Source organism: Euprymna scolopes, chromosome 8 (assembly GCF_053919585.1).
Source record: "Euprymna scolopes isolate OS-2025 chromosome 8, ASM5391958v1, whole genome shotgun sequence".
NCBI lineage: Eukaryota > Metazoa > Mollusca > Cephalopoda > Sepiida > Sepiolidae > Euprymna > Euprymna scolopes.
Genome location: NC_136489.1, coordinates 71995409 through 72283766, shown reverse-complemented (window position 1 = coordinate 72283766; position 288358 = coordinate 71995409). Strand labels below are relative to the sequence as shown.

At 37.2% G+C, this 288358-nt stretch overlaps 12 protein-coding genes across 13 annotated transcripts in view; 11 read left to right on the top strand and 1 right to left on the bottom strand.

The window, feature by feature from the left end:
• LOC145283617 (oxaloacetate tautomerase FAHD1, mitochondrial-like) overlaps positions 1–5868 on the top strand; it is a 10896-nt gene extending 5028 nt beyond the window's left edge. The window contains exons 2-3 of the mRNA XM_080132559.1: positions 2755–2851; positions 4511–5868. Of these exons, the coding sequence (XP_079988685.1) occupies positions 2755–2851; positions 4511–5002 (589 nt within the window). The 3' untranslated portion in view covers positions 5003–5868. The remainder of the gene's footprint in view (positions 1–2754; positions 2852–4510) is intronic.
• A 43213-nt stretch (positions 5869–49081) lies between these two features.
• Positions 49082–51286, top strand: LOC145283895 (uncharacterized). Its single transcript, XM_080132998.1, has 2 exons — positions 49082–50260; positions 51260–51286. Exons 1-2 carry the CDS (start codon positions 49082–49084, stop codon positions 51284–51286), a joined length of 1206 nt encoding a protein of 401 aa, XP_079989124.1.
• A 62771-nt stretch (positions 51287–114057) lies between these two features.
• Positions 114058–116185, top strand: LOC145283894 (uncharacterized). The gene is made up of 3 exons (XM_080132997.1): positions 114058–114316; positions 114605–115419; positions 115565–116185. The coding sequence occupies exons 1-3, from the start codon at positions 114058–114060 to the stop codon at positions 116183–116185; spliced, it is 1695 nt and encodes a 564-aa protein (XP_079989123.1).
• An 848-nt stretch (positions 116186–117033) lies between these two features.
• On the top strand, positions 117034–118200 carry LOC145283893 (uncharacterized). The gene has a single exon (XM_080132996.1). It carries the CDS (start codon positions 117034–117036, stop codon positions 118198–118200), a length of 1167 nt encoding a protein of 388 aa, XP_079989122.1.
• Positions 118201–122212: 4012 nt separating this feature from the next.
• Positions 122213–124618, top strand: LOC145283890 (uncharacterized). The gene has a single exon (XM_080132995.1). The coding sequence runs from the start codon at positions 122213–122215 to the stop codon at positions 124616–124618; it is 2406 nt and encodes an 801-aa protein (XP_079989121.1).
• An 11255-nt stretch (positions 124619–135873) lies between these two features.
• On the top strand, positions 135874–136746 carry LOC145283889 (uncharacterized). Its single transcript, XM_080132994.1, has one exon. The coding sequence runs from the start codon at positions 135874–135876 to the stop codon at positions 136744–136746; it is 873 nt and encodes a 290-aa protein (XP_079989120.1).
• Positions 136747–137704: 958 nt separating this feature from the next.
• LOC145283888 (uncharacterized) lies at positions 137705–138619 on the top strand. Its single transcript, XM_080132993.1, has one exon. It carries the CDS (start codon positions 137705–137707, stop codon positions 138617–138619), a length of 915 nt encoding a protein of 304 aa, XP_079989119.1.
• A 3908-nt stretch (positions 138620–142527) lies between these two features.
• Positions 142528–143400, top strand: LOC145283887 (uncharacterized). The gene has a single exon (XM_080132992.1). The coding sequence runs from the start codon at positions 142528–142530 to the stop codon at positions 143398–143400; it is 873 nt and encodes a 290-aa protein (XP_079989118.1).
• A 2973-nt stretch (positions 143401–146373) lies between these two features.
• Positions 146374–149151, top strand: LOC145283886 (uncharacterized). Its single transcript, XM_080132991.1, has one exon. It carries the CDS (start codon positions 146374–146376, stop codon positions 149149–149151), a length of 2778 nt encoding a protein of 925 aa, XP_079989117.1.
• Positions 149152–149262: 111 nt separating this feature from the next.
• Positions 149263–151197, top strand: LOC145283885 (uncharacterized). The gene has a single exon (XM_080132990.1). The coding sequence runs from the start codon at positions 149263–149265 to the stop codon at positions 151195–151197; it is 1935 nt and encodes a 644-aa protein (XP_079989116.1).
• Positions 151198–166294: 15097 nt separating this feature from the next.
• On the bottom strand, positions 166295–191991 carry LOC145283615 (acid sphingomyelinase-like phosphodiesterase 3b). Its single transcript, XM_080132556.1, has 6 exons — positions 191799–191991; positions 189712–189916; positions 177585–177820; positions 175474–175643; positions 174703–174874; positions 166295–168088 (listed from the first exon to the last, which is right to left on the bottom strand). The coding sequence occupies exons 1-6, from the start codon at positions 191872–191874 to the stop codon at positions 167568–167570; spliced, it is 1380 nt and encodes a 459-aa protein (XP_079988682.1). The 5' UTR covers positions 191875–191991; the 3' UTR covers positions 166295–167567.
• On the top strand, positions 173920–278839 carry LOC145283616 (uncharacterized). 2 transcript variants are annotated; one of them, XM_080132558.1, is made up of 6 exons: positions 173920–174071; positions 253735–253879; positions 259523–259632; positions 265244–265441; positions 269047–269151; positions 278204–278839. In XM_080132558.1, the coding sequence occupies exons 1-6, from the start codon at positions 174044–174046 to the stop codon at positions 278743–278745; spliced, it is 1128 nt and encodes a 375-aa protein (XP_079988684.1). In that variant the 5' UTR covers positions 173920–174043; the 3' UTR covers positions 278746–278839. The 2 variants fall into 2 exon arrangements, with proteins under 2 accessions (XP_079988684.1, XP_079988683.1); XM_080132557.1 differs by lacking the exon at positions 173920–174071 and adding an exon at positions 238452–238724.
• The last annotated feature ends 9519 nt before the right edge of the window (positions 278840–288358 follow it).

The following is a 288358-nucleotide window of genomic DNA, read 5'->3' as shown; positions in this document are numbered from 1 at the left end:
CGTACTTCTCTCCTCCTCCCTCCTACACTTACTTCCTTTATTTACCATATCTCCCTCCAAAAACCTCTACTTTCCGCATTCATAAACTATACACTCCCCTTTTCTAATATAATAAAATGTTTGCAGAAATTCCCTTCTGGACCAAAGTAGCGTAGGTTTGCCACAACAGATGCCACATACAAATTTAATACATCTAGGCTAATAACCACTATCTTATGTAGCTTTCAAACACCATTTTACACACATTTAGTTGTGATATAAAAATACTACATTTCATCCTACAAGCAACACCATCACAATCGCAAAATCTCTAGAGAAAGGAGTCCCTATTTTTTTCTCTAAATATTTAGTCTTACCATTATTACCCGTTGTCACTGGAATGAATTCTACGCTTTCCAATTTTGTTATTAAACTGATTGTAACTGGCTCAAGAAAACAGACTTAACATACTTTTTCCATTTTTCATTATCAGAAATAATAAAGGCTCCCTTGTCAAAGTCCGTCCATTGTGATTGGTTGAGCTCTGAAAATTCTATTCTGGAATGCATTCCTTTCCTTTATAAATGATTGGTTATTATAATTAAAAAATCGCGTCAATAACATACATATTATTTCACCCACCGTCAATTTCATTTAATGCTAAGGTAATTACAGTTGTGTGTGTGTGTGTGTGCAGGTATCTACACTGTTTTCTACATAATTGTCATTTCGCATTAAGTTATGTATTCAAAGATTCAGTGAAAAAATGCTTTTGACTATGTTTATTTTGGTCACCATGACATGTGCCGTAAACACAAGGAAAATAGCTAACATTTCTAATTTCTTCAACACCTATTTTCTTTATTAATTTATCTTATTTTTTTTTTACATGCGATTTACATTAATGCGACATGGCAATTCATTAGATACTATTGGTTACACTTAAATATCATTATTTTGATTTCCAAATTTCACAACAATAACAAAGAGGAACCAAAATGTTTACGGACATTCTCATTAATTATATTTCCACATTCTGTACAAAGGTTATGATTTCTCCTCTTCTTTTCTCTATCTTTCACTGTAAATACTTCCCTTGTGTGTGTTTGTTTCCGTGCGTTTCAAATAAAAACAAAACTGCTTTTTGTTGATAAAAAAATTGCAAAATAAATATCAAAATGTTATCTACATAATTGTCATTTCGCATTTAATTACGTATTCAAAGATTCAATGAAAAAATGATTTTGACTATGTTTGTTTTGGTCACGTGACGTGTGCCATAAACACAAAGAAAATAGGTAATATTTCTAATTTCTTCAAAAACTATTTTTTATATTAATTAATTTATATCTTATCATTTTTTTAATAAATTCTCGCTATTTACATTTATGCGACATGGTAATTCATTCGATATTATTGGTTACACTTGAACATCATTATTTCGATTTCCAAATTTCACAATAAAAGGAACCAAAATGTTTACAAGCATTCTCATTAATTATATTTTGAATGCAATATTTTCTCTAAGAAAATATGCGAAAATCGGGATATATTTGAAAATAAAGAAAAAACAGTTTGCCAAACTAATTCCTTTCTTTTTAAAACTTATCCTACATTTTTACATTCTTTTCTCATTTGTTTCTTCCATCTGAATTATCATCAGTTTCCCACTTACTTTGTTGGTTTAATCTCTGAACAGTTTTATTTCCAATTTTTCCATCGATTTATTTATGATAAAACACTATGCTTTCATACAAAAAGAAAATTGGCTAATTTTTTAATTTACGAGATTCCCCAGTGCGTGCTTACATACATGTCCATAGTAAAATTATACCTCATGTTTTCCCCTCTTTATTTTTTTTACAAATGATTTACCACTTATCAAGGCTCGGAAGCCACTCGAGGATAAGGGTTAATGGGTATGCGTAAGTAGTGGAAATTTTGTAAATTGGATTACTTATTCATCAAGAACTTGTTTACGTTGGACTTGAAGACAATCAAATTGTAGTCAGCTGGAAAGCAGGCAAACGGAAGAAAGTTCTACAGGCGTGCAGTTTTAAGAAAGAAGCTTTGTTCATGGAATCTATGTTTAGGTTCAGGCATAGATATAGAATGTGACATTAATAACAAAAACTCTCTGAATATTTCTTTTTGCCTTCCTGGTCAGACATACAAGGGGGTAGTGACCATAGGTCCTTGGGTGCTTGGTGTGACCCGGCTTGGGAATTCTGGAGGTTAATTTAACAGACTCGTTATGGGGTTTGAAATGATTTTTATTGGTTGAAACAATTTCACACATCTCTGTGAACCTGAGGAATAATGGGTAGCGAACGTGCATTGGATGACTTCAACAGATACACCTTTTTATTTAAGAAATTGCATTTCACAATTCACTGGCATTTGTAATAACAATTAACAAATCTTAAAATATTGTGTATCTACAAGTATTGAGAATATAAACATAATAAACATACATTGTCTTTTTTGTTTGTTTCCAGACAGTAACGCATGGTCAGGTACAGCTAGTTATATTAATATTAGTAGTAAAAGAGGTCTTCCTATACAATTTATTACAATTTTTCCTAATAGTTTATACTTATTTACTGTTTCAGTTGTAGCAGTAGTCATTATAAAAATGTTATATCCTCTTCTTCCTGGCACCTCTACTTGTTGAGGATGATTCTGAACAAATAATATTTATTATATTTTTAATGCTAGTTTTTTTTTGTTTTGTTTTTTTCATTTTTCTTGTTTTTTTCTTCTCCCAAAAATTAGTGAGCATGCAGTTGAACTGGGTAATGCTGTGCCAAGCAAGCCGATTTTATTTTTGAAACCACCATCATCTATAATAACAGAAGGTCAGTCCATCAAGGTAAGTATTTTTATCTTGATAAATTCAGTATTATCAGAAGTGACTTCCAATATCTTTTATCTTAAGCAGAACTCTAGATAAAAGATTAGCAGGATCAAAAAACCCTTCTGTTGCATGTATATGATTTGATTGAAGATCACACCTGGATGTTCCTATTTGTAACAAAGAAAACTATAACATTTTAAGATACAGGTTTCTCAGCTCTAGAACATTCTCATTAAAACAAATCTGAAAGTCTGGGCTTCAGAGACATGAGTAAATCTGCTAAACCAAAGCGTTTCATTTATAGTCTCATTAAATCTATTAAATTTGATCTCAGACATGATCTTCCTTAGTCTCCTAAAATTCACAGTCTAAACGAATCAATATAATGAGAGTGCCTCAGTCTTGGTGAATCTGTTACATCTTTCCTCAGTTTATCATAAGATATTTAAGCAAATATTTTAACAAAAAAGGGGTTAAGCAATAATATGATAGTATCCATGTCATCAAAAATGACGACATACTTTCTGTCATGTCTTCTCTTTATTGGAAAATTCAGAAATGATATGAGAAGAATATATGTAATGTGAGGCTTTAATCTGATGAACTTGGATGAAGATTAAATCTTGACAGTATTGGGAGATGTTTATAGAACAGGAGACTAATTATATGGTCACATTAAGAGAATGGATGAGATTTCTTGGGTTAGTAGATGCAGAACAGTTTAAGTAGCAGAATCAGCCCATAGAGGAAGGCTAAAGAAATGATGAGAACGGGGTTGAGAACAAGAGACATAAAGATCTAACCAGATATAGATTACTTTGGAAATCAATTACTAAAAGCCATGCAACTTGTTAAATGAATGTTAGACTGGATATGATGATGATGATAATGATGGTGGTGGTGGTGGTGGTGGTGGTGGTGGTGGTGGTGGTGGTGGTGGTGGTGGAAGAATTATGTGCATTTTTTTTTTTTTATATTTGCATCCTTGAATTGAAAGTTGAGCCAACAGGAAAGATTAGTTGTAAAGTTTTTCTAATAAAAAAATTCTCCTAAATAAGGAAATTTGTTGAATTTGTGCAATGGGTTATGTTGTCTATGTTGAATTGTATTTTACAAACTCACCTAAAACTTTTGGAATAAAATTTACTTTATAAACAAAACTATTGCTCTAAACAGCTTTAATAATAAAAAAAAGCAGTTGTTTTGTTTACAAACAGCTTTAATAATAAATACTCCAAGCTTACATTTGATTTGACGAACATATATTGAATTACCTCCATTACAAGAACACACACACGCACACATATGAGAATAAAATACCTAACATATCATTGAAAGGATTGCAGCAGAGACAATATGTATCAATATAGACAAAAGAAAACAATTAAACACAAGAAGAAATCAGAATAAGATATTTACTACTTTTGTTCTAGTCACTTTTTCCAAAGATATTTATTTATCCTTGTAAATGAACTCACATTTAGTATAACAAATACACAATTACACGATATTATTAATGATGATGATGACAACGATGATGTAAATTGTTCTTCGGCATTAAATATTCTAAAAATGATTGATTATGCCATAAAAAGATAAACGAAACCATTGTTTCTTCACTGTAAATCAAAATCATGTCGTTTTGCCATTTACACTTTAACTTATTTGTTGCAGATACCTTTTGGTTGTCGAAAATTACACCATGAAGTCGAGCTGGCAATTGTAATTGGAACAAAAGGCAAGCACATAACAGAAGAATCAAGTATGGATTATGTTGGTGGTTATATGTTGGCTCTGGACATGACGGCCAGAGATTTTCAAGATGAAGCGAAAAATAAAGGCCATCCTTGGTCTCTGGCCAAAGGCTTTGATACCTCATGTCCTGTAAGTCGCTTTTTGAGTAAAGAGGAAATTCTGAATCCAAATTCTACAGGTCTGTGGCTAAAAGTAAATGATCAGTTGCGGCAAGAAGGCAATACGAAGGACATGATATTTAACATACCTTACCTGATTTCGTACGTCAGCAAATTCTTCACATTGGAACCAGGTGATATGATACTTACAGGAACACCGTCTGGTGTTGGGCCAGTTGAAAAAGGGGACACTATTGAGGCAGGCTTGGAAGATATTGTTACTATGTCATTTATCATTGAAGGGGCAAATTAGTGTGACTGATCAAACAATTGTTACTTGATCTGAATCTTAATAAATATATATATATGTGTGTGTGTGTTATCACAAAGCTAGTTACATAAAAAAATATTTTTTTTATACACATATTTTACTATTTTATGCTTATTAGTGTAAAAATGAAATTTATATAAGTAAGATTGATTCGGAAAGGGATCAAATTTTAATTGCTAAAAGACAAGCTCAGTATTTGAGCAATAAAAACTTGATAAAAAACTGTAATTAATTATAAAGAGAAAGAATGGGAAGAGTCATTCTTAACGAACACTCATATGTTTTACATTGTGGGTGTACTCTTTTTGTTTGCACAGAGATGGTTGTTGTAAGTTGATAGCAACTGTTTCAAGAATTTTGAGATGAGTCTTTGATTGAGTTCTGTGCTTTATCCAAGCACTATTCAGTACAAACATGGCACTAGGCACACACACACATAATTTAATTTACTAATTTATATATCTACAATTATATTCAAAAGTGATATATATATATATATATATATATATATCACTTTTGAATATAATTGTAGATATATATATATATATATTAAGGTTGTATATTCTGTGATAGAAGCGTTGATTAAATATTAAAATGAATATGTAGGTATTTGATACATTTGAAAGCCAAATCACAATGTAATATTATGAAGGATAATATTTATTTGTTTAAAATTAATATATTTCGAAGTAAAATTTCATCTTCAGAATTTTGTACATTTTCTCTTTTTTCTTTCTTTCTTATCCCGATGTTGAGTTGGAGAAGAAAATCAGTTATTAAAAGAAAGTCTATATGTCGTTCTTCTGCAGTGTTTTTTTTTTTTTTTTTTAATGCCAAAAGAGCATTAGCTACATGATATTCAGTTAAGGTTGTAAATTCCATGAAAATGTACAAAATTCTGAAGATGAAGTCTTACTTTGAAATATATTAATTTTAAACAAATTAATATTGTTTATCCTTCATAATATTGTGTTATGATTTGACTTTCAAATGTATCTAATGCATACATATTCATTATAATATATATATAATCATGAACACAGTTATATGAAAAAATAATTGTAAACATATGATAATTACTAACTAATGTTTTATAAGAAAATCTCATGTGGAGTTATCTAAATTAATTATATTTAATCGCAAGGAATGGTAAAAGTTCAATATTTTATACATGAAAGAATAGAGCTCAGAATATGAGATGGTGACTTTTTCCTCTACCTGACTTATGTAATCCATTATTTGATATTTAGATGTTGAAAAATGTTGGGGAGGGGGGGGGGTCTCTAAAGAAAATATGCCTTTGTATTTAACATTACGGATTATTTCTGAACATTATCATTTTAATTAATAAAGACTGTTTTTTTAAACATGAAAACGGATTTTTGAGTTTTTTACTTCTAAAAACTGACTTGGTTAGTTGGTTGTTTTGTTTTACGGCACATCAACCTTTTTCAGGTTATTTAATGCCGAATCTAGTTATTTTAAGAAACGATTTTTAATGGAGTATATTTGTTTTTTAAGTCGGATTCTATTTAACCCATAGCTGGGACCCTAACAGGTACTACCACTCCAGGTCAGAGTGGACCTGGGAGCAATGGCAATTAAAGGGTGGCTCCACATTTCCCAAGGCCCGCAAGGTGGAGCTTCACCATCGGATATAGTTTTAGGTCATATCCAGGACTAAAAACTAACTTAAAACTGAAAGCAAAACTGTAGCATTCAAAGTTGGTTACCACTGTACCAACGTGACGCTCATATGAACTGATTAAAAAGTTAAAAATAAACTAAGATGAATGTACAAATACATAACGATTTTTTTCAATTTTGACCCATTTTTGGCCTCTTAAAAACTATTTTAGCCAGCTACAGACCCATAAAAGAACGGTCCATAAAAAATCCAATCATTTGAGGCCCATAGCACCGGTCTGTAACTTTTAATTTCAGAAGAGATAGAGTTTGAAAATATGAAGACAGACAGACAGCCTTTTATATATTAGATTTTCAGCAAAGCATTTTCTATAAATATTTAAACAGTTCATTTTTTCCTTCTCCAGTCACGTGTGACTTTTCATTTCTGCTTTGACGTCACTCACGCATCTCGAATCACACTTCGTCGAACTCTCATATCTTAAATCTTCTATGTCTCAAACACACTGAACACTGGCCATGCCTCAAACACCACTCCTTGAACACTGCTTCTTTGAACACGTGTCCTTTTTATTTCTGCTGTGATGTCACATTGCACACTGGCTTGGTTATTTGCATATGGCTGTTGTTGCTAATCCAGCGTCAGTGGTTTTGTTTACATAAGCTTATCAACATTTTATACTAGTTAGTGCAAAAATTATCCGTGAAGAAGTCATTGTATGGTTTTATGTTACAAGTATTAAAGAACTGATGACACAAAACAAACACATTGAAACAAGCAACTGAGCCTTTTTAACCTTTACTAGCAGACCGCCTGGCATTGCCCAGTCGTAAAATATGATTAATATGATATTTTAATTAATGCAGATTCCATATTTATTATTATAGAGAAATTATATATTCATTCATGATTTCAAAACTTTAAAAAAAAAAAAAATGATTTTAGTGCCGTCAACTGGAATTGAAACCATTCAGGGCTTCAATCTTAGTCATTATTTAGTAATTCAACCTTTGTTGTTACCATCCGAGCTTTCATCAGATGGATAAAAAAGGCTTCAAATTAAACGACTTCTAGCTAAAAATTTATACATACACATGATCAAAAATTAGTAGACTTATTCCTGCCAATGTTTTTTGTTAATCTTAGTAGCTATTTTTACAGGCTAAAAACCAAATCCAAAGTGTTCTAAATACCTTATATCAAGTTTCAAGTCTGTAGACCAAATATTCAGAGAGGAGTTTGATAGAGACGCTTCGCACACACACAGTCACTTTATATATATACATATATATATATATATATATATATATATATATATATATATATATATATATGTCCATGTGCTAGGACATTTTCATTTTAAATTATATGCAGAACGTAGAAACTATGCATAATAAGAATTAAGCATACTAGTGAAATAAAATCAATAATATAATAAGAAAGCATTAAAAAAAATGAATAAATAATTAATTAACGTTCGTTTTTTCAAAGAATACGAAAATTAGTTAATTTTCATGAAGTCACTCGCATATCCATGACAGAATATGAAAAAATGTGTTTCGATTTTTAAATAGAAAATGTATGCTTTGGATATCAATGTCAGAGCAGGAAAAAACTTTATATATAGATAAATGTATCACTTTTCAGTTGCTAAGTTCAATTGTAAACCATATGACATAATAGTGTTACATTGTTTTCAAAATAATAATGAATGCCTAAAACAGCAGGTTTTACCATGTTTGTTTACAGCCTATCTCTGCTCTTTTGTCAAATTTAATATTATTAAACCTTCACGGTCCTTGCGTGTCTAGTTTCTCTCTGTGCAAGGGTTTTTTAAAGAAATAACCTCAAAGCTAAAATTGTAAGTATTATCATCGGCATGGCTGAAGTTCTGTAACTTGCTTCTTTGGTGATTTCTTCAAATGGATTCAGTAACTGGACAATTTCTTGAACGAGTTCACAATGGTAAGTTGTTAAGGTAGAAATTTTATAGCATTGTAAATTCTCGTATGAAAAAAATGAATGAATCTCTTATTAAAAATTTCTGGTTTGTGCAAATCATTCTGCTTCCCATATGCCATGAAAAAGTCCTTTCTGATTAATGTTTACCAGATAAAAAAATTCTGTTTTCTGAAAAGCAGCCAAGTTTGTTTGCTTATTTTAAAATTGGTAAACATTAATCAGAAAGGACTTTTTCTGGGAATTCAACGTAAATCAGAATGGTCCGCACAAACCAGAAATAAATCATTCGTAAACAATCACAGCGTTAACTTGAACAAAGCCAATCTATATATCTATAAAAGTGAACATGTCTGTGTATCTGTCTGTCTGTCTTTGTACATTTCCCTACGCAATAACTCTGTCAATTTTTAGTCTACAGACTCGAAATTTGATATACAGAGTACTGAGATTTGGGAAAATCGATGTGATCGGTTTTCGGCCAGAAATTTGGCTGTTAAGGGGTCAAAGTTCAATGATTTGACTTTTGAGAACTCAAACAAACTCCTCCAACAATTTTTGGTCTAAACACTTGAAATTTTAGATATAGGTTCCTTGGACATGGATCTAACTTAATAACTTGATTTGAGCCCAAAACAATAAATTTTAAGGGGTCATAATAGGGGTTAAAGTTAAAAAAAACTTTGACCTCTGCGGTCTCTACCTAATTACTCAGACAATTTCTGGTTTAAACATTTGAAATTTCACTTAAAGGGTACTCAGAGATAGGGCAAGCTTTTTCATCGGTTTGGGTTGAAAATTTTTAGTTACCAATATATAAATGTATGTTTGTTTGCATGTCTGCCTAAAACTTTTGACAGAGGCGACGGATTTTACCAAGATCAATATCGTTTTGAAGTTCGACTTTTCATACGACAAATATCGAAAAATTGGCTAAAAACATTAACATCTTCACCTTCAACTAGGCACTTTTCTACAGGGGGTGGGGGTCACTTTTTTCGCCGATATTTTTGAAAGCTATCCTCTCCTTTCGATTGTGTAGCCTTAATGTAAACATAAGTCACTTCAGTTTTGGTGGTGGTCGTAACCGCAAAGACATCAGGTTTGTTTTCCCGTTCTTTTCTTCCTTTGCGGTACGGATTCGAGTGTGCCTTCCTACTACCATTTTTTTTTTTTTTTTTTTTTTTGCTCAACATACACATCCAAACACCCGGGCAACGCTAGGCTGAAATGCTAGTACACAAATAAAATAAAGATGTTAAAACAATAAAAAACAATAGTACTTATGCAGCAAATTTTTTGGAAACCCATTTCTTAACATGTGGAAGAGAGGGTATTTTTCTAACTAGTCTGTACTTTCACCTAACAATCTAATAAATAATGCAAAACAAGTGATTTGTGCCACAAGCATTGAAGAAGGACAACTGGTTTTTTTCTATATGTGTTTGACTGGGGAAGGGGCTGAGGGAACCACTTCAAATGGACGAATGTGACAAGTGCCAAGCAAATAATTCAACAGAATCGCAAAGAAATATCAATTGTATAAAGAACTCTATTGTTGATAACATGCAGTTCTTACTTTTATTAAACTTAATGTTGAACTTGTACGTTTACTTAATTACATGGACATGATAAACAAAATGAAAAATCCTACATAAAATGGTTACATTTTCTTGAGGATGCTATTTTTGGTGTAAAAAGCTGACATTTGGATATAGCATTCTATCATATATAATTATTAGGCATGCAAAATTCTAGATCTTTGAATCGTTTTTGTGATATATGATTTTTAAATTAGTATATTTCCGCCACCAAAATTGAACATATCAGGATTTTTATCAACTTGTAATGAAGTTGCAGCTGGAATTGTTTAAAAAAAAAAATAGACATAATAATTATTATGTATAGAATTATATCGAATGTTCATTTTTACTGTCATATAATTCAGTTTTATTTGATGATACTTTAAAAATTGTCCATCAGTGAATAAATGATGCAATGTTCACTTTTCACACGTCAAAAATGAAGGCCGAAATTGAATTAGAAATAACTGTACTTTTACTTCCTACTGTCTTCTTAAATTAGGAGTGATGAAAGCATCTTTTGTGACATTTTTACTGGTTACTTTTTTGTCAGTTGGTTTCAAAGTTGCAATGTTGTAATTTTACACATGTCCGTGCTTCTTCACTCTTACTTTGGTCAGCAGTATACACTACCCTTAGCAGGGTAGTGTATACTGCTGACCAAAAGTAGATGTAGAATCCAATTCTAAACATGTTTACTATACCAATCTTTTAAAATTAATATTTGAATCATGGATCTAGGAAAGTAGACACACACAAGTTTTTATCATTTAGATAAGATGAAAATCTTGTTTCCATTGATAACCTGAATTGTTCAACAATGGTAAGGATTCCACTAAAGTCAGAAATACTAGGTAGAGTGGTAGCTTCAGATATATCTAAGGCTTTTGACAGGGTATAGCATGAAGGTCTTCTCAGGAAAATCAGATTATATGGTATCACTGGACGAATACTTAACATAATTAAATCCTTCTTAGGTAAGAGAACAATCCAGGTTGTTCTCGATGGTTATACATCTAGACAATATGATATAAATGCGGGAGTACCTCAGGAGTCTATCCTTGAATCTTTATTATTCCTAATATTCATAAATGACCTCCCTGACAAAATTGTCTGAGATGGGTATATATGCTGATGATACCACGCTCTATAACAGACACGACAGGAAAACAAATAAACACATATCTAAGGAAATGGCAGAAACACTAGAGCAAGACCTCCAATATGTAGTTGAATGGGGACATAAATGGATGGTCACATTCAATGCTGCCAAGACTAAACTTGTTTCCTTCAATAACTACAACAAACCTTCTCTACCACCAAGAGCAATGGCCAAAGACTCGGTATCTGAAAGTACTTCTTTTTAACTCCTCGGCCTAACGTTCACAGGGAACATGAGTTGGAACAGTTACATTGAGAGCATTGCCAGGACCATTGCAAAGAAAGTAGGTTCTAGAAAGCTACTAATGCCCAAAAGTATCCTATACCTCTATAAGGCCCATGTATCGAGTATTGTTGTCATATTTGGGCTGGTGCATCTGCTACTAGTCTCTTGCTCCTAGACAAGGTTCAAAAGAGAGTCACCAATACAAATGTGAGTAACTGAACTGTCATCTAAGCTTCAGCCTCTGTCCCATCAACGAAATGTTGCATTCCTCTGCCTGTTTTACAAGTATTTTAATGGTAAATTCTCCGACGAACTGCAAACACTTGTGCCCCCTCAATGTAAATACCTCCAACAAACACTACAAACAGCTAAATCCCACCCCTAAACAGTAGAGATCCCTAGATGTAAAAGAGCTTTCTACTCCAGTAGTTTCTTCTCCAGAACTGCTAGACTTTGGAACTCCCTTCCGGAATTCTGTTTTCCCAACTGTACTGACGTGCAAAAGTTCAAGAGTAATGTGAACTGACATCTTGCTACCCAACTCCCTACATAGTACCTTTGTATCTTATGTCCCTGATAGTATCCCCCTACATCAAAGTGGTAATGTGCCTTGTTTGGGGTGAAAATGTAATAAAAAAAAAATTTTTTTAAACCAAATAAAAAAAATAGAATTAGATGAGATACCTTTTAACAAAAATAACATCAGAGCTAAATTTGTACATATTATCATTGATATGGTTGATGTTCTGTAACTTGTTTCTTTAGTGATTTCATCAAATGGACTTAGAAACTGAATATTTTTTCAAATAAGTTCCCATTTTGTTAAGATAGAAATCTTATCAATAGCATACATTACAAGAGCTTTTTGTTGTTCTTAATTTATTTTCAGCATATAATATGTTCAGTTCCGCCATGTGGTCACATCTTGAATGAATTTGTTTTCCAAATTAAGCTGATCTTGTATTTCAGTTAATTTACTAATAGAAAGCGATTAAAGTGAGAAACTGTATTTCTGTTAGATGTAATGGTTGTCTTCACAGACTGAGTTACAATGTATGATAGTTATTTTAAATCACATTCTCTGACATTAACAACTATATTTGGGCTGAATCCTGCAAGACTAAGAGAATTTTATTAAAGATTTTATACTCATCCAGAACATTATGCAATTCTTCAATTATTTTTGCACCTATGTGTGCACCAGAGAAATGGAATCACTCTAAGCACAGCTCAACACTGTCCAGTCATTTGAAAACCAATGATCTGTCAAACTCAGAAAGGAAACATCTGTTGTAGCTGTCCAAATGTTTGTAGTTCATGAAATGTTGCTAATTTCAGCAAGAAACAGTTGAATTTGTTTTATATATATACTAGCGAGAAGTACCTGGCGTTGCCCAGGTGTTTGGAGGTGTGTGTGGTTTTGGGTAAATCAAAACTCCGGGGGTGGGGGTTAAAATAAAAAAAAAAAATGTTTTGGTAGGTAAGTATGAGGATCGAGCCGGAACCCTTGAGGCAAAGTTGTAAATTAAAGTGTGAAAAAAAAGTGTGATGTTAACCATTGCGCCACCACGAGATGCTAACGGAAACGTTTGAATTTATTTAATTACTTAAATTAGCAGGTGCACGTTTTAATGACTTAATGAGATCAACTTTTGACTGCGAGGTAGCATTTCATTTAGTGCGGGAATGCTTTCCCCCCCCCCCCAAGACGTTGGGGGTAGGGGGAAATATTATAGGAAAAGGCCTAACCTACATGCGGCGAGCGAAAACTGTTGAATATCTATCTTCCCGAAGTCGAGCAAATTAAATAGACAGGCGAGTTCCGTTGTTAACTCTGAGATATTACGATTTACATGTGATATAAAATGTTTTAAAAAGTTGTTAGGCGACTGACCGCTTCTCTGAAAAAAGCCTTTCTTGGACATACACAAAATGCAAACATACATTTTCGCTTTTATATATATAGATTATAAATATATTGAAAATTTGTTTGCGTCTTTGATGGAATGCTGTAATTTGAATAAAGTTTTGCAACAAGCCTATTAAATCCAATGTTACAGAATATGGTTCAATATCAACAGAAATCATTTCTCTTATCAGATAATGGATCACTTGTGATCTGTGATCATTAATATCCCAAATTTTCTTTTTAGCCAATATTGATTCTATAGTAGTTTAATGTTTCACCAGAGGCTCATAGTTGCTGTCACTTGTTCCTGTAGTGTCTGTCCCCGAATATTCATTGTGCTTCTATTTCTTGTCTACAACGTTGCTCGGGGCATGTATAAACAATGAGAAAATTTAAGTTGATTTTGAATATAATTGTTATTGTTATTCTTTGGAGAGGAATTTTTAATGTCCATGTATCATTTGCTATTTCGAGCAAAAGCATATTTTACCTACCCTGGGACGGCTATTACACATGTATGAAATAATTGTACCTTCCCTAGGATAGGACAGGTAATTTACAGAATGTATATGAAATAATTTTACTTTTTTGGGACAGGTAATTTATAACACATATTTAAAATATGTTTACCTACCTTCGGACGGGTAATTTATATACATATATGAAACAATTTAACATACTCTCGACAGGTATTGTACAACATATATGAAATAATTGCTCTTCCCACCAAGGCTACCATAATTTTAAGACAATTGAAATAATATTTAGAAGATGGATCATTAGGATTTCCAAATTAATACATAAATACATTGTGTTGATTTATGAGTTCACAACCCTTGCTTCACCATAAATTTCAACATTACTGCATTTCTTCCCTTCCTCACTAACATCACTATTATTGTAAGAAACATTGTCATTTTTGGAAGATGTCTTAGCAGGATTTTCAAATTAATGCATAAATACATTGACACAGTTAAACGATCAGACAACGGTTGCTTCATTATCAAATTCCACATTACTCTGTTTCATTTTTTCACTACTACCGACAACAACATTTTTAGGAAAAAAGACGTGATTTTTAGAAGGCTTTATAAACGAATAAACTCAGCAGGCTTTACAAACAAATATGTTGAAAAGCTTAGTGATTAGGCAACCCTTGCTTCATTACAAATTCCACATTACTGTGTTCTTTCCCTCCCTACTACTGACACCATCATTTTAAGTGAAATGATATCATTTCTTGACCATAACTCAGCAGGTTTTCCAAATAATTACATAAATGCATTGACGCGAATGATGATTAGGCAACTTTTACTTTTCCACAATTTTCAATATTAATGTAGTTCTCCCCGCTTCCTACCACAACCACCAACAACACATTAGTAAGAGAAACGATGTCATTTCTGGAATATGATTCCATAATTATTCCATATTTTTGGAATATGAGATTACTCCCTCCAGCCCCACCCAAAAAGTGAAGGTTTGTTAATTGCTAGAGAACTCCAGAGCATGTAAAAAAGCAACATAATCATGTGTCTTTCTACTCACCACTACAACTGTGACGTCATTCCCCGAAGTTAACACTGAAAATTCAGGAAAATATTCTTAACCACCTACAGAAACTGATAAATTGTCTGGGCCGATTATTTTATTACAAACAGACCAATCAATTAACTCGCATTTCATCATTTTTCATAATTTTTGGATATGTTACTAATTTCGACAACCATTTTTCATAATTTTAACCCACATTATGCCCCCTGTAAGGAAAATAATAACTTTGATATATTGTTTGGGTTGATTATTTCATTACAAATACGTTAATAGATTTATTCACATTTCATCATTTTTCATAATTCTTGGGTATATTACTAATTTTGACAATCATTTTTATATTTGTAACTCACAATCTTGCCTCCCTCCTTACTACCATAATAATTTTGATATATTGTCTGGGCCGATTATTTCATTACAAAGAGACCAATCAATTAACTCATATTTAATCATTTTTCATAATTCTTGGCTATGTTACTAATTTCTACAATCATATTTTATAATTTCAACCTACATTATCGCCCGCCCTAACGAAAATAACTTTGTAATAAGGTTTTTATTACAAACACACCAATCAATTAACTCGCATTTAATCATTTTTATAATTCTTGGATAATTGCGACAACCATTTTTCATAATTAAATCTACATTCTCCCCCCCCCTCCTTACAAAAATAAACACTTTGCTATACTGTCTGGGCTTATTACTTCATTACAAACACACAAATCAATTAACTTCCATTTCATCATTTTTCATAATTCTTGGATATGTTACTATTTTGACAATCATTTTTCATAATTTAAACCCACATTACTGGGTTGATTATTTCATTACAAACAAATCAATCAATTAACTCACATTTCATCATTTTTCATAATTCCTGGATATATTACTAATTTCGACAATCATTTTTCATAATTTTAACCCACATTATCGCCTTCCCTAACGAAAAAAATTAATTTTATATATTGTCTGAGCCGATTAATTCATTACAAACGCATCAATCAATCAACTCACATTTCATCATTTTTCATAATTCTTCTATGTTACTAATTTTGAGAATCATTTTTTCATAATTTTAACCCACATTATACCACCCCCTTACGAAAATAATAACTAATAAATTAACTCACATTTCATAATTCTTGGACATGTTCGATTTTCGACAATCATTTTTCATAAATTTAACCAACATTATCGCCCACTTCCTTACGAAAATACTAACTTTGATATATTGTCTGGGTTTATTATTTTATTACAAACACACCAATGGATTTATTGAGATTTCATCATTTTTCATAATTCTTGGCTATGTTACTAATTTCGACAATCATTTTTTATATTTGTAACCCACATTATCACCTCCTCCCTTACTACCATAATAATTTTGATATATTGTCTGGGCCGATTATTTCATTACAAACAGACCAATCAATTAACTCACATTTCATCATTTTTCATAATTCTTGGCTATGTTACTAATTTTGAAATTCATTTTTTTTTTATTTTAATTCACATTATCCCCGCCTTATGAAAGTGATAACTTTGATATATCGTCTGGGTTGATTATTTCATTACAAACACACTAATCAATTAATTCACATTTCATCATTTTCCATAATTCTTGATATGTTACAAATTTTAACAATAATTTTACATAATTATAACGTGCATTATCGCCTCCCTAACGAAAAACATAACTTTGATATATTGTCTGGGACGATTAATTCATTACAAAGGCACCAATCGATCAACTCACATTTCATCATTTTTCATAATTCTTAAATATGTTACTAATTTCGACAATCATTTTTATAATTTTAACCCACATATGCCCCCCAACCTCCTTACGAAAATGATAACTTTGATATATCGTCTGGGTTGATTATTTCATTACATACACGCCAATCAATTAACTCACATTTCATCATTTTTTTTTATAATTCCTGGATATATTACTTATTTCGACAATCATTTTTCATAATTTTTACCCACATTATGGCTACACCTTACGAAAATAATGACTTTTATGTATTGTCTGGGCCGATTGTTTCATTACAAACACACATATAAATTAACTTTCATTTCATCATTTTTCATAATTCTTGGATATGTTTCTAATTTCGACAATTTTTCATAATTTTAATCCACATTATAGCCTCCTCCTTAAGAAAATAATAACTTTGATATATTGTCTGGTTTGATTATTTCATTAAAAATACACCAATCATTAACTCACATTTCATCATTTTTCATAATTCCTGGATATGTTACTAATTTCAACAATCATTTTTCATTATTTTAACCCACATCATCGCCATATCAAAATGGTTTTCTAAATAATAACTTTATTATTTCAGCACAGTCCGTATTCTGTATGTCAGTTTTTTATTTAATAAATTGTTAGGTGAAAGTACAAAATAGTTTTAACCCCCCCCCCCCATATTAAAATTGGCTTTTTAAATAATATTAATATTTCAGCACTGTCCTCATTCTGTATATCAGTATTTTTTATTTATAAAAGTGTTAAGCGAAAGATACCTTCCTTTTTCATATTAAGAATGGCTTTCTAAATAATAACAGCAATCCATATTCTGTGTGCCATTTTTCAATTTTTAAATTGTTAGATGAAAGTACAGAATAGTTAAAAACATACGCTCCCCATATTAATAATGCCTTTCTGAATAATAACGCTATTATTTCAGCATGATTCGTATTCCGAATGTCAGTTTCCCTTCCCCCTCTTTTAAAAATATATATGAAATATAGTAAGTATGAAATCGTAAATTGCTTCAACCATTTCCAGGACCGATTCCATATCACCCCATCACTTCAAAATAGATATGAAATAAAGAAAATTTGAGATCGTAAGCTGCTTCAGCCATTTCCGGGACTGACTCTATATCATCCCCCCCCCCCCCAAAAAAAAAAAATAAATATTGAATTAAGGAATATTGAGATCCTAAACAGCCTCGGACATTTATGGGGCTGACTTCATATTCTCCCTGTCTCTTATAAATATACGTAAAATAAAGTAATTTTGAGATCATAACTGCTTCAGCCGTTTCCGGGATTAACCCCCCACCCCCCACCCCCATTCTTAAAATATATTCTGAGTCGATTATTTTGTATCTTTGCTTTGTTTTGTTTTTTTAAGGAGGAGATAATGCCTGGTAAGAAACTATATTACGCTTACTTGGCCTTTTTGCTAAGATCAAAGTGTAGCATCTGTTTTGGTGCAGCATTTTAGCGACCCCCATCCCCCCCCCCTCATTTGTTTTTAAGGAGAAGATAATGTCTGGTGAAAACAACTTGACTGCTTGGTCTTCATGACTAAGAATTTTAAATTCTTAGGAGAAAGTAAAGAATAGTAAAAAACATACCCTACCCTACCCATATTAAGAATGGTTTTCTAAATAATAATGATATTATTTCAGCTAGGTCCATATTTCAGTCTCTTATTTCATAAGTTGTTAGGTGAAAGTACAGAATAGTTTTAAAAATACCTTTTCCTCCCAATATTAAGAATGGCTAAATGTTATTTCAGCACGGTTCGTATTTCATATATCATTTTCCATCCCCTCCATCTGAAATAAATATGAGATTGTAAAATAAAAAATATTTGGCTTACAAATTCAAAACCGTGAGTAAACTTTACGTATTATTTCATTTTTTTTATTATTCAAAAAAAAAAAAAGAGTAGGCGTTATCAGCTAGAATTTAAATCAAAACACCTAGCGTTCCAACCTAACGTTGTGTTCTCTATTAAATGTGTTTCTGTTGCCTGACCGCACAAAATATCTGCTCGATGTTAATGTACATTTTACATGTAAATTTGCTGTATTCATGTATGTAAACAAAGATATTATTATTATAGAAATATATAATATATATATATATATTATTATATATTATTATATATTATTATATATAATATATATATATTATAATATATATTATTATATAAACCATCCTTGGTTAATGAATATTATTTCCTGAAAATTTCAGTGTTATGTGACCTGTATTTTATGAGTTTATCTGTTAGATATTTACACACACACATACTTGTACTGATTTATTTATATAGATTTGAATTTGTCTTCTAAAAGTGCAGATGCAGAAGTCATCGTTTTAGAAGTTATACGTGTATACCATTATTTTAAAATTTGTCTTCGCTGAGACCTTGCAAGCTAATGTAATAATGCTTGGCTCAGAAAAATCGTTTCCATGCAGATAGATAAATTTTTTAATTGTAGAATTTCAAAGTTGAATTATTTGACTATGACATTAACTTAAGCTCTTATTTATAATCGGGTTTTTAATTAACATTTTGTTTTTAAACGTGGCTATTTAAGATCATCATTCTCAGCAACATTCCTTGTACGATTTTTATTTTAAACAGTCGTCAAAATTAAATCTTCAAAAATTACTTTGACATATCCAGTTAAAAGTTGATTTGATTTATATAAATGCAAACAAATTTCGACAAATTTAATGCTAATTGTTTCTTCATGCAAGGAATTTTTATAAAAAATTAAGCTGTCCCGCAGTACAGTCAACAGCCGATAACATTGAAAATTAGCAACGTACATAACTTTTACCAAATGCAAGAAAATTTATCAATCAGCAAAGGTGTAGGGTTTTTATTTCAGAATTTTTAATTTTTAGCCTAGAAAGCTTTAAAATGGCACCACATATAAGCTTAGATGTTGTAACTCCTTTTTAAAATAATGAAGATTTTGAAACCCTTTCAGAATTTAAAAACTCTTCACGTCAATAAATGACATTTTCTTATTTAGTAAGTTATTTGGGTAGTTCTGCATTTATATTAACCTTTTTTCATAAGTTTGACTTGGCATATCTCGGCGGCCGCTTGTAAACTGCCGGAATATGCCAAGAAGGAAATACAATAAACAAAAATAATAAAATCAATGTAGCTTAAGTTTCATGGCTTTTACTTATTTTGTTTTTGTTGTAAAATATTTTTTAAATGAACTGTTAAGGAACAAGATAATAACATGAACTTTTTTGTTCTAGTTTTTTTCTTTGTTACTTAAGACAAACATTTGTTCAGTTATCAATTTTTTTCTATGCATTTTTAAAACTTTTTCCTTTTTAAGGCAAAGTGGGCTGAGAAGGTTTAGAGAAAGTAGAAGTTCCCCATTGCATAGTTTTCAGCAATATGACTTACAATAGACAAAAATATTGTTTTTCCAGTCAATGAGAGTGATCCGAGCAGATATCACACTATCACCAAAGTTTCTAAAACTTTGATATGGTAGCAATTTGGATCTGTGGAAAAATGTGCCATGGGGCAAAGATAGCTAATGCCTACATTGTTGATTACTGCACCTTTAACCGAAACTGTTACTCACATTTGTACATCTCTTAAAGTTGCATTTACGTGCACATTTGCTGCATCTCAGCATGGTTCCTATCAGATGGTTTTCTGGCAGAACACAACCTTTTCTGGCAACTGCAGAAAAACTTCCAGGCTCATAAAATTCCTGTTGTCAGCACAGGAATAGAAGTTGGGTTTTATCACGGCCATCACAACAGATGACCTATCAGCTGAAAAATGATGGCATCGCGAAGGTCCTAGCAAGCAAGATATATGGAATAGTTTGACTGTTGATAATGAACAGAAATTTTTACACAACGCGTTAGAAAACTCTAAAATTGGATTAAAAAAAAATAACTAACACAATGATTCATACTGAAACTAAATAATAAAAAAAAGAATTGAAAGAAAAAAGTCATTTGTTCCTATTTACAATGCCTCGCCACGGGACAGAGTTAGACACCAGGGTCGTTTTTTAATGTGGAGAAAAGGAACAAAAATAAAAATTGTCTCAGTCGTGAAGGATTTCTCCTCCACTGACAGAGAACAAGAAATTGAAGTGTGTTATGCGTTAAAAGCAATTGAATATTTTGTTGAATTATGGATTTTAAAGATTACAATACGTTCTTTATTTACTTATAAATTACATTTCAAAAGAAGTAAAGGAAGGAACATTATTTGATTTGTAGTGAAACTGAATTTTATTCAATATAAATAAAAATTATGCATGTGAGATTAGGTATGTTTGAAGCAGAAGACAATCAAATGTTGCAAAACATGAAATATGAATCAAAGCAATAAACGAATATTAAAATCAAACGATAATAATTAAAACGAACAATCAATATTCTGTTTAAATTAAAGCAATATTTTTTTTTAAATCAAAGTGAACAACAATATTTTTTTTTAAATCAAATCAATATATATATATATATAGCAATGATTTCAAAAGTTACAAAAAAATTACTTTGGTGCCATAAGGTGGAATCGAAACCAAAAAACTTCAGTCTTAGCTATTATTCAGTGCTTCAACCTGCATTGTTACTGTCTGGGTTATCATAATAAACAACGCTAAAAATTAAGCCACTTTAAATTAAAAATGTATATGCTCAGAAGTTAGTCCATTTACTTCTGCCAAGGTCAACTATTTCTTTTCAATTTTTACAGACTAAAAATCAAATCAAAAGTTTTCTTAAGGACTAAATACACTAATATATATATATATATATATATATATATATATATATATATATATATATATATATATAAAAAGTTACAAGTTTGTAGATGAAATATTTAGAGAGGAGTTTGGTAGAAACTGTTTATTCTTGAGATATTATGTTGAACAAAGATGGCAGTGAAGAATCAGTGCAGTTCCGACCTTGAGTGTTAAATAATTCCTAGTAACAAAGATGGTGGCAAAGAACTAAATGCAGGTTCGTGAGAGAGACAACAGCGAACTGATTGAATCGAAAATTCGACAATTTTTATAGTAACTTTGGAAGCTTCTGATTGGTTGGTTATTATAACTTGTGGTTATAAAAACGATCGTCGAAATCATTGATGTTATCCCCCATTAGGAGTCAAAAACATTTTAACACCACCCCCCCTTTTTTGATATAATGGAAAAGTCCTTTCGGATTGAATTTGGTTTGACTTGAGAAAGGAAAAAATAAACAAATAAATGAACAAATAAAATAATTTGGGGGGGGGGTCTTTATTCTCATTAGTCAAAAGGAAAAATCAATATATTGGGATATGTGCAAAAAGACTTTTTTTTAATCGCATTATTTTTTTTTAATACATATAAAAATAAACACTGTCCAAATATATATATATATACATACAACTACATACAGATATAATCCTATTCAAATACATATACAAATACACAAATACATACAAATATACATTTTTCTTATGCTTTTCTTTGTTTAACAAAAACTGGAAACATTTTATTAGGTATTAGTTGGTTAAAAATGGTTGCAGTTTAACGTCGTGCCCGGGACGATTTACAATCTATTATCATTGTTTTTTTTTATGTGTGTGATTTCGACTCCTCATGCTTCTCTTTTTGGGTTTCTGAAAACAGATTTATTCATGATTAGATTCCAAAAAGTTCAGCTATAAAATGTTTTAATTTTATCAATTTATAGGTTTAGTGAAAATGTCAGCTATATTATTCTCAGATGTTACATGACTAAGAGTAATAGATTTTGTACTTATTTTACCTCTTATGAAATAATATCTGATATCAATATGCTTTGACCTTTAATAAATCATAGAATTATTTGCTAATAAGATACTACTCTGGTTGTCACAATGAATTACTATAGTTTTTTTGTTTTTTTTACTTAGATCTGGTTTTAAAATAGATTTTAGAAGGGTGTTCAGAAAAATTGCCTCCTGTGCAGAATGGGTGAGGGCTATAAATTCTCCTTCACAAGTATAAAGGGCAACAATTTGTTGCTTTTTAGTTTTCCAGATCATAGGTCCGGTCTTTGACAGTCTAAAACAGTATCCTGTTATAATTTTTCTATCCTCAGAGTTACCCCAATCTGGATCTGAAAATCCTAAATTTATAGGATATGTTGACTTTTTAAATATTAAAGATTGTTCCTTGGTTCCTTTTAGGTAACAAAGGATTTGTTTTGCATGATTAAGGTCCTTAATTGTTGGTCTCGATAAGTTTTGAGATAACTTTGTTACAGTGTAACATATATCAGGCCTAGTTGTGATCATCAAATAGATGAGGTTTCCAATCATTTCTCTATAACCGATCATCTATTTGGCCTATATTTTTATTTACAACCATCTCAACGGGAGTTTTACACGGTTTGCAATCTTACATTCCGAACTTGAGCAGAATTTTTTCAATGTACCGTGATTGGTTCATTGTTATAGTTTCATTTTCACAGGTAAATTTTATACTGAGGAACCATGACAATTGTCCAAGATCGACCATTTTAAATTTTTTATGTAATTTATTTTTAACATCTTTTAAAATGTTTTCACAATTTGAGGCAACCCAAAAAAACAAAATCAACAATTTATTACCTATATTTTTGGTATACATGCACACGTCTACAGGACATTGTTTGAATTCTTGTTCTATTAAATAATTATGGAGTGTTAAATTCCAATTGTAAGCGCTTTGCCTTAGTCCGTATAACGATTTATTCAGTTTCCACACAAAAAGAGAAAAATCCAGGTTGTCCTCGACGGTTGTACATCAGTGTAACAGTGTGATATAAATGCGGGAGTGCCTCAGGGGTCTATCCTTGGACCTCTATTGTTCCTAATATTTATTAATGACCTCCCCAACAAAACTGCCTCTGAGATGGGTATATATGCTGATGACACCACACTCTATAACAAGCATGACAGGAAAACAAATGAACACATATCTAAAGAAATGGCAAAAACACTAGAGGATGACCTCCAATCAGTAGTGGAATGGGGACATAAATGGATGGCCACATTCAATGCAACCAAGACCAAACTGGTTTCCTTCAATAATTACAAGAAACCTTCTCTGCCACCAATAGCAATGGCCAGTGACTCCCTATCTGAGAGTACATCTTTCAAACTGATTGGCCTGTGGATTAAAGTTTGAATCAAAATTAATAAAATTAGATTCCTTGGTGATAATGGGTGCTGTAATGCCACAGTCTACAAGAACATTTTTACCATTTGTCGTATTGTCAAAGTTACATGTGAATAGAAATGTGTGTTTTTCATCAAAGTTCTCAACGTTTTTTACTGAGTTCATTCTTGAGCTTTTATATCGACATTGGAAACTTTTGTGGTTGGGTCGTCCGCAATTATAGCAGATAATTTTTTTTTCTTTCTTGGAAAAATTATTTTTGGGGAAAACATTGCGGTGAGATGTGTAATTTGGTTGTGTCTGTTTTCGAGAAGCATTTTTGAACTTCATGATATTGCTGGAATTATTAATGTCCACGAGCATCTGATTTGTCTCTTCGTAACTGCGCAATGCCACTTTCAATTCACTGAAATTTATGGGTTTGTCTTTTTGCGTTATAACTGTTACAAGTGGTTTAAAAGCGGCTGGAAGTCCCTTGAGGGTCATTGATATAAACAGGTTATAGCTTATTTCACCCAAGAGTTTTTAGGCATTGGTGGTTGTTTCTGCCCTTATAACATAGTCGGTAATAGTTTCATCCTCATTATGTTTTAGAGACATTATTTCTCTATATAGTGATATAATTTTTGGTTTCCCTTTTAATAAATAATGCTCTCTTAATATGTTCAATGCTTACAAGTCTGCTGCTAAATGCTTTCCACTGAATAAAGATGCTTTAATATCAGGATAGGAGAGGGTGAGGTTTTCTTAGATGTACAATTTTTATATTAAACAAGGTCGTTGCTGCCTTGTGATACACACCTTCGTTTTGGTTATGTCTGACAAAGTGGATCCCAAGCAAAGTTTTAAATTTCTATATGAAGAAAAGTAACTTACCTTTTTCAGTCCAATCTTGTGTAGACCTTTCAAAATTCTATGTTTCCATGTCATGTCCTAAGACTTCTCGAGGTCAGAAAAAATAGTTGTTACATGTCGACAAATCTTTAATGGGGCTTTCTAGATTGGTTGTATGATCATTTCATCCTTAATTTTCCCAGTAGCCACATTGTATGTTAGTTTATTAAATTGTTTTGAAAGACCAGGTTAATCTACTGGTAATAATTCAGAGGAAGCTGGTTAAAGAGATTGGTCTATAATTCAAGTTCTTTTGATTTTTAGTCAGATATTTCCCAAAAATACCTCCTTGACACAATGATACCTGGAGTAACATTCCTATGGAAACGAGCCATAATTCAAATAATTATGGCTCGTTTCCATAGGTATCATTAAATATGTCAAGGAGGTATATTTAGGAAATATCCGACAACTGATTGAGGAATTCACAATATATGTGATCTAGACCTGTTGTGGTATTGTTAGATTGTTTAGAGTTTAATAATTGTGATAGGGTGAAGAGTCTTTACTATTGTTAGTTTAATTTCTTAATGTTTTCAAAGTTTTTACTAGTGAGTAATATTATTGTATTTCTCATAGCATGTCTCTCCGTTCCACTTTTCTCGGAAACTAGTGGGTCAATTTGACTGAAATTTTGTATGGCCCTTTGTTATTATAAAATACAGCAAACCAAGTATTATTGTATCCGATCGGTACAGAATTAGGAGGTTGATATGGATTAATATTAAAGTGCAACTTTTCTTGAAAACTTCAGAGACAATCTGGCAGAAAGATTTATAGGATTATCATTTAATGCAAAAATAAGATTTAACCATATTAAGCCATCAGCATAAAGCACTCATTCTTAAGAGGGAAAAATTTTGTGCAAAAAATGTTCGCAATTTTATTGGAGGAGGAGTTTGGTTTTACGGCAAATCAACTGCAGTGCGTTATTCTATGCCGGATATGGTTTGTACATGTATAGCATTTTATAATTTGAAAAGAAATGGTTCGTCAGTAGAAAAGTTTAGGCCAACAATAGCTTACTTATTGCAGTCTAACAGATTTATAGGCTTTTCAAACTGATATGCAAATAGGTATGTCGTGCACACACGCACATTACTCAATAATGAAATGGTTATTTGCCCTTACTGTAGTTTCCGATCGATCCAACAAGTAGCATCTACTTTCTATTTTGTATTCTCCTCTATTTTATTTTTCTTTTCATCTGAATCACCAATGTAGAAAGACGCACATTCCATTTGCCTCAACAGGCGTAACCTTCATTTTAAGGTAAGATGACACATGTATACAACAATAACTCTAACAAACTTATCCAGACATTTGATACACATGTATTCACAATTAACTTATCAAGACTTTTCCTGTTCATACATATGCATACAATGAACATACAAACATTTCAAGTTAAAAGTAAATGCACACACAAACTCTTTTGTTTCTACTTTGTGAAATAAATATTCTTTTTATATATTGTAACTCAGTATTTGTTGTCTCATTTTCAAGGTTGGAGTTTTGAACACTCATTATCTACACGGTCGAGTAACCCCAATCACTACAAATTGGTACCACTATTCACTACAGATTTTTATAATTTTTTTTTCTATGGTATGTACATGTATATAATTTCTATAATTTGAAAAGAAAGTTTGTCGAGAGAAAAGTGTAGGTCAGTAATAGCTTACTTATTGGTGTTGCAGTCTAACAGATTTCTGTTGGTGTTTGTTCTTTAAGAATTAAAAATAGTTTTTTTTTTTAAATACTCTCTTTGAGGGGTAGGTATTTCTTTGAATAGCTGTGTAAGGGTTATATTTCAAAAGTAAAATGTTGTCAATTTCTTGAAATGTTTGGTTTCAAAAGCAGAATGCTGTCACCTTAAAAATTTTACTTTGGAGAGCAACATTATTAAGTCAGGAAGCCAGCACCTACAGACTGGATAAAAACAAAGATGGGGGACGGGGGCAAAACATGATTAAGTTTAGTAAAGAGATAAAAAAAACAAACTTTAATATATGGTGAATTTGAGTCAGGATGCCAATATCTTCAGACAGTCTGATCTGGTAGCAGCAAGCAATTTTATTAGGGTTAGTTGGTTGGTAATTGTTTGAGTAGATTGTTATTTTTACCAAAATTCTTCCTAAAAATATTCCAGACGGTCTGTTAAAATTTATTTTGAACACAAAATCTCTCCAAGAAACGCTTTTAGATTCCTTTGTCGTGCTATTGCTCTGTTATATTTTTGAAATAGTTTAAATTTTCTGCTATGCATGGAATTTAAAAGGGTGAGTCAATACAACCTGAACTTTTTTTGCAATCATCATTGAACCAAGGTTTTAATGAATTTGGAAGATTTAGAAATACTTTTTTTTTTAATTGTTTCATGGAAAACAAAAACCGTAACATCGTCTGTATTTTCGGTATTCAACCTTGAAGATAGAAATATCACATAAGGCTAAGTCTATTGCCAGAAGAGCATATAAAGGTTAAGGTTTTTTTAGAAGAATAAGTTATAGTTATCGATAAGTGATTCTTAGCCTCTTCGATTAGTGTTTTCGCAGTCTCATATAGTGATGTAGCTGTCTGCGAGTAGTCTATTGCCAGAAGAGCATATATAGGTTTAGGGTTTTTAGAAGAATAGTAGAAATGTTATCCTATGTTTCCTATAATTTGTCCCAACATTTATATATGAGCAAATATTGATTAGTTTTTGCAAGACTATTGCCTGTAGATCTGTTTTTAAATTCATTTGACTATGAGGCACATTATTTCTGACAAGAATAGGTGTACCATCTGATGCTCTAAGACCAGAATCTTGTATAGCTTAAATGTTGATGGGTTTTAAAATAGGTTTCTTGGAGGCAGATAATGGCTCAGTATGAGTAATTCATGTTGGTTTTCATTCCATTATATTGTGGATTTTTAAGTTTAGGATTTTTAAAGTCTGTTTTAAACCTTTGATTTTTTTAGTTCAAAATAAAATTATAGTTTTAATGTTTTATATATACTAGCAGGGCACCCTACATTGCCCAGTCATTAAATACGCTTAAATATGATCTTTTGATTAATGCAGATTTCGCATTTATTATATTATATTGGACCTAATATGTAGTAATGATTTAAAAAGTTTAAAAAAAAGAACTGACTCATACGCCACTACCAAGAATCGAAACCAAAACGTTTAGCTTATGATTTATTTTTTCCTCTGCCATTAATGACAGAGCTATGGAGATGTCTTTGCTGCAAGGCTAATAATTAAAACATGAACCAATAGCTACTACGTTATGCATGCATATTCGTAATGCCGGTGTTTGACCTCCACCTGGTAAAAATTTTTTTTTGGATTTTCACACTTGTACCGATTTTCCCGGGCTAAAACCCAAATATAAAGTTTTGCATAAATTTTAAATAAATAGAAAAAGGGTTATTAATATGAATATCAATACAAAAAAAAATTCCCTAGGTTTTGTTCACTAGTAGCTTTGGTTTCTAGACTTTGTATTTGATGTACACCTATTTTTGGAGGCTGATCAAGACCGTGGTTTGTTTTTTTATAGGGTGTGTTTTTGTTGGAGAATTATTTTGATTTGTTGTTTTTGTCTACTCTTTCATATTTGTTGTTATTACTTGATTTTATGTTTATGGTGGATTGTGGAACGTTTTTATTTTAGGAGCTTTGTGATGTTCCATTTCTAACATTTTTTCAAACATGTGCTGTGCAGCAGATTTTGTTATTGCATATGGGTGATAGAAGTGTTTGCTCAGAGGAAGAGGGAAGAGCTTAGACCACCCAAAAGATGTTCACTTTCTTGGAAAAAGTACTTCATTTAATGGAAGAGTCCCATTGGGATTGATGAGATCAGATGGGCATTATCTTTAGTGGATATTTTCTCTGGGCAGGCATGAAAAGACCTCAAAGCAAGAGTGAGAGCTAAACATTGGAGAGTGAGTGGTTGGTTCTGGTAAGAGTTACTGAGGCAGTTGGGTACTTCTGCAATCTGGTTGGGTCTTTTGATGCTCTCAGCAAAAGGAGTTTGTGTGTCTCAGTGTGACTAGGAAAGCATCTCATTTCTGCAAGTCAGAAATTCAACCTTGGTGAATAGAGTGTCACTTATCTAAAATAATAAACATCATTATTGATTATAAATTGGACTTGTTTTGTTTAACTCTTCATTGTAGCAATAATTTGATTATCAGACAATTTTAGCCTTGCACAATATGTAAGAGATGATGGCCAGACGAGTATACATGGTGCATTGTTACATTCTAGTGTTGAGCAACAATTTTTGATTCTTTGGAATGCAGACCGTTTGATCAAAATTGATCTGAACAAAAAAATAAAAATAAAAATGGAGACAGAGAGAAAGAACAATTGTTTGGACTTTTAACAAGAAAAAAAAAAGTGATCAAGAATAGAGAAAACAACCCAAAGTTCATGAACACAAACACAAAAATAAAACCTGCAAAACAAAAAAAAATGAAAAAGATAAAAGTACAAACACGAAAAAGTGAAAAAAAAAGTTTATTACATAAAGAGTATGAATAATAAAATAAAAAGGACCGGAAGATCAAATGTACAAAAAAGTACAAGGAATGGACAAAAGAAAAAAGAAAAGAAAGGAATATAAAGCTTGAACAAGAAAAAAAATACTTGAAAAAAAATAAATAAGGGCATGGAGAAAACGGCTCATTTTCTTTGCTTTAATATTTTTTTTTGTGCATGTTCTTTTTTTTTTCTAGTTTAATACTAGTTTTTTTTTGCTTTTTTTTTATTATGTAAATTATTTGTCGATCCGCACCCCCCACACCAGAAAAAATAGGAAGAGAAAGATGAAATTTAAAAAAAAAAAAAATGAAAGAGGGAGAAACGGACGAAGAAATGGTAATATGAATTGTGATGTTTGTATAGATTTAAAGAGAGTGTGGCAAAGAGAGAGAAAGAACGTGGCAAAGAGAGAGAGAGAGAGAGAGAGAGAGGGAGTGTGGCAGAGAGAGTATGGCAAAGAGAGAGAGACAGGGAGCGTGGCAGAGAGAGCATGGCAAAGAGAAACAGAGAGAGAGCAAGGTTGAGAGAGAGCATGATATAGCAAGACACACAAGACAATTGGAGAGTGCATTTTAAAGGTTACAATTTGAGTGGAATATTTTTGGAGAGAGATGGTTTCAGAAAATAATTTTCAGTAAAAACTTTTTAGGTGTATAATTAAAATGTGAGAGCGAGAGAAATGTTGGATGAAAAACACAAGCAAAAGCATTCATGAAGAAGATTATTTATATATGTTTAAAATAGAGTTTCCCCATAGTAAAGGGTGTTTCATAAGCTGAAATATCAAAAAGTCTAATTTAAGAGCCAAGATTGTGAATAAAACTTCCCCATTAAATTACAAAAATTACATTTGATTAATAAGTCATTTGATGTATAGCGTTAAAATGTGTGCTTTTTTACAATCAGTTTAAATTAGCAAACAACAAAAGGATTCAAGCAGTGTGTGTGTGTGTGTGTGTGTGTGTGTGTGTGTGTGTGTGTGTGTGGTGCTTTGTAAGTGTGAGTATGCTTATGACAATGTGTGATTGAGTTGAGAATTGTATAATATTTATGTTAACACTGATTTTCTTTTTTTTTTTTTTTATTGGAGGAAAAAAATATGGGGTTGATGTGATATCAGAAAAAAAAAAAGTAGTCCCAAAATATTTGTTTTTATGAATTCATGTAGATGCCTTGGACACCGAAGGGTGAATCTTGATGCAGAACTCCTGGTCCAAAATATGGAGTCCTATTTGTAGCTTCAGATATTTCTTATATTATTGTTATCTTTCGTGGACACAAAAATAAAAATTTAATATATATTTTGGTATGGTTCAAATTTGGGGATGGGAGGGTATGTGAGTGAGTTTAATAGAATTTGTTGAAAATTTTTGCATTTAAAAGGAATGCCTCCCCCTCCCCACTTCATGGTTTGTACATATTTCAATTTACTTGTTCATTTCTCCACAAATGGTTTCTCAGTGCATGACTGAACGACTTCAAGATGAATCACACAGAATCTTTTGATTTCGTAGTGTATGAAATATAGGCAGGTTCCAGCCTATCAATTCAAACATTACAGTGTACATCCAACATTTTCATAAAAAATATTTGCTATGGCAATGTATAATTTCGAATAGGCCTGTATATGGAACTTACAAATATTTTTGGATTCTGTCCGTTCTCAAACATTTTTACACTTTTGAAGATACTTAGCTATGTATATATATATATATATATATATATATATATATATATATATATATATCAATGAATGAAGGATGATTTGTCAGCGTCAAATTTATGCATCTTTTCAGCTATGTCCTTGTCTTCATATGCATCAATCAATAATCAAAGTACTTGCGCATTGGCATCTGTTACTGCAGTAAATGGGGATTGCCTTGAATCATTGTTTACCGGATACCAAAGAGGACTATGGGAAGAGCAGACAACTATGATTCTTTTCTTGCAATGATTGCTGTCTTTTAAGGTTTAATGTGCTTGTTCAATCACCCCATTCGTTTGAAGATGGCACAAAGTCGATTTTAACGTTTAGAACCTATAATTTTGAACAGCTCCAACTCAAATCGGCTATCTATCAGTAACAACATGCAGAGAGGCACACCAAATCTTGATATCTATGTATGAACAAAAGTAGATATTGACATTTTTTTCCCCCTTTTTGACTTATTTTAGGCCAATAATACCTTATTTTAATTAATTTTAATGAAATTAATTCCGCAATGTGACAACTGATGCAAACTATCAAAAACAAATTTTCTGTTACAAAAAGCTGTTGCGTCATGCTCATTTATCTGATATGACCTTAGTTGATCATGGAGAGTTCTTGTTTCTTCATCAATGCCATCTCATGGAAATGGCATATATCGATTGTGATTACATATGCTGGTCGTGACAAGCTATGTTATAACATTCTGAGAATCTTATGTTAAATATAGCTCACATATGACAGGTGATGTTGTTGTCAGTCAGATATTAATGAAGATTGGTCTTTGAACGCACTATTAAAGATTGGTTTATGATCAGTCAGTAATATTTTCCTTTCTTCTACTTGATCTTGGAAATGTAAAATTGATAATTGGCAGCTAGTAAGTCTCTGTTGAAAGAATATTTTTGTTGAGCTTGTGACAATTTTTTTGGAGTGATTGTGTGTTTGTCAATGATTCAATGTCCCAACAGCATAGTTAGAACTATCTGTTACAAGTTGATATGAAGATATAATCAATGTCCTGGAAAATATTGTTTATCATCATTTGGAATGTACATGGTCCTTTTCACAAACCAAAAGACGCATAACTGTATTCATATAAACCAAAGGGTGTTGCGATAGCCATTTTGCAAACATAAAGATGGACTGGTACTTGGTGGTAAGTTGATGTCAAGTCGCATTATGGCACTGGGTAGTGATCCGCTTTTATATTCAGTATAGATGTTTAAGTCCTGTATAAGACTGAACTCCACTTTGAGGGAAATATAATTCAGGCTTCCTGAAGGTTCCTAAAATCTGTTTCTGAGCTTATAACTGCCTTGCTTTAAAAAATGAAGGAGGGTTGCTGCCAGTTTTAAAAAAGACTGTTGTAGTGTGGAGAAATTATGTTGGGATATTTTTCTATAATTGTTCCCAGTCATGTCAGCATTATCCGGGTCTGAACATTCAATTTGCTGGGCGTTAACTGACACAATCAAGATGTTAGTAGGGTATATACCAGTAACATTTGCTTGGGATTACAGACATTGCAACTCCTGTGTCCACAACCAAATTCAATTTAATAGCTCCTAACTGTACAGCTACTTCAAGAAACGGCAAAGATGTAGAAGCTATCACATTTTTCTCAGTTTTCCACTGCTTTACTAAGATTGGCAGATTTTGTGTCTCTTGTATCTGTTGAAAGGGCGAACACCCATTGAACAATTATGCCTTTTGTGATCTGTTATTACTCAGGTTTTTTGATTTTCTTCCCTTGATGCATATTGTACATGTGTGGTTTCCTGTCTGTTGAAACAGGTCAAACATTTTCCCTAAGTTAATTTAAATTTGTGCTGAATGTGGAAGCGCCTTGATGAACTTATGCTACACAACACTTCATCCTGTAAGTGACATTAGTTCATTAAAATACATGACAACATTTGTCCAGCTACTCAGGCTTAGATTTTACATATTGCTTGATAACAGCTTCAAATGTCGGGTAGAGTTCTGAAGTTTCTCCACTATATCTGTAGGAAGGGAGAATAGTATGTGGTAGAATTTCTGCATGCATTGTTTGATGTTTGTGAGGCGGAACTGTGCTTCCATGCTAGAATGTTGGATTCAACAAATCCTGGTGGTTTTATCATTACAACATGTTTTGGTTGATTTTGTTCAAAGATGTTTTTCATTTCTACTTCGTTATCTGCTATTTTGAGTCTTGTCTGTTTGCATTTTTAGTTTGTTTTTTTTTGTGAATGAAAATTTTTTTGAGTAAATATTTTTCGTTTTTTTTGGGGGTTTTTTTTTAGAATTTTCTCTTTGATCTTTTTGTGTTTTGTTGGTTTTCGTAAAAAAAAAATTAAAAAAAAAAAAATTGCATTTTTTGCTATTTTTTTGTCAAGAGGTTCTCTTTGGTTATTTTGGATGATTTTCGTTGAAAAGAGGTATTTTGCTTATGGTGTGAGTTATTTTCATATCAGGTTTTGTGTTCAAATCACACCAAATGTTCATCAATTTTGGAGGATCCTTTTTAGGGATTCGAATTTTGGCAAGGTATTTTAGGGAAAGCCAGTTTTAAGTGAAAATAGTTTTTAGGTTTATAATTAAAATGTAAGAGAGCAAAAACAATGTTAGATGATAAACACAAGCAAAAAAACTTTTGGTGATGCAGAAGAATGGGTAACATGAAGTCCGCAGCAAAAGTAATGAAAATGTTATTTTATTTTTCTAAAAAACAAAAAATATATAATAATGTTTATATATAAAGAAATCAATAAATATTCTATGAATTAATATATCTATTTATATATATAATAAAATGATTGCAGAAATTCCCCTCTGGACCAAAGTAGTGTAAGTTTTCAACAACACATGCCACCTACAAATTCAATATATCTACTCTGATAGCCACTATCTTATGTAGCTTACAACTACCATTTCTGCAACATTCACTCGTGCTAATAAAATGTTACATATCCGATGAGCAACACCATCACAATTGCCACATCTACAGAGGAAGGAATTCCTATTTTTCTCTCTCATTATTTAGTGCTCTCACCGTTACCAGTTGACACCAGGGCAAATTCTACATTTTCTTACATTACTGTGCTTGGGCCGCCATTAATTTGTTATTACATACACATAATCTTTCCATTTTACACTATGTTATTAATGAATTATCCCCATCATAATTTCGATTACTTCAGTTGACTGAGCTCTGACTATTCCCATATTCTGGAATAACAATTCTCCCACTTTATAAATGAAGGTTTAGTATGCCATTATTTACAAACATATTCCTTTACAGACAACACAACTTCTGTTCTTAGTGAAATTGCCAAACACATTGCAGCATAATATCTGGCCTGTGACACCTTTTTTGGGTTTGTTACCTTACAATAGGTAACTTTACTTACACATATGTGCATCACTATGACTGCGACAAAGAATTCTCCATCAAATACATAAACAAACTTAGCCTATTGGAACTACTACTTATTTGCCAGTCAATGCGTACGATTAAAAAAAAAGGGTTCTGTTCTTAAAAAGATTGCCAACAACAATGTTACATGCAATTAGACTTTACTGCATTTCTACTTTTTTTTTTTTTTTTTTTTTTACACTTCTATCCAATGTATTTGTTCAGCACTGAGAAGCCACATTCTCCTTATTACACTCTTGTGGGGGTAGCCAGCGTTGGCCGAGTATGTGGACCCCCAGAGGAGGGGGGGGGGTTAAAAGTGGTATAGTAGCGGGATCAAGTAAGGAACCCTGGGAGGGGGGGGATAAATTGGTAGTAGCGGGGAGTGGGTATTAAAAAAATAAGGGGGAGCGAAACAGGCAGTAGGCAGTTTGGGTGGAGAGAGAAAAAAGTGGTAGTAGGCAGGCAGGCTTGAACCTGTAATGCGAAGGAGGAAAAAAAAAGTGACGTCTTTGCCAATGTCTCCACAGTCTGACTGGAACGTTGAAATTAAGCAAAATTAACCGATACAATGATGGGCAAAAATGGTGACGCAAAAAAAACTGATCCCTACTTGTAGAAAACTGCCCAGTTTAGGGTGAAGGAATTGATGTTTTTGATTAATTTTTACTATTTGTCATGCGAAGGGTCGAGCTTTAAAACGATACCAATCTCGTAAGGATCAGTCACCTTATCGAAAGTTTTTGCGAGACATACAAACATACACACACAAAATAGAAAAATATATTTTTCTTTAATTGCAGCACGACGACAACACATAATCAAACTTACACTTTAACACGTGACTAAATTGAATAGGTGTGCAAAAATACAAATTGACTCCGTCTAGAGGAAGTTCTCCACTGATCAAGGTCAGAAAAGGTAGCATCAGAATAGATACTACACATTTCTTTTCTTAAAATTCCATTTGAGGGGAGGGGGGTAAGTAAAAAAACATATTACAAAATTCAGTGATTTAAAAGAAAAAAAAAAAAAAAAAAAAAAACGAATTCATTACATTTCCATAGAAAACGGTTCCATGTTTCCATTAAAAAATACAATAATGGTTATTGTTTTTCGAACCTAATAAAAGCTTTAGAATACATTGCAATGCAAAACTAATCCAGAACGGTTACTTGCTACTTTTTATGTTTTTATGGATGCACTTTTCTTTTTTTTTAACATAAAACATTTTTTCACTTACTTTTTTTTTGGGGGGGGGCTTATTATACCAGCACGTATTACCTAAGTACTTGGTCAACATGACCATTAGGATTTATCTTCACAAAATAACAAAAAAAAAAATAAATAAATAAATAAAAAAATTTATACAATTCATAAAGTACGAAAGTGTATTCTTTTTTATATTTTAGCACAATAACGACATCAAAACATAAAACTTACACTTTAACACATGACTCAATTGAAAGGTTAACTCCTGATTAGCTGTGTTTTCTTTAATTATCATGCCAAAATAAAAAATATGCTTAAAACATTAAACAATATATAAAACTGCATTTTTCATTATTTTATCACGCCACTGCCGACTATGACAAAATATTATAAATTACAGTTTGACACATGATTACTATACAAACGTTAGCTCCCATTTAATTGCATTGTATGCTGGATAGGAAGAAAATTATAAATTGCCTCAGTCTAGAAGGATTTCTCCTACACTGATTGAGGTCAAAAGCAGTGAGATGCAGTATCAGGACAGATACTACACTGATCTCGGCCTCCTCAACATATTTTTCTTAAAATTCTGTTTTTGGGGGGTTTTTTTGGCAAAAAAAAAAAAAAAAAAATCATATTTACAAATACATTATTACTTGGAAGATATATACTTCAATATATGAATATATGTGAAATGAGTCTGTACATTGCCACTGTACATTCATTTTGGCCATGGGTGCCAGTGTCTGACATTATAATGGGCGGGCAGTGGATCCAACTAACAACCTTATTTAATTATTTTTTTTTTTGACAGGTGGGGTGGGAGACATACTTCCCCCAGGCAACACCCGTACACGTTTTTTATGATACTAAAAGCAAATTCAAAACAATGTAACAATAACATTTTATTAACAGAAATCTTTTTATGCTTGCTGCCGCCTTCAGAGTCGACTATTCCTCTGTATCCCCGATTTTTCATATACATTTAAAATTTAAAAATAAATGTACAAGTTTTAATATTTTTGAGTCTTTGCAAAGTATAGAGGGTTCATATGTTGGGATATCAAAGAAGTCTGATTGGATAATTTAAGAGTAGTGGGTCTAAAAATCATGAATAAAACTCCCCCCCCCCATAATAAAGTAATGTTCATTTAATATTTATTATAACACATTATCCCTGAGTGGCTTCCGGGCCTTGATAAGTGGTGATCACTGTGTAAAAAAAAAAAAAAAAAAAAAAAATTTGCATGGATTAAATTACTTTAAAAAATTGCCAAGGAAACGATAATCCACCAAAGCATGTAAGTCACATATTTAGCATCAATTATTATCTTACAGTTCGGTACTTTCTACTTTCGAATGAACTAAGTGGTTACAGTGCTTTGGAGAATAAAAAAGAGAGAGAGAAGGGATGGGCAGGCAGGCATAACTCACAACCAGCAAGGATTAGGAAGAGAGAATATATGTGGAAAAAGGAAAGAGGAGAAACAAAAAAAAAAATTTAGTTATATTTTCCCCCAAACCCCAATGAGGTTGAACTTCTATCTTTTTAATCTGTTCATGTGATGGGTGTGGGATTGTGGGATATTGAGTGTTGGGATGGCAGAGTGCTAATACCCTACAAGTGATAGGTCATGGATAGGATTTTTCATGGACCTTTAATTTAGAAAAAAAAAAACAAAAAAAAACAAAAAAACAAAAGGTGGATATTATTTTGGGTAATTTTTTATATCCCGGGGGGGGGGGTGCATGGGTGTAAAATACGCTAAAGTATGATATTTTACCAATCTGCTTGGGGTTGCAGTCAAATTATAGGACCTGATGATAGGGCTATCCTAACAGGTACTACCACTCTGCCAAAATTGAGGCCTCGCAACAGGATGTCTTAAGGTCATATCCAGGATCAAGAGTTCTTAAATGTATATATAACAGATAAAGAAATTGTCTTCAAGTTTTGGCCTTTGTGTAATATGCACGGTATTGGTCTTCTGATATGATGGCTCTTTGTTTAAGCAATGTGTGTCAATCTTACATTTCTTTGGGGCTATGCATTCCTTTGGCTGTTGCATTAGCTTTATTTACTTGAATTTCCACATAATTTGGGATCCAACTAAGTATTATCCCTTTAATGTCTGACAACGTTAATCTACATAATGGTTTATTGATCAGTGGATTAACCTTTTTTTGACTCTTCAATTTGAGCAATGCTTTTAATACAGATAAGATAAGGAGTCAAAATATTTTTTTTTCATTTTGTGGGGAGATATATTGAGCAGTAAATCTATGTGGAGTAAAAATAAATTCTATGATATAATTTACTTCATGTCTTTCAATCTATCAAGTCATAAAAGTTGTCTTCTCTGCCTCTGTTTCACTGTATTTACTTGTTTGTGATGTTTTAATTGGGTTTCTTGACACATGCCTCTTTTAGAGAGTAGTCATCTTTGTTATTCATTTTCTTTTAAAGATTTGCAGTTTTTTTTTTTTGTTCTTGTTGAGACAGGGATGTACATGTAAAAAGTATTAATTTCAAAGAAAATAGAAATCATAACTAAATATAAAAAATAACTTAAATTAAAAAAATGTTCATCATTCAAATCTAAAAAATAATTTGAAAAAAAGTGCATTATTCCACGATATAAAAATAGCAAATAAGTTATTTATCAAATTTAAAAAAAATAAAAAAAATTTTCTTTTTTTTTTTTTTAAATCAGCACAATTAAAAATTTTTTAATTCTTCAAATCTAAACAAAAACTCAGCATATAATTAAAAGATAACTTATTGTAATCTAAATTTTAATTCGGCAAATAATTAAAATAAAAAATTCAAAAACATTGAAATAATTAAAGAAACATTCATTAAAGAAAAAAAAATCAAATAATTAAAATAGAAATGTTCATTATTAAAAAAAAAACATTGAAATAATTAAGAAAGAAACGTCCATTATTAAAAAAAACATTCAAATAAATAAACGTTCATTATTTAAAAATCAAATAAAGAAACATTAATTATTAAAAAAAAACATTCAAATAATTAAAGAAATGTTCATTATTGAAAAACATTCCAATAATTAAAATAGAAATGTTTATTATTAAAATAACAATCAAATAATTAAAACAGAAATGTTCATTATTAAAATAACAATCAAATTAAAATAGAAATGTTCATTATTAAAAACATTCAAATAATTAAAATAGAAATGTTCATTATTAAAAACATTCAAATTGTTTAAGAAATGTTCATTAATAAAAAAAACATGCTCATTATTAAAAAAGATCAAATAATTAAAATAGAAATGTTCATTATTCTGAAATAAAAAAAAAAATCAGCAAATTAAAATAAATCCAAAAATGTTCATTATAAAAAAAAATAAAATAAAAATAAAATCCATGTTTATTATTCCGATCGAAAAAATTAGTTGAAAAAATGCATTACTCAAATCTATAAAAATAGTAAATAGTTCTGAATTTTTGCAATGAGGATTTGATTATTTGTAGTCATCTTTAGTGTTATTTTCACATTCAGTCGATGTAATTTCTGACCTTCTTCAAGTGTATCTTGTTAAAACTCATGAATCTTATGGAATTTCGAATGGAAACCTTCATTTAGTTTATCCTCCTAATCCCCTGGTTGAGCAAACAAAACCCTTTATTTAATCCATGGGGGTAGCATGCTCTTGTTCCCTCAACCATTACTGGGTAGAAGTCCTAAATAATTTGCAATTATATTTTGGGGTAGCCCACACTGAGGACTGAACCTTCAACCCCAAGAAGAGTAAGTTTTACAATTAAATTTTACTAAGTGCTCTATAATGTAAGCACCACTTGAGGACAATTCTAGTATGAATCTTAGGAGCCTTAGACCTATTTTGATTCTATCACTATTCATTACTACAGTAGAACCACGGGATATGGCATTAAAAATTAGTAACAAAATAGTACAGTATATAATACACATGTATATAATCAAATAACTTTAAAATAATACCGTAAGGTGGGGAAAATATAACCAGGGGCAGGAAAAAACATCATATTCCACATCGTCACCTGAAAAAAAAAAAAAAACAGTATCCTAGGGTCACCGCATCTCGGGGTTCTACTGTGTATATATATAGTATCATTTATAATTAATGGTTCTCATATGGTGTTAAATTCTATATTGTTCTGTAGTTGAGTGTTTCCCCACAGCATATGGATGTGTTGCTTCTTTGATTTGTTTTACTCTACAACGTTCCTCTGCTGATAAGTTTTATTTCATCTCATGGTTTCCCTTTTCTCTCCAGAGCTTTTCAATGTTTTTCTAGCCTTACTTTCAGGACCTTAATGGATGACAGAGGCGTTATATACAATATGGGTCAAAAACTGATTGATGATGAGCACCTGTCTATTAAGTTGGCAATGAAATGCGAAGGAAGGGTCCCGTTTTACGTTCACCTCTCATTTTTTAGAGCCCTAAAGCCAAACTTCACCTCTGGATGTGGGAGACCTAATTACAGATTAGGTACAAACTGCTGATAGGTAGTCTTCGACAGGGCTTTCCAATGATTTGAAACTTTTGTGAAATTAAATAGTTTTAATGATTATAAATGTGAACTTAGCTAGTTTGAACTTGAAGAGCAGAAGATCCCAAATCAAGGCTGCTCGTATGCTACTTCAATTCATATAAGAATTACCATGTGTTGATGATCGACTTTCAAGTTTTATCAGTACACGACCATGTCATGTAGTTGTGGTTTTTCCTTGCTAGTGAACAACACCCTATCTGTGAAGCTGAACATTGTTCATATGGATGCAGTTGGCCAGCTGGTCGTATTCAATGTTGCCCTTGAAAACTGTAAGTTTGAAATTGCTGTGGTACACTGCATGCCAGAATTATATACAAATTGATTTTTTTGTTCTAACTTCGATAGTTTTTAATAAAAGTAGTGAAACTTGGCACATTATATGACAACACTAGCACATGCGCAAATCTAAAATTCTTAGGTAATCTGCAAAATAGTAAACAAATGACAGCTATTTTGGTGACTTGCAGTCTGTTTCATCGTGCCAACTTTATACACAAGATGGGACGTAAATGTGCTTTGAGTCTAAAATTGTCCAAAGAATTTATTATAGCCAAAGAATTGGACAGTGATCATCGTACAATGAAAAGATTAGTTACTAACCCAAAACTTTGCAATGGACGTTCTAACAAAGAGAAAATTTGTAATAAAGCACCTGTGTCGCATTGAGCCATGTCCGCGTCCGCCGGAGGGGGTTGCCATCCCTGGTGGTGCCCCAAGTCAATCGTCCACCAAAGAAGTGGTCATGCCTCATGACATCCCGCATCCAGGAGATTTCAGAGCACAGCTGGAGACTGGTCCAAGCTTCAGGAGCATGCCTAGTTCAGGCTCTGGTGTCCATATCATTAATATCGATGTTGGAGCAGGCCAAGAATCGAGCCAAGTGTTGACCAAGGACATGGTTTCTGATTCCTCAGCAGTGGAGTGCCTCGCCTTAAGCAGACACTCTGCAACCGTTGATACTGCTGTCCTCAGTAGCGTCGAAAGTAGTCTAGCTGGTAGTGGTGATCCAGGTTGATGGGGCTGCCCATCTACTAGTCTGAGGGATTGAACTGTCAGCCCTCCTGCTTGCGGGAAAATCATCTACCTGCTGGCAGGATTAAGACCAGTCAAGTTGGTGAAGCTCTACACATCAGCGGCCACCAATTTGGGTCAGATGCCTCACAACCTGGAATCTCCTTAAGAGCAGATAAGGATCCTGAACTGGGAAGTAAGCCATGAGAAAGCTAGAAGCAGCAGCAAAGACAGGGACAGCAGCATCAAGCCAGGAGTACCAGTCCGGGCAATAGCAAGACCTTCACGATCCAGAAAGAAGAGAGGGAGCAGCTCCGATAGTAGAAGCATCTACAACCCCATTGACCAGCATTGTCACCCTCGCTGTTGGGAACACTCATCCCACAAGGCCAAAAGACACCACTGGAAAAGACAAGCAATAAGGGCAGCAGGGCAGAAGACAAAAATTGGGGCCCTTAATCACACGTTGTATCCGAGGATTACCATCAGTTCTTTTATACAACTTCCAAAGAGCTGATAGATAGTAACGTCATCAAAGCTATCCCAGGTGTGGTGGTGATGTGTGTGTGTGGGGGGGGGGGTCACTAGCAAAAAGGATAGTATCACTAGTCACCACCAAAACAAAGAAAAAATGGAAACCATGGCGCAGCTTCTGGGTGAGTTAAATATATCCAATACGTTTATTTGTTGGAGAAGCTATGAAGAACTTGTGCCACAAGCCGGAATACCTGAGCCGATGGAGAACGAACCCTAAACAGTTTGGTGCTGTCCTGAGTCAGTATGGGGAGGTCCAAGCAACGATCCCGGTTCATAGTCCCCATAACTTGGTTGTAGGGGACTACAATATTAAGATGTGACTGGATTGGGATAGCTCCCAAAAAATCCAGCCTCTGCTCATGTGCAACACCTGAACGATGAGCATCATCATCAAAAGGTAGAAAACCTCAGCAGCAGGGGCATAAACAGTGCCCAAAGAAAAACACGCCAAAGGCCCCTGCTGCTCCAGGTGGGAAGACTGTTGCACCATCTGGGCTTGCAAAAAAAGATAGAAGGGGGCACATCAACAATATCAACAGCACCAACGTCAATAACACCACCACTTACAGGTTCAGGAGTAGCAAAAGAAGGGTGGTCAAGAAGTCACTCACTAAGAAGGTTCAATACCCAGAAGAAAAATGGGTGCAGATTCTCGAAGGATAGCACTGTACCTGAAACACCTCCATCAAAGAGTTGCATAAGGATGGACTGAAGAAGAAGGGACCAGGCTCTTTATCTTCATTGAAATCAGAAGGAGGAGGTGACAGACTAGATAATCAAGAAAATGGATGATGATCTGGGTCTGGCAGAGATAGCAGCCAGATGACCAAAAAGACACCCAAGAAGGAGACCAAGAAGGCAAAGAAGGCTGGATCCTCTTCGCCATCCCCAAGGCAAAGAGAAGAGACTGTCTCTTCGGTTCAGATCCCTGAAAAACCACACTCCATCGCTAAACTGGAATTCCTCTCCCTCTTTGATTCCTACCAACACCAAGTCGGTGCACACTCTCTGTCCAGAGAAAGGCTGAAGAGCTGTATCAGTAACACCGATAAGAAAGGTAAAAACCAGAAAACTCCCTTCCTTCCAAGGGAGCTGTCTTCACAATGCAGCTGTCAGTATAACATCTAAGCAGCATGGGCTACTACGTCAGTTGCAGCTCCTTACAAAGGTCCCAGGACAAAGAGAACCCCCAAAACTTTATGAACGCCCCAAAGCTAACAACATTAGTGTGCCACACAAAGGTTGGCAAAACAAAAGCACTAAGGAACATGATCAAGGGGGCGATACCGGGATGAGCAGCACAACTCCCTCAACCAGCTGGTAAGAAGATATGACAGGAGGATCCCAATCTATGTCCACCCCTCATTTTATAGGGCCCTTGAGCTCACATTTCCACTGGATGTTGGAGGAATAACTTAAGACAAACAGGTTACGTTCGACTTGCTCATGGACAATGTAAGCCAGTCCTGTGGTGTCCTATCCCCTGTAGACCAGTGGTTGACACTGCCCAGTAGCAATTGCAGCATCTTTGAGTACTGAGAGACCCCATGGCCCTGAACCTAAATGTGGTCATGTTACAAGAGACTCACTACGATTCGGTTGACGATTATCGGCTGCTATCTGGGCATTTCAATGTCTTCTCAGCATTTTAGCCTGTGACGTTTTCATACTCACCGAGCGAACACGATAGTCTAATGGGGCCGGACACGATAGTCTAATGGGGACCGTCTGGGAACAAATCCCCGGGCGAGTTGCCTGACTGGGCCAAAGCGGGCTGTATTCATTTGGGAAGAGTGATATTAGTGGTGTTGCTTCCGACAAAACACACAAACGACTCTAATTCTAGAGCAAAATGTTTGCAATCAAAAGTAGCTTGGGAGTTTGTTGATTCTATTTAAATTAATTTCGTCTAAAAGTAAAAAGGTCAATTGTTTGAATTATTGACATTTTTAGATTCCAACGTGCATAAAGGAGTCGAGGATGGAAAGAAAGGGAAAGTGAATGTCTTCACTGAACCCGGATATTGTTCATACATTTAGCTTGCATTAGCCTATTGCGTCCTTCGTTTAAGGGAAGGCGAAGAGCAACAGCAGGGGTGAAGAACAAAGAAAAACAAAGGAAAATGGAGACAGTGATTTTGAAACCACAACATAATTATCAAATATTTACATATTATACATGAAAATAACTCTGAAACTATTATCTATATGAAAATGGATGATATATGCCGATTTATCTTAATTTTGAAATATTCCTTGTCAACTTTGTTCGGTTGTAACTCTGCTTCCTGTGTGTCGTTTGATTTATATAAATCAATGTCCAGTAGAGATGGACTTCTATGTTTATATAGCCTTTAAAATTTCAGCCATATCCAATCAAATTTGACGCCGCGCATGTATATCCAAATGTAACCTATGAAATGTAAACATTGAAAAAAGTTTTCCCTTTCTGCTGTCGTCATTTTGACCGTTTTTTTCATTTTTAACTTGGAGCATAAAAATATTGAACACAAAAAAATAAATTAAAATCATTGGAATACTTATTCTATTCTCTTTCCATCAATGCAATTCTTTTAAAAATTTATCCATAAATAAAAAAGATCACTTGTTGAAGCACCTAAGGTATATAATATTGTCTATGTCCACTGAAATACTGCGTTTCTGTCAAGGTTTGACTCGGGAACGCTAGACGACACCTCCAGTTGTGCATTCCCAAGCCTCCCTCACACAGATGTTGAATACAAACCTATCTGCAAACCCAATGTTTCCCCTTGTCCCAAAGATGTGAGGACAGCTTGCTCTGCAGGGATTTTAGATAGTTCTCAGGCAGAGGAAGTACAGCCAGTCAGTGAAAGATGAGCGGAAAGACGTAGATGATGCATGCCTCCGCTCTACCTTTCAAGGATAGTTTCCTTCGAACCCACAAGTCAACTGCAGCTTTGACCTTGGACTTTAACTCCGACCAATTCTTTTTGAGTTGGAGATCTGGACCGGCCCGTCCGGGAAGGGTGTTGCACCCTCCAGGTCCCCAACTGCAGATGGTTGACTTGCTGGAGTTGATTTTGGCCTCTATGGTTTTTTTGTACTATGTGAGCGTCTCTGTCACCGCTTCGAGATTTCGGAAGCCAGACACAAAGATACCCTGTCCACCCTCATCCTTGAATTATTTATTTATTTTTTATTGCATTTTCACCCCAAACAAGATGTAATGCCACTTTGATGTAGGGGGCTACAATCTGGAACATAATTGTAGGGATACTGTGTAGAGAGTTAAGCAGCAAGATATGTTTACATTGCACTTTAACTTGCATATCAGTACAATCAGGGAAGCAGGCACCCGGAAGGGATTTCCAAACTCTAGCAATTCTGGGGAAGAAACTATGAGAGTAGAAGGTCTTCTAGCATCTGGGAATCTGTTGTATAGGTGGGATTTTGCTGCTTGTTGGGTTTGTCTGGAGTATTTACGTTAAGGGGTACAAGGGCTTGTAGTTTGTCGGAACATATACCATTAAAATACTTGTAAAACAAAGGGATGCAACATTTTGTCGATGGAACAGAGGTTAAAGCCTAGCTGACAGTTTGGGATCTATTATGTTGACGACTCTTTTGAATCCTGTCCAGGGGTGAGAGATTAATAGCGGATGCACCAGCCTGAATGTGACGACAATACTCCGTACATGGTCGAATTGTGACCTTGTAGAGATACAGGATACTTTCAGGCCTAAGTAATTTTCTAGAATGGTAGAGAAAGTCCACCATCATTAGCCATAGTTATTGGTGGTTGAGAGAGTTTCTTGTAATTAAAGGACACAAACTTAGTCTTGGCAACATTGAATGTTACCATCCATTTTGGTCCCCATTCCACTAGACTAGAGGTCCTCATTCCACTAGACTAGAGGTCCTCCACTATTGCCTTAGATATGTGTTCATTTGTTTTTCCCACATACCTGTTATAGAACATGGTGTCATCAGAAAATATACCCATCTTGAAAACAATGACTTCGTCTGTACCTTTAACCAATTCTTTTCAGCCTGAAGACCCAGTCCAAACCAAACGCCAAGGATGCAACACGGGCCATCTGACCAGCTAAAATCGCCTGGAAGTGTTGTCTGTCCCGATCAGATTCCCAACTTGCTACGGTTAACATGTGAGCAATGCCTAGCCTGGAGTTTGGTTCTCAGAGGGTGCCTTCGTGGTCAAATCTGAGTGCTGGACCAGGGTCAACAACTGTCCCACCCATTCCCTGAGGTCCGGGCTCCGCTACTCCGCCTAGCCCGGGTTCTGCTGCCCGTGTCCCTGACACGATCGTCGGAACAGGTCCCGTAAAGAGCCACGCCCCTAAGGCTAGTATGAGTGCTGCCCCCCGCACTCTAGAAGCAGAGTTTAGAGCTACTCTGACTGTTTTGATGTTACCGTCCCCAGCGGCAGTAGGGCTAGGCCAGCTGGGAGAGGTGATCTGGCTCGGTGGGAGAGACCCAGGGCTTCAACTGTCAGCCCCCCGACCCAGAGGAGGAGCGTACTCCCGGGGCCGGGATTGAAACATTCGGATTTGCTCAAATTCTCGCATTTGAGAACCACTGACCCGGATCAGGAAATTAAGAATGCGGTGCCCAACGACCGGGAGCAGGCTGTCAACAGCATCATTGGTCTTGACCTGGAGCTGTCGCAGACCCTAAAGAGGGACATGGAGCTGAACGGCAGCAGCAACAGCAACTATGACAGTTGCTATGATGACATCAGAAGTAAAAAGTCAGCCCAGATGGGAGCAATACAATCGCACTCCAAGTGGAGGAAGGCGGGGGCCGCTCACCCTGACCACAAGAATGGGGCAGTTGGGGCCACTGTGACGTCATCAGCAAAGAAGCCTTCTGATTGGCCGGCGCTTCCGGGCACCCAGGAATCTCTGGACAGCACGATTCCTCCCAGACAACGAACGCCGCCACCTTCCAGCAGGACACCCCCAAATACGGTGCGACCAGCAACACAGGAAAGAACCTGGGGGCCCCAGTCTCAGTTGGCACCTGAGGACTACCGTCAGTTATACTATACGATGTATAAGGATCTGATTGAAAGCAACATCATTAAGCCGTTGCCAACCACAATAGCCAGACTAGAGAGAAGAATAGTATCTCTAGTCATTATTGACATTAAGAAAAAATCCTTGACTGGGGTCTCGAGGGAAGTGATGGCTCAGATGCTGGGGGAGCTGAGTATCCCAGCTACATACATCTGCAGAAGAGCCCATGGGATGTGGGATCTTCTTTTGCCCACGGAAGAAGACATAGTTAGATTGTCCAGGACCGACTTGGGGTGGGGTCATTTGCACCTCAACCTGGAGTATCTGAGTAAGAGACACACCAACGTCTCCATTCTTGGTGTCCCCTGTTATATAGACTCAAAGCAGCTCGGGGCTGTGATGAGCCAGTATGGGGACGTCGAAGCCGTGGTTCCAGTGCGTGATCCCCGTAATCTGTTATTGGGGGACTACAAACTCAAAATGAGTGGACCGTGCCGGCTTCGATAAAATCCCCGCTTTGCTCAGATGCGAGACCTGGACAATGAGCGTCATTGTCAAAGGTCGGCGGCCAAGCTGTTGGCATTGCTTGAAGCAGGGGTATATGATGAAGGAATGCCCCAAAAGATTTCCTACGGGCGCCCCTGCTTCCACTGAAATAACAACCAGAACAACTGAGGCAGTGGCACCAGCAGCCCCTGAAAAGCCAGCGAGAGGGGGCACAGAAGAAAGCCAGGGCTGGAACAAAATTGTATCACAAAGATCGGCAAAGACCCCCTCTAAACCAAAAGAGCAGCCCCCACAAGGACAATGTAAGCAGGCTCCCACAGGGTCCTCACATGGCTCCTCCACCAAGAGCACAGAGCCGCAATCTCCAAACATGAAAATTATCTGCAGTCGTCATCCTTGAAAGGAAGAATCCGGTCTCCTCATCAGATTCTGAAGGGGAGCAGGTAGTCAGCAACAGCCCGGCAGTCGTCGTAGAATGCCAGAAACAAGATTTGAAAAAGGCCAAGAAGACCAAGGATGCTGGGTCCCATTCCCCATCCCCCATGCATCTAGAGAAGACTGTCTCTACGGTTCAGCCACCCGAATCCCACACCCCCTCTGCTGAACCGAAATCCCCACCCCCTATTCGATACAACCCCAGCTGGCGCCCATTCTTTGTCGAGGGAGAGGCCAGCAACACCAACTAGCCACAGAGCATCGGCCTCTCCTGTAAGGAGAGAAAAGACCAGGAAGCTCCCCTTCCTCCCCTGAGACCAGATCTGTGAGGTGGATCTTCACCATGCTGCCGATAAAATAACCCCCAGGCAGAGAGGACTCCTGAAGCCACTCCAGAAGCTCCTCTACTCATGACCTTTGTGCGTCACATGAGGGTGGGACGCACCAATACCACGTGGAACATGATAGAGGCTGTGAAAACGGCAATCAAGAACACAAAGTTGGTGAAGGAGGGGCACGACTCCCCTAAACAGTTGGCGAATAGGTGCGAGGGGAGGGTCCCATTGTACGCCCACCCTTCGTTCTATAGGGCCATAAAGTTAACCTTTCCGCTGGATGTCAGGGGAATTGCGCAAGACGGACGAGTCACATCCGAGTTGCTTTCGGGTAACGTCGCCCAATCCTGCGGCATCCTCACTGCAAAAGACTTCAAGCCGGTGGTTGACACTGAATAGGCATAATGGCTGCGTACTTGAGCCTAGCTAATCTGAACGTGAGGGGCATGAGGTGCCGAAGCAAAGTACTGAGTACATGTCCATGAACATAGATGTGGCCGCGCTGCAAGAAACTCACTTTGTTTCAGTTGACGATCAGCAGGTGCTGGAGGGGCATCACGATGTCTTTTGAGCATTCGGCGACCATCATCCCACTCCCACTTAGGAAATGACTCCCTTCTTTTCAGTTGTGAACCGGAAAACAGGAAGCATTTCGGAAGTAGATTAGGTAGTGAGGGTTCCCGCTAACACATGATCATTAGCATTTTATTTGGTTTCTTTGTTTTTTTATTACTGTTATTTTCCTTTATTTTGGGTGTTTTTAAGACTTGAATCCCCCCCCCGTCATCCTCATATATCATACACATCACCATTTCATATTTCAGACACATCACAAATTCATTTATTCTTATCAAATGCATGTATAAAAAAAAATCCCTAATATATATAGGCTCCCAACGTCCTAGGATGTATGGTTTGCTAAAAGTTCACAAAGAAAATATTCCGGTGCGACCTATTCTTTCGATGGTAGGTTCCGCCCAACACGAATTAGCTAAATGGTTAGCTGATATTCTTACGCCTGTTCTGGGGATATACTCGGGATTCTGCATTTCCGACTCGTTTCGTTTTGCAGAATTTATTCGTGAATTTAAGGGTACGTTAAATACTGGATATCTATGTTCTTACGACATATCCAGTTTGTTCACAAATGTGCCTCTTGATGAAACTATCGGGATTTGTACCGATAGTCTTTATCGCGGTTCCCTAGCTAAACCCTCATTTCCTGAGCATATATTTTTAGAGCTCATGAACTTAGCCACTAAATCTGTTGAATTTAGTTTTAATGGGAACATGTATCGGCAAATTGATGGGGTAGCAATGGGAAGCCCCCTGGGTCCCATATTGGCCAATATATTTGTTGGATTTCAGGAGCAACTGTTGTTTGAACAGTGGCCAAAACCGATGTGCTACTTCCGTTATGTAGATGACATTTTTGCTATTTGCTCATCCTCTACGGAAGCTGAAGGGTTGCTAAGGCATTTAAATTCACTTCACCCTTCTTTGAATTTTACCATTGAAAGGGAGGCTAATGATTCATTGCCATTCTTGGACGTTCTGGTTGAAAGGTATGGCATGGGTTTTCTAACCAGTGTTTATAGAAAACCCACTTTTACTGGGCAATACCTCAGCTGGGATTCGTTCTCCCCTAGAACCAGAAAGATAAATCTGGTCAAAACTCTAGTACATCGTGCTTTGAAAATATGTTCCATGATAAAATTAGATATGGAACTTCAAAGTCTAACTAAAATCTTTTTGGCCAATGGTTATCCTCTATACATCATTCAAAAATGTATAAAGGAAAAAACTCTTACATTTAAAGGTGGAACACTTTTAGGCCCTCAAAAATGTCCCGTATATGTGAAATTCCTTTGGATTGGCACTAAAAGCCAAGAGTTTTCACATAGAATTAGTACAGCTGTTTCTCGTTATTTTGCAACGAAGGTTCGAACAGTGTTTGGGACTAGAAATGCTTTCCCCTCCTTTCAAAAAGATAGTATTCCCACCACAGAATATAATATGGTAGTATACAGATTTCATGGTCAGTGTGAGACTGATTACGTGGGACATACTATTCAGCGTTTGGAGGTGAGAATTTCCCAACATGTCCCCCCTTCGATACGCAGGCACAAACAATGGCCAACATCCGGGCATTTACATACTTATAGTTCGGCCATTGGTGAACACTTATTAAAGTGTCAAGTCTGCACTGGAGGCTATTCGGATGGAGCATTCTCCATTTTACACAGAGCCCGCTCGAGAATACATTTGAAAATTCTCAAAGCGGTTACAATTATTCTACGGAAGCCAACTCTGTGTAGGCAAAAAGGACACACCCATAATCTTGTACTTATGGGTGTGGTTTGAGAATGCTTCTCTGTTTCTCCAATCCTCATTAATTTCACCCCCTCATTCGTCTTTATATATATATTTTTTTTTTTGCTCTCAAATTGCCGATGTCACTGTTGAAAAGGATCGGCCGAAAGACGTCTTCCGTTTATTTAATTCTTGTTAGCCCCCCCTTTCTTCATACGTTTTTTCCCCCTTCATTCAGTTCAAATAATTTTGAACTACATGTTTTGGAGATTGATTTTAGACTTTGTAGTGTTTCTTGATTAGACGTCAAAAAAAAAAAAAAAAAAAAAGAAAGTCCTCAATTTTAATAATGGCATTTGCCCCAGTGCTATTTAAATCCGTTATATATATATATATATATATACATTAAGTACATATATTAGCATTGTAAATATTGTAAATATGTCATTTTCATCTCATCGGTGTAGATTTTAAATAGCTTAAGTTCAAAGTGTGAATGCATGCAACTAGTTTTAGGGAATAGACCAAGTGGACGACCCCTGACACCCCTTTTCTCCTCCATTCCCTTCGGGCTTCATGCCTAATCAAAAAATTGTCATACTTTTATTATATAAGACTTGCCTGTCAAGGGTTATATGCCCAATAGAATGTACATTCAATTCTAATGATAAAGCAGCTCGCCTGCGAGTTTGGGCCTTCCGTCTTTGCAAGAAGAGGGAGTCCAGACTTGATTTTGCGACCACTAATTGTTGCGTTTTCTATTTTTTACAGGTTGTCCGGTGTCTGGATCCGACTTGAGCAGCTGGCAGGGCTAGGGGAAACTGATGTGCCTTTTTAGGCGAAGGTCCCCCTAGTTTCCAAATCGGCAGGTCGGAGAAGGGCACTGAGCCAGCAACTAGAGGAGGCAGGCCTCTGCCACCATGGGGGACGCCCCTGGTGTAGGGACCGCTAGGGGGAGTGCTACATCCAGTGGCACTCCAGTGCCGAGAAGAGGGAGTGTCACACCCGGTGGTGCTCCAGTGCCGAGAAGAGGGAGTGTCACATTCGGTTATATCCCAGTGCCGTTAGTGGAGGATACCACATCCGGTGGCATTCCAGTGTCCGTGGTCGGTGGTGCCTCAGTGGCCGGGTCAGGGGGTATCACATTTGAAGATACCCCGATGACAAGCTCAACTTCAGGGTCCCAGTTACGAGATGTTGAGGGGGAGGACTACCAATACGCATCTTCAAGCGACATTCCCTTGTCCGGTAAAGTGGCAGCAACGCCAGATAGAGTGAGGAGCTGGCTCGATAAATCCCCTTGAGAGGCGTGGCAATTACCAAGGAGTAGACATCCATCGGCTGAAAAAGACACACATAGGACGGTCAGGTCAGCAGGATGCAGCCCGCAGAGGGGGCAAGACCTCAGGAGGTCGCAGTCCCTAAATCTGCGAACGGCAGGGACATCAGCAACAGAGAGGGATGCTAGTGAAAGGGAGGCAAAGAAGGCGCCGGAGGAAGAGAATCGAACTTGCCCTGGCAAAACTACATGGGGCCCAAAGGCACAGAGGAATATATAGAAAAATGTTCAGTACTAAATACCAAGCCCTGACAGAGGGAAATGTAATAAGGCCGGAACCAGGCACGCTAGAAGCCTTGTGCACCAGGATTGTGTCCTTTGTTACATTGGACATCAACTAGAGAGGATTGGTAGGAGTACCAAAGGACAGCTTTGTCAATATGTTGGTGGACGTTCCAGGCTTATACTACATCAGGCGCAGCTACGCAATGTGGGACGTCCTGGTGAATAACAAGGAGGAAGCGGAGAGGCTCGCAAAAGAGGACCTAATCTGGAAAGGGGTTAGGTTCAAACCCGAGTATTTGGAAAAAAGGAGGACGTTAGTGTCTGTGTTAGGAGTCCCATGCTGCATAAGCGCAGATTTTCTCGGGGCGATATTATCACAACACGGGGACGTCGAGGCAATTACTCCAGTCCGCGGCCCAAGAAATATACAGACCGGAGACTATCATATAATGATGAAGGTAGACAGAAAGGGCCACAACTCCATCCCCGCGCAGTTGAAGTGCGAGAATTGGACTATGTCTCTTATAGTAGAAGGTAGACGACCACATTGCTAGAGCTGCCAGAAGCCAGGCCATATAGCAAAGGCATGTCCACTAAAAGTACCAGCAGAGCCCAGCAAAATGGACCCCCAGCTGCCATTCCTGTAACAACCCTGGCGCCAAAGGCGGCCCAAACAGAAGAAAAAAAGGAGAACTCCCAGTCAGACTGGATAACAGTAGAGAGGAAGAAGAAAAAGGCCTCCCTAAGCAGAAAAGAAGAAGAAAAGGGGGGGGGTGAAAAGAAAATTGGCGGCGCATTCCTCAGACTCGGGAGAAGAAACAGAGAAAAAAGGACAAATGAGATTCCAGAAAAAAAGCAAAGGAAGATAACCCTGCTCCTAAAAACACCCCCCAACCTCAACCCCCGATGGAGCAGAATACCCCTCCCCTCTTTCATACCCCCGTAGTAATAGAAATGGAGAACCTGCAGGAGGAGAAAGTTGAGGAGGAGGTAGAAGCCCCAGAGGGCAGAATTGTTCCAGAAGAGGAGGCAGTAACCCTTCCGAAATCAACAAGGACCGAAAAGACAAGAAAGCTGCCCTTTCTGCCTGGGTTGAGGATCTGTGATGCGGACGAGGCGGTCGTACAGGCGGAGTTGAATGGGAGGCAGAAGAAACAGCTAAAACAGTTAACGAACCTGCTATATGTAGATGGAAAGCGGATTCAAGACCCCAGAAACTTCCCGAGGCGCCACTGTGTGTCACCTTCGTTCGCAAAGAATAAGGCGCACGATTCAAAGCACCGTGGAAAATGATTGGGGGGGGGGGGAGCAATTCCAGGGCTGAAAATAGTGGAAGAAGAGCATCCCTCTCTAAAACAGATTATGACAAAATGCGAATATAGATAGAGCTTTAAAGATAACATTTCCCCTGGACGTAGGAGGTCTGGCGCGGGATTGTCAGCCTGCAGCGGAGCTGTTGACTGGCAGTCTCGGTCAGACGTTCGAGGTCCTCAGCCCCAAGGATTTTGGACCCGTGATAGAGGAATATTACTAGTTAGGGACACAATGAACTTGAACCTAGCTAGTGTAATGCGAGGGGCATGAGATCCCAAAGCAAGGCTGCTCGCGTGCTGAGGGATCTCGTGGCCCTTGAGGTAGACATAGCTACTTTGCAGGAGACCCACTTTGTTGGGCCCGGGGATTACGGTGTGCTGGTAGATGACTTTGACGTTTACTCAGCATATGGCAATTCTTATAGCCGTGGGGTTTCTGTGCTAGTGAGTCGCACCCTAGGTGCAACGGTTATTGTGGTCCACGCGTGCGCTCATGGAAGGCTGGTCATGGTCGATGTTGCCGTTAAAAGCGGTAAGTTCCGGATTTTGGCTGCTTACGTGCCCAATATCGCTGCAGAGAGGGTTTCCTTTTTTCGGCAGGTGGGGGTGTTCCTTTCAGCGGGTCCGGAGCGGGTAGTTTTAATGGGGGACCGGAATGCCATCCTGGACCCCAAGATAGATAAGGTCGGGAGGAATAGAGCGTCGGAGAGGTGTGAAAGCAGCCTGTCTGACCTGATGGCCTCGTGCGATCTTGTCGACAGGTTCTGTCTGGATCACCCGGGGAGGGAGATGTGGCCGTGGCAAAATAGCGTGGCCTCCGGTCCAAATACTTACTTGGACAGGATGTTAGTTAGAAGAGGCGATATAGATTTCTTATCTTGTCCCACGTTCCACTGGCTAGGTCATTCGGACCATAAATTAGTAATGGCCCATTTGAGAGTAGGTAATAGGCCTAGGTTGGCTGGCTACTGGAAGTTGAATGCCTCCTTACTGGAGATGAACGACTTCCGGGAACAGCTGACAACACTAATTAAGTGGGAGTTAGTGGGGGCAGTTACCGGGAGTAGCTGGTGGGTTAAACTTAAGGCTACCATTAGGCTCTTTTGTGTCCAATATAGCCAACGCCTTGCGTTAACTAGGGCACGGACCAAAAAGCACCTATATGATAGACTGACCCGGGCGGTAGCTGGTGGGGATCCTCTAGAGATAGCAATAGTTAAGGGGGACCTCCAGCGCTTGGCTAGCGATCGTTACGAAGGTCAAGTAGTTAGAGCTATGTTAAAAAGTGTTTCTAATGGAGCCGTGAACATTGACGCTGTTGAACGTAAGGCAGCCTTAAGACATGGCTCGGATGGGTACATTTGGAAAGTGAAAAATCTGGAAGGACGCACTCTTGCATCGACCCAAGAAATTTTCAATGGGTTACAGGAACATTTGGAGGAGCACTTTACCCAACTACCCAGACTCCGCGACCAAGAGTTTGGCAGCTATTTAGCCAGCTCGCCCCACCTTATTGCAGCTCGAGCAGTTAGCTGTGATGGGATGGTTACGGAGCATGAGGCCATTACTGCGTTAAAGCAAGTTGGCCATAAAAAATCTTGGGGGCTCGATGGTCTGCCCTACGAACATGTTTTGAGGCTGTTGTCCATGTTTGTTCCTCTTCTGATGGGTGTGTTTAACCACTGATTTGCTCAGGGATCCATCCCTGGGAAGGTTACCAAAGGAGTGGTCACACTACTGAAGAAAAGAGAGCGACATGGTAGGGAGAACTTAGATAATTATAGGCCCATCACTCTGCTAAACACAAAGTTGAAGATTTTGTCCCGTGTTCTTGCAAACCAACTACAGGTTGTTATCGGCGACTTGGTCGAGCCGAATCAAACTTGTGCTGTGAATGGTCAATTGATTAAAACAACTTGCACTTGGTGCGCACGATCATAGAGGGATAAGACGACGACACAGGAGCCGCGCTGATCAATTTAGATCAGTTCAAAACGTTCGATAGGGTCAACCATGGTTTATTGGAATCTGTTATGGAGACTGCTGGCTTTAGTCCGGACTTTAACAAATGGATCTCTGTTCTGTATCGTACTCCTGCGGTAGCGGTACAAGAAAACGAGAGAGACGAATGGCATTACTTGCGATCCTGGCCGTATCCCGAATGGTGATATAGACATCAAGACGTCAAGAGGAAGCACGGAGTTGAATCTTTTGCTGATCAGGATCTGATTCCCTTTTTCAAGCACCAGCTGAAAGTAAAGATGAGATGTGATAGGGAAAGATTACATCCTGCGACCTGTGATCGAAGATGGATAAAAATAGCAAGACTGTGCGTGCATAGAGGTGCCAAGTTGGAGTTAGTGTTCCCTGCCTGAGCATGCCAGACTCCAGACTCCTAATATAACTGCTTAGATTAGGCTCCTAGCTAGCTGAGTGAATGGCCACCTCCATCTCAATAGGAAACGTCCAAGATGCCCACACCCCAATTTTTTCTTTTTTTGTCCCCGGCCTCCCCAATAAGTTATCGCATCTTGGAGCAACTTCACCATTTCTCTCCTATCGCAATTTTTCTTTGACCTCAGCTAGAATTCAGCCCTATTTAGAGATTGACCTGCTTTTTATCAGCCCTATCAAGCCAGAAAACATGGGCGGTCAACCACCTTGAGAGGGTTGGGAGGATCCTACTAACAATTTTTTAGTTTATCTTTTGGACTTTTTTCCCTACCCCACGCCAATGGATTAAACAATCGAACGTTTTTTTAGATAATTTTAACTTGACTATGATTTTTATATGCTTTATTTATTTATATAATATTTATTTATATAAATTTTTAATAATAAAAAAAAAATTGATTTGGGGGCAATTCCATGAAAATGTCAACCACAATGTGGAAATTAATTTTTCTTCAAAGTATCAAATATTTGGTATTACTAGAAAGCTGAGACATTCAGGAGTTTAGTTTTGCATATTAAAACTTGATAAACTAAATTTGGACTGACATTTTGCCTGTGAAAAAGAGGGTTTTGTCATTAGCATAAAAAAAAGTTTTGCTGGGTATATTTTAAAAATTAGTTCAAAGGCATCATCCTTTATTTTTGATAACTATGGAAAAAGGTCACTGGTAACAGATAGGAAAAGTGGTTTTCAATATGAAAATTGTCCCAAAATATTTAGCTTTTTATAATCTCGAAGGCTAGGATTTTTTGTCTTTGTACGTCCGTCACAAAAAGGTAGCAAAACGTTTTCCTACTTTACCTCGTATAGGAATACTGAAGTTTTTTTCTGGATTTTAAATAAGCATACTGTGGGTAAGCAAACTGGATAAAAATTTGTACCTGGAAACTTTCAGTTTAGGAAAATTGCTGTGATGGATGTACACTATTTTTTGTATGTCTGTTACCTACATCTGTCCCAGGAATTTTTTGATGGTGATGTGCTTATTTTAAAGCATCTTTTATTTAAGCATCCTAACAGTTTGGAGAAAGGTTTTTGTTTTTTTATAAAACATTGTCATTCTTCAAACATGCCTCTCTAGAACATAATCCAGATAAAAACATTAACGTGAAAATTTTAGCAAATGATAGGAATCAGGGAAACCTCAGATTAAAAGAATCAATACTGATTGAAAAGTTAAAACCAAAAATTAATAGTAAAACAGAAAAATCTAACATATTTCTAATAAAGACATTAATATTTTCCATATACGGTCTCAGTCATAACTCATACAGCAAAAAAATTTTTTTTTTTAATACTCACTTTAATAACTACATAATCTAAACAAATTAACGAATGAAGAAATAGATATAATTTCTCTTAGATTAACCGTATCTATACAAAATTCCTTTGATCATATATCTACATATAAGTTTTTAAAAAAGAAAGCCACCTCCATTAACCGTTTATATAATTATTGAAGCTCTAGATATCTTATAAATATCTTACAAAAACTTTTAAACAGCAGCAGTTAGTTATAACCGTATCAAACAAAATCTTGAATTAAAATCTTGCAAAAAATAATTTAAACAATGAGTTTATAAGCATATAATAGAATATGAATTACTTCCCTGGATCAGAAAGCCTGCAGACAAGTAAAAATGAATTACCTCCCTTGAGCATAACTGAATGAATTAATCTTTGATCGTTTGAATTTAAAATACAAAAAAAAAGGAAAAAATTTTTCAAAAACATTTAAACAACAACGCCAGTTATAACCATATTAAGCAGAATTTGAATTACGTCTCTTGATCTTAAAATGTATAGAATTATTTCCTCTGAACATTTAACGGCATTAATTAATCTTTGAGCGTTTGGATTTAAATCTAAATGAAAACCATTTTGCAATTTATATACTAGAAAGAGGATTCATTTCTCCACTGATGATGGGTTATTACCCGAAAGGACCTTTGGAATTAAATATCACACACAGTTAAAATTCAGGTAGATAAATGAATAAATATATATTAAAATATATATATATATATATATATATATAATAAATAAAAAGAAAAAAATATCGAATTATTCATATATTTATCTTCTCATAACTGTACATTCCTGCATTGTTCTAGCCTTCTAAAAATATAAGAATAATTTATTAGTTTTCAAAGCATTATAATTTTAAACCTTTTATTTAAATAACAAAAACTGCTCCCTTCATAAAAAGCAAAAAGTTACACCTGATACTTTGTTTGATTTGAATTAAATATAAAGGTTTGATTGACAACTTGGTTCATACCATGTGAAACCTCCTTGCTGGAGATAGCCGACTTCCAGGACCAGCTGATGACACTAATTCAGCGGGAGTTATTGGGGCCGGTTATCAGGAGTAGCTAGTGGGTTAAATTTAAGACCACAATTAGGTATTTTTGTGTCCAATATAGTCAGAGCCTCGCCTTAACTAGGGCTCAGACAAAAAAGCACATAGAAGATAGGCTAACCTGGCAGTGGCTGAGGAGGATCCCCTAGAGATAGCGTTGGTTAAGGGTGACCTCAATCACTTGGCTAGTTAGTGATATGAAGGTCAAATATTTAGGGCTAGGTTAAACAGAGTCTAACGAAGCTGTTAATATTGATGCTGTGGAGCGTAAGGTTGTCTTACACTGCGGCTGAAGAACCTTGAAGGACATACTCTTGCATTGACTCAAGAGATTTGCAAAGAGTTTTGAGAGCATTTGGAGGAACACTTCACCTAACTATCCAGACTCTGCAGCCAGGAGTTTGGCAGCTATTTAGCTGGCTTTTCATGCCTTACTGCTTAAGCTGTGATGGGATGGTTAGGGAGCATGAGGCCATTATTGCATTGAAGCAGGTCGGCTATAAAAAATCTCCAGAGCTCAATAGTCTGCCCTATGAAATGTTGCAGGCTAGCCAGTTAAAAGGGAGTGGTCACAATACTGAAGAAAAGAGATCGGTATGGTGGAGAGGACTTAGATGTCTATAGGCCCATCACTCTGCTAAACACAGTTGAAGATTTTTTTCCTGTGTTCTTGCAAACCGACTGCAGGTTGTAATCAGCAACTTGATCAAAGCGGATCAGCACTATGCTGTGATGGGTCAATTGATTCAAAACAACTTGCACTTGGTGTACACGATTTTAGAAGATGATGCAGAAGCCGCACTGATCAATTTGGATCAGTCCAAAGCTTCTGATAGCGTCTTGGAATCTATTATAGAGACTGCCGGTTTTGGTCCAGACTTCCGCAAGTGGATCTCCATTTTATATTGTAATCCTGCGGTAGTGGTGCACGCAAACGATTGGCTCTCAGGGTCATTTGAGGTCTTTCAGTTGGTGCGACAAGGTTGTCCGCTATCGCCTCTGCTTTATGTCCTGGCGTTAGAACTCTTCCTTCACAAGTTAAGGGACAAGGCGGCCGAACTAGTCCTGTGCGACCTTGCTCTACCTAGCGGAAAGAGAAGTTTGGATGTAAGTTGCCCGTCTCATGTCCAGTTTTGGTGCTGATCGTTTTGAGTGATGGGTGATCTTCGTCAACGATCTTGAAGTTGAAAGCCTCTTTTGCCTCCTCAATCATGTTTCACAGGGCCTTAGTTCTGTTGTCCCAATCAGCTCTGAGGAAGGTCGGCATCATGGGTGCATCTGGGAAGTTTCTTACTTACTGACACTTTTTACCTTTAGATTTCCCGGAATTTCATGAGCTTAAGGTGTAGTGCCCTCTGCTTACCTTTCAAATTGTTGGCGGTATGCAGAGGGTCTATTTCATAAATCCTGTCACCTGGCAAGAATGGCAGTCTCTTTGTCCATTCTGTTCAAAGTGGAGGACGTTTCTGTTTTAGTTCTTGGACTGGTTCAGATGTCCTTTCACTGGATGGAACACGAGAGGACTCTTTAGGAGGGGGAGGAGCAGGTTGCATAGCTGAGGTTTCGGTTGGAGCTGGAGTTGTTGTGTGCTAACACTCCACAGGATGCGCGATGATGTTAGGAGTTGGGAATAGTTTCCCTGATCCTTTTGTTGGTTTCCCTCCACTTTTTCTCCTTGTTGCTTGTGGAGATCTTTCTTTACTGTAGGCTCCTCTTAAGATTCAGGTGGGGAGATGAACAGTTTGCATTTGACTGCTGTGCTTACAGCAGTGTTTGGTTTCACCTCGTCGCAAGGATTTTTAGTGGAATGAGGTGCTATTGTTGCTGATTTGATTAGTGTGGTCTTTGCTGGCTTACTGGGAGACAGAGGCTCCACTGTGACCCAGGGTTGATTTGGGGGTTATTTTTGTTTTTGCTCCTTTTGGCAACTGTACTATAACCAGTTTCAGTTCCAAGAGCAGCATGAGTCATTGTTGCTGGGTCAGCTGGCTTTTTTTTTTTTTTTTTTAGCAGCAGTAGGGTTTTTGCCGAGGGTCTTTTTGGACAGTCTTTCGACATGTGACTCTGCTGCTGACACTGCCATCAATGAGGTCTCCTTCCTTATACTATTGTAGACAATGTCCAATTCTCGAATTTTAATAGAGCTGGGATGGCGTTGAATCCAGCCCAGTCCATACGGATGATGACCTTGAGGTTCCACAAATGGAGGTTACATGGAACGCGTAGTGGAAAAACTAATTTGACTTCTCCACACTAGCTTAGCACTACCCCTAGTTGTTCTGGGCCAAAATAGCATGGTCCATTTAAGACAGACACTGTCACCGTTCTCCTGCCTAGGTACTCTGGCTTGAGCAGAATGTTCTTCGACTTCAACTCTTTGTTGGTCATTGTTTTGGCTTCTTCTTTGGAGGGGAGTAACAAGCTTCCACATTGCGTAACTCCTCCTGGCGATGTGGAGTGCCAGGATCTGGTATTATCTACTAATAGAGCCTTATTTGGGGTCCAAGACACTTAGGCACAAGGCCAAGTAGGGGGTGGGGGTAAAGTGGGACTCGAGAATCATCTAACTACATTGCTAGTCAAAAACTTTATTTGTTGGCCTTAAACTAAGCACTATCACCATAATACCTCATTCTTTCCATAGCATTTACCTACTTAAAATATCCCCAGCTTATGAGTTCGATTTATGTACAATTCTGTAAGAAAAAAAGAAAAAGCATGTATTTACAGTAAAAAAAATAATTGTATTTACAAACTGAAAGCATCCCCCCCCCCAAAAAAAAACTAAGAAAAATAAAAAAGGGGTGAAATGATGGGAGGGGGAAGTTAAAATACACCCAAAAAGAAAGAAAAAGAAAAGCAACTAAATAAAATTCCTATGTAAGGCCCTCCCAACCTAATTCTAAGTATGGAATGCCCACTGTTTTTCAACCAAAGTCGAAAACAAGTAGGTCATTCTCTAATGGGGAGTGGGAGACCTAGGGGTGATCATTCAAATACAAATTTGATTGATTGGGATGGGAACATAGGGAATGAATGGCGTCTTCCAAGATAATCACGCATGCAAAGGCAAACAGACCTGGGACAAAACAAATGGGTATCTTTGGAAGCTATCCTAATGCTGATGAAAAAATAAAGACAGGGACATGATAGACTTTAATACTCACCTAATAAAGTTTTTTTTCACTCAAAGTGGTTACCTCCTAACTAAACCTATTTTTTGATTGGGGCTGGGTTCCGCAGAACTTAGCACAGCCTGACCAATACACTAGGGCGGGAAAACAAACTCAAACCCAGCGCCTCGTCGGATGCACAAGCGAGTGTTGTGCACCCGTCTATCAAAGTCCATGCGATGTCATCTTTTCCAATCACATCTGATCTTTACTTTAATTATCAGCTTAAAGTAAGCGACCAGATCTCGATCTGAAATAGATCCAACCCCATGAACAATGCCTAGACGCATAACTCATGTCACTAATCTAGCTACTGCTAGTATCACGAGAAACATCAACCGTTTCTCCCTAGTAAACGGCAGCTCCATGAAATAGCCTGGAAGTGTTAACTCTCCCGGACTGAACATAGTAGGTGCAACACAAGACGGACAACTTACATTCAAACTTCTCTCGGGAAGCCTCAGTCAGGCTTTCTGTCTCCTCACCCACCCACAAGGATTTCAGTTTCGTGTGTGACACTGCGTAAGGTAAATGATCATGTCTTTGAACCTGGCTAGTTTCAATGTGAAGAGCATGAGATGTCGAAGCAAAGCTGCACACGTACTGAGAGATCTGGTGTCCCTCAAGGTAGATATTGCCACTATTCAGAAGACCCACTTTGTTTCAGACGGGGATTGTCAGGTGCTGGTAAATGACTGATGTTTACTCAGCCTATAGCAATACCTATAGTCATGGAATCTCCTTGCTAGTGAATCATACTGTTAGCGTTGGTGAATGTTGTTCATGCAGACGGGGATGGGCAGGTGATCGCTGTCGATGTTGCCTTTGATAGCAGTGCATTTCGTATTGTCGTGGTTTATGCGCCCAATTCTGCGGTAGAGAGGGTTTCCTTTTTTCAGCAGTTGGAGGTGTTTCTCAAGGATCTGGAGAGATTGGTATTAATGGGTGATTAGAATGCCATCCTTGTGTAGAACTTTTATTTTTATTTATTTACCTCCCCTTCCTTTCCCCCCTTGGTGTATTTTCTTCTCTCTTTCTCCCCTTTTTTTCTCCCCCTCTCTCGGTGAATCTGGTGCTACTACTTCTGGCTGTATCTCGCGATATTCGATAAAAGGAAGAAAAATAAACACAACAGACTGGCAGAAGAAAAGGAAAACGCCAGAACGGTGTTAGACTTTTGAAAACGCCAGAGCGGTGTGCAACCTTGGAATTACGACAGAGTAGTTTTGCAGCCTCTGCTTTACATCAGAACGGTGTTGCGACCATCGAACTAAAGCACCAGAGTGGTTTTGCGAACTTTGATATGCCAAAAAAAAAAAACAAGCAAGTAAAAAGTATATTTGTTATAAGTGTTCTTTTATCTGATTTGGCAGCCCAGCCAGACTATACATTTCCTTCCTTTCCTATTTTTCTTTCTGATAAAATTTATACCGGTTTACCTTGACCTTTTTTTTTGATGTGATTAAATTTCTTTAGAACACTTAGTCTCGTGCAACGGGATAAAATTCGTTGAACGTGACGATAAAATTCCCGTTACTCTGCCAAATCATGTGAATGATACTACATGTCTTATTTACTTGGATCAGGTGTTAATTAGGAGAGGCCATGTAGACTTTCTATTTTGCCCCACGTTCCACTGTTTAGGATACTCGGACCATAAATTGTTTATTGCCCAGTTAAACTTAAGCGCTAGGCCTAAACTAGCCATTACTGGAAGTTTAATGGTTCCCTGTTGGAGCTAGAAGACTTCTGGCAGAAGGCTACAGAACTAATTCAGCAGGTACTAGTAGGGGCGGTAACGGGGAGTAAGTGGTGGGTTAGCATTAAGATTAGATGCTTCTGTGTCCAGTATAGCCAATGCCTAGCTAAAGATAGGGCTAAGGCAAAGAAGCATATAGAGGATAGGCTGATCTGGGTGGTGGCAGGATGGAGGGGACCCCTAGAAATAGCACTAGCTAAAGACCTCAACCACTTAGCTAGTGAGTAGTATGAAAGTCAAGTAGTTAGGGCTGGATTAATGAAAGTTTCTAACGAAGTTGTGAATGTTGACACTGTTGAGCAGAAGGCTGCTCTACGTCATGGTTTGCACGGGTACATTTGGAATATGAATAACCTGGAAGGACACACCCTTGTATCGACGAGGGAGATCTGTGAGGAATTTCGGGAACAACTTCGCCCAACTACCCAAACTCAGGAGTTTGGCAGTTATTTGGCCGACTCGCCCCATCACATGGCAGCTCGAGCGGCTACAACAGGTCACTGGAGCTTGATGGTCTTCCCTACAAATTCTACATAAGGCTATCGCCCATGTTGGTCCCCATTCTGAAGGATGTGTTCAACCATTGGTTTGCTCAGAGTTCCATCTCTGGACAGGTGATCAACAAAGTGATCACATTGCTGAGGAAAGGTCAACGGCATGGTGGGGAGTAAAATCTAGATGATTTTAGGTATTTGACTCTGCTAAACACAGAGTTAAAGATTTTGGCAAAAGTTCTTGCGAATCGCTTGCAGGTTGCCATCACGTACTTGATCAGACCGAGCTATTCTGTTAAGAGGAGGTCGATTCAAAACAATCTACATTTGATCCGCACAGTCATAAAGGGAATAGATGATGACACCGAAGCCGCGCTGATCAGTTTAGATCAGTCCAATGCTTTCGATAGAGTCGACCATCAATTCCTGGAATCTGTTTTAGAGGCCGCCAGTTTTAATTCGGACTTCAGCAAGTGGGTCTTTGTTCTGTACTACAGGCCAACAGTAGCGGTGCAGATCAACGGTAAGTTGTTGGAGTCGTTCGCCGTCTCTCAATCGGTGCATCAGGACTGTCTGCTGTTACCTCTGCTTTACGTCCTGGCATTAGAACTCCTCCTTTGCAAGTTAAGGAACAAGGCAGCTACACTTGTCCTGCACAGGATAGCTCTATCTGGTGGTACATGAGCCAGGGTTTCCGTGCTTGTTGATGAAATCAGTGTTTGTGTTTAGCATTTTTTGCTGGATTCCTCAGGCAAGACTGTACCTAGGTTGGTGCAGGACCTTGACTTGTTTATTGATGATGAAGGTCTAATCAAGTACGGTGGCAGAATTGGTAGATTTTTCCACTTTAGCATGGAGGTTAAACACCCAATTCTGTTGGCAAAGCGTCACCCAACTACCAAGCTCATCATAATGGATGTGCATGCTAGGTGCCAGCACTTAGGAATTGCGTCCACTTAAGCTGAACTGAGACGTTGTGGATACTGGGTGCCAAAAGCAAATGGGCAGTAAAAACAATCCTGGCTTCATGCGTTCTGTGCCAAAGATACTATGCCAGACAGGTCTTGCTTTCCAATGTAGCTAACTTGACCGCATCCTGTGTCGAATTGGAAGTTCCCTTCAACCATATGTGAGTGGATTTCATAGGTCACCTTGGAGTTAGGGAAGATGGTAAGGAGGTGAAAATGTACCTATTCATCTTCACATGTTTCAGTGTCAGAGCTATACATATTGAAATAGTATCTGACGTGTGTGTTATCCTTTCTGCAGGTATTCGTGCTGTTTACGAACCTGTATGGCATCCCATCTGCCATTTACAGTGATAATGCAAAAACTTTCCTAAGAGGCGGTCGGTTGTTTAAACGGTTGATGAAGAGAAGTTTGGCTTCTGTTCTATCAAGTACTGACCCATTCTACTTTACTCACCTTGGGTTGGGGGTATTTGGGAGAGGAGTATCCAGACAATCAAGAATTGTCTTTACAAGGTGGTTGGTAGAGGTGAAATGGATTATTTCTCTTTACTTACCATCATATAGGATATCCAAAGAGCTGTCAATAACTGCCCTCTGACTTATCGAGAATCTGCTGAGAGCAAATTAGAAACAGTAACTCCTAACATATTTTTGCGGTCTAATAAGAGTCCTGGGTTGCTTTCAGATCTGAACGATGAAGATTTTACCTTCAGCCTCCCACCCAGTCGAGAAAGACTATGCAGGTCTGGGAATAATGCCTGGAGAATTTACACACTTTATGGTATGATGAGTACCTGTTAAGCCTCAGAGAAACCCCAGGGGCATTCTAGAGTGCCCTTCCAAAATAGATTAAATGTTGGAGATGTGGTATTAATGAGGAATCCTCATAAGTCTAAGTTGTTTTTGTTCTTGGGATCATTTTGGAGGTGTTTTGTGTAGAGGATGGGGTAGTCAGATCAGCAAGCATAAAAGAGAGGGGGGGTACAGTGCGTGTCCACTCGTTAAAAAACATATTCCTTTTTGAATGATCCTTAAGTGGAGAGAATCAAGATGGATCAATACCTGCATCTGTTGAAAGGCCTGTGGATGGGATTGATGCTATTCCCCTTCAATCAACACTTGCCAATGAAGAAGTAATTTGGCTTTGTCCTATATGTGGTTCTCTATAGGGTGACCAGGACATGATTTATTATGACGGATGTGACGACTGGTGTCACATCTGGTGTGTGGGAATTGAGTCTACCTCCTGCCAAACAGAAGTGATATTGTCCGAGTTGTACACTACGAAGATGGTTGTGAGGTAGACCTAGCCTCCTAACTGAAAAATGAGGGGGAAAAAAATGTTAACTTCCTTGAGTAAGTGTATACTTTTATATTTTTATTTTCCTTCATTTTTTTTTTTTTGTTTCCTGGGGAATGTGTGAAAAATAAAAAAGTAAAAGAAAAGGTTAATGATTGCTCAAAGAGAGGGAGAGCAGTGTGCATTTACTTTGCTTACAAAGAGATAGCATTGCCTTCTTAGCTGTTTTAAAGTTTTTTTTCCCTAGGTCAGGTGACAGTAATCACATGACTGTTATTTAAAAGGAGATTTTTCTCCTGTAGAGTTGAGGTTTTTTTTAATGCGTTGCCGGGAAGCTACTTCTTGATTACCTCAGCTTTGCTGGCAAGATACTTGTTAACTGACTCTCACATCGCAGAAGGGGGCAATTCTTCCACAACTTAAGGTAGGTGCACATTGCTTCCTTTTCTTGACTGACCAGTCATTGAATTTTTAGGGAAAAAAATTAATTTTTTTTTTCACACATGGCACCATGTTTTAATTAATAGCATAAAAAAGACCAAATTTGGTCTTAAAAAGGCCAATCTGTCAAATTTTAGAAAATCCAAATTTTAAAAACAATATGGCGGCCTCAAATGTACATTTAGTCTGATAAAAAAAAAACAATAAAAAAATTATAAAAATGAAACCTATAAAAGAGGTTCTTCCATTCCGAGTCAAATTTTAGTTATCCTGGCAACTAAACCAGGCCGTTTGACTTGCTCCGGCAAGCATTTTTCATACTGTTGTTACTAGACCCACTTGTGGGGTCACTAAAAGAGTATTTCTTTTTTGCATCCCTCATGTTTGCCAGCTCGCCTGGGAGTGTCGCTCTTCAGCCCATTTTTTTTTTTTATCTCCGACATATTGCAAAAACAAAATGTTTCTTCCCTTTTTTGCTGACCTTTCCATTATCCAGTTTCTCAGCATGGAGGTTCCCAGATAATAGTCTGCAACCAGTTATGCAGTCAGGCTCCCAATGACAGTCTTCAGATTGAGTTTGCTTGGACGTCTTGTTCACCTGAATATACCTTCGTGTACTCCTGTTACCTACACACCAAACTATTCGAGGGATGGGTAAGCTGCTCCTCCTGTGACTTATTTTGGGGATTCGTTGAGAAGTTCTGAAGACAGTTACATCAAGAGAACCATAAGTGTTACCTGTTACGACAACCATGCCGAAAGAACAGCATACTAACATTGACAAAACTGAGGACCGAACAAGCTAAAAGGAAGAGAAGAAATAAAAAGCCTTACTTCTTAGGAACTAGGAGCCGTGGATTTCAACATCAGATGAATGCAAATTTATTCTATACTTTATATTCGAAGGAAACAAACGAATGGTTTTTAATGCAACCGGCCCGACTTTGTGAAAAGAAGGATGTCTAACTATCCTTGATGAAGAAAGCAATTTTTTTTTTCATGAATTGTCAACACGAATGAATGGCATCTTTTTTTTTCCAAGTTGGCTTATTAACAGGACATTTGGAAATCTTCTCTGAAGATGTAAGAATAAAAAAAAAATAAACCAAATCCCCAGGTTTCCTCATGAGCAATTGGATCATTCGTAAAAAAAATCATTCGTAAAAAAAAAAATAAAAAAATAAAAAAAAGATTCCCCACATGGGATAAAAAAAAGTCAAACAAGTTGACTTAAAGGAGGTGAGGAAAATTCTTGACAGGATGTCAACTGCCAAAAGCTAGTCTTATATGAAAAACATTTGTTTAATTTTCTATGTTACACTTTTTGGTTCTATCCTTTTTGACATTTAAAGAATTATTTCCTAATTTTGTTGTCAAATGCATGTACTCTTGGAGTTTTGTGCCGTTGAGTCCGGTTGAGGCATTCTGTTCAACTGAAAATACGTGGGTGTACATATTGTTACCTACACACAGAAATATTTAGGGAGTTCATGGGGTGCTGCATCTATGGCTTCTGGGCTCACTTAGCGAACCAGAGATATTTTGCAATTTTCTTCTGGTTTTGGATTAATTCAGAATGCTTGGGTATTTTTTTTTTTTTGAAAAAAAAAAAAAAAAAAAAAGGCTATTACACTGCCCACTTCATTAGTTATTAAAACTTGGAGAACTTTTATTTCCTCATAAAATATTCATAAAGTAAAAAAAAAAAAAAAAAAAAAAAAAAAAAAACTTTATCAGCTTCATTTATACTATTACTCATGAAATAAAAACTGAACATTTTTTTTTTTTGTAATGAACAATTTTAAAACTTTACAAAACTTTCACTTTATTGCTGAGTTTTGTAACTTTTGTACACACGGACTGTACATTTCAACTGAAAAAAAAAAAAAAAAAAAAAGAAAAGGATTATTGATTGCTCAAAGAAATGGAGAGCAGTGTGCACTTACCTTGCTTACTAACCAAAAGAGATTGCACTGCCTTCTCTTATTTACCTCAGCTTTGCTGGCAAGAACTTTGTTACCAGACTTTTACGTAACGGAAGTGGGCAATTCTTCCGCAACCTAAGGTAGGTGCACATTGCTTCCTTTTCTCGACTGAGCAGTCATTGGATTTTAGGGGAAAAATTCATTTTTTTCTCATTTTGCGGAAGAAACCCTTACTAACATGGATAGAAGCAAGGCAGATTTATAGAAAAGAATTTCTCTTTGGACCAAAATCAGAACTATTCTGGAGATGGCTCACATGGAAGATAAACTCTCTAGTAAATCATTTGCTGCATTGCAGAAATCTGTTACAGAATATTTGACAGATTCAGCTATCATCTTCTGAGGAGGAAGAAGACTGGGTTCAAATTGAGAAAAAATCTCTGGCACATACCCTGAAATTCAGAAGGGAATTGGAGCAGCTTGAGTTAAAGTTCCTGCCTGCCACCTCCGAGTCCATAAGTTCTGCTCTTTATTCCCCAGGAATTGAAAGAGGTGCGTCTTCATTTACCATGAAGCCATTTCAGCTCCAGATTACTGAGCCTACTTTTGATGGGTTGGAAATGCAATCCAACCCCATGAGTTTCAGTAATTTTCTATCACGATTTGAAAATTGTGTAGCTGGCATGGCTAATGATGCCGAAAGGTTGAATTTCCTGAATTTTATTGCTCATTTATCATATGACTATTTGCAACAGAAATTATGAGGTGGCTCTTTCTGTCCTGAAGAGTGAATACCTCGATGAGGAGGAGATAATAGACCATACATTTCAGGGCATTTTAGACTTCACCTATAAACGGCCTGTACTACTCTGACTAATTTCTTTACCAAGGCAGCCTCATTTCTGACGGAAGATTCCTTCGGCTGTTCTTTGTCCAAGGACCATTCTTCGGGGGCTGGACTTATGGCGAAGATTCTCTTTTCCAAGTTCCCCAGAGAGGTCCAAGGGAGTTGATTCAAATTTCTGGGAAGAGAATCCCCACCTTGTCGTCCATTTTGCAGGATACCAGGGAGGCAGTTAAACATCTTATCAAGGGAGATGAGGTCTCTGGCTCCACCCTTAATACGAGTCGGGGGTCCTTGGGAGATGTGCCATCTAGGCCAAGGCCTGGTCCCTTTGGAAGGGATTCTTCTCTTCAGTCTAACTCAGCTTGTCACACTCAGAGTGGAAACTTCTCTTGCCTCCCCCGTTTTGTGTTACCTTTTGCAAGGATGGTAACTAGGTTTCTGCCAACTGTTTGTTGGACACTGGCAGTGGACGGACTTATCTGTCGGGTAAGGTGTTAGAACCCCTCGGTCCCTTAGCGTCCATTGGACTGGATTGCAAACTCAAATTAACTACTATACTTGGAGACTGTGATAGGTGCTTTAGGGAAGTAAAATTGGAGGTTAGTGTTGGATTTCATTCTCCACATTCTCTTCCTGTACTAGTACAGGAGGACCTGGATATATCTGTACGCATTGAGGAGTTAGATACTCTTTTAGATGGGTTCCAACATCATAATTGCCCCCTAGCAGGTAGATTTGAAAAAGGCAAAGTTTTATTCCGATTTGTGGGATAATTGGATTTTATTCAAAGCTTCAGTACTCTCCAACTGGTTCCTTGTTTGTATGGGCAACAGGACTGGTTCCCTTTGGTGAGGTAAAGCAGTTCCTTGACTGGGGCCAATCTCTGGATGAGAACCCAGAGATTCTGTTCTAGCATCAACTGCTGAAGTCAACCTCTGTCCTCTGTGTTTTGTGCTAGAGTTGCAGAGCATGTATGAGGATCCACTTAATGATTTTTTCCCGGACAGTAACGTGCAAAGGGGGTTAGAGAAAATGTTTGAAGTAGAGTCGCTGGGAATAACAGAACAAGGACTAACAGACTATGATAAACAGAAGATTGCGCTCTTCCAACAATCCATCTTGTTTAAAGACAAGTATTACATCCAGTTGCCATAAGAGGAAGACAAAATATCCCGTCTCCAACCATGCTGTCGCCTTGCGCATATTAGAACATATAGCGAGAAACCTGGAGAGAAAACAGCTTTACCAGGATTTTCTACAGGTTTTCCAGCAGCAGGAACAGGAGGGTATAATAGAAGAGATTTTTGTGCTACTGCAGAGATTTAATGAATTCATTTGGATTCCACATGGACTGGTTGTGAAATTGGACCCGACTTCGACCACAAAAATTCAGCCAGTATTCAACTGTAACCTCAAGGTTGGGGACTCCATCTTCAAATGAAGCTACTTACCAGGGAGTAAATTTAACAAGTGACCTGTTGGATTTGTTGCTCACTTTCCACTCCAATAATCATGTTGTGTTGGCAGACATCAAGAAGTCCTTCTTGATGATCCGCCTGAAGCTGGAATCAGATAAGAACAGATTGTTGTTTTTTTTTTGTTTTTTTTTTATTGTTTTAGGTACGGCCCAATTATTTTTGGGTTTGCTTCCAGTCCCTTTATCTTGAATTATGTTCTTCGGTATTATGCTGTGTGGTTTCCTATGGATAATTGCAGATTTATGATGGAAAATCGCTTTTACGTAGATAATCTCATCATGCCTAGTGATAGTCCAGAGAAGCTGTGTGGATTATACTCTCTCGGAAGCAGTTATTTCAGGAAGGCTTCGAACTACAATCTTGCAATTCTGACGATGTAGGAATTTAAAACAAGATAGAGGAGCATGGTACACTGAGTGTTCATGGCAGTGGTTGGGAAAAGGTACTTCATTATCGGTACTGTCCTCTCTCCGACACCCTTTAAGTGGCTACGATTAAGTGAAACCCTTATGCTTCTACTAAGAAACAAATTCTTGGGGAGACTGCCAGAGTCTATGATCCCTTATTGTGCTTGCCCGTTTCATTACAGGGTCGTATTCTGGTAAGCAAGCTTTGGGAGAAAGGATTAGGGTGAGATGTGCCGGTTCCACCTGAAGTTTTCTTTATGGAAGAAACTTTCTTCAGATCTCTCTGGATTGGAGACCATTTCCTTTTCGCATAAGGCACTCGGTGAGAGTGAATCTGGCAAACTCTTCCCGTTTTGTGATGCCTCTCCAGAAACCTATGGCGTATGTTGTGCAGAAGTGTCGATCTTGCTTGGTATTTGCTAGGGCTAGAGTGGCTCCGTTGAAAAGGAAAACACTTCCTACCCTAGAACTCATGGCTGTGTTCCTGACCATGAAGTGCCTGCCCAGGATTTTAAGGAATTTTGGAGGATTCACTCCCTCCGAGATTCACATAGCCAGATTCTCAAGTGGTCCTCTCCTGGCTTATGTCTGGGACCATCGTGAACAAGAACTTGTTTGCCTGAAATAGGCTGAAGGATATCCAGCCGATGAGTGTGGAGTTAGAACCTACTCTCAGCTTGTAGCCATTATTTCGGTACATTCTAACAGCAGAGAACCCTAACAACTTCATCACTAGGGGAATGACGCTGGAAAAGTTAAAAACCTGCTTCCAGTTCTGGTGGTATGGTCCAGGTTGGTTGAGTAGCGGTACCACTCCGTGGGCTACTCAGGACTTGCCATGCCTCAACCAACGCAATCAGGATATATCTCGTTCATCTTGGAATGCTGCAATCCTCCATGGAGAGGAACCACCTACTGTTCTGCCCCTGGAAACAGTTTCTTCTTTTACTAAACTCTTAAGAGAAACTTCCTTAGTCCTAAAGTTTATCAATCATTTGCATCGGTTGGAAGTTGACAGAAAAACTGGCAGCTATTTTGTTTATGCAGATGATGCAATGCCCAGTATATCCTGAGGAACTGGATTTTTTGCTAGATCTTCCAGGCAAAACTGCACTTGGGTTGGCGTGGGACCTTGACTTGTTTATTGATGATAAAGGTCTAATCAGGTTAGGTAGCAGAATTGGTAGATCTCTTCACTTTTAGCATGGAGGTTAAACACCCGATTCTATTGGCAAAGCGTCACCCAATTACCAAGCTCATCATAATGGATGTGCATGCTAGGTGCCAGCACTTAGGAATTGCGTCCACTTAAGCAGAACTGAGACGTTGTGGGTACTGGGTGTCAAAAAGCATACAGGCGGTGAAAACGATCCTGCCTTTGTGTGCTCTGTGCCGAAGGTACAATGCCAGACAGGTCTTGCCTCCCAATGTAGCTAACTTGCCCGCATCACGTGTCTCAGTGTCAGAGCTATACACATCGAAATGGTACCTGACATGAGTGTGTTGGCCTTTCTGCAGGCATTGGTGTGGTTTACGAATCTGTATGGCATCCCATTTGCCATTTACAGTGATAATGCAAAGACTTTCTTAGGAGGCGGTCAATTGTTTAAACGGTTGATGCTAAGCCATAATTACCAACAGAAGTTTGGCTTCTGTTCTATCAAGTACTGACCAATTCTACTTTACTCACCTTGGGTTGGGGGTATTTGGGAGAGGAGTATCCAGACAATCAAGAATTGTCTTTACAAGGTGGTTGGTAGAGGTGAAATGGATTATTTCTCTTTACTTACCATCAGATAGGATATCCAAAGAGCTGTCAATAGCCACCCTATGACTTATCGGGAATCTGGCATTAGTGAGGAGTCCTCAGAAACCTAGGCTGTTTTGTGTTCTTGGGATCATTTTGGAGATGTTTGGTGGAGAGGATGGGGTAGTCAGGTCAGCAAGGGTAAGAAGGGTGGTGGATGCAGTGCATATCCACTTGTTAAAAAAGCTATTCCCCCTTGAATTATCCTTAAGTGGAGAGGATCAAGATGGATCCACACCTAAATCTGTTAACAGGCCTGAGGATGGGATTGATGCTATTCCTTTTCAATCAATAATCAAGAAATAATTTGGTTTTGTCCTATATGCGGTTCTCCATAGAATGACCAGGACATGACTTGTTCCGACGGATGTGATGACTGATGTCACTTCCGGTGTGTGGGAAGTCTCCACCTCTTGCCAGACAAAAATGGTATTGTCTGAGTTTTGCACCCCGGAGACAGCGACGAGGTAGACCTAGCCTCCTCCCTGAATAATTAGGTAACAGAAAAAAAAAAAACCTAAAAATTATACTAACATGTCAGCTTCCATGAGTAAGTGCATACTTTTATATTTTTGTTTCCTTCATTTTCTTTTTTCTTTTCCTGGGTATGTGTGGGGGAAAAAAAACGAGGGGTTAATAATTGCTCAAAGAGAGGGAGAGCGGAGTTCACTTACCTTGCTTACTAACCAAGAGATTGCTTTGCCTTCTCAGCTTTTTTAAAGTATTTTTCCTGGTCAGGTGACAGTTAATCACATGCCCTTTTGGTTATTTAAAAGAAGATTTCTCCGGTTGTGATAAGTTTTTTTTTTCTTAACTGTATTGGTGACTGGGACTAAGAAGCTACTCTCGTTTACCTCAGCTTTGCTGGCAAGATTTTTGTTACCAGACTTACGTCGTGGAAGGGGGCAATTCTTCTGCAACCTAAGGTAGGTGCACATTGCTTCATTTTCTCAACTGAGCAGTCATTGGATTTTAGGGGAAAAATTCATTTTTTTTCACACAACTATAAATATCTATTATCAGCTTTAGCCCAACTTCAATCCACCAAGTTTTATTTGTGAGTTCTTACCACTTTGTACTATTGCATTTGGGGGAGGGGGCTTGTCGTTGGGTCCAGTTTGGGCATCTTGTTCGACTGAAAATACTTGGGTGTACTACTGTTACCTACTGTAGACAATGTATGACAAGCTAAACTATCACGTCTAATGTACAAATGACACTGCGTCTGCGTGATGGTACAGGAAATTCGGTTTGTATTTATTTGCATTAGTTTGCGCCCCTGCGAATATAAAAGACGTTGGATTTTTTATTTTTGTGGGAGCAGTATTTTTTTTTCATTTGCTTCGTGTTGTTTGTTTCAGAAAGAGCGTGAAGAAGGGAAATACTCAGTATCGCGAATCGAGGTCAGGAAGAAAGGGACAGTAAGAAGAAAGAACTGAAAATAGAACATCCTGCTTCCAGCTATCTCGGCGTTATGGCTGAAGGAAGGTTCAACCTAAAATTAGTACCAGAATATGATGGCACAACATCTATTGCAAACTGCTTAGATAGAGTGGACCTTATCTGCAAACTCTCAGGAGTTGACAGAGTTGAACAGGTCATTCCCTTACGACCAGCTGGAGGAGCTTTCGACGTCTACCAAAAGCTGTCAGATGCAGAATAATGTTACATGGGTGAAAGATGTGCAGGGCCTTTGTGCTTGACCCATGTGAGGCATACAAGCAGTTTTCAAGACCCACCTTACACTCAGATGAGTCGGTAGGTGAGTTCTACGCTGCATTAACAAAGCTCTCCAGCCTGTTTGGAGGAGTCCCAAGCCAGAAACTGAAGTATGCATTCATGGCTGAACTGACTGCCCATACCCAGGAGAAAGTATGCTCAGCCGAGCAAGGTCCATGGTGAATAACGAACAGGCTGCAGCCACCGTCGACACGTCAGACACAGAAAAAGTGCCTCTACACAAGCCCTCTGAGAACTCACTGCAGTGTTTCAATTGCACTGGAGCCAACCATCTTGCTAAGCACGCCAGCTCGAGCGATCAAGGCAGCACTGTACATTATGCATTCGATGCTAACGATGCCAAAAAGAGGGACACATCAGATCAAAATGTCCAGAAAACAGAAACGGGCGAGATGCGAGTGCCACTTTCACCCCGAGAAGGATTAAAACCAACCTGCCAGTCAAGCACATGCATGTCAATGGAGTGATTCGGGACGCATTGAGTGGGTGCACCCAATCTCTAGTAAGGAGTACGGTTTGTGGTCCATAGAATGGACACAATACAGAGGTACTGATTGTTGATGGAAAGAGTTACCAGCAAAGGAGTGACCAAGGTCAGTTTGCAGGTGGATAAAAGGATCCCCATGGTGGTGGAGATGTTGGCCATGGATGAAGATCTATTGGGATTTGCGGTATCGGCACTGCTGTAGCAGTGAAAATAGAACGACCTGACTTTGATGTCGTATTCAACCTGACTAAGAAACATTGGAGGGCAACCTGGAAGTGGTCGAGTGAGCAGCCGCCACAACAGCTGATCAATCAGACACCTGAATATACCGTGCCCAAACACATTCGGAAGGACTATGACTGCGAATTGCAAACTTGGATTCGCAATGAATGGCTGATACCATATCCAGAGAAAGAGCTTCGTCCACTCAAGGGATTAATCCCACTAATGGTGATTGTTCAGCAGAACAAGAGAAAAGTGTGGCCTGTTATGGATTACTGCGAACTAAATGACCATGTGGATACATACACGGCACGTGCGGATGTGTGTTCACAAAAGCTGAGAACTAGCAGGGGAAGGGGTCTGACGTGTCAGTGTTGGACTTCAGAAAGACCTACCTTCAGGTATATGTGCACCGTTCTTTATGGCCGTTCCAAACCGTGATTGTGAAGGGGGAGAGATACTGCCTGACTAGGATGGGATTTGGGCTTAACGTAGCCCCATCCATTGTGGAGGCTGTTTTGTCCAAAGTTCAAGAAGCAACATCGGCATATATAGATGATTTATATATCAACAACAGCGTGGTGCCTGTGGAACACGTGAAGCAGCATTTTCTTCAGTTTAGACTGGAAAGCAAGGAACCAGAGCGGCTTGAAGATGGCGCACGAGTGCTTGGATTGGATGTCTGGGGATAGCTTGGCACTCTGTGATGGAAGCGTGGTAGTATGATTCCAGATGTTTCAGAGATTGTGACATGTCAAGTCATTTTTCTCCCTGTGCAGGAAACTGATTGGGCATTAAAGCACCGGGCCAACACTGTAACTTAAGGATGGGACAATACCACAGAGGGTGTTCCACTTCCAACAAATGCTCCAGTAAACAATAACCAGAGTGAAGCAGAGCGATCCCTCACAAGACGTCAATGTATGGGTGGACACAAGTTCCCTGGCGACCGATGTGCTCCTGGAATGTGATACTATTGTCTTCGAAGTTACATGTTGGCTGCAATCCACGAATGACGTGCAGCATATTAACTTTGCTGAACTTGATGCAGCGTTCAAAGGCATCAACCTTGCGTTACAGTAGAAGTGCAAATTTTTACACTTAAAAACAGGCTCGGTATCACTGGTTAGTGGACACGCTCACTGAAAAAACTAGAGTACGCACAAAGGCTACCAGCGAAATATTACTCGATGACGATTGGACACAATAAAATCACTGGTAGAAGAGTATGGACTTTCAATAGACGTTGCTCCAGTCTCATAGAGTCAGAAGTAGGTAGACCCTATGACACGTGTTCAACAAAGGTGGCTCGATAGGATGAAATCAGTGACTGAGTCTGTACCTCTGACTTGTGCTGCAAAGAGTAACACAATGACTAGTAGTCAGATCATGGAACTGTATAAGAGTAGTAGACATCCAAGCATCCGACACACAGCATATTTCGTTCGGTGAGTTTGCCCAACAATTACCAAAGCTGATATGAGCGAGAAATGTTGGATAATTGATCCATCTTGAGTTAATTGGACACTAGGGAAATTGGCGGTACAAGCTAATTGGCAAAGGCTGGGAATGGATATAACATATTTTAACAGCAAACATTTCCTGACGCTCACCAATTGCGGTCCAGCGCATTTTACTATTTTGCAGGTGTTTTCGCAGCAGGACTCCAGACATATTCAACATCTTGAGTCGATATTTTTTTAGCATGGCCCACCGCAGGAACTGCTTACTAACAATGACACTGCATTTACCAGTAGGAATTCAAGGAGTTTTCTGCTGGTTGGGGAGTATGTTTGCGGTTTCGGTGTGCATACGTACCAGCAGGCAATGGCATTGCAGAACGATGCCACTGCAGTATTAAGCGGATTGCAGTCAGAAAGAAATGCACTGTTCAGGAAGCAGTGTATTGGTACAATGTCACGCCCAAGGACGATACATCATCGTTGACTGCACCTGCCAACGGGATCCATAGATATGAAGTTAGGGAATGGTATTATGTTAAGGGGGTGAGAGGTGGTTTAAAACCTATAAAAGAGGTTCTTCCATTCCCTTCTGAGTTGAATTTTAGTTATCGTGACAACTAGACCAGGCTGTTTGACTTGCTCCGGCAAGTATTTTTCATACTGTTGTTACTAGACCTGGTTGGAGGGGTGTTGTATAATAAGGGGACAGGCTGTGAAGAAATCGGAGAGGCAAGCCAAGAACGTGATGTGAGGGTCACGTTTCAACCATGGCAACATGGAATGTTGGACACGAGCGTCACCTGAGCTAGTGACACACATATTTGGAATGCAGTGATGTTTCAAGGCCAAACAAACAAAAGGAAATTGGCCTACAATCAAAAAATAATAACATCAACAAATATTTTATGACCAGCTCGGAATGCAGCTGACATTCGCAGCTGGAGCTAGAGAAACGTGACCGATACCAATATAAACAAAGATGTTTTGGTTTTACAAAAAGAGTAGCGGCCGACGCGGTGAGAAACAAGTCTGTCGTCTGTCAACACCCCCGCCACGCCACCTATCTCTCTCAACGCCTCTCTCCTCGCTAGTGGAGTCAGTGACAACTGACACCAAAGTGTAAAGAAAGATTGTTTAAAATAAACTCGAATTCTTTTGTAAACAGTCGAGTCTTTTAGTTGTCATTCCAAATATACACTCGTCGGTAAACTTGTCCGGCGACCATTTGTCCACGCAGTTATATATACTGAGTGCACACAACGCAACAGACAGCGTTTTGGGGCCGTGACTCAGGTATTCCATCAAGGAATAGGAAGATCGAACCTGGAGCAAGGCAAACAAAAAATCCACGGAAGAAATAACACAACAAAAAGAACGAAGGAACAAATAGACTGCTTCGAAAGACGAACAAAAACAAACAGAAAAACGAAGACAAGAAACCAAAGGAAAGACCAGAAGTTCAGCAAACAGTAAGTACACTCAATTTTTTCTTTTGTGTGTTCTGCTTAAAAAAAAAAAACTATATATAAATATACATAAGTATTGTTGTATGCATGAAAGTTCGTTAAAAATATATTTTCGCTTGTTAGCGACTATTGCATACGATTAAAATACGTAAAATATTGTTTGTTTTAAAAATTTATGATGGAGCAGCAAGTTCTTTCAAGTTTCATGCAGGGGTTCGCAGCGGAGATGAAAAAGGCAATTAGCTTGGTGTCAAACACTATAAGGGGAGAATCCCTTTTAAAGAACATAAAACCTTTAGAGAGTAGAGATCAGGGTGGTTATAAGGCTTGGCGGGATGACTTAGAGAGGTATTTTAAGGTGGTTGGAGCTACAGACGAAGAAAAATGTCAAACAGCTCTTCTAACCACAAGGGGCCTAGTCGGCCATTATGTTAATAGATTATTGGCTGGCAATACACATGTAACATGGGGAGAGTTGAAGAGTTCCATGGAAGATTACTATGGAATTGTCGCAAACCCCAATGCGTATATAGCAGAACTAGCTAATATTAGGCAGGGTAGAAAAGAGGGTATCCAAGATTATTTGCAAAGGATACTACGTCTAGCAGCAGGGGCTTATAACGGTATAGACCTGGATAGTGAGATAGTAAAAAAGCAAATGTTAGGTTTTTTTTAGAGGGTCTAAGTGATAGGGACATAAGAATGGCAGTGATGAGGCATGAGCCAAAGGATCTTCAGGAGGCGTATCAAAAAGCCTTAACGGAAATGAAATGGAAGATTCGGCTGGATGCAAACAGGGGGTCCGAAGAGGAACCCATGGAAATCTGTCAAACTAGGCGACGGATTCAGGTTGATGCCTTGGGTCCAGCCAGATACCCCCCAAGATACAAGGATAGACGTAGAAGAGGATACCAGGTAGAAAATAGGGGACCAGAACACAAAGTTAAGGATAGGGATAAAACGAGACAGGGACCAAGATGTTATTTTTGTGGCAAGGTGGGCCACATGCAGAGAGACTGCAGAAGCCGTATGCAGGGAAACGAAAAAAATCCGTTCGAAAAGCGTTCATCGAACGGAACAAAAAATTACCGTCGTATGTAATCGGTAATATGGGCGCAGCGAATTTCATTTCCATTGGTATAGGAAAGAAGAATTATAGGGCGTTGGTGGATACGGGGGGCAGAGGTGTTTGTCGTAAATAGTAGTGTTTTTTACGCACTTAGACATGCACCTGAGCTGCGAAAGGAAGCAGTAAATCTAAGGACTGCCAACGGGTCCTCATTAGAAGTAGAAGGGGTTGCCCGATTAAGGATGCGCATAAGAGGCTACTCCATCTATCAAGATTTCTTTGTAGTAGAGAATCTCGATAGGAGTGTGATATTAGGCCGAGACTGGCTTAGCCAAAATGGGGTAAGGATGTACTTCGATTTAGGAGCGATAAAATTAGGAAACGAATACATCGCATTAGAGGAAGATGCTCGTATTTCAGCATTAATAAGATTGGCCGGGAAAATAACTTTGAAACCACAACACCTGCATACATGCATGGCTCAGGTGGGGTTTAAAAATGGCCAAGGGCTGGAATACGAGATAGAACAGATTAGCAGTGGATACGTTAGCAAGCTTAGTGGGATATCTGTAGCAAATTCGGTAGTAAGAATTAACAAGTCCCATAGGCTTCCACTGATGATCATGAATAATACCAACCAGACAATCACATTAAGAAGAGGTTGTCCAATAGCTAGATGTAGTGTGGCTGGTAGTATTACTGAAATTACCATGCCAGAAAAACATATGAGAAAAGAGTCCGACAAAACCGTGAAGGGAGTTAAAGTACCCGAGGAATTTAAGTCAGAAGTTGATAAGGTACTAGAGAGGAATAAAGATTTGTTCGTTACGGAGGATAAAGATTTGGGCAGAACCAATACGGTGGAGATGCGTATCAATACAGGAACGCATGAGCCCATACGAAAATGCCCGTATCGAACACCACTAAAACAAAGAAAAGAGGTAGAGTTAGCGTTAGAGGAAATGATGCGGGCAGGAGTAATCGAAAGATCAAATAGCCCGTGGAGTTTTCCAATAGTTTTAGTAGAGAAAAAGGATGGTAGTAAAAGATTTTGTGTGGACTTTAGAGCACTAAATAAAGTCACAAAGAAGTATGCCCGAGCATTACCAGTAATTGATGATATTCTAGCCTCGCTCGGGTCAGCAAAATACTTCACAAAATTAGATTTAAAGTCAGGGTACTGGCAGGTTAAATTGAATAATAACGATAAAGAGAAAACAGCGTTCACCTGCCATCGGGGATTATGTCACTTTAATGTGATGCCGTTCGGACTGGCGAACGCCCCCGGGGTCTTCCAGGAGTTAATGTCCATAGTTTTGAGAGGACAAGAAGAGTTTGCGCTGTCGTATTTGGACGATATACTTATATTTTCCAATACGAAGGAAGACCATTTAAAACATATAGATAGGGTATTAGGTAGTCTTAGGAGACATAACCTCAGGTTAAAAGCCACAAAGTGTGAGTTTTTTAAACAAGAGATACAGTATCTGGGGTTCAAAGTTAGCGATAGGGGTATACAGCAAGACCTGGAGAAAGTCAAATCTATAAAATTGATTTCGACTCCAACCACTGTGAAGCAAGTGAGAGCTTTCATTGGTATGACGTCATATTATCGGAGGTTCATAAAAAATTTTTCCGATATCGCCTAACCTTTAGTCCGGTTGACAAGAAAGCATGCACGTTTCCAATGGGACGACGCATGTCAGTCTGCCTTTGATAGCTTAAAAGCAAAGCTCGCAGATATGGTGCTACTGGCCTATCCCGATCCAGAAAGGGACTACAGACTGTATACGGATGCCTCCGATCACTCGATTGGGGCATGTTTGTCACAAATGGTCTATGATAAAAGGGAAGGTAAAGAGGTAGAGAAACCAATTTACTTGTTATCCCATAAGTTAAGTGATACGCAAACAAGATGGTCAACGATAGAGAAAGAGGCATATGCGATACACTATGCCCTTGATAAATTAAATCATTATTTGCATAGTGCGACGTTCACCATCTATACGGATCATAGACCTTTAGAATATTTATTAAACTCACCGATACAGAATAGGAAAATACAGACGTGGGCTTTAAGTATGGCTGGTTATAATTGCACCATACGATACCTGAAGAGGAAAGATAATGTTTGTGCTGATCTTTTGTCACGTGCGGTGAATCCAAGCCAGGACACAAATGATCCCCCTGTAGAGATAGATAGTAGAAACTATCGAGTGAGTGCAATAAACTCTAATCTCTTTGAGCCGAATGAGTATGCATCGTATAAGAATGCTGAGGACTCATCGGGTGAGCACGAACGACCTACGTTAGCGGGCATAGATATGATTAGGGAACAAGAAGAGGATAAGGAGATCGTGGACTTAAAGATGCGTATGAAAAATGGTAAAGCGTCCAAAATGGAAAGAAAAAAGTACATTGTAATGGACGAAGTAGTATACTATTTGTCGCAGCCCGACGACTAACCACTAATTAGGTTATATGTACCGTCGCATCTTAGGAAAAGGGTTTTAGTGCAATATCACGATGATAATGGTCACATGGGCGTGGAAAAGACGTTTCACGCAATTAAACAAAAATATTTCTGGCCTTGTTTATTTAAGGAAATAAATGAATACATAGGGAAATGTATTCTGTGTCAGACCAGAAATTTGAGGAAACAACAACCTCCAATGCAGGAGTGCGATTTGCCCCCTTTTCCTTTCGCTAAACTGGCGTTAGATGTTTCTGGGCCCTACCCAAAGACGCTTTCGGGTAACCAGTATATAGTGACATTTATAGACATGTACAGTGGTTGGCCGGAGGCTTTTGCGGTTCCAAATAAGAAAGCAGAAACTGTGGTGCATCTATTGATTGATGAGATTTTTTCCAGGTTCGGGGCACCACTCCAGCTTTTAACGGATAACGGGCCCGAAAATATTAATAAAATTATGGAAAAAGCATTGAAGGACCTCAATGTGCATCACGTGACCACGTCGTTCTATCATCCTCAGAGTAATGGAAAAGTTGAACATTTTCACAGAACGATGCATGACGTATTAGCTAAGAGGCCTCAAGTTTTGACAAGCTTCTGGGCTTGACCATTACTCCTGATCTTAAATGGAACACGTACATCAAATCTGTTGCCAAGGCCGCTGGAAAAATGATGGGATCTTTCTATCGATCCAGTAGATATCTCACTGCTGATGCAATTCTCTATCTATATAAGAGCCAGGTACGTCCAAGGATGGAATACTGTTGCCACATCTGTGCAGGAGCTGCTAGAAAGGACTTGTCCTGCCTTAATAGAGTTCAAAATAGACTTCGTAGCCTCGTAGGAGATGTCCTTTTCTCTTCCTTGCAACCTCTATCTCACAGAAGAGATGTTGCGAGTTTGTCTCTGATGTATCGTTATTTTCATGGAAAGTGTTCGACTGAGCTTCAATCTATGGTCCCCCCTCGCAAAACTTTCACAAGAAACACTCGTCTAGCTGTAAACACTATCAATAATTCCCCCCACTCTTTATCTGTGCCTAAACCTAAACGTAGATTCCATGAACAAAGCTTTTTTATTAGAACTGCACGCCTGTGGAATTGTCTTCCGTTTTCCTGCTTTCCGGCTGACTACAATATGGTTGTCTTCAAGTCTAACGTAAATAAATTCTTGATGAGCCGTTCCATATAAGTTATCAAATTTACCAAATTTTCATTACTAATGATTATTATATTGTCCAATTTCTACTGTACACTCTTTAACCCTTATCCTTGAGTGGCCTCTTGGCCTTGATAATGAGTTGATACCTATGAAAAAAAAAAAAAAGAAAAAGTCCAATGTGAACAAGTTCTAATTGAATCGTCCCCCTAAGTAATCCAAGTTACAAAATTCCCACTGTTTACTATGCTAAAATCACAATGACTAATGTATACCTATTAACTCTTATCCTCGAGTGGCCTCTGGGCCTTGATAAGTGGTGACACCCTTGTAAAAAAAAAAAAAAAAAAATGGGGAACAATGAACAGTCGTGGGACATATATATGAATCAGATGCTAACGGCTGTTAGGTTCCATGTGAGCGAAACGACAAAATTCTCACCATATTACTTGCTCTATAATAGAGATGTGATTCTGCCTTTAGACAATATATTGAGACCCCGCAGAGTATACTATGGTGATGAACATCACGAGATCGCTCTACAAGAAATGCATCGGACGTAATGACAGCCAGTTAGGAACAATATTAGGAGAGCTAGAAAAAGAATGATAGATAATTCGGAAAAAAGGACAAAGACTGTCGAGTTTGAGGTTGGTGATTTAGTGTTTTACAAGAACCACCAGAGGAAAGGAAAATTAGATATGCAGTGGAAACCGTACTATGTAGTGATAGATAAAACGGGTCCTGTCTCGTATAGAATTAAAGACCAATTAACGGGCTCTGTAACAAAGGCGCATGCTGAGCACTTACAGGCCACGTCTATTGAGGAGTGGGAGATCTCCACTACAGAGAGACCGTTAAGGGAAACTGCATTGGCAGCTCCGGAGGTATCAGAGGATTCGGAGAGCGATACCGAACCAGAAGAGACTGGTTTCCCAGTGCAGAAATCTCAACATCAATGAAGGGATTCCAAGGAGGAATCTAATGTTCCGTTGATGGAGCGCCGTATATTGACGCGAAGCATGTCGTCGGGAAATGTGAACAGCATGACGGCACGCTTGGAACACTTTGCAGACTCGGATAATATTCCGCGTCGTGCAAGGAGACATATAGTCGACCCGGTAGCAAATAGGGCACAAGCTAGGCCAGTTGCTGGGAGCAGGGGGAAAGGGGGATGTTTGGGATGGGTGAATACCATGTTGAGAAAGGTAGTCAAATCCCGCTAATGAGAAATTTTGTTCTCATTGCAGGATAGAATGAATAAATTAATTAAGGAAGAGAAGGGGAACATGTAAGTCGGTGCATCACCTGCAATCCCTCCTAATATATTAAAAAAAAAAAAAAAAAAGAAAAAAAAAAGCCTTTTCTCCGCGGGTCGAACAATGAGTGACACTTGAGAAAATAGCAGCGGCTCCTCATTTCAATTAGTAAGTTGAAAGGGAAAAGTAGTTTAAAAAAAAAAAAAAAAAAAACTTTTGTAGAAGCACGCAGGGAAGCTATCGAGTGTCATAACAACTGATGCTAATTTAATAATTACAGTGCAGTAACCGCTGGTGGTCAATGGAAGAGTAGCAGCCGACGCGGTGAGAAACAAGTCTGTCGTCTGTCAACACCCCCGCCACGCCACCTATCTCTCTCAACGCCTCTCTCCTCGCTAGTGGAGTCAGTGACAACTGACACCAAAGTGTAAAGAAAGATTGTTTAAAATAAACTCGAATTCTTTTGTAAACAATCGAGTGTTTTAGTTGTCATTCCAAATATACACTCGTCGGTAAACTTGTCCGGCGACCATTTGTCCACGCAGTTATATATACTGAGTGCACACAACGCAACAGGGGTCGCTGATGTTTGACAGTGTGCCGAGCATGCACGAAAGCGTACAAGCGTATGCGTCGAGCCTACCTACGGTGAAAAGTGAACCCAAGACCTTTCGATTACAAATCAAGTCCACTAATGAACTACACCCATCTTACCCCAAAGTGACAGCTTGGTTTCGCCCAATGGTTATGAAAAGAACAAGCTGATAAATAATTTACTGGTTTTGAAATACACTTCTTTAATAACGTGTCTCGCATTATTGGATTTTTGTATCGTCGCGTGCCGATTTGGTGAGATTGTTTGGTTCTGCTTTGGAACGTGTGTGTCAATTCAACGGTATTTGTTCATAGCGTGGCATGTTGATTCAGCAGTGGTATTTAGCATTGCGTGGACGAATTTGTTAAGGACCGTCTGTCACATGTGAAAACAAATATATATAATATATATACACATTTTTTTTCCTGACACTTCCTCATGTAATGACAGCCAGCTCACCTTGGAGAGTCACCCTTCGGCCCATTTTTTTTTCCAACACTTGTTATAACGTTCTAATCACGTGACACTTTGGTAAAGACATGAACAGTAAGTCAGTTAGCAATGAAGTAAAACGTTAACGAGAAAGTGAATCCCCGGTAATTTAGCAGAGAAGCTAACAAACAACTATACAAAAATAAAAAATACACAAAAAAAAAAATGTTACCACAGCCAATAAAAGTTAATTTTATACCTGCATCATTAGTTTTGGTTTTTATTATGTTTTTATTGCTCTTTATTTAATCTAAAAAATTCAGTTTTTCCAAGCGGATTTGAAAAATAAAATGGTGGCATCTTTGGAAGAAGGAAGCCTCGTTTTGAATTTTTTTGGTATTTTTTTACCAGAGTACCTAACATAGTATAAACACCCAAACCTCCCCATGCTTTTAAGGTTGGGAGTCTTTATTCCCAAAGCCGTTCTTAACATGGGAGGTTGGGGTGTTTATTCTGAAAGCCATTCTTAACATGGGGAGGTTAGGAGTGTTTATTTCTAAAGCCGTTCTTAACATGGGGAGGTGGGGGGGTTATTCTGAAAGCCGTTCTTAACTGTAGCGGATCTTTGCTAGGACGCTACAAAAAAGTACAATCAAAGGACTCGGCTCTAAATTCAAGGAATTAAGGAATTATTCTAGACTGTGGGAAATTACTGAAAGAGACTTGCCTGCAGTCCTTGAGACAGAAGAGAAATATACCCAATGATTCCCTTACTGTAATTATAGCAAATTGTTGTTGTAGAGCGAACACTCTCATTAGTTAGATGAGTATACTTAAGGTGTCACCTGAGTAACAATGGGGATATTTTTTGGGTGCCATTTTTGCTATTGTTGTTGTTTTGGATGTGAAGTTCTTACCTTAGTGAAACGGATCACTTTTCTTTGTAACTAATACAAGACCTAGGAGGTTATCAATTTCCTTCAGCAAAGGGTCGCAACATAAACATTGAACCATTGTTGCATATTGGGAAAAATATCGCTCTACGTAAAATTGGTTGATATCACTAACCGGCACCCTCGGAAGAGTTGGAACCAAGAAGAAATATTTGTGAGAGTGCAGACTATGTTGATAGTTGTTACGTTCGCTTCGTTTGATTGGCCGAGCTGATTATAAAAAGTCTGATTGTACAGATGGGCAGACGGTTTTATTTTTTGGGGATTTTTTTTTTTTTTCTCCACAGGAGTCACCACTTATCAAGGCCCAGCGGCCACTCGAGAATAAGGGTTAATGAGTATACATTAGAACATATGATTATAATGTAGTAAACATAAGTAGTGGGTATTTCGTCAAATTAAGTATAAAACTATTTAATTGTTGCCAGGTTTAAGTTTTAGAGATGATTGATCGGATTATGTGACTTTTTTCTTTTTCTTTTTTACACATGCATCAACATATTATCAAGGCCAAGATGCCACTCGAGGAAAAGGGTTAAAGAGTGTACAGTAGAAATTGAATAATATAGTAATCAATTCGGTAAATTTGTTAACTTACATGGAACGGCTCATCAAGAACTTGTTTACGTTAGGCTTGAAGACAACCATATTGTAGTCAGCCGGAAAGCAGGAAAATGGAAGACAATTCCACAGGCGTGGCGTTCTAAGGAAGAAGCTTTGTTCATGAAATCTACATTTAGGTTTAGGCACAGATAAAGAGTGGGGGGAATTATTGATAGTGTTTTCAGCTAGACGAGTGTTTCTTGTGAAAGTTTGGCGAGGGGGGACTATAGACTGAAGCTCAGTCGAACACTTTCCATGAAAATAACGATACATCAGAGATAAACTCGCAACATCTCTTCTGTGATCAGTCCAGTATTGTATGACAAGAAGACTTGTGACCATATTAACTTTACCTGACCGACGAGGTGTATTTTTCTTACCTACGCCATAGGTCACAACAACTATTGTTGCAAACTTTTGTTAAATAACCTTTAGCAGAAAATACCGACATGTTGCAAAATTGATCAGCATTTTTTTTCTCTTCTCTTTTTTTTTTTTATGGCCACGGAGCAAACATCTTCCCTTGAGAATTCATATGGGATTCAAGAGAAAATGGATCACATGATCGAGGTTTTACTGGATACAGAAGAAATATACAAGCATATTATCAAATATGCGTTGAAGAAATTAAGGAACAGAATAGCAAGCGTCTGCGTATTTGTGCATCGTGTGGATGTGCGTGCGAGTGGGGGCATGACGGAGGAGGAGTGGACTTGTTGCAGGGAAGTGTTGGGTGGGAAAAGAGAAAAAAGATGGCGCCTGGTGTTTTATAAACTGTGGTCTCGCGAGATCATGAGGAAACAGAGGACACACAAGAAAATGAGACAGGGTGAAAAACTGCATAAAAAGCAAGCTTGAGTGAGAGGAGGGAACAGTGTTGTTTACAGTCACGAGGTTATTGTGTTAATATTGCGAGTGTTGGTGACGATTGAAGTTGAATTCGATACAAGCTATTTCGGCTATTACTGTGAAAAATGACCGACTCAAAGTTTGATCTGAAACTGATTCCAGAGTTTGATGGGTCCACATCTGTCGTTGACTGGGTTGAGAGGGTCGAGTTGACCTGAAATCTGTTAGGTAAAGAGAGTGCACACTGTGATTTCCCTGAGATTGGCTGGGGGCGCTCTGAGTGTGTATCAGCAACTTAGTGCCACCGAGAAGGTTGATGTGACCGCTATAAAAAATGTGCTGTACAATGGATCCTTGCACGGCTTATGAAAGATTCGCCTCCAGGAAGCTCATGCCGGGAGAAACCGTGGAATTATTTATCTCAAATAAAATATGAGTTGTCAGAGTTGGATACTATGCTAGGATACGGATTCATGAAGGAAAACTTAGGAGAAGGAGCATTAGCAGCCCATAACCTGTTCCAGAGGTTGTCCTACCGTCTTAAAGAAGAATTGGTGAGTCAGTAGGAGCGCCATATCCCTCATTAAATGCTATTCTAGATACTGGCATTAGGATTTTTAAATCCTGGAAAGCGGCCTGAGACAAATGAGGGGTTTGAGTTATGCCAACTCTAGTAGAAGGCTTCATCCAGACAAGGAGGTGGTAGCAGTGATAGCAATCTTGGAGAATTTCCGTATCCAAGAAGACCGTAAAGCGTGCAACTTTTGCTTGAGAGATGGACATACTGCTCGAGTTTGTAATACTCTACTTTTCCCTCAAAGAAGGCGCTGTTGTTTGGAATTGGGATTTTGTTACAGGTGTACCAGTACCAATCATTTCAGTAACCTTTATCCCTAAAAAAGAAGCCCTAAGGGCTGTTGTGATTGGTGTTCTACTCAGGACCACACCACGGTTATGTGCCCTATGCCTAATACTTCAACTAAGGAGTGTGTCAACATCAGTCTCCGAGAACGGCAGTGTATTCTGCCCATTACCAGTATCATACTCCGAAGAGGAACGAAAGCTGTGAAGGTTAGGTGTTTGGTAAACACTGGAAGTCAAAACTCCTATTTTGGTGGGAGGATTTTACGTGATTTGCAGTGCGACTCAAGGTCTGTTACAAATGTTAACCTCAAGATTGTGACCTCTCTAGGAAAGAAAAGTTGTAAATTTCAATGAATTACTACGATGGTAGAATTAGATCCTAGGGTAAGATGTCAATTAACCATTCTGATTGATAAGGATTTAGATCCACATCAGAGAGTAGAACATTTGCCAGTGGTGGTCGACAACCTCAAAAAATTGTGTTACATCCTAGATACAGATCTAGGAAGAGATGCCGATATAGCTCTGGAAGGATTGGTAGAGGTGGACCTTTTGCAATTTATGGCAGCCTTCCGAATAGTAAAATGCATGGATGGGATGGCCTGGCTCTCTCAGTGAGGAGTGATACTCTTAGAGTTTAAGGAAGGACAGTACTGGGTTCAGTTACCCTGGCACACTGACAAATTGGTTCAGGTGCAGTCTAATCATCAGGTAGCCCTGAAGGTCTTAGAGTAGTACACAATCTAGAGAAAAAGGACTTCTACGAGGAGTATTTGGGAGTGTTTGATGAACAAGAAGCAGAAGGCATTATCAAACCCTTTCACTGTCTACCTAAACAGTTTTATAAACATGCTTGGATCCCTCACCATCCAGTGATTAAGAACGAACCTAGGGCACCTAAAATGCGTCCTCTTTTCAACTGTTCGTTGATGGTCAAGGGAAGAGTTTTTTCAAGTGAAGCGGCATATCCGGGGGTGAACATAACAGGGGATATGCTAAATTTAAGACTACTTTTTCGAACCAACAGATACATGCTATTGGGAGACATCAGGAAAGCATTTCTGATGATTAAGTTGGTGAAGGAGTCAGGCAGAAACAAGTTTTGTTTCTTTTTAAAGTGGGATGATCATCTGGTGTGTTATCATTACACTACCATAATCTTTGGATTTAATGCTAGCCCTTTTATATTAAATTGCATTTTAAAGTTTCATGCTTCTAGATTCCCAGAAGATGAATGCCACAGGATTAAATTCAAATTTTTATGTTGACAACCTTGTCAACACTAACAACTCCGAAGCTGAGTTGAAGCTATACCGCCAAGTGAGGGAAAGATTGCAGAAAGGTGGTTTTGAGCTTCAATCTTGTAATACCAACTGTCCCAAGCTATGGGAACTTATGCAGGATGAAAAGATATTGACGACTCATAATTGTGCATGGGAGAAGGTTCTGGGTTGCATCAGCTTCACTCAATATACTTGTGACCCTAACTTAGAATCAAAACGCCACATCCTCTCAGCGGCTTCCAGTGTGTTTGACCAATTATCATTGTGTCTCCCAGTCTCCATTCAGAGTCAAATATTGGTGGGAGAAATGTGGAAACCAGGGTTGGAATGAGATTAACCCATTCCAAAGGAATTACAAGAGAGATGGGAAGTACTGATGGGCGAGTTGTCTATACTAACTTCTTTTTCCTTTAAGAGACAAGTACTGGACAAAGATGCTGCAGCGGGTTTGTACATTTATACAGATGCCTCTAAAAAGGCATACAGATTTTCGGTATATGCGGTTCAGGGGGGTACATCTCTGATATTCACTAAAGCTTAAAACTCTACCAACGCTTGAACTGTTAGCTGTTTTTTTTTTTGGCAATTAAATGTATTGGTAGCATCTTAAAGACTTACCAAGAAGTGGAATTTGAGAGTTTGTATCTGGCTGTGGATGCTCAAAATTGTCCTGTCTTGGTTGATGACCAAACAAACGAGCAGCAAGAACATCTCCACAAAGAACCATCTCAAGGATGTGGCACAAATGGAAGAAGAAATATTGGCAACCTACAACTTACTTATTAGATATAAATATGTACCTTCCAGCCAAAACCCTGCAGATCTAATAACTCGAGGATTAACGACAGCTAAATTTAAGGAGAATTTCTCCTTTTGGTATTCAAGACCAAGCTGGTTATCGGGTGAGACTGCCTGTTGGCCTGATAGTGCACTAGACTGTCTTAATGCGGACAACCAACAGATAGTTCGCACCAGCCTATTATATGTCTATGACGAAACCTACAGAGAACCAATCGTCCCCTTCAACAGATTTTCCAGTTTCAATAAACTTCTGCGTATAGTTTCCAGAGTGTTTGAATTTATATATAAATCAAGAAGGAAGGAAGGGGACTACAAACGGGCTGCTGCTAATTACTTGTTTAGGACGATGCAGCAACAGGCATTCCCCCTTGAGCTGGAATTCCTACAGGATCCTCATGGCAAGTCCATCCTAGCCGTGTGAGTCAGCTGAACCTATTCCTGGACAAGTCTGGTGTGGTCCGCTCCAGGGGCAGGATTCAGGAAAATGTGTCTTTCAATATGAAGTTCTGGACCTGGGATTACTTGGGAAGAATCATTCCTTGACTCACCTGATCAACATGAGAGCTAAACATTTAGGAGTGCCGGCTACACTTTGTAGAATCAGAATGTCAGGGTTTTGGATACCCCAAAGCAGACAGGCTGTAAAAGGAGTCTTGAAAGACTTATGCATGCAAAAAAAATTAACTTTCTATCCTTCACGTATCCTAAAATGACGGATCTTCCCAAATATAGAGTAAATCTAGTGAGACCGTTTCTACATACAGGAATTGATTATACCGGACACTTGTGGGTGTGCAACCAAAATCTACCAAAATCTACAATCAAAGGTCTACATTATAGTATTTACATGTCTAGAAATCAGAGCAGTACATCTTGAACTGGTCAAAGACATGACACTCCATACTTTTCTGTTGGCCTTCATTAGATTTTCTAATCTGTGGGGATTACCTTCGCATATATAGACAACGCAAAATCTTTTATTGCTGGAACTAACTTCTACATCAAGCCCTAACTTCATTAGAATTTGAAGAGAAATTTGGTTACTTTTTTCATGTGAAGAATGTTAGAATTCCACTTCATTCAGCCTGGTATGGTGGAATTTGGGAGCGAGTGATAAGGACATTGGAGGAGTGCCTTTACAAAACTATTGGCAGACCCATTTACAGTTAATCGGAGCTGTGGACAGCCATCTCAGACGTCCAACAGCAGGCCATTAACCTATGTGAGTTCAAGCGGTTCAGGGCTGAAGGTGATTACGCCTAATCACTTTCTTCACCCGGATCAAAACCTTGGACTTCTCAGGTTGGAGAGTCCTACAATTAACGAGGATGAACTACCTTCCAGGCAGGTATTGGAGGAGCTGCTCAAGGAATTCAAACAAATATGGCATGAGGAGTACTTGCTCTCTCTTCAAGAGCACAAACAAGATCTTTATCCGACAACATCAAATAAAATACAGGTAGGGGATATTGTGACAATAAAGCCCCCCTAAACCATTTTGGGCATTGGGAAGAGTAGAAGGGTTGTTCCCAGGTGATGATGGCTTGGTACGCTCGGCACAAATATTTTGGGGAGATGGGAGTGTAAAAACATATTCCCTGAAACATCTGTACCCGTTAGAGCTGCATGCAAAACATGGAAGTAGAAGCAGATAGTCCCGGACCTAGTTATGAAGATTGGGAACCAGATGAGGGGATTTCTTGGTCGAACACCAGCCTGAAAGAACCCATCTTAGAGCAGGAGAGCGAACGAGTTTGGATCTGCCCTGGATGCGATCAACCTGATGATGGATCGGCCATGATTTGTTGTGACCATTGTGAAGGATGGTTCCATTTTAGATGTGTTGGTATCAGCAGAAGAGGAAGATTGGTTTTGTCATATTTGCTTTAGGCCAGGTGCCTATGTGTTAAGCGAGCTTGTACAAAATCAAAAAATAATTGATTTTGTTTTCTGTTGAGGAAAAAATATCACTCCACGTAAAAGAATTGGTTGATATCACTTACTGGCACTCTCGAAAGAGCTGGAACCAAGAAGAAATATTTGTGAGAGTGCAGACTCTTTATGTTGATAGTTGTTACGTTCGCTTCGTTTGATTGGCCGAGCTGATTATAAAAAGTCTGATTATGCAGATGGGCAGACAGTTTTATTTTTTTGGATCAGTCCAGTATTATATGACAAGAAGCCTTGTGACCATATTAACTTTACCCGACCGATAAGGTGTTTATTTCTTACCTATACTATAGGTCGCAACAACCATTGTTGCAAACTTTTGTTAAATAACCTTTAGCGGAAAATACCCACATACAACACCATATATTGGAATAGATCTAAAGAACTCTTCTTTGAGTGGGAAATTTTCCACAAGACACATCAATGGCAACTGGCAGAGAAAGAGAAAAACCATCTTACCTTCATTATTCGGATATCTCTTGCAACAGATTGATGTTTGTTGCGACCAAGGCATTAGTCCTTGAAGGCCTGTAAATGTTAGTCAATGCCACAAATCAAATTGTCAGAAAAGAATAACTACCGTGACAGTAGGAACTAATGTAAAAAGAAAAGGAGTCCTCAAGTTTGTGAAAAATAAGCCATTTTATAACATGATCCAGATCACATGATTACCATTGATATAAGAAAATGTTACTTAGCTTCAATGGCCTCTGGTTTGGGGAGACAGATGCAAAAGCACTTTCTCCTTTGTGATTGTTTTTTATATCAATGGTAATCACGTGACCTTGGATCATGTTCTAAAATGGCTTATTTTTCACAAACTTGAGGACTCCTTTTTACATTGATTCCTACCGTCATGGTAGTTATTCTTTTCTAACAATAGCGAGTTAGATTCTGACTATGGATATGATTTTTTGGTTGAGAACTCCAGAAGTGGATGTCTGCTAGCTCATATCTTATTTGATAAGATTCCTGATGAGATAAAGGCCGAGTTCATTGAAGGCTCTTACACACCATATCCTGGTTTGAACTGTATACTACAGTATAGTCATGAAGTTATAAAGGCATTACTTCGAATTCGACCTATTGTAACTCCTAGAACAGAACCGAAGGCCAAGGTCAAATGCAGTTTGGACAAGAAACATGTAAAATTTCTGCATTAGAGTCTTCATGCAAACCTAGACTTAGAAGACAAAACCCCTTATTGCAATTTTTGTGCAAGAAACTTGTACTAGAGGAAACTGAAATAAATACCAGCATAAGTACGAAACTTGGGGACATTCAAAACATACTGTCTATGGTAAACATCACAATTAGAAGAGGAACCTTCTCAGTTTCTCTGAATTGCCTTATTGACTCGGGCAGTCAGAGGTTGTATTTCTCTGAGAAGGTCCTTCAGCATTTGAAATGCGATTCAAGGACATTGGAGGTGACTATGGATGTTGTGACCTTTGTGGGAAGGAAGCGCCACATATTTAAACAGGTAACAGCAGTGGTAGAGGTGTTGCCGGAAGTAGCCCCCCCCCCCAACTACCTATTCTCATTGATAGTGAATTAAATCTCTCATACAAGGTACCAGACCTTCCTCTGGTTTAAGATAACCTGAGAAAACTAAATTTTGCCTTTGCTGCAGAGATAGGGAGTGGCAGTGTACAATCGTGGAGTCTCATAGGGATTCATTTGATCCAATATATGCATCCCATGCAAGTGATACGATGTATGAATAGTACAGCTTGGCAGATGCCTACAGGTGTTATCCCAATAGGAAACAAAACATTTTTTGTACGCGAACCAAATCAATAAGATTTATACAAATTCTAGCCTCAAACTACGAGATTGGCAAGCAGTATTATTGTAATGATTCTTAAGTCAATAGTATTATGAATCCAGTTCCAACCTATGTGGATCCATTTGCCGACATTTTTGAAGAAAACACTGTATATCAAGGATTGGAATGGATGTTTAGTCTGGAATTTTTGGGACTTCCTGACAGAATTAGTTTCTGACTATGACACTCAAAAGATGGAGGAATTTATGTAAAACGTTGTTTATGAGGATGGGCATTACCTAGTTAAGTTGCCTTGGCATAAGTTCAGTCTAACCATCATATAGCACTTAAGGTATTGGACTGAGTAATTACTTAATTTAAGGAAGAAGCACTTATATGAGGAATATGTCAGGTTTTTGAGCACAAATAAAACGCATGGATAATAGAACCCTTACAATGTACCCCTGAGGAATACAAGCATTATGTGTGGGTTCCACATAAGCCAGTGTTCAAAGAGGAGGCTACGACTACAACCAAGATTCAACCAGATTTTAACTGTTCATTTAAAACTAAAAATTCTGTCTCTAAATGATGCTGCTTATCCTGGGATCAATTTAACAGGGAACATGCTTAATTTGACCCTGCTTTTCGGAACAAATGTTTTTATGGCATTCTTGATGATTCATTTAGCTGATGAATTTGATAAAAATAAATTTTGTTTTTTTTTCTGCGCAAAAATAATAAAATAAGATGTTACCGTTATACAACCATCACATTCATCCTAAGTTGTATACTAAAATATCATGCAGGGTGTTATCATTTGAATGATTGCACTAGGATGCTACAATCAAACTTTTATGTAAATAACCTAATTAGAACAAGCAATTCCTTGGATGAGTATACACAAGCAGTAGAAAGATTGCGAGAGGGAGGATTTATACTCCAATCTTGCAACTCTAATAATACAGGGTTACATGAGTTAATGAGAGGAGATGGTACTCTTGTGAGTCATAGCTGTCCTTGGAAGGTGTTGGGTTATCGTTATGACCCTCTTACTAATACAATCAATATCGCTTCCTATAATTGTAACCTGAGGCAGCAACTAAAAGGCGTATATTGTCTGAAGCATGAAAGATATTTGATCCTATCTCATTATGTTTGCCAGTATACAGGCACGTATTCTTATTAGTGAATTGTGGAAGTTTTGACTTGGATGAAATTGTGCCAAGTGAACTTTGATCCAAATGGGCGGTACCTTCCCAAGAAAAACCCTTGATGAAGGAAGGGAGACCGAATTATTTCTATTCTGTGATGCCTCCAAAAAAGCATATGGGTTTGCGGCCTATGCAGTCCAGGGGAAGGATTCATCTGTTTTTTTCCAAGGCAAAAGTGGCACCCCTTAAATCAAAAAGTTTACCCACTCTAGAGCTTTTGTCGGCCTTCTTGGCCATCAAATGCCTTCGGACATTGTTGAAAGCCTTTTCAAATGTAAGTTTCAAGAAAATATTTCTTGCAGTTGATTGGCAGATAGTGTTAGCCTGGTTAGTCACAAAACAGACCAATAGCAGGAATGTTTTTGCTACAAATAGACTGAAGGACATTGGTCAATGAGAGGCTGAACTGATGTCTGAATTTGGTGTGGCCATTCAATCTAAATATGTAACGACTACACAGAACCCTGCTGACCTTATCACCAGGGGCATTCCTACCTTTAAACAGGTCTAATTTGGAATATTGGATCTCTGGACCATTTTGGATGAGAGACCAACCGTTTTCTTGGCCTGAAAATTCTTTGAATTGTTTAAGCCCAAAAAGTAAAAGGATTGTATCCTCAATGGTTTGTGCTGTTTCCCACAGCCAAGAGGAGCCAGTTGTACAATATGACAAATATTCATTGTTGTCTAAATTGTTGAATGTTACAGCATGTGTGGTCAAGTTTATTGATAAGTTGAACACGAGAGACTGAGTCTGGTAAGACAGCTTAAACGCACTTGATTAAAGTGATGCAGAGACAACCCTTCTGGGAGGAATTCGAAGATTTACAAAATCCTTCAAGTAGGTCAATACCACAGAGAGTGGGTGTTAGAATTATTTGTACTCAAACTTTTTAAGGCAATTTGCATAAAGCCACTTATGCAAATTACCCACTATTACTTGGAGTTGCTTGCAACAATAAAAAAAAAAAAAAAAAAAGATTAACAGCGAGCACTTCTCAGAAATTACTCTCTTTTTCTGCAACAAACAGAAACTCCTCCAGAGCAACTGTTTTGGAAACTTTAACCTTTACTTGTAAATATACGTTATTTTAAATACAAGAATTTTATTGTGTTATTCTTTCTCAAAATTAACCAAGTTGTTCGGATAACAAGGAACCAAGAAAAGAGAGGCGCGTTAGAAATAAAAAAAAAATTTCTAACATGGGAAGCCTAAAGCTTTTTTTTGATAAGGAAGGATTAATTGGAAAGGTTGCTGTATATGAATATGAAATTGTTAATCCTTTATTATTGCTAAGGACCTCCTCTTACTAGGCTCATCGTATTGAACTGCTATGACCAGTGTAAACATTTAGATGTTTCTGCTACTTTAAATAAGGTCAGGTTATCTGGGTATTGGATACCTCAAGATAGGCAGGCTGTAAAGAAAGTTTTATCAGGATGTTCCTTGTGCCAGAAATTCAACTCTATCCCATTTACCTACCCCAAAATGACCAATTTACCAAAACACCGGGTGAATATGATGAGGCCCATTTTACACACAGGGGTAGACTATACAGGCCACCTGTGGGTGCTAAAAGGTGAAGATGTATATTCTGGTTTTTACTTGTTTAGAAGTGCGGTCAGTGCATCTAGAACTGATTGAGGATATATCTGTCCATTCATTTTTAATGGCCTCGATTCGATTTTCCAACATTTATGAGATTTCCTCACATATTTATAGTGACAATGCCAAGTCCTTTGCGGCTGGGTATGATACGATTCATGAGGTACTTACTTCCAGTGAATTCAGGGAGAAATTAGGGACATACGAGATCAAACACGTTAAGATACATTAACACTCACCTTGGTATGGAAGAGTATGGGAAAGACTGATTAAAACCAAGTCTTGTTTGTATAAATTAATTGGTCGAGCTAGTTATAATTATTTTGATCTTCTGATAATTCTGTCCGATATACAACATGTTGTAAATGACCGTCCCTTGACTTACAGAAGTTTATCACACTCTAGTTTGGAAATAAGTTCAAATCATTTTTTTTTTTAGGACGTACAGGGAGAGTATTCATCAACTGGAACCTCCCTCATGAAAACAACTCTTAGAGTCCTTGAATTGCATGGATGAGGGAGGTATTAAAAAGATTTAAGAGAATTTGGTACCAAGATTATTTGCTGAGTATAAGAGAACATGTGCAAAGGCAACAAAAAAGGACTGTATCAATTATTTGTGTGGGAGACATAGTAACAATCAAGCTCCCTGGCAACCCTCGACCATTTTGGGCCTTGGGTAGGGCTTGGTGAGATCTGCTCAGATAAGGCGAGGAGATGGCTCCTTGCAAGTTCATTCCTTGAAACACCTCTTATCCCCTTCTTATGCAACCTTCTGATTGCATTGATTCTTTGACAGGGAATACTGATAACAGTCTGAATGGCTGTACATCTATACGTGATGGTCTTATTGGAGAGGGCAGAGAGCTTGCTTGGATTTGCCCTGATTGTGGTGAAACCGACAACGGCAGTGCCATGCCATGATAACTGGTACCATTTTTCCTGCGTTGGTATATATCAGCCTGCACCAGCAGAGGAGGGTTGGTGTTGTAATGATTGCCTCAACCAGGACCCTTCATTAATCCATAATGATATGTTGGCGAATGAGTCATTAAGTGATGCTGAACATGCATGTATTTGCTCAGAATGTGTTCGTCCAGATGATGCTGTGATGATTGCAATGAATGGTACCATTTCAACTGCATAGGTTGACAGCAGGTTTCCCCAGAGGGTGAGAATTAGTACTGTTGGAATTGCCTAACACTCTCGGGAAGGATTTAATTAGTTACTTACCTCCTCCCATTTCCTTTTTTCTTTTCTTTTGAGATGGGAGTGTACAAGAAAATGTTACTTTCAATGGCCTCTGGTTTAGGGAGACAGATGCAAAAGCACCTTCTCCTTTGTGATTGTTTTTTATATCAATGGTAATCACGTGATCTTGGATCATGTTATAAAATAGCTTATATTTCACAAACTTGAGGACTCTCTTTCTTTTTAGATTGTTCCTACCGTTATGGTAGTTATTCTTTTCTAACAATTTGATTTGTGGCATTGACTAACATTTACATTGGTCGCAACAAACGGCAATCTGTTGCAAGATCCAAATAAAGAAGGAAAGACGATTTTTCTTTCTCTCTTTGCCAGTTGCCATTGATGTTTCTATAATAATTCCTTGAATTTAGATTTCAGTCCTTTTCCTGTACTTTATGTAGCATCTTAGCAATTGTCAAAAAAAAAAAAAATAAATAAAAATGGAGACTGTTTACTTATGTTTGGTGTTGCTTGCGTCTGGGGAAATAATTCAGCCTGTGTTAAAGATGCTACAAGGAATAAATAGGCTAGGGGTAGTGGTGGGAGGCATACTCCTACTTGTTATACAAAGGCAACCTCCAACCAGACAACTTTACTTGTGATTAGTGAACAGTTACACGTCTGATCGACTCTTGTCACCTTACTGCTAGGTTATTCCTGTCATCCTATATTGTTTCTGGCAACTCCGGATGTGCAATTAACCACTTAGGTAACCTGCTCCCCAATAAAAGGGATTTTTTTCACCTCTTTTTTGGTATCATCTTTAATTCCTTACATTTGACCCAATGGATCCCTCTAGGGATGAGTTACTGATTTCAAGAGAATCATTGACCGAGAAGATTCTGGATCGGCTATCAGCTTGCAGTGGTGACATAAAGCCCCTAACATACAGCATATACAAGAAGGAGATTATACTGCCTCGATGGGAGAACCCCCGCTGAGAGAAAGAGCGAGTGGCTGCATCAAAAATCTGAATACCTGGATGCCCTGGCGGAATTGGACAATGTTTTTGAGCCTTCTCGACCTTATGAGGAATCTATGCCCCAATTCTCAAGAGGATCCTCTAACACAGGGAGGGCTGCTACCTCCTTTATTGTTAAACACCCTCAGCTACAAATAACAGGGATTTCCTTTAGCGGCCAGGAAGTAGCCGCCGACTACCTAAGTTTTTGGAACTTTCTTGCCAGATTTGAGAACTGTGTGGTTGGCATGGCTAATAACCCAGAGAGGTTGAACTTTTTAAAGTGTTCCCTCTCTGACAAGGCCTTACGCCTGATCAACCACCTTAGTTGCACGGATGCCAACTATTCTCGAGCAATGTCCATCCTCAAAGACAATTTTTTGAATCTTGATGGCACTATTGACAGAATATTCGAGGACATCCTGGATTTTACATCCAAAAAGAATCTCCCCCCCCCCATCAGAAATAGGGGATTTTATCTCCAGAACAGCATCATTGTTGGAGGAGCTGGGAAACTCCCTCGCTTGTGATTTCTCGGACGACAATTCAAGTGGAGCTTGACTCCTGGCAAAAATACTCTTCAAGAAATTTCCACACAGATAAAAGAGTGCCGCTGTTATCATCCTTACTCTAGCTAACTGGCGAGGCTATCAAGAGACTACTAATTAAAGGCCATTGCTGTGCATCACCATCGCCCAACACAGAAAACCAACCAATGGACTTTGGTTACTCTATCCTTTGGTGTGGATGTGGCATGCTCCGACTTAACTGGCTACTCGAGCGCATTGCTTCCCATCTTATTTCATCTTTTCACATGGAGCCAGGGCAATCTCTGTGAATTGCCTATTGGACACCGGCAGCGGGTCCACATATTTATCGGCCAATGTAGCTGAGAGTCTGTATCCAGTTGGGCCCGTTGGGGCCTGCCGACAACTTAGGTTGTCTACATTCCTTGGAGAGTGTCGCAAGCAGTTCACAGAGGTTGTACTCGATACAAACTTTGGTTCAGGAAACACTGTGACTTGTCCGGTCTTGGTATCTGATGCCATTGATTTAGCAATCTGGCTTCGCAATTTACCGTCACTATTACATGCCTTATTGGTCGGCCGGTTCGAGACAGAGTCTGAGTTAATAACAGTGGAGCAGCTGGCTTGGACCTGATTCAGCACCTGGACCCATTTAAACTAGTCCCGTGCTTTTTTTTTTAAACCTTTTTGGTCACACAAGGATTGGTCCTATTCGGGAGTATCGATTCCTTCCTTTTGTTGATCTGCTCTAGTACTAAACTAGATGCGGAACTCCAAAGCATAACCGAGATCCTTTTGGCTAATGGTTATCTTTTACACGTAATTCAAAAATGTGTGAGGGATAAAATCTTGAATTTTAAAAGGTGGAACGTTTGTGGGCCCTCAAAAATGTCCCATATATGTGAAACTCCCATGGATTGGTGTCAAAAGCCAGGAGTTTTTGTATAAAATTGCTACAGCCATTTCATGTTGCTATTTTGCAATGAAGGTTCGAACAGTGTTTGGAATCAGAAATGCTTTCCCCCCTTTCAAAAGGATGGTATCCCTACCACTTAATATAATATGGTTATTTATCAATTTAACAGTCAGTGTGAAGCTGACTACGTGGGCCATAGCATTCAACGTTTGGAGGTTAGAATTTCCCAACATGTCCCCCCTTCGATACGTAGGCAAAAAAAGGCCAACATCTGGGCATTTACCAACTCATAGGTCAGCCATTGGTGAACATTTATTACAGTGCCAAATTTGCACAGACAGATACACAGATGAAACTTTCTCGGTTTTACACAGAGCGCGCTCGAGAATTCACTTAAAAATTCTCAAGGCCGTATCCATTAATTTGCACCAACAATCTCTGTAAGCAAAGAAAGTATACCCATAATTTAGAACTTATGAGTATTTGCTGAGATGGTTTCTTTTTTTTCTCCTATTCCCTATACAATTTCTTCCCCCCCCCCATTAATTTATGATCTTTTGACCACGTTTTTAAACAATCTTTTCTCCCCCGTTGCCAACGTTAATCTTGAAAAGGGTTGGCTGAAAGACGTTTCAATAGGGTTTTTTTTTTTTCTGTCCCACCCCCTTATTTATCCCTTTTTATCTAATTTATGCGTAGGAGAAATATACTTTAGAAGTGTATTTTGGTCTTCTTTTCGAAAGTTTCTTTTTAATGGTTTATGTTTAAACTATAGAGAAAAAAAAAAAAACCCTCAGCAATTAATTATGACACTATGTTCAGTGTTCTTCAAAAGTGTTATAAAATTATGTACCCATAAAAATCTTTTCCATAATATTTTTGCAAGGACGTACTAAAAATGAACTCTGAGCTGGAATCTCACTATGGATTAAGGACTCTTTTCGAGTACGTAAACACCTAGTTCAACCCAGCTGATTTAATAATGAGAGGCATAACCTTGAGGCAACTCCAGGCTTCCTTTGACTTTTGGCACCTCCTGACTAGGCAGAGGGATTTCTCAATGGCCGGAACAAGATCTGCCTTATTTGAATGAGATATGCCAACAGATGGTCCGCACTCCGGCGAATTGCTCTATCTCGCACAAGCAAGCGTGTCCTTCTGTTGTGCTCTTGGATAGATTTTCTTCATTCTCCAGTTTACTGAACATCATGTCTATGGTTTTCAGGTTCATAGCCATTCGGCTGGGTCGACAGTGGGATTGCGAATCCAAGGTAGCTCTCTACCTTATGAGGATTATGCAACAGCAAGAGTTTCCGTCAGAGATCGAATATCTGAGGAGGCCCAACAGAGTTCATGTGCTGGCCAGAATTTATACCTTGAACCATTTCCTGGATCCCATGGGTTGATTCGCTCTAAGGGTAGAATTGTTTCATCCCTGTACTTCCCTTATGAAGCTAAAAATCACATTTTAATAGGGAAACAGCACCCTGTGATAAAACTTATTCTGGACTGCCATAAAAAAATGTCACCTTGGGACTAGATTGACCCTGGCTGAAGTGAGGCGGCGCGGCTACTGGGTCCCCCAGGGGAGACAAGCTGTAAATCTGACATTGTTACAACTCCAGGCCAGTGCAACCAAATATTACCACCGACTTGCCATCGCATTGCACCGGTTTCAATACCTCGTACCAATACACTGGAATCGGCTTCACCGGCCATCTGTGGGGGAGTGAAGGAAAAGGGATTCGAAAGGTGTATCTACAGTTGTTCACCTGCCTGAACATCAGGGCCATACATATCGAGATGGTCCCAGACATGAGCGTGCCATCTTTTTTTTTCAAGCTTTGATCCGGTTTACTAACCAGAATGGTGTTCCTGAAGCCCTGTACAGCGACAACGCTAGGACGTTCAAGGGAGGGGGTGGGGAGACTTTTTAGTAGACTCGCGCTTTTTTGAGGTTACCAAGATAGATATGGACCCTGTAACCTAAAATTAAGAACCATCCCCCCATTCTCCCCTTGGTATGGGGGAACATGGGAACGATGCATTGGAATCATCAAGAACTGCCCATTCAAGGTTATTGGAAGAGGCAATTTGGACTATTTTACCCTTCTTACTGTTATATCCGACATACAGAGGTCGGTTAACAACCGACCCCTGACCTACCAATCATCGGCCGACAAGGGCATCATTGCATGTTCCTCAAGCCCAATCAGTGCCCTGAATTATTATTGTGATTAGATGAAGATGAGACTGCGTCCATGCCATCCAACCGGAGCGAGCTGATGTGTTCCTTCGAACTTAGAAATCAGTGCCTGACAAATTTAGGGAAATATGGTACAAGGAGTATCTTCTGGATTTAGGAAGAAAGGCTCCCGTATAGTCCCATTCTCAATTAGGTGATCGACTTCAGAAGTATGATGTGGTTCTAAAGAGGTTATTGAAGGTAAGTAACATTTTCTTATATAACATGCGGAGGTTAGGGTGTTTATACTACACTGGGTACTCTCGTTAAAAAAAAAAAATACCAAAACAAAATTCAAATCACCCGTAAACCTTGAATTCAAAACGAGGCTTCTTTCTTCCAAAGATGCCACCATTTTTTTTTATTCAAATCCACTTGGAAAAACTGAATTTTTGAGATTAAATAAAAAGCATTAAAAACTACATTAAAACCAAAACAAAAGAGCCAGATAGGTATAAAATAAACTTTTATTTGCTACGGTAACATTCATTTCTTGTATATTTTTATTTTTTGTATAGTTGTTTGTTGGCTTCTCTGCTAAATACTCCTAATCTTTGATAATTGTTGGGAAAAAGTTATAAAAAAAAAAAATTTTTTTAATTTTTTAAAAGGTGTAAAACATGCATCTTTATGGGGGTGGGCCCTCTCGTACGGGTCTGTCTTAACTAGTGTTATGAAATAAAATTAGTTCACACCGTGTGTAGCTGGCTTGAAGCGAGGTTGAGAAAAAAAATACTTTCTTTCGTGACCCTCTTCTCCAGAAGTTAAATCTCCTTCCTCCTTTATGGTAAATTTTTAGTTTACCGACCCCTCAGCATTCACCTTTAATTTGTTGACTTTTGAGCGTTTTCTGGTACACTGAAAACGAATATCGCATTTATTTCTTGCGCAAACACACAGCTATCCATATTTGAAGACATTCAGTATCCAACCTAATTCTTATCAATGTTAATGGCGGCCAACTTGTTTTCCAATAACGAAAAAACGCCAAAAGAAGTTAAATATGCCCTCCTCCCCAACACCGGCATTGGCGCGAAAAAAGTAAGGTTTATTGGAGGGGGGAAGGAAGAGGTAAATTCCAAGAAATTTTGAGCCAAAGAAAGAATGTAAAGAAAAGACCACAAATTAAAAACAGTAATATTTATTAAAATAAATTAAAAAGGTAAATATTACCGTTCACTACAACAGAACACTGAATTTTTTTTTTTTTAAGGGATATTCGATGTTACTGGCCACAAATCTGATAATCAAATCCGTCGCAAACTAAAACAATGGGGAAAGGAGTGGCTGGTTACTTTTAATGCATCTAAAACCAAGCTTCTCTCTCTTTACATCAACATTCTGATCCACATCTGGCATCAATTGAAATGAATGGCTCTCGTCTTCAGGAGGCCTTAAGTTTTGACAAGCTTCTGGGCTTGACCTTTACTCCTGATCTTAAATGGAACACGTACATCAAATCTGTTGCCAAGGCCACTGGAAAAATGGTGGGATCTTTCTATCGATCCGATAAATATCTCACTGCTGATGCTATTCTCTATCTATATAAGAGCCAGGTATGTCCAAGGATGGAATATTTTTACCACATCTGGGCAGGAGCTGCTAGAAAGGACTTGTCCTGCCTTGATAGAATTCAAAATAGACTTCGTAGCCTCTTCTCTTCCTTGCAACCTCTATCCCACAGAAGAGATGTTGCGAGTTTGTCTCTGATGTATCATTATTTTCATGGAAGGTGTTGAACTGAGCTTCAATCTATGGTCCCCATTCGCCAAACTTTCACAAGAAACACTCGTCTAGCTGTACACACTATCAATAATTCCCCCCACTCTTTATCTGTGCCTAAACCTAAACGTAGATTCCATGAAAAAAGCTTCTTTCTTAGAACTGCACGCCTGTGGAATTGTCTTCCGTTTTCCTGCTTTCCGGCTGACTACAATATGGTTGCGTTCAAGTCTAACGTAAATAAGTTCTTGATGAGCCGTTCTATAGAAGTTATCAAATTTACCAAATTTTCATTACTAATGATTACTATATTGTCCAATGTCTACTGTACACTCTTTAACCCTTATCCTTGAGTGGCCTCTTGGCCTTGATACGTGGTGATGCCTATGTAAAAAAAAAAGAAAAACTTACGGTTTACATGGTATTAACCCCTTTTAATTTATCTAAAAAAAAAAAAAAAAAAAGTTTTCACAAGCGGTTTACAAAGCATATTTCGTGTTTTCGTTCTTTTTGGGGGGGGCGGCACAACACACCCCCGCCCCTCCATGGAAAAATGGTTAATTAAACTGCAGAAGCACAGAAGCACCTGATAAACTTCACAAGTTCTATAATTGAATACCTCCTCCCCCCAAAAAAAAGAACGAAAAACATAAAATATGCTTTTGTAAACCACTGATAGCAATATTTTTACTCTTAAATGAGGTGAAAACTTTATTTTATGAAAAATATTTCTTGTCATTTAAAATGTGTGCCATGTATTCATGCACCTTGTAAAAGGTCAAGTGACTACACTCGTGGGCGCATTTTAGTGAGAAAGTTGAAAAAAAAAATGAATATAATTAAGTGAAAAAATTAATGTAATTAAGAAAATGAAGAAATTGGTAATCTGGAAGAGAGAGCCCGTTTCCTCCGTTTAACTATAGGTGGCGTTACTGTCTGTCCACCCAGTTATGGAAGCACAAAATGTATATAATGGCACCCTTGAAATAAAAATAAATGTTTTTGTTATATTTTAACTTTAAACATGTTTTTTTCTGGGTTTTTTTTGCAAACATATTTAAGTTGTTTTTTTTTTTTTCAAACAGACTTACGTTTTTTTTTTTTTGTTTTTGCAAACATTTAAGTTTTATTTTTTCAAACATATTTACGTTTTGTTGCGTGTTTATTTTCAAACATTTACGTTTTTTTTTCGTTTTTCATATTTTTTTGTTGTTGTTTGGTTTTGGAAACATTTACGTTTCTTTTTTGTTTTTTTTCAAACACATTTACGTTTTTTCTTTTTTTGCAAACATAGGGCCTTCGACAAGGTATGGCATAAGGGCCTTCGACAAGGTATGGCATAAGGGTCTACTTCACAAGATTTCCAGCTACGGTATAACTGGAAATGTTTTCTCAATCATTAAATCATTTCTCTCCGATAGGCTCATAAGAGTAGTGGTTGATGGACAAAAATCGGAGGCCTGCAATATAAATGCTGGAGTCCCTCAGGGGTCAATCCTAGGCCCAACTCTCTTCCTGATCTACATCAATGACCTCCCTAAACACATACTTAAATCATTTGTTGACATCTATGCTGATGACACGACCATCTATGGCAACACATCAAAGGCTGTAAATGACGAAGTTCTCTCTGATTCTCTCTCCTCTGATCTCGAGCGTGTGGTTCAGTGGGGGAAGAGGTGGCTGGTTACCTTTAATGCATCCAAAACCAAACTCCTATCCTTACATCATCAACGCTCTGATCCCCATCTGGCATCAATTGTGATGGATGGCTCTCATCTGGGTGAGGCCCCGTGTTTTGACAAGCTTCTGGGTTTGTCCTTGTTGTGAAGGAACATAACTGGCTATACACCGGTTACAAACTGTATATATATATTGGACTGTTTGGCAGACAGCGGCAGACAGCGGCAGACAAGCAGTCGCAGTAAGACGGATAGTCTTACGTGTTGATTATCAGACTTTCTTCCCCATACTTGTTACTATGTACTTCTATTTACCTTAGGCGAGCAGCCTTACGTTTCTGTATTATAAATAAACCCCATTACACATACCACTCGGTGTAACTCACGTTTGTCTTTATTTCCTAAGTATTTAGGAATATAACAATGGCGACGAAAGGATGTTCTTTCTCTTAACAGAGATAAATTACCGTACCAAGGACTGTGTACAATGCAAGGATTTTTTTGTTTTACGAAAAAAACAAACTACACAAGGATTTTTGACCACGTGCGTCAATGAATTTAAAAATTTTTCCTACCTAAAGTAGCGAAAAGTACGGATTTTTCTTCGTAAAGAACTCACAAGAAATTATAGAAACATGTTCAAGGTAAAGTGGAATTTATATTTATTTTGACAAGTAAAAAAAAAAAAAAAAAAATGGTCGCAAGTTGAATTCGAAACTACACTAAAGGATTACGAGTTTCGAAAGAAAAAATATAAATACAACGACTATTGTACCATTTTATGCCACGTGGGAACGGCAGCCATATATTTTTTTTTTTTGGAAAATTAATTGTTTGTTATTGCCTTTATATAAATAATTGGAACTATTTGTCGTGGGAAGTAAGAAATATTTTGTGTATGAACTTACGTTGTTGAAAAAAAAAAAAAAAAAAAAAAAAGAATTATTTTACAAAGCCTGTTGAATTACTATGGATGAACTTTGTTGAAACGTGTTGTGTCTGCATATTGCTACTAATTTACGATATACGTAAATTTACGATTTTTCTTTGGAATTATTGTGTAGAATTCGAAAAGACATTTTTGTACTAGAAGCTAACATGGAACAATTAGCAGAGTTAACTAAGGCTCTAGCCCTTAGCATCCAGGAACAGACAAAAATGACTCAACAATTTTTAGCGCAACAACAACAACAACAACAAATTCAACAACAACAGCTACAGCAACAGCAACAAGAAAGAACACAAAAAACTTTAGAGGCACAACAAGAACAAACAAACATACTACAACGACAAATGTCGACACAGCAAAAGAATTTAGAAAAGCTAATTCTAACGTCGACCGGGAAGAAGACTAATTTTTCTGCCGAGGGTATTTCAAATTCACTAACGGAATTTCGTTACTCCCCGGATACTGGTGTTACTTTCCCTGCATACTACAGAAGATACAAAACAATTTTTACGAAAAGATGTTTAGACTGGACCGATGAGGAAAAAGTTACCCTGCTACTACAAAAACTGGGTACTGATGAAAACACCAAGTATGCAAATCTAATTCTACCAAAAAAACCGGAGGAGGTTTCGTTCGAGGAAACAATTAGTACCTTGTCGAAAATATTTGATAAAAGGGATAGCCTATTTCACTCTAGATACAAATGTTTGAACATTCAGAAGGCAGAAGCTGAAGACTATCTAGAATATGCTTGCACTGTGAACTGTTTATGCGAATCATTTAAATTGAATGAAATTTCCGCAGACCAATTTAAATGTTTAATCTTTGTACAAGGTCTCACAGCACCAAGGGACAAAGATATACGTTCATGGATCCTAACAATTATGGAGGCGGATCCTAACATAACATTGCAAAAAGTCACTGAAGAGTGTCAACGTCTGATTAACATAAAGAAAGACAACACTCGCATTGAAGAGAAAAATATTTTTAAGGTGCAGCAAGTAAAAAGGCAAGGGACCACAAGAAAGTCCAGGTTCCAAGAACACAGGATCCTTAAAGGATACAAAGACCCAAAGCTAAAGTGTAAATGTTGTGGTAGTTTAAGACACAACAATAAGACCTGCTGGTTTAGGAACAAAATATGTTATGAATGTGGTCTCAGAGGTCACAAGGGAACATACTGTGCCCAGAAGAAAAGACAAGGGACCGATAATGTAAATACGCTTCGCATGAATAAAGAAAAAAGCTGCGAAAGACGGAAATATGTTGATGTTCGGATAAATGGACATCTGGTTACATTGCTTCTGGATAGCGGTGCAGATATTAGTATTATAAATGAAGATATATGGAAAAGGATAGGTCGACCTGAATTAACGAAAACCAGAAAGACGGCGAGAAGTGTGTGCGGCAAAAGATTAGAGTTCAAGGGAGAATTAAAATGCAAAGTGACATTCGCTAACCAGACTCATAAATCCAAAGTGTACGTCGTACCAGGAAAGAATACATGCCTGTTTGGGGTAGATTGGATTGTCCTGTTTAATTTATGGGAGAAACCCATAAATTCGTTTTGTAACGTTTTAACTGCAGAAAAAGCAAACCAAAGGGAAGACTTCCTGAAGGATTTGAAAACTGAATTTCCCAATGTTTTTGCCGAAGGACTAGGACTCTGTATTAAGACAGAGGCAAAATTTGAATTAAAGAAAAATGCCACTCCAGTATTCAAACCTAAAAGGAATGTGCCTTTTTCAGCGATGGACGCAATCGAAAAAGAGTTGGATAGACTTCAACAACTGGAAGTCATTGAAAAAGTTAACCACACAGATTGGGCAAGTCCAACCGTGTATGTAAAGAAAAAAAATAACAGAATAAGGGTCTGTGGAGATTTTTCAACGGGTTTAAATGACTGTCTATTGGACCATAATTATCCCCTTCCGTCCGCAGAAGATCTGTTCTCTAAGCTTAACGGAGGAAAAATTTTTTCTAAGATAGACCTCTCAGATGCTTACTTGCAAATTAAGATCAGCGATGAATGCTCCAAATACTTAGGCATAAATACTCATAAGGGCATTTTTAAGCTAAAGAGGCTTCCTTTTGGATTAAAGGTTGCTCCTGCTATTTTCCAGCAAATTATGGACACGATGCTGGCAGGGTTGGAATTTTCAATGGCCTACCTTGACGATATCCTAATTAAAAGTGAAAATTTGCAAGATCATAAGAAGCATGTAAAAGAAGTATTCAAAAGAATACAGGAATTTGGTTTTAAATTGAGCCCAGAAAAATGCGATTTTTTTATGAAAAAAATTAAATATCTAGGTCAAATAATCGACAAAGAGGGTCGAAGACCGGATCCACAAAGGACTGAAGCAATTGAAAAGATGCCTGCTCCAGATTCAGTGACAAAATTAAAATCGTTTTTGGGATTAGTTCAATACTATGCAATTTACATCCCTAACATACATAATTTAAGAGCTCCTCTTAACGAGTTACTGAAAAAGGGTGTTAAATGGAACTGGAATAAGGAATGTGAATCTGCTTTCCAAAATATCAAAAGATGTCTACTGTCAGACTTAGCATTGGCACATTTCAATCCAGAAAAGGAACTAATACTAGCAACGGACGCCAGTGATTACGGTGTTGGCGCTGTATTACTTCACAAGTATGAGGATGGTAGGACAAAAGCTATCGCCCATGCTTCAAGAACGTTGGTTTCAGCGGAGAAAAATTACAGCCAAATTGAAAAAGAGGCGCTGTCGATATATTTGGAATTACAAAGTACAATCGATTTCTCCATGGACGATCTTTTATTTTGCAAACCGACCATAAACCCCTACTTACCATATTTGGATCAAAGAAAGGCATTCCCACACATACTGCGAATCGATTACAGCGATGGGCTGTAACCCTCTTAAACTATCAGTTTAAGATGGAACATGTATCCTCAAAAAAGTTAGGACATGCAGATGCATTATCACGGTTGATCCCTAAAAGAAGCGAAAGTTTCGAAGAAACGGTAATTGCTGCGCTTAAAGACGAAAGTGAATGTACAAGTTCAATGTGTAATATGATACGTGAACTTCCGGTAACTTTCGAAAAAATAAAAAAAGAGGCAGTAAATGACATTTTCATTAAGAAAATGAAAAATCAATTGGGATGGATAAAAAAAAATAAAAAGGTAGATCAAACAACGCCTTTTTCCATCTGTGAAGATGTGCTCATGTATGGTGAGAGGATCGTAATTCCACTAACGTTACAGAGGAAAATTCTGAAGGAATTTCATACAGGTCATCCGGGCATTTCGAGAATGAAATCCCTTATGAGAGGATATGTGTACTGGCCTGGTATGGACAAGGAAGTTGAAAAATGTGTCAAGACATGCAGAGGATGTCAATTAGCAGCTCGAGATCCTCCAGTAAAAACGACGCCATGGCCAAAGACGGACCTACCCTGGTCACGTCTGCATATTGATTATGCGGGACCTATAAATGGTTATTTTTACTTGATTATTGTAGATTCTTTTTCAAAATGGCCAGAAATATTTAAGTTTAGACATCCAACAGCAAAAAACACTGTGAGTGCGCTTAATGAAATTTTTAGCCGTTTTGGAGTGCCAAAAACCTTAGTGAGCGATAATGGAACAGCATTTACTGCTCATGAATTCAAAGAATTCTGTGACTCACTAAATATTCTACATATGACAACACCTGTGTACCATCCACGATCGAATGGGTTGGCCGAAAAATTTGTAGATACGTTTAAAAGGGCACTTAAGAAAAATCTTACTACGGACACAGACGAACAATGTATTCAAACATTTTTAGCAATTTACAGAGTGACACCAAATCCTAATAATAATGTCAATTCTTCCCCGGCTGAGCTAATGTTTGCAAGAAAGATAAGATCTGTCTTCGATAGGCTGCTACCAGAGAAAAAGAAAGTTTTCAAAAAAGAAAACCTTAATACCAAGTGCTTCTCCCCAGGTGAAAATGTATATTTCAAAAATTTTCAAAATGGACGAAATCAGTGGGTTGAAGGTATTATCAAAAAAAGGATTGGGAGCATGGTCTATACCATCCAAGGATTAAGTTTTGTCTGCAAAAGACACAGAAATCAAATACGTCCCAGACTGTCTCCAAATGTGGAAGAGACACCAATGGAAACATTGTGCGATATTTTTGATATACCAAAACCAGCGTGTGTACCGCAAACAATGAATATTTCGCCTGAACCGACCATACGGGCTGGACAGAAACCTTTACCCCGGGTAACGCTGACCAGAAGGAAAAGCGCAAGAAAGAGAAAAGTTACCAGGAGATTAAGCCCTGACCCTAAAAGGAAGAGGTATTTTAAGCTAAAATCAGGAAGATTTCAGCTTCAGGGGGAGGTGTTGTGAAGGAACATAACTGGCTATACACCGGTTACAAACTGTATATATATATTGGACTGTTTGGCAGACAGCGGCAGACAGCGGCAGACAAGCAGTCGCAGTAAGACGGATAGTCTTACGTGTTGATTATCAGACTTTCTTCCCCATACTTGTTACTATGTACTTCTATTTACCTTAGGCGAGCAGCCTTACGTTTCTGTATTATAAATAAACCCCATTACACATACCACTCGGTGTAACTCACGTTTGTCTTTATTTCCTAAGTATTTAGGAATATAACAGTCCTTTACTCCTGATCTGAAATGGAACACGTACATCAAAAGTCTGTTGCCAAGGTCACTGGAAAGATGGTGGGATCCTTCTACCGCTCCAGAAGATATTTCACTACTGATGCAATTCTCTATCTATATAAAAGCCAAGTACGTCCAAGGATGGAATACTGTTGCCATATCTGGGCAGGAGCTGCTAAAAACAGCCTATCCTGCCTTGACAGAGTACAAAATAGACTTCGTGGCTTAGTGGGAGATGCCCTTTTCTCTACCCTGCAACCTCTCTCCCACAGAAGAGACGTTGCGAGCCTATCCTTGTTTTATCGTTATTTCCATGGCAGGTGCTCGTCTGAACTCCAATCTCTGGTCCCCCCTCGCCAATCTTTCACGAAAAACACCCGTCTAGCTGAATCCACTGTGAAAAATTTCTCCCACTCTATATCTGTGCCTAAATCAAAACGCGGATTCCATGAACAAAGCTTCTTTCTTAGAACTGCACGCCTGTGGAACTCTGTTCCGTCTGCCTGCTTCCCACTGGACTACAACTTGGATGTCTTCAAGTCCAATGTTAACAAATTCCTAATGAACCGTCCCCTTAAGTAAACACTTCATCAAATCTCCACACTAACGTAATGTACTTGCAATAACTCTTATCCCTGAGTGGCTTCCGGGCCTTGATAAGTGGCGATCACTGTGTAAAAAAAAAATTAAAAATAAAAAAATATTTTTTTGTTTTTGTTATTTTTTTCAAAATATAGTTTTTTTTAACTTTTTTATTTTGTAAACATGCGCAATCTATTACGAACTTTGCCGCCAATTAAGCCTTGCCAAACCACATAATGGATGCAATTGTTGATAACATTTTAACTCTAAGTGACATGTATTTTCTTGGTACTAGTGCAGAGAGTGATCCGGAGGTAAATAACATTTAAAAAGCCGTTCTTAAAATGGGGAGGGGATGGTGTTTTGTACCTATCCTATACTTCAACCTTACAATTGAATAAAAAAATATATCATAAAACTTTAATTAAACTTGGAAATACGATTTAAAAAATAGCGCGGATCACTCTCTGCACTAGTACCGTTTTCTTGAGTATTCCTTAAAGGATGTTCTCTTACAAACGTAAAAACAAAAAAAAACGTAAATGTTTGAAAATTGTGAAAAACAAAAGTGGAGATGAGTACTCACGTGTCTGGGGAAGCATTCAACTAATCCTACGCGGGCGGCCATGTTGCAGAATATTTATAGACTGGGAGGAGTGGTGAGAGGAGCTTTCCCTTTGTTATAAAGGTGGCCTCAAACCAATCTGCCTCAGTGTGGCTAGCAAGTGTTACAAGTCTAGTCGCTCCTGCTGGCAGTTTGGTACTTAGTTACTTTCTACTGTCTACTTCTACCTATATACTTCTACCTGCTCTTCTGTTACCTGACACTGAGGAAAGGGTCGCAAGGGCGACTCCTTTGCAACCTAGCGTGATCCTCCGCTCGACTTACCCCTCTCCCCCCTCAACGGGATTATTTTTTTTTTTTTAACAAAGGAGACCCTCTTTCCTTTTCTGCCACTAGTTGAGTAGCACGCAACAGAAATCGGATTTGGGGGATTGGTCGATACAACAAGTGAAGAATCCAATTACTTTCATCCTGATGGACTCCTCTAAGGATGATCTCATGTTGTTAAAGGAGTCCCTGACTCAGAAGATCCTGTTCCGGATCAAACAGTGCCGCAGCGACATAAAGCCTCCAACATACAAGGTACTCAGGAGGCAAATAGAGCAACTGACCGATGAATTGGGAACGTGTGGGCCAACTAGACTGCCTCGAGGGGAGGACCTTTGCTGAGAGCGAGAGCCTTTGGGTACCTCTGATGAGTAATTACCTGGACACTTTGGCGGAGTTGGATTCAATCTTCAAGCTACCTAAACCCCCTCTCAGTTTGGAATCAGAGCCCCAATGCTCTGGAACTTCATCGATCCCTGGAAGGCCTACTGCCTCGTTCATTGTCAAGCCCCCCTCAACTACAGATTACGGGCCCTACCTTTAGCGGCCGAGAAGTGGCGACTGACCGTTTATGTTTCTGGAACTTCTTGACCAGATTCGAGAACTGCATGGCCAGCATGGCCACTGATGCGGAAAGATTAAATTTCCTAAAGTGTTCCTTGACGGATAGAGCCCTGCAGTTGATCAGTCACTACAGCTGCACTGATGCAAATTATGCTCGGGCCATGACAGTACTCAAGAACGAGTTCTTGGACCTTGACAGTACTATTGACCTGATATTCGAGGACATATTGGACTTCACACCTTCAAAGAACGCACCACTCTCCGAACTAGGAGAATTTGTTTCCAGAATGGCATCTTTGTTGGAGGAGCTGGGTAACTCTCTCTCGTGTGATTTTTCCGTGGACAGCTCGAGCGGGGCTCACCTTATGGCAAAGGTACTTTTCGGGAAACTATCATGTGACCTGAAGGGGGAATTAATAGCCCTCACAAATAAGATAGTACCACCATTGTCATCCATTCTGGGGCTTACAATCGAAGCCATTAAGCGACTGCAGGTGAAGGGCCGGCCTGGTTCCTCGCTCCCTCCTCCACCTGCCTCAAGCTGAAGTGAAATGAGGAAATCCAATTAATGGACTTCTGTCACTCCTTCATTTGGTGTAGATGCTACATATGCTAAGTCATCAGGATACTCAACAACCTTGCCTCCCATATTGTCGGTCACCTTCTACTGCGGAATAAAAACTGTTTCAGTGAATTGCTTGTTGGACACTGGCAGCGGACGCTCATATTTGTCAGCTGATGTATTAGAAGAACTGTGCCCTGCTGGGTCCATTGGGACCCTTCGCCAGCTTAAACTATCCACGTTTCATGGAGAATGTCAACGACAGTTCACGGAGGTTATCCTGCAAACGGACTTGGGCTCAGGAAATACCAGAGGGTGTCCGGTTTTGGTGTCTGAATGCATTGATTTGTCGGTCCGGTTGCGCGATTTGCAGTCTCTGTTGCGAGCCTTGGGAGAGGCGGGCTATTCATTGGCTGGCCGGTTTGAGACAGGTTCTAAATTGATAACCATTAAGGGGGTGGTTGGCCTAGACCTCATTCAACACTTGGATCCATTTAACCTTGTTCGGTGTCTGGGGTGCTGGGCCTTTTCGATTGCGCCTGGATTGGTGCCATTCGAGAGGGTCGACTCCTCCTCTTTGAATGACGTTTCTCCCTGTGAAGTAAATCTCCTGTCATTCAACACCATAATAGATCACACTCCTCAGGTCGACACCTCCCACCTGTGTTTTGTGTTGGAGGCTCAACCGACCTACTTCGATCCCTTCGAGGACTGCTTTCCGGACAGCACCGTGCAAAGAGGACTGGAGAGAATGGTCAGCCTGGAGACTCTAGGGATACCGGACCAAGAGGGGTTTTCTGACTACGATAAGGAACTGATTGAGCAGTTTGAGAAGACTGTTGAGCTTCGTGGGGTAATTATTATGTAGAGCTCCCTTAGCATCAGGATAAACTGAGCAGGGTGCCCACGCGACGTCATTGCGTGTCTTGGACCGAGTAGCTGCAGACCTGACAAGGAGGAACAAGTACGATGAATACTTGGAGGTGTTCCGGCTACAGCAGGAAGATGGCATCATAGAGGAAATCTTTGTCACATCTCAGAAATTCAACCAGTACGTGTGGATACCCCATCAGCGGATCTACAAGACCGATCCAACTGCGATAACCAAGATTAGGCCCGTCTTTAACTGTAGTTTAAAGACGGGAGGCGGATTATCACTGAACGAAGCTGCATATTCAAGCGTCAATTTGACTGGGAACATTTTGGCATTCAGGGCCAACCGTTACATTTTGTTGGCAGACATCCGCCGAGCCTTCCTTATTATCCGACTAAAATTAGAGATGGACAAGAATCGATTCTGCTTCTTTTTGAAGGAGGGAAATCGATTACGCTGCTTCCGATACACCACCTCCAGCCCGTTCGTATTGAGTTGCATATTAAGGTTACACGCTGGCAAATACCTACGAGATGCCTGCCGCGGGGTGATGGAGGACCGATTCTATGTGGACAACCTTGTCGTTTCCATGGCTGATGGGGACGAACTTGTTGCAATGTATTCCCTGGTTCGACAGCAACTGCAGGAAGGAGGGTTCATTCTCCAGGCATGTAATTCCAATTGTAAGACGCTCCGTGCTAAGATGGAGGAGGACGGCACTCTGAGCACCCATGAAGAACAGTGAGAGAAGGTACTCAGATATCAATACTCTCCGCTCACAGAGGAGTTGTACGTACCTTATACAAAATGTGATGCCAGTGCATCAACAAAGAGAGGTGTCCTTTCCGAGGCGGCCAAGATCTTTGATCCGCTTTCTCTCTACCTTCCTGTTACAATTCGGAGCTGTGTGCTGATCAGAATGATGTGGAAGGATGGTCTGGGATGGGACGATGCCCTCTCTCCTGCCATCCAGAACGATTGGAGGAATCTTGCTGCAGACCTCTCAAAATTGAGCGATGTCCGCTTTGACTGAAGGAGCGTAATGCCTGGACTGCCCGGGAACATGTACCTGTTTTGTGATGCTTATGGATTTGCCACCTATATCGTACAGGGTGGCCAGTCTTCATTGCTTTTCGCAAAAGCCAAGGTAGCTCCAATCAAGGACAAAACATTGCCAGTCCTCGAATTGATGGCAGTATTCCTGGCCTTCAAATGCCTTCCTACTATCCTGGACAACTGTGAGGGATTCACTCCTGACTGCTTATGCATGACCACTGATGCTCAGGTTGTTTTGTCATGGCTCCTGTCGCAAACTATGTTGTGCAACAATATTTTTGCGAAGAACCAACTCGAGGACATCCTGAAGACGAGCTCTGACATAGAGACTCTCTACGATTTGAGGACTCTGTTCAAGTACGTGGACATCCAATCTAATCCGGCTGATTTGATAACGAGAGGCATTACTTTGAGGCGATTTCGGTCTTGTCCCAACCTATGGCGCTTCGGCGCATCCCCCCCCCCCCCCGGCTGAGTGGAGGGATTGGTCAGTGGCCGGAGCGGGATCTTCCCTACTTGAGTGAGGCGTGTCAGCAGATGACTCGCTCTGTGGCTTATTATCCGGTTTTGTATGAGGAGAGGCATCCCTTGGTTGTGCCCTTTGACAGATTTTCGTCCTTCTTTAGTTTGTTGAGGGTCGTGTCTCTGGTTTACAAATTCATAGCAATCAGACTTAATAAACAGTGGAACTGTGAATCCAAGGCTGGTCACTACCTGATGAAGACCATGCAACAGCAGGAATTTCCCATGAAGATTGGATACCTAAATGACCCAGACAGAGATCATATCCTGGCCAGGGTACGCAGCCTAGACCTTTTTCTGGATCCAGATGGGCTGATTCGATCTAAGGGTAGAATTGACTCGTCCATACACTTCTCTTATGAGATTAAGAACCCCATCCTAATAGGTAAGCAGCACCCCGTGACAAGGCTCATTATTTTGGACTGCCACAAGGCTTGTTGTCACCTTGGGACTGGTTCGACCCTGGTCGAGCTGAGGAGACGTGGATACTGGGTTCCCCAGGGAAGACGAGCGGTCAACCAGGTTTTGTATGACTGCGCGAGGTGTAAGCGGTACAACTCTAGGTCGATGCATCCCAATGTTGCCGCTGACTTACCTTCCTATCGAACTGATTTTTGCACCCCCTACCGACACTCTGGGATAGACTTCACTGGTCATCTATGGGTGAGCGACGGAGAGAGCGACCGAAAGGTGTATTTACTTTTGTTTACTTGCTTGAACATCCGAGCTGTACACATTGAGGTGGTGCCCAATATGAGCATATCTTCCTTTTTCCAGGCCCTGATTCGCTTTTCCAATCAGAATGGTGTCCCTGAAGCTCTGTATAGCGACAACGCAAGAACCTTCATAGTAGCCGGAAAACTTTTCAGTCGTCTGAACCTCTTCCGTGACTACCAGGATAAATATGGACCGTGCAACCTGAAACTGAGAACCATCCCACCGTTCTCCCCTTGGTATGGTGGGACTTGGGAAAGATGTATAAGGACAATTAAAACCTGCCTTTTTAAGATTGTCGGTAAAGGCAAGCTAGATTATTTCACTCTACTCACAGTTATATCGGACATACAGAGGTCAGTCAACAACCGCCCTTTGACCTACCAGTCTTCCGCCAACAAGAGTACGACCACGGTCACCTCCAATATGTTTCTCCGCCCTAATCAATGCCCAGAATTGTTACTATGATTGGACGATGGAAACGAAGCTGCACTAACGCCGGCCAGTCGGAGTGAGCTGATGCAGTCCTTGGGACGCAGGAACCAGTGTCTCGCAGATTTCAACAAAAGCTGGTATAGGGAGTACCTCCTGGAATTAGGGAGAAGGGGTCCAGTGCAGTCCCACTCCCAATCTGGGGATCGACTCCAGAAGGGTGACGTAGTCATAATCAAGAGCCCTCTAAAACCCAGGCCATTTTGGGCTTAGGCACTATTGCCAACCTAATTCCAGGTAACGACGGCGTCACCAGAGCAGCACACGTTAGACGTGTTAATGTACAAGAGGTGCATTCGTTGAGACACCTATTTATAGATTGGGAGGAGTGGTGAGAGGAGCTTTCCCTTTGTTATAAAGGTGACCTCAAACCACTCTGCCTCGGTGTGGCTAGCAAGTGTTACAAGTCTAGTCGCTCCTGCTGGCAGTTCGGTACTTAGTTACTTTCTACCGTCTACTTCTACCTATATACCTCTACCAACCTGCTCTTCTGTTACCTGAACCTGAGGGAAGGGTCGCAAGGGCGACTCCTTTGCAACCCAGCGTGATCCTACGCTCGACTTACCCCTCTCCCCCCTCAACGGGATTATTTTTTTTTTAACAAAATAAACAAGCAACAAACCGTAAATGTTTGGAAAAATAAAACATAAATAAATTAAATAAAAGCAAAATTTAAAAAAAAAAAAAAAAAACGTAAATATGTTTGAAAAAAAAAATAAATAAATAAAACTTAAATATGTTCGCAAAAACAAAAAAAATATGTTTAAAATTAAAATATAAACATTTATTTTTATTTCAAGGGTGCCATTATTTACATTTTGTGCCTCCGTAACTAGGTGGACAGACAGACAGTAACGCCACCTATTGTCAAACGGAGTAAACAGGCTCTCTCTTTCTTCCAGATTACCAAAAAATTAATGTAATTAAGAAAATGAAAATAAAGATTGTCCGTTTCGATATCGGGAAACGAAAAAATATCCGGTGGGGTGGGGGTGGCGTGGGTCATTTCGTCATTGAAGCCGAAAAATGTTTTTGGCTCTTTTGGCTCTTTCTTTGGCGTTTTTTCCTAAATAGGAAATAAGATGGCCGCTAGCAAAAACAACAGTTATTACGTTGGATACTGAATGTCTTCAAATATGGATAACTGCGTGTTTGCACAAAAAATAAATGTGATATTCGTTCTCAACGTACCCGAAAACTTATATCCATTGACAAATTAAAAGTGAATGCCGAGGGGTCGAAAAACCTGCACGCGTCATTTGTGGCCAAATTAAGATTTCAATCTTAAGGTGAAAGTGCACTGGGGGACCACCCGAATATTTACCTTTAAGAAGTCGTTTTTTTTAATATCCAACTGTTTACAGCTCTAGTCGGGTCTGCTGCTTAAAAAAAAAAAAAAAGCATTTAATAGTGTCGTAGACTAGAACTATTGTACAATATAACATGGAAAAAAAATGCTTTCGGGTAATAGTTTAATTGCCACCATGTTTCTTGTCATGCAAGACAGCCGATAACACACTGCGCATGACCTCCCCCTCCCCGACTAAAAAAAAGAAAAAAGACAAGCGAACATTTTTTTTTTCTTTTTGTACACTTATTTTTTTCCAAGAAAGGGTTCGGGTTAATACCCCTTCCTTTTTTTAACACAGAAAGAAAATGTTTTGTTCTTAACAAGGAAGAAAAAGTTGAGGTTAATATTTATTTTTTTTTTTTTTTTTTCAAGGAAGGAAGTTTTTTTTTTTTTTTAAGAAATCTCTCCAAGTTCCGACTTGTGTCTGTACAATGCAGCAGCCTGTAAAAAAAATTTAGGCAAAAGTTTCGTCTTGTCTGTCTCACTCCTTACAAATACCTGGCTAGATATTGCTGCAGGAATTCTGCTCGAATACCAGGCCGCTTAATCCACTGTTTTACGTCTAGCCACATTCGTTCTACATTTTGTGTGTGGATTCTGGGATCCTGAGGGTCCACAAAATTTTCTGAGTGGTTTATAGTGTAGTGTGGAAAATTAAATTAAAGTGTGATAATTAAATTGATTGACTTACCGAGGGTGGCTCGGTGGGAAGGGAAGACACTCATGGCTGTGAACGGCCTGAAGAAAATATGAAGAAAATAGGATGTCTATTCCTTATAGCTTAAATAGACGTTTCAGTCTCGTTTCAATCTCGCTGAACAAGAGATTGAGACTATAAAAAGAGTCACCTTTGTAGGCTTGTTGTTGTTGTAGTTTGTTCTTGTCGTTGTTAGAGATCTATCAGACCAGTACGACAACTGTTAACAGCGCGTTATATTTACAAGAATACGTTTGCTTGTAAGCAACGAGGTAATTTTTCGTTGCAAGCTAAACGTCTTTTCTTCCCCCTCCCCCACCACTCGTCGGTAGGAAATATCGACACATTGTAACGAAAAAAATCCGGCTGCGAATTTCAACCAACTTTAGAATTTAATTATTCTCGAGATAAGTCGGAATTAACAACATGGAGGATTCAGTCTCGATGGAGGAACTGAAGCTGAAACAGAAACTTCTTCAACGAAAAATACAGACTACCCTGGAAGGGTTAGAAAAGGAGGAGAAGAGTTCTGAAGAAGTGGTTTCTCTATTTAAACGTGAAATAGAGGACTGGTTAGAAGAGCTGGAAGGAGTCTCCTTTGGCATGGAGGAACACTTTGCTGTAAGGGGACAAGCAGAAGCGTTGGCAAGCTTAAGTCTAGCTTCCTTCTGCTTCAAATATGAAGCCAGGCAACATTTAAGTTTTCTGCACAAAGCTGACCAGAGTGAGAACCCAACAGCCACTTCAATGGAAGGAGATATTGACTCTACTCCAAGTCAGGAGAACCCGGTTACTCCAAACACTGAAAGATTACCACCCTTCGAACCAAAAGCCCATTCTTCATTTTCAGTGGAGCCATTCAAGATAAAATTGAAGGGAACACGCTTTGATGAGAAGGACTTTGAGACCAACAAGAGGATCTTCAAGGACTTTTTGACAAAATTTGAAAATTGTGCCAAGTCCATTACGTCTAACACTGAAAAACTCTATTTTTTGAGATGTTCCTTGGAAAGCAGAGCACTCCAACTTATAAATCATCTTTCACCCTCTGACGAAAGTTACTTGATGGCCCTGAAGCTACTGAAGGACCAGTAGTTGGATGAGGAGGAGATAAGAGGGGAAATAATTAAGGAAATATTCGATTTTCAGTTGGACAATCCCAAAAACCTGGAAGGATTAAAAAATTTTATGATCAAGACCCAGGCAGATATGTGGGAACTAAGGGCCTCTTATAATTGTGACTTATATGACGATAAGTCAGCTAGAGCGATAATAATATCACAAGTGTTATTTACGAAATTCCCTCCTGAAATAGGGAAGAACTGTTACGAATTTCATACCCAACATTGTCTACACTGTTGAAGGAAACCCTAAGTATAGTAAAACGGATGCTGGTTGCCAGAAAGCCGACCAAGATACTAATGGCCAAAACTCGACTCCAACCTAAGTTTAAGCCAGAGCAGACAATTGAAACCTCGTCTCTCAAAACCTTTAATACTAAGTTAATATCCGAGGCAAAATGTGAATTTTGCAAAACAAATAAACATTTGTCCGAAGATTGTGACAGCTATTCTACTCATGAAGCAAGGATAACAAGGTGTAGAGAGTTGCGTCTCTGTTTTCGGTGCCTAAAGAGGTCTCACTTGGAGAATATGTGTCCATTAAAAACATCAAGAAAAATTTGTTGTCATCATTGCAACTCGAAGGGACACATAACTGCTATGTACTCAACCATTACAAGAAGTATGCAGGTTGATACTTGCCTGCATACAAAGGGCTATAATGATGCTTTCCTGTCACCCATAATTGGCATAATAGTGATATGAGGCGAAAAAAAGGTAAAGGTGAACTGCCTGTTGGACACTGGCAGTCAACGGACTTATTTTGACACTTTAATTTTAAAAAAGCTGAATCGCCTCTCCTTAGCCAAGGATAAAAGAATGGAGGTAAAAACCTTTTTAGGCACTAGTCCTAAAAATTTTAAGGAAATCTCTGTGGGATTAAATTTGGTTATTGAGAGAACTCATACTCTCCCAATTCTAGCAACCCAGTTGAATTTATCCTATCGCCTTGAAGGACTTACTCAGATTCTTGGGAATTTAAAAAATCGCAGGCTGGCTGCAAAGTTTGATGCCAAGAGGGATTTGATTATAATAGATGGGTTACTAGGACTCGATGCAATCCAGTACCTGGAACCTTTAAAGGTAATCCCTTGCATGTATGGAGTGGCATTCGAGACACAAAAAGGATTAATCCCCTTTGGAAACAGGTGTTCTTTTCTCTATAAACACCAGATTAAAAACCAAAAAAGAACACAGATTAATTATGCAGAAGTGTTGGCTAGAACTCCTGAACTTCCACCTGCCAGAATCAATTATGTGGTTCACCCAAAGGAATCCTACCCAGACCCTTTAAAAAATTGGTTCGAAGAAAGTAATGTCCAGCGAGGGTTGGAGAACATGTTCAACCTTGAATCCATTGGATTACCCACTGACGAGAAATTCTTCACCTTGGATGAAGAGAAAGTTAAGCAATTCCGAGATTCCATCACATTTAAAGATGGTCTTTATCATGTGCAACTTCAGTGGTATGAAGATAAAATAAAATCAGTACCTTCGAATCACAATGCTGCTATTCGAGTTCTAGAAAGGATTACCAAAGATCTAGAGAAGAAAAACTTGTATAATCACTATCTGCAAGTTTTTCAACAACAAGAAGATGAGGGCATTATCGAAGAGATAATTGTGCCACCTGAACAATTTAAAGATTATATATGGATACCTCATAGGCCAGTGTTAAAACTAACTGACCAGACTACTACCAAAGTGAAACCAGTGTTTAATTGTTCATATAAGAATAAGGACTCAGTATCATTGAACGAAGCAGCATATCCTGGAGTAAATCTGATGACAGACATGATAAAATTGATGATCCGATTCAGAACAAACCGATACGTATTGCTAGCTGACATTAGGAAAGCATTTCTGATGATTCGGCTGGCATCTGAAAGGGATCGTAATAGATTTTGCTTTTTTCTAAAGAAAGGTAAAAACTTGCATTGCTACCGATACAAAACGATTATATTTGGCTTCAATGCAAGCCCCTTTATTTTAAATTATGTATTAAAGTTTCATGCGGATAAGTTCCCTTTGGATGACTGTTCAGAAACATTGAAATCCAATTTTTATATGGATAACTTGGTGAAAACTGCAAATAATGCAGAAAACCTATCTGCCTTGTATACTACTAGGAGAGAATGTTTACAGAAAGGAAATTTTGATTTGCAATCTTGCAATTCCAACTGTGTAACACTCCAAAAGAAAATGGAGGCAGATGGAACATTGTCAGGATTCGACTCTGGTTGGGAAAAAGTGTTGGGATATCAATATGACCCTGTCCAAGATTCAATAAGTGTTTGCCCACCATCATGCGACGTGGAGGCGTCTACTAAGAGGAAAATATTGTCTGAGACCTCTAAGGTATTTGATCCTTTGTCTCTTTATCTACCTGTGACAGTGCGAGGTCGTCTCTTGATGAGAGAAATATGGAAACAAAAATTAAATTGGGATGATGTGGTTCCTCAGAGTATGAGTTCAGTTTGGAGAACGCTGGCAAAGGATCTGTCCGCGTTAAACAATGTATCATTTCCAAGGAGAGCTTTAGATGAAGGAAAGGATACCAAATTATTTTTCTTTTGTGATGCATCTAAAGCCGCATATGGGTTTGCGGTGTACGCTGTACAGGATGGGAACTCATCCTTGGTCCTTGCAAAGGCAAAAATGTCTCCTCAGCAGGGAAAATCCCTCCTGATGTTAGAACTTCTAGCGGTATTTTTAGCCGTGAAGTGCCTCCCCTTTATAAAGGAGTCACTAAAGGACATTACTATTAAGGATGTCTATGTAATCACGGATGCTCAGGTGGTTCTGCCCTGGATTCTGTCCGATTTCGTCCAAACGAAAAACGTGTTTTTACAACATAGATTACAGGACATAGCTCAAATGAGAGAGAAGATCAAATGTGATTTCAACATAAAAGTCAACTTTAAGTATTCATCGACAATTGAAAACCCAGCGGATTACATCACCAGAGGTTTGACCATAAGAAAATTTAAGGAAAAACTTTCTCTTTGGTATGAGGGACCTAAGTGGATAAAGCAAGAAGAATTCTCCTGGTGCCATCGTGAATTGGGCTGCCTTTCTAAGGCTCAAATGGAACGGATTAGTGCGCCAGTAAATTATGCCGCAGAGAATGAGGTGGCTATATCAGAAGTCAGGAGCTTGGTGGAAGGACAACAGCAACACCAATATCAAGACTCCAGAATACTACAAAGATCTGTTGGAGAATAAGTACCGGGAGTACATGGAGGGAAATCCGATCAAAACCCTACCCGATATATGGAGGATATTAAACAGAGAACGCTGTTCTTCATCACCTTTGATGCCGGTGGGAAGGGGCTCACTGGGGTTTCCCTTGAGAAAATGATTGAAATACTGGGCGAATTAAAGATCCCGGCCCAGTATCTAGTAAAGAGATACCATTCCACGTGGGATCTCATTTTGCCGTCAAAGGAAGTGACGATGAGTTGGGCAAAGGGAGACCTCACGTGGAAGGACATTCGTTTGCGACCGGAGTATCTCTCCAGAAGACGTGCAATGGTGACAGTGCTGGGGGTCCCGTGCTTTATCGGGGAGGACCTGTTGGGAGCGACGCTGTCGCAGTTTGGAGAGGTGGAGGGGGTGCACCCAGTCAAAGGCCCCCGGAACATCATCACGGGGACTTACAAGATATACATGCGAGTCGAACGCAAGAACTTCTACCTGATCCCCGCTCAGTTGACGTGTGAGGGCTGGAATATGGCAATCATTGTTGAAGGATGAAGACCGCTGTGCTGGTAATGCCTGAAGCCTGGACATATGGCCCGCTTCTGTCCTCTAAGAAAAGAAGCAGCCACAAAAAAAACCTGACCAGCAGAAGGAAGAAGGGCAGAAGCCGGAGAAGACGAAGGGGGAGAATGAATGGAGTACAATCGCCGGAAAGAAGGGCAAAAAGATGGAGGTGGTCCCTACAACATCGAGGGCAGTTGCGGCAACTGCAAAGAGGAAGCTCCAAACAAGCTCCTCCGAGTCGGAAGGGGAGGAAGCCACACCCAAGAATAAAAAGAAAGAAAAGAGGGAGAGGAAGGAGCCTCCCAGAGACACCCCACAGAGCTTCCTCAAGAAGACAACACCAACGAGACTCCCCCTGAGTCCATGGATAATGACCAGAAAGCTGAGCCTCCAGCATCACTCCCCCAGGAAGATGCTCAGCCTACCCCTCCCCTATTCAACACTCCGGAGCTAGAGAAGGACACTCCAGACAACCAAGAAGCAACGTCGGCGGAAGGAAGACCAGAGGAAGTAAAGGTGCCCTCCAGGACAGAAAAAAACAGGAAATATCCTTTCCGGCCTGGGGAGCGTCTTTGTGACGCAGAACTCGCTGTCGGGGACCTTAATGGGACTCAAAAGAAGAATCTCCGACAGCTTGAGAAACTAGAACTGTGGACGGCAAAGAAGTCATCGACCCCCACAATTTCGCTGACGCCCCGAACTTGATTACGTTCGTTCGGCCAAATAGGGGAGGGAGAGCAAAGGCTTTATGGAGGATGCTGGAGGCTGGAAGAACAACTTTTCCGGGTTTCAGGCTGGTCGACGAGGAGCACCCATCACTTGGACAAATAGCTAAACAGTGCGAGGGACGGGTCCCCATTTATGTTCACCCCTCCTTCAATAGGGCTATTAAACTGTCGTTCCCCTTGGACGTGGGGGGTCTGGCCAGGAACGGGCAGCTTACGCCCGACCTGCTCAAGGGCAGTCTGGGCCAGACCTTCGACGTCCTTTCTCCCGAGGACTTTAGACCCCTAGTAGGCGAATACTACTAGGTAGTGGAAGCATGGCAACGAGCTTAAATCTAGCTAGTTTGAATACGAGGGGCATGAGATCCCGAAGCAAGGCTGCTCGCATGCTGAAGGATCTCGTGGCCCTTGAGGTAGATGTAGCCACCTTACAAGAGACCCACTTTGTTGGGGCCGGGGACTGCGATGTGCTGGTGAACGATTTTGATGTTTACTCAGCATATGGCAGCCTCCATGGCCGGGGGGTTTCTGTACTAGTGAGTCGCACTCTGTCTGCGACGGTAACGTTTGTCCACACGGACGCTCATGGGAGGTTGGTCGTGGTCGATGTTGCCGTTAAAAGCGGCGCGTTTCGGATCGTGGCAGTTTATGCGCCTAACATCCGCGAGTGGAGGTGTTTCTCTCTTCGGGTCCGGAGCAGGTAGTTTTAATGGGGGACTGGAATGTCATCCTGGACCCCAGCATACATAAGGTCGGGGGGGTTAGAGGGTCGGTGAAAGCAGCCTGTCTGACCTGATGGCCTCGTGCGATCTGGTCGATAGGTTCCGTCTGGATCACCCAGGGAGGGAGATATGGATGTGGCAATCTAGCTCGGCCGCCGGTCCAAGTACATACTTGGACAGGATGTTAATTAGAAGGGGCGATATAGATTTCCTATCTTGTCCCACGTTCCACTGGTTAGGTCATTCGGACCACAAACTCGTGTTGGCCCGTTTGAAACTAGGTAATAGGCCTAGGTTGGCTGGCTACTGGAAGATGAACGTCTCCTTATTGGAGTCGGTCGACTTTCGGGAGCAGCTGATATCACTAATTCAGAGGGAGTTAGTGGGGGCAGTTACTGGGAGTAGATGGTGGGTTAATCTTAAGGCTACCATTAGGCGCTTTTGTGTCCAATACAGCCAATGCCTCGCGTTAACTAGGGCTGGGACTAAAAGGCACTTAGAGGATAGATTGACCCGGGCGGTGGCAGGGGGGGACTCCCTAGAACTAGCTCTAGTTAAAGGGGACCTTTAGCGCTTGGCTAGCGAGCGTTATGAAAGTCACGTAGTTAGGGCTAGGTTAGAAAGAGTCTCCAACGAAGCCGTGAATGTTGACGCTGTTGAGCGTAGGGCCGCCCTAAGACGCGGCTCGGATGGGTACATTCGGGAGGTGAAAAACCTGGGAGGGCGCTCTCTCGTGTCGGCACGGGAGATCTGCAATGGGTTTCGGCAACATTTGGAGGAGTGCTTCACCAAACTACCCAGACTCCGCGGCCAGGAGTTTGGCAGCTATTTAGCTGGCTCGCCCCGCCTTACTGCGGCCCGAGCGGCTAGCTGCGAGGGGATGGTTACGGAGCATGAGGTCATTACTGCGTTGAAGCAGGTTGGCCGCAACAAATCTCCGGGGCTCGATGGTTTGCCTTACGAACTGTTCTTGAGGCTGTCGCCCATGTTTGTGCCCCTTCTGACGGGCGTGTTTAACCACTGGTTTGCCCAGGACTCGATCCCGAGGCAGGTAACCAAAGAAGCTTAGCGAGGGAGGCTTAGGGATGCCTGATCTGCAAAGTCACAAGCACGCAGAAAGATTGGCGTTCCTGAGTCGGACACTGATGGAGCAAACGCCCTGGGTACCAGTCGTGGAGCAAGCTTTCCCACGGCTCATATCCGACCCTGCCACTGAAGGTCGCAGAAGACCGGTGGGGGAAAGGTGTTTCCTGACCGAATGCCGTCCCACCCTTAGGGCATTGCCGGGGTCCAGTAACCTTGCACGGCCTAGGTGGAGGCTATATGAGGATTTAGTGGTGGGGACTGCAAAAGACCCGCTGGTGGAGCGGCTACATCTGTCGAGGGGGGAAGTTCTCTCGCTGTGGAGTTGGGCGCCTGCCAGTAGCCATATTAACAATGCAGAATTCTCTATCACGTGGAGGCTACTCCAGGACGCGCTGCCACTCTTTGGCAAACTAGCCAGGGATGATCGGGATAGGGGTTACTACTATCCCCCGTGCCCACACTGCAATGATGAAGAAGAGGAGGAAACAAGAGAACACGCATTCTTTCTTTGCAGCGGGGTGCGGAGTCTCTGGGAGTATGTCAAAGGGGTAATGGCTCGCATCGACCCCGAGCGGTCGGTGCCACTTGATTTAGCGTATGTAGTCAACAATGTGGATCTGCCGTTTGACAGGGAGAAACGGGCGGTGATCCTAGCGGTGGCTAGGTTAGTGACGTGGGTTTCACGTCTGGACATTGTCTATGAGGAGCAATCTGTTTCTGATCATGATCTGGTAGTTCGTTTTAAGCATCAACTTAAAACGAAAATCAGATGTGATTGGAAAAGATTGCACTGCATCGACTTTGATAGGAGATGGGTGCACAACACTAGTTTGTGCATCTGACGAGGCGCTAGATTTCAGTTCGTGTTTCCACCCTAGTGGTATTGATCCTAGGGTGCTGAGGTTTCTTTTTTCTTGGAACCCAGCCCCATCAAGACAAGCAATATAAGGTTCACCTTATAATGTTGGGTAGGTTTAAGGCTAGATAGGTACGTAATCACCAAGAGTGGATAGCTTGTGCTTTTTATAGGGCCTAGGCTAGGGTAGTATGCGTGTCAATCCTGTTCCCATAGCTTTTTATTTTTTGATAGATTGGCACTAGGAGATGCCCAATAGTCCACTTGTTTTATTTTGTCCTAGGCCTGTTTTTACCCATTACGTATTTTATCTTGGAAGACGCCATCCATCTCTGTTATCCCCGACCCTAATTTATTTTTCATACAAGTCCCTAGTTCCTCCACTCCCCTCTAGGAAACGACCTGCTTGCTTTCACCTTTTTCCCCCGGGGGAAGAGGACCGGAAGACAGTGGGTGTTTCATACGACAGACCAGCCGTTAGGTAGGGAGGGTCCCCTTACTAACCCGCCCCCATAGGCATTTTGTTCATTTGTTTTCTTTTTCTTTCTTTTTGGGTGTATTCTAGTTTGCCCCCCTCCCCATCATCTCGCCCCCATTATTAAAAAAATAAAAATAGAAAAACACCTTTAGTTTGTAAATAATGTTATAGGTTTTTTTATGCTTTTTCCTCACAGCGTGAATGTCGCCTGCCATCCCGTAAGCTGGGGAGCTGTTATTTTAAGTAGGTTCTGGTAAGAATGTTAGGCCGAACAGTACGTGATAGAAACTCTAGTGTAGGTTTTACAATAAAGTACTTGCTATCTGACGCAAGTCTAGCTAAGGACTAGAAAAGACCCCTTTTTTCCCCCACTTCCCCTTACTGGCCTTAGTGCCTAAGCTTTTTCGTACCCCAAATGAGGCCTTGGCAGTAGATAATGCCAAGGCCGGGGACGAAAGGCTAAATAACAGTTTGTTCTTGTCGTTGTTAGAGATCTATCAGAGCGGTACGACAAGTGTTAACAGCGCGTTATATTTACAAGAATACGTTTGCTTGTAAGCAACGAGGTAATTTTTCGTTGCAAGCTAAACGTCTTTTCTCCTCCCCCCCCCCCACTCGTCGGTAGGAAATATCGACACAATCACTGAAAATTATTGAGCCCGGAAGGATAAACTTGTGCACCAGTGCACCAACGGAATCAGAGTTTTAGCGTCCCGTTTCTCATCTGGGCCAGTGCACGTGCCGACGAAACTTTGGGTTTGTATTACTGTACACATAGATTTGAAAAAGTTGTCAAAAAACAAATATATAACAAATAAATGTTATCAAAGGCAAGATAAGTGACTTTTCTACCTAACTGGATATATTTTTTGTGTTTTTATTCAATGTAACATATTTATTCAGCTCGAAAAACATACAGTGTTTACCGATGTATTAGAACATTCAAGATGGCGTCTTATTCTCTCTTTAACACGGTAAGTGTGGGAAAAGATGTTATAAATAAAAAACCGGATAAAATACTGTTAAAAACTCGCTCAATATATGTTACCGTGACATAGGTTGACATATATTCGGCAGGTTTTTAATAGTATTGTGGTAATTATTACTGACCGGAACTCGATGTGGAGGGGGGAGGCAGTGGAATTCTGGGAGGCAGTCGTTCAAGCAAAAGGTTTAAAAAAGTGCTTGGTCGACTGATTTTATAGTAGTAGCAGTAGTTTGTTGTCCACCACGTGGGTCGGACTGAACTTTGCATAGCATCAACTTGTGGGTTATAAAACACCCCTATCGTTGATATGTTAGTTGGACTTTTTTGTTTAGTCAAGTTACACGTTTCACAGTTACTATTACAAAGAGAATTTGTCGTTGTAAGCAACGAGGCAATACGTTGCAACTCCAGTTAGCCGAGAAAAGCCGAGAAGGATTCTCCACACAAGTTAAGAGTTTCATTGTTTTTTCCTTCTACGTCGAGTTCAGGTTTAGCCGTTGAGTTGCAGAAACGCCCCCCCCCTTCAGTCGGTTAAAATCCGACACTTTGCAACGTAACACAAAAGAAAAAAAAAATATGAACGACCCTATTACTCGGAGGGAACTAGAGAGAAGGCTATCCCTTCTTCAAAGAAAAATAAGGGCGACTGTGGTGGGTATGGAAGAAGAACCTCTATCCTTGAATGTGTTTTTATCCTTTGAAAAGGATATAGAAGGATGGCTAGAGGAGCTAGAGGGTGTGTCTTGGAGTATGGAGGAGCAACTGGCTGCAGAAGAGGAAGCTGAATCGCTTGCTGAACTTTTTCAAGCTTCGTTTAGATTTAAGAGAGAGGTACGACAGAGACTGGGAGTTGTACGAACAGTCAGTGAAGGAAATACTTCAGAGGTCCCTATAGAAGATAGGATGTCCACCAACGTTGAACCAACCTTCAACCCTCATAGTCAGGAAGCCACTAGTATCCCAGAAGCAACCAAATCCTTCAACCCAACGCACATTCTTCCTTTTCAGTAGAACCTTTTAAAATCAAACTGAAAGCTATATTTTTTGAGGTGTTCTCTTGAGGGTAGAGCCTTTCAACTTATTGACCACTTGTCCGTCTCCAAAGACAGTTACCCAGTGGCTCTAAAATTGTTGAAAGAACAATACTTGGATGAGGAAGAAATATGTGGCGAAATAATCCAAGGTATATTAGATTTTCGCTTGGAGAATCCAAAAGACTTGGTGGGGTGTTGAAAAAGGAATTACAGTTTTTAAAACAATGATACATTACCTCGCAAATTTGTTCTCCAAGTAAACAACCAAAGACAGTTTTTCGTAGTCAAAAAATACGTTCTAATGTATTCGCTTTTATTTACACTTTTTATAGTACATAAAAAGGAAGGGAGATAATCCCTACCTTACGTTTAAAGAGGAGATAACTCTTATTTAGTGTCAGCCATTGTTATTCTCAACACTCCTCCTCAATTGCTGACCCTAAATTTCCAGCTCTTTGACACCTAACAATTCCGAGCTTCACAAACTGTGTACTCGCAAGTCCTTTTGTCAGTATGTCTGCTACCATTTCTTTACTCTGACAGTATTCCAGTTTAACTGTTTTCTTTTTCACCTGCTCTCGAATATAGTGGAATTTAATATCAACATGTTTGGCCCTTCCATGATGCTGTGGATTCTTTGCCATACATATCGTTGACTGATTATCCTCGTAGATAAGTGTTGGTGTAACTTAAGTTCCTAATAAAGCACCTTGAAGGTGCTGCATCCAAACAGCCTCTTGTGCCGCACTTGCTAATGCCATGTATTCAGCTTCAGCTGTTGATAATGCAACACAGGTTTGCCTTTTACTTCTCCAGCTCACAGCTGCTCCACTTAGTGTAAACAAATAACCAGATGTTGATCTATGATCATCTAAATCACCAGCCCAGTCTGCATCTGAGTACCCCAGGAGATTGGTAGCTTTCTCCTTGTCATACAATAAACCGTACCCTCGTGTACCATTTAAGTAACGGAAGATATGTTTTACAGACTTCCAGTGTTCCATCGTAGGCTGAGAGCAAAATCTTGCAACATTTCCGACAGCATAGGCAATATCAGGTCGCGTCCTTGTTGACAAATACAGTAGGCTTCCAACTGCGGATTGATACAACTCTTTGTTAACCAGCTTACTTACTTCAGTTGCCTTCGTTAATTTTGCCCCAATATCAATTGGAGTTGATATAGGTTTTGAATTTTCCATTTGGAATTTTTTCAAGACTTCTGCTGTATATGCAGGTTGTCCAATCCATATTTTCCCTGATTCAGGATAAACAAACTTAACACCTAAAAAATGATGCAGTTTTCCCATGTCCTTGATTTTGAAAATTTTCGATATAGTTTTCACAAAATCTTGAATACGAGTCGGGGATTCGCTTGCCACAATGATATCATCAACATAAACAGAAACTATAAAGATTTCTCCTCCTGAAGATTGTATGTAGATACAGGGATCATTCTCCAACTGCTTGAAGTTCATCTTTTTCAGCTGAAAATCCAATGTTTCGTTCCAACATTTCGGTGATTGTTTCAAGCCATAAATGCTTCGCTTCAGTTTACAAACAAGATGTTCCTTTCCTTCAACTTTAAATCCTTCAGATTGCTTCATGTAGATTTCTTCCTTAAGTTCACCATTTAGGAATGCAGTGGTTATGTCCAATTGATGTAGCTTCAGGTCATGCTGTGCTGCTAATGCAATAACAGTTCGCACCGATTCAAATCTGACAACTGGGGAAAAGGTCTCGTCATAATCAATTCCTTGCTTCTGAAGAAAACCTTGAGCTACCAGTCGAGCTTTATAATGCTCTATGTTTCCATCAGCATCATACTTCCGTTTAAATACCCACTTGCTACCAATAGCTTTTCGTCCACTAGGCAATTCCGTAAGATCCCATACTTTATTAGTATGTAAGGAGGAAATTTCACTTTTCATTGCTTTCATCCATTCATTTTTCTCAGGACTGGAAAGTGCTTCTTTCATTGTCAATGGATCATTTAAACTATGAGCTATGTAGACCCATTCGCCATATCGATCTGGAGTTTTCTTAATTCTCGATGATCTTTGAGGTACTGTTTCCTGTGAGGTTTCACTAGGTCCTTCTACCTCCTGCAAGTTGTCATCATCATCATCATAGCTGTCTTGATATTCAATTTCTACTCGAGATGGGTTTGTTAATTCCTTTTCCTCCTGTTCAGCTATTGAACCTGATTCATTGAATTTGACATCTCTGCTATGGAATACTCTAGATTTTCTGGTATCATAGAGTCTGTATCCCTTTACTCCAATACCATAACCAAGAAATATGCTTTTCTTTGCTTTCGAATCCATTTTACATCTTTCATCCTTTGGTACGTGGACAAAAGCTTCACATCCAAAAATGCGTAAATTTTTCACATTAGGTTTGTGACCCTTCAATACTTCATATGGCGTCATACCCTGCACAGCATTTGTTGGGCTTCGGTTTCGAATATATGAAGCAGTGGATAAAGCCTCTGCCCAAAATTTCTTAGGGAGCTTTGAATCCGATAACATTGATAGCACTGTTTCCACCAATGTCCGATTCATTCTTTCGGCTACTCCATTTTGCTCTGGAGTTTTGGGAACAGTATATTCATGTCGAATACCATCCCCTCTTAAATAATCTTCAAATTCTCTTGAAGTGTATTCTCCACCATTATCAGTGCGTAGGGCTTTAATATTATGCCTAGTTAATTTTTCCACCATGGTTTTCCATTCCAGGAACTTTTTAAAAACCTCGTTTTTGTGTTTGAGCACATATATCCAAACAAATCTTGATTTATCATCGATAAATATTAAGAAGTATTCAGCTCCACCAAGCGATTTTGCCTCTATCCTTCCACAGACATCGCTATGCACAAGTCCTAGGAGTTGAGTAGCTCGCTTTCCACCAGATTTTGGAAATGAGGAACGATGATGTTTTCCATCTACGCAAGGTTCACAAAAGTTGATATAGCTGGTAACATCATAGTCAAGGCCAGTTACGAGTTGGTCCCTTACAAATTTTTGCAAATTCCTTTCTCCAAGGTGGCCAAAACGTCTGTGCCAAATATCTTCTTTTGTACTACTACCTAGGCAGGAGTTTGCTGCATGGGTTTCTTCATTCACCTAACTGCAGTTTAAATAAAAAATTCCTCCAATTTTTGCACCTGTAGCCACTATTTTCTGTCTCTTGTCCAGTATTTGACATCCCACATTATCAAAAATACAAGTTTTTCCAGATTTAGTAGCTCTGGAAACACTTAACAAATTGTATGACAATTTGGGAACATACAACGTATCATATAACCGGCATCGTTGGGATTTCTTATTCTAATAACGACGTTTCTAGTCTGAACGATTCCACTCTATCAGAAAGTTTATACCTTTGGGAAACCGACCTCTCTTCTGCCGGCTCTAAACTGTCTGACTCCGGGTGTTTCAGCAGAGTGGCGCAGTGGAAGCGTGCTGGGCCCATAACCTTTTAGTGTCAGCCATTGTTATTCTCAACATGGGGTTGAAGGATTTTATGATAAAAACGCAGACAGACGTATGGGAACTTAGAGCTGTGACTTATATGATCACCAGTCGGCAGGTGCCATAATAATTTCTCAGGTATTGTTTGCAAAATTACCATCCAACATAAAAAATGAACTGATCAGGATTTCTGGAAAAACCTATCCAACATTATCAATAATTCTGTTGAAGACACCAGAAATTATTAAGCGTTTTTTGATTATTAGAAAACCTGAACAGCACCCTGTGACCAAGCTGAGACCCCCACCTAGACTTAGGAAAGAAAGTGAAGAAGAATCACATTCCTCCCTGAAGGCTTTCAATGCCAAAGTGGAATCAAAACCACAAAAATGTGAGTTTTGTAAAAAGCACGAACATTCTTCGGAAAATTGTCCCTGCTACACCTCCCATGAAGCCCGGATTACAAGGTGCAAAGAACTTTGGCTGTGTTTTAGATGCCTAAAAAAGACACATAGGGGAGCAATGTGCCCTTTGAGAACAGCTAAAAATAGTAGCTGTATCAGCTGCACTGTTAAGGGCCACGTGACAGCAATGTGCCCAGACAAGAGAGGCAAGGTGCGTGTGGACACCTGTGTACATACGAATGACTACAGCTATGGTTTCATGTCTCCTGTAATCAACATAGTAGTAGGAAAGGGAAATAGCCAGTTGGAAATAAATTGTCTCCTGGACACCGGAAGCCAAAGGACCTACTTGGATACCTCTGTGCTGGAAAAACTGAATTGCATTTCTACAGCTAAAGAAAGTAGGTTGGAAGTGAAAACCTTTTTGGGCTCAGAGACAAGACCTTTTAAAGAGGCCACAGTGGAGTTAAGACTTATCCCTGAGAAAGTTCACACTCTTCAAATTCTGTCCAGTAATTTGAATCTTTCGCATGAGTTACTGGAGCTTCCGCAGATAATTAAAAACCTGAAACAACATCAGTTAACAACTAAGCTAAGTACAATTCCCGGGACAGTTATATTAAAATTGAGGGGGTGTTGGGAGTTGACGCCATTCAATTAATAGAACCATTTGAAATCGTTCCCTGCATGTATGGAGCCACTTTTTCCACACCGAGAGGACTTGTACCCTTTGGTAACAGCCGTTGCTTCATGTATGAGAATCAGTTAAAACCAAGACACAAAGTAAAGAGAGGGGCAAAAAATTAATTATACCTCCTTGTTGGACAAAACACCTCCACTTTCGGAGTACAAAATTAATTTTGTGCTGAATCCAGAGGAGAAATACCCAGACCCGTTAAAAGCTTGGTTTGAAGAAGGAAACGTCCAGAGAGGACTAGAAAACATGTTTAGCATGGAGTCACTAGGGTTACCTATCACAGAGGAATTCTCCACCGTGGATGAAGAGATGGTACAAAAGTTTAGGAACACTATATCCTACAAAGATGGCCGATACCATGTACAGCTGCCATGGTATGAAGACAAAGTGAAGTCTGTGCCTTCTAACCACAATGCTGCTCTTAGAATACTGGAAAGAGTAGTTAAAGACCTGGAGAAGAAAGGCCTCTATGACCAATACGTAGACGTCTTTAGACAACAGGAAGACGAAGGGATTATAGAGGAAATAACAGTGACTCCAGAAGACTTTCAAAAGTACATATGGATTCCGCACAGACCGGCTGATCAGACGACCACGAAGGTGAGACCTGTGTTCAATTGTTCCTACAAGGGGGCAAATGCTACATCTTTGAATGAGGCAGCCTATCCAGGAGTCAACCTAATGGGAGACATGTTAGAACTGTTGATTCGCTTTAGGACCAACAAATATGTACTATTGGCCGACATAAGGAAAGCATTCCTTATGATTCGTCTAGAGCTAGAAAAGGACCGCAATCGTTTTTGTTTCTTCTTGAAAAAAGGCGACAACTTGCATTGTTACAGATACTCTACCATCTTATTCAGTTTCAATGCAAGTCCATTTATATTAAATTATGTCTTAAAATATCATGCAGAAAAATTTCCTGCAGATGAATGTTCCCAAGTACTCAGGTCAAACTTTTATGTGGACAATTTGGTGAAAACAGGAAATGATGTAGATACTCTATCTACGTTATACTCAGCGGTGAAGGAACGACTGCAAGAGGGTAACTTTGAGATACAATCCTGTAACTCGAACAGTGCAGTGTTACAAGAAAAAATGGCAGCAGATGGAACTGTCAGGTTTTGATTCTGGTGTGGAGAAAGTTTTAGGATATTTGTACAACCCTCAACATGATACTATGAAGGTCTGTTCGCACCAATGCGATGTAACCGCATCAACAAAAAGGAAAATGCTGTCTGAAGCTTCCAAAATATTTGATCCCTTGTCCCTATATCTTCCAGTGACAGTAAGGAGCAGAATGCTGATAGGAGAACTTTGGAAGCAAAAGTTGGATTGGGATGATGAAGTTTCAGAAGAGTAAAAGAAACCCTGGAAAGCTCTGGCAAAGGACTTAACAGAATTGGGCTCTGTATCATTTCCAAGGAGAGTCCTAGATGACAATAAGCCCCTAAAATTATTCCTATTTTGTGATGCCTCCAAAAATGCATACGGCTTTTCAGCATATACTGTACATGATGGACAGTCTGCACTGGTGTTTGCTAAAGCAAAAGTAGCACCCTTAAAAGGTAAATCTCTACCCACTTTGGAGCTTTTGTCAGTGTTTCTAGCATTGAAATGTTTTCCCTTTATAAAGGAAGCCTTGAAGAATTCCCTGATAGAAAAAGTATATGTTCTAATGGACGCTCAAGTGGTATTGGCTTGGATACTATCAAAGTCGATAACCACAAAAAACATCTTTGCGCGCAACAGGCTGCAAGATATAACGCAAATGTCTGCAACAATCAGGTCAGAGATAAAGTTGGAATTGAGTTTCCAATACGTGCCAACTAAGGAGAACCCAGCCGACTACATCACAAGAGGACTTTCCTTTAAAAAATTTCAGGAACACCTTTCCTATTGGTATGAAGGCCCTGCATGGATAAAGCAGGAAGAAATTCGGTAGAACAAGCTCGAGTTAGGTTGTCTCTCGGAAGAACAAAAGGAATGCATTCATCCTGCAATGAATTTGTTTACGAGACACAATGAAAGTTCCCCTATAGTTTCTGTAGAAAGATTTTCCAACTTCAACAGATTAGTTAATGTAATGACTTTGGTTTTTAAGTTTGTCAACAAAACGTTGAAGAGAAGTGAGGACAATCACCTTCTGGCAAAAATCTATTTGATAAAGTTGATGCAAGGGGAATCTTTTGCCACAGAGTTGGATTTTTTGTTGGATCCTGAAGGTAAGAGTCCACCAAAATTAGTGAAAAACTTAAACCTATTCCTGGATCCCTCCAATATCATTCGTTCAAGAGGAAGGATAGGTGGCTCGGAATGGCATTCCTATGAGGTGCAAAATCCAATTCTTTTAGGAAAAAGACACCATTTAACCGATTTGATTATAAAGGACACTCATCAGAGAAACCAACATTTGGGTTTGGCAACAACCTTAAATGAAATAAGGTTAAAAGGATATTGGATACCACAAGCCAGACAGGCTGTTAAAAAAATTGTGAGCACTTGTGCCAAGTGCAAAAGATACAATGCCACTGCCTTCTCGACACCGAATGCAACAGACCTTCCTAGCTCTAGAGTAAATTTAGTAAGACCATATCTCCATACCGGTGTGGATTACACCAGTCACATCTGGGTTAAGGGAGAAGTGAAGGACTATAAAATGTATATCCTCATCTTCACGTGCATGGCTATCAGAGCGGTTCACATAGAACTAGTCCCAGATATGAGTGTATCTTCATTCCTGCAGGCCTTTGTTCGTTTCACAAATGCGAATGGAATCCCCTCTCACCTCTACTCTTACAACGCAAGGACTTTCATTTCTGCAGCCAAAATAATTGATCAGGGATTGATCACTGATGAGTTCAAGGAGAAGTTTGGTTCTTATCACCTTAAGCATTGTACCATTTCACTTTATTCAGCTTGGTATGGAGGTACTTGGGAAAGGACAATCAAGACAGTTAAATCCTGTCTCTACAAAACTATAGGAATAGGGAAAGGTTGACTATTTTGGTTTATTAACCATGTTATCAGATATCCAGCGTGCCATTAACAGTCGTCCTCTGACTTATAAAAGCTCTAATGAAATGGATTGCCTAACTCCCAACTCCCTCATGAATCCAAATGTGGGTCAAGGTTTAATGATAAGATTGGACAATGAAGAACTGGGACTAACAGAGCCACTTAGCAGGATCGAGTTAAAGAGAACGCTCTGTCTTCATGAAGAAAGTTTAGAAAAGTTTAGAAAGATGTGGCACGAAGATTACCTGTTGAGCCTGAGAGAAAGAACTCTTGAGTTATGACCCTTCCTTTGATAATGCCATCAAAAAGGGTGACATAGTGTTAATAAAGGACCCTCTTAAAACTAGACCATTTTGGTCTATAGGTGAAGTCCTGGAGTTGATTGAAGGAAAGGATGGGTTGGTTCGTTCAGCAAGAGTGAGAAAAGGAAATGGAGCTACATTAACCCATTCAATCAACCATTTATTTCCTCTGGAGATTAATTCTCTTTCTGAAAATGTGGATAATGAAATTCTTCATGAACCAGAGGATGTGCCAGATAAAAATATATCGTCCGACCTGATGAGAGTGTTAGAATCTGGATTTGCCCTGCATATGATAAACCAGAAGATTTCAGACCAATGGTGGCTTGTGATCAGTGTAATGACTGGTTCCACTTTGGTTGTGTGGGCCTGGTAGATGCACCCCAAGAAGAACAATGATATTGTCCAACTTGCAGACCAAGGCGTCGGGGTAGACCCAGTTTGTTAGGGGTCTAAAAAGAACCAGAAATTTCAGGCGAAGGTCTCAGGCAAGACCTTAAAAACTGTAACTAAAAGATGAATTCCCGTCTCTTTTCCCTATCTCACATCCCGTAAAAGACATTTTTCTTTTTTTCGTTTTTCTTTTTTTTTTGATATGGGAATGTGTGGTAATTATTACTGACCGGAACTCGATGTGGAGGGGGGAGGCAGTGGAATTCTGGGAGGCAGTCGTTCAAGCAAAAGGTTTAAAAAAGTGCTTGGTCAACTGATTTTATAGTAGTAGCAGTAGTTTGTTGTCCACCACGTGGGTTGGACTGAACTTTGCATAGCATCAGCTTGTGGATTATAAAACACCCCTATCGTTGATGTGTTAGTTGGACTTTTTTGTTTAGTCAAGTTACACGTTTCACAGTTACTATTACAAAGACAATTTGTCGTTGTAAGCAACGAGGTAATACGTTGCAACTCCAGTTAGCCGAGAAAAGCCGAGAAGGATTCTCCACACAAGTTAAGAGTTTCATTGTTTTTTCCTTCTACGTCGAGTTCAGGTTTAGCCGTTGAGTTGCAGAAACGCCCCCCCCCCTTCAGTCGGTTAAAATCCGACACTTTGCAACGTAACACAAAAGAAAAAAAAAAAATATGAACGACCCTATTACTCGGAGGGAACTAGAGAGAAGGCTATCCCTTCTTCAAAGAAAAATAAGGGCGACTGTGGTGGGTATGGAAGAAGAACCTCTATCCTTGAATGTGTTTTTATCCTTTGAAAAGGATATAGAAGGATGGCTAGAGGAGCTAGAGGGTGTGTCTTGGAGTATGGAGGAGCAACTGGCTGCAGAAGAGGAAGCTGAATCGCTTGCTGAACTTTTTCAAGCTTCGTTTAGATTTAAGAGAGAGGTACGACAGAGACTGGGAGTTGTACGGACAGTCAGTGAAGGAAATACTTCAGAGGTCCCTATAGAAGATAGGATGTCCACCAACGTTGAACCAACCTTCAACCCTCATAGTCAGGAAGCCACTAGTATCCCAGAAGCAACCAAATCCTTCAACCCAACCGCACATTCTTCCTTTTCAGTAGAACCTTTTAAAATCAAACTGAAAGGGCCACATTTCAGTGGAAGGGATTTTGAAAGCTATATTTTTTTAGGTGTTCTCTTGAGGGTAGAGCCTTTCAACTTATTGACCACTTGTCCGTCTCCGAAGACAGTTACCCAGTGGCTCTAAAATTGTTGAAAGAACAATACTTGGATGAGGAAGAAATATGTGGCGAAATAATCCAAGGTATATTAGATTTTCGCTTGGAGAATCCAAAAGACTTGGTGGGGTTGAAGGATTTTATGATAAAAACGCAGACAGACGTATGGGAACTTAGAGCTGTGACTTATATGATCACCAATGACAATTTGGGAACATACAACGTATCATATAACCGGCATCGTTGGGATTTCTTATTCTAATAACGACGTTTCTAGTCTGAACGATTCCACTCTATCAGAAAGTTTATACCTTTGGGAAACCGACCTCTCTTCTGCCGGCTTTAAACTGTCTGACTCCGGGTGTTTCAGCAGAGTGGCGCAGTGGAAGCGTGCTGGGCCCATAACCTTTGTTGCAAAAGGAATTACAGTTTTTAAAACAATGGTACATTACCTCGCAAATTTGTTCTCCAAGTAAACAACCAAAGACAGTTTTTCGTAGTCAAAAAATACGTTCTAATGTATTCGCTTTTATTTACACTTTTTATAGTACATAAAAAGGAAGGGAGATAATCCCTACCTTACGTTTAAAGAGGAGATAACTCTTATTTAGTGTCAGCCATTGTTATTCTCAACATGGGGTTGAAGGATTTTATGATAAAAACGCAGACAGACGTATGGGAACTTAGAGCTGTGACTTATATGATCACCAGTCGGCAGGTGCCATAATAATTTCTCAGGTATTGTTTGCAAAATTACCATCCAACATAAAAAATGAACTGATCAGGATTTCTGGAAAAACCTATCCAACATTATCAATAATTCTGTTGAAGACACCAGAAATTATTAAGCGTTTTTTGATTATTAGAAAACCTGAACAGCACCCTGTGACCAAGCTGAGACCCCCACCTAGACTTAGGAAAGAAAGTGAAGAAGAATCACATTCCTCCCTGAAGGCTTTCAATGCCAAAGTGGAATCAAAACCACAAAAATGTGAGTTTTGTAAAAAGCACGAACATTCTTCGGAAAATTGTCCCTGCTACACCTCCCATGAAGCCCGGATTACAAGGTGCAAAGAACTTTGGCTGTGTTTTAGATGCCTAAAAAAGACACATAGGGGAGCAATGTGCCCTTTGAGAACAGCTAAAAATAGTAGCTGTATCAGCTGCACTGTTAAGGGCCACGTGACAGCAATGTGCCCAGACAAGAGAGGCAAGGTGCGTGTGGACACCTGTGTACATACGAATGACTACAGCTATGGTTTCATGTCTCCTGTAATCAACATAGTAGTAGGAAAGGGAAATAGCCAGTTGGAAATAAATTGTCTCCTGGACACCGGAAGCCAAAGGACCTACTTGGATACCTCTGTGCTGGAAAAACTGAATTGCATTTCTACAGCTAAAGAAAGTAGGTTGGAAGTGAAAACCTTTTTGGGCTCAGAGACAAGACCTTTTAAAGAGGCCACAGTGGAGTTAAGACTTATCCCTGAGAAAGTTCACACTCTTCAAATTCTGTCCAGTAATTTGAATCTTTCGCATGAGTTACTGGAGCTTCCGCAGATAATTAAAAACCTGAAACAACATCAGTTAACAACTAAGCTAAGTACAATTCCCGGGACAGTTATATTAAAATTGAGGGGGTGTTGGGAGTTGACGCCATTCAATTAATAGAACCATTTGAAATCGTTCCCTGCATGTATGGAGCCACTTTTTCCACACCGAGAGGACTTGTACCCTTTGGTAACAGCCGTTGCTTCATGTATGAGAATCAGTTAAAACCAAGACACAAAGTAAAGAGAGGGGCAAAAAATTAATTATACCTCCTTGTTGGACAAAACACCTCCACTTTCGGAGTACAAAATTAATTTTGTGCTGAATCCAGAGGAGAAATACCCAGACCCGTTAAAAGCTTGGTTTGAAGAAGGAAACGTTCAGAGAGGACTAGAAAACATGTTTAGCATGGAGTCACTAGGGTTACCTATCACAGAGGAATTCTCCACCGTGGATGAAGAGATGGTACAAAAGTTTAGGAACACTATATCCTACAAAGATGGCCGATACCATGTACAGCTGCCATGGTATGAAGACAAAGTGAAGTCTGTGCCTTCTAACCACAATGCTGCTCTTAGAATACTGGAAAGAGTAGTTAAAGACCTGGAGAAGAAAGGCCTCTATGACCAATACGTAGACGTCTTTAGACAACAGGAAGACGAAGGGATTATAGAGGAAATAACAGTGACTCCAGAAGACTTTCAAAAGTACATATGGATTCCGCACAGACCGGCTGATCAGACGACCACGAAGGTGAGACCTGTGTTCAATTGTTCCTACAAGGGGGCAAATGCTACATCTTTGAATGAGGCAGCCTATCCAGGAGTCAACCTAATGGGAGACATGTTAGAACTGTTGATTCGCTTTAGGGCCAACAAATATGTACTATTGGCCGACATAAGGAAAGCATTCCTTATGATTCGTCTAGAGCTAGAAAAGGACCGCAATCGTTTTTGTTTCTTCTTGAAAAAAGGCGACAACTTGCATTGTTACAGATACTCTACCATCTTATTCAGTTTCAATGCAAGTCCATTTATATTAAATTATGTCTTAAAATATCATGCAGAAAAATTTCCTGCAGATGAATGTTCCCAAGTACTCAGGTCAAACTTTTATGTGGACAATTTGGTGAAAACAGGAAATGATGTAGATACTCTATCTACGTTATACTCAGCGGTGAAGGAACGACTGCAAGAGGGTAACTTTGAGATACAATCCTGTAACTCGAACAGTGCAGTGTTACAAGAAAAAATGGCAGCAGATGGAACTGTCAGGTTTTGATTCTGGTGTGGAGAAAGTTTTAGGATATTTGTACAACCCTCAACATGATACTATGAAGGTCTGTTCGCACCAATGCGATGTAACCGCATCAACAAAAAGGAAAATGCTGTCTGAAGCTTCCAAAATATTTGATCCCTTGTCCCTATATCTTCCAGTAACAGTAAGGAGCAGAATGCTGATAGGAGAACTTTGGAAGCAAAAGTTGGATTGGGATGATGAAGTTTCAGAAGAGTAAAAAAAACCCTGGAAAGCTCTGGCAAAGGACTTAACAGAATTGGGCTCTGTATCATTTCCAAGGAGAGTCCTAGATGACAATAAGCCCCTAAAATTATTCCTATTTTGTGATGCCTCCAAAAATGCATACGGCTTTTCAGCATATACTGTACATGATGGACAGTCTGCACTGGTGTTTGCTAAAGCAAAAGTAGCACCCTTAAAAGGTAAATCTCTACCCACTTTGGAGCTTTTGTCAGTGTTTCTAGCATTGAAATGTTTTCCCTTTATAAAGGAAGCCTTGAAGAATTCCCTGATAGAAAAAGTATATGTTCTAATGGACGCTCAAGTGGTATTGGCTTGGATACTATCAAAGTCGATAACCACAAAAAACATCTTTGCGCGCAACAGGCTGCAAGATATAACGCAAATGTCTGCAACAATCAGGTCAGAGATAAAGTTGGAATTGAGTTTCCAATACGTGCCAACTAAGGAGAACCCAGCCGACTACATCACAAGAGGACTTTCCTTTAAAAAATTTCAGGAACACCTTTCCTATTGGTATGAAGGCCCTGCATGGATAAAGCAGGAAGAAATTCGGTAGAACAAGCTCGAGTTAGGTTGTCTCTCGGAAGAACAAAAGGAATGCATTCATCCTGCAATGAATTTGTTTACGAGACACAACGAAAGTTCCCCTATAGTTTCTGTAGAAAGATTTTCCAACTTCAACAGATTAGTTAATGTAATGACTTTGGTTTTTAAGTTTGTCAACAAAACGTTGAAGAGAAGTGAGGACAATCACCTTCTGGCAAAAATCTATTTGATAAAGTTGATGCAAGGGGAATCTTTTGCCACAGAGTTGGATTTTTTGTTTTTTATTTATAACACCTTTTTCCATACTTACGGTGTTAAAGAGTTACTATTACAAAGACAATTTGTCATTGTAAGCAACGAGGCAATACGTTGCAACTCCAGTTAGCCGAGAAAAGCCGAGAAGGGTTCTCCACACAAGTTAAGAGTTTCATTGTTTTTTCCTTCTACGTCGAGTTCAAGTTTAGCCGTTGAGTTGCAGAAACGCCTCCCCCCCCCCTTCAGTCGGTTAAAATCCGACAGTATTTTGTATAGTTTTTTATTTATAACACCTTTTTCCATACTTACGGTGTTAAAGAGGTTGTGAGACGCCATCTTGCATTTTCGAATACATCGGTAAACACTGTATGTTTTTCGAGCTGAATAAATATGCTACATTGAATAAAAACACAAAAAATATATCCAGTTAGGTAGAAAAGTAACTTATCTTGCCTTTGATAACATTTATTTGTTATATATTTGCTTTTTGACAACTTTTTCGAATCTATGTGTACAGTAATACAAACCCGAAACTTTTTTTTGAAATTCTTTCAATTCCGCCGAAAAGCCATATATGACTAGCCATCCTTCCTCTATTATACTTTCGGTGCACGATAAGGGTTTCGTCGATTTCAACAGCTATCCCGTCGCCTCCAATGGGTTCCTGATTGTTAAGCCAGTTCTCACAAACCTCGGAACAGAAGGACCGCCAATCAACTGAAGAGTGGTGGGTGCGAAATGTCCAGATTTTCGCGTACTGTCCGATGATTTCACAGTGCTTAAAAAATGTTTGACGAACATTTACTTTCCACGCCGGCATCCGAGCAATGAATGTTCCTGTGGTTTCGGCGACAGTGGAACCGCAATATTTCTTTTTTTGGATTTTCCCACTTTTGTGTAATGCGTGCACCTCGAGATTCGTTTACCTTCTCGAAATGAACACTCATTTTTGCATTGCGGACAAGTAATGCTTGTCGCCAAAACACCATGTTTTCGCAAAAATTGCCTGCTCGTGTCTTTGTGAAATGCCTTTACTGTATCGAAATAGTTGTTGTGTGGAAAAAACTAGAAATTACTGGTTGCTCAGGAGAGAGGGGAGTAGGTGCACTTACCTTGTTACTAACCAAAAGAGTTGTTGTTTCCTAGAAGCGTTATAAAGCTTTACCTTAGTCATGTGATGGTGATCACATGACCTTTTCAGACCTATAAAGGGAGGTAATCAAACTCCTTGTTGTTACAATTTCAGTGGTGTTTACTTTTGCTGATGATGCTGATGATTACATTGATTTACTTATTTTGTTAACTGACTGTCACGTCGCGGAAGGGGCAATTCTTTCACAACTCTAAAGGTGAGTGTATCTTGCTTCCTTCTCGACTGAGCAGTCTTATTACTTTTAGGAAATTAATTTTTCCATATATTGCGAAAGAAACCCTAATACTAACATGGATAGTAGCAAAGCAGATCTACGGAGAAGAATTTCTATCCTATGGATCAAAATCCGAACAATTCTGGAGACGGCTCATCAGGAGAATGAAATCTCCGTTAAATCATTCTCTGCATTGCAGAAATCCGTTTATGAGTATTTGGTGGAGGTAGACATATGCGTTAGCAAAATCCAACTTCAATCTTCTGAGGAGGAGGACTGGGTGAGAATTGAGAAGGATGCTCTGGCAACCGCCTTGTGATTCCGAAAGGAACTGGAACATCTTGAGTTGAAGTTCCTCCCTGCTGCCCCTGAGTCACTAAGCCTTGCTCAAGGTACCTCTGAACGTGAGAGAGGAGTGTCATCTTTTACCGTGAAGCCACCTCAAATACAAATTACGGGTCCTACCTTTGATGGGTTGGCTATGCAATCCAATCCTATGAGCTTTAGGAATTTTTTGTCGCGTTTTGAAAACTGCGTAGCTGGTATGGCCAATGATGCCGAAAGGCTGAATTTCTTAAAATGCTCTCTGTCTGGTCAACCTCTCCTGTTGATTAACAATTTTAGTATATGCAACAGGAATTATGAGTTGGCTCTCTCGGTCCTGAAAAGCGAGTATCTCGATGAAGATGAAATTATAGATAACATCTTCCAGGACATTTTAGACTTCTCCTGTAAACGAGACAAATCGTACACCAGTTTAACTGGTTTTATGTCCAGAGCAGCCTCACTTCTTGCGGAGTTGGAAGGCTCCTTTGATTGTTCATTCTCTAATAACTGTTCTTCTGGGGCGCGCCTTATGGCGAAGATTCTCTTCTCCAAATGCCCCAGAGAGGTCAGAGGAGAGTTAATCCAGATTTACAGTAAAAGAATCCCTACTTTATCCTCCATTTTGCAAGATACCAGGGAGGCGGTCAAATGTCTCCTTATCAAGGGGGACGAGGTCCCTGGGTTTATCCCTAATACTGGTCGGGGCTCCTCCGGGAATGTGTCATCCAGACCAGGGTCCTATTCTGGCCGAAGGGATTCTTCTCTTCATGTTAACTCTGCCTGTGGAAAATGGTCTAGCCTTCCCCCGGTCGTGTGTGTTACCTTTGGTAGAGATGGCAACTATGTTTCTGTCAACTGTTTGTTGGACACGGGCAGTGGCCGGACTTATCTGTCCAGTAAGGTGTTGCAGACCTTTGGTTCTTTGGAGTCGATCGGGCTGGATTGTGATTTGAAGCTAACCACGATCCTTGGAGATTGTGACCGACAATTTAGAGAGGTAGTGTTGGAGATGGGCATTGGACCACATTGTTCTCATTCTCTTCCGGTGTTAGTGCATGAGGACATAGCTATTTCAGTACGTGTTGAGGAACTGGATTCCCTTTTAGATGAGTTCCAACACCTTAATTGTCCCCTAGCTGGTAGATTTCACAGGGGCACTGGATTTGTACCTATTCATGGTATTGTGGGCCTGGATTTTATTCAGCAGTTGGGGACCCTCCAACTTGTTCCTTGTTTGCGTGGGAAAGCATTCTCCACACCAACAGGACTGGTTCCCTTTGGTGAGGTGCAGCAGTTTCTTTGTTCAGAACTTTTTACACATAGGGAGCCGGAGTGTCTTGCTTTCGATTCAGTCCTAGCCTCAACTTCTGATGTTAAACCTTCTCACTTGTGTTTTGTGTTGGAATCTCAAAGCAAGTATGAAGATCTCCTGAGCGATTTTTTCATGGACAGTGACATGCATAGGGGATTGGAGAAATTGTTCAGTGTGGAGTCTCTGGATGAGCAGAAACTGTCCAATTACGATGAACAGAAGATTGCTCATTTTCAACAATCCATCTCGTTTAAGGACAATAAATATTATGTCCAGTTATCCTGGGACGACGACAAAATATCTCGCGTACCTTCGAACCATGCAGTGGCCTTGCGCGTATTGGAGCATGTAGCACGAAAATTGGAGCGGAGGCAGCTTTATAATGATTATCTGCAGGTTTTTCGTGATCAGGAACGTGAAGGAATTATAGAAGAGATTTTTGTACCTCCACAGCGGTTTAAGGAGTTTATATGGATTCCACACAGACCTGTTTTTAAGTCAGACCCTACTTCTACCACTAAAATTAGGCCCGTGTTCAACTGCAGTCTCAAGACTGGGGACTTTCCTTCCCTTAACGAAGCAACCTACCAGGGAGTGAATCTTACGAGTGATCTATTAAATTTACTGCTCACCTTCCGTGCTAATAACCATGTTGTGTTAGCGGATATAAGGAAGGCTTTCCTGATGATACGACTGAAACTGGAAGCAGATAGAAACCGATTCTGTTTTTTTCTGAAGGATGGGGGTCGACTGCGCTGCTTTAGATATAATACCATTATATTTGGGTTTGCTTCCAGTCCCTTCATACTAAATTATGTTCTCCGGTACCATGCTGCTCAGTTCCCAATGGACAATTGTAGGTTTTTGATGGAGAACAGATTTTACGTGGATAATCTGGTGATGTCAGATGATAATCCAGATGAACTGTGTAGATTATACGCTCTCTCTCGGGAACGACTGCTTCAGGGAGGTTTTGAATTGCAGTCTTGTAATTCTGATCATGTGGGTATTCGAGGTGAAATGGAAAAACATGGGACATTGAGTGTTCATGGTAACAATTGGGAAAAGGTGCTGGGGTATCGATACTCTCCTCTCTCGGATGCCCTTCATGTGACACCTGTTAATTGCAACCCTTGTGCTTGCACAAAGAGACAGATTCTCGGGGAGACAGCGAAGGTCTATGACCCCTTATCATTGTGCTTGCCGGTTACATTGCGGGGCCATATTCTGTTGAGCAGGCTTTGGAAGGGGGGGTTTGCATGGGATGTCCTGGTACCACCAGAATACTTGTCCTTATGGAAAAAGCTTTCATCTGATATCTCTGAACTGGGGACCATTTCCTTTCCCCGAAGGGCATTCAGTGAGAATGGAGTGGGCAAACTCTTTCTCTTCTGTGATGCCTCTCCAGAGGCATACGGATTCGCCGCTTACACGGTGCAAGATTGCCATTCGTGCCTGGTGTTTGCAAAGGCTAGGGTGGCTCCCTTGAAGAGGAAGACTCTTCCTACACTGGAGCTTATGGCAGTGTTCTTGGCTTTTAGATACTTTCCCACTATTTTACGGAGCTTTGGCAGATTCTCTCCTTCTGAGATTCATGTGGCCACTGATTCTCAGGTTGTTCTTTCTTGGCTAGTCTCAGGGACTATTGTGAGTAAGAACCTGTTTGCCCGTAATAGACTGTAGGACATTCAGCAGATGAGTGGAGAGTTGGGATCTGCACTTGGCTTTGTTCCCTCCTTTCGATACATCCCAACCGCAGAAAATTCTGCCGACTTGATCACAAGGGGGTTGACGATGCAAAAATTCAGAACCTGCTTCCAACTGTGGTGTTATGGTCCCAGTTGGTTGAGTAGTGGTTCTGCACCATGGGTAACACAAGAGTTGCCATGTCTGAGTCGACGCAGCCAGGAAATAGTCCGTTCCTCTTGGAATGCTGCTATCCTCCATGGAGAGGAATCTCGTACGGTGCTTCCCTTAGAAAGATTCTCTACCCTTTCAAAGCTTTTGAGGGTGACCACCCTGGTAGTTAAGTTTATTAATCGATTGCGTCGAGTAGAGGTTGACTGTGAAAAGCTGGCAGCCATTCTGATCATGAAGACTATGCAGCATCAAGTATATGCTGAAGAAATAGAATTCTTGTTAGATTCTTCAGGCAAGACTGTTCCTGGGTTGGTGCGGGCCCTTGACCTCTTCATCGATAGTGATGGACTAATCAGGTCGGGTGGTAGAATTAGCCGATCTCTCCACTTTAACGTGGAAATTAAACACCTGATTCTGTTGGCAAAACATCACCCAGTGACTAGGCTTATCATCATGGATGCACATGACAGATGCCAGCACTTGGGAGTCGCATCCACTTTGGCAGAATTAAGACGCCATGGTTACTGGGTACCCAAGGGCAGACAGGCAGTGAAGACGGTCCTGGCTTCATGCGCCCTGTGCCGGAAGTACAATACCAGACAAGTCATGCCTCCTAATGTTGCCAACCTTCCTGCTTCCCGTATCGAACTGGAGGTTCCCTTCAAACACACGGGGGTAGATTTTACAGGCCACCTGTGGGTTAAAGAAGGTAATAAGGAGGTGAAAATGTACCTGCTCATCTTCACTTGTCTCAGTGTCAGAGCTGTACATGTCGAGGTGGTGCCGGACATGAGCGTGTTGTCCTTTCTGCAGGCTTTGGTGCGGTTCACCAACCTATATGGCATTCCCTCTGCCATTTATTGTGACAATGCTAAAACCTTTTTAGGTGGTGGTCGGCTGTTTAAGAGGCTGGTATTGACTCACGATTACCAACAGAAATTCGGCTCCTGTTTAATCAAGTTCTGTCCCATCCCCCTTTTCTCGCCCTGGGTTGAAGGTGTCTGGGAGAGAAGTATCCAGACAATCAAGAATTGTCTTTTTAAGGTGGTTGGTAGAGGTCAGATGAATTATTTCACCTTATTGACCATCATATCAGATATTCAAAGAGCCATCAACAACCGCCCTCTAACCTATCGAGAATCGGCAGAGACTGAGTTGGAGGCAGTAACCCCCAACATGTTTTTGCGGCCTAATGAGAGTCCCGGGCTGCTTTTCAGTCTCAATGATGCAGATTTTGCCGCACACCTTCCTCCCAGTCGAGAGAGGCTTCTCAGAACCATGCGGGTAAGGGACCAGTGTCTGGAGAAATTCCAAGCTCTGTGGTACAATTACTTGTTGAGTCTCAGAGAGAGACCCCAGGGTCGTTCCAGAGTGCCTATCCAGAATCGTTTAAAGGTTGGAGACGTAGTGTTGGTGAAGAGTCCTCTGAAGCCTAGGCCCTTTTGGGTCCTTGGAATCATCCTGGAGGTGTTTTGCAGAGAGGATGGCGTAGTCAGGTCAGCAAGGGTCAGACAGGGGGGTGGGAATGCAGTACATATCCACTCATTAAGGAACCTATTTCCCCTGGAATTATCCTTGAGTGAAGAGGATCATGCTCCAACTGTACCTGCATCAATTGATGAGCCGGCAGACAATCTCGGTGATACTCCTCCCCAGTCTGCATGTTCCAATGAAGTTGTTTGGTATTGTCCCATATGTGGTTCCCCGCAGGGTGACCAGGACATGATTTGCTGTGATAGATGTGATGACTGGTGTCACTTCAGGTGTGTGGGGATTGAGTCTCCACCTCCTGAAAGACAAAAGTGGTACTGTCCCGATTGTGTCCCGCTACGACGGCGGCGAGGCAGGCCTAGCCTCCTCCCCGAATAGTTAGGGACCAACCACAAAAGAAAATAAACAAAAAATATACTAACATGTTACTGTTTTGAGTAAGAGCCTACCCTTATATTCTTTGTTTCCCTTCATTTTCTTTTTTTTTTCTTTCCTGGGGAATGTGTGGAAAAAACTAGAAATTACTGGTTGCTCAGGAGAGAGAGGAGTAGGTGCACTTATCTTGTTACTAACCAAAAGAGTTGTTGTTTCCTAGAAGCGTTATAAAGCTTTACCTTGGTCATGTGATGGTGATCACATGACCTTTTCAGACCTATAAAGGGAGGTAATCAAACTCCTTGTTGTTGTTACAATTTCAGTTGCTTTTGACTCTTGTCTCGTGCATTATTCTATCAGCAATTTCTACCCTTTTATTTTTATTACCGTCGGATTTTTTTTCTCTACACGACGCTTTTTTTTTCCTTTGTCTTACTGTTATTTTTAACAGTTGTTTTTTTTTGGACTTTCTTTTAACCGTTTTTTTAATGGTTCGGCTATGGCCGCTTCGGCGAGCCAAACGCCCATTGTCGTCGACATTTCTGAAGCGGAAAACGGCACTACTTCTACGCCAAACACCTGGACCAAACCACCGAAAGTGGATATTAATGTCAATGAATTCATTGAAAAGGCAAAACAATGCCTGGAACTTGTCACCAACAAAGGACTAATTGTCAATGTGCCAAGATTGGAGGAAATCCAAAAAAAGTGTCTGACAATATTTATAGTCGACAGAAAACTAAAAAAAGTCATAAGAGCAAGTGCAGATATCTTCACCAACCTTTTGGCTACAGCTGGTTTTAGACCTTTGCGCATCGTCAAGTGCAAGGGCTACAACACATGGAGTGTACTTTTTAACTCCCCAGAAGATTGCCTAACTATCTCACAAAAAGAGATAATCACTCAGAACTTTATATTAAGATCAGAATATATGGGAAAACGTCGGACTACGGTGTCCGTTTTTAATGTACCTCACCACATTGAAGGAGAACACATCGGCGCCTTCCTTCTAAAATATGGCGAAATGGTTTCGGTGCAGGTGGACGAGTTCCACGGCATATGGTCATATGACATCCTCCTCGATAAGGTAAATTTTGATGCGATCCCTTTCTTCCTCGAGGCGGGAGAGGAGAAACTTCCTATAATAGTGGCTGGAAGAAGACCGACATGCTGGAATTGCAGCGAAATTGGCCACCTCACGTCAGAGTGCCCCCTTAAAAAAACCTCCTCCAAACACCAAAAAATCCATCGGACAACACTTGGGATCCTCATCAAAAAGTGTTCCCAAGCCGCCTACCAACGAAACAAACTCGGACGAAATCCTCAGGGGAGAACCCTGGCAGAAAAACCCCTGGACGCCTGAGCCTTGACCAAATGAAAGAACAGGCAATGCTACAAAACAACCCTGGAAAAGAGAAATATCTGGAAATTGTCAAACTAAAAAAGAAATTAGACGCTCAACACCCATCACCCAAATCCCCATGTAAACCCACTTCTCCGAAACCAAGCCCCAAATCTTTAACCAACCCTATCACCCAGTCTCCTACAAAGCCAAAAACTCCTTCCCCCCTCAAAATGCCTCCTCCTGTTACAACTCCGGTCCCTTATAAACAGCCTAAACTAATACATTTAAGCCCTTCAAAAAAACACAAACCCTCCTCTCCCATTCCATCCACCTCTGCGACCACTCACAACACTCCCCTTGCATCTCCTTCTAAAAACACACATTCTGCTATGGACATTACCCCCTCGCCTGAACACAAGAAAAAGACTCTCTACCTCCCTGGCAAAGACATTTACATAATAAACCAAGCCGCTATTAACAATCACAAGAACTTCAAAGGAACTGACCTCACAAAACTAATTGAGTTCAAGGAGGTGGGGGGGAAACTAGTAGTAATCCCTGTTAATTTTCCAAATGCCAAAAGAATCCTAACCGTCGTTCGGAAAAAAGAAGAGGCCAAGAACCTTTGGCTAATGTTCGAAGAGGCAAATAAAGCCTTCAACCTTCCCACTCCCCTTGTTGTGTTTAAAGATAGCGACATAAAAAACCTTAAAAAATGTTGTGTTGGGAGGGTCCCGGTAAAAATGCACCCCTCCCTATATAGGATAGCAAAACTAACCTATCCTTTGCATGTCGGTGGTATCTCTCGTGACGGCCTCATCGATACTACGATGGGTACTTATTCCCTCACGAGAGCCGTCGGCATGCTCACGACCGCAATGTTCGTTCCTGGTTCCCAACCCTAAAGCACCACCATGGATCTCAAGCTTGCTAGTTTAAATGTCCGAGGGCTAACGGCCGACTCTCACAAATGGCTCTTGAGTTTGGACCTGCAGCACCTCGGAGTGGATATCTGTTGTGTGCAGGAAACCAACCTTATTCCTGGTGACCATTTGAGTGCACTGTCTAAGACCTTTGAGGCTTACTCAGCGCACTAGATTTCTCACTCGAGAGGGGTTTCCTGGCTAGTTAAAAGGTCTCTAGATGCGTCGTGTGACCCGTGTTACTTGGATCCGGAGGGAAGACTGTGTTTTGGATGTTACCATAAAGGGTAGGGCATTACGTCTTATTGGGGTTTATGCGCCCAATAGCCATTCTGAGCTGGCTGGTTTTTTTCGGCGGATCGAGCAGTTCATAGATGTTTCCAGAACAGTTATTTTAGCGGGAGACTGGAACGCCGTCCTGGATCCCGAGTTACATCGATTTAGGTTAACATCTAGGGGAACTAACAGAGATCGGGATGCTGTTTTATTTTGTGAATTTATGGATAAGTTTGATCTTATCGACAAATTCCGAAATGAAAAGCCCCGTGACTTAGTGTGGACTTGGACAGGTAGAGGCGGCTCCGATTCGATACAGCTCTCAAGCTATATCGACCGGTTCTTAGTTAGGCGAGTCGACATAGGAGTATTGGATTGTCCAAGTTTCCACAATATAGTTTACTCGGATCACAGACTTGTTCGTGTACGGGTAAACTTAGATAGACCTAAGCCTAGATTAGCCGGTTACTGGAAGCTCAACACGTCGTTGTTCGATGTGAAGGGCTTCTGTGACGGGCTATTACTAACCCTACAGCGGGAATTGACGGGGGCAATTATTGGGAATAAGTGATGGGTAAAAGTTAAGGAAGCCATTAGGTCCTTTGCTGCTGACTTTAGCAAAAGACTCAATCTAGATTCTAGGGCAGCTAAAGTGACACTAGAGTCTAGACTAGATCGGGCGGTGGAGGAGGGGGATAGTGCTAGCATTAATATAATTAGGGCTCGGCTTGCCTCCCTTGCTGAAAAGGAGCACCAAGCTTTAGTGATTAGGGCTAGGTTAAAAAGAATACCCCAGGAAGCAACAAACATGGCTGCTGAACTGCGTGCAGAGGAGCTTAGGCAAGCGGTTGATAGGCACATCGCTCGTGTCACATTGCCGGACGGGCGTACCGTGACCACAAACCAGGGTGTGCTGGAGGCGTTTAGATCTCATTTCCAGGAGCTTTTTTCCATGGAACCCAGTCTGTCATTAGAACAGTTCGACACCTATTTGGCTGACTTTTCTCATCTTTCGACGACCGAAGCGGCTAGGTGCGAAGGTGGCATAACGGAGGATGAAGTCATTGAAGCCTTAATAAGTCACCGGGGATCGATGGTCTTCCCTACGAAGTGTATTTGAGGTTGTCGCACATCTTTGTCCCTTTACTGACGGTTTTGTTTAACTCATGGTTTAGGAACGGCTCAATCCTCAAGTACTTTACCATGGGTGTGATAAAACTTGTTCGTAAAAGCAAAGATGGTGGGGATGGGTTAGGTAATTTCAGGCCCTTAACGATGCTTAACGCTGAGTTAAAGATTTTGGCCAAGATTCTCACAAATCGTCTGCAGCTTGTCCTGGCTCGTCTTATTAGCCCCGAGCAAACGTGTGCCGTGAAGGGCAGGACAATCCAGGATAACTTTCACTCGATACGCCTGATGATAGAAAAAGTCGACACTGAGGCCGTGCTGATCAATTTAGATCAGTCCAAAGCCTTCGATAGGGTTGACCATCGGTACTTGGGGGCTGTTTTATCGGCGGCCGGTTTTGGCCCGCAATTTCGCTCTTGGGTTCATCTTCTCTATGCTAACCCCGCGGTGATGGTAGAAGTAAATGGGAAGAGGTCGAGACCCTTCAGTTTGTCACGTTCCATTCGTCAAGGGTGCCCGTTATCACCCATGCTATATGTGCTTGCGATCGAGCCATTTTTGCGCAGGCTAAGGGTGAATCCGGTCCTACGCGGAATCACTTTGCCCGGTGTGGATGCCCAGGCGAAGTACTCCACCTATGCCGACGATGTAACTGTGCTTGTAATGAGCAGTGCTGAGATTAGTGTCATCGGTGTGGAAATCAGACTGTATGAAACGGTAACAGGGGCCAAAATTAACTGCGACAAGTCTTCGAGTTTGCGCATTGGTGCCTGGAGGGGTATGCCCCTTCAGGGGCCCTTTAGTTGGAGCGATGGGCCTTGCAAGATACTCGGCGTCTGGTTTGGTCCTGACCTCCAAATGTGGAGATTCGGCTATACACGCTACGGCTCTACTACCTAGATCGAATGTGCACACAAGATAGGGAAAACGGTGGCCTCTGGATGGAGGACACCAAGAAAGCCTTCCCGGCTTTGAGAGGGGTGCACTACTCCGAGGGGGAGGCACACAGGTTGCCTCGAGGTGAATGTCCCTTCTATCGCGAGTGCCAGCGCGCACTGAAGTCCCTCTTAAGAGTGAAGGAAAGCCTCTCTAACACTCTGCTGTTGTCCCGAAAGGCATTATATCGGGTTTTAGTGAGGGGATCCGTAACGGATGTCATCGGTGGGAGGCTCTCTTTGACGAAGGAGCAGCTCCGCTCAATCTGGCCTTGGGCGCCTGGGTCAGGATGCCTTACTAACAACGAGGCTTCCCTGACCTGGCTGGTAATTCGGGATGCTCTCTGGGTCGGTAAGAGACTCCACTCAGCTGGCTTGGTGGATTCGCCTATTTGTAAACGGTGCGGCGATGAGGACGAGACTTTATGTCACGCCTTCGTTTATTGTCGCATCGTGGCGCCGCTGATTGAGTTTGTTACAGGTCTCATGGTCCGCATACTGAACACATCCTCATTAACCTTGGTTCCTATTAATGTCTGTAGCAATTGGACTCCGACAACAGATAGGCTCAGAAAGAATTGTGTTTGACCTTGCTAGCAGTGATGAGAGGTGTTATCTGGAACACACGTATGAAAGTGGTCTATGGATCTGAGGACTTCGCTCCCCTCGACCTTATACGACTCTTCCGTCATTATTTGAAGGTTCGTATCAAGGCCGAGAGAGTTAGACTCTCTTCGTCAGACTTTGTTGAAAGGTGGGTGTCAGTTGCGCGTGTGTCGGGTGAGAGAAGCAAGTCTTGACTGGTTCTTGGATGTTCCCTAACCCTAACGCTGTCACGGTGTTTGTATAATAATACCAATATTTCATTTGTATTTTGTATATAACATTTTTATCTTCCCAAACCCCCCTTTCTTATGGGTTTTAATTAGGTTATCATGGTATGATGTTCTTATGGTGATTGATGAAGGATGTATACGCTGAGAGAATGTATGAATGTGGTATTATGGTATAAGTAGAGTGAAAGTAGGAACTAGTTAGGTTAGATTAGTTAGCACTAGTCAGAGAAGACCGTCCTTTCCCCTCCCCCATCTTCGGCCTTGTGCCAAATTTTTCTGATTTTTACATTGTAAATTTTCTGAAAATAAATACAGTTACAATTTTCAGTTGTATTTACAAATTTGCTGCTGATGGTTACATTTTCAGTGGTGTTTACTTTTGCTGATGATGCTGATGATTACATTGATTTACTTATTTTGTTAACTGACTGTCACGTCGCGGAAGGGGCAATTCTTTCTCAACTCTAAAGGTGAGTGTATCTTGCTTCCTTCTCGACTGAGCAGTCTTATTACTTTTAGGAAATTAATTTTTCCATAGTTGCTACAACCGTAGTAGGAATCCACAGTATTGGTATTCATTTGTTTTTGGCACTTGAAGAAAATGTTAAAATAACTTTTTACAGAAAAAAAAAAATAATGGAAAGAAAGAAATGTATAAAGAACTGTATAAAGAGATAAATGTATGAAAAAAAAAAACTTTTTCGCACAGAAAAGAGTAAGAAAATTTTTTTTAGAATTTAATTTCGCCTGGTTTTTTGTTTGCAGTAAATGCTGAAACTAAAGAAAAAGAAATCGTCTGCTACAATCACTGACAATTTCTGCGTATGCGCACCGACTTCACCAGACGACAGGCAAGAAAAGCAAAAAAAAAAAAAAAATGTCGGGCAGACATTACTATACTCGTAACCATGGGCTAGTGCATGTGTCAGTTTTACTCATAATTCTAGTCCGCGACATTATTAATTTTTTTTTTTTTAGACCCGACTGGAGCTGTAAACAGTTGGATATTTAAAAAAAAAAAAAAAAAAAAAAAAAAGACTTCTTAAAGGTAAATATTCGGGTGGTCTCCCAGTGCACTTTCACCGAAAATAATTACCAATTACATGAATTTACGGACTTACTTGATAATCTTTCTGCAGTTTTATCCAATCATGACACTTGACCTTTTTTTTTTCTTAACTCCGTCTTTCTCAAAGTTTTGTCATCTTCAACATTTATTTCTGACGCTTATAAGAAGAATGTCCGACATTTTGTTTCTGCTCAAGTTTCATTTTTAAAACCGAATAAATTTCATGATTCACGAAATTGAATGTTCAAACTTGATTCAACTTTTTCAACCATAGACATAACAATGCTCTCCTAGTAGAAATTTTTAGCACAAGAGACGGTTTTATACTAACTTCCGGTAAAAGAATCAAACCGGAAATAGAAAGTGCTGATTGATCTCGAAAGAGAAAACAGAGGTGGACAGTATTACCTCCGGACAGTTTGCTTCTTTTGTTTGTTTGTTTGTTTTTTTTTTTCTTTTTCGAGAGAGAGAGGTCTATATGACCAAATCTTTGAAATAATGAAAGCATTTATTTCAGTGACAAATGTAACACAAGAGTCAAAAAGTCGGATTGAAAAGTCAGCACCCCAAAAGAAAAGCATGCAAAAAATGCCTTGGCAACCCCGTCGGCATTCCCCGTTATTAGCAATAAACTAATCCTTTCTCAAATAGAGAAGGCAAAGCTTGGGAAGGGGGACTTCCTTGAACAGCACATGACCAAGAATAATTTAGAATTGGGGGCTGAAGGAAAAATCTCTATGAAATAATGAATGTAAATGAAATTAAATTTCGAATGTAGTTGTATTATTTCATGTAAACTTTGAAAGGGGAAAGGGTTAATTTCACTTATTTGGTTAGTTCTTATTTTAGTTTAGTAAATTATTTAGAGTGAAATGTGTTTCAGCATGGTTTTGTCATTGAAGGACTTTTAAATACAGAATTTTGAACTTGGATTATCGTTTTTAGTCCTTAGCTAGCCTTTTTTATGCATTGCTTGATTTTTTTTATTTTGACGTAGGTACGATTTTTTTTCTTATGCTAAGAAACCACCACTTATCACGGTCTAAAGGCATCTCGAGGATAAGGGTTAACGAATGTGTCTGCTGGACGGTGAGACAACACTTGTCATGATTTGTAATGATGGATAAAACTGGGCAGAATTTAATAATTTATCAAGAATTTGTTTGCATTGGACTTGAAAACAACTATGTTGTAGTCAACTGGGAAGCAACTCTGGTATTGTGTTCCATAGACGAGCAGAAGAAATGGAGAAGAAAAGTTACTTGTAGAAACTTCATTCAGTTTTAGATACACAGGGAGAAAAAGAAATTATCTACAGTGGTTACAGCTAGATAAATTTTTGTTGGGAATTTTTACAGGGAGGGAAACTATAGATTTGGAACTCAGTTAAGCATTTGCCATGAAAATGATGAGAGAGGCTAGCAACATCTCTTTTCTGAGACTGTGCCTGTATAGAGGAACCCCCCCCCACCAAAAAAAAAATAGATTTCAAAGTTGTTTTACTAAGCAAGAAAGGATTATGTGAATGGCACCTCTCAAGATGTGGCAATAGTACTCCATCTTTTTTTTAATCATTTTCACACCAAACAAGGCATATTACTACTTGAACATACTATTTGGGATCGTGTCTAGCAAAGGACCGAGGGGAGTTGAACAGCGAGATATCCGTTCATATTACATTTAAACTTTTGCATGTTAGTACAGTCGGGGAAGTAGGAAACAAGGAGGGAATCCCAAAGTCCAACAGTCTGAGGGGAGAAACTATTAAAGCTTACCGGCATCTAGAAACCTCAACAGTATAGGGACGGGATTTTATTCCCAGGAATGGGATGGGTCGACAAACACCAGGGTAACTAAAGAATCGAATACAGGATGTGTCAATACAATACATCGTCATTTATCAATGACTTTCTGTCAATTTATGTCTCACATCTGTAAATCTAAAGTAACATTTGACAAAATTTGGATTTACCTGTAAATCTCCTGAGTGGCTTCAAGTAGGAGCATGAATGCTTGGATGGTGCGTTTACAGTAATGGTGGTAGACTATGATGGATAGGACAAGGAGATACTCCTGAATCTCCACTATGCTGCGAATGATCTTTTCAGTATGTGGAAAACTGATTGGTCATTTTACCATTTGTGGTTCTGTGTAGCTACAGCACACATGAAACATTGCAGCAACAAATTTACGATTAACTGGGACGACAAAATGAATGATCCTCCACTCAGGAGTATTTTAATGAAAACTCTGAACAAAGTGATTGATGTGTGAGCCGAAGTGAGCTTACAGTTTGACTTGATGCAAGTTCATGTGCCCCTGGGGTCGTATTAGAGGCCAACAGATCAGTCATTGAGGATACAAGCTGGTTGCACTCACCAAATAATGTAAACTGGCAGAACTTGGCGCTTCAGTTGCAGCCAAAGGTACAGATTCAGCCTGTGTTTGCAGTTACTAATGCCCAATAGTATCCTGTACCTCTATTAGGCCACCATTTGCCCATGTATGGAATATTGTTGTCATATTTGGGCTGGTGCATCTGCTACTAGTCTCTCGCTCCTAGACAAGGTTCAAAAGAGAGTCGCCAATCTGATAGGTCCTGAACTGTCATCTTAGCTTCACCTTCTGTCCCATCGACAAAATGTTGCATCCCTCTGCCTGTTCTACAAGTACTTTAACGGTGAATGCTTTGATGAACTGCAAGCACTTGTACCCCCTCGATGTAAATACCCCTGACAAACCCAACAAGCAGCTAAATCCCACCTCTTCACAGTAGAGATCCTTCTACTTCAGTAGTTTCTTCCCCAGAACTGCTAGACTTTGGCATTCCCTTCCGGGTCCCTGCTTCCCCAATTGTACTGACATGCAAAAGTTCAAGTGTAACGTGAACCGACATCTTGCTGCCCAACTCCCTACATAGTACCCCTGTAGTTTATGTCCCTGATAGTAACCCCCTACATCAAAGTGACAACGTGCCTTGTTTGTGGTGAAAATGTAATTAAAAAAATAAATAAATAAATAAAAGATGAACAGCAGACGTCCTGACAGGGAAATCATAACTAACTACAAATGCTGCTAAAAAGACAGCTCAGCATGCTTGTGAATGTGGTTAATAAAGAGTATGGACTAATAGTAGATGTAGGACTAGTTAAGGCAGGCGACGATAAAGCGAACCAACTGACGATAATATCCCAGCAGTGGCCCAGTAAAGTAAAAACTGAAGTTGAGCCCATCCAATGTACTTATGCCGCCGCTGCACATCCATTAAATATTAAGCAAATTGCACACATCCATCATCAGAGTGGATACTTTGGACACACATTATACTTTGTCAAATGAAAGGACCCAACTGTGTTGAAAGCTGATGTACAAATTGCAGTTAAAACATATGAGGCATGCCAGTGGATTGCTCCTCTGCTTGTACTCTGGTGCAAGGAGAAGCAATTAGAACAGGTTGGGTGTGGACATCACTTATTATTGTGGTGACCACTATTTCACAGTCATCGATTGTGGTCCTTTGTGGTTTGCGATATGGTTGTCTCTCTTAACATCTCATGTCAGCTGAAGTCAATATTTTATGGACAAGGCCCACCAGTCGAAATTCTAATGGACAATGGCACTGCATTTACCAGCCAACACTTTCTGCAAGACGGGTGTGTGTTGAGAGAAGTCACAGAAGTGTAAAAACCATTTTGGTTAGGAATAAATGTTTCATAGCAAAGGCGGTTTACTGGTATAATATGCCAAAATATAATGTTTCAGTGTCCACAGCACTGTCTGAGTCATATTTAAAAAAAAAATTTTTACAAAGGAATCACCACTTATCAAGGCCCAGAGGCCGCTCTAGGATAAGACAAACAAATAAAAAGGTAAAGGGTATTCACACAAGAGATATTTTATATGCATTTAGGAACAGAGGATTACAGCCTTAGAAGGAATAGAATGTTCGTGAATATTAAGCGTTCTTGTAGAGCGGGGGGGGGGAGTTGAGGTATAGAAGAGTTCCAATGTTGACAGTTTTAGTGCCATGTGTTGTATGGATCTGAAATATCATATCATAGGTCTGAAATATTATATAAAAACTTCTCCACTGGATTATATTTTCTTAATTAAAAGTTATTAAAAAGAGTGTCCATTGCTTATTATATTATTAGAAAGAAACTGAAAGAATGTTTAAATGTTGTGTGCATGTGTTCCTTAAGTGGTGATGAATTTTAGTCATCTTTTAGTGCTAACAGGCTTCTGTTGGGGTATGCAGTCACTCACTCACACACACACACACACACACACACACACACACACACACACATGCTCGCACGCAAATAAACGAACGTTTATTCATTTCAATTTCTCGCGCATTTTGTACAAAAATATGTTCTAGCAACGGCATAATTTCAAATACCCCAACACACTTTTTCGCATAACAATAAAGGTAAAATGAACATATTTCTGGCAGACGTAGTTGACAACAGTATCATGTGACACAAGCGACCAATGAGAAAATTTAGAAGATTGTCTTTTTAATGCTTTTCCAAAACCCAAAATATCAGCAGTAGCAATCTTATTTTGGAGCCGGTCCAAAATGTATATAAATGCATCAAACATTCTTTCTTCCCTTCTTTTTCTCTTCTTCTCACTTTGAGGTCACACGGGAACATGCCTCTCATTTTCATATCATTGTTGCTGTCAAAGCCGTCAAAACCATAATTACACACGCCACGCGGGCACTCAAAACTCACACTTATGCACACACGCACCCATTCCACACATTTTCTAATTAATAACAACAAATTACTTTCCTCACGAATTACTTTCCTCATGGGACTTTTAAATAAGGCGAACTTCACCAGTTAAAACACCAACCTTAAAATAAGGACATTATTTTCAAGCAAGACTTTTACTTTCTAATCTTATTAATTCCATGAAGGACTTTCATCTAACGTTCTAATCATAATGACTTTGCAAGAACTTTCACCGATTGGACCTTTGCTTGTTCATCTTGTTGTTTTTGTTAAAAAGTAAATGCGGTGCATTTTAAACCAGAAGGAGGTGTCATTTTGTTTTATTCCTTTTTTTTAATAATTTTGTTTGGGGCAAAGAGATTTAATTTCACTTAAACTTCTTTTCCACTACAGGGGCACTGTTGCACACGTGTTGGCAGTTCTACATTCAAGTATGAAAGAGAGGAAAAAGAAGGAGAAATGTTAGTTCAACATTCAAAAAAGAAGGAGAAATGTTAGTTCAACATTTTTATTTACTTCGTTACCTGCTCAACTTGCCTGAGACATGATATATGATTGGGCAAGCCGGAAGGTGCGTGCCTGTGCCAATAATCACTCTTTGAGCTTGTAAATGAAAGCTATTTAACTATTAAACCCATGAAACATCCTCGCTAGAATCGCCACACCCTCCTTTGGTTACTTAAATTGCTTTTATCATAGAAAATAAGCAAACATTTATTATTTTTTTTTTTTTATCTGCATTAAAGAGAAATCAGAGACACGTGCATTTGAATTGTTTTTCCATGAAATATAAGAAGTGTTACATCAATAGAAAATACAACAGTTAATTCGGGAAACAATTACAAGAGTTCGCTCCCTTAGACCCAAAAAAAGATAAAATAAATGGAAATGTGAGCTTCCTTTCACTGATAAAAATGAAAGAAATACAAGAGTTAACTCCCTTGTATTACATTTTTTTTTTTTTTCCAAATTAAGAAATAAGCAATATTCATTTAAAATCCATTTTAAAAATAAAAATAAGTATAGTATTATTTTGGCACCATAAAAAAAATTATCACAGTAAATGTAATATTGCAGTCATTAATTCATTTCGCATGAATGAAATGATTCTATTGTTTGCATTGAGTTCTCTTATATCTTTCTAGAAATCATCGGACACTTAGACCATGTGAAGATTGCCAACATTAAAGTGTTTCTGTGGAAAAAAACTGGATCCACACTTGGCACAGCCAGATTGTCAGTTCATGCTTAACCATCGTCACCTCTCTTTTATTGCATAACATGAAACAGAAAAATCTTTGCTGCAAATTCTACCCTTCTCGATCATGGCTGCCTACACACCGCATTTCCTCCTGTATCTGAAAATATGCTGTATGACATACAAATATCTGTACATGATATTGCCAAACTTATCAAAGACCTTGATTCCAATCATTCCACGCATAGTGCTCAAAAAGCTTCAACTAGAACTAGCTCCCATACTTACAAAGCTGTTTAAATGTTGCCTTAAGGAGAAATACTTCCCAACACCCTGGAAAACTTCATCAGTCTGCCCCTTATTTAAAAATTCTGGAGATTAGTCATCTGCCTTTCAACACAAACCAATCAGTCTCCTGCATGCCATGAGTAGGTTGCTGGAATCTGTGATAAATAGAGAAGTGGTCAACCACCTCACTTTCTTCTTGATCTTCAATCAATGATCTCCCAAATCACATTCTTAGATCATTTATAGATATTTATGCAGACGACACCACAATCAATGACCACACTTCAAAGGCAAACAATAACCAAGATCTTTCTGATTCTCTCTCCTCTGATCTTGAGAACGTGGTGCAACGGGGAAAAAGATTGCTGGTTAATTTTAATGGATCTTTTTCCATCATAATCGCTCTGACCTCCATCTGGCCCAAATTGACATGAATGGCGAAGCACCATATCTTGACAAACTTCTGAGACTGACCTTCCCTCCTAATCTGAAATGGAGCACATACATCAAATCTGTTGCCAAGATTGCTAGAAAAATGGCTTGATCATTGTACCGCTCCAGTAGTTATCTCACTACCAATGCAATTATAGCCCATGTTTTAATTAGGTTAGTATTTTAACATGTAATTATCTGACTCCATAAAATAAATAAGACATCCATTAAATTTTAAAAGTGAGAAAAGCAGCTTAATTTATTGATGGGCTGTAAGTGAAAAGTGTTTGTTTTAGTGGTCGAGGAGGATGTCCGTGAATTTGTGAGAGAAATCAACAAAAAGAGAATGTTCATTTGGTTTGTACTTGTCGGTTTAGGTGTGAATCAGGCAATGGTTAGTAAATGAAGGTGCTCGGCCTGTAACGTAGGAGCAGAGTTGACTTCAGTCCACTTCAGTGGCTTCTTTTTTCTTTTCTTCTTCACATCTCTTAAGGTTTGGTGACAGAATCCGTCCATACGTTCACTGACGTAGCAAGACAAATTCTCTTCTCGAATCATCCTGCTGAATTCACTGCCTGGTTCATAAAATCTTTCCAGGGGCTCCCAGTGATGATAGAAATCAATGTTTTTTTTTAAAGTTGCCAAAGCTTCCCATTAGTTTGCAATCATTTTTTTTTATTATTTTTCTTTTTTTCAACCAGAAGCCCTGCGTTGAGCTGGTGCATACAAGACGTTTTTTTATTCAGTCTCTGACCGTGGATGTGTCAACATCCGGTTCGCAGCCAACTCTCATCAATCCCCACACAATTCTCTATCTGTATAAAGACTAAATACACTTTGTTCCAAGACCAACGAAGTTCTAAAATAGTTCCCATCAATAAAAATAAATAGAAAAGTTACCTTCCTTAGGTTTTGAAAATGCTTTCATGGCAAAAAACAATGATTTTATTTTGTATTTTTATTTTTGCTTACTTGTCTCCCACGAGGGCAGCGTTAGACATGAGGTCGGTTTTTAATGTGGGGGAAATCAGCTCCCCAAAAAAGGGCACTCTAGTTAGTAACAAAAATAAAAAAAAATGTATCAGTAATGAAGGATTTCTTCTCCATTAACCGAGACATAAAAAAGTATACTGCAGCACCTGAAGAACAGATACTATACTTTGATCTTGGCCCAGTTTTATTTCTTGCAGACTACATTAAATCGTTCTTCGTCTCATATACGGTGAAAAGATTCGCCAGAATGAAATATGGTCATCATGTAGGGTAGTGATTCTATTGCTGTTCTTTCAGACTGGCATGGTCAGTTCACACGTATCACACAAAAATTTTTAAAAAATGTATAGTTTTACAGCAAATGAACACATAAACTAAAATTGTAATTTATTTGTATTATTTCGATCCTTTCAACTACTGTTCTTATTCTGATTGTTATTTTCACATTATTTCGATCCTTTCAACTACTGTTCTTATTCTGATTGTTATTTTCACATTGTTTCGATCAATTTAACCTCTGACCTTCTTCAGGTGTATCTTCTCAAACTCTGGAATCTTTCTGTTGAACTTGGGAATCTGCACAGAATTTCGATCCTCTTGTTCCGTCAGCCATGACTAAGTAGAAGGTTTATGTAATTCACAACTATATTTTCACTGTTACTCACACTAAGGATTAAACTTTTAATCTCCAGGAGAGTGTAACTTACAACTTAATTTATCAAGTACTTTACACACGGGTCCTTGCAGGCAATTCTAGTACGGATTTTGGGAGCTTTAAACCTATTTTTTGTTTTCAAATCTACTTATTGACTTATCTGAAAAAAAAAGGTCCGAGGTTACATCGACTGAAATATGAAAAAAAAACAAGATTAGTGCAAATAACCAAGTAATACGAATTATCAATCCTTATCTAAAAAACTGAAACATAAAACAGATTGCAGAGATTTTCTTTTATTATTAAGTTTAAGTTTGTCAAGTTTTCCATATTTATAAGAAATGCATAGAAATATATACATTTTTAATTGGTAATTTTTTTATCCATGAATTCATTCTTACATTCAGTCAATTTAAAATGTAGTTTGAGGTAGCATGCTATTTTAGTGACGTCAGATACAGTGTCATGTTAAACTTGTTCTTTTCAGCTACTTGAATAATTTAGTTGCATTCATCATTTATGTATTGAATGTACACTCGGCACAAAAAGAAAAAAAACATTGCAAAGAAAAGTCTGCTTGGGCGTAAATCAACATATTGGTTCATTGTTATCTGTGTTTACTATTAATGTATGAGTCTACACAAATAATTTTATTGGATACGTTTTGTAAAAGTACAGTGGAAATTAAATGAATATACTGATATTTCTTTTATCAATTATTGATTCCATTGTACCATATCTATCTATCTATCTATCTATCTATCTATCTGTATATATTATAAAAATGTCCTTATCTGTCTGTTTGAGGAACGGTCTTTACTAAACGATTGTCAATTATATAGACTGAAACTTTATATATAAGAGATTTGCACCAAATTTGATTTGGTTTTTTAACTGGTAAAAATAGTTGCTAAGGGGTCAACATTAATAAAATTGGAATATAGCAGGCATAAGTTGACTTAATGTGTATCATTTACGCATATGCAAATATTCATTTATATATTTAACTGCGTTAATTTTATTAAGCTTTGATATCCATGTGTCGTTACGTCATATGGTAGCGAATACGACTGAAGAGCTAGATATTTTGGTTTCAATTTTACAAATATTTTTTCTTTTTAACTTTTAAAATCACTACGATGTATTGGGTACAATATAATAATCAATAGAGAATTGGCTCTATAATAATAAATACTAAATTTGCATAAATTAAAATATCATATTTAAGCATATTTATGACCGAGCAACACCGGGAAGCCTGCTAGTATGTATACATAACAAGATAATAAAACAGAATTAAGACTGTAGATATTTTCTCTTATTATCAATTTAAGTGTGTCAAATTTTCCATATTTATAAGAAATATGTATATGCATTTTTTCAGTAATAGCTTTTTTCTCGTTAAATGTTATTCTTAGATTCAGTCATGCAGTTTAAGACAGCATGTTATTTTAGTGACGTCAGATATGGTGCAATGCTAAACTCGCTCCTTTCAGCTGCCTGCATAATTTGGGTGTTAAACGTACACTTTGTGCAAAAGAAAAACAAAATCATTAGCAAAAAATAAGCAAATCTAAACTAATAAGTGCAATTATGAAAGCGTTCAGCAATGTGGTCATGCTTATGGCAGTTTTAAATGCATTATTCTCCAGCTTAATTCCATGTGCTTTGCAAGTGCCATATGATGTTCTATCCATATTACTCATTGCACACAATATGCTTATCTTCAAGTCCAAATTGATTTCAGGCTGCTTGTCTGTGGTCACATTAGCATACATGAATTTCATGTAGAGGCGAAACAATCGATCATCCGATTTCATTCGTTCACGTAAATCCAACAGCGACTCACCAGAGATGTTGTCCATTTTATACACGCCAGGGAGTGAATTGCTGAGCACATAATCAAGCTTTTGCAGTCGGTTTGCTTGCAGCAAGTCGCTGTAATACTGATCTATTCTGACAGGAGTCGCAAGTTGTCGATCATATGTGACAAGCCACATTGCCGGGTTGTGATTATATTTGTATGTCCATGGTGTCACGGATGGTGCAATAAGTACAGGCACCGAACCTTTTCCTGAAAGAATAAAACAAAAAAAGGATTAATAATTTTTCTGATGAATCGACTCTAATGTTATCTTAGATAATTGTTTACTTCTTAACTTTACTTTCTAACTTAGTGAAATGAGTGTCACAGACGGACAGACATCAAAGTAACATTTGCTTTAGATTATTGGTTATGTCTTGTGTGTACGGCTTTCCAGAAAGATTGATCTTAAAAACTTAGTTTTCCTCTTCAGAAACATGATTTCATTCATAATACTCTGTGTTTTGTCTATACTTTAGTGTTGGACATCTATTCTCCTGCCTCAACTTTACATCATCCATCTTTCATTCAACACTGGGAATAATTCTGATTTACAGAGTTGGGTTAAGTCTGAAAGGGAAAATGGGTGGACTGCTTGGCTGCATATACTTTAGTTGTTTTGTCATATAAAGTTAAGAATCCATCATTTGGGCAGTGTGGCTTTGACTTAGGTGAAACTACTAACAGACCGAGATTAAAATTTTTCCATATATTTGATCATTGTATATACCAAACTGCAAGTCTGTAGATCAAAAATTAGTAGAATATATAGGTTGAGAAGTGGCTTCACACACACACACACACACACACACATTTTCACTTTTATAGATTTATAGATAGATTTGTTAAAAAGAATTTGGAACAGAAATTCACCTTCATTCTTGTTGCTTGAGTTCAAAATATGAACATTATCTACTAAAGACTTATCTATTTCTCATCAACATGAAATAATATGAAATAATCAAAGAAAATCAAAGAAAATTTATTTAGCAAAAAATAGCCAACTGCAATAAGGCATATAAAATCAGGTTATAGTCAGCTACCGTACTTCCTAATTTTCTGTGCAGTGCACTACAGTAAGCAATGACAAGGCAAATCAGTTGTTTTGCTCTTGTTATGTGTCAAGTCTAGTGTTTAAAACAGTAAACAAATAACAAGTATGTATTATAATTTTCTGTAATATTTTTTAAATTGCAATTTGTCGAGCAATTTTGTCTAAATAATACACGTTTTAATATTTCACCTGCTTGACAGACTATTTATTTATTGCAGACTATTACCCTCATCTTCTATTTTCACAACGTTTCAGCCAACTATTCCTCTAGTCTTTGTTAGGTGGTTAATCATGATGGGATAGGAACGCCGAATCTCCTAACTGCATCCTCAGCAATTACTGCCTTCCATATTGTTGTCGTCTTTTTTTTTTTTTTTTTTACAAGGTAGTCATCACTTATCAAGGCCCGGAAGCCACTTGGGGATAAGGGTTATTGCGTGTACAGTAATCAATGAGATAGTATCGTAGTAATGGCTAGTATTGGAGATTTGATAAAGTGTCTTACTTAAGGGGGCGGTTCATCATGTGTTTGTTTATGTTGGACTTGAAGACATCCAGGTTGTAGTCAGGTGGGAAACAAGCAAATGGAAGAGCGTTCCACAGGCGTGCACTTCTAAGAAAGAAGCTTTGTTCATGGAATCTACATTTTGGTTTTGGCACAGATAAAGAGTGGGGAAAACTTTTGATAGTGGTTTCAGATAAACGGGTGTTTATCATGAAAGATTGGCGAGGGGGGACCAGATATTGGAGCTCAGGCGGGCACTTGCCATGGAAGTAACAAGAGAGACTGTGGGAGAGACATTGCAGGGAAGAGAAAAAGGCATCCCTCACCTAGCCACAAAGCCTATTTTGTACTCTGTCAAGGCAGAATAGGCTGTTTTTAGCAGCTCCTGCCTAGATATGGCAGCAATACTCCATCCTTGGATGTACTTGACTTTTATATAGATAGAGAGTTACATCAGCAGTGAGATATCTTCTGGAGCGGTAAAAGGATCCTACCATTTTTCCAACGACCTTGGCAACTGACTTGATGTACGTGTTCCATTTCAGGCCAGGAGTAAAGGTCAAGCCCAGAAGCTTATCAAAACATGGAGCTTCCCCTAGACGAGAGCCATTCATTTCAATTGATGCCAGATGGGGATCAGTTGATGATGTAAAGATAGGAACTTGGTTTTAGATGCATTAAAAGTAACAAGCCACCTCTTCCACCACTGTACCACGCGCTCAAGATCACCACATTTTGGCACTCTAAGCCTCTGGCCGGTTTTGGAAAGGATTGAAACCGCTATCTTCAGACAATGTTTATCTCTATCCACTGCGCCATGAGCCCCGAAGGGGCGATCAAGGTTAGACTTTTTGGTCTTATAAATCCACATTTATTTGTTATCTGATCTTCCATTATCGAGTCTGTACCAAATGGTGTATTATTTAATTAATTGGAATTATTTTTAAGATGAGTAATTTGCATTATTTTTAAGATGAGTAATTTGTATTATTTTTAAGATGAGTAATTTGTATTATTTGTAAGATAAGTAATTTGTATTATTTTTAAGATGAGTAATTTGTATTATTTTTAAGATGAGTAATTTGTATTATTTTTAAGATAAGTAATTTGTATTATTTTTAAGATGAGTAATTTGTATTATTTATTTATTTATTCATTGCGGACTTTTATTCTCATCTTTTAGTTGTTGTTTTACAACATTTCGGCCAACTATTCCTCTGGCCTTCATCAGGTGGTTTATCGCAACGGAATAGGAATGGCGAGTCTCCTAACTGTATACTCAGCAATTACTGCCTTCCATAGTTTTTGTCGTCTCACTTGTTGGCTGAAATAGCGTGAAACAACAACTAAAACATGAGGATAATTACTCATCTCAAAAAGAATTCCAATTAAATAATATACTTGACAAATGTTTAAAGAATTAATATTCTAAATAAGTAGACTATCTAAGAACCATAAAGTAATTATTTATTTATTCTAACTAAAGTAATATTAGTATTAATATTTTAAACATTGATGGTAAATCACATCTCTGAATCATTTAAATAATTTTCTCGTTTCGTTATAGATAAAATATAAGTATATTAGGATATACACAACATATCGCAACTGATATAAAGTAGTGTGTCGATCTGTACGTTAGTATGTTTACTTGTAGAGATGTTATGTGTCAATGATGTGGTTAACGTCGTACTAGCTTGGAACAACTGATTTGTATTCTAAGTTAAGTGCAGAGAGGTGAAAAGGTTGAGACTGACAGGTTTCAAACTCATTGACTTCACGTGCACCTATCTGCATGCTAGCAAGGGACCATGAGGCAGGTCGGTGCGTTTTGAGTGCAAACCAGTTAATGGGGTTACCACCCTACACATACATGTTAAAATAAATAAGGACAAACGTGCGTTTTTAGTCTAGTTAATCGCAGTTAGCCTAGAGCCAGTTAACAGGGAATCATGGAGAGTTTTTTAGTAAGATAATCTTGATTAAGGATGAGAAAATGGAGAAAGAAAAAAGATGCAAAGGCCCTATCAAATAAAGACTTCTCTAAACCATAAAATCAAGTCGCGTTTTTGGGGAGCAGGAATGAATCGTCGCGGGTGAAGGGGAGACCCAGAATGAGAAAAAAAGTACCTGTTATGACCTTCACCGAGGTGGACGATTTATATGACCTTCACCGAGGTGCGCGACTTGACACACAAAAATAAACCGCCTCCTAATCACCTGTTAACGCACGCGTCACTGTAACGTCCAATGACAACAACAACAACAACCTTCTCACTCGACCTGCCTTTATACCACTATCTCAATCCCTTCTCTTGCGCATGCGCCTGTAGATTCCTGACAACCTTGAGACTTCCGCTTATAAAAACCCAAGTTTTGTTGTCGCGCATGCCTATACAAGGCACAAACACGAGGGCGTTTGTTGTGTTGGTAAGTACTACACCTGTCTTAAGATCTTCTTATATCACAACACACACACACACATCCATGATTGTAGATATGCACGCACAGAAGACAGGCCGTCACGGCCATGTCACAATTATATAGACATCACATACACAAGAATATATATACATAAGAAAATATATACACGAGAATATATATAAACGAGAATATATATAAACAAGAATATATATACACAAGAATATATATATATATATATATATATATATATATATATATATATATATACCTCATCTCATCTCTCCACAACAGAACAGAGAGATTGGATGTTTGTGTAAACAAATAAGGTTAAAAACGGAATTTTTCACATGAGGTTAGAGTAAGAAAGAAAAAAATTCCATTTGAAGTGACATGTACATAGAAAGCAACGTGGAAAAGAGGCAAGATGAATCCTGCTACTTGAATGTTCAATGTCAATGTGAAAATAGATCGTTTTGGGGTCTCTTTTAATACTATTATGAGTATCGGTGAGAAAGATGCATTTATTTAGCTATTAAATAAACCCAGCAGAAACTAAGATGCAGCTCAGTGCAAATAATTATTGTTGTTCTTTTGAATTGCTTCTATTATTGCAGCCACAAAGAGTGAAAAAGAAATCAATATGATCTTTGCAATAACAGATACTGCCACTATTATAGAAAAACACCACTACCGATTAAGCAGAATTTTTTTTTTCACCTCAAACAAGACATATTGCAACTCAGAACATAGGAGGCTACTATTTGAGATCATGTCTAACAGGGAGTTGAGCAGCAAGATGTCGGTTCACATAGCATTTAAACTTCTACAGGTTAGTACAGTTAGAGAAGCAAGAAACAGGGAAGGAATTGTAAAGTCTAGCAGTTTGAGGAAAAAACAAAGCTTTACGGCATCTAGAGACCTCAACAGTATAGGGGTGAGATTTTGTTGTTTTCTGGGTTAGCCGGAAATATGTATGTCCAAGAAGCATAATGCAATGAGTTCATCAGAACACATCCCATTAAATACTTTTAAACAGGCTCAAGGATGCGGCATTGTAGTGATAGGACAGAGGTTTGAGCTTGGCCGATAGTGCGAGATCTATCAGATTTGGTACTCTTTATTGGACCTTGTCTAAGAGTGAGAAACTAGTGGTAGATGCATCAGCCCAGATGTGGCAACAATAGTCGATGCATGGACGTATTGTGGGTTTGTAAAGAATAACTATTATTACTACAGAAAGACATCACAACCGATTGAGTTGACTACTTACAACGTGTCAAGGAGACATTGCCAGTTGTTAGCTGTTTACAATGGCAATAAAAATTGATCGACCATCACATTATGCACTAACTTTTTTCTAGTTATAAAAGGGATGAACTTGAAATTGGATAGGAAACATTCCATACTCATGCAAATTGTAATTCTCTCTAGGCAAACAAAATTTAGATTATTACACTTAGAGTGTGTAGTATTTGTGTAATGTTGTACACCTTCACTTAGGTTTCCACAACTACACATGTGTAAACATGTAGACACTCGGGACCCACACGTTGTAGACTCAATTGCAAAGGATACAAGGAATAGGAAAGAACTTAAACTCCTGTTTCAGGTTTTAAGAAAAAACCTTTAGCCCTCGTATTACATAAGAAGAGGACAGACATCAGTAATTAAAAGAGCAAACTAGATAAGTTTGAAAATGATATTTGGAAAAGGTTAGAATCGAACCCAGTAAGGAAAGTTAAAAAAGAATACATATTGAAATCCTAGAAATGTAGAACGATTCTCATTGTTCTTGGAAATAACTAAATGTTATTTATGTCAGAGTTAGATATAAACAATGCAGTTTAGAAATAATAATAAAATAAATAGGTTATAAATGAAACAATTCATTTAGGAATTTCTTTGTTTGCCAAAGGCGTGTTTGGACATACATAGGTGAAATCCACGTGAAATTCATTCACGTGTCGAAGCAAGCCTTTGACGTCATAAAGAAAGAGAATCCCCAATATAATGAGATGGGTTCGAGTCAGTTAGGAGAAGAGTATGAAGAGACTCAGAGGAAATCGAGTCGGTCAAATTAGGAGTTGACGCCCTCTTGGAGGCGAGAGGTGGGGAAGATAAAACAATGTAATCATAAAGGCGTGAATCCCTGACCATTATCATCATCAGCTGGTATGAATAAATGTCGCCGTCATCATTACAACAGAAAGGTAAATGTGTTTTGTCTATCATCTGTGAATGAACTTTGTATAACCCCCTTCAAGTATTATGTGTCTCCACCAACATCATAAAGAAGTCTCTATATGTAAAAAAGAACTGCATAAATGCCTTTCCCAGTTCGTATTAATGATATGATAAAATAATTTTCATCACAGTCGTCATGATGTACCAAAAATATAAATGTCTCAGCCTCTGTTATAAATTTTGTTCTTGTTAAAATGTATCCCGTCATATGTCAACATCTCGATATACAACACTCCGATATATGTACACATTGATATGTTGTCATAATATCCACCCTCCACTATATAACACTCAGTCTCCCGCCACACGTGACTTCGTTACAACTGTGACGTCACCCACGTCTCTGACGTGATCGTCTTCTCTAATATGCTCTTTCTGCTTTCTCTTTTTTTATTTTTTTTACCGTGACATCATTTCACACACGGCTTTTATTTGCATATAGTCACCATACACACTCATTTGCAGATTAAGACTCTTTATTGGGGCTTGTCTAAGAGTGAGAGACTAGTGGTAGATGCATCAGCCTAGCAGTTTGAGGAAAAAACACAGCTTTACGTCATTTAGGGACCTCATGCAATCCGGTATCGTTGTACTTACCATTTGATGTAATTATTTTAAAAATTGTTGCATGATCATGACCAAAGAACATGGCATTAATCACATCTGCATATTCTTGGATGATCTGAATGAACCGCTCATTGTAATTAGCAGGAAACCAACTTTTCCCATTGGGCAAAAGTCCAGGAGGAATGTGCCCGGTGATGAAAACCTTCGTAAATTAAAAATAAAGAAATAGAATAGATTATTACACAATCAGTAAATATTGCTTGTATTACAAATAAAATGCTTTTCCTCGATCTGGAAAATAAAGTAAAAGGTAGACTTTGATATCATTAACGGCTGTACTCAAGGGACTTTTAAATAATAATAATTTTAAAAAATGAATATGTTCCACCTAATTATTTATTTCCCTTTCAAGACGGGAGGATGTGACACAAAAGTCGGAAAGTGGAATTGAGGAAAAACACTGGCCTGTCAAAAAAAAAAAAAAAAAATGCATGGCGGCTCCATCGGCATTTCCCTGGGGGAGCACCTCAGGCGGTTAGCAATAAACTAATCCTTTCTTAAAGAGAGACGACAAAGCCTGGGAGAGTGAACCTCCTAGAACTGCACCAGACAAGCAACTTAGTGCAATCAACAGGGAAAAGGTCATTTCAGAAATGGCATGCACTGTTGATTTTGATGGAGCTGTTTCACTTTGATATTTTTGGATTTTTGATTTGTCTCCCCTGTTCTGAAAGGAGTTCTTCAAAAATGAAACAAAAAAAGTGGCCCAAAACAATACAAATGCTGAAAATTCTCCCTCACCTTTTTATTTTCATTTCGTGATGAATGCAGTTCTTTCTCAAGCCAATCAAATTGTCCCGCAGGATCAAGATCTGTAGTTGGATTTACAATTTTATTTCTCTTATAGTATAGAATGGTGTTCAGATTTATCAATCTGAGTTTCGGGGCAACCTTCGCACTGTAATAACCACCTGAATGCAAAAACAAAAACAACAAAAATAAAGAAAACTATTTGTCGGGGTTAAAGATGTATAGGTCAACTACAAACGCAATCAGGAACAGACGCTTGTCCAAAATTCAACCTAATTAAAAAAAAAAAAAATGCAGAAAATCTTTATAATGTGTGTACTCGCCACTAAGCGAAAGTGTCATATTAAAAAAAAAAAAAAAAAAAAAAAACGCGTAGACTGATCAAGTAGTTGTTTTTTAACTAAAATAATCAAATTTTATGAATACTCGAGTTTGTTTTGATCTGGTATGTTGTTTTAAATAAAGGGATACAACTCAATTCGAACTACTGAGATAAAAATCAGTTGTGTAATAAGTACAATTTACTATTAACATCGTTAAAAGTCGTAAAAAAAATAAAAACTGCTTCAGCAATTTATGCAATTTTTTGAATTTGACATTTTTGTTGTAACCGTTTGGTTTTAATTAGGTTGAATTCTAGACAACAACCGACGAACCCACGCATATATAGATATAAAACAAAAACAAAACACATCCATTTTTTAATCTGCAAATAGATAAATATCAAATTTTCAGTATTTATTCAATATATTATAGACTTTATTCCGGAAAATAAATTTTTAACTTTAACATAATGACAATTTTCAAAAGAGTAGAATACCTTTTCCTACGAAAGTTTTTAAAAAATTCAATTTTATTTATTTTATAACTCTTAATTTAATCTAAACATATATTTGAAGTAATGAAAAATGTTTTAAAATTTATACCTAATCATGTATACGAATATTTTCGTCTAACTTTAGGACGACTAATTGGAATCGAAAAAAATCAGAACATTTGGGCGTATCGGAATCGTAAACATTTTAACCTCATTTCGTTTTGACAAGACATGTCGATGCGAGAAATGAACTGTTTAAAACAAGAGGCAGCACGTTGTTTGAAATACCAAGAATAAATGATTTTTGTTAAAAAAGACTGAGTTGAATTTCTTTCCTTTTCATTTCCTCTGTTTCTTTGCGAGACTTTCATCTACAACGTGTTGGGTCCGATAAAATGTGACGGAAGATTATACTGAACCGTCAAAAAAAGTGTACAGTGTTACAGGGTTTTATTCAGAGAGTTTAGTCTTTTGGGAAGAGACCAAAATTATTTCTTACTTAATTTTTTTAAAACTTATTTTTCTAATTTTATCTTAATGGGGGCGACGCACGGGCAGAGTCTGAATACAGTATTCACTTAGATTATCGGGCACATCTTTGCTTTCCAAATTCCTTTTTCTTTCTTTCCTCGCAGGCGTGACCTCATCACCTTCTATATTTCGACACCTCAATTCTGGCGTGTTTTGTCTAGTAGGCTAACCTTTGACACTTCCCTTCAATCACGCCACCAGTAGTTGGGTCTATTTCCGTTTGCCGCCAGGTTGTCCTGACATGCACCAATGTAAACCTCGTCGAAAATCATACTAGTTAATATAATCTCTACTCACTGGCGTAAGGTTCCAATATATTAAATAAAGTTCGACAATAAGGAGCTTGGAATTAAAATATATGCACATATGTGTCGGGCTATAAATTTTTCACTCTAGATGGTACGCAATTATGCACAATGTAGTATGCGTAAATAGAACTATGCGTAATAGTTGAATGAAACTAATCATCCAATAAAAAACAGAAAAATATGGCGCCGTCTTCGGGCAGATTTCAACGTCTCGCGACTTCAACTAAAATACTTTAGTATGTAACCAAATCTCATGTAACAACACATTATTATACGCTTGTCACTATTTATTATGCATCTCAATTATCACCTCAACTTTCAAAAATTGGGTTTCCTTTCAGCATTAATTTTTTAAATTATTGATTGCATTTATTCAAGTCGATATCATCGTTTGTTGCACTTTCTTCATCGAGAAGTGACTTTAAGGTCTTATAGTTGTGTCTTACCTTTTCTGAACATTGTGTACAGACCAGACTCGTTAAACCAGACGTTAGCAAAATCATCCAACATCGAGGCTGAAGTCTGCGCATCAGGGAAGAAATCGTGATTTCCTACGGTCGGGATGAGTGGAACGTCGGGGAACGCATCCGTTATCAAATTCGTTATCTTACGAACGGTGTCAATATTCACGGTTTCGTTCAAGACGAGGTTCTCTGGTCTGCGGGTATGCATCACACTGTCACTGCAACAGAAAAGGCAACAAAAATGGAAGATAATACGGTTTTGAGTTTTGGGGTGAGGATTGATTTAGATTCTTCGGACTACTGTTCTCATCTCGAGTGTTATTTTCGCGACATTTCGATCGAACGTAATCTGCCACCCTCTTCTGTCCAACTCGTGAATCTTTTTGTCAAACTTGTAAAACTTTTTGTCGAACTCGGAAATCTGCACAGAATTTCGAACGGAATCCTTTATTTAATCCACGGGAGTAGTGTGCCCACGCTCTGTCAGCAATGACTGGGTAGAAGCCCTAAGTAATTCGCAATTACATTTTGGGTGTCGTCCGCACTAAGAATTGTACCTTCAACCTCCAGAATCGTGTAACTTACAACTGACTTTTTTTTTCAATATATCCTCTGGCTGAGGAAACTAGAGCATTTTCTACCATCGGGGATTAAATAATAGATTTCGTTCGAAATTCTATCGATTAAATATTAATTCTTCAAAGCATATATAAAAACAAATCATTTATAACATGTCGGATGTTTTTTTTTTGTTTTTTTTTTAATATAAGTTTATCTTGAAATGATCCCTCATATCCGGAGTTGATATTTATCCGTTGATTTTTCACCACTCACAAAAGGTGTTGTTATTTAACTTCTTGAAACAAAAATCATAAAATTACTATATCAAGTAACCACCAAAACCCCCTCTTATTAAAAACATTAAACCCCCCAATGAAACTTAATGCTACATGCTTAGAGGGGTGTTCAGTTTTATATTTAAGTTTAACGTAAAATAATAATTCCTGCTCGAAGTTTCAAAAACGCGTTTGTAAACAGGAAATTTTGTTAAACATAGAAAAATTAAGAAGAAACATTTTTCTGTAAACTTAAACAAAATTTTTTTTAATAAAAGATAAAAGAAAGAAAAAAAACGACCCCTTTCTACTAAAAAGTGAATAAATCCCTTTTTCTTTTGTTTTACAATCTAAATAGATTAAAGGAATTCCAGGCCTCAATCTCGAATTATTTAGAGGGAAATTTATCTCTATTTTATATAAATTAAACAGTAAACGTGTGTGTGTGTGTGAGAGAGAGAGAGAGAGAGAGAGAGAGAGAGAAAGAGAGAGAGAGAGAATATTTGACAAGTAAACTCTCAAACTATTAATCACATAACACTGAAATTAACAGGAAATAGTAATTATACACCAAATATGGCTTATAACGAGTAAAATCTTTCGGTTGATGAATAAAGTATAAAGACATGTTGAAATGCGAAATGTCTTTTAAACTAGCCGACATGTTTATACTTCTTTCTGCTCATGATTACATAAAATTCATTATTTCAAGTGCGTTACTCTTTAGGCTTTATTATCTTTGTCTTTTTTTTTTTTTTGTACATGGAGGTCACCACTTATCAAGGCCCGGAAACCACTCGGGTATAGGGGTTATTGCGTGTACAGTAATCAATGGGATAGTATCGTAGTAATCGTTAGTATCGGAGATTTGATAAAGTGTCTTACTTAAGGGGGCGGTTCATCATGAATTTGTTTATGCTGGACTTGAAGACATCCGAGTTGTAGTCAGGTGGGAAACAGACAAACGGAAGTCTCGATAACAACATCGGAATAGCACGTGGCTGAAATGCGAAATGTTTTTGTTTCGATTCTAGCTGATGGCACTAATTCATTTTTTAAATTTTTGCCATCATATTTTTGTATTAATAAATGCGAATATCTGCATGATTTTAAATATATTTAAACGTATTTTACACCAAGCGGAATCAAAAGCGTTATCGTATTAATATCTACATTCTTGTATCATATTTTGAAAGAAGAAAGATTAAAAGATAAAAGATTTAAATAGAAAAGAGAATAAGTGCTGCTGACGAGACGTCTATAAAATAATACGCACTTACTGCTCCTACCTCATGAAGGATGTGGAAAAAAAGAAGCCATTATGAATTAATGTTTCGTTTAATCAATAAGATAATTATGTATGAGAACGGAATATTCACATATACCAAATACAACCTGGCAATGCCGAGTACTTCAGCTAGTATATCAATAAACATAAACCCATAACACTAATAATAACGTTAATAATATATTCTTATAACTAAAATATGAAAACGAAAAAAAACTCCGACCGATACTTATGAAGATAAAATAAGAATAGACGAAAGATTTCACTATATGAAAGACTAGCGGGGGTACCCGGCGTTTCCCGGGTGTTTGGAGGTGTGTGTGTGTGTGTGTGTGTGTGTGTGTGTTAAAAAGAGGTGAAAAAGAAAAAAGTGTTGGTCGGAAGGCCGGATTGAACCCCGTAGCATTGACACGAATGTGGAACCGAAAGGGAGAAAAAGCCAGTCACCTAAGCATCTGGGCCACGATGGAGAGGAATTGATAAGGGCGTTATATGAAGGTTTATGAAACGAAATGAAAAGTTGTTAGGAAGTGTGACCTATTTTTGCGCTGCAAGCCAAAGCATTCGCGGACATACACAAGAAGAAGCGAACACGAACACACACACACACACACACACACATTTTCGCTTTTATATTTATAGATGAACCCCCCTGGTTTAGCTAATATATGACGGGAGTAAATTTTCTGTAAATTCAAACAGCGGGCTTGATTTTGTAAACGAAATAAAGCCGTAATGATTTATATTGAATTTGTTGTGTTTTATGCGCGTAAAATTGAAAGAATTAATGGCAAAAACTGGGGGGGGGGTGTAAGAAAGGGTGTTAAGAAATCATTAAAAAGTGAAAAAAAAAAAGAAAGAAATGAAGGTAGTCCTGCTTAATTTGACCCTAATTCTCGTGAATTCCCGTCAAGCATTGATCGGGCGAGACCGGCAGTCATCGTTGTTGTTGTGGAGACGCCCACTAATTAACATAGGTGGGTGAGTGAGATATATAAAGGTATCAATCACCAATACCGGGAGAGTTCTGCAACGACCGCCAAATAGGCAAGACGCCTTTGTTGCCTCCAGTAAAACATGCAACACGTTATACCTTTACTTTCCGTGTTCTTGTTTATTATTTGTGCAGACACAACAGTAGCGACGGGAATTCGAAAAAAGACTTACGCGGGATAAAATCCACTAATAAAACACAACAGCGGCGTCGAGAATCCAAAAAAAAAAAGAAAGTCTTACGCAGGATAAAATTCACTAATAAACACAACAGTGGCGTCAAGAATTCGAAAAAAGACTTACGCGGGAAAATCCATTACTAAACTCAACAGTGGTGTACGAAAAATACTTACTCGAGAAAGATTGAAAAAAAAACGTATTCGAAGAAAAAAAATCTAGTGTTGCGAGGATTTTGAGAAAGTTTTACTCGGGAATTCACTGTTAGACACAGCAACAGTATTCGAAAAATAATTTACGCGGAAAGTTATCACTGTCGAAAAAAACAAAAAAACAAAAGAAAAACAAACGAAATTAACTACAAAATTGTCGAACAAGATATTCGAACACTGGATACTTGAAAGCAAAATACCAATAACCATTTCAAAGTGACTATGAAAGTCAAAGAAAAAAAAAAGGTGTTTTCACTACTACACCGTGAACTAATTTATGCAAATCGTCTTGAAGAAGAAAAGTGATCTTTTTTTTCAGCTGTACCAAGAAAGGATTTTTTAAAAAAGAATTCTTGTACGTAATCAAAACTTAACGGAATAAAAGAAAAAATAAAATACATTTTTTTTATCCCTCAATAGAAAAAGGAAAAAAGAAAAGGTCAACGCAAAAATAATATATCGATAGAATTCGGTTGACAAAAAAAAAAAAAAGAAAAAAGGTGAACCTAAAAACGGTTGATTGTAGTTATTGTAAAAAGTGAATTAGTAAAATAGACTGATTGTTCTAATCTTTGGGAAAAAACAAGATGGAGGAATTTGCTAAAATAATGACACAGTTCATGAAGAATCAGCAGATCATACAAAAAGAACAGCAAGCGCTACACGCAGAAAGAGACGAAAGACAAAATGAACGATTCATAAAATGCTTAGAAAGGCAGGAAGAAAGGTTCGCGCAGATGCAACTTGAACAGAAAGAACTGTTAGAAAGATTAACAGCTAATTCTATATAAGAAAGTAATACAACCTTCCCCAACACAACAATTGTTAACAGCATAGATGTGTTCACATACCTACCAGAAGAGGATAAAACTTTTGATGCATACTTCAAGAGGTATGAAGATATTTTCGAAACAGACTGCGAAAACTGGCCAAATGGAAAGAAAGTAAGTGTATTACTTCGAAAGCTTGGTACCAGTGAACATTGCAAATTTGTTGATTTCATATTGCCAAGGAGAACGAATCAGTTAGATTTCGCTGAGACCGTAAAGCTTCTTAAGGAGTTATTCGGACCGAACATGTCTCTTTTCCACAAGAGATGGTCATGTATGAATCTTAAGAAAACTGATGAGCAGGACTACCTGACATACGCGTCAGTAGTAAACAAAAACTGCGACCACTTCAAATTATCGAAACTCACGGTGGACGATTTCAAATGCTTAATCTTTGCACAGGGTCTAATATCCACAAAAAATTCAGAGATCCGAAGACGCGTTCTCTCAAAATTAGAGACAGAACAAGGCGTGACATTGCAGAAATTAGCAGAAGATTGCCAAAGGGCAGTATCACTAAAAAAAGATTCCAGGGATATAGAAGAAGCAGGAGTGGCGTACATTAGGAAGATTAAAAAAACTTTCAGAAACTTAGGACAAAGAAATTTTGAGACTAGTCAAAATTCAAAAAAATATTCAAATCATAATAACTACAGAAAACGAAATTACGATAATAGTCAATATAATAACTACAGAAAACGAAATTACGATAATAATCAAAGGAATTATAAAAAGACAGTATCAGGTAATAATTGCAGAAGATGTGATGAAAAACATTTGGAAAAGGATTGCCCTTACAAAAATATCAGGTGCTACAATTGCGATAAAGTTGGACATAAGAGTGTTTGCTGCAGAACAAAAAATAGAGTACACCAAATGAGAACAAACAACAAAGGGAAAAATAATTTACGAAAATATTTATCAGTAAATATTTTCGATAAACAAGTGAAATTTCAGTTTGACTCTGGATCGGATTTGTCGGTAATAAACGTCAACACTTGAAAAAGCGGGGTAAACCGACTCTTCAAAAGTCAAGTAAAGGTGCACGAACAGTGACAGGAGACGAAATAAAATTCGAAGGAGAGGTCATCCTGCCCATTAATTTAAATGGCACGAAATTGAAAATCTTCTAATTAAAGAAAGCAAGGACTTATTGAAGATGCAATAAATTTAAGGCTTCGTTCGAGCTAAAAAAGGATGCAACACCGGTGTTTAAGAAAAAAACGGAACGTACCGTTCTCCGGTTTAGACAAAATAAATAGCGAGCTAGACAGACTCGAAAAAAAAACAGGCATCTTATCGAAAATCGAAACTAGCGTCTGGGCAGTCCCTATGGTGTACGTAATAAAAAAAAGTCGGAATAAATTCGAGTCTGTGCAGACTTTTTTATGGGCCTAAACGATGAATTAAAAGACCTCCACTACCCTTTACCAAGCCCTGAGGAGATATTTGCCAGACTAAATCGTGGCAAAATTTTTTCAAAAATAGATTTGTCCGACGCCTATTTACAAATTCCGATGGAAGAAGAATGCTCAAAAATAGTATGCATTAACACGCACAAAGAGTTGTTCAGATACAACCATCTACCCTTCGGGATCCAAGTCGCTTAGTGACAATCTTCGGCTCAAAAAAGGGCTTGCCAGTATATACGGCAAATCGCCTACTCCGTTGGGGTACGATCTTGCTAAATTATGACTTTCAAATAAAACATCTGGGTTCGAAAAAAAAATGGTCATGCGGATGGCCTGTCAAGGCTTATACCGAAAATGGAGGAAACCCTTGAAGAGTCAGTAATTGCAACCATACGTTCCAATTATGAGGAAAAAACATGGTGGCGAATATAATAAAAGAATTACCAGTCACATTAACCAATATAAAAAGGGAGGCTGAAAATGACGATGTCATCACAGACATAAAGAAAAAAATAAGGGAAAATGATGCAAAAACGCAAAGCATATTTTCCGTATGCAATGATGTTTTATTATATAGTGAAAGAGTTGTTATCCCGAAAACCTTGCAGAAAAAGATCTTACGTGATTTTCATACAGGATACCCGGGTATAAATAGGATGAAGGAACTTATGCGGAGTTACGTTTACTGGCGTAACATGGATGTGGATATTGCACTAACAGTAAACAAGTGGAAAGGCTGTGCATTAACCGCAAAGGCACCACCGATAGTTCATAAACTTTGGAAAAAAACTGACCATCCATGGTCACGCATTCATATAGACTTTGCTGGACCGACCGAAGGACAATACTACCTAATCGTAGTAGATAGTTTTTCCAGATGGCCTGACGTAAAGCGTTTCAAGAACCCAACAACAAATAACACAATAAGTTTTCTGCATGAAATATTTGCACGTTTTGGTGTGCCAGACATTATAGTCACAGATAACGGAACACAATTTACATCAGGTGATTTCAAGGACTTTTGTGACACTTTTCAGGTAAAACATATAGCTACACCACTGTTCCACCTCAGATCAAATGGATTAGCGGAAAGGTTCGTAGACACGATAAAGCGTGCACTTAGAAAATCAATAGGGACCCCGACGGATAAAGCGTTACAACAATTCCTGCAAATATACAGGATAACTAAGAACCCAAATACACCGTCGAAATTATCCCCAGCAGAATTAATGTTTGCTAGAAAAATAAAATCACCATTTGATAAATTGATACCAAAGCAAGCAATCGTCCATCAAACTACGCACACATCACGTAAAAGGTTTAAACCTGGTGATCGTGTATATTTTAAATGTATGAAAAATAATATTTCATATTGGGAGTTTGGTACGGTAGATAAACGTATCGGCGACTTGGTCTACATGATAAAAGGTCCAAAAGGGATACGCAAAAGACATCAAAATCAATTGAGAAAACGTCATATAAAAGAAAACGAACATGGCAAACCTGATGAAAAGGAAGATCCAATTGATATACTATACGAAGCGTTTGTTATCGAACCACCACAAACCATGCCCGAACCGAGAAGATCGGGAAGGAAAAGAAAGTTTACAGAACCAATTATAATGAACCCCAAGAGAAAAAGATATTGAAATCTACACGACTTCACATCTTGGGAGGAGGGTGTTGTGGAGACGCCCACTAATTAACATAGGTGGGTGAGTGGGATATATAAAGGTATCAATCACCAATACCGGGAGAGTTCTGCAACGATCGCCAAATAGAAAAGACGCCTATGTTGCCTCCAGTAAGACATGCAACATGCCACCTGCCGGAATATCTCCAACTGAAGTATACCTGAAGACATGTAAATATGTATATAACTTTTCTTCCTAATATATTATTGCTATATCTTTACTTTCTGTGTTCTTGTTAATTATTTGTGCAGACACAACAGTTGTCAGCTGCAGAGTACAGGAAAAAAACAAAACAAAACAAACAAACAAACAAAACGAACTGGAATGAATACAAATGAAAAAAAAAAAGTCCCAGAAAACTTACCGTGTAAAATGCAATTATGTTTATTTCATTTTATTGTTATTTTGTTGTTGTTGTTGTTGTTGTTGTTGTTGTTGTTGTTGTTGTTGTCTTGTTTTTGCAAATTTGGAATGTCGTCTGGTTCCGTATCGATAGTGTAATAGTAATTGGGCTTATGAAACTACCAGAAATTCAATGTATAGAAATAAATAATGAATGAGTAACTAATCCGAAAATAAGAAGTCAACTTCTCCCCTCCCCCTAGTATCACGTATAAAATCACTGAAAACATTGTACATATTTACAATGCCTCCCCACGGAACAGAGTTAGACACCAAGGTCGTTTTTTAACGTGGAGAACATTGTAGAAGGAAAAATAAAATAAATAAAATATATAAATCGAGTAATCGTTTGAACATTTGAAGAACACTGGCGGCTGACTGTTATAGTTTCTTATAAAACCTTGAATCCAAGATTAGTTCGTTTCGTTTAAATAACCCTTCGAATTGCAGCCCCCCCCCAAAAGGAAATAAAATAAAAAAGAAAAAAAAAGAAAGAAGAAGAAATGAAAGAAATGGTATATGTAACACATGTAATAGCTGTAATCGGAAGTTGCGTTTCACTCGACGGTAAAATGCCATTCCATTTTTTTTTAAGCAACTAAGAACTGAAACCGGTGTTTCCTCCCAAATTCCCCTGCGGTCGTATCCGAAACGGTATTAAGTGGTCGCGGGAGGAGTATGAATGTAATAGAGAGAAAAGATTTTACCACTTCCATTGATTCTTATAGAAAGAAAGATAGAGAAGAGATAACACTATACGAAAGATTTCGGGTTAATATAAATACAGTGAACGACTTTTAGATTTATAGAGTTGTTTCGTGGCTATCTCTTTGTTTCTGACAAATCAGGTAACCGGCAATCTAAGTTTCCTGGAATATGCCACTCCCCTCCCTCGGGAATTTTAGAATATCGAAAACGAAACCGGTTTGACTTGTTTTCGGAAACGAAACCGGATTGACTTGTTTTAAAAGTGTTAAAAAGACGAAAGTGTTGAAAAGCCGAAAATTTTCAACACTTTCTAGATGACTTAACATGTGATGGATTGCTGGATAACTCTAAAGAATAGAACAACAAGCAGACATATATGCCGTTGCTCAGCATAAATTACTTCACTTTTACATTTTAATTCAATCTGCCTACGACGGACATCTCTCCTGAACCAACTCGATTACCGTTCAGGTATTGACTGGTATTATGCTATGAGAGAGAAAGATTCGACTTCCTGGTTACTTTTGGAGAAGTAAGTCGGAACTTGTGAATGATAACTTATACGAAATGCATTATGTGGCGAAAGATCGGTTGAAAGACCTCATTACTTATAAATTGATCAACTTGTAGAAAATTCAGGATATCATCTAAAGGATCTGCCAACAGCGATGTCTAACACACACGATGATTGGAGGCAACAAGTTATGGAAATTCCACGGAGAATTCTACACTTGATTAATTATGTATTATTCCGCCTTTTTTTTTTTTTTTAACTGATTTTAATTCCAACAATTTTACATTTTGGTCAATATGATTTTCTGCATTCTTCAGGTGTATTATTCATTTCCTGAAACATTAGACTTTTGTTTTTATTTTTTAATTTGTGCAAGTATGCGAATTCGTTTAATTGTTTTAGTCGATGTGCTAAAAGGACACATGTATTTATTATCTCGAAATGCAACGGTGTAAGCATGTGCTATGCTGTATGTATAGTTGGTTGGATCGATGCATCCTACAAATGGCAGACTTTTTTTTTACAATGGGTTAAATATTTTTTTTATCACATTTTCACCCCAAACAAGGTACATTGCCACTTTGATGTAGGGGGCTACTATCAGGGACATAAGCTACAGGGGTACTATGTGGAGAGTTCAGCAGTAAAATTTCGGTTCACGTTACACTTGAACTTCTGCATGTCAGTACATTTGGGGAAGCAGAGACCCGAAAGGGAATTCCAAAGTCTAGCGGTTCTGGGGAAGAAACTATTGGAGTAGAAGGCTCTCTTACATCTAGGGATCTCTACTGTGAAGGGGTGGGATTTTGCTGCTTGTCGGGTTTGTTGGGAGTATTTACGTCGAGGGAGTACAAGTGCTTGCAGTTCGTCGGAGCATTCACCGTTAAAGTACTTGTGGAACAGGCAGAGGCATGCTACATTTCGTCGATGGGACAGAGGCTGAAGCTTAGATGACAGTTCAGGACCTATTAGGTTGGCGACTCTCTTTTGAACCTTGTCTAGAAGTGAGAGACTAGTAGCAGATGCACCAGCCCAAATATGACAACAATACTCCATACTTGAGCGAATGGTGGCCTTATAGAGGTACAGGATACTTTCGGGCGTTAGTAGCTTTCTAGCACGGTAGAGAGAACCTACCTTTTTTCGCAGCGGTCCTGACGATGCTCTCAATGTAATTGTTCCAACTCATGTTTCCTGTGAACGTTAGGCCGAGGAGTTTAAAAGATGTACTTTCAGATAAAGAGTCTTTGGTCATTGCTATTGGTGGTAGAGAAGGTTTCTTGTAGTTATTGAAGGAAACAAGTTTAGTCTTGGCAGCATTGAATGTGACCATCCATTTTTGTCCCCATTCCACTACAGATTGAAGGTAGTCCTCTAGTGTTTCTGTCATTTCTTTAGATATATGTTCATTTGTTTTCCTGTCGTGTCTGTTATAGAGCGTGGTGTCATCAGCATATATACCCATCTTACAGACAATTTTGTCAGGGAGGTCATTTATGAATATTAGGAATAATAGGGGTCCAAGGATTTATCTGACAGAAGAGATTATCCAAGAGATCGGTTGAGCTTTGTGAAATAATATGTCTTGTTGGACACGAGGTTTTATGCTCCAATTGCAAGTCACTTGAAATTTTACAAAAGTCATCTTCATTCAATACGTATAGGATGGAATGATAAAATTGTCGCTCTAGAAAAGATGACATTATTCTATTTCTATTTGATAAAAACTGGGGTTTTTTTTTAGCAGACCATCTACTAGTTGGCTAGTTGTGTACAAATCTCAAGAGCGATAGGAGCCTTCTATCATGTCTGAAAGTGACACAATATTTAACGAGCGAGGTCGGAGATGGGCCGCTGTACAACCAAGCTGTTCTCTACCAAGCTATGACAGTAGGACCATTACCAGCACTCACAAAATGCTTGATTGCCACGAATAACAGGCAGGTGCTAAGTGTGATAAAAAACAAAGTTTCTGGCCACGGTTATGGTCTTTGGTGTGGTTTCAAGTGAGAGCCACATCATACCATCTCACATATTTGAAGTCGGCTTGAAAATCAACACCAAAGTGTACCTGGATGTGCTGACGAGTATGGTTATTTCTCTGGTGCAATCAGGTGGCCGCTGGCAGACCACGGGTGTGGCAACAGGACTCGGCGCTGGTCCACAAGTCCAAAAAGACACAGATTTGACTACAATAGGAGTGCTCCGATTTTGTACCCTTCTCTCACTAAGCTCCTCCTCCTCTGACCTGAACATACTGAACTACTTCGTTTGGTCCTACATCGAGAACATTACCAACATGACCTCCCACAACACCGAAACCAGCCTGATCGCCACCATCCACTGAGTATTCGAGATCCTGCCGGCGCTTGTGAAAAAGGTATGCTTCCAGTTCCGGACCCGTATCGAGGCGATGATTGAGGCTAAAGGCGGCTACATTAAATAGATGTCAGCTGTACTATATAATCAAGTTACCTGAATTAATTTTTCAATAAAATTTTAAAAATAAAAAATAATGCTGTTATGTTGTTTTCTTTAGGGCAACATCTTTATCGTTCCACTCTCTCTATATATATATTCCAATAAACTGGGAAAAGGGTAGTCTATGTTGGCATGAAAGACAGAGAGAGGCCTTAGAGCTTCTAAGCGGGCTGTTGTATTTGGAAGACATGTTTGTTCTGATTGCAAGTTTGTCGCTCGATAAAGAAATCAAGTATAATTATAAGCTAAATTAAATCGTTTGTTATAACTGGTTATATTTTTGATTGAAAGGAAAGCACCTTTGTTAATAATCGAGACCGCATGATTGACACTGCGATCAGTATTGAAATGAAGCAATAGATTTAAATAAAGACGAATCAACGATCACGGCCTATGTACAAATTCACAATAGTTTATAAGAATGCTTATATCATACAACAGCGATCGTTTAGGTTATTCCAAGCATGCGTATCTATTCAGACAACAAAGAAGAAAAGTTGAGAATAAAATAAAAAGAAGAAAAAGAAGTAGAACAAAAAATAGACTAGGAAGAAAATCTTACCCAGTCCATATAATAAAATCAACATTGGGGGCTATCTTTTTCATATTGTAGATCGTTTCGTTCAGCATAATCCACGGAGTGTCGCAGTCGTAATCGCCGTATTTACCAAGTTGTTTAAACGGAATAACGTGACGGCACGATTCAGCATCCGAGTTCAGTCCGTATGTAAAATCATAGTGCAAGTCGGTAATCATCCAGAAATTACCTATGGGATATATATAATAAATTATTTGGTGAAGGGAACAAAAGAGAATATTAAAAAACAAAAACACAAAAAACAAGAGTGCTATGATTTCCATATTATTATTATTGTCCACTAATTTTCACACATGCCATCATCAAATATTTCTCTTTGAGAACAACCTGTGATGTTCCTTATTATTATTATTATTATTATTATTAGTAGTAGTAGTAGTAGTAGTAGTAGTAGTAGTAGTAGTAGTAGTCACTAGGAGTTTTCACACAGGCCATCATCTAAGAGTTCCCTTTGAAAACAGCCTGTAGTGTTCCCTGGGGTCTGAGTGACAACAAATCTCCCCAGATTTCAAATATTCTTCACCTCTTTCGACAACATTTGCAAATTAATTTGCGTTATTGCAATAGCTGTCTACTATTGATTTTTCATCGGTAGCGACCATTGATTTTCACTGGGATATAAGTAGCAATAAGCCTCCCCAAGGTCCCAGTCCTTTTCCCACTCGTCAAAGGAAGTCTGGTTAGTGCTTTCTCTCCTCGGCCTTTCCATTCTCCTTGACCCTCCTTTATTTATTTGGTGTGGTGTGACGAAAAAAGTGAGGGGGCGAAAGTGCAGGCTAGTTAACTTACAGTTATACAATTATACAGCTTCCATGATCCCATATGGTGTTTTTTCTTTGTGTTTTACTCCTGTAATAGTTTCTGTATACCCGGACAGCTCCCGCAGATTATGTGTCTCCGCATTCAAGGGTTTTCCTTAGCATTTCGTCCGTTTTCATTCTTGTTATCCGTTGTATCTTCTCAGCCACCTCTCTGATTCCAATCTCACCTATTCTTTTTTCGGAGATTTTTTTTTGTATTGTTCTTAGTGTTTCAACTATTATTGTTGTTATCTTAACTTTCCTCATCTTCCATGTCCATTTGAGCTCCATGGCCAGTTCTGTGTATTTGCTCCGCTTTTCTGTCTCCTTGATCTTCATTCTGTGGTCTACTGTGATGGCAAAATCTACAATCTGGCAGGCCTTCTCCTTCTTGTTAACTACTATGATATACGGTTTTCTTGCTTGGATGGGTGTATCTGTTTGACATATGATTTTATGACTTTTGTTTTCGACCATTACTGCCGGTTTGTGCTTGTGCCATTTATCAATGGATTCAAGGTGTAGTTGTCTGCATAATTCCAAATCTACCACCTTCTCTACTGATTGTGTCTATTCTTATATTCTTTTTTGGGCTAATTTGTTACATTTACGTATTGTTTCGTCTCTTTGGCATAGAGTCTGCATTTAATGTTTTCTTGTGTCTTGTCGATCTTTGCTTTGATGTAATTTGTTCTGATAGCGTTATCTTGTGCGGCTGTTATTAAGGATTCAGCTTCTCTTTTTAGGTTTCCTTTTTGCAGCCATGTCCAAGTGTTTTCGTTAGTCTCCTCATCCTTATGAATCGTCAGTGTAGCTGTTTCTCTTCCTATTTTTCTTTACTCGCCTTATCCTTTGTATCTCCTTTTTGTTCGTTTTTTCACTGTATCTTGCCGCGGCAATTATTTTTCGGTGTTCTGCTCTGCATCATGTATTTTTCTAATTCTGTTTTCGTATCATTCACACAGTCTTCTATACAAACCAGTCCTCTTCCCCTGGCTTTTCTTTTCACATATAGTTGGTTAGTAATTATTATTATTATTATTATTATTATTATTATTATTATTATTATTATTGCTGTTGTTGTTGCTGTTAGTTTAGTGTTATAGGGGCAATTGTAGTAAACTATAGAAATACGCGCGCACACACATATATTTTAGTGAGTAAACTACTACTACTACTACTAATAATAATAATAATAATAATAATAATAATAATAATAATAATAATGATCAAAATATTTTTCAAACTTACCTTCATTTTCGCCTCGCCCTGTTATTAATTCCGTGAAAATCAGTAACAATAAGAGTTTCATAAGTTTTACACTCATTGTGGTCAGCTCACAAAAAATAGACAAAATTCCTATAATTTTTGCTTCGGTTTTCTTAAGTTTTTACAACCTTCCCAAATAGTCGTTTTATTCGAATAAAACTGATATAAAAAGAGATTGAGGGAAGGGAAGGGAGAGAGGGAGAGAGAGAGAGAGAGAGAGAGAGAGAGAGAGAGAGTGTGTGTGTGTGTGTGTGTGTGTGTGTGTGTGTGTGTGTGTGTGTGTGTGTGTGTGTGTGTGAGAGAGAGAAAGGGAGAGAGAGGCAGAGAAGGCGGGGAGAGTGGAATAGGGAGAGAGAGGGTGGCTGATGGGTAGGGGAATTAGTTGAGAATTCCACTTAATGCTGAAAGCCGACAGTCAAAAAATGCGAATGGGGGAGAGAAATATTGGTTATCACTTTGTCAGCAAAGGAGACTTGATATTACGACTGAGAAAGTCACTCTACCTACTTGAGTATTTTTGTTTAGTTTTCAGACTACTACTACTACTACTACTACTTTAAACTTAACGGATTTGATCGATAACTATAAATCTCATTTTTAACTTATATAAAACATCTATAACTATGTTAAATAGGCTGACGGACTTGAATTCACCTACATTCAAACTGTTTCGCGGTATCACAGTTTATCAACAGAATCATAGAAAATTAGTGATGTCTGCGCATTTTTGCTTGCAACCCTTAAAAATTCACGTTTTAGATATAAAGAATCACATTGTTAACAGCATCCGTTCTTATAGATCATTATTCTAGCTGACGCTACAACAATTGTGTCGATTTTGTAAAACAAATTTTCGTACTTATTCCCGAGTTCGACATAAAGATTATCGAATTCGACAGAAGAAGGTCGGCGATTACATCGACCGAAACACTCCAGATGAGAACGATAGTCCTAATAATCCAAATAAAGCGAAACCCAACAAATTAACTTTTTTTAATGCAAGAATAATGGGAGAATATGTCTCTTGACGTTAGCACACAAAAGTAATGCATGTGGCAGCCGGACTGACGTATAACCACACTCTTCATTTGTTGTATTTACTTTTCTCTCTAATATATTTTGTTTTCATTAAATACCGAGTTGTGTCTTTCTTCAAGACACTTACGGGATCACAACAAATAGCTTGTTTTATCAGTGAGAATGAGAAAAGTACAATTTAACCTATATGGAACTGTGCATTTTGTAGTTGTCATTACCAAAACTGTGCGTTTTGTAGTTGTCATTACCAAAACTGTGCGTTTTGTAATTGTCATCACCAAAACTGTGCATTTTGTAATTGTCATTACCAAAACTGTGCATTTTGTAGTTGTCATTACAAAAACTGTGCATTTTGTAGTTGTCATTACCAAAACTGTGCATTTTGTAGTTGTCATTACCAAAACATGTTTGTTTTGTGTGTGTGTGTGTGTGTGTGTGTGTGTGTGTGTGTGTGTGTGTGTGTGTGTGTGTGTGTGTGTGTGTGTGTGTGTGTGTAATAAATATTTAAAAAAATGGGGGAATAAAATAAATAAAATTGCTGGAGAATTTAAGCAAAATCTCGCGAATCTCGCAAAGTGATAATAAACAAAATGGAGGCAAAATATAAAAGGAGGAGCAAATGAAGACCAGATTTTAAAAGTATATTGATTTAGTCAAGTTTTATCGAAAGAAATAAAATGCTGAATTTTCCCAAAGCTAGGATTAACAATCAACCTCAAGTACTAATTATAAAGATAAAAATAATAGAACATACAAAAAGGGGTCTTTAGTTGAGAAAGTGTTCTAGAATTAATTCTATCGAATGGGACGACAAAGTTAAATTTATCGTCCAAACGATAGTAACAAATTAAAAACGGAAAATATACTTTGACCCTTTTAAAACAATGATACCGTAAAAACACAGTCTTACTTGATATGTAAAACCTGAAAGGAAAGAAACATGCACAAAAAAAAAAGCTTTAAAATGTTATTTCAGTCTTTCTTTAAGAGGTGCTCTCTCAATCTTCCAAAGAATTCTGGTTCTAATATGTTGTTTTTTTCTTTTAAGATAAAAATGTCCTGATCAGAAGGGAATTTCAGAATTGTCTTCCAAGACGATCTATTTCCTTAGTTCCTTTTATGGAGAACACGTGCGCCGATGTCGTCTTGTTTCACAGGCCGACAAATTTAATTTCTGTTTCTTACAAAAAAGCATCTCAAAAACTAATCGGTATTTCCGTTAGTTCTTTAAGACTAATAGTTCCCAATTGATAAGACCTCGTTGCTTTTTAATTAATTGGGAATGAAATTGAAAACGTTTTCCCCTAAAGGAGAAAAATACAGAACATAATATTTAACGCCAAAAACTTTTTTCTTGGCGGAGTTACGGTCAGCTCGCGTCCTTCCCAGAGACCGGCGGAACTCGAACTGGCGAAAACAGGCAAAAGCCCTTCCTGCTTCACGCCTCACCCCGGCTCATGACAGGGCAAACAGAGGTGAATGCGGGAAAAGTAATGATGATGATGATAATGCCAGGTCAAGAAGTGTAGGCATTCTACTTAATAAAGACAAAAGGGGGACGAACCCCACCCTGCCTTCGGCATCGCTTGGTGGCTGCTATGATTTAAAAAATAAATTCTCAAAACAGTGTGAGAACTCGTGTGTATCAATTTCATAAGCTGTATGTATATGCTGTGACGTAGAGTTCACATGGCGGCCTGCTGGTGAATATACCAACTGATAGGGACATGCAAAATGACTATCTGATGTTCAAAATGTATAAATATATTGACCCATCACTTTATTTAAAAATTCACCAAATCAGGAAATTAACCAGTGTTAATGACATTTGTCAGTATTTTTAAAATAATGATCACGGGATATTATGGATCAATTATTTTTATTTGAATCTTAGTGGAAATGTATTATTTTATTTAAACGAAAAATACCTTTCCTTAAGTTATGGTTTTCAGTAGCAGAAAAAATGAATTCATTCATTTTTGCTTTTTATGAAAATAAATCATCGTAAATTGAAGCAATAAAAAATAAAAATTAAATTTTACAGGAACATTAGGAAAAAAGCCCCTAAAGTCCGTATTAATGAATTAGATATAACTCAAAGAAAAATTAATTTCTCGAATTACCAATATTATCATTGAATTAAGCACTGTTTATTTAATATTTTCACACAAAAAATTATAATTGCAACAAATATTTCTACTTTTTATTTTAGATTACATGTTTCGCATAATTTTTATATGTAAGATTCTAATATTTTCTTTGCCTGAATAAAGGTGAAACTTTCGGCGTAATATATTTTTATATAATCTTGAAAAAGAAATAATAATTTAAAAGCAGGAACACAGAAAAAAATTAAATTTAAAAAATCGTAAAAAATTATACAAACGTTCACGATAGGAATGTACGGATGCACAACTGGGGGAAAAAAGAAAACCAGCACCCCTATCTCCCTCTAACTTCTTAACGTCATTTTCAGACAGCCTTTTGGCTTTCTGCCATTTTGAGCTTCCGTAGAATCCTCATTAAACTATTTTTCGTTTGTTTTGACTGTGCGAAGGCAGAATCTCTCTTTTTGGGGGCTAATTAAGCTATTTTTGTATAAACAAGTTGTTGTTTTTTTTAATTTAATTTAATATCTTAGGATTTTAATTGACTAATTATCTTTGAACTAGACCCAGAAAACTAATATTTATTTTTCAAAGGATTTTGACAACAAATTTATTTAACTTTAAAATTTAGCTGGATTTATCAGCTTTCGAATATCGCCGTGGCTACATTTTTCATTATAACTTTTTTCACGTGTACAAATATGTTTTTCCTTTTGGAAATTAACTTTAGGCTTTAATCTTTCAACTGCATTCAAAAAGTTGTCGGAAACTTAAAGAAAAATTATCATAAACCGACTTTCAAATCTATGTCCCCTGTTTTTTCGCTATTATTGCACTGAATAATACCTGATTTCCTTCAGGTTTTGTTTTATTGTCTATTAATATGTTTACATATTTAGAAAAATAAAAGATAATCATCGAAGTGAGCGACCCTTTCCTTCCGAAAATCGTCATCATTTCTTTTTTTCCTGCCATTTACATTTCATTTGAACCTGTTTTCTGGTGCTATCTTGGATTTACAATTTAGGGATGCGCCATTTTTGGAAGTGGCCAGTTTTGGGAATCCCTACTTTATGGAGTCGTCACCTTTTCGGAGGGTTACATTTCGAGGTTTTGATTTGGGCGAAGTATTTTGGGATGGGTCAGTTTAGAGAATGATTTTGTGAAGGTCTTAAGTTTATATTTAAATACTGAGACAACGAGAGAGATGTTATACAAAACAAAGTAAATAGAGTTCAGAGGCATACATTAACAAGAGATATTTTATAAATGTTGAAGAATAGAAAATTACAGCAATTGGAGAAAATTATATTTGATTAATGACTGTTAATAAGAGCCAATGCTTATTGGTTTTTATACTATAAATAAAGTTCAGCGAGAAAGATTGCGTATATTTCAAGGAGGAGGTTTATATAGAACGGCAGACGATAAAGAAGGGATAAATATTATGTCTGTCGGTGTGCTCGCTAATGCAAGTGTGAGTTGAGAAATAGCAGCAATCCCAGGCCCAACACGTCGGCTATCCATATCTTATTTTAGGCGCGCACGCTTTCCATCGGCCAGATTAATTATTTTTCTTTTTCTGGTCGGAAGAATGCGCGGAGCTGATGCGCAGAGGCGAATTTGTACACTTTGTATGTTACGGCAGACGAGTCAACATTCGGTTGGGAATTTTAATATTTTTTTCATAAATCCCCAGAACAGACAATCATTTGAACTAGCGAGGGTATCTGGCGTTGCCCGAGTGTGTTGCGGTAGTGTAGTAAGCGTGTGAATAAAAAGAAGCCTTGTGGAGGAGGGGGGTAGAGAAAAAACACGGTGGAGAGAGGTGTTAAAAAGTGGTAGTAGGCTGGAACCTTTTAACGCGGAAGAAAAGAAGGTGAGGTTTTAAAAAAAAGTGGTAGTGGGCAGGCTCGAATCCGTAACGTGAAGGAGAGAAAGACGGTGAAAAAACGCAACGCGTAAGCCAATGTCGCCATCGCGCAAGCAGAAGTTGCATGCGTCGAATTTAATGATACTCAGTCGAACGTATGATGATCTAATTGCTTTGCCACTTTCTCAAACAGTTTCGCTTTATAACGAAAAAGCCAAACAAACACCCGAGACGACGCTACAGTTGGATCTTTTTTTAACTCGATCAAAAAAAAAAAAAAAAAAAAAAAAGATGGAGACTGTGTCCGTTTGCGAATCTGAGATATTACGATCTGGGAAGTATGTGAAAACTTCTCACGGAATCTAACCGACGCGAGAAGCCCGATTAAAATACCTTTGGCAGATATACACAAGCGCTCGTGCCTATATTGCCTTTTGTATATTAGACTAGTCTGGGTGCCGGCGTTGCCAGGGTGTTTGGAGATGTGTATTGAGCAACAAAAAAAAAAGTGGTAGTAGACAGGAAGGGTCGAATCCGTACCACGAAGGAAGAAAAGAACATTAAAAAAACGTGATGTCTTTGCCCGTTGCGTCCATCGCTAAACCTGAAGTGGCGAAGGTTTAAATTAAGGCTAGGACAATCGAAAGGAGAAGATGACTTTTGAAAATATCGGTGAAAAAAGCGACCCCTCCTTGTAGAAAAGTGCGAAATTGAGGGTGAAGAAATTAACGTTTTTAGCCAATTTTTAGATATCTGTCGTCCGAAAGCTTGAGTTTCAAAACGAACTGATCTCGTGAAAATCTGTCGTCTCTGTCTGAAAGTTTTAGGCATACATACATACATACATACATACATACAGACATACATATATACATACATACATACATACATACATACATAAATTTAAACAGTCAGGTGTGATTCATATTATAGAAGATTAAATTTATTTTCAAAACAAAAATGCAGAAAAATCATCATTACCAAAAAAAGAAACATGCCTTATTCAAAAACTTACGTAAATTGATCGAGTAGCTTTTGTAACCAAGAGAATCAAATATTATGACGTTTTGATTCGCCATGTTTAATAAATAAGAAGGAAGACAACTACACTCAACATATCGAATTCAAAATCAGTCTCGTAATGGCTATAATTTCCTAATAAAATCGGTAAAAATCATTAAGAATTTCTATATAAAAAACTCCATGGCAATTTACGTAATATTTGAAATATGACATTATCGTTCCGTGACGAGTACGTACATCATGAAGATTTTTCTGCAATTTAGTTTTTTCTTTGATAAGTTCAATTCTAAATAAGCACCGAACATTTTAAATGTAGTCAGAATCATTTAATTTCTTTTTTTAGGTTTAGTCAAAACTTATTGTGTGTGTGTGTGTGTGTGTGTGTGTGTGTGTGTGTGTGTGTGTGTGTGTGTGTGTGTGTGTGTGTTAGAATGACAAAGGGCTCAAAATTCTTGCCCTCTGAAAATTTTAATCACGTGATATTAAATGACGGGTGTGACATCCTATTTTTTGGATCCGTGCGGTTTTTCAATCGCCTCCCTAACCAACCGAAAAATCCGATTTTTTAATGTTATTTTAGAAACAAAAACAAAAAAATAAATAGTTCTTTTTTTCTTTTTTAATTTGTTTCTTTTATGTTTGTTTTTTTAATTTGTGATTTTGGTTTAGCTTAAAAGTCAAACAGAAATAAACTTTTTAAAAAAGTTTTAAAAATACGTTAAAAAGATTTAAAAAAAAAAAAAACAGTTCAAGGAATACAATAGTGGCAGCTTTACACCTTTCAAAAGACTTCTATGTTTTATAGAAATATGTCTTCCTCCAACAATGTGATTCCTTTTTTTTTTCTTTTCCTTTTTTTTTTTAAAACTTTTAACTTCTTTAGCGAATAGAAATCTTGAATTTCGCTTCTAATATTTTCTCATAAGGGTTTTCGCGTCGTTACATTCCTCATGTTGGTTATATCTATGTTAATTCTGATTTGCTAATTCAATACTACGTCATTTCATGTTACACCTGTCATCGAATATCACGTGACTTAAATTTCCTGAGGCCAGAAATTTGGGTTCCTTCGATACACTAGTACCTTACTTTCGAAGGAGAAATGCCTTACAATCGTTTGCCACGAATCTTTTGTTTGCATTCCTTGCAGAGGTTTTAACATTTTCTTAATTTTATTCAACTCAAACAATCCTATTGCTGCTGAGAAATAAGGGCTAATGTTCATAAGGATAAACATTATATGAAATATCCTAAGTGGGGAGTTTTGCAACAATGTGTTTATTCACTTTACATTTACATTATTGTATGCGTAACGTGGTCGATACACTTTAACCGCGTCGTTACATTTTAAAGCTCGGTCCCACATGTTGTCTGGTACCGTCGCAAGAACAAACAAAAAGGCAAGAAATAAGAATCCGACTCGGCATTTTTTTAAAGTGCAGATCAAATGCATTAGGTGGATCAGAAATTTGGCGGAATTTTTGCCACCCCTAACAGAAACTGCGAATAAAATATTTAAAAAAACTCGTAATTTCTCTTTTTAAAGTGGGTTGTTTATTTTTTGTATGGAATATACTTCCAAAATAAACTATTAAAGTTGTTTAAAAAATAATAGAAATAGTATTTTTTATTTTTTAAAAAACGGTGTTTACAAAATGTTTACAAAATGCCGGCGCACCTTCATAAAGCCATTTTTTTTACGTAATGAAATCAATTGAATTTTGCGAGTTAAATATTTTTCAATTTTTAAAATTTTAAAATCTATCAAAATTTTTTCTATTGGTTCAATTTTTACGATATTTTCAGGGTATATGTGAAATTTTAGGCTTTTTCCAATAACCAAATATAATATTTTAGACAAACATTTTTTTTTAAATCCACCCATTTTGAAATGTCTATTAAAATTTTAATAATTAATTTATGTACCAAAGTTTTATATATCACAAATTGAAGATAAAAGATCAATAAAGAAAATATTCTAATTTAAAACAAAAATAAAGGAATAGTTTTTTGGAAATTTACCTGTAAAGTCCAAAGTGTAAAACCATTTTTTTAACCACGTTGATCTTCTTTTTTTATGAAAGCTCATGTTATGCTTATATCGTCAAATAAATACTGGATGCTGACGGCACTTTTTTCTATTTCATTCAATGTTTCTATTTCTTAGATATTTAAAAAAAATCAGTCGATAAAGAACTATTAAAATATATCAATCAAAAACTCGTGTATTTCATTAAGAGAATTAAAAAAAAATAGGTGAACTGGATTTTTTATTTTAGGGGAAAAACTTATAAGTGAAAGTGAATACTAATTTTGGTTAACGAACGCAATAAAAAAGAGATATTGATTATGTCCCTTTGATGAATCCATATTTGATAAATTTCGTAGTAGCAGGAACAGCCTTTAAGCTTGTGGCGCAAAACACGTTACGGAAATGCGATTTTCTACGACTCTCGCTTTAAAAATCCTTTTATTTAAAAAATACATGGAATTTAAAATATAAATATGGATAAATTCTTAACAATGAAGAATGGAACTACCCATTTAATAATAGTTTTATAGGTGAGTGATTTTTTTGCATTTATATATACATCTATTTATCGAAGCAAGTCAAAATATGTTAATTTTCTTTATATCTTTTTTTAAAAAAAAAACGTTTAAAAAAAAAACAAATATTGCATAATTTGCTATTAAACCTATTATTTTTTTAAATTTGGTCTTTGTTCCTTTCCTTTAATTGAAAAAAAAATAGGGTTTGAATTACATTTTTTCAAGTAGTTATAAGCTTCGAAAAATAGTAAGTTGAATTATTAAAGTTCTTATCATCATTTTTAATGGCCGCTTTCTGATACACCTAGAAATGCATTTGTTCATGTTTTCCCCCCAACAATGCATTTCATTATCTTTCCAAAAGTCTTTTCGCACACTCATGAGTTTTACAACGCTGTGCTATGTAACATGCGCTTTTTAAAAGTCTCTCTCCCTGTCACCTGACGCTGGCCATAACCAGCCCTTTCTCGCAATTTTACTCAATTTTCCGTAACAGTTACTTTTATCTAGAAATAATTTTCTACTCAATGAATTTTCGTAATTTTTGGATATGTTAATATTTTCGACATGAACATTGAGAACGTAATATTATTTTTGCTTAAAACAACATATTAAAGAAAACCGATGCGTCGACTCTATCTTAACAAGCACCTTATTTTTTATCAGATGATAATATATTATTTTATTTAGTTTATATTATGTATTTAGAGATACATTTTTGAATGCGTATTTATCTTACTTAAAACCTATCCTGCTTTAATGAACATTGTTACAGAAATCAATATAAAAGTGAGAATAGTGATGGGAATGGCGCATTGAAAAAAAGTTAAAGTGAATTCATCGATATCACGGTGCAGTGAAAATTGAGAAAGAACTGAATGCTCGACAAATCTTAATCCTAATTTATAACACTTGTGCTTTGTAGATATTGTGTTTGAATCAATTACATGTTGTACCTTCATTTTATTCTGTTAATCGCAGTTTCGTGTCTCCTTGGAATGCGGAGTTATGAAGGTCAAAGGAAGTTTTTGACATAGATAAGATATCAAAAAAAAAGTACAATAAAATCTCTCTCTCACACACACACACAAACACACACAAACACACACACACGCACGCACAAACACACACACACACACACACACACACACACACACAGAAGTGAGTGTTTGTGTTTATGTATGTTTAAATACACAGATACCAAAACATTCAAGTGGGCAAATCGAAACATTTTGAACAGAATAGATGCAAAGTCATTATCATGCAAAGGATGTATGTATATGAAGATCTCCCTCTTTCTCTCTCTCTCTCTCTCTCTCTCTCTCTCTATCTATCTATCTATCTATATATATATATATATATATATAGAGAGAGAGAGAGAGAGAGAGATGTATGTATACACATGTATATATATGTATATGCATATGCGTACACATACACACACATATATATAGATGTAGTCATTATCATGCAAAGGATTATGCATATGAAGGCCTCTTGGTTTATATATATATATTTATGTGTGTGTTTGCATATACATATATATATGCATGTATATATATGTGTGTGTGTGTGTGTGTGTGTGTGTGTGTGTGTGTGTGTGTGTATACACGTACACATATATATGATTGCCTTTTCTTGATAGAACTTTGACATCTTTTCAGTCAACTGCTATGCACCTGTCTGCACGTTGGTGTTTTTTATAATACAGCTTAAGTCCTACATAAACCATCACATGCAACACAAAAACCTTTTCTTCATGTAAAGGTGCTCGCATGTTAATATTGTAAACCTTCGATTGCCGTGTCGGATCACAATTACAAGTTAGCATTGCAGGCCGTGCCGTTATAATCTCCTCGTAAGACTGTTGTTCTTGTCTTTGATTTCAGATGATTCAAAGAACCAGCTTTTAAGAAAATGTATCTATCACATACAGTGCACTCCAGTTCCTGTTGTATATTCTCTGGTATTATATTTTAGTATACTTTCTTAAAGCACGTTTTAAGACCGCAAGGTAAACACGTCGCTTTTCAAAATCCTTTCTGTGATGGTTTTTATTCATAGAGATCGATCTTTCGATTGTGCTTCCAGTTATTTACATCCATTTTTAAGTTGTTTTTTCAAAGAATTCTTAAACCCTTTTCTTGTGGTCTTTACCTATATCTATCTCGCCATAAAACAGTTGTTTAGGTAGTCAGTTGTTCTTCAGTCCGACCAAATGTCCAGTCCAATGCATCTGATTTTGAATGATTTTCATTTATATACTGGTGTTATTTGACCGTTCAAGAACTAGAGTATCAGTAGAGTATTCTAGGTAATATTAAGTAGAGTAGAACGATAAAATTGTCGCCCTAAAAAAGACGACCTGATTCCATTTCCATTTGATAAAAACTGGTTTTCCTTCTTTTTTGTTGTTGTTGCAGACCATCTACTAATTGGCCAGTTGTGTACAAATCCCAAGAACGATTGGAGTCTCCTATCATATCTGAAAGTGACACGAGCGAGATCGGAGATGCGCCACTCTACAACGCATGCTTCCTACCGATACAAAGTTATGACAACATGACCACTGCTAGCACCCTTAAAATGCAAATCCGGACGATTCAATGCTATAGGGCACAGCTCAACGCATCGAACGATCCATGTTTATGGTCTTTGATGTGGTTGCAAGTAAGGGCCACATCATGCTACGGAACATCTTCGAAGTCGGCTTGAAAGTCAACACCAAAGTGTACCTGGATGTGCTGAAGAGTGTGGTGATCCTCTGGTGCAATCAGGTGGCCGCTGAAAGAGCAGGACTCGGCGCTGGCTTACAAGTCCAAAAAGCCCAAGGCTTGGCTTCAGGAAAAGTGCTACGACTTTGTACCCTTTTCTCACTGCACCCCCCCCCCAACCTGAACCCGCTGGATTACTTCGTTTGGTCATCAAGAACATCATCAACCTGATTTCCCAAAATACCAAATCCAGCCTGGCTGTCGCTATCCGCTGAGTATTCTCCTAGCTCTGTTGCTATTGGAATGATATATGTTGAACCAAACATCTTGGTTGATGATAAGAGTTACGTACAGTTTTGTATACTGTGGTAGTGCACTGGTGAGGGACTGTACGCTTGATGCAGATATAAATCACAAATTAGCCAAATTCAGTTTTGCATCAACTGGTTATAAAAGTTCAAGAACAAGGTTCTGAAAAGTTTTTGGTCGCTGCGTTGAGACGTCTAAGGTTAAATATATGGAGAATAATGTGGGATCAAATATATCAACTTGTTTCACGCCGTTATCATCTAATATTGGATCAGGCAGAGACCTATTAAAGTTCACTCGGACTTCATGTTATGGTGTAACTGCTGAAGCATCTCCACAAAATTGGTAAGACAGTGTAGTTTATATATATATATATATATATATATATATATATATATATATATATATATATATATATATATATACTGTGAAAGCAAAATCGAAACTTCAAACAAGGTATTGATGGCAACAAAAAGTGTATTTCATTTTACGGTACAATTGTTTCCATGTCCAGTCGAACAATTTCAAACATTATATCGTTGGAAAATTTTCAAAAACCAGCATTTTTTCAGACTTTATGAATAAAAACACTTTTGACAATAGAGCATTTTTGAAGAGAAAGAAAAAAGAAAGAAAAATGAAAAATTCCCTTAACGGGAAAAGCATGTGAGCAATATTTACCTTTGTGGTAGCTACGGAGAAGCCCATTTAAATACTAATATATCGCCTAATTTTTGTATCCTTATTTAAGAACAGATTCATGAGAAGTTTTTACAGGAAACCCTAAGCCATTTAAAAAAAATTAATATAGTCCATTCGTTGAGTTCCTAAATTAGATCTCGCTGTTTCTTAATTTCCAAATAATTAATTTTTTTTATAAAAATAATTTTTTAATTTTTATTTCTATATTTATAGTATGGCCGTAACAACCTTGCAATTTTAGTATCGTATTATTGGCAAGAAATGTTTACATATTATCGTTATTTTAGTACTTAGATTTAAGACCATTTTAGGTTTAAAGTTTAATTGAATATGAGAATAAATAAAAAGGCTGTATTATATAAATAAATCCTTGTACAACATTTCGAGTAAGGTATTCTAATCTATATATTATTATTTAATGTTTTAGAATTCATTGTCATTCTACTTTCATATCGTTAATAAAGACAATTGTGAAGGGATATGATTCAATTATGTTGTTAATTGCTACTAGTTAATTCTGTTGGAAACGGGGTCGATTTTATTTCCTATAACGGTTAAAGGGAGATAATTCAGGCCGTTTGATGTTTTCGGTCTATTGATTAACTAGAAAGCGTCTATTATTCAATAGTTAATTTAATCAGACAGATCCAGAACGTGCTATGATGGCTTATTTAACAAATTAAGGATATAAATTATGTTTTAATCTTATATATATATATATATATATATATATATATATATATATATATATATATATATATATATATATTGTTACGTTGAGGCTATGTAAAGGTGCCCACGTAACAAAATAAAAAAATGATTAAGGAAAAAAGGAAAAGAAAAAGAGGGGATGGGAAGGCTCTTACAGTTCGTTTTTTATACTAGCTGAAGTACCCGGCGTTGCCAGGTTGTATATGATATATATGAATATTTTGTTCCCATAAATTATAATAAATATAGATTAAACAAAACATAAATTCATAATGACTTCTTTTTCCACACACTCCATGTGGTAGGAGCAGTAATGTATTTTATTTTATAGAAGCCTCGCCAGTAGACCAAATCGTTTTTTATAGTTTAATGTTTAATCTTCTAGTCCTTCTTTCAAAATATGACGTAAGAATTGCAATTATTTTACATTTTAGTGTATATCTGAAAACTGCTAAATCTTTGTTTTAACAATTTAATGTACTATATACATATAAAGATGGCATTAGTAATCTATTCTCTTAATGAAATAATTAAAATTCAGTTTCCACCAGTGCATATCTGAAAACTGGTAAATGAACCTCTGGCATTAATTTTGAAAAACAACTACATAAACAACATTTTTGGTGTGACCTCTTAAGACAGACTCGAGGTGTACTAAATCTGCAAGTTAAATGCACACAACGGAATCCGAGAAAAGAGGGGGTGGCGAACGACAGGCATAAAAGAAGACCAGTTGTGAAAAAAAAGAGAAAAAAAAAGAAAAGAAAAGAAAAGAAATGTAGATAGGGCAAGAAAGCGGGGATACTTCTTTTGGTCAAGAAAGCTGTAAACACTAATTAGCCATGACAGCCCGGAATGAAAAGAAGTACCAATGAATTTCCAATTTACAAAGCAACTATTGTCGACTGCCCTGGGCGGTAAGTGACCCCTATGGGAAAGACACGTGGCCTTTGTGGAATTGGATTCAGCGGTTTTTATGTTCTCTCAAAAATAATTAAGTAAGACATTTCTGTTTTTACGACATGTCAAGTTCCATTAGGCCCGCGCCGGCCGAGATTGAGAACGCCCGAATTCCAACAGAGGAAGAAAGATAGCTCCTTTTTTGGGTATAGGCCGCCTGGCGAAGATTTTAGTGACAGCGGTTCCAGCATCCTGATTGGCTAAAGGGCCGAATGAGAGAAAAAGAAGAAGATTTAGCTCCCGCCCCCACAATATAAGCAGCGAGCCTTGAGAGACTGACACAGAGATCGACAGACACGGAGTGACATCTGCTCCCCTGAGCTCGAACAAGCGAAAAAGCACCTCATCGATTGACCTGCTACGTATTTTAGTCTTTATCGAAAACGAAAGAACTTTGCAGTTAACAAACGGCCAGTCCCTAACTTAACAGCGAATTACGATTGTACCCGTAATTGAAATACAAGGAATTTTGAACAAAAGAAAACAACTATTGACTTGGTCTTTTCAATTGTTTTGCATGACGAGTCTCTTTCAGGTACGGGCCGCTGACATACTCATCAGAAGACACGAGGAACAATCGGGGAACATCCACCACTAGGCGACACGCGGGTGACGTAAGTGTCACATTCTAACAGGTGTGTAAATGTAGAGGTTTTCAGGACTTCCAATGCGTGAGCAACCAACATACAACTGGCCATGAGAAAAGCAAGGTGTCTTAAGATTAAGTCCAATAACTTTTAGGCTTTGTCCTTGAGTTTTACTTATAGGCATGCCCAAACTAATTTTTAGTTGGAAATTGTAAACGCTTGAACTGAAATGGCATGTCAGAAGGAATCCGAGGAATCCGAGGAATTAACAGTTTCACCCTTAAAATGTCCAGTTATAATAATGGCTTCCAGGATATTAGTTTTCAAAGATTTTATTGCTAACCGTATGCTACTGCACAATTTATGTGGATCGATATTTCTTAATAATGTAACTGGGACTTCTTCCTTCAATATCAGGTTATGATGTGGCATTCCAGGCGACTGTAGTGATATTAGAATTCTACAGGAAATTCTACTGCCTGATCTTCATCAATAACGCAATCAATGGATTGATAAGAATACTGTAACCAATGCAACTTTTGCAAAGGTTACAATTGATCAGTTATGTTGCCATGAAAACAATGTAAACATTTTAAAAATAATTTTAAACAATGAATACTTTTTTAATGATAAACAATATTAATATAAATAAAAATATTAAATTGCTATAATATATAAAAAATTTAAAGAATATAGATAGACCTTTTCATAGTTATAAACTATGAAAACTTTTTTAAAGCAATATAAAAATAGAACTTATTATTTTTAATTATGAAAAACTTTAAGTTTAAACAATATAAATAGAACTTTCATAATTTTACACAATGTAAAAAGCTTTATTTTCAATTCAAAATTGAATCACGTGATTATTATTAATATAAACGATACAAATTAATATTAAGCACGCGTATTCTATTGCGACTTTTAATAATTTTATCGTCTATTCTCTTTCAATTATTTTGAAATTTATTAATTTTCACGTGTATTCTCTTTCACAACTAGGATCACCACTTTTAACATAAAAATTATACGGTTTAATATTCGAAAAACTATTTATTTGCGGAAAATTATAATATTTAATATATAAAATATTCGTTTTCAGCATACCAGAAAACCAGTGAAAGTTGTCTTATTAAAGGAAAATATTAAGGTGGAAACCAAGTAAAAATTTCACCTTAAAAATTATAAAAAGTTCGGTAGTTATGTATTTTATGTACCGTGCTGAAATAACGTTATTGTTTCGAAACCCATTTTTAACATGGGGAGTGGGGAGTGTTCTGTAAGTATTCTCTGCTCCCACCTAACAATTTGATAAAAACAAAGATATCGTGAAACTTAAATTTAACCTGAACAAAATATTTTAAAATAACGCAGTATCAAAAATTTGTAGAGCAACATCAAATTTTATGTAATTTCGTTTAAAAAATGAGAAAGAAAACTTCTGTTTACGTTTGAATGATTGCTTTCGTGTCAACCTTTCATGTGTTGAAATAGTCTCATAGCGGTGGCAGACGATAATCTGACTATTTTGACGGATTTTCATCAGTCGAGGATTCGAACGTGAATACATGTTTTGTTTTTGTTTTGTTATGAAAATCATATTCATGGAAATTACTTATTCTACCGTAAGCGAAATAAGTGTCGAAGATAACCACGTGCATGTTTTTTATGATAAATGGAAAATATCTCGTGTTATTTAAAATATTTTAAATAACATGTAAAAATATTTTTTTAAAACAGGGGTCACTAAGATATTTGTTAAAGGTTTTTCTATGACTCAATTTTTCGGGAAGATGAGAATAATAGTCTGAATAAAATATATGAGACATTTTATCTGATTAGATATTATTATCATTTATTTATTTTTATTTTTTGGATATAAATCTGTACTTTGTGTTGGCATAGAGTCTTTTGTAAGAAAGCTCTCTCAGAAAAACTAAAAATAGTAAAAACGCATGCATTCGGAAAAAATTGGCAGTTTCTGTTTGGTATCAATAGTTGTTCATCTAATCGATAAATGAATAAAATATATATAGGTATGTTTCATAAATGCCATGTAATGTCTAGAAAAAAAAAGAAAGAAAATGCATGCAATCGAAACGTAACAATTTTTAGTACTCTTGCATAATTTGACCCGGATTCTCGTGAATTTCCGTCAAGCATGGATCGGACGAGACTAGCAATCATCGGTTCCAGCTGAGCGTTGTTCAAATGTTGAAACGCTAAATTTACTTTTTATTTTTAGGTAATGTTTTTAGTATTTTTTCTGTGATAATAAGGGGGGTATGATTATTTATTTATTTATTTATTTGTAATTCATTGACTGGGCGTTTAATAAAAAAAAAGATACCATAAATATTTAATTTAATTTTGAAATCCCATCTGAATGTAACAGTGAATATTTCTTTGCAATTAATAATTGTCGGTCTATGTATATATAATAATAAAAGATATACAGATATTTCTTCGATAAGTGAATAATAAAAAAGATATATAGGTTTTTCTTTCAAACCTGCGAGTGAAATTTACGTAGTATTTCATTTTTTTTTTTATTAATACAAAAATACATCATCAAAATATGTAGCGTTCTAGCATCATGCGGTTTTAAGTGTGCGCACGCGCAAAAATGTCGGCTAGTTTTTAATATATTTTACATGTAAATTTGCCGATATATGTACGCGTTATTCATGTATGTAAACAAAGATATTATTTGCTATAAACGATCATTGGTGCATGAATATTATTTCCTGAGAATTTCAATGTTATGTGACTAGTAGTTTTATAGTTTACCTGTTAGATATTTACACACACACACATACGTCTACTGTTTTATTTATATAGAAGAAGATGAGATTTCTTTGGCAGATTTCGTTATTTTAGTTTTTCGTTCTGGGCGTATTGGTTAGTCTGGCTTCATCGTGTTTAAAACACACATCCACAACTCTGGGGATATTGTCATTCTTAATACCTTTGCTCCTCGATTCACAGCCATTTTAATCAACAAATTCGATCTTCCACTCAAACTTTCAGCTCGCATTGGCAAATTTCGTCTCACGAGTTCCCCAATGAAATGTCTTTCGACGAAAGCTGTTTTTTTCCGACAATACAATCTTTACCGGGATCAATTTAAATGTTGGCTTATGAGTTCTGCACGTCATGTTTTTGTTTTGGATTATTTCGTTAATATCCTTTCGTCTCTGCTCGTTTAGTTTCTCACTAGCCACCAAAGCGTTTCATGGTCTGATCACCATGACTGCTTGCCGAAAAGTGTTTAGGAATGCATTTCTTTTTTATCTTCCTTCTTTTTTTTTTACACGATGGTCACCACTTATCAAGACCCAGAAGCCACTCAGGGATAATGGTTACTGCAAGTACAGTACGTTAGTGTGGAGATTTAATGAAGTGTTTACTTAAGGGGGCGGTTCATTAGGAATTTGCTAACGTTGGACTTGAAGACATCCAAGTTGTAGTCAGGTGGGAAGCAGGCAGACGGGACAGAGTTCCACAGGCGTGCAGTTCTAAGAAAGAAGATTTGTTCATGGAATCTACGTTTTGATTTAGGCACAGATAAAGAGCGGGGAAAATTTTTCACAGTGGATTCAGCTAGACGGGTGTTTTTCGTGAAAGATTGGCGAGGGGGGACCAGAGATTGGAGTTCAGACGAGCACCTGCCATGGAAATAACGATAAAACAACTCTTTTCTCCCTTTCCATCCGTATTTTGCTTGCCTCTCTTTTTTTTCTTTGTCCATTTTTAGCGGAAAGCAACCCGGAACTAAAAAGCGTCAGGCAGTGCATCACTACCCCGTGACCTTATCAGATGCCTGATTCATCCTTACCAGATGGAGGGGGTGTTGAGACCTGTTGGGCATTTATGGCGACTCTCTCATTTTGTCTCTATTTAGCCTAGTCATGTTTTAAGTTAACTATTAGTATGATTGCAATATTTAGACGTGCTAACTATTAGTTGAAAATAATAAAATTTTAAAATTATATAATTAAAAAAAAAGAAAACGGGAAGGGTAGGAGAAGATGAAATATTAAATTATAATCCTAATATAATAATTAGAATTACATCCTTTCTATTAATTGGCGATCCTGTTAATAGTCCCGCGGATACACTCCTACTTTCCACTTTAATAAAGTTGCGACACATGCAACCACGGTCCTAAAAATTGATAAATCCCGATTATAAGTTGGTTATTCTACCGCATTCCCACAAATGGGTGACTCCGTCGTGAGTCTATTCTACACACTTTTAGTGATGAAAACATTGTTGCAAATTTACTCTTTACAGATCGATCGACTGATAAATCCAACATCTTTTAAAGATACATTAACACAAACCAAATTAAAACATTAGACAGCGATACGTTGTCGAATCTTCCAGAGGCACCAGTAGGAGGCTGGTATGTCGTCAATGTTTCGTTGTATTATGTATGTTCTGACACACACGCATCCACACTCAGAGACTAAACGAGCCACGACCGTCAAAATTAGTTAAAAATAACCGTTAAATAAAGCAGTTAAATACATACACGGTTAAAATAACACACATCTAGATAATAATGAGAGATTATATATATATATATATATATATATATATATATATATATATATATATATATATATATATATAACAACCGCAGCAGCCGCCAACTAAGTCACTCAGAGGAAACAGTACTAAATAAAGGTCTCAACTTTGCAACAACAACCAAACGCGTTCCATTCTTAGATATCATAACACACATGGAAGATATAGCTTTGAGAATCCCATCAACCCAAGGTGATAAAATAAGATGGAAAGTGAGACAAGTACTCGAGAAAGCCAAGCCTTCTAAATCAAACATCTCTCGGGAAGATAGGCTGGCTATAAGAACCCTACAGAGTGACAGCAGTATAATAATTCTGCCAGCAGACAAAGGCAATGCTACTGTGGTGATGGACATGTCGGAGTACTCTGAAAAAATTGCAGGCCTAATCGCAGATGGTAGCTACGGTAAAATAAAGAAGGACCCAACTTTGAAAACCGAAAGAAAACTGTTACAAATCCTTACCAAAAACAAGGAACACATCGCTCCGATGAGATATAGACAGCTGGTGCAGCATTATAGTAAGCTACCACATATGTACGGTCTCCCCAAGATACACAAAGACGGTATTCCACTCAGACCCATAGTGAGCTTCCGAGGCTCAGCATGCCACCCACTGAGCAGGTACCTTGTGGATATGATAAACCCATTAGCAGGCAAGTCAGCAACACATGTAAAGAATTCTGCCCACTTCACGGAACTGATCAAGGGAGCACCCATCAGTACAAACCAAATGGTAAGCCTAGATGTGGTTAACCTGTTCACTAAAGTCCCAACTAGTGAGGCACTAACAGTAATTCAAGACAAACTAGCTGCGGACCTCTCCATAGAACAGCGCACATGTGTATCATTGCCAAACTTAATGGAAATACTGACATTCTGCATAGAAACAACCTACTTCAGAATGGGTACTGACCTATATCGACAAGAGGAGGGGCTAACTATGGGCTCGCCATTATCACCAGTGATGGCGAACATATACATGGAATACTTCGAAGACATGGCCTTAGGTTCAGCTCCCTTAAAGCCCACCATGTGGCTAAGATACGTTGATGACACCTTCATACTCTGGTCACATCAGGAAGACATCCAGGCTCTCCTAGACCGTGTGAACTCAATAAGACCATCGATACAGTTCACAATGGAGAAAGAAAAAGATAACCAACTGGCCTTCCTTGATATACTCATATCACGCACAGAGCATGGTTTTAAGACATCCGTATATCGCAAGCCTACCTTCACCGGAAAATACCTAAACTTCAACTCCCATCACCCATACAGTATCAAACATGGAATTGCACGCTGCTTACAACATCGAGCAGAGACAATAAGTAGCGACACCATTACATACCACCAAGAAATGGTCAGGTTGAAGAATACCCTCCGTCGTAACAACTACCCCGATAGCATACTATCCACCAGACGTGTTAATAGTATAAGAGAGGAGAATGAAACCCAAAAACCTCCAACGGTCTGCCTACCATACATACGAGGCATCTCCGAAAAGATTCAGAGAATATGTGCCCCCTACAACATCAGGACGGTGTTCAAGAGCGAGTCAACACTCAGACGACACCTGGTACGAGTGAAGCCCCGCATGGAGGAGAACATGACCAAAAACTGTATATACTCCATCCCATGCAGTTGCAGAAAGGTTTACAAGGTTGAAACATGCCGCCCCCTTAAAGTAAGGGTGGAAGAACACCGAAAAGCGGTAACTAAAGGGGAGACGGAAAAATCGGGTATACCCAACCATGTCTGGATGGAGAGGGGGGACCATCGCCCCCTATGGGATGAAGTAAAAATAATAAACAGAGAGACCCACTGGAAAGTGAGAAAACTTAAAGAAACAGCTCACATGCTCGGACATAACAACCTACTGAGCAAACCAAGCATAGAGCTGAATGCAATTTGGACACCTCTGATAGAGAGAGAAAACCTTGAATAACAACATAGGTTTAACATTAACAAAATCCAACTAAGAATTGTCCTAGTGACATATGGCCGAGTGGTCCTAGACATTGTATCAAAGTTTACAGTTACCAAAAGGTGCTGAGTTCAATCCTGAACGATAAATCATTTCTTTCTGATAGGTTCATAAGAGTAGTAGTTGAGGGGCAAAAATCAGAAGCTCACAGTATTAATGCCGGGGTCCATCCTGGGCCCAACTCTTTTCCTGATCTACATTAATGATCTTCAAAATCACATCCTTACATCATTTGTAGACATTTATGCTGACGACACTACATTTATGGTAGCACATCTAAGACAGTAAACGACCAAGGTCTCTCCAATTCTCTCTCCTCTGGTCTTGAGCACGTAGTACAATGGGGAAAGGAGTGGCTAGTTACTTTTAATGCATCTAAAACCAAGCTTCTCTCTTTACATCATCAACATTCTGATCCACATCTGGCATCAACTGAAATGAATGGCTCTCGTCTTCACGAGGCCTCAAGTTTTGACAAGCTTCTGGGCTTGATCATTACTCCTGATCTTAAATGGAACACGTACATCAAATTTGTTGCCAAGGCCGCTGGAAAAATGGTGGGATCTTTCTATCGATCTGGTAGTTATCTCACTGCTGATGCAATTCTCTATCTATATAAGAGCCAGGTACGTCCAAGGATGGAATACTGTTGCCACATCTGGGCAGGACCTGCTAGAAAGGACTTGTCCTGCCTTGTCAGAGTTCAAAATAGACTTCGTAGCCTCGTAGGAGATGTCCTTTTCTCTTCCCTGCAACCTCAATCTCACAGAAGAGATGTTGCGAGTTTGTCTCTGATGTATCGTTATTTTCATGGAAAGTGTTCGACTGAGCTTCAGTCTATGGTCCCCCCTCGCCAAACTTTCACAAGAAACACTCGTCTAGCTGTAAACACTATCAATAATTTTTTTTTTTTTTTTTTTTTTTTTTACAAAGGCATCACCACATTATCAAGGCCCAGAGGCCACTCAAGGATAAGGGTTAAAGAGTGTACAGTAGAAGTTGGTCAATATAGTAATCATTAGTAATGAAAATTTGGTAAATTTAATAACTTATATGGAACGGCTCATCAAGAACTTATTTACTTTAGACTTGAACAAAACCATATTGTAGTCAGCCGGAAAGCAGGAAAACGGAAGACAATTCCACAGGCGTGCAGTTCTAAGAAAGAAGCTTTGTTCATGGAATCTACGTTTAGGTTTAGGCACAGATAAAGAGTGGGGGAAATTATTGATAGTGTTTACAGCTAGACGAGTGTTTCTTGTGAAAGTTTGGCGAGGGGGGACCATAGATTGAAGCTCAGTTGAACACTTTCCATGAAAATAACGATACATCAGAGACAAACTCGCAACATCTCTTCTGTGAGATAGAGGTTGCAAGGAGGAGAAAAGGACATCTCCTACGAGGCTACGAAGTCTATTTTGAACTCTATCAAGGCAGGACAAGTTCTTTCTAGCAGCTCCTGCCCAGATGTGGCAACAGTATTCCATCCTTGGACGTACCTGGCTCTTATATAGATAGAGAATAGCATCAGCAGTGAGATATCTACTGGATCGATAGAAAGATCCCACCATTTTTCCAGCGGCCTTGGCAACAGATTTGATATACGTGTTCCATTTAAGATCAGGAGTAATGGTCAAGCCCAGAAGCTTGTCAAAACTTGAGGCCTCCTGAAGACGAGAGCCATTCATTTCAATTGATGACAAATGTGGATTAGAATGTTGATGATGTAAAGAGAGAAGCTTGGTTTTAGATGCATTAAAAGTAACCAGCCACTCCTTTCCCCATTGTACTACGTGCTCAAGATCAGAGGAGAGAGAATTGGAGAGAACTTGCTCGTTTACTGTCTTAGATGTGGTACCATAAATGGTAGTGTCGTCAGCATAAATGTCTACAAATGATGTAAGGATATGATTTGGAAGATCATTAATGTAGATCAGGAAAAGAGTTGGGCCCAGGATGGATCCCTGAGGGACACCGGCATTAATATTGTGAGCTTCTGATTTTTGCCCCTCAACTACTACTCTTATGAATCTATCAGAAAGAAATGATTTAATAATTGAGAAGACTTTTCCAGCTATACCATAGCTAGCGATCTTATGAAGTAAACCTTTATGCCATACCCTATCAAAGGCTTTAGATATGTCAAGAGCAATTGCCCTAGAAAGATTGCCACCGTCGAGAGATTTGCTAATCCTATGCGATATAACTGTAAGGACATCTGCTGTAGATCTAGCAGAACGGAAACCATATTGAGTGTCACTAAGAAGGTTATTTTTGTTGAGATGTTTGATTACTTCTGTATTTAATACAGATTCTAGCAACTTACTCATGACGCACAGGAGACTTATTGGCCTGTACTGAGAGGGGGATGAGCGATCACCTGAATTCTTAAATACAGGGCATACTGATGAGATTTTCCAGGGAGATGGGAAACTATTCTCCTTAAGACAACGTTTAAACAGTTTTGTAAGTATGGGCGCTAGTTCAGGTTGAAGTTTTTTGAGTACTATAATTGGAATACCATCAGGGCCAGTTGCTTTACTCGAATCAAGGTTTTTGATTAGCTTGGCAACATCACGTACAGATATACGTATATCACATAGCGTGTTTTCTGATACAAGAGGAAATATTGGGGGTTGGCGGTCTTGGTCGCAAAGGGTAGAATTAGCTGCAAAGTTCTTGACAAAGAGTTTGGCTTTGTCTGATGCTGACGAGATTACCTCAGATCCATTGATAATAGTTGGGATGGAGCACACGCTTCTGTTCAGGATTCTGTTTGCAATTTGCCAAAACTGGTGGGAACCAAGCCGCTGCTCAGCTACTTTGGACTTAACAGAGTGAGCATACAACTCTCTTGCGTTCCTTATTACTTTCTTACAATGGTTGCTGGCAGTCCTGAAAACGGCTTTAGTTTCCATACATCTATTACGTTTGAAGCAGTGGAAAAAGTGATTTCTGTGCGCAATGGCAGCAGCACATTCTGGAGAGAACCATGGCTGGCTGTTAGGTTTTTGCTGAAATTTTTTAGAGGGTATGAAATGGTCAATACCTACAATTAACCATTCAGTTAGGTCTAATACTATAGAGGACACATCCTTTTTAAACATGGAATGCAGAGGTAGATCAGATATAAATGTACGGAAGCTATCCCAGTCAGCCTTAGTGTATCGATATACTGTACGATGAAGAGGTACGTCTGGGGACTTATTACATTTCATTTTTATCTTAATTGATACAACAGGGTGGTCGGAAGATCCAAGAGGCGACAGAACAGAAACTGAACATAGTTCAGGGCAAGTTGTGAGAAAAAGGTCTAGTAGGCTCGCATACTGGCCGTCATTATCGGGCACACGGGTAGGTTCCTGAACAATCTGAGTGAGGTCATAGGCAATGGAGAAATCATGACAGAACCTCCCCTCATCATCGGTCTTGTTTGAGTGGGTCAACCATTCGACGTTGTGAACATTGAAGTCTCCACATACGTGAATGTTAGCTGAAGGATAAGTAGAAAGGACTTGGTCAATTTTCTCAGATATGCTTTGAAAGATAGTAACTCCGCTGTTGTGGGGGCGATAGAGAGTAAATATAAATGCAGTAGTGTGAGCTAAAGCAACCCGGAAGCACATATAAGGTAAGTTAGGATCTTCCCTGGAGATGTCCCTCCCACATGGAAAGCTATCTTTAATATAGGCACATATTCCATGCCCATGGCGATCTTGGGGGTCAGATTTAGAAGTTAAGTTAGAGTATCCTGTAATTGCAAACTCATCAAGGGAAATAGCCTGTCCAATGCCAGTTTCACTTAAAAATAAAAGGTCTGGTTTAGTCTCCTGTAATTGGGTTTCAACCTCTGGAAGGTTAGAACGTAGACCCCTGATGTTGGAGAAGGAGACATGGTAGTAGGGGTCTACGTTGGAAGTTGGAGAACCGGGTTTAATCGTGTATTTTTTCTTGAAACTTGTCATGATGAAATTTTGGAATTTGTGGACTAGGTCGACAGATTTACTTAGAGCAGGACAGAGAGAGGAAACTAAGAGAGAAAAAGGAACGAAGAATTTTTTTTTTTTTTTTTGTACCACATGATAAGGTAAAGCCGTAACAATTACCCACTAGTATGGCATCGAGAGGCCCCACCAGAAGCTACTGCATGGTCCAGATTCCATTCACCAAATGGCAATACAGCAGCCCCAGTACTTTGCACCTGCTGATAGGACAGCCTCCTTAGTGGTTAATCCAAGGTTCGGGTCCCTGACTATCAGGCGGATAACGTCAGCCCAGACAAAACGTTTACCTCCAGCACCCTTACTAGTGACATGGCTACAAGGATAGACATAGAAACAGAAAATTTCCACCAACTCTGACAACTGTTCGCGCAAAAATACTGCCAACCTAGAAAACAGCTTTTTCTTCTCCCTTTGTCAGAAAAATCACTCATTTAAAAATGAGGACTGAGGGACAAATAAGAAGAAGCGAGAGTAACAGGAGCTGCCGATAACGCATCCACAATGCGTTTTCTACTCTCCATTAAAAAAAAAAAAAATAAATAAATAAATAAATAAATAAATAACTATTAAGTATTGTACTTAATAAAAGTCCAACAGACCTGTTTAAGGGAAAGTATGGTGATAGATTCCCCTCCCACGAACTAAAAATGAGTACAATTAGGTAATCTATTTTTGCAATCAACTCGGTAGATAAATAAACATTTATGGACGAGAAAAAAAAAAAAAAAAAAAAAAATTAAAGCTAGCATTTAATACAACAGAAATACATAAATTAAATACTGAAATAAAATGTAGTTATTAATATTTGAATCTTAAAATAAAAAGTGCGAATTAATAGAGAAAATCACTTATCACAACAACGCATTCCGTCTCCAAACTAGTGAAGAATTTAACTTTTAATAGCGTTCAGAAGATTTTTTTTTTTTAAATTAACCGTTAAGAGAAAGCGTGATTTTATTCTGAACTTTAACTAATCACGTTTTAAGCAACTTATGATATAAAACAAAATCGGATGGGGGGGGGGTTCTTCCGAAGGTTAGTTGGTGACGTTATAAGTAATTGCGAGATAAGATGGGAGCCAGAAATTAGGGGTGGGGGACTGAAAATGATAATATAATGGATTCATTATACAATATTTAAGATCAACTTGGTAGATAAACATTTATGGACGAGAAAAAAAAAAAAAAAAAAAAAAAAAAAAAAATTAAAGCTAGCATTTAATACAACAGAAATACATAAATTAAATACTGAAATAAAATGTAGTTATTAATATTTGAATCTTAAAATAAAAAGTGCGAATTAATAGAGAAAATCACTTATCACAACAACGCATTCCGTCTCCAAACTAGTGAAGAATTTAACTTTTAATAGCGTTCAGAAGATTTTTTTTTTTAAATTAACCGTTAAGAGAAAGCGTGATTTTATTCTGAACTTTAACTAATCACGTTTTAAGCAACTTATGATATAAAACAAAATCGGATGGGGGGGGGTTTCTTCCGAAGGTTAGTTGGTGACGTTATAAGTAATTGCGAGATAAGATGGGAGCCAGAAATTAGGGGTGGGGGACTGAAAATGATAATATAATGGATTCATTATACAATATTTAAGATCAACTTGGTAGATAAACATTTATGGACGAGAAAAAAAAAAAAAAAAAAAAAAAAAAATTAAAGCTAGCATTTAATACAACAGAAATACATAAATTAAAATTCCCCCCACTCTTTATCTGTGCTTAAACCTAAACGTAGATTCCATGAACAAAGCTTTTTTCTTAGAACTGCACGCCTGTGGAATTGTCTTCCGTTTTCCTGCTTTCCGGCTGACTACAATATGGTTGTGTTCAAGTCTAACGTAAATAAGTTCTTGATGAGCCGTTCCATATAAGTTATCAAATTTACCAAATTTTCATTACTAATGATTACTATATTGTCCAATTTCTACTGTACACTCTTTAACCCTTATCCTTGAGTGGCCTCTTGGCCTTGATAATGTGGTGATGCCTATGTAAAAAAAAAGGCAGTGAAAAAGTAACACTCAAAACAGAGAATCAGAAACTATGTCCCAAAGCCTAGCTGGAGTCCGAACACGGTACCCCCGTAATAATAATAAAGGGTTGGGTTCGAGACTCCTAACAAACTGTTCCCCAGTTCGATACAAAACACCTGACGCAAGCCGGAGGGCAAAACGGCCGAAACGTTGTGACAATAACAACCAAGATGAGGAAGTCAGTCCGACAATCTCAATCAATGAAAACACCTCATCTCAAAAATACAGACAATTACTATATTAATCTTTATTGAAAAATCACTTTATTTTATAAAGAAAAAAGAAAGAATGGATTACAACTCAACAGATCATCAAGGGTTCAGTTGAACAATGAAGCAATTTCCTTTGAATAGTTTTTCACATATGTAAAAGTGAGTGCAAGTCATTGTTGGCAAGGCTAAAAAGACACGTGTTTAATTAAATACAATCAGCCGATTGAAATATTCAGGCATGATTTGCACACATAATATATGCCAAAACGAAAGAAAGAAGTATTTTTGACATAGTCTCTCTTTAAAAATCTACCGAAAAATCAAGTAATTATCCAATCAATACGGAATTTCATCGATTATTAAGTGACATAATCGACATTTATATATATATATATATATATATATATATATATATATATATATATATATATATATATATATTGTCTATAACCTCCCCTTCTTTATTTGTGGGTATAAATATGCTTAAAAAATTAAGCGAAACTGAGCAAAATATATTGTATTGTGGGGAGGATGAGGATTGTAGATAAAACAAATAAACAAAAGAAAACAAATGCGCACGCATCAGATTTTAAGATTGAAAAGAAGAAGAATGATATTCAAGTATTTTTTACTGTAACTAACAACAATAACGAAACGAAAAAAAAACAAACATGCAAGAAATATGTTACCAAATGCAAGATGATTTATTCTTCTACCTATACGTGTTTAAATTCATTTAAAGCGTTTTGAGTTCAAAATAAACCTTGTGTTCACACACTGTTAAGTAAGAACAAAGAAATGTCTGCTCAAAATCACTGCACGGATCGTTGATAATCACTTAAAATCGAAAATTAACAAAATGCTAGTAGAAACATATTAAATAAATCATAACAATCTTACGAAAATGCAATGTTCTACCAATATTGTTTTTAATTTTCGAATTTTGAGAGATTAGATTAGAAAAAAAACTAGCTTTAAAATAATTTATGAACGTCCCTAAATAGTTCGAATCGGCTGGAACTGATGACTATTTTACGTTACATTTATTTACAGAACTGATTTCTTAGTCGAAATTCTAAAATAATTGGAGTTTTTTTTTTCTTTCGGTCGCGTAATCATCTAAAAAAGTTAACTGAAGGCATTATTCTATAATTTTTTCACTACTACTACTACTACTACTATCATCATCATCATTCTATAATTTACCACTACTACTACTACTACTACTACTATCATCATCATCATCATCATCATCATCATGTTTTTATTTTACAGTAAAGCAACTCAATCTATCTTCTGACCAAATCTTTATGTTTAGGGGGAAAATATGCACATTCTTTTATAGAGGGAAGACAGAGAAATGTTAAGGATCATTTTCTAAATAATAACATTATTATGTAGAAACTCACTCTTTACACGTGTGACGGGCTTTGTTAATCTGTTCCTACACTGTTTTTTGTTTTTGTTTTAATTTGCCTACCAATCGTTGATTCGGTGCTTCTCAAATAGCATTAACGACAAACAAATGCAATACAGCTTTATTTTAAAAGGAAAACAAATCTTGTCTCACAATTTTCAGTCAATTACAAGAAGAGCATCCGACGAAAAATATTTGGAAACATCTACTCGTTTAATATACGCCCAACTCGCAAATGTATTTTTTTACGTTTTGCAAAATATATGCGGACATTACAGGAAGGTGTACTATGACTTGAACCTATTTTGAATTCAATTTAATTAAATTTCTAATTTAATATTTAGAATTTCTTAAAGAATCTGAATTGGAATCAGTACTTGTATCGGAATCAGGAATTTAGAACAGGATCAGGAATTTAGAACAGGATCAGAATTGCATCAGAATCGTTGAAAAGTTTGGAATCGTCCCATCACTCACTGTATGAGAGCGGACATGTGTTAGCGGTATATATGTGGGTGGAAACGGGAGAGAGAGAGAGAACTAGAGATAGGTAGATAGAGAAAGAGAGACAGAGAGAGGGATAGGGGTAGAGAATGAGAGAGAGTGAGAGAGAGTGAGAGCGAGACAGATAATATGCTAGCAATCAATAAAAACACCGGCAGTCGATTATGGTTGACTGAAGCTCTCCAACCAGTTTTTCAACAAAAGACGTGAATTTCATTATACTTACTCATACGGATTGCTTACTTTTCCAGTTGGTTGCTATGGAGACGCTTCCTAAAGACAACATCCCCATTTCCTTCTCATATCTCGTATTGCTAATCCGAGATTACTATGTGATCATCGTTTTAAAGCAAAAGTAAAAGAAACGTCAGTACTTTGTGGCGACCCGTTACCGTTATTCTCCAAGTAATTATCTGATTTCTGAAGATTTGTATAGATCTTAAAAAGTTGTCTTTGATTAATTACTCGTGTTGCACTAATGTGTCCGGTATCTTTTAAGTGTGTGGCCTCATGCTCTGTGATTAAAAAGTAATACAAACCTGACGTCGTACAAGGTGCCGTCCGTTTCAGGAAAGGGGTAAAGAAACAAAAATGGTCGCTCCTCTATTTATGATCACGTGAGGTAACGACATTTAGGGGAAATATGCAAATGAAATGCAGTCGGTTTTTCAAATCAAAAGCCTGTGTGTCATAGAGTAAGGGGATGTCTCTTTGGCAGAAGTAAGTTTCTGATAGATGTTCGCTAGGGTTTGATGTCGAGAATCGCGACAAGGAGAACATAACAGTTGGAAATTCTTTCTTTGGACTTTACTTTCTAATATTATCAACATATTTAACTGCAAGCTATTTCGGCACAACGACGAAAATGAGCGAACGAGTAAGGTTAAGCAGCGACATCCTGAGGCCGTTTACTGGGGAAGCCGATGTGGTTGCGTGATTTAACAAGCTGAAGTGTGTGGCAAAGCTACAGAAGATTGAAGACATAACCACAATGATCCCAATATATTTGGAAGAGAATGCTCTAGAAACGGGAGACACAGATCAGACCATTATGCGTTCTGACTGAGGATCTCTATAAATCGTTCTGATTTCACACTGTGTTGTAAAGATCCATGCAACTTGGGAGTTGATGAAACTTAGTCGGATACTTGAAAAAGTGGTCACGTTTGTCGGCAACTTCACAAAATAAAACATTTCCGAATAATTATTTATTGGAATAATAATAAAAACAAAATCTTATTCTTACTGCGAAGAAAAATCAGGTTATGTAATTTGGCTGATGTTAACTTGCTTCGTGCTTTTGTCCATTAGAGGAGCTCGCTTTGAAAAGTTTTATGTTCATTTTCCTGTTTCCTATGGTTGTCGATTTTTCTTCTTTTTTTTTTACTCACTTTCTGCTTGTCTTTCTGAAGAACTCTTCAATGGTGCAATTTTACCGAGAATTTTCACTTGAGGCGATTATTTCGTTTCACATTTTCTACTATGCTACGTTTGGTTAGTTAATGAAAACCTTAGTTTTACACAAGTATGAGGAGCCTTTCGTCAAGTCACAATTTAGAGTTTGGATATCCGTCCGTGATTAGCACGCCTTCCTAATTGTATATAGGTAAGTGTATTATTAGATATGGTCCACTTCTGTAAACTTTTCAAATCATCAATACAATTTAGCTATCAACTATATATTTGACTTTTTCATAATGATAGTTAGAATCCGTATGCTCAATTTAATTATCTGCGTTAGTCCAAACCAATTGCTGATCCTTCATCATACTCATGCCCTCGCTGCTTGTCACGCAATCATGAAACATATAACTTTTAAATCATAACTTAAACACGAACGTATTACTGTCCTTCGATTAAACTTGTTCTTTCAGCCACGAGAAATATTATCTTCTAGTATTCAAAATAAAAAAAGTGTTAGTTTTGACTTAACATAATTATTTGTGATTTTTCTCGTCCAAATTGGTGTTTAATTGATTTAATTTAACCAATTAAAATCGCAACAGTAAAACAGCTCATCATGGCACACTTAGTTTCTATAAACTATTTATGAAAACCTGACTTTATTTTTAGTTATAGTTGTTTCAAATTTCTCTACTTATGATCCCAGAAATTACCTCCTTCATTGAAGAATAGTATAGCATATGCTCCATTGTCATGATAATATCCTCCTCATTAACTTCGCATTTATGAGAGCGCAGTGTAGTATATGTTCGTCCGTCATGATGAGAATCGCTTATGCATTGCCTTTTTCTTATTTCACGCGAGAAATTCACTCAGGCATTACCTCTTCCTTTGGGGCAGTGTAATATTTTCTTCGGTTTCACGATCCATATTTCCAGGGGTTACATTCTTCTTGATGTGATGGTGTAGTATCTGGTCCGTAATAATATCACCTTCTCATTTTTGAGAATTTGAAGTGCGGTGTAGTATACGCCTGTTTATCATAATACGAGGATATTGTAATATATGTTTTATTATCATGAGACTATCATTTCAGATATTACCTCCTCCTTTTATGGAAGAGATATATGCTCTGTTTACATTTCCTGCGATCATCTTCCCAGGAATTACACTCTCTTTTGGAGAGTAGTGCAGTATTTGTCCCATTATCGTGGTACCATCATCCTAGATTATTTTAATTTTATGTTTGATGTAGTGTACTATTAGTTTTATCGTTTGGCGTTTTTAAATCAACGTTTCTATAACGGAACTCACACCCTGACGTCAATATCGCGTAGCTAACGCACCATTCTAACATTTCAAAATACAACCGCTGAGAGACAACACGCGGGTCTTTACTAACTGACTTTTCTTTCTCAAACATTACAACATGGCAAGAAAGTAACCGGGAATAAAGAAAGAAAAAAGATGTACAAAATATTGAGATGGATTTTGACTCCGAAATATATCTATCTATACTCCTATAAATTCATTTTTCTTTTGGATGTATTGATATTCATATTAAACCCCCTCTTTTCTATTCATTTAAAAAGAAAATACAATTTTCTTATAAATGGGTTGTGGAATTGCATTCAATAGCAAAAGATCTAGCTAATTTGCATATTCTTTTAAACGTTCATTTTAATTAATTCCCTGTTAGTTTAATCGGTTTTCTAATGGGATAATCATCTTTAGTTAACTATTACGTGTAATTATATTCATGCAGATATTCTACATGATTTATACTTGCATAATATTTGCGTAAAAATTGTTTCCATATATAATTATGTATACGTATATATTTTTATTAACAAATTTTGCCTACCAAACTCCTCCTAGAGTTTTTTGTCTACAGACATGAAACTTGATATATAAGGTATTTGAATCCATGCACAACTTTATATTTGGGTTTTAGCCCGAAAAAAAAAAACATTGCAAAAGTGTGATAATTAAAAAAAATAAAAATTACCAGGTGACGGTCGAACGCCGGCATTACGAATGCATAACGTAGTAGCTTTTGGTTCATGTTTTAATTTTTAGCCCTGCAGTGAAGATATTTTCATAGCCCAGTCACTGACCTCAGAGGCGAAATAAATCGTGGGCTGAACGTTTTGGTTTCGATTCTCGGTGGTAGCGCAAGAGTCTTTTTTTTTAAATATATTTTTTAAATCATGACTATATATTGCATCCAAGTGAACCTGTCTGTGTGTGTATCTGTGTGTGTGTATCTCTGTGTGTGTCTGTGTGTGTACATTTCCCTACGCAATAACTCTTTAGTCTACAGACTCGAAATTTGATATACAGGGTACTGAGACTTTCGACAGATGCGATCAATTTTATCAAGATCGGTATCGTTTTGAAGTTCGACCTTTCAGACAACGAATGTCGAAAAATTGGCTAAAAACATTAATATCTTCACCTTCAACTTGGCAGTTTTCTACGGAGGGATCGCTTTTTCGCCGATAAATCGCTTCCGGTTTGGCGGTGGTCGTAACAGCAAAGAATCAGGTTCCCCCCCCCCGCGTTCTTTTTCTCCTTCACGTTACGGGTTCGAGCCTGCCTTCCTACTGCCACATTTTTTTTACTTAACACATACATCTAAACACCCGGACAAAGCTGGGCTGACATGCTAGTATATATATATATATATATATATATATATATATATATATATATATATATATATATATATAAGTAAACGCGTGTGTGTGTCTATGTGTACATTTTTCAACACAATAACTCTGTCAATTTTAAGTCTACAGACTCGAAATTTGGTATACAGGGTACTGAGATTTTGAACAATCTTTGTGATCCATTTTCCGTCAGAAATTTCACTGTTAATGGGTAAAAGTTAAACGATTTGACCTTTGAGAACTCTACCAAACTCCTCCGACAATTTTGTGGTCTAAACCCTTGAAATTTTAGATATAGGTACCTTGGACATGAATCTAACTTAATAACTTGATTTGAGCTCAAATCAATAAATATTAAGGGCTCATAATAAGGGTAAAAGTTTTTTAAAATTGCCATTTCTTTTTTTTTTTTTTTTGCTCAACAGACACTTCCAAACGCCCGGGCAACGCCGGGCTGAAATGCTAGTATATATATATATATATATATATAAGGGAAAGTGTCTACCTGTGTGTGGGTGTTTGTCTGTGTACATTTCACTACACAATAATTCTGTCAATACACAGACTCGAAATTTGATATGCAGGGTACTGAGATGTGGGAAAATCTTTGTAATCCTTTTTCGGTTAAAGTTCAACGATTTGACTTTGCATTTCTGCTTAAAACTCTCAACAGAAGCGACGGATTTTACCAAGATAAGTATCGTTTTGAAGTTCGACCTTCCAGACGGCAAATATCGAAAAATTCGCTAAAAATATTAATATCTTCACCTTCAACTGGGCACTTTTCTACAGGGGATCGCTTTTTTCGCCGATATTTTCGAAAGTCATCCCCTCTTTTCGATCGTCTAGCCTTAATTAAGACTTACGTCACTTTCGGTTTGGCGGTGGTCGTAATAGCAAAGACGTCAGTTTTTCCCGTTCTTTTCCATATTTGCGAATTCGAGCTTGTCTTCCTACTACCACTTTTTTTTTTTTTGCTCAACAATACACTTCCAAACACTCGGACAACGCCAGGCACCTCTGCTAGTACACACACACACATATATATATATATATATATATATATATATATATATATATATATATATATATATATATGATGAAACACTAGTATCTGTAGGTATTTAATAATTATTATAGTAAATAATTATGTCAGCCCCTTTAAGAAACTCGTTTCTTTTCGTTGAGCACTTTCAGTTGAAATATAAAGTCGGTAAATGTAGCAATGTAGCTCTTATGCGCAAATCATCATATAATAATTAGATCACTCTGGCAGACGTTGAAAAGCATTTAAAAAAAATAAATGTTTAAATTTCAACAATATTTCTTAGCCGAATGGATTAGGTCCTTGCCAGAGATGGCTTCTTGCTGCACTGATGATTCCTGAAAGGATGAAACACTATTGTCTGTAGGTATTTAATAATTATTATAGTATATATATATATATATATATATATATATATATATATATATATATATATATATATATATATATATAGGATGGAAACAAAGAGGTAAATATGAAGTGATGTTATAATGTAATATATTTTTGGTCCATGACTATATGTTAAAATTAAAATATAAAAATATAATCTATGCACATATTACAAAATATATGTTAGGAGTGAGGAATCAGTATACGAAATTAATAAAGTGGCATTCTTAGCGTGAGACGTATTTGAAGTAGAGAAGTTGTTTGTTTCCCTATATATTGCCAGATTAAATAGATTTTCAGAAAAGTACATTTTTTCGATATTTTTGAACTTGGAGAATACTATCGAAAATAAATGTACCTTCCTACAATTCGAAATCGTATATTTTTATCCATCAATTTTGGAGAACTCATCAGCATTGCCTTAGATTCAAAGAGACATGCACTGATATATCTAACGAGGAAAGCTACATAATTCAGGAGTGCTGATGACAGTAAAGATCAATAATGATAATCTATCTATATATCTATAAAAGTGAACGTGTCTGTGTGTATGTGTGTCTGTGTGTCGGTGTGTGTGTGGGGGGTGCGTGTGTGTACATTCCCTACGCAATAACTCTGTCAATTCTTTGTCTACAGACTCAAAATTTGATATACAGGGTATTGAGATTTGGAACAATCTTTGTGACTGGTTTTCGGCCAAAACTTTAGCTGTTAAGGGGTCAAAGTTCCACGATTTGACCTTTGAGAACTCTACCAAACTCCTCCGATAATTTTTAATCTAAACACTTGAAATCTTGGATATAGGTTCCGTGGACATGGATCTAACTTAATAACTTCATTTGAACCCAAAACAATAAATGTAAAGAGGTCATAATAGGGCTCAAAGTTTAAAAAAACATTGACCGCTTTTCTTTTTTTTTTTTTGCTCATCATACACCTCCAAACACCCGGGCAATGCCGGGCTGACATGCTAGTATATCTATAAAACTGAACGTGTTTGTGTGTCTGTCTGTGTGTTTGTGTACATTTTCCTACGCAACAACTTTTTCCTACGCAACAACATTTTTTAGTCTACAGACTCGAAATTTAATATGCAAGGTACTGAGATTTGGAACAATCGATGTGATCCATTTTCGGCCAGAAATTTGGCTGTTAAGCAGTCAAAGTTCAACTATTAGACCTTTGAGAACTCTACCAAACTCCTCCGACAATTTTGGGTCTAAACACTCGAAATTTTAGGTATAGGTTCTTTGGACATGGATCTAACTTATTAACTTGATTTGAGCCCAAAACAATAAATGTTAATGGGTCATAATAGGGGTCAAATTAAAAAAAAAATTGACCTCTGCGGTTTCTACCAAATTACTCAGAAAATTTCTGGTCTAAACATTTGAAATTAGTTACCAATATATAAATGTATGTATGTATGTTTGCATATTTGCCTAAACTTTCGACGGTTTTCTTTTCCTTCACTTCCTTTGCTGTGACGGCTAAGTCATTTGCATCGTGAGCTGCTGCTTCGTTACAATTGTATTCGCCAGTAGAAAAGTGAAAAAGTTGCTTTCGAGATGTCTTTCTAAATTAGTTTCCCTGCTAACTGCCCTCCCCCGAGCTAAAGTGTGATTGAGTTTATGTAAGTGAAAGTACACCTACAGATTTGGCAGAAGTTGGACACAGAACTCCAATTCCAAAGTCATTTCGCTAACCGTTACAAAACATTCACTTCCACTTCATTGATTCGTAAAGACGTTCTGCCTGTGTTTTAATATTACTATAACTAATTTGAATATAAAGCAGATAACCGTGAAAAATGGAGATTTATGAAGTAAAAAATAATTGAAATGTGATGATTTATGCCGAGATGATTAGTAAAGTAAATTCCTATATAAAACGACGTTGTTTTTTTTTTGTTTTGTTTTTTTACCAACTTGATTATGTTATTGGCACTGGTTTCTTCGATTTTCTTTGTACTTAGATACATCTACAAATGAATGAACTACTACAGAACCGACTGGGATCGAACTTGGTACGCTCATGTCGCCAGTACGCGCCATTATTAACTTCACCACGGTAATTAGAAAGATATAAACAGTAAATATTGAGCAAGGCGAATTCATTGATTGATTTCGTTGTTGCTCCGTTCGTGTTGCTTGGCAGTACGTTGATAAATGGCGAAGAGAAAAGAAAAAAAGAAGAGAATGGTATATGTGTTTTGTTCTGCCTGTGTTTTAATATTACTATCTTACTCTTTGTTTGTTCTCCCTTGTTTAAAAACCTTTTTTTGCCTGATCCACCATAACGATAGATACGGGAAAACGTCACCGAGTGAGTGTTTTATTGAACAGCAACACAGACAAACCAAACTGGAAGTCGTCGGTCATAATTAACCTCATGACAAACATTTAACCCGTGATGTAATTTTTTTTTTTTTTTACAATGGAGTCACCACTGAAGACCACTCGAGGATAAGGCTTAATGAGTGTAAGGTGGTCAGTGAAGCAACAGCATAGTAATCGGTAGGAGTAGAAATTGGGTAGAATTGGATTATTTAAGCGGGTGGATCAACAAAAACTTGTTTACATTAGACTTGAAGATTAACATGTCATCTAGAAAGCAAGCCCGCGGTATAGAGTTCCGCATAAAAGCAGTTCTAATTATGTTTAGATTTAGGTTAAGATAGAGTAAGATCAAATGTTGGCAGTGGTTGTAGCTAGATGAGTGCTTGTGAAAACTTTGCAGTTGAGCACTTGCTAGAAAATAACGGCACAGTAGAGATAGACTCGCAAACGTCTCTTATGTGAGAAAGGGGTTGTAGGGAGGAGAATGGACATCACCTACTATGTTTTGAAATCAGTTTTGAACTCTGTCAATACAAGAAATGGATCCTTCGAGCAGTTCCTCCCCAGATGTGGAAACAACACTCTATCTTAAGACATACGATTTATCTCGTATTAAGTTCTTATAAAGATAGAGAGTTGCACCGGGAGCGAGATATCTTCTGTGACGATAGAAAGATGCAACCATACACTGATGACATGATAGCACATACTGCATTACATTGATCAATTTGAACGAATAAGGTTAAACGCGTGAATTGGCAGTAAAGATGCGTTTCAGAATTTGCTGCAGGTAGAACAATTCTTCTCATAAAACATCGTGTAAAAATGGCAAGAACTTATTTGCGTTTTTTTTTTTTTTTTTTTTCGCTGCCATAATTAATAAAGAATTATAAAAGCAAATGAACTCATTTACACACAAATCGATCGTGGCTCTTTCAAACTGTCCATTGCAAAATGACAATAATATTTTCAAAGATTTCATTGATTTTCTTAGAGGTAGAAAATAATAGCAGTCACTTTTTTATGTGACCGGAAGTAATAAATAAACTTAATGACCACAAGCGCAGGAAACATGAACATCAAACAGAGTTTAGTCAACGGTGCACGTTTCGTATCTATAACAGCGAACGATGGAATACATTTCCGACATTATGTTGGATGAACACTCGTGTTTCTATTACAATTATGAAGTGAAAAAATTAAATGTATGAACAGAGAAAGAAAATTCACACTAAAATGAGATGCAGTTTAAACAGAATTTCTTTATCATCACACCTTACGCTTTCATGTTTATTATGCCAATAAAAATAGTTTTAATTTATTCATAAACAGATGGATGTTTCAATCAGTCTTTATATATATATATATATATATATATATATATATATATATATACGAGGTACCTTCAATAAATTTCCAGTCTTTTCTTTTTGTACAGGCATTTAAAAATTATTGTAGACTTTTGAAAATTCCCTATATTATTGCGATACATCTTATGAGATGACTGACCATTTTTTATGATTTCAGGTTCAAATGAACAGCTACAATAGGAATTGGAAACGACCTACTACAACTGGTGAATTTCAAAAGCAATCTCGACTTGAGGACACTTTAGAAGAAGACTTTGTAATAAAATTCGGTTTTAAACTCGGAAAATGCTACAGAAACGTATGAAACGATACAGATTGCTTTTAGACCATCAGTTTTTGAGTGGCATAAGAGATTCAAGGAAGGCATGGAGTCGGTGAGAGATGGTGAGAGGTGTGAGAGGAGTAAGGAAGTCAGAACGCCGGACTTGATTGGTCAAATAAACCGCCGTGTCTTTAGAGAAAATAAGTGCACAGTTTGATGTCAGTGTGGGAACTGTACACAATTATTCATGAGGAACCGAAAATGTGAAAGATCTTTGCAAAGTTTGTCACAGACTATTTGACCAAGGCGAGCATTAAGACGGTTCCTCACCCTCTCTATAGTCCAGACCTTTCTCCCTGTGACTTTTGGTTATTCTTTAAGCTCAAGGAAACCCTTAGAGGCTGTTGTTATGAGACAATATAGGAAATGAAAGAGGCTGTGATGAGAGTTATTGACATGCTCACACAAGAGTACTTCCATGGGGTAATCCAGGAATTATTAGAATGGTAGCAGTGCATTGTAACCGGAGGGCATTATTTTGAAGGAGACTAGAGTTTCATATGTGTACTATAAATAGAAGTGCCCATATGAAAAAAGTCTGGAAACTTATTAAAGGCACCTCGTATGTATATATATATATATATATATATATATATATATATATATATATATATATATATATATATATATATATATATAGTACGCTATAAAATATATATGGAAATTAAGCTACACAGAATATTCCGTGTTTCATCCACGCTAGGATTCGGCAGTCTTATGCTAGGAGTTGTGGTTGTCTCGAGTTTTTATATACGCACATTCTATTGAGTTTTTAGTTAGCCAATCAGCTTTATAGTTTCCAACGCACCCTTCCTAATTAGCCAATGCGCATGTACTTACATGGTTTATGTAATTGACACACTCTGTTCTTCCTTTTCTTTTTAAAAATTATGATCACTCTGAATTTATTTGAACTTATATTAATTATTTTCGTATTTTTTGTATTATTATTGCTATATTTTTATTTTTATTCTATTTAATATTTTATCCGTTTAATTTTTATTTTTGGTTTATTTTATTATTTTTTGAGTCCTATTTTTAAGTTATATTAATTATACTTATAGTTCATTTTCCAGTTATACTATTCTTAGTGATTTGCCTTAAATACGAAACTTAATGCTGTTTTATTCCTTTTTTTCCTTTTCTTTTATTTACATTCTTCGGAGGTTTAGTTGATAGTTTGATTTAAATTAATGAAACAAGTATTGTTAGTATTTGTTACTAGTTATAATATGATGTGTCATTTAAATTATAATTTCTTATATCGTCTTGATTTACGTTGTGTGCTAAGTTTTTAAAGTTCGATTATTAAAAGTATATTTATTTTTTCTTTCGATTTTAAGTCTAAGGGAAGTAATTCTTGTAAACTCAATATTCAGAATCTTATTCACCTCGTTTTCTACTTAAATGGAATTTTGTTTGACTGAATCTGTTCTTTATTCTTTCCTTGGATTATTTTGCTAACTCATTCTAATTAATTTTACATTTTGTATGTTCTTTGCTGTTTTAAGTACAATATTATATTATACTAGCAGGCCGCCCGGAATTGCCCAGTCGTAAAATCAGCTTGAATATAATATCTTGATTAATGCAGATATCGTATTTATTACTATACTAGCTGTACCCGCCCGGCCACGCATTACCATGCCTGAGTTTGCTTGACGTAAATATTAGATTAATTTGTATCTCAGAGACACACGCGTACACACACGCACAAAACACACACGCGTACACACACGCACAAAACACACACACGCACAAAACACACACACGCACAAAACACACACGAACACACACGGAAACAAAAAAAAATACACACCCACGGGAAAAACACACATATGCACACACAAAATCACAAACACGTACACACACACGGTAAAGAAAAAAAAACAAAGAAAATAGCATTGTCGAGTGTCATGTAAGTAAGAAGACATACTAGATAAGTGAAAATGATATTAGGAAGCAAATGTAAAGATAATGGAAATTGGAATCTTAGGATTCCAGTCTATTGTTAATTCTATCAGAACAGCTAATTATTATTAATGTCAGAAAAGTAGTCGATTGTCCATTCTTTTAGAAATCTGGATATTAAATATGTCAGTTAAAAAATGGACAATGCGAATTAAAAATATTGTTTAAAAATAGGTTAGATATTAAACAATTAGAACTGTTGATCCACGTGAAAGTTAGGCCACGTTGGGAACACACTTCTGACGTCATAAACAAAGGAAATTTCTCAATATAGGATTGAGGGTTCGAAGTTAGAGAGTCAATGAGATAGTATTGTAGTAATCATTAGTATTGGGGGTTTTGATAGAGTGTCTTACTTAAGGGGGCGGTTTGTCAGGAGTTTGTTTATGTTGGACTTGAAGACGTCCAAGTTGTAGTCATGTGGGAAACAGGCAAGCGGTAGAGAGTTCCACTGGCGTGCAGTTCTGATAAAGAAGCTTTGCTCATGGAATCTACGTTTGGATTTAGGCACAGATAAAGAGTGGGAAAATTATTGACAGTAGTTTCAGCCAGACGGGTGTTTCTCATGAAGGTTTGGCAGGGGGAACGAGGGATTGGAGCTCAGACGAGCACCTGCCATGGAAATAACGATAAAACAAAGACAGGCTCACAACGTCTCTTCTGTGGGAGAGAGGTTGCAGGGAAGAGAAAAGGGCATCCCCCACTAAACCACGAAGTCTATTTTGTACTCTGTCAAGGCAGGATAGGCTGTTTTTAGCAGCTCCTGCCCAGATGTGGCAGCAGTACTCCATCCTTGGACGTACTTGGCTTTTATACAGATAGAGAATTGCATTAGTAGTGAGATATCTTCTGGAGCGGTAGAAGGATCCCACCATTTTCCCAGCGTCCCTGGCAACAGATTTGATGTACGTGTTCCATTTCAGATCAGGAGTAAAGGTCAAACCTAGAAGCTTGTCAAAACATAGAGCCTCCCCAAGACGAGAGCCATCCATTTCAATTGATGCCAGATGGGGATCAGAGCGTTGATGATGTAAAGATAGAAGCTTGGTTTTAGATGCATTAAAAGTGACCAGCCACCTCTTCCCCCATTGTACCACGTGCTCAAGACCAGAAGAGAGAGAATTAGAGAGAACTTTGTCATTTACGGCCTTTGATGTGTTGCCATAGATGGTCGTGTCATCAGCATAGATGTCAACGAATGATTTAAGTATGTGTTTTGGGAGATCATTGATGTAGATCAAGAAGAGAGTTGGGCCCAGGATGGACCCCTGAGGGACTCCAGCATTAATACTTCTGATTTCTGCCCATGAACCACTACTCTTATTAAATTTCCACCAACGTGAAAGGTAAATGTGTTTTATCGTCATCTTGTTACGAACACTTGTATAACCCCCTTCTAAGTATTATGTATCCTTCCCACCAGCAACAATAAAGTATCCCCTCCCCTCTATATGTGTTAAGAACCGTTGCATCATATCTCTTTATCCCTATTAATGTGAAGTTCTCAAGAGTCATTCCAGTCTTATATAAATGTCTCCCACCATATTTATCATCACAGTCGTCATGATGTTCAAAGAACTGTTATAAATGCCTTCCCATAAGAATTCTCATCATCATCGTTATATCTGTTATGAGTCCCCGTTATATATGTGCCCCCAATATGTTTATACATGTCTCTAGCGGTAACTCCCGTCATCTTAAAATATGTACCCCCTATACAACATCTGGTAAGGAAAATCGAAGTAGGAAGCGCGGATATTTAAGCTAGTATATGATGCTGGATAAAACAGAACTGAAAGGGAAAAGATAGCAGAATACCAAGGTTTTACGTACAAAATAAAAAGAAGCAGGAATCTTATGAAGAGCTCTGTAATTTTATTAAAGCAGCTAGACCCATGAAAAATAATTTCAATTGCACTTAGCGAGACGGTCGGAATCTTAAAAAGATCTCTCGGTTAAAATATATGAGATAGTGGGACACGTACACACAGACACACGGACGCAGTACATACACACGCAAACACGCAAACAAACACACACAGAGAAACGCGCACGCACGCGTGCAAAAAGCACACACACGCACACACAAATTGAACACAAACATGCACACACACACATACATGCAAAAACACACAGAAGCACACACGCACACGCACAAACTCACGCAAACACGAAAAAAGACACATGCACATACAAAATAAGCACAAACAAGTGCACACACACAAAAACACACAGACGCACACATGCACACGCACAACCAAATTCACACACACACGCACAAAGTAAGTCACGCACGCACACATAAACACACACATGCACACACACATGCACGCACACACATGCACATACACTTCGAAAATAGTAAGGAGTAGACATTTTAAAGTCTTTAAAACAACAGATAAGGAGATTTTGAAGTATATAAAATGTCAATTTACGGTTATGATTAAATGTTAGAGTCAAGCATTTTAGAAAAGTAACAATGCTGACCGTAAATGCTTTTTTTATTTTCAGGGATTGTATTTTTTTAGGATGGCTACTGAAAAGAATTCAAAGTAAAAAATATTTTTTTTTAAATGGAATGTGAACGCCCCGTTACAAAATAAACTAAATAAAAAAAAATTTAAAAAATAGCATCGTTCACTGTTTGGTACGGAGGACCAAAGAAAAAACAAAACGGTGCTAACTGTAAATGTTAATTATATTTGTATCAGGGATGCTTTTTTAAAGAGGTTAGTTTCAAGTTGACAATGTCTGCGTACGTAATGGTAAGAGTATTAATATGTAAAATTATAATTATGAGGGGTTAAGATTTTTGGTAGTTGGTTTAATATGTATAAAACGATTGTTTCGCGTAGAGAAAGACGCCATGTTTGTGAAGGTGTGACACGTTCGTTTTTGTAAGTAGTTGTTTATTCCCGAATAATGGACCCGTTAGCCCGTTAGTTCTCAGCCAATGAGAAAAGTGGGATATTTCGAAAGGATAAATTATTATTTTTTTAATCAGTAACTGGAAGGATAATGGTATGTATATGAGTGTATTAACCAGTTACGAGGGGTGTTGGGGAAAATAGTTATAAAGTGTGTGTATAGTCCCGATGATGAGTGGGTGTGGTAAGAGGACTGTAGATTTAGAGGGAAATATACGAACTACCCCGTCAAAAGATGTTGCTATTGAGATAATTTTGCTTCTATGATGTAATGTAGGATTTATTATAACAACGAAATGTGTCTTAAATGGCGTTTTAAAGTCATATAATAAATTTATATGTGGCATATATTGTTGAAAACCTACGGCATTTTGGTCCAGAGCGGAATTTCTGCAATCATTTTATTATATAGTAGAATATATTGAGCCCAACACATCGTAATGATTTAAAAAGTAAAAGAAATACCCGCGTGCCACCACTGAGAATCGAAGCCAAAACGTTTAGCTTACGATTTACATGGACGTTAATGCTTGAGCTATGAAAACATGTTTGCTACAAGGCTAAAAATTTAAACATGAACAAATAGCTATTACCTTATACATGCATAGTCGTAATGACATCGTTCGATCTTCCCCTGTCAAATTCCATTTTTTTAATTTTCACACTTTTGCACCGATTTTCTCCGGCTAAAACCCAAATATAAAGTTTAGCATGGGTTCGAATACTCTATGTATACAGTTTCATGTCTGTCGACTAAAAACTGATAGAGGAGTTTGGTAGACAATTTTTTAAAGCAAATATATAGGCATACATTAATATATATAGAAAGAGGTTTGTGTTTACTCTAAGCTTTTTCGCAAATATTACGCAAGTATAAATCATGTTGAATACCTGCATGAATATAATTACACGTAATATTTAACTAAAGATTATCATCCCATAAGAAATCTGAAAAAAAAACAATAGGGAATTATTAACATGAATATTCAAAAGAATATGCAAATTAGCTAGATCTTTTGCAGATTAATGCAATTCCTCGACTCATATATAAGGAAAGTTGTATTTACTTTTTAACTTTTATTTATTCAATTTTCACCACAAACAAGGCACAGTGCCACTTTGAAGTAGGGGGCTACTATAGGGGACATAAGTTTCAAGGGTACTATGAAGGGAGATGAGTAGCAAGATGTCTGTTCGTATTACAATTGAACTTCTGCATGTCAGTACAGTTAGGAAAGCAGAATCCCGGAAGGGAATTTCAAAGTCTAGCAGCTATGGCAAAGACACTATTGGAGTAGAATGCTTTCTTCCATCTAGGGATATTTACTGTGAAGGGGTGGGATTCAGCTGCTTGTCGGGTTTGTCGGGGGTATTCACGTCGAAAGGGTTCAAGTGCTTGTAGTTCGTCAGAGCATTCACCATTAAGGGACTTGTAGAACAGGCAGAGGAATGCAGCATTTCATCGATGGGACAGAGGCTGAAGCTTAGATGACAGTTCAGGATCTATCAGGTTGGCGACTCTCTTTTGAACCCTGTCCAGGAGTGAGAGACAAGTAACAGATGCATCAGCTCAAATGTCCCAACAGTACTCCATACATGGGCGAATGGTGGCCTTATAGATGTACAGGATACTTTCAGGCGTAAGTAATTTTCTAGCACGGTAGAGAGAGCTCACCTTCGTCGCAGCAGCCTTGGCAATGCTCTCAATGTCTCTATTCCAGTTCATATTCCCTGTAAACTTTAGGCCGAGGAGTTTAAAGGAAATACTTTCGGGTAATGTGTTCTTGGCCATTGTTATTGGTGATAGAGAAGGTTTCTGGTAATTATTTAAGGAAACAAGCTTAGTCTTGGCAACATTTTTGTGTCCATTCCACTACAGATTGTTCACTTGTTTTCCCCTCGTGCCTGTTATAGAGAGGGGTGTCACCAGCAAATATTCCCATCTCAAAAACAATTTTATCAGGTCATTTATGAATATCAAGAATAAAAAAGGTCCAAGGATAGACCCTTGAGATGCTCCCGCATTTATATCATATTGTTTAGATGTACGACCGTCGAGGACAACCTGGATTTTCTCTTACTTAAGAAGGATTTAATTATATTATGTATTCTTCCAGTGATACTATATGATCTAATTTTCCTTAGAAGACCATCGTGCCATACCCTGTCAAAAGCCTTAGATATATCGAGGGCTACCGCTCTACCCTCTCCTGTTTTGTCCAGTGAACGGTATATACGTTCAGAGATTACAATTAGGATATCTTCTGTGGAACGGGCTTGCCTAAATCCATATTGATTTAGTTTAACAGCTGTAAGGTGATGGACTAGAGTTTGATTAATTAAGGACTCAAATATTTTGGCGAAAAGTAGGAGAAGGCTAATGGGGTGATAATTTAATGGTCAGTTCTTTCGCCAGAATTATTGAAGACTGGTACCACAGAAGTGGTTTTTCAGGCAGTCAGGAAAGCAAGATTTGTTAAGGCATTTATTGTACAGTTTGGAGAGAATCGGATCAACCTCATCGGAGCACAGTTTAATAGCATAGTCGGGATGAGATCGGGTCCACATACTTTTAAGGTGTTTAGGTTTTTTATGATACCATATACCTGAGAAGGGGTGATTTTCCAATTATCTAGTGTGGCGTCTCCCCGCAAAGGAAAGTCGGGGAGGGAGTGGTGTGCCGGGTTCAATGTGGAGTTTGAGGCAACTAAATAGAAAAAAGGGTTTTTAATGTGAATATCAATACACGCAAAAAAAATTTATAGGATTATAGATTAAAATAGAAAATCGATGAAGAAAGAAAACAGCGCTGTAATCTGAACAGCGTCCTAACATCGGTTCACTGAAGCAGAAGTCGCCATTACGTTGTGCATTTCATAAGAATAGCCATAATACAGCCAGTCTGGCGTTTATCGATCTACCATCTATATTATATTAACCCCGTGCATGTTGGATCTTGCTAAGTTAAGTTAAAAGTAAAATATTATTTACATAGGACGGCTGGCTTTCATATTTCTCTGGGAGCAACTGGTGTGAAGAGATAATCTGAATTGTTTAGAGTCGCTCTGTTTAATATCTAATAACGTATGAATGTTATTGCCATGAAACGAAACGAATATATGAAGACGTTAGGTAAGTTGCATTCATTTATTATTTGTTTAGCACCATTGTCATTAATCCTTTTTGAAAATCGTTTGTTTTAATTAAGAATCTCATTTCAAATTTCAATAATATATATATATATATATATATATATATATATATATATATATATATATATATATATATATATATATATAAGGAACCTTTTCTCTGTATGTAAGTTCGTTTCTTATAGACTCACCCACGGCTGGGCTGTTTTTGTTTTAATTTCACATGAAGGTACTTGATATATCTGGGAGTGTTCTTACGTAGGTTTTGTATAGGGATGCCTCCGATAAGTATCAAAAATCGATAGTTTAACAAATCCGATTAAAGATGTAAGTCCGATTTTGACTGAAGTTAACATTTATATAGTCTAACGTCATAAGTGTATTTGTACATTTTTATCACTGCACAAGCAGAAAACCCAGTCTAAAAATCAACAGTGGACTTTTTATTGGACAGAAGCGCATTCGAAAGGAATTTTTAGAACACAATTAAACCATTATACTTGACTTTTGTACGTTTAATTTTAATTCAAGTGATTTTGTAAAAGTAATTGCATGAAATGAACAGTTGAGTTTTTTTTGTTAAGACATGGGCGCGTTGGAAATGAATATTTCTGCTAAAAGTACAATTAGATCATGATACTTGACTTTTACATTTTAAAATTTTATGCAAGCCAATATATAAAAATAATTTTATAAAATCAACGGTAAATTCTCTACAGTGCAATATAGACTACAATGTATTTAGGTCACTGGGGAAGGTAAGTGAAGCTTCTACCCGGCACACCGCGGTGAGTCCCCAACTAGAACAAGTGATCAATCGATTTGATTGAAAAATGGGCGTTGGGTTCCTCTGCTAGTATATATATATATATATATATATATATATATATATATATATATATATATATATATATATATATATACTAACATATATATATATATATATATATATATATATATACTAGCAGAGGAACCCAATATATATATATATATATATATATATATATATATATTTTGTGTACAGAAAGTTGTTAGTTGAGACAGGTCATTGGTACCGTCGGTTTCAAGCCCGATAATAAGGCCCGTTTAAGGTATCCTTATCAAGCTCTCTTCAGCCAATATTCGTCTATCTTATAACCGGAAGTGTGAAGTATATATACCTCGCGAATCCACGTTCAAATCTCGTTTTGTATAATCCCCCCCTTTTTTTATCTATCTATCTATCTATCTATCTATCTATCTATCTATATATATATATATATATATATATATATATATATATATATATATATATATATCGGATAATGTAATACCTAATTTTCAACTTTGAATTATTTAAATTTAAGATCTAATTTCGAAAAAATGTTTTTTATATGAATCGATTTTAATTTGAACCCCATTTAATTTTAAAATCTCTTTCCTTATGTATAAAAACTTTAAAATCTGTATTGGTATCGGTTAAAAACTTAAAAATTCGTTTAATTATATCGAATTACATTTAAAATTTCCAAAAATACGTTTAAAGTTTAAAAAATATATTTTTAATTATATCGAATCACGTTTAAAAATTTCGAAATACGTTTAAAAATTATTTTTAAAAAACCCAAATCTTTCAAGGTTTGGGGAAGTGAGTATTTATCTATCCTAAGTGATTTCCCTAGTTTATTAACATTATTGTATTTTTCTATAGTTTTAAATTCGAAATAGATTATAAATTACATTTATAAAATATAATTAATTTTTTTTTTTTTTTTTTTTTAATATATTACATTAATTAAAAATCTATAATATAATTGCGATTAAAATCCAAGTTTACCGACTAATTATTTATGTATTTACAATTTTTTCCTTATATATATATATATATATATATATATATATATATATATATATATATATAAACAACATCTAAGTGTTGTTCTTTTCATTGATCCAATTTATTAGGAGCCCCTTCCTTCTATGTATGCAACTTTTCAAAGCTTCACTCCTCACATTTAAACATTTTATTTTTGGGTCATGAATGGACCGGAGGATGTAGTATTTCTCTGCGTTACAGAGTGAGCATTGACTTAATTCCGGGACGTATGCTGGTCTATGCTCTATTTTTCTCCATTTTATGGAAAAGGGTGTATTTTTTTTCTTTAAGCTCCCACACGCGGGTAGCTAATGCTGTATTCATCCTTGTTTTAGCTCTAAAGGAGCTCATATGCGCATAATATCTTTGTTTAAATTGGCCTTTTGTCATACCTATATATATTTCCGGTATATTTGTGGATTGTTCCGTTACTGTGGCCTCATAGACAAGGGATTCAGCTTTACAATTACCCTCCAATGGACAGCTATTTTTGGTCCTGCAAGAGCAGCCTGCGTTATCTATCTTTTTTGGTTCTTTGGATATTATCGACTTTATTGATGGAGCTGTCGAGTAACTAACTTTCACCGTGTTTCTATTAAAAAGTTTATGTAGTCTATGTGTTCTTGGAAAATGTTTGTCTAGAAGGCTAAGAAAACAATGCCCTACTCTAGTTTTAGTGTTTAATGAAAACGGAGGTAAGAACCAGATTATTTTCCGTTTCCTCTTTCGTTTTATATTTTCTCTATTCTGGGTTTGTTGAAATTTTATGTTTTCTTTGAACCCACTTTGATGCAGTGCGTCATTATAATATGGTGCTGCTTTCTCGAACACTTCAGCGTTCGAAGAAAGCCGTGAAATCCTTTGGCTAATGTTCGCTACCATATTTTTAAACACTGTGGGTGGGTGGCATGAACCCTTATTTATATACATGAGTTTTTCATTTAGTTTGTGGAAGGGTTTGTGTATTTTCTTCTCGAGATCTAGAGTGGCATCTAAAAAATCTACTCTATCTAAATTTGTCTGTATTATTATTTTAAAGCCTAGTTCCTTAAAAAATTCAGTTAGGTCTTTTCTAAGCCTGTCTAGTGCACATCCATTGTAGTCACGCGATAGGCAAAGTCCATCATCTCTATATAATCCAAAAAAGTGATCTGGGAATTTATATTTCATGGTCTCCAGTAGAAAAAGTCCAACCAGATCACAGATATCCGCACTGTCATACGCCCCCATCGCGACGTCAAAGGGGTCTTCGGGGTTTGATTTTTTGACCCATGTTTTATCGTCAAAAAATAAAAGGGTCTGTCGAGCTTGCATGATTGTTTCCTTATCGAGCTCACTTATCTTTCTATATTTTGATGTGAAGATCAACGATTTTTCTAGGATTTCCTTAGTGATTGAAGGGTAAAAATCGACGATATCCAGTTGTGTAAACTTACATTTGTGTGGTTCAGTTATGTTTTTAAACCAGTCCAGTACCGCGCTAGTATCTGCCCACAAATTAAGATTTGATTTTCTTTTTATCTCTTTTACTATTTCTCTAATTATAGACTTGCTAGCTAGACCGATTTCGCTTTTAGCCGGGTTTATTAACCTGCAGGTTGGCTTATTATTAAAATTTTCCTTGTGGTCTTTTAAAGTTATAAACACATTTTTCTTTGCTAACCTATTTACTCTGTATTCTATACCTAATTTTGTGGCAACTTCTGTAGCCTCTTGGTTAATAGATTTATAAGTATCTTTTCTTGCTACTTGGTATTTTTCTGTAATTGAGTTTAGTACAAGTTGTTTTTTCTGTTCCTTTTCCATTTTATATAAATTTTGCGTTTTATCTGAGAAAACAATCGTCTCATTTTCTCTTTTTATTTTTTTGATATCAGCTGTCATTGTTTTTTGAAATTGATTTGATCTATGTTTAAATTCAAGCTTAGCGATAATGTCTAGTAAATCTTTTTCAAAATTTTCTAATTCTTCCACTTTACTCGGGTATTTTATAGATTTTAATCCAAAATTGTTTTTCACATTCTCTTGGATGTTTGTTTCGTTTATAACCTTCCATCTCATCCTCTGAATTACATCTTCAATTTTCGTTAGTAGGATTCTTGTATACAGCTGGTTACTTGGTGTTGGTATATTTTTAGTGGAATAATTTAAGGTATATTGTTCCATCTCCGGTTGTTTTTAAAGAAGGTGGTCTTTACTTCCTGTTTTGTGGTATTCTTTCCCGATAGTGCTCAACCACTAGGCTATTGGTATTTACCGAAAATTCCTGGTGGGGGCGAATATGATTAGTTTTTTTTTGGAAAAAGAATTCCAGCAGAGTGCTCAATTAAAAGGAAAATCCAAATTTTAAGAGCGTACTTATATTTTGTGTACAGAAAGTTGTTAGTTGAGACAGGTCATAAGATAGACGAATATTGGCTGAAGAGAGCTTGATAAGGATACCTTAAACGGGCCTTATTATCGGGCTTGAAACCGACGGTACCAATGACCTATCTCAACTAACAACTTTCTGTACACAAAATATAAGTACGCTCTTAAAATTTGGATTTTCCTTTTAATTGAGCACTCTGCTGGAATTCTTTTTCCCAAAAAAACTAATCATAATTATATATATATATATATATATATATATATATATATATATATATATATATATATATATAAAAAGATTTCTTTTAGATTGTCCATCTGTAGCACTTATTCTCGAAAGTTTGCATTGATCGTTGTTGTGATAAGTTACAACGAACTAAGTATTATGGTATCCGCTTGATGCAGTTAGGCATTAATACGGATTAGTATTTAATTGCCACTGTTTCTCGGGAACTACTGAGCCGATCTGGGTGAAAATTGGTAGTAATCTTGTTTTGATAAGGTACAGCGAACTAAGTGTTATGATATCCGTTCTACTTTTTCTCGGAAGTTACTGAGTGGATATGGCAGACGTTTTGCATAAAAATGCTGCGATTTAAATATTATGATGTATGTTTAATGCACAGGGAGTAATAGAGATTAATAGGGATTAGTATTTAAGTTCTATTTTTTCTCGGAAACTACTGGTGTTATATGTCGGATTCTGTATAACTTAGAGGAGTGTATTTTGTGTCCATAATGAGTGTGTGTGTATATATTCTGTATATACATAATGCTTGTACTAAATTATGTAGATGTTACTTTGTCGGTAGCAGGCCAAATCTTATAGACGTATGACGTGTTGTGATGCTGACATGAAACGATGACGTGAACGTCTAACAATATGTTTACAGAGGGGTAGCGGCATATACTTGTACAAACGAATGCTTGTACATGAAGACAAGACGGAGACGAGTTCTTTGATGAAAGACAAAAATAGTGTATATCATAGCGATCTATATAATAAAATGCCTGTACATTTAAGATGTCGGTTGATGATGGTATGTTCAACAGTTGTCACAGTACATGTAAAACAGCTAATTTTAAACGACAAATGAACACATAACGGATTGTTCAAAGACAACATGACACAATAGTTATATTTATATATAACAGCACTTATTCTTTGGTTCCAGCCGAACATCTTTAGAGATTACAACGTTCTGTTCACATTTTGGCTATCTTGAAATACGCCGCTTCCTAGGGTCTAAGAGAAACTAACTCTCTCCCCAACTTCTAAGTCCCGTCTATACTATCTGACGACTCCTCCTCAACTCCATTCTTTCAACTAATTAACTTGGCTGTATATATTAAAACTAAACTTTTGTGCTTACGTCATTAGACTACACAAAAATCTAACAGATGACTTCTCAGTCACGTTTTATCTGGCCAAATATTTTGTTCATGTTCACTATATTTCAAAATTCATAAATATCATTTGTCTTTGTAACAAAATCTAATTTTCGTACCGATAATCATGACAATGCTTTTACATAATAATAACTTTTTTAAATAAACATCTAATTTTGTATAATAATAGTCGATCTTACAATCAACTATTAGCAAGCCTCCCTCAGGCGTCTTCTGGGTGGCTAATATATAATTCTGGACCGATCTGGCTAAAATTGTGTATTTATCTTTGTTGTGATAAGATGCAGCAAACTAAGTGCCATTGTCTTCGTTCGATGCACAGTTATAGATTGATAGGATTAATATTTAATGCAGAAATCAGTATAAATTAAACCATATTCCCCCGTCAATTCAGCATAAAACACTCATTCTAAGTCAACGGGCTATGACTTTTACCCCTTTTAATTATATATATATATATATATATATATATATATATATATATATATATATATATATATATATATATATATATATATATATATATATTCGAAGATTTCGATACTTTTTTGTTGACCAAGAGCGGAGGTCCGCTTGAAATATAAAAAATAACAATAAAAATATTAAATACAAAATGTAACATCGTTTTTCATGCTTCAAAAACACCTCATAACCTTTAAATCACTATCCTAGAAGCATACGTGGACTTTTAACCTTATATATATATATATATATATATATATATATATATATATATATATATATATATATATATATATATATATATACTTCCGAATAGATTTATCCCACAATCAGCTGGTATGGAAACCTGTGATTATAAGATTTACAAAATATTACTGATCGTAATATTCTATGTATTATCCTATCTAAATAGGAATTTCTCAATATACAGGATATAGCAAATAAAGCAAATTATATTGATTCAATGAAATTTAAAAAAAAAAAAAAAACTTTATTTAAATCAAGGATTTTTTATTATTCCAAGTAAGACAAAGAATACGTAGGAAATTTTATCTCCTTATCCTATAGGGTTTTGATGCCTACCATCTCTTCAGAGTAGAAAATGTTAGCAAATAGATATAACGGTATTCACCCTATTTGCTAAAGTCAGTTAGACATGGAAAATCATAATGATAAATTGATTAAATAGAAGTTACATAGCAGGGAAAATTCAAGAAAAGGATATAAAGGTTTAGTTCCAAATTGTGCGGTAAAATCCAAGGTATATATATGTTATATATATATATATATATATATATATATATATATATATATATATATTTATATATATGTGTGTGTGGGTTTTTTTATACATATGTATATATATGTTATATGTATATATATATATATATATATACCCTGCCACGCGTTGCTGTGGCTGAAATTGGCGCAATGGAAAAAGTTCCAAAATGAGAAAATGCATGTTTCTTATAGGTTTAATTTCACATTTCGTATTGGTACACAGTTTTTGTTTTTCCATTTTCTTGGCTGATGTAGAGATTTTCTGGTTTGGTGACTCTTGAACACATAACATAAATTGTACATGTGAAAAAACAGTCAGTGTGTAGCTGTAAGCCACACAGTTGTAAAGATTGTTCTCTGGGCTTTGTTGATGGTTATTGCAAACGACAATATAATTGGAAAATGCAGTTTTCTAAAGTGTAATGGTGTGTCTGGTTGAATCATATGAATACGTGGAATGAAGATATCTCCACCTGTGAAAGGTCCGCTTAAGATTGTTGTTTCTATGATATTGTTTGTTAATTTTATTTTACTGCAAGCCATGTGACATTGTAAAGTTTGGATTGGTTTATATTTCACAACATGATAATTAGTACACCAATTTTCAGTTGCAGTACATGTGGAGGCATCCCTGGCAAATCTAGCTGTTGGATAATTAATCTGTTTCCACAACAGTGTCGATGGATGTGTATGTGACTACCTCACTTCGAATTTTACGTTGAATAATAGCGTTAAGTTCATGGACGTCTTTGTATTGAGCTGCAAGTATAGCTCGGTACTCAGTCAAGTGGAAGTCGTATAATTAATTTGAATATCTGGAAAAAACTTTTTAACCAACTCTTCCTTTGATGTAATAAAATTACACAAGTTAAAAGTCAAAGAATGTCGCCCTTAACTTTGATCAGCCAGCACTTTTCCGTGCCCAATTTCCCACAAGTGATGCAAAAATTTCTGTGCGGATCGAGCAGTCTGCAACTGGACAAGCATATTTTGAATTAAGTTTAATGTCTTCACATTGCACCAAAAAGTAGAGTATTTGAGGGAAGCATTTATTTCATCTGCCGGTGTTGACTGAAGAATTACAGATAGCATTTGTCTGAAATCTCCTGCAAGCAATATTACTGCATTCCCAAATGGTCTGTCATTGCCAGGCAAATCTTGCAAAGATCAATCAAGAGCCTCAAGTGATTATTTGCGTACCATTGTGCATTTATCCCAAATAATAAGTTAGTATTTCTGCAATATTTTCCCCCATACTGGATGTTTTGGAGATGTTGAACGAGATTTTTGAAAAATTGAATGTTTAATAGTAGTTTCAAAGTAGAATAAGTAGTTCTCCTACTTGATAGCAAGGTCGCAGGTATTCCACATGCAGCAAGGGCTATGTTATTTTGTTACCGAATGGCTGCCAAAATCAAGTTAATTGGAAAGGTTTTACCAGTTATTCCTGGTGCTGTTCAAGGTAGCAGCAATTTCCAAATAACTTCTATTCTCACAATAAGTACGAGGGGCGTGCAATGAGTAATGCTCCTGACCCATTTCCAGTTGTCTGATCTAGCTGAAATTTTGCATGTGCAATGATTTATATGTCTACGGGTTATGTGGCAAATTGAACTAATTGTGGTTTCTGTTTTACAGGTGTTTGAACTGAGTCAGGTGTGAAATGGAGCGTGTTGAATGTCGAGCAGTGATCCGGTTTTTGTATTTGAAAGGACACACACCACAGGAGACTTTTGATGAAATGAAAGACACTTATGGTGATAATGCCTCATCATATGACCTTGTAAAACACTGGCACCATGAATTCAAACATGGCCGGAAGTCTGTGGAAACAGCTCCCAGACCTGGTCGCCCCCCTTCTCTATTGATGAAGCATCTGTCCGTCAAGTTGAGGCTGCTATTTTGGAAGATCGGCGCATTACTGTTCACCAAATAGCCCAGGATGTCAAGATTAGTACAAGGTCTGTGGAAACTATCATTCATGACCATTTCCATATGCATAAGGTGTCTGCCAGATGGATTCCCAGGTTGCTCACACCATTCCAGAAGCAAGAACGCGTCGAGTGCTCGAGGATGAATTTAGAGATGTGCCAAGAAGATGAGTCATAGTTTTTCAAAAGACTGATAATACAGGATGAAACCTAGGTCACTCACTATGATCCAGAGACCAAAGCCCTTTCAATGCAGTGGAAGCACTTGGACTCACCACCTCCAAAGAAGGCAAGGGTGTAGCCCTCCGCTGGCAAGGTCATGCTCACAGTCTTCTGGGACCAGGACGGAGTGGTGATGACAGATTTCCTGGCAAAGGGTACCACAATTATAGGAGCCTATTATGCTTCACTTTTGAGGAAATTAAGGGAAGCTATCAAAATCAAGAGGCGGGGCAAGATCGGCAAAGTTACCCTCCTCCTGCAGGACAACGCTCCGGTCCACAACTCACATGTCGCCAGATCAGAAGCACGGGTGTGTGGTTATGAAATCCTTCCCCATCCTCCCTACTCTCCTGCCCTTGCACCCTCTGACTTTCACCTCTTCCCAGCCATGAAGTTGTTTTTGGAAAGAAAGCGTTTCTCAGCTGATGCAGCCTTGATTTCTGAAATCACGTCGTGATTGGAGGACCAACCTGGCGTGTTCTACAAAAACAGTCTCCAGAGCTGCATCAAACGATGGGAGAAATGCATAACTCTGGGTGGTTCCTATGTAGAGAAAGACTAATAACTGTGCCAAGTTTCGTTGCTCTATTCCTATGGGAAGTGGGTCATGGGCATTGCTTATTGTACGCCCTCGTAAATTATGTGACTAAAATAGGATTTATCCAAGTTTGATAATGCCTTATTCACTGTAATTAATTGAGGAGACTACAATAGGATGAGGGATTAGAGATGGACAGATAAGCAGGAAAATATATAGATAGAAAAGAGAAAGTGAGGGGGAAATACAGAAAGAGAAGGAGATAGAGAGAGATAGAGGGAGAGTTAGAAACAGGGAGGGAGCGAGACAGAGGAAAAGAGAGAAGGGAAAGAGATAGAGGAAATTAGATAGAGAAAGGGGCTCAAAGAGAGATGAAGATGGTGATATAGAGAGATAGATTGAGAGAGAGAGTGAGAGAGAGAGGGAGAGATGGATGGAGAGGGTTATTAAGAGAGGGAGAGAGTGAGAGAGAAACAGAGGGTGAAGTACACTTCACCGGTTTTTTCCTGGATCAGTAGATGAGAAATCCTTCGGGACTGAGGCTATTTTTATTTTTGTTACTATCCAGAGTACCTTTTTTTTTGAGTGGGGCTAGATTTTCCACAAATTAGAAACCGACTGTGTAATCTGTACTTTCACCTAACAATTTAATAAACAAAGAGATATTTTAAAACCTGAATTTAACATGTAAATACTAATTTTTAAAAATAGTACGGTAACGTAAGTGCATAAGCGCCGCTTTATTTCAAATATTTATTTTCCAAAGACTGATAGAATGAATTAAACTTTAAGTGTTGTGCAATTATTTTCTCAGCGTTCGGCTTTTACCGGCGCATGACGTCAACAGCCGGATACAGTCAAACGTTGCCGATGAAATAATAACAACGCTATGTGAAAGAAAAAGTAAAGTAAAATTTTAAATAAAAAACACAAAAAAAAACACAAAAAAAACTACCAGTCATTTGTATTTCTTAATAAATGTTTGTAAAAAATAACATTTTTTTTGTCACAAAAATATAGTATTAGCATTTTTTGCAATAAATAATAGCAACTTCGTTAATTTTTACGACTTTCCCCAGCGTATTATAAACATCTCAACCTCCTCCTCATATTAAAAACGGCTTAGGAATACACACCACGTTCCCATGTTAAGAACGGCTTTCGAGGTTTGGGGGAATATATATATATATATATATATATATATATATATATATATATATATATATATATATATATATATATGTCGAATAATAGTTTTTTTTTTAATTTGATAATATTTTTTTATTTTTTAACCTTTAAAAACACAGTTAGATAATAAACAGTCACTCTTATAAAATTTCACGGAACACGGGCGTGTAAATTTCTAGTTTATCGATTTGGAACAAACCAGACGTTTGATTTGATTTATATATATATATATATATATATATATATATATATATATATATATATATATATATGGGGGGGTGATATATATATATATAAATATACATATATATGTATGTATGTATGTATATATATAGAATAATGATAAAAATCTATATTCCAAAATTCATGATGTTGACCATCTTATAATTTATTCCTTTAATTCAGTTGACATATACAATTCTTGACAGTATCTATTTCGTAGCGCAAAATCAATCACTTAATCATTATATCAACCAGTGAATTTATTATGCCCTTAACTCATCAGAAGAAATAGCAACAACCAATCCGTTAAAAGGAAATGATTTGACATGATTAAAATCCGAGAATTGGTAGAGAAGCTACATATACCTTTAATATGTTTCCATTACGCCATTTTAAAAATAAGGATTGGTATATATTATAAGAAAATATATTTCTACAGAGATATATATATATATATATATATATATATATATATATATATACACACACACAATAACTCCCTACGCAATAACTTAGTCAATTTTTAGTCTACAGACTCGAAATTTGATATACAGGGTTTGGAGATTGTGGAAAAATTTGGCGATTAAGGGATCAAAGTTCAACAATTTGACCTTTGAGAACTCTACCAAACGCCTCCGACAATTTTGGGTCTACACACTTGAAATTTTAGATATAGGTTCCATTGACATGGATCTTACTTAATAACTGGATTAGAGCCCAAAACAATAAATTTTAAGGGGGCATAATAGAGGTCAAAGTTAAAAAAAAAATTGACTGCTTTTTTTTTTGTTGCTCAGTATACACCTCCAAATACCCGGGCAATGCCGGGAACCCATGCTAGTATATATATATATATATATATATATATATATATATATATATATATATATAAGTGAACGTGTCAGTGTGTGTGTGTGTGTGTGTGTGTGTGTGTGTGTGTGTGTCTGTCTGTCTGTCTGTGCGTCTGTGTATATTTTCATTCGCAATAACTCTGTCAATTTTCAGTCTGCAGACTCGAAATTTGATATCCAGGGTACTGATAGTTTGGAAAATTGATGTGATCGGTTTTCGGCCAGAAATTTAGCGATTAAGGGGGCAAAGTTTAGCGATTTGACCTTTGAGAACTCCACCAAATTTCTCCGAGAACTGTGGGTCTAAACACCTGAAATTTTAGATATAGGTTTCTTGGACATGCATCTAACTTAATAACTTAATTTGGGCCCAAAACAATAAATGTTAATGGGTCATAATAGGGGTCAACGTTAACAAAATTGACTGCTTTTTTTTCTCAACATACACCTCCAAATACCCGGGCAACGCCGGGCTGGAATGCTAATCTATATATATATATATATATAAATATAAAAGTGAACGTGTCTGTGTATCCGTGTGTCTGTGTGTGTCTGTGTACATTTCCCTATGCAATAAGTCTGTCAAGTTTCAGTCAAGAGACTCGAAATATGATATACAGGGTAATGAGATTTGGGAAAATCGATGTGATCGGTTTTTGGCCAGAAATTCGGCGATTTAGGGGTCAAAGTTCAACGATTTGACCTTTGAGAACTCTACCAAACTCCTTCGACAATTTTCGGTCTAAACACTTGAAATTTTAGATACCGGTTCCTTGGACATGGATCTAACTTAATAACTTGATTTGAGCCCAAGACCATAGATGTTAAGGGATTATAATAGGGGTAAAATTTTAAAAAATTGACCACTTTGTTTTTTTTTTTTGCTCAACATACACCTCCAAAAACCCGGGCAACACCGGGCTGAAATGCTAGTATATATATAAAAGTGAACGTATCTGTGTGTCTATCTGTGTGTGTACATTTTCCTACACAATAACTCTATCAATTTTCAGTCTACAGATTCGAAATTTGATATGCCGGATACTGAGATTTGAGAAAATCTTTGTGATTCGTTTTCGGCCAGAAATGTCGCAGTTAAGGGGTCAAAGTTCAACGATTTGACCTTTGAGAACTCTACGAAACTCCTCCGATAATTTTGTGTCTAAACACTTGAAATTTTAGATATAGGTTCCTTGGAGATGGGTTTAACTTAATAACTTGATTTTAACCCAAAACAATAAATGTCAAGAGGTCATAATAGGGCTCAAATTTTAAAAAAATTGACCGCTTTTTTCTTTTTTTTTTTGTGCTCAACATACACCTTAAAACCCCCGGGCAACACCGGGCTGAAATGTTAATGTATATATATATATATATATATATATATATATATATATATATATATATATATATATATATATATATATATATATATATACAGTAGCGTCCAAAAGTTAGGGAACGATCGATCATTTTTTTTAATGGCTTCTAACTTTATCTATGAAAAAGAAAAAAATATTTGGTGAATTTTCCAATGCTTAATAATGGTAGTTAAAGAAAAAAAAAATTTTTTACTTTTTGATTTTAATATATATTAGTTTTTTTTTTTTTTTTACATATAAATAAATTTAATTAAATTACAGGCGTCCAAAAGTTAAGGAACGGGGGAAATTCATTCTGAAAAAATAAAGAATCCTTTCAGTATTTAGTGAAAAGCCCCTTGTTTTCAATCACACTACGGCATCTTTTGCTGCACGACAGAACCAATCGTTAACATGTTATAGGTGAAATATTATTCCAGGATGTCTTTATATATTCCCATAAATCATCAAGATTTATTTTTTTTTGGGGGGGGGGGGTCTGTGATCTTATCACCAATAATTTTCCAAAGATTTTCAATTGGATTCAGGTCTGGGCTCTGAGCTGGCCAATCCATAACGCAAATATTGGATCTATTTAGTTCTTCTAAAACTATTTTTGCTTTATGGCACGGTGCGTTGTCTTGCATAAAGATATCAGAATTAGAAAGATTAGGTACCGCATGTTCTCTAATCAATTCTCTGTACATTCGGGCATTAACTTTTCCATGAATTCTCACAAAAGGGTCAGTTCCTTTTGAAGATATCATGCCCCATACCATTATACTGCCGCCTCCAAATTTTACTGTACTTATAACGTACTTGTAATTGTTGTTGTTTTAGGTTATACAACGTAACATTTAGTACAGATGCCACGACCTTCTCTTAGTGATCGTCAGGAGCTCATTAATCTCCACATTTCTGGTTTATCCAATCGATAAATCGACCGCAAATTGAAATGTGATGAGAAAACGGAACGAAAGACTGTGCAAACGCACCAAAACACCAGCAGTGTTTGTGATGCCTCTAAATCTGGTCGTACTTGTGTTACTTCTAACAGGGAAGATAATGCTATCAAGATCTGCAGCCTAAGAAACAAATTTGAAACGGCTTCCCAGATCCAACAACAGTGCAATCTTGTTAAAAAAAAGTGCTCTCTTTCTACTCTCAAGAATAGATTAAAGGAATTTAATTTGCGAGGATATGTTGCAAGACGTAAGCTAATGATTTCTGTAAAGAATAGAAAGCATCGTCTGGACTTCGTCAGATGCAATGAAGGTCATTACTCTTCATATTGGTCAAAAAATTGGAAACTACTCGAAAACCTATAATTTTAAAGGTTTTTCGTGGGTGGGAAGATACTGTACCTATATTCAATCATAACCATTTGTTTTCCTAGTTTTGCATATGAATTACAAAATATCTGATATTTCCACAAAATATCTGGCCTTGATAGAGGGGGGACAAAAACTTTCTGCTATGGTTTCATATGATCTGAAATAACAGCAAGGGGAGACTTGATTCCAAGTATTTCTCATGTGTTATATCTCCCCTCTTTGGTTTTCATACATAAAGTAAATTTTATAGTGTATATGGCTTATTTGATACTGGTGATATTCATAATCGTACCCTATTTCCAAAAGAGGGGAGATATAACATATGAGAAATATTTGGAATCAAGTCTTCCCTTGCTGTCATTTCAGATCATTTGAAACCATAGCAGAATTTTTTTGTCTCTCCTTCATGAAGGCCAGATGTTTTGGGAAAATATATGTATATAATGATGATAATTTCTTTTTCCAGTCTTCGTTGCATTGATATGTGGCGGAAGTTGCAGTGTCTACCTGTTTTACGATTATCTTATTGACGGTAACACGGCCCGAACCATTTGTGAGAATAATTGCGGCACACTTCCGGTTTTCAACTCAAGCAATTTCCTTGACGAACCGTAAGACTATTTTGATTTTTCACTTTTAATAAAATTCTTTTAAATGTCAGGAATTTAAAATTTCATAAAAAGAATTAAGTACAGCATATTATTCACTAAATCAAACTTTGTGCGCCAATCGTATGATGATATAGACAGGTAGAGTTCATTTTAAACATTACTAGACTATGCGCGACCCGTTGAGTCAGTATTTATTATATATATTAGTAAGTATATTTCATCTTTCTCTTTCATCTCATCTAACTTTTTTCTCTGCCTTTATCTTATTTTTCTCTTTTTTCTTCCCCTACTACGTCAACAATTGCTATTATTTTAACAGTATCCTGGTCACTTGAGATAGGTGGTCTTTATTCTGTTGGGCTGAGGTATGGTTCCACATTATCCTAGGAGGTCCACTTTTCCAGGTTTTACGTTCTCATTCTTTGAGAATGGAGTAGTTTATTGCAAATCGTCTGAGGTGTCCCTACCGGGGAATACCGATAAGGCTTCTCAGGAATAATTTGTAGGTTAGAGTACTGTAACTTTTGGGTGCTTGCTTTTAATCTAACTTCCAGCAGCATATCACACCTTCCCACGGTGTGAAAAAGTTAAATACTTTGTCTTGATTATTGTGATTATGTTATGCGAAAGATCGACATTTCTTTTGAAGTAGCTGGGTGGGTTTTGCTATAGTTTTGAGTAATAATCCGACGAGTCGTCCTAGCGTGAGGCTTGTGGTGTACCTTTTGCCATCTGTCCTAGGCGGTTACACCAGTCAGTATTTATAGCTTAAACAACCGATCATAGTATTACAAGGTAGAAGTATCTGAATGTACTCATATTCATCATACTACCTTCCTCAATCTAAATTGTTCTGTGAAATTTGGATTTAATATTTTGTCTTTTTAGGGTCTGAACATTATTTATTATCTTTTTTCTTAATTTTTTTTTGCTTAATCCTCCTTGCAGTGGTGGCGTTTGACACACTGGTACCTCTGATTTCGAGTTCGAGGATATTTCCATTAGAGAATGTTTAATTATAGGAACAGTAATTTATAGCGCATCAAATTTCTTCAGTAATTTCTGTGACCTTTATAGTGTACTTATGCCTCAATTGATTCCAGTGTCTTTTGCATGGAAATTTGTTTCCTTTTATGTCGTCTATGGCATGTCCAATTTTTTTGGTTTCTATTCCTTCTTCTCTATAAGTTTGTCGGTTGGCTTATATACTTTAGTTATCTTGTTTTCTTTCTTATTTTTTTCGCATGAATAAGCAACAGCTTATCAAACACAGCGTTTTTCTTGACAACATTAACTCTGCGGGTGTTTTCTGGTTTGACGTAATCCTGTAAACCAAAATTTCTGCCAAAATGTCTGAATACTTCTTTCATTTTTATCCACGCTTTTATTTTTCTTCAGCGCTCGTTTAAATATGTTCACAATTTTTACGCTTGTCCGTCCGATCTTTGATATACTGTTACGTAATCAATTGACTCTGATTTATAGAATTCATTAAATTCTCCTACCGTAAACTGAGTTCTTTGTCGCTGACTAAAATTTTCGGGAGTCCAAAACAACTAAAAATTACATTAGGTGTGTTTATTGAATTTGTTGCAGTCGGATGTCTGCAATTAACAATTTCTGGCCACTTTGTGAAACTGTCCATGATGATCAAGTAATAAGATCCATTTATGGACCCTGCATAGACGATATGTAATCGATATACGTATTTGGTCATGCTTGAATGTTTACTGATGGATCCATTGCTGTCAGTGGGTATCATCTGCAGTGTTTCACGAAATTTTCTGTCTAATAAGTATAAATTCTCATTAAAGATTTCATTCATGACATCTCTGAACTGCCGGCTGAAATTCTTTCAAAAAATTATTTTGTAGAGTAGCCGGTGTATAGTAATACTTGTTCGCATATTGAAAAGTGTTACACTATTTCCTTATTTGGTACACTCGTTCAACCAGACTTGATTTTAATTTTTCTGATGAAATTTTCCTTCTTCGTTGCTTTGTTCACATCTTCTAGCGTAACAGGAAGTTCTCTAATAGTATATTAATATATAATATACTATGATAATTATAGTAATCTAATAATAGCATAACAGACCCGACGATTCACTTTCGTCTTTTAACATGCTATTACTGTTTTTCGAATGGTTCCGATTATTTAGGTATATATCATGATAACCCATTAGACTAACTTATCGTCTTTGAAGGTACATTTAAAATTATAAAATTACACCCCAACGTTATAGTCGATTTGCCGTATGGGTTGGTATACATTTTTTCGAGCCAAATATTGTTATTTGTGGTCTCTTTGCAGAATAAATTCTCTTTCGTAATTGAAATTTTTACCGTATAAATTATTGCTAATATCTCTTTTTCGATTTGATTGTAATTTCGTTCTGCGAGCAGTAACATTCTTGAAGCATGTGCTATTGGCATTGTAAACCTATCCTTGAATTTGCTAGGCAGTACAGCACCCAGTTCCTCATTATTAGAATTTTTTGCTACAGTGGATTTTCCTATTCGAATCGAAATGTCCTAACGATAAGTCTGCTAATAAAGAGGCATTTGTGTTTTAAAAATTATATTCACTTTGTGCCCTTTTTTAGCAAATTATTTAACAGAACCCTCATATCATATAGCTTTGCAATAATAACTTACTAATCCCAAGAAAACCTAGAGCTTAGTAACGTTATCATGTGTGGGCATATCCTTTATAACCGCAGTCCTTTTTGGGTCTGATTTTCTTTCTTTACTGTCAAGAGCTGGATTAAATATTTTGTCCTCTTTAAAAAGAACTCAAATTTTTCAGCACTCAGCTTGAACCCGTATTCCTCAATTCTCAGAAATGCTGCTTTAATATGGGCTTTCTTGCGTTACATTTTCGCTTTCAATCAAAAATATGCGATTGCATATTCCATACCAGCTAACAGTCTGCCCATTATTTGCTAGAATAGGCTTGAAGTTACCTTCAATCCAAAAGTAAGACAATTCAGTTTTAAAATTTCTTCGTGCGTGTTTATTTATGTCAGGTATTTCGAAAGTAAGCGTCAGACAATATCAACTTTGAAAACACTCTGCCTCTGTTACATTTAATGAATATATCTTCTGTGGGGGCAGTTGATATGCATAGTCTTTTAAACAGTCATTTAAACCCGTCGGAAAATCAGCAAATACTCCAAACCTGGCAATTTTGAATGATTGTTTTAATTCATTTGTTCTGTTGCGTAAGAATTAAACAAATCACTATACACATAAATATAATCAAAATGTACTATAAATTACATTTAATATAGAAAACAAATAATACAGTTTTTCTTGCGTCTTCTTCGGTATTATCTGCATTATTCCTTCTATATGTGAGCTCCTCTTCTTTCTTGTATCTAAATTCTCTAATTGAATTGATTGCATCAGAAAAAGAATAAGCGCTAATTTTGTAACTTTTCGGAAGATTTTTCGATTTTGTTTATATTTAATATATAAAGAAAAATCAGCCAGATTTTCGGACTTAGACTCCTATAGCATTGCGGCCGACAAAACCTTATTTGCTTAAGATCTTATTTTCAGTTATGTTCTTTCTAAAATGGGATCGGTTTCAGTTTATTCCAGAAAATACTTACTGCGTTGAGAAATTCGGATATATGGAACACAGCTTTCGTTTATTAACTAAACAGCACAATCTGCTTACAAAATTGTTAAAAAGAAATTTCTATATGTCTTTATTTGTTCTCGACTTAAAATAAACAATTATGTTTTATATTATTAATTCACCTATTTAGATTTTTAAATTAATTTTATATCACCACAGGAGGTACAATAATGAAAAAAAAACTATTACATATGTTGTTTTTATGAAATTTTATTAGAAGCTTTACCTGCGCCTAAAACGAAACGAAAATTCCATTAGTAGAGCTTTTTCTTCTAGACCTGCTCGTCTGTGGAACACAATACTGCAGGCTGCTTCTCAGTTGACTATAATATGCTCGTTTCAAATCAAATGTAAACAAGTTAATGATGACCCGTCCTCTAAAATAAATTAATTCATCCAATTTCCACCATCAACGATTATCGCGGTACTGTCTCACCTGACACCCTTTAACCCTTAGCGATTTCTGAGCTTTGATAACTAGTTACTATATAGTAAAAAAGAAAATAAGGTGCCTTTTTTGTCACTCCTTGATGTTTCATGGCTGATTATTAAATTCTTTCCAATATAAATTAACGTGCGCTGTTTTTTTTTTCTGTAAAACACATGAAATTAGTAACAATCACCTCTAACAATAACATTTTCCTTCAAAAAGGTATTAAATTGTATAACATTGTAGAAAACAAATATTCACTTTAATTAAGTTGCGAGCTTTATCGAGAAAAAAATAAACTTTTCTCTTGTTCTTATTCTGCAAGTCATACCACTGAAAATAATAGAAGCACTGGTCGTAGTCACCATCATTATTCTCTGCTCTTTTCGATAACCTTTGCAAATCACTTTGCGATATCGCAAAATTTGTTTACCATTGACTTTTCACTGATAACGATCATTGACTTTCTTTTGTATTTCAGTGACGATAAGTCTTCCGAAGGTTTCAGTACTCTTCGCGCCTTCTATTGGAGTTATGGATTGTTCTCTCCATTTTCAGTTTTTTTCCGTCCTCCTAACCCTACATGACCATTTTGTGTGATACCAACCGAGGCTGGCGGCATAATTTGGGGGGAGAGGGGAAATATAATTGAATTTCTCAGAGTTTCATTGGATTCGTTTAACGTTCTTTTTTATATATTTTGTTCTGCTTCAATAATATGTCTAGCTATATTTCCTGTCTCTTTGATAATCGTTTCAAAGCTACTTGCCATTGATTTTTCGCTGACAACCACCGATGCAATTCTCTATCTGTATAAGAGCCAGGTACGCCCTAAAATGGAGTAATGTTGCCACATCTTGGCAGGTGTTGCTCGGCACGCTCTATCCAGCCTTGATAGAGTTCAAAACCGGTTCCGAAACCTAGTAGGTGATTTTTTTCTTCCTTACTTCTTATTTCACACAGAAGAGACGTGCGAGTCTATCTCTGCTCTATCGTTATTTTCATGACCAGTGCTCGACTGAATTCCAGTCTATGAATTCCCTTATCAAACGTTCACAAAAACACTATAAACGATTCCCCCTCACTCTCTATATGTGCCTAAATATATCACCGATTCCATAAACAAAGCTTCTTTCCTACAACTTCCCGCCTGTGGAACACTGTTCCGCTGTCTTGCTTCCCGGTTGAATACAACATGGTTGCCTTCAAATGCAATGTCAAAAAGTATTTGTTGAGCCGCCTCCATAAATAATGAAATTCTACCCAATTTACACCATTAACGATTACTACACTACCACCTTACATTCATTAACCCTTATCCTCGTGTGGCCTTCGGTCTTTGATAAGTGGTGACTCCCAAGTAAAAAAAAAATGATCCACGGGATTTTTATCAAAATTCGACAATAATTCCAGACATATTTAATCTTCATAAAAGGACATAAAATAGTGCATATCTTCCGTAAATTCGTTGTCTGAGCAACCATCAGAATATCTGGAACGTATATTGTGATAGCTTTTTTTATATAATATAAGATTCGTGTACAATTGTTTCTTTTATATTTTTTTAGTTATTGGGTGGATAGTGATACCTGTAATATAAGTGGATGTGCTCAGAAAAAGAATGGAACCTGTCAGCCGAAACCTTGCAAGAAGAAACAGAAACTTTTTTGTCTAATAGGTATGTAAACATGTTAGATTGGAAAAATGTATTTATGTAAAAATGTACGTATGTATAATGTGTGTAGAAAATGTATGTATGAATGTAAAGAATGTAGGTATGCAAAAATGCAGTTATGTAAAAACATGATTATGTAAAAATGTACGTATGTATAATGTATGTAGAATGTGTATAGGCATGTAAAGAATGTAGGTATGTAAAAATGTTAGTACGTAAAATATAGCTATGTAACTATGCATGTAAATATTTATGTGTGTAGAGAATGTAGGCATGTGAAAAATGTATGTGTGTAAAAGTGTATGGTGTGTTAAACATAAATACGTAGTCATATAAAAATGTAATCATTTAAAAATGTAGGCACGTAAACAGTGCATGTGCCTAAAAATGTTTGTATCTAAAATGTATGTAGTTCAAAATGTATGTATGTAAAATATGAAGGCATATAAAAATGCACTTATGTAAAAATATACAAGCATGGAACAGATATGTTATGTAAACGAGGTATTGTGTTAAAATATAGGTATGTAAAAATGTAGGTTTATAAAAAATTATACTTGTAAAGAAATTAAGTAGCGACTTGCGAATTGCCTTAAATAAGTTTCTAGACTTTTTGTACAGGCATCTAACATTGTCGTAGACTCTTGAAAATTCTGTATGTTATTGCTACAGATCTTATGAGATGACTTACCAATTTTTATGATTTCATGTTCAAATGAACAGCTACAGTAGAAATTGGAATACACCATACTAAAGCCTAATTGTCAAAGCTGGTGTATTTTAAAAATACAATATAGGCGTGAGGACATTTTAGAAGAATGATATTCAATAAAATTCTGTTTTAAATTTGAAAAAATACCACATAAACTTATGGAACGCTTCAGACTGCTTTTGGACCATCCTGCAGACAATTTCTCATCCTCTCTATAGTCTAGACTTTGCTTCCTGTGACTTGTAGTTATTCCCTAAGCTCAAAGAAAACTTAGAGGTTGTCGTTAAAGACAATTGAGGAGATGAAAGAAGATCTGACGAGGGTCATTGACAAGTTCGCTCAAGAGGACTTCTATGTGGTCTTCCAGAGGTTGTTGGAACGGTACAATAAGTGCATTGAAGCCGGAGGAGATTACTTTGAAGAGTTTAATGTGTGTACTATCAATAAAATTGTCCATACGAAAAAGTCTGGCAACTTATTCAAGGCACCTCGTAGAGTTTACATTCATAATACCCGCCACTTTACTAGAGAACATAAAAATCAGGTGATAAAGCTTTTATTATTTTAGAAAATTTTACAACAGTGCGTAACTTCCTTTGCCGTTCTCTCTTGGACACGAGCATACTCTAATTAATCATATGTTAGTATACTTGCAGCATTCTCTTTAGATATTAAAACTCAAGTACATATACTTGGTGATTTAAAGGTCCATCACAGTAATTGGCTCGGTTTCTCCAGATATGCAGATGCAGCTGATAATAGCAAATATATTTTCTCTATATTTCTTGTTCTTGCACAGATTGCAACATTCCCGACTTGCCTCCCAGATCGTCAGAATCAGCAAGTTCATAATTTATTCTTCATTTCAGTGCCCGACGATTGTGTAACAAATGTCCATAGCCCACTCAGAAACGCTGTTCATCTTGTGATCTTGGTAGACATCATTCTTAATTGTTGACCTCAACTGAGAATCATTTGCCCCAAATAACAAGACACTTCAAAAAGACTGATCAGAGATGTCTTCTTATGTCCGAAATATCATAAACACATAAACGTATAGGTTGATTTCATCATTGTTACACTAATTGCTGTGGTGGAGCTACTTATATTACCTACGAATAAACTGATTTATACACAATAAATACCGGAAGATAAAGCCGTAAGATGGGAGGCAATATCCGGTGAACCAACAACCCTCACTTTTTTATGTTCTTATTAATAAATTTTGCTAGTCTGGGTCCGTATTCTGTTTTCCTTGTAACCCTTTAAACAGGGTTATAACACTAATAAATAAATGCTCCACTAAGCTAGCCTAAGTACTCTTCAAACTCTACAATAAACGCCTTACTGAATCTTGCTTCCCTGATAGCTGGAAAATTGCCTTTATCATACCAGTATTCAAGAATTTTAGCAGAAGAACTAACCAACTCAATTATCGCCCAATCAGTCTCTTCACTCTTTGAGTCATTAATCACCGAAACGTTAATACATCACCTCATAATTGCTACATTTCTTGTTGACCGAGAGTATGAATGCATTAGATAAGAAAGCTGGGACGAGGTTGGTAGCTCTTGATATATTCAAAGGGTTTGACAAAGTCTGGCATGAAGGTATTCTCTTTAAAATTGAATCATACTATATTACTAGACAAATACTTAGCATAATCAGATTTTTTTAGACAAGAGAACAATTCAGGTTGGTCTCAAACGCCATATGTCCAAACAATATGATATTACTGCAGGTAGATTCCATATCTCCAAGCAATATATTAATGCCAGTAGACTACAGGGGATCAATTCTTTGACCTTTATTATTCTGGATATTCATAGACGATCTCCTTAATATAATTGTGTCCGAGATTGGTATATTTGCTGATGACACTATGTTTTATAACAAACATGAACGAAAAACGAATGTATACATATATAACGTAATGACGGAAATTGACCTCCAGTCTGTAGTGTAATGGGGACGTAAATAGTAATTGCCTGTATTTTTGGTAATTGTCTGTATTGGGACGTAAATGTATGGTAACATTTAATGCTACTAAGACAATGCGTACTTCCTTTAATAATTACAAGATACTTTCAACTAACTACTTTTATAACTAATAACACCTTACCTGAGGCATTGTTGCCATATTTGACAAGTGCATCTATCAGTAATCCTTCTCTTTTAAACAGAATCCAAAAACAGTTTCCAACATAATAGATCGCACACTATAAACTAAGTTCCAACTCCTGTCTTATCGCCGCAATGTTACATCATTGTGCATGTTTTACAAGTACTTTAATGGAATATGCTCTGACGAACTATTAGCACTTGTGCAAATTCAACGTATTCAACCCGAAAATCAGCAAAATCCCACCCCTTCACTTTCTACTTTGATAGTTACCACTTTTAATTTAATAAAAACGAAATATCAATTTTGAAAAAATCAGAAAATGAATGTAAAACTTATTTCACTGTAAAACTTTAGACTTTTACCCGCTACTCTTATTATAATAAGATGCAGAAACTTAGTGTAACTTAGTGAAAGTGTAATGTGAACTGAATTCCTGCTACTCAACTCCATACATAATGACCTTGGAAGCATTGCCCCAGTGGTAATATGTATTATTTGAGGTGAATAAGAATATTTTAAGTTAACCATATTTGTTTTTAAAACCATAGAAAAACAAACAATATAAAGAAACGTAGATAAATCTATTTTGTTTGCTTGAAAGCAATAAATATTTATTTAACAATATTTACTTTAACGTTTATGAATTTAATATTTTTATAAAACTTTTTCCTCCGTAGGAAGCCGGTTTAATCCACCTAGATTGAGTGCTCTTTTATTAGTTTTTTTAATTACTTACAATGATATGGGTTGTTTTTATCTTTATATATAATAAAAGAGGCGCAGCTTTCCCCTCTGGACCAAAATACCGTAGATTTACAACAACAGATGGCACACACAAATTTATTATGTTTACACAATTAGCCATTAGCTGATTTAACTATAGAACGACATTTTCACACATTAATTCGTAATATTAAAACATTAGATTTAATCCTAGGAGCGACATCGTCATCGTCATAACCTACAGAGGAAGTAGTTCCCATTTTCCCCCTATTCGCCAAGTACTCCCACCATCACACACTTACACCGCGTATTTATGCTCACAGGGGACTTAAATTTAGACCCCTTCCTATGTAACTGATCTATTAATTATCTGGCATAGCGTTTACCTTCCGTTCTTCTATACTAAAAATACTAACATCTCCCCCACTTGTTCCTCACATTTTGATTGGCTGGCACGATCCATTCCCCTATTCATGGATTAGTGGAATTAAAATATCCCCATTTATTTAACGAACACTACGCCAACTTATTGTCCTCCATTACGGATACATACATATAATTACATTCTAGCCAATTATCGCAATCCAACAGTTTGCTTTTTAAGCAACCACCTTTAATTTAGATTTAATTATTCACTTAGTTAAAGTGTAGAAAACTTTACAGCCGAAAATTGTAAAAAGCAAGAAACAACAGCAATATATATATATATATATATATATATATATATAATATTATGCAGTAGAATTTAATTATCTACCAACCTACAGAGACATAGAGAGAGAGAGATACAGACAGACAGACAGAGACAGAGAGATTAAATCATCGTATTGGCAGAGAGAGAAAGAAACGGAGAAAAAGATTAAATTATTGTATCAGCAGAGAGAGAGAAAGATATACATATATATATATATATATATATACAAAGAGAGAGAGAGAGAGAGAGAGAGAGAGAGAGAAAGAGATTAAAACAACGTAACGAATTGACCTCATTTCATTAACGCGTCATTGTTTGCTTTAAATAGAATAAACACAAAACATTATTTCAAAACCGTTTTTGTGACACAGTGGATTGCGGACCCGCGTTATAACCTATGGGTTGCACGTTTGTACCCAACCAAATTACTTTTTTGTTTTTATTATTATTATTATTATTATTATTATTATTATTATTATTATTATTATTATTATCGAATTCATACAGTTATATTGTTTTTTCTTTTTATTTGTTTTTTTTTACATTGAAATGATTCGAAAAAAACTTTTGTTTTTAAGATGTTTGCTTTTATCATTTTTTATATATTGTTTTAGTTTTTATTTTTATTTTTTATTTTTTTTTTTTGTTACGGTGATGTGCGAAATAATTGAAACAAGTATGACAGTCAATACAAAAAAGATGATAAATGATAAATACACGAAATTCGTTTCATTTCCTTTGGATAGGATTCCATGTTTTCGTTCGTAAATAAATTTCTGCTTCTTAATAAAACCAGTCTTCATTACCACAGCTTCAACGGCTAAATGGATGTTGTTGTTGTTGTTTTTTTTTTTTTTTTAGGGGGCAGGCTTCTTACTGCCTCTATTTTTTTTCTTTTTCCCCTTGCTTCTATTTTTGTTTTTTAATTTTTTACGGCTGGTGGTTGCTCAATACCCTTATTACACCATCTCTCTCCACCCGTTCTTGATATTTCGAAAGTCGTTCGTAACATGAAGAGGTTGGGGTTGGGGTTGGGGTTGGGGAGTAGCAACAACCACGACAACAACAACAACAAACGGACTATATTTTTTATCGAGGGAGGCACGCTTCCATCGGGCAACGCCGGTTAGCGGGTATTGCTAGCATATATTTCTTTTAAATTAAATCAGTTTTATAATTTCCTTACAAGGAAATGGGTTCTTTTTCATTTTTATTTCAAAATTGATACAATTTTTTTTTTCAATTAAATCATCTTATATTCTCCAGAGAAATGCTGGAATACGGGACTTGCTAGTAGGTAATAAAACAAGTATAAATGTTGTATTTTAAATTGCCACTTTCTTTTTCTTTTATTGTTTAGATTACATGTGCATTGATAAAATCACAAGTCGACAAAACGTTTCGGAGATGAACTCTACCAATTTCCAAACGGACATAATGGATTGCGAAGAAACATGTTGCAACGCCGAGAGTTGTCTTGGTATTAACTACGAAAACGATACGTGTTTTATGTACGAAGAAGGATTCACCGAGAAAGAAATATTCTTAAAGTTGAACAGTAATATCTTTTCATTCTGAAGTTTTGGATGAGAATTGACAACTCGTACTATTTGGATTATTCAGACTAATATTCTCATTTTGGTTGTGTGTGTATTTTTACAGCGTTTCGGCCAATTTTTCATCCGGCCTTCTTCTTGTGTATTTTCATACTTGGGAATCTTTCTGTTGAACTTGAGAACCCTTACGGAAGCTAAAACCGACCCCCTTATTTAGTCGATGTCTGGCAGAACCAGATCCATCTCAATTTTGTTGACTAAATAATAAAATAATGGTTTAGTGTACGCGTCCGAGTTCGGTAGAAAGATTCTATATTTAAAAGAATATTTGTTTTAATGTACACCTGGAGAAGGCCAATGATTATATACGGTGGATATTATTAAAAGAACCAGATGAGAATAGCTGCTCGAAAAATCTAAATAATACAATTAATTTACTTTTTATTCTTCCTTTTTCTTATTCCAGTTTTTCTATTCTATACAGGGGGGGAGGAAAGTTGCATCACACGAGAATTAGAAGATACAATTTTCCTTCTAGTCATGCAGCTGAGATAACCATGCTCTTTTGATCCGCCCGATATAAATAATACCCAAGAGATGAATTTTAGTCCACGATTTGAAGTTGCTGTTTTGAAATCCAAACCCATAAAATACAATAATACTTCAGCTGATCTAACTGTAATATATTAGGACCCTACATCACTAATGATTAAGTTAGCTAGTATAAATTTTGACAAAGATCATATGATGATAACCCAAAGCTGTAAAACAAGAACGCGTTTCCTTGCGAAACAGCGTTGACATAATAGGTTCATGTAAGTAACTAAATGAGTCCAATTGATTGCTAAATTGTTTTTAAAATTTACATCGTTGTAAGCAAGGTAATCACGGACATTAATAAATGAATACTAACCAAATATTTTCCACATATAAGTAAAGAATAGTATTTGACGAAAATTTAAAATGAGATAGAAATAAGTTTTATGTAATAAAATTACAGTGATAACAATCAGACACATTTTTTAATACGCTAAATTGCTCAGCCATTTTAATTTATAATTATATGCATGGTATAGATAGAACAGTAAGCAAACTAATAAGCTAATAAGCAAAGAGCAGATTACGCACATTATTCACACACATGTTTACTTTAAACCACGAAATTAATGTGCAAAAGTTTTCGATAACCAAACATGCATACAAAACTAAAACTAAGACGATCCATTCTTTAAGAAGATCAATGTAATTATAGAGCAATGTAGTGAATAAATGGCAAAAAAATAAATTACAAAATTCAATTCATTTAATTCAGTTGACATTTACAATTCTTGACAGTATCTGTTTCGTAGCGCAAAACCAATCACTTAATTATTATATCAATCGGTGAATCTATTGTGTTGTGTTCACTGATTGATATAATAATTAAGTGATCGATTTTGCGCTACGAAACATATACTGTCAAGAAATGCAAATGGTAACTGATATAAAGGAATAAATAATAAGGTGGTCAACATCATGAATTTTGGAATATTGTTTTTTTTTCTCATTTATTCATAATATATATAAAGCTAAACGTCTATGTGCGTGTGTGTGTGTGTATGTGTGTGTGTGTCTGGTCACGAATAGGCTCCTATATGGTTGACTATTATAGAAAACTGATCACATATAAAGATAGAAGATGTATCGAGGCACAGGAATGGGTATGTTTGATCTGGCAGAACGGTGGTTCATTAAAATTGTGGGGTCTGCGTTCGCGCCTGGTCTACATAGTATGGAAATAAAAAATTTAAAAATGAAAAAAAAAACGTTTACAAGTGTTTTTGATATAGATGTACATAAGAATACTTTGATAAGTATGTTTTAACTTAAATAGGGATGGTATAATAAAATTGTGGGGTCTGCGTTCGTGCCTGGCCTCCATAGAGTGGAAATAGGCACAAACTTTAATAAAGACTTTTCATATCTATCTGCGAAAGTATACTTTGATAATTAGGTTTCAGTTTGAAGAAAAATGGTATAATAAAATGATGAGGTGTTCGTTCGCGCCTGACCTCCATAGAATGGAAATATGTCACAAAGTTTAAAAAGTTTTTTTTTATATAGATCCACAGAATATTGTGATAAGTATTTCAGTGTGAACAGGTATGGTATAATAGATTATGGGGTTTATCTATTTTATTTATACTTTCATCATATTTTGCTTTGGTCTTGATAACACCAAATTCGAAGCTATCTCTTTACAACCCTTCCTTTTCATAACCTATCATACTTTTATAAATCAGAATCCATTTTCTGTTGGCTGTTTTTGAACCCAGTCAACGACTGGTACTTTTGCTAGTGTATATATATATATATATATATATATATATATATATATATATATATATATATATGTATGTATGTATAATTATAAAGAAGTGAACCATCGCGTAAATTCAATCAACTAAAAAAAAATGGAAACCGGGGTGAGGAAAAGAAAAAAAAAAATTATAATGGGGCAAGTTATATGTACAATTCAATAAAATAAATAAGTCGATTAAAAACGATCGTTAAAATACACCCAAAGCGCTTTTCGTTCAGACTAACATTTTCAAGGGTCATAAGTCTGAAAATTATTATTTTTTTTAGAATATTTAGTAGTGGTATGGAATAAGAGCGGAGAGGAGGTTAAGAGAAAAAAAAAACCTGACTACCCAAATAATTCTAATTGAAGCCGGAGGTTTCTCTGCTTGCACAAAGTATTTTTTTTTTTTATTAAGAAACTTCCAAATTAAAATCGGCACGACCATGAGTTTTTTTACAAGGGAGTCACTATTTATCAATTTTGAGTTGATGACAAGTTTTAAGTTTTGTTGTTTTTTTAATGTTTTCTTCTTTTGCCCTGGCGTGTTTTAAACGCAGTGGGTGAAACTATTTTACTTTCGAGGAGTAGTCACACGAGCCATCTTCAAAGATTTCTCTTTGAGAACAAATTGTGGTGTTATGTGGAGTTTGAGTGACAAGTCTCCTTAGATTTTCAGTACTCTCTGTCACTTTCGATAAACTTTGCAGATGAATTTGCGTTCTCGCAACAGCCGCCTACCATCGATTTCTCGTTAGCAACGACCATTGGTCTTCACTAGAATTTGGGTTACAATAAGCCTCCCCAAGGTTCTAGTCCTCTTTGCAATCATCCAGTGAAGGTCTGACTAGTGTTTTCTCTCCTCGGTCTTTCCATCCTCCTTGACTCTCCTCGCTTATTTGGTGTGGTACCAGTTTATGGTGACCCACACACACATACACACAAACGCAGGGGCGCACAACTTAAAATTACACCGTCCTGGTTTTTGTTTTTGTTTTATTTTTGTTTTATTATTATTATTATTATTATTATTATTATTATTATTATTATTATTATTATTATTATTATTATTATTTACTCACTAGGAATTCTCACACAGATCATCGTCAGAGATTGCTCACTAACAAAGAACGACGGTGTTCCCTGGAGTCTGGGTACTACTGTTGTTGTTGTTGTTGTTGTTGTTGTTTTGCTTTTGTTGTAGCTGTTCCTTGGAGCTTGTGATGCTTAAAATTTCGTTTTTCTTTCTTTTTTTTCTCCCATTAGTCATACATATGGAATACGACGAGAATACAACATCAGAAACGATCTATTCCTGTGTAACAACATCAATATACGAGAAAACAAAAAGCATCTTGCCATCTTATTCAGGTAATTACTACTATTTGAGCAACAATAATGCTATGATGAACGAAATCGAGAAGTTGAGTTTATGCTTGATTAAGTTTAATTGTGTTGTAGGATAGACTTGAATTTTCTCTGCAACATCCCTCAAACTCTAAAAGCATTCCAGTATGTACCTGGCATTAAACAAACTCAAACGAGTTGATATTCTATAAAACCTACAAACAATAACTGATAATATTAATGTTCTATATAGTGATTCATCTCTCATACAAAGGGCAGTTGTCTGTGTGGTTGTATGTTTGTATTTCCAGATTAAACGTCAAAGGTACACAAGAACCCCCTATAAAGTTAGTATTTTTTTAATCATCGGAAAAATATCTAAAATTTAGAAAAAATTATTATTTGGGATTATTTGTATTATTGAATAGTATATAGAATTAAGTACGATTTTTAATGCTATTATGTATTAATACAGCCTAGGAAATCAGGCATCCTTTTTTTCTTCAAATTGAAAAACGCTAACACCGGATTCAATTTATCATTTATCATCTATAGTCTATTAATTTCTAATCTATCTAATCTAATCTATTTCTAATATAATTTATCGATTAATTTATCATTTATCATCCATTCTCATTTCTCTACAAACAAAAAATGTGGGGGGTAAACGTAGTTTTAGTAGTGCTTTGGAGGCATTCTTATTTTTATTTGAGGCTTTAAGTAACGCTCTAAAGGCCTCTTAAGTTTTATCTTTTTACTTCTCACATAAAAAAGGGAAGTTATCTTCTGGGGGAGTGAGAAGCTTAACACTATTTAACATTTTCTATCTAATTTTACCCCCCCCCCCACCCGAGAAACGCTGAGTAGCGCTGCTCGTTTATTTTACAAAGAAAACTTGCATTCACGTATGTAACAGTTTACAGCACAGAAAATACCATCGATGATTTAGAAACTTTGCAGCGTAGGGCTTTAGTATGACTTATGGTGAAATTAATACTTTAATATTTATTTGCTTGCTGTTACAAAGCTCTAGCTCAGGTGTCGGCAACTTCTATCCCACGAACTAAATCCGGCTCTTGAGTGAATTTTATTTGGACCGCCACCTTACTCAGGCATGGTGTAAATATAAACGAACCAAACTACAGTGACCGTTAAGAGATTCAATATATTGTGTCCAAATTAAAGTTATTATTTAAATTTATCTGATAACGGTTGTTACTTTGATTTTTACTTGTCAAAATTTCAACCCAAATGAAAATTTATTTTGTGTGTGTGTGTGTGTGTGTGTGTGTGTGTGTGTGTGTGTGTGTGTGTGTGTGTGTGTGTGTGTGTGTGTGTGTGTGTGTGTGTGTGTGTGTGTGTGTGTTAGGTTTTTGTCTGAATGGGTATGCAATTGTAAGAGGCATGATTGTTTCTCCATCTTAATTTTTTTATATTTTAGCTTTAAGCGATATCGTTTAAAGATATACATATTATATTTAATACTTGTTTTATTTAAACACACAGAAAAGTTATTTACATGTTAAATAACATTTTTGTCCCCCGTGGCAATGTAACCAAAGCTGTTTGCCCCGACTTTTATAGTCAGCATAACTTTTTAGCCCTCGCGCTCCAAAAGGTGGTCGACCCCTATATTAATGCATAGTAAAGTTAGAAAAATACTTTCTTTCATTTTTACTAGTAATTGTTTGAAAAATTAGACTGAAATTAGGTCAAACTGTTGGATTCCTATTACGTTTTTCTTTCTTTCTATGAAGCAGTTGCAAAAGTTTGCGCGTAAATTAGGGAGAGACAGTCGGGAAAGAGGTTGGTTCAAAATGTAACGTTATGGAGAGAGGAGGAGAAAGAATAAGAGAGTTTATTTTAGCCATTGTTGTAGTGTGTCCAACCTACGGATAATAATGAATTCTTTCAGTTACTATAAAGACAAAGAGAATATGTCTCTCGGTATTAGCGCACAATGAAGCAAGAATCTGGCACCTGTGGCAGTCGGACTGATGTATACCACCAATCTCCATTTGTTGTATTTGCTTTTCTGTTCAATATATTTTGTTTCTTTGCAGGACCAAAATAGCCACAAATATTAGACTTTAATTGAATCATGTTTGGTGTCTATTATTTGTACTGAAACTGAGTTGATCAATGTTTGTTTTCCTAGGATATTTGAAAAAAAATTCATAACAAAATACACGTTAAAATATTCCTTTGTTTTGGAGTTATAATTATGTTTAAAACAACATATTTTCATTGATCTAATTAGCTTTTATTAATAACCAAGTAACGAATCTTTAACTTATTTTTTTATCTATTACCCTCACCCTCTCTAATGGTATATTGTTCAGCACACCTGGCGTTCATATTTTATACAATCTCTATCACTTTCGCTTCTCTCACTACTCCTCCTTTTTCTCTCTTTCTTTCTCTATTTATTTATCTCTATCTATCTATCTATTTTATGAAAACAGAAAGTGGATTTTGGGTTTCGACAATCTGATAACTCTGGCTCCCCTTTTTCTGTCCTTTATATTTTACAGTCTATCAGCGACAGAGAGGGAAATCTTGCTGTTTTCTAGATCAGAATCTATTCTATCTAACATTTATCTTTGGCAAAATTTTGATCTTAAAGTAGTATTTTCAGCGGGAGCTCGTTTTTCCTGCAATAAAATTAGCCTTGTGCCACAACTTGTTGCAGTGGAAGCTTGTTTCATACCAGCCAGGGAATCCTACCCACATTTTGATTCGTAAGGGCTTCGGCCCACTCTTTTATCTAAATTAGTTTGGTTCTAGAGGGCCATTCTCACATACATTACATCCTCCTTCATAAGAAACATGGTTTATTGCATCATTAAAACAATTTAACAAACGAGTGGGTGGCATAATAGGTCACATTTTTCATAGTAATTTTTGGAATGTACAGTTTTTCTCAATTTTAATGTAAACAGTACACCATATTTACAAACGATGTTAACAAAAATTGCCAAACGCGTTCTATTTAACATGACTAACGGACCCATTTCTAAACAACATAGTTTAACAATTAGTATGTCAACATTTTAAAAACTTACGAAACTGTTTAAGCGCTGCCTTAAGGAGAAGTGCTTTCCGATTCCCTGGAAGACCTCATCAGTTTGCCTTGTATTTAAGAATTCAGGTGATAAGTCCTCTCCCTCTCAGTACAGACCAATAAGTCCTGTGTGTTATGAGTAAGTTGCTGAAATCCATATTAAATAGAGAAATAGTCAACCACCTCAGCAGAAATAACCTTCTTAGTGACACACAATATGGTTTCCGCTCTGCAAGATCTACCGCAGATGTGCTGACGGTTATATCTCACAGGATTAGTGAATCTCTTGACAAAGGCTTCCTTTCTAGAGCAATTGCTCTTGACATATCAAAAACCTTCGACAAGGTATGGCATAAGGGTTTACTTCACAAGATTTCCAGCTACGGTATAACTGGAAATGTTCTCAATCATTAAATCATTTCCCTCCAATAGGCTCATAAGAGTAGTGGTAGATGGACAAAAATCAGAGGCCTGCAGTATTAATGCTGGAGTCCCTCTGGGGTCAATCCTGGGCCTAACTCTCTTTCTGATCTACATCAATGACCTCCCTAAACACATACTTAAATCATTCGTTGACATCTATGCTGATGACACGCCCATCTACGGCAACACATCAAAGGCTGTAAATGATAAATTCTCTCTGATTCTCTCTCCTCTGATCTCGAGCGCGTGGTTCAGTGGGGGAAGAGGTGGCTGGTTACCTTTAATGCATCTAAAACCAAACTCCTATCTTTACATCATCAACGCTCTGATCCCCATCTGGCATCAATTGTGATGAATGGCTCTCGTCTGGGAGAGGCTCCGTGTTTTGACAAGCTTCTGGGTTTGACCTATACTCCTGATCTGAAATGGAACACGTACATCAAGTCTTTGCCAAGGTCGCTGGAAAGATGTTGGGATCCTTCTACCGCTCCAGAAGATATCTCATTACTGATGCAATTCTCTATCTATATAAAAGCCAAGTACGTCCAAGGATGGAATACTGCTGCCATATCTGGACAGGAGCTGCTAAAAACAGCCTATCCTGCCTTGACAGAGTACAAAATAGACTTCGTGGCTTAGTGGGGGATGCCCTTTTCTCTACCTTGCAACCTCTCTCCCACAGAAGAGGCGTTGCGAGCCTATCCTTGTTTTATCGTTATTTCCATGGCAGGTGCTCGTCTGAACTCCAATCTCTGGTTCCCCCTCGCTAATCATTCACGAAAAACACACGTCTAGCCGAATCCACTATGAAAAATTTCCCCCACTCCTTATCTGTGCCTAAATCAAAACGGGGATTCCATGAACAAAGCTTCTTTCTTAGAACTGTACGCCTGTGGAACTCTGTTCCGTCTGCCTGCTTCCCACCTGACTACAACTTGGATGTCTTCAAGTCCAACGTTAACAAATTCCTAATGAACCGCCCCCTTAAGTAAACACTTCATCAAATCTCCACACTAACGTAATGTACTTGCAGTAACCTTTATCCCTGAGTAGCTTCCGGACCTTGATAAGTGGTGACCACTGTGTAAAAAAAAGATAAAAAAAACTCATAAAGAAACATTTTTGGTTGTCGTACATAATCGCCATTGTTTTAAAGAATGTTATCCTCAATTTAATCAATTTTCAACCAGCAGTGGGGGACAAAATAGAATATAATGTGACAAACTTTTTGATTTTTTTTAACATTTTGTGCCCGTTATTATTATTATTATTATTATTATTATTATTATTATTATTATTATTATTATTATTATTATATTGGCTCCCAAGGAGCTTTCAAACAGGCCATGAAAGATTTCTCCTTGAAAACAACCTGTGGTGTTCCCTGCAAGCTGAGTGACAAGAAGTCTCCTCAGATTTCCAGTACTCTCTACCTTTTTCGATAACATTTGCAAATAAATTTGCGTTATCGCAACAGCTACTTACCATTGATTTCTACATGGCAGTGGCCATTGGTCTCCACTGGAATTTGAGTGGCAATAAGCCCAGTTCTCTTAGCACTGGTCCAGTAGAGGTCTGATCAGCGCTCTCTCTTCGGTTTTTCCATCCTCCTCGACCCGTCCGTTATTTGGCATCACTATTTGGGGGTGGGGTGATGGGTTAATGGGAGAGGATGGGTGAGGAGATAGAGAATTTGTAGATATGCAGCTTCAATATTCTTGGTTCCATGTAACACTTCTTTATGTTTTGCTTCTGCAGCAGTTTGTCTAGCCCGCACATGTGGCTCATGTGTATTAGTCTCCACATTCAAGAGGTTTCCTTAATATTTCAGCTGTTTTCATTATTGTTATTCGTTGTATTTTTCCAGTCATTCCTCTGATTCCAATTTCTATCATTCTTTTTTCAAAATTTTTCGGAATTGTTCCTAGTACTCCTACTATCATAGGTATTATTTTGATATTCTTCATCATCCAAAACCCTTTCAGCTCTCTGGCTAGCTCTGTGTACTTGCTCCGTTTCTCCTTTTCTTTTATATTCACCCTGTGGTCAGCTGGAACAGCAAAGTCTACGATTTGACAGGACTTTTCTTTCTTGTTAATTATTACGACATTATGTTTTCTTGCCTAGATGGGTTTATCCGTTTGTATGTCTATGTCACATAGGATTTTGTGATTCTCATTTTCAAGTATTGTTACCGGTTTAGTTGCTTACATAATTTTTAGTGTATTGCCCTCCCGACTTAGTCGTTCCTGTTCTTTTGAGTCAGTTTGCAGCATTCGCTTACTATATGGTTTATCGTTTCGTTTCTTGTCCACAGAGTCTGTATCTGCTGTTTTCTTGTGCTTTGTCAATCTTTGCTTTAATGTGGTTGGTTCTTATTGAGTTATCTTGTGCTGCACTTATTAGGTATTCAGTTTCTCGGTGTATGTGTCCTTTTCGCATCCATGTCCAGGTGTTCTGTTATTCTCATCTTTTGTCATTCTTATGAATCTTCCGTGTAGTTGCTTCTATTATTATTATTATTATTATTATCATTATAATTATTATTATTATTATTATTATTATTATTATTATTATTATTATTGTTATTATTATTATTATTATTAAGTAGTAGTTGTTAGAATATTTCACACTGGTTATTATCGGTAATTGATCTCTAACAACAACCTGTGGTGATCCCTGGAGTCTGAATGACAACAAGTCTCTCAAGATTTCCAGTACTCTCTATCTCTTTCGTTAACCATTGCGATTGCGTTATAGCAACAGCCACTTACTATTGATTTCCCTGGCATTTGGGATGCAATAAGCCACTCGAAGGTCCGATACTCACTGCACTATTCCAGTGGATGTTTGGCTAATCTCATCGACCCTATAACCCTTTATGACTATTTTATTAAGTATCATGTAAGGTTGACATGCTTAGGGGATCATGGGGACAGGTTATAAGATTTCTTGCAGTTTCGATTCTGTATTTGTTGTTTGCTTTATTTATTTTTATTTGTTTGTAGTGACTTCCATGTGGCTGGTTAGTGTTCGTAGTTTATGTGTTTTCGGTTCCGCATTCGAGGATTTTCCCAAAGATTTCAGCTGTTTTCATCATTGTTGTCAGTTGTATAATCGCAGTTTTCCCTTTAATTGTAATTTCTCTTAGTTTTTTTCCAGATTGTTCGGATACCTAGTGCCTGTATGATGTTCTCAGATGGTCGTTTAAAAATCCTTGTGGGGCAGTTCTATGCATGTCACCTTTTGTCTACAAGCAACTATTAAATATCAAAGACAATTACTCATCCCCAGAATGCACATGAATAATGCATATTTTGTGAACAAAAACATTTTCATTTCGTTTGTGTACCATTGTTTATGATTATCTCATCTTAACAATCGCAATGTTGGGCGTTTATTTGTGTTGGTTTTTTGTTCTTTACAGAAATTGCATATAATGCAATCTATTGCATTATTGGTGTTTACCTGATGTTTACATTTCTTGTTTATTATAAAAGCACATGTTGTTGACTTTTATGAACTCGAGCTGACGGGTGTCAAAATAGCATGCGTATGATTCACGCCAGTAAAAGTTATGATATATATATATATATATATATATATATATATATATATATATACATATATATATATATATATATATATAAAGCTAACATGTTTATACATAATGTACTCATGATATTATGCATATATATATATGTATATATATATATATATATATATATATATATATATATATATATATGTATATATATATATACATACATTTTCTACTGGATAAAGAAGTACCAGAAGAGAGATGTATAGTTTTAAAAGTAATTCCATAATTAGTTCTGTTCGAAAAAGATCTCTATTCCCTGATTAGAAACTTTGAATTCCACAAAACCAAACACTATTTAAAAAAAAAAAAAAAAAAAAACTTGACAGCATCGTAAGGGAAATTAATAAATCAAAAGATATTCTTGTTAAGGCTGATAAAACCAGGAATTTCTATAAAGTAGACAAGCATAATATAATAACGTAGTACATACGAATTTGATAAAGGACTATCACAAGGTAAACAATAGTAACCTTATTGATTTGATAAATAAGCACAGCAAGAAAATTACAGATGAATTACAAATCAGCGATAGGGTCAACAAGCTTAGAAGTAATAAAGCATATATCCTTCTAAAGGATCATAAACCTAGCTTCCACACAAACCACAAGATTGATCAACCCCACTAGACCTGTAAAAGAATATTAGAATCGGGAATTAAAACAGCAATTCAAGCTGAACCAATGGATAAACACAGCGAATCCCGTGAAATAGTTCATCGGCATTGCAAACAAGAAAAATGTGCTTTTGCGCAATTTGACATTATGGATTATTACCCATCAATCACAAAGGATCTTTTTGAAAAGGCGATCACATTTGCTAAGGCCCATACCAATGTCTCCGATGATGATATTGAAATCATTATAAAATGCCGTATAGCTGTTCTTGTCTGTAATGGTGAACAGTGGGCTAAAAATGGATAAAATGATTGGGGGGGGGTTAATGGGGTCGTTGGACTCTGCAGAAGCAACGGATCTCGTGGGACTTTATATCCTTTATAATTTAACAAAAATAACACTATTGATGTGGGTGAAATAGGCTTATATCGAGATGATGGGCTAATAATTGTAAGGGACGCTCCATCCATAGCTTTGAGCCCCGAAGGGGCATAGGCCATCTACAACGTTGTAGATACTTTTGTAGCGACTGAGTTCTTTTTACGGGGAGAGGGTGCTGGCCCCACGTCCAACCTTCCACGAGGTACATATAGCGCCTAGCCTTCCCAAATGGTCACCCATCTGGTACTGGCCAGGCTCAATGTTGCTTAACTTCGGTGATCTAGTGAGAGCCGGTGTGTCAACGTCATTGTGCCGTACGTAAGAGACGCTACAAGTGTAAAATGTGATCGACTTAGAAGGACTTCCATTTCTAGTAATAAATAATTTTACCAAAAATTCTTCATAAGTTTTGGTTTCGGTTTCGATTATAGCTGATTTCACTTAAATCATCTAATTTTTAATGAATAATTTTACCAAGAATTCTTTATATGTTTTGGTTTCGGTTTGGATCATAGCTGATGCACCCAAGGCATATGGATATATATATTTTTTTAAATGGCAACTTTATAACATATAAAAATCGATAGAACATTAACTCTATAATATTATATACGAAATCTGCAAGAATTAAAATATCATATTTAAGCATACGTTACGACCGGACTACGCCGGGCGTCCTTGCTAGCTTAGATGAATACTTTTGCAGTTTTAACAAAAGATCTACAATAGTATCAGAGCGTCTCAATTTACGCTGAACATCCACAGGATGCCAACATAGAGCCATCATATTACATGCGTAAGAGTCCACTGTGGAATTTCCACAGGTCCCGCTAGCTGCTATTATTATTATTATTATTATTATTATTATTATTATTATTATTATTATTATTATTATTAATAATAATAATAGTAAATATTCGAATAAATTCCATACTTAATTCAAAAACGTTCTACTTTGGTATCGTTTTCTTTTCTAAACTGTTATTGCAGGCTCAATTCGTACAACTAAAACTTACAGAACCAGCTATTCCACTTTCAAGGGTACAACATCTTACATGTCATCTACGCCTGCATTCACCGGCGAAAGTTCGATGTCCACTTCCTCTCTGGTCAGTAGCAGCAGTGCGATCTACTTCTTAACCACCGAGCCATTGAGTAGCGTAATTAACAGTGCCAGCTCGCCGGATCTATCAACCAAGCCCAGCCTGGATCTGACCTCCCCCCTTGCCCCCTCATTCAGCAGCGAATGCACGTGCCAATGCTTTGGCCCAACGACCAGCCTCAGCGAAGAGGAGAGTAAAAGCAAAATGAGCAAGCTGAGGGAAGAGTTGACAATTCCGAAAAAGGATCTCAGCTCGACCATCCGGAAAAAGACCAGCGCACCTGACTACAGGGTGTCTGCTACGAGCATTGGACTAGTTGGCGTGGGTATCATGTGTGTCGTATTCGGCACTATTATCGTTATGGATATAGGAGTCATGGCCAGTCACTTGGGCATCCTTTACAGAAATGTCTGTGGACGCTGGCGTTAGTCAATGTTAAATAACATCTAAGAACACATTCCTGCATTCATTCATGTAAACATATAAAACACTTATATGAATAAAGGTTTGAATCCTATTCGAATTACAATTTCCTTGTTAATTTTCTACGTTTAAGATAATCAAAAACCGTTATATTGAATACGATATGCTTGACCACTAAAAACGCAGAGCTGTGCACTAAAATTACACAGACACTGACAGATACACGCAGATACACACACACACACACACACACACACACAGACACACACACACACACACACACACACACACATATATATATATATATATATATATATATATATATATATAACATACTACCTAGCTCTAATCACGTATTAATCTTTGTTGAAGTAAAAGCTGAAAATAGTTATATAAAATTTTATGTAGATACATAATATATATATATATATATATATATATATATATATATATATAATAATTATTATTATTATTATTATTATTATTATTATAATAATAATAATAATAATAATAATAATAATAATAATAATAATAATAATAATAATAATAATAATAATAATAATAATAATAATAATAATAATAATAATAATAATAATAATAATAATAATAATAATAATAATAATAATAATAATAATAATAATAATAATAATAATAATAATAATAATAATAATAATAATAATAATAATAATAATAATAATAATAATAATAATAATAATAATAATAATAATAATAATAATAATAATAATAATAATAATAATAATAATAATAATAATAATAATAATAATAATAATAATAATAATAATAATAATAATAATAATAATAATAATAATAATAATAATAATAATAATATAATATAATATAATATAATATAATATAATATTATATTAGCCAATAAATATATTACAAATTTCAAGTTGGTTACTCCCGGGCCAGAACGAACATATGCAAAAATATGAGCTGACAAAAACTACATAGTCAAAGATAGAAAACGAAAAACTGTCCAGGCAGAATTAAATATTGTTTTGCCAGATTCCAGGGCAGTCGAATTCCATCAAGTAAATAACTGATTTGTTTAGTAAGAACGGCAATGCATTCTACTGAATATAATTTAGTAAATTATTTTTTGTAAATAAATTATTTCTTGTAAAACAGCCGACTTATTTTTTTAAAAACCGAAATACATTAAGATGGTTTTAATATATCGTTAAAATAATTTTTTTATAAATAACATAGTGGTTCCAAGGTGGCATTTCTATTTAAAAAAACTAATTCATTAGAATAATTTACTTGTTCTCTTAGAAAATTCAATGCGTGATAAAAAAAAATAAAAAGTTTATCACAGCCCGAAAAGCGAGGAATCAGCAAAAGAGAAATCACTTTCTTGAACATTATGCAGATTCTACGAGCTAAGAAATGAATCGAAAGTTTACGCATATCTTCTTAATCAATACATTGCAACCCTATTCTGGGCAAATTTTGATTTTGATTTATGGGTTGTAAACTGAGTAGAATTTTTTTTCTTGTCTTTGTTTTTTTTTTTTTGTTTTTTTTTGTTTTGTTTTTTGTTTTGTTTTTTGTTTTTTATAGAGTGACATAATATATACAAAAAGGTTTATTTAGCTGAGATATAGCACCATCAATAGCTGCAATGTTGAACACATTTTCGAATGACGATGATTTATCTTAAACGGTTTCCTAATTACTAGGCCTATCACAACAGCATATTCTTTTCCTTATTTTGAGTCTCCATTGATATCTTATATATTTTTATGTATAGTGATGTAGTTCTCGGTTGATTAATTGTGTCTAACTGTATCGGATATATACTCGAGAGTAAAAACAATAAAAAGAATATGCCGTTGTCATAGCCCTACTAATTACTTATCTATCTACTAAGACACAAGGTAAGATTTTTGTCTTGAATGGAAATCCAGTTCAGCACAGAATAGATCCTAGTCCAAACTTTCGAAAAATCAACAGAAGAATCACTTTCATGAATAATATATAAAGAGAAATAAAAACATTATCTTCATTAAAACAAAAAAAGGAAATATTTGACTCTGTTCTGGGAAATTAATTTTTAATTAGTTGTTTTAAATAAAGGTTTTCGCCTAATTTTTAATTTGTTTTTTTTTTTATTTTTCTTGTTTTTAAGCAGTGTCTGTTCTGTTTGGCAAGATACATTTCCAGTAAATTTACATTATTCTCGGTCCTAGATATGACATTAAAATCTATCCAGTGGTGAGGCCCTAGCTTGCGGGCTTGTGGGACTGTGAAGCCACCCTTTAATTGCCATTGCTCCCAGGTCCATTCTGACCCGAAGTGGTAGTACTTGTTAGGGTCCCAACTATGGGTTAAATATAAACCGACTTGAAAATAACAAATATATTCTATTAAAAAAGTTTTCTTCAAAATCTTTGGATTCGGCATTAAATAACATGAAAAGGGTTTATATGCAGTAAAACAAAAACAACCAAATCAACCAAACCAAACATTTTCGAATATTAAAACTCAATATTAAAAATGTCTAGAGCGTTTAATGTTAAGGAAGGTTTGCAAAATGATGGCAATCCGTTCAAAATAGAAAAAAAAACGCTTGATTATTACTAGCTTAAACATGAATCTGATTAATCGTGCGACAAACTTACACACTCATAAATGTATACACAAAACCGGTAGTTATGGCAACCATCCTTAACTACTTAATTGATACTCACTTCTCACTTGACAAAGAATATTTACACACTATATACTATTACTACTATTATAATTATTTTTCTTTTGTACCTGAGAGAGACTAATACTATCTTTTGTCTACCGATCATCGAATATTTTAGAATACAATAAAAGTCTCTGACGACTGTAAATAGGAATTGCATTTACAGACTACTGCATATGCATATGCATATATGAATTATAAATATCATAAGAATAAATGAATATTCACGAAATTCGAAGACCAATTGTAACATTCTATTGAGACAACATTGTAAATAACTTTGAAATAAAAGTAATATGATGTGCAAGTAAGCATTAAAATAAATAGGTTAATGTTTATTTGAAACAAATATAATTGGTTTTCAACATACTTATACATTGAAAAATGTGCGCACACAAAACAATTATTACTAGCGGAAATAAAATTGAATAAAAATTAGCAAATGTTCACGAGTTCTGAAGATCACTTGCAACATTTTCATTGGAAAAAAAAACTTTGGAAATCAAAATATTCTTTCTGCTAATATCATATTTTAAAAATGAAAGGACTAATTGAGTATCTGAAAACTGGTAGAGATAGAGAAATCTAGAATTTTTATCTTTATTAGCCTATGTTTTGATAGGTCATACAAAATGAAATTCAGAATAAAATATGAACTTTATATGGCGGAAGCTATTAAAGAGAAACTGATCCTTTTATATATTAGAAAAATGCATAATAATAATATAATAATAATGTACCACAAGAATAAGCAAATATTCACAAGTTCTGAAGTCCGTTAGCGACATTTAATTAAGAAAACCTTAGTAATAAATGTTAGAAATCAAATCATAAATGGGCTAATGTTTATTTAAAACAAATATAACTTGTTTACTGAACACGAACTGAGATAGAGATATCTAGAATTTTTTTCTTTTTCTTTTTTTGCTTAAGCGGCTTATAGTATGATGAGGTATACAAAATAATGGTTTCAAATTAGTTTAAAGCAAACCAAAATGAAATCATTTGCTTTGCAAAAGAACATGGCACAAGAAACAAGAACAAAAAATTGGTCATTCAAAATCAAATATGAGTTTTATAAACCATTAATGACAAACGTTGATGATCACATGTGCAAAAGTATGCGTTAACGTAAACGATGATGTGCAAACTGTTTATTTAACGTTTAAAATGTTAGATATGTTTAAGGCCAAATTCACAGACTATGGCATTAAATAACTAAGTGACTCCTCCATATATGTACAGCTTTTTATGAGCATATTTTCATACAATTGCACTCATAATACATGTGGTATATCTATTTCTAAAGCTAGGGCAGTGAGATTAAAACGCCAAATTCATACCATCGGCGTTTTAAGGTTAACATTTAATTAACATTAGAACGTCGATGATATACACAATACAAATAACACATGTATTATGTGTGCAAACATATAAAAATAGTCGAAATTCGTGGAAACAAAAGAGATTAAAAAGAAAGACAATTGCAGCATAATGAAAAGAGTGGTTGCACATCACTTTGACTTCCAATCGTGTGTGTAACCGCAGGATGCACATTCTTTTTTAAATCGCTCGAAACAAGACATGAAGTCACTTGATGTAAGGAGCTAACAAGATTGGAACTGGTTATTGCGAAGACAGAAAATGCTTATTACCTTAGTTTTGAAAAGACCAAAGCTGTAGGTAGCAGGAAAACCGTGAGCAAGAAGGAAGTTCCACAATCCTGCAATCCTTGAAAATAAACTACTGGAATAGGAAGTTGTATTACAATAAAGTATTAAAACATCCAATTGGTGGAGACCTCTAGATCACCAACAACAAAAAAAAACAGGGAATATATCAGACAGTTCTATGGAATACATGTCATAATAGTACTTATTATTTAATTGGAATTCATCATTGAGATGAGTATTGTTCTATTAATTTTTATTTATTGCGGACCATTTTCAACGTCTCTATGATGTACCCCATGGCGCAATTGATAGAGAGGTTGAATCTCTACGGTTCCAGGTGAGAATTGTCTGAATATAGCGGTTTCAATCCTACCTAAAGCCGGCCAGAGGCTTACTTGGCCAAAACGTTGTGAGACGACAACTACGGAAGGCAGTAATTGCAGTGGATACAGTCAGGAGATTCAGAGTTCCTATCCATCGCGGTTACCACCTGACGAAGGCCAGAGGAATAGTTGGCCAAAACGTCGTGAAACAACTAAGAAAAAGATGAGGATAATAGTCCGCAAAAAATAAAAATTAATAATAGTATTTGTAGAAAATACTGAGACTAGCACTATCACATATGTAAGAGAGAAGTTACAGTGAAGTGTGGGGCTAATCAAATTACAGATACGCTTCTGCAATTTATCAAGAACCTTCAAATTGGACACAGATTCACCAGCCAAAATATGACAACAGAACTCCATATATAGTCTGATAGAAGATTTGTAGAGATAACCTCGGGTGTGAGAAAGTGTTTAGAGCGATTGGGAGGGAACGGATTTTACGAGAAGCAGAAAAAGCAATGGATTTAATATATAGACTCCAAGAAAGATTTGATGAGAAAGAAAAACCAAGAAGTTTTAAAGTCAGTTTCTCATCGATAGCAGAGTCATCCATAAGAAGCACAGGAAGAAAAGGGACAAGTCTGCAATTGAAGGGCAATAGCAGAATCTTAACAGGATTAAACAAAAGCCATTTCTTACCTCAATTTATAATTGAACCCAAATTAACTTCTAGACTAACTGCATATTTCAACTGATCCGAAAAAGATGGGCGAGAAACAATATCAGAATAGAGGGTGGTGTCATCAGCATAAATGTTAGCTTTTCTTAATAATATTCTCTGAAATATTATTTATATAAGGAAGATACAGTGTTGGATCCAGAATAGAGCCCTAAAGAACACCGGCATTGATAGAAAAAGAAAATGAAGATACTCTATCAAGAATTACTCGCAGAATAATTCTGGACATTGTTGGGTCTTTTCTAAGACCCACCAATGTCCAGAATTTTACCACCAATACCATAACCTCGAAGTTCGATGTCACACTTGTGGAACGCCTTTGAAATGAATTATCAATAAACCGACAGAGCCGTTCAGTTACAACAGTTAATAGATAAGCTGTTGAACGAAAACCACAAAAGCCATACTAAACACCACTAAATAGGCCCAGACTTTCCAGAAAATTATCAAGCCTGCTGTTGACCAGCCTCTTAAATACTTTGTTAATAACAGAGAGACGACTAACATGACGATTTTAGTTGGATCAAATTGATCACCAGCGTTTTTAAAGAAAGGAATAACAAAGGACTCCTTCCAGCAAGAAGGAAAACAGGACTGAGACAAACAGATTGAATTATTTCGAGAGGATAGATGAAAGTTCATGCGCACAACGTTTGAGTACAACAATAGGAATAAAATCAAGACGCGAAGTCTTAGCAACCATCTTTGGAATTTGGAATGAAATTATATAATCAAGAGTCTGATCAGTTTTCGAAGGAAAATCCGAAATAACAACACCATAGCCATTGACAGAAGAATTGTTAGTAAAAAGAAGAGATTAGCCTTATCCTTAGACGATAAAATGACCTGGAGACCATTAAAAAGAGGAGGAATAGCAGACTTGCAACTATTAATAACATTATTATAGATTCTCGAAAAATCACGAGAGCAGACCTTTTGAGATAAGATAGTCACTATCCTTTCCAAATAACTACACTTAGCCTTCTAATATGCACAACGAAATCTTATTAATTCACTATTCGTCCTTGTTTTTTTTTTTTAATTAAATTATTTTCATTTTATAATAGTATTCGATTTACAATATTTTACATCGTCAGTAAGAACTGTTGTGAACAAGTAAGAGTTCGGAAGAAAGACGCAACTCAGTATTTAGTGGAAACAAAATAAATTGAAAAGAAAGACAAACACAGCATAAAAAAAAAATAGTGGTTCCAGTGTGTGCACAATTCTAAGATTCACATTCTCTCGATCTTTATAGTAAGAGAAAGAATTCATTGTAATCCGTAAGGAGAGTATAATCATAGGAAGTTAGCATTTTTTAAAATAAAAAAATCTTTCCAGTAATTTTATTTCTGGAAGTTGTAGTCCCGTTCCACACTGTGCATTTGAAATAAAGCCCCCATAAACGTACACACACACACATCGCGGTAAACAAGTCAACAATCATTCTCTCTTCACTCACATATTATTTTAGTTGCGTTCAACCAGAATGCATTTTGGTTTAGTCAGTCTTTTATCAAAAAGTATTTGTTGATTTTAAAAAATGCATCCTACAATATACACACGGCGGCCAATCAACCAAGTTAGTGAGTATTCCCAAAACATGTAATTGCAAAATTAAATCTCCACCATAATGCGTTTCAATTGATTCGTAAACAAATCAGAGAGTTTATTCATTTGTTAAATTGTTAATTAAAAACAATAACACGTACAAATACAGGCATTACATCCAAGTAAACAACTAAGTATCTCCTCACAATAACTATTTGTGTGATAGCAAGAGTCTTCTTTTCATTCGTCTTTTCTTATTATTTCTCCCATATTAGTAGCTATCGAGGGAATGGGAAGGTGCAATGATTCACAGTATAAAAATAAAATAAAATAAACACAAAAACTTCGATACATTCAGCAAATATGAGTTGCACTTTGGATGTGTGTGACACTATCGACCTTTTGAACGCCGCATCTTAGTTGTCTGCCGAGGTCGGGTTCGTCAGTTGATATCAGCTCATCTCGATCTATCAAATTCCCAACTCAAAAGCTGTCCTCAACCGCCGCAAACCCAAGACTATCGGCAACTTTCCCCAAAGTTTGCAAACTGTCGGAAAACTCACCATCACACCTAAAATTGCCTAAGAATGAATTCTAAATTTTTGTCTGCAACACCTATTTTTATTTTAGTTTGTGTGTGTGTGTGTGTTTGTGTGTGTGTGTGTGTGTGTGTGTGTGTGTGTGTGTGTGTGTGTGTGTGTGTGTGTGTGTGTGTGTGTGTGTGTGTGTGTGTGTACCTCGATGAACAACTCTTCTGCTGATAAACTTATTTTACTCATTTGTTATATTTTCCTTCTTCTTTATTTACTTTCTAACACTTGAGAGGGTATCGATAGTATCACATTTACAAATATTTTGTAGCTTGAATAATTGGATAAAAATTTTTTTGGTAAAATTACTTCTGTGATTGCAGGCAACGACGGGATACAGGTCCCGCTAGCTAATTATAAAGATTGATTTATTGAGAAAATATATTTCCGAGATTTATGCAACCTTCTATACTTTCTTGTTTTCACATAAACGTGTTTGAGAAACGATCTTTTAAACAAAATTGATAATCACTCTGTAGGTTTCTTTCTTTAAAGGTTTGGACGATGACGACGACAGGTGTCAGTTTAGACGTCAACAAATCGATCAATTCATATGTGTGTGTGTGTGTGTGTGTGTGTGTGTGTGTGTGTGTGTGTGTGTGTGTGTGTGATCTTCTTTCATATTTGACAATATTTACCTTCATAAAAGATCGTGTCCATAAATATATGAATATAATGTCCATGCATCTGAAATAGAATTAATTTGGGTTAGAATGTCAGTGGAACTATATGTGTCCTTCTTATATACGCAATGCCCTATAGTTGAATAAAACATAAAACTAAAATATTTCTGTCTTTTCTGTAGTTATACTCATATCAAATAGTTATTTTGTATATATTATTGGTGATTCCGTCACCTTACGTCCACATTTAGGGATTAATAGTGATTTGTTAGACAATATCACATTTACTCTAAAAGTTTTCTTGGAAACTACTGGTAACGATCCAGCTATAAGTTGGTATGAACCCTTGGTGCGATAAAGTCCAGTGAACTAAGTAGGATGAACCCCGTAATTTATGTCCATGCAATTAATGCGATTAATGCGGATTAAACACAGCAAAAAGTTTTCTCCGAAAATACTTGGCAGGTTTGGCTAAAATTTTACATGGATTTTTTTATGATATAATGCAACCAGTTAAATATCGGTTGGATGCATAGTATTTAACTAATTAAGTATCCATTTGATGCACAATATTTAATGCAAAAATGAGCACAAATTTTACCATATGCAACCATCCATTTTACATAAAACACTCATTATATGTTAATGGGCTAAAATTCTTGCTCGGGTTAAAAATCTAGTTTTTATATATATTCAGTATTATGTCAGAATCGAGATAACAGAACACGTACCAAGTTCTTTCTTCATCCTCATCAGGCTGTGATTTTCCTACTAATGAGATGAACGTTCTTAAATTCATTAAGTTTATGACTTTTCTAGCCTTTAAATGAAGACACCTCTTCTTTCTCCAACTTTCGGCTAATGTAATTTTTAAAGTAGATTTATTTTATGAAATTTTTTTTCTTTCCGATTTTTTTTTTTTTTGACAACCGTTAATCACGTTATATTATAATTCCATTTTAGATAACAATTCTATCAGCGCTTATAACTTTGTGTTTCAGAATATTCAGAATCCTAAACCGATTCTTATTGCTGCTCAGAGCCAGTTAAGATTCATAAATGATTTCGAAATATTTCACTAGGAGACATATTAAGACGTCTTCCTCAAACTAATATATACATGATCAGCCCTTGTGATCGACTATATATAACATAAAACACACTATGTGTACATTGGTGATATATCGACCCAACACATTTTCATATCTATTTATATATGGAGGATTTTAGCTTCCAAATATTTGCATTAACATTTCGCTAGAACAAAAAAAGACTAAATATAAACCAAATTAAATATATGCGGAAGTTTATTTGTAAATTATTATATCGTTTCCATGCGACTTGATGACATTTAAGAAATATGGATGTTTATTGAATGAAATATACCGACTTTATTTT

What these genes read in the sequence shown, in the direction of transcription:
- LOC145283885 (XM_080132990.1), top strand. Translation starts at nt 149,263, where the DNA reads ATGCAAAAATTCAGAACCTGCTTCCAACTGTGGTGTTATGGTCCCAGT.
- LOC145283887 (XM_080132992.1), top strand. Translation starts at nt 142,528, where the DNA reads ATGGAGTCACTAGGGTTACCTATCACAGAGGAATTCTCCACCGTGGAT.
- LOC145283894 (XM_080132997.1), top strand. Translation starts at nt 114,058, where the DNA reads ATGGCCACTGATGCGGAAAGATTAAATTTCCTAAAGTGTTCCTTGACG. An exon ending in ATCTTTGTTGGAGGAGCTGG is followed by an intron (nt 114,317 to 114,604) that starts GTAACTCTCTCT and finishes CATTTGGTGTAG; the next exon opens with ATGCTACATATGCTAAGTCA. An exon ending in AGACTGTTGAGCTTCGTGGG is followed by an intron (nt 115,420 to 115,564) that starts GTAATTATTATG and finishes TTCCGGCTACAG; the next exon opens with CAGGAAGATGGCATCATAGA.
- LOC145283890 (XM_080132995.1), top strand. Translation starts at nt 122,213, where the DNA reads ATGGAGGTAAAAACCTTTTTAGGCACTAGTCCTAAAAATTTTAAGGAA.
- LOC145283615 (XM_080132556.1), bottom strand. Translation starts at nt 191,874, where the DNA reads ATGAGTGTAAAACTTATGAAACTCTTATTGTTACTGATTTTCACGGAA. An exon ending in GATTTTATTATATGGACTGG is followed by an intron (nt 177,821 to 189,711) that starts GTAAGATTTTCT and finishes TTTCTGTTGCAG; the next exon opens with TGACAGTGTGATGCATACCC. An exon ending in TAAAATAATTACATCAAATG is followed by an intron (nt 168,089 to 174,702) that starts GTAAGTACAACG and finishes TTATTCTTTCAG; the next exon opens with GAAAAGGTTCGGTGCCTGTA.
- LOC145283886 (XM_080132991.1), top strand. Translation starts at nt 146,374, where the DNA reads ATGGCCAATGATGCCGAAAGGCTGAATTTCTTAAAATGCTCTCTGTCT.
- LOC145283616 (XM_080132557.1), top strand. Translation starts at nt 238,679, where the DNA reads ATGAATGTTATTGCCATGAAACGAAACGAATATATGAAGACGTTAG. An exon ending in AGCAATTTCCTTGACGAACC is followed by an intron (nt 253,880 to 259,522) that starts GTAAGACTATTT and finishes ATATTTTTTTAG; the next exon opens with TTATTGGGTGGATAGTGATA. An exon ending in AATATTCTTAAAGTTGAACA is followed by an intron (nt 265,442 to 269,046) that starts GTAATATCTTTT and finishes TTCTCCCATTAG; the next exon opens with TCATACATATGGAATACGAC.
- LOC145283888 (XM_080132993.1), top strand. Translation starts at nt 137,705, where the DNA reads ATGACTTTGGTTTTTAAGTTTGTCAACAAAACGTTGAAGAGAAGTGAG.
- LOC145283895 (XM_080132998.1), top strand. Translation starts at nt 49,082, where the DNA reads ATGTATGGTTTGCTAAAAGTTCACAAAGAAAATATTCCGGTGCGACCT. An exon ending in ATACTATTCAGCGTTTGGAG is followed by an intron (nt 50,261 to 51,259) that starts GTGAGAATTTCC and finishes TATTTTTTACAG; the next exon opens with GTTGTCCGGTGTCTGGATCC.
- LOC145283889 (XM_080132994.1), top strand. Translation starts at nt 135,874, where the DNA reads ATGGAGTCACTAGGGTTACCTATCACAGAGGAATTCTCCACCGTGGAT.
- LOC145283893 (XM_080132996.1), top strand. Translation starts at nt 117,034, where the DNA reads ATGACTCGCTCTGTGGCTTATTATCCGGTTTTGTATGAGGAGAGGCAT.